This window comes from Mustelus asterias, chromosome 19 (genome assembly GCF_964213995.1).
Source record: "Mustelus asterias chromosome 19, sMusAst1.hap1.1, whole genome shotgun sequence".
NCBI classification, from domain to species: Eukaryota; Metazoa; Chordata; class Chondrichthyes; order Carcharhiniformes; family Triakidae; genus Mustelus; species Mustelus asterias.
The window spans coordinates 39950726-40239083 of record NC_135819.1 but is presented as its reverse complement, the minus strand read 5'-3'; the positions used below and the strand labels follow the sequence as shown (position 1 = coordinate 40239083).

General features: G+C 45.1%; 2 protein-coding genes across 2 annotated transcripts in view; both read right to left on the bottom strand.

Annotated features, from left to right (window-relative positions):
- LOC144507607 (anoctamin-1-like) overlaps nucleotides 1-112714 on the bottom strand; it is a 145891-nt gene extending 33177 nt beyond the window's left edge. Inside the window, exons 1-19 of the mRNA XM_078234761.1 lie at nucleotides 112687-112714; nucleotides 108064-108123; nucleotides 104307-104497; nucleotides 101861-102205; nucleotides 80308-80406; nucleotides 61395-61543; nucleotides 59175-59229; nucleotides 57954-58005; nucleotides 53342-53397; nucleotides 51513-51554; nucleotides 49990-50054; nucleotides 45538-45672; nucleotides 43413-43573; nucleotides 39544-39626; nucleotides 28988-29059; nucleotides 28541-28628; nucleotides 5962-6032; nucleotides 3497-3698; nucleotides 864-975 (exon numbers count right to left, since the gene is read on the bottom strand). Coding sequence (XP_078090887.1) covers nucleotides 864-975; nucleotides 3497-3698; nucleotides 5962-6032; nucleotides 28541-28628; nucleotides 28988-29059; nucleotides 39544-39626; nucleotides 43413-43573; nucleotides 45538-45672; nucleotides 49990-50054; nucleotides 51513-51554; nucleotides 53342-53397; nucleotides 57954-58005; nucleotides 59175-59229; nucleotides 61395-61543; nucleotides 80308-80406; nucleotides 101861-102205; nucleotides 104307-104497; nucleotides 108064-108123; nucleotides 112687-112714 — 2066 coding nt within the window. The remainder of the gene's footprint in view (nucleotides 1-863; nucleotides 976-3496; nucleotides 3699-5961; nucleotides 6033-28540; nucleotides 28629-28987; nucleotides 29060-39543; nucleotides 39627-43412; nucleotides 43574-45537; nucleotides 45673-49989; nucleotides 50055-51512; nucleotides 51555-53341; nucleotides 53398-57953; nucleotides 58006-59174; nucleotides 59230-61394; nucleotides 61544-80307; nucleotides 80407-101860; nucleotides 102206-104306; nucleotides 104498-108063; nucleotides 108124-112686) is intronic.
- A 14276-nt stretch (nucleotides 112715-126990) lies between these two features.
- On the bottom strand, nucleotides 126991-273301 carry vwf (von Willebrand factor). The gene is made up of 52 exons (XM_078235380.1): nucleotides 273174-273301; nucleotides 272887-272944; nucleotides 272136-272309; nucleotides 271924-272026; nucleotides 271146-271354; nucleotides 266649-266773; nucleotides 265323-265536; nucleotides 264505-264627; nucleotides 264300-264411; nucleotides 260966-261012; nucleotides 259177-259313; nucleotides 258949-259087; nucleotides 254253-254353; nucleotides 253978-254173; nucleotides 238270-238485; nucleotides 236037-236277; nucleotides 235230-235324; nucleotides 230247-230407; nucleotides 229857-229960; nucleotides 224845-224983; nucleotides 221974-222108; nucleotides 221653-221799; nucleotides 219759-219899; nucleotides 218370-218468; nucleotides 213175-213331; nucleotides 211780-211941; nucleotides 209017-209149; nucleotides 206470-207836; nucleotides 203531-203650; nucleotides 201850-201993; nucleotides 201568-201711; nucleotides 199050-199211; nucleotides 198473-198519; nucleotides 194619-194796; nucleotides 191512-191732; nucleotides 191101-191293; nucleotides 188729-189076; nucleotides 187499-187710; nucleotides 184212-184314; nucleotides 183299-183373; nucleotides 179930-180034; nucleotides 175683-175885; nucleotides 174196-174345; nucleotides 172265-172378; nucleotides 169891-170074; nucleotides 166127-166167; nucleotides 160340-160459; nucleotides 155483-155581; nucleotides 153759-153887; nucleotides 144147-144186; nucleotides 142579-142682; nucleotides 126991-127424 (listed from the first exon to the last, which is right to left on the bottom strand). The coding sequence occupies exons 2-52, from the start codon at nucleotides 272942-272944 to the stop codon at nucleotides 127239-127241; spliced, it is 8457 nt and encodes a 2818-aa protein (XP_078091506.1). The 5' UTR covers nucleotides 273174-273301; the 3' UTR covers nucleotides 126991-127238.
- Nucleotides 273302-288358: the final 15057 nt, after the last annotated feature.

Genomic DNA, 288358 nt, shown 5'->3' with positions numbered 1-288358 from the left:
TGAAGCAGCAGTGCTAACCACTGTGTCACTGTGCCGTGCCGTGGATGGCCACATGTAAATGGTCTCTCTCTTGCCTTGGTCCAATAATGTGCCTTTACGTTGACACCGGACCAACTCCAACTATGCCAACTTCCTCTTCCCACACAAGGGCTCCCCAATGACAACTTGGAATGAATTACAGGCAGTTCTATATTTGTGCTGAAAGTGAAAAACATTATCCCCAAGCAAGGGCCTGTAGGGCAAAACGGGTGGTATCATCTCGACTGGCTGCTTTACTCCCAGTCCATTCCCATGGATCTCAATAGGGCTGAATATCAAGTGGGGTGTGCAAGTGGTCCTTGCATTACGACCTGTTAAACCTGCCTGAGGCAAATTTATACGCCCAATAATTTAACTATTTTTCTTACTGTTGAAAGCATCTGTAATTTCTAGACTTGTTGCATTTATGGTAGCTCAATGTACAAGCTGAGTAACACAAGAGTGGTTGTTCATTGGATTAAAGCCAAATGTTCTGTTCCTTTAATTTCCTTTTGAAATTACAGCTCACGTAATTCAGAACAGGAGAAAAACTTGAGATCCCAGTAACCAGAGCAGATTCAACTATTAATATGCTTTACCCAGTTTCTCATTCCTTTCATATTTTTGCCTCAATAGCTATCTGGATTGGCTGTAACTTCACTGGAAAATTGATGGAAATCTTGGACGCACCACATGGATGGATTCCTCTGACCCCCCGCCCCACCAAAGTTTCTCCGACTGATCAGGAATAGCCCCAAGGGAATTTCTCTAATTATTACGTTTAACATCCAGAAGAAACTATATGCCTTGGTCTTTTCTGAAGATACTAACTTGCTGGAACTTACCGTCCTTTAAAAAAGGCCACATAGAAAATAGGAGCATAAGAGTTGACAAATTTTAACAGGAATGCTTTCAGAATTAATCTCTCTTCAAAGATTTTCTCTGTTTTGGGAACTTCTGCAAAAAAAGAACCCCACAAAAAACAATTCTAAGTATATTTGCCATTTAAACCAGAAACATTAATTCAAAAAAGTGTGTGCAAAAGCTATCAAAGGTTCCTTTATTAGCTTGTCAGGTTTCATAACATTAAAGTTAAAGTTTAATTATTAGTCACAAATAGGCTTACATTAACACTGCAATGAAGTTACTGTGAAACTCCCCCGGTGGCCACACTCCAGTGCCTATTTGTTTACACTGAGGGAGAATTTAGCATGGCCAATTCACCTAATCTGTCTTGTTAAGATGAAAGTTGAGCAGTAAGCACACACACAACGTCTTGGAAATTCTTGACGCGATCTTCCAGTTCTTCACCTTCCAGTCCCACTGACGGTGCATCCCTGGCATGTTTCCCGGTGGCGTGAGTCGGAAATCCCATTGAGAATGGTGGGACCAGAAGATCCCACCGCTGGCCAAAGGCACGCCGCCTCCCGCTGCCAAGAAAAATGCCGCAGGGTGGCCAGAGAATCCTAATTCCTTGTTCAAGCCTGAGCGAATATTCCTACTATTCCACAATGCTAACCAGAGGTAACCACCACGCTTCTCTCCGTCCCCCCTCCTCCCCAGGTATCGTTCAGTAACAAGCAAACAAAGCTGTGCAGGTATTTTTATAACCCTGCACACACTGTTTTCATTTCACACAATTAGCAATAACAGCTTAGTCGTTTTCTTCAGTGCAGCCACCACCATGGAGCCATACTCTATAAACACAGAAAACAAGGAGTCAGCTTGCACTAAAGCATCCAAAAGGAACTGATTGCCCAGATGAAGCCTGTACAAGAGTTCCGCAGATAACTCTGAAACAAAATGAATGGCACTGCTGCCTCACAACTCCAGGGACCTGGGTTCGATTCCCAGCTTGGGTCATTGTCTGTGTGGAGTTTGCACGTTCTCCCCATGTCTGCCTTGGTTTTATCTGGGTGCTGCGATTTCCTCCCACAGTCCAAAGATGTGTGGAGTTAGAAGCATTGACCATGCTAAATTTCCCCTTAGTGTCCCAAGATGCATAGGTTAGAGGGATTAATGGGGTAAATATGTGAGATTACGGGGATAGGGCCTGAGTGGGATTGTTGTTGGTGCAGACTCGATGGGCCAAATGGCCTCCTTCTGCACTGCAGGGATTCTATGAAAGACAACTGACCTCATCAGAGCAGTTATAGAACTGAATGAAAAGATTAATTGGCTTGTAGAAGAACTGGAAGATAAAAGAGTGAGCAAATATTTGGCTAACATTATGAAGTGAGTGGAAATGAAGGTTCCATTTTGAGAAAGTCAACTTCTGTGAAGGACACAGCAGACCCCACAGAATGAACATTCCTTCTGGAAGGCACGGGACAAACCAATGGTGTGCCTACAAAGCAGCCAGGTTCGTGATCAAGAGAAACTCAACTCAAAGGAGAGCAAAAAGTGAATCAGATCGAGACATCCATATATGGGAAAGACCAAGCACCAGGATTTCAACTCAACCTATAAAACCCAAAGCAGCTGAGACTGGCACTCCTCGAAATGTGACAAGAATGAGGGGCGGGATTTTACAATCTTGCCTGAGCGAGGTCATAAAATCCTGCCCAAGGCCAATGGAAACGTCTGTTCCTCAAGCCTCGCGGGATGTGCGAGGCAGTAAAATTTTGAGATCTCAAAATATCTTAAAGCTTCCAGACCATCTGAATTTATAAAGTCAGAGACTTGGGGGCGGGGGGGGGGGGGTGGTTTAGGGGGGTGGCAGAGTTAGGGGTGGGTGTGTAGCATGGAAATAAAGTAATATTATGAATCTGTTTGGCTAAAGTCTTTGGGGGAGATGTAGTACAGGGGTATTTAGGCTAGTAAGAGTTAATGTGGGACTGTGGAAACAATATCACCCACATTAGAGAGTCACATGATGGTAGACAATGCCCAGAATTTTCCAGTCTCACAAGCCCCACTACTGCCACCAGCGGGAGTGGAGAATTTGTTGCTCAGCCAACTCTCCATTCACTGCAGCGGGACTGGCCACGGGCGAGGTTGGAGAATTCTGGCCTGTGAGAGAGTCTGAGAGATATTGGCATGAAGGTAGTTCGACCTAGTTAGGTTTCTCTATACCTTGGAGATACGTATATCATTGAGTGTTAACAATAAACAGCTTACGTTCAAACACACCAGCCTCTAGACCTCTTAGTGAGACACCAAACAATCTACCCTACTCAGTTCATCCCAAAATTCTTCACAACCAATGGATATTTACTTGAGCACGTACGAAAAGATACTATCGACATTGGTATCGGTTTGTAGAGGTAGGAGTTATACACTTGTAATATTTCACTTTGCAAATAAATCTAAAATGAGTAAAGATTCTGGCCACATCCTTCATTAACTGGCTGTCAAGAGTTTTTCAAGGGAAAGTTACTAGAGCCATAATCCTACCGGGAGTTGCGTTCCATTAATACAGCATTGATTCGGCCACTGTTTGTTGGATGAGTAGCACTATCCTCTAACAAGGGCTTACCCATTTTAGTCAGCCACTCCGCCACGGCACCATAGATCTCATCCAGGATGATGATCACCAGAAGGTTAATGATGACGGCTGTCGCGCTTACTGTGACCCGAATGTTTGACTTTATGTTCTCATTGCTACTCATCGCCATGGCCGCAGCTATGGAGATTCGATAGATGATCACTCCGAAGACAGCAGAGAATGTCAGACAAATCTGCAGGGAAGATAAACCACTTTTGGGTTCGCTGCCTTCACAAATCTCCCTATTCGATAATGGCCATTAAATACAGAGGGTGGGATTTTCCGGCCATGGTCGCCCCAAAATCGGAAAATCCCTCTGAGGTCAACAGACCTTTCCATGGTTCCCCCCCCCCCCCCCCCCCCGGCTACTTTGCCAGCTACGATTCCCGTGACGGGTGGAACGGGAAAATTTATCCCATAGGCTAGAATCTTAACCACCATTCATGCCGGTGGGATTTTGCCGATGGGCGCCAAATTCTCCGACTTTGCTGCAGCGGGAGCGTAGCGTGAATGGTCAGTAACATCGTGTCCCATAGGCTTTGGGTTGCTTGTCCTTTCGGACATTTATCAAAAATTCAATTTATCCACAAAGAAAAGTTAGCGCATTCAAAATTGACATTGCAAAAATAAATGCCTGTGGTCAAGCTTCTTCAGTCAGGTTGATTGGTCTAAGGGAATCAGGTGATTTCTTGACGTTGCAAGAATGCACACCTACCTGTCATTGTCCATTTTAAAATGGTTATCAGCGCACATTTCTTAATTTATCTCCCTTTAATATGTTGGGAGGCCTATTTAAATTTTTTGATTTGATTTATTATTGTCACATGTATTAGTAAACAGTGAAAAGTGTTGTTTCTTTGCACACTATATAGACAAAGCATACTGTAAATGGGTGTTTTTCTGGTTGGCGATCAGTGACTAGTGGTGTCCCTCAGGGATCAGTGTTGGGACCGCAATTGTTTACGATTTACATAGATGATTTGGAGTTGGGGACCAACTGTAGTGTGTGTCAAAATTCGCAGATGACACTAAGATGGGTGGAAGAGCAAAGGATGCAGAGGACGCTGAAAGTCTGCAGCGGGATATAGATAGTCTAAGTGAGTGGGCGAGGGTCCAGCAGATGGAGTACAATGTTGGTAAATGTGAGGTCATCCATTTTGATCGGAATAACAGCAAAATGGACTATTGCAGCGTGCTGCTGTGCAGAGAGACCTGGGTGTCCTTGTGCAGAAATCTCAAGGTGTTGGTTTGCAGGTGCAGCAGGTAATTAAGAAGGCAAATGGAATTTTGTCCTTCATTGCTAGAGGGATGGAGTTTAAAAACAGCGAGGTTATGTTGCAGCTGTATAAGGTGCTGGTGAGGCCACACCTAGAGTACTGTGTACAGTTTTGGTCTCCTTACTTGAGAAAGGATATACTGGCACTGGAGGGGGTGCAGAGGAGATTCACTAGGTTGATTCCAGAGTTGAGAGAGTTGGCTTATGAGGAGAGACTGAGTAGATTGGGGCTATACTCATTGGAATTCAGAAGAATGAGGGGAGATCTTATAGAAACATAAAAGATTATGAAGGGAATAGATAAGATAGAAGCAGGGAAGTTGTTTCCACTGGCGGGTGAAACTAGAACTAGGGGGCATAGCCTCAAAATAAGGGGAAGCAGATTTAGGACTGAGTTGAGGAGGAACTTCTTCACACAAAGGGTTGTGAATCTGTGGAATTCCCTGCCCAGTAAAGCAGTTAAGGCTACCTCATTGAGTGTTTTTAAGGCAAGGATAGATAAATTTTTGAACAGTAAAGGAATTAAGGGTTATGGTGAGCGGACGGGTAAGTGGAGCTGAGTCCACAAAAAGATCAGCCATGATCTTATTGAATGGCGGAGCAGGCTCGAGGGGCCAGATGGCCTACTCCTGCTCCTAGTTCTTATGTTTATAGGGAAGGAAAGGAGATAGTGCAGAATGTAGCGTTACAGTCACAGGTAGGGTGTAGAGAAAGATCAGCTTAATACGAGATGGATCCATTCAAAAGGCTGATGGCAGCATGGAAGAAGCTGTTCTTGAGTCGGTTGGTATGTGACCTCAGACTTTTGTATCTGTTTCCCGTCGGAAGAAGATGGAAGAGAGTATGTCCAGGGTGCGTGGGGTCCTTAATTATGCTGGCTGCTCTGCTGAGGCTGCGGGAAGTGTAGACAGAGTCAATGGATAGAAGGTTGGTTTGTGTGATAAATTGGGCTACATTCATGACCTTTTGTAGTTTCTTGCGGTCTTGGTCAGATTAGGAGCCATACCAAACTGTGATACAGCCAGAAAGAATACTTTCTGTGTGCCTCTCAATGTATCCAGTCTCCAGATTGCTGATACATGATCCAGTGTATCATTGAAAACTTGAATCTTACTAAATGTCAGGTTGCCCTAAATCACAAGCACCACACCCCATCCCAAACTAGAATAAACAAACCTACCATAAACAGAATTGACACAAAGTTCCCCAGGTAGCCAGGAAGTCGATCCCTCCAAGTCAGCTTTTCATTTTCTGCCTGCATGGTGCGGGGAAGAAATAAAACTATCATTTAGTTTTGAACGCAGCTAAGATTGAGAGGTTACACTGTTGGCTCAGGGTGATTATGGATACCATGCCAGAGTTACAGCAGCATAACTCCCTAACCAATTCACACTCACATCTGGGAAAGATTCCACATTGCCAGCAGTGCAGCAATATTTCTGCTCTCAGGTTAATTCAGAAATTTTATTACAATTACAGTTTCAAGCAAAGTCTGAGGGGATGAATTGCTGAGCTTCCTCTGACAGTTTATGTCTTCTCACCGTGTCGAACATTGGCTGTGCTTAACACTAATTCTCTGTCCACAGCTGTCTATCTTTGCATTTATAACTGTGGCACAATGGGTAGCACTGCTACCTCACAGCGCCAGGGACCCGGGTTCAATTCCAGCCTCAAGTCACTGTGTGGAGTTTGCACGTTCTCCTCGTGTCTGCGTAGGTATCCTCCGGGTGCTCCGGTTTCCTCCACAGTCCGAAAGACAAGCTGGTTACGTGCATTGGCCACGCTAAATTGACCTTAGTGTCAGGGGGATTAGCAAGGTAAACATGGGGGGTTATGGGAATAGGGCCTGGGTGGGATTGTGGTTGGTGCAGACTCGATGGGCCGAATCACTTCCTTCTGCACTGTAAGGATTCTATGATTCTTTCGGTGGTTCTATCATTGTCTATCTGTGATGGAGTTGCCGGCATTGGACTGGGGTAGGCACAGTAAGTAGTCTCAACATCAGGTTAAAATCCAACAGCTTTATCTGGTAGCACAAGCTTTTGGAGCGTTGCCCCTTCATCAGGTGAGTGAAGAGTTGGGTTCACAAACAGGACATATTAGAGACACAAACTCAATTTACAAGATAACGGTTGGAATGCGAGTCTTAACAGGTAATCAAGTCTTTACAGGTGCAGACAAGAGTTTGCAAAATCTCACTAACTGTCCTGGCTGGAGACAATACACATCTCTTTAATCTGTGCTTAACCCTCTCTCCACTCACATTGTCTGTACCTGTAAAGACTTGATTACCTGTTAAGACTCGTGTCTGTGTATGCCCTGTTTGTGAACAAAACTCTTCACTTGCCTGATGAAGGGGCAACGCTCTGAAAGCTCGTGCTACCCATATAAACCTGTTGGACTTTAACCTGGTGTTGTGAGACTACTTACATTGTCTATCTGTTTACTGCTGACTATCGACGTACTGTCTTTAATAAATTTAAATGACTGACATTAATTAGCTTTATTAAAACCAACATTAATTAACTGCATCTAAACAATGCAGACCGTGCAAAAATAGGGGGAAAAAAAGAATAAAGCTGATCATCACCAGTGGCATAATATTTAAGGGATTGCAACACCTATTTTTTTTTAAATCAATTTGGAGGATTTCTCTTTCTCTAAAGTTATCTCTGCCCTATCTCTTTCTTTCAGATACATTCGACAATCTAGCTTTCAGTTGCCTCCACATGGTCCATTCATTGGCCAGAATTCTTAGACCTTGCCTGCGGCTGGGATTCTCCAGTCTCGCCGCAGTGAATGGAGATTTGGCTGAGCGCCAAATTTCCGTTCCCACTGGAAGTGGTGGCAGGGCATCCAGAGAAGTCCGGCCATTGCTATTCTTGTTTTGTATTCTTCATTGCACTGTAGAACATCAGGAAATTTTAAAAGGTTGAGATGTACAATATAAATGAGAGTGACTATTGTGGTGGCAGCATGGCCGGGTATCTTGACTGCAATTAGAAGATTAGAAATGAAGGAAGAGGAGCACAGAGGTAAGGAAGCAATTGGAACATGAAAGAACAGTAACATTTCATTTTAAGACTCGCATTCCAGGGACATGGGCAAGGATAAAAGAGAGTGTTGGGCAGAAAGAGATGTAGAAAGGGGCTGCTCTGCCTTGCCTGCAGATTCTCCCGTGCCGCTGCAGTGAATGAAGTGTTGGCTGAATTCCAAATTCTCCATTTGTTGCTTGCAATGGGGCAGGCATGGATGAAATCAAAGAATCCCACCCAATAGTGAAAGCTTGTACCAGCGCAGACAGGCCTATGTACAGCATGAAACTAGGATGCCTGATGGAATTTTTATTGTAAGAAGTTTAACAACACCAGGTTAAAGTCCAACAGGTTTATTTGGTAGCAAAAGCCACACAAGCTTTCGCAGCTCCAAGCCCCTTCTTCAGGTGAGTGGAATTTTTATTACCATAGAACCACTGAATCCCTACAGTACAGAAAGAGGCCATTCAGCCCATCAAGTCTGCACTGACTCTCCCAAAGAGCATCCCATCGAGTCCCTCCCTTCCACCCTATCCCTGTAACTACACACATTTATCATGGCTAATCCACCTAAGCTACGCATGTTGGACACTAAAGGGCAATTTAGCATTGTCAATCCATCTAACCTGTACATCTTTGGACTGTGGGAGGAAACTGAGAGAAAGTGGTGGTACAGTAATTAACTGTATTACTGTAATTAACTCCCTCACAGCGCCCAGGGACCCAGGGTTTGATTCTGGCCTCAGGTGACTATGTGGACTTTGCACATTCTCCCCGTCTTCGTGGGTTTCCTTTGGGTGCAACAGTTTCCACCCACCGTCCAAAGATGTACAGGTTAGGTAGATTGGCCATGCTAAATTGCCCCTTACTGTGCCAAGATCTGTAGGTGGGGGGATTAGTCGGGTAAATGCGTGGAATTACAGGGATAAAGTAGGGGTGAGCCTGGGTTAGATGCTCTGTCAGACAGTTAGTAGTAGACTCAACGGGCCGAATGGCCTCCTTCTGCACTGATGGAGTTCTATGATAATTGAAGACGCCTTTAGTAGCAGAATCCCATTGTTGTTTAACTTTGATCTGAAAGACTTGTTAATCCGAAAGTCTTTCCTTTTCCTTTCCTTTTCAGGGTACCATGAAGAATTACAGGATATTTATCGAGGAACATATCTGTATTATTTTTCCAGACACTTGCACAATGATAATGCCAAATCTGAGTGTGCACATGCTTACACAAAGGAAGGTTGCAACATTCTGGTACAGCATTATATTTGCTTAATACACTTGTACAATGCACATAGCAGAAATTATAAACTGTGACGCCGAGCAAAAAGCTTGATTGTCCTTCAGTTTACCTCATTTAAAGTCACTTGCCTAAAAGGAAGCTAAAATAGTCAGGCAAAATTAAAAATCAAATCAACAGCAATATGCCCTTTGGTTGGATAAAGGCATGAGTCACTTTCACTGCTCTGCACTCACCAGTAAAGCTCTTCCCAGAGAGAACCATAAGCAGTTAGTCCTGGGCGGAATTCTCCTAATTTCAGGTTAAAGCCGGAATTTTCCGTTCTCTCACGCCCCGCTCCGCTGCCAGCCAGAACGGAGAATTCGGCGCTCACCCAAACCTCCATTCACTGCGGCGGGACCAAAAGAATCTCATCCGCCTGCGAAGTTGGAGAATTCCAGCCAGAGTCACGTGGCAGGGATGGGAATGTATTTTCCGGGAAAACACGTCTAATCCTCCAGCCCTGACCTTATTAATGATGCACCTGGGTGAAGATCCGCCACTGGCAAACCACGTGCCGCCTCCCACTGTGAGAAACACACTGTGGGGAGGCCAGCGAATCCTCCCGCCCCTCCACCCCCCACTGTTTGGAAATGATCCTCACTTCAGTGCAGGGAGTACATTTTTCAAATCTGTGCATGATGTAAAATGTGGCAATTTTTGTAAATATAGTAAGCAGACTGGACAACAATGTCGAAAGATTAGAGAAATGGGCAGACACAAAGTATGTGCAATGAAATGTGGATTAGTATGAGATGATACACTTGAGGGGCAACTACAAGGAGGCAGTATAATCTATATGATACTACTTGGAAGGGTGGGGAGAGAGTAATAAAAAAGAGTGACAAATCCTTGACAGTGGCAGATCAAGTTGATAAGGTAATTCAGAAAATGTTTGGGACACCTGGCTTTGTAAATACCCCAGTCCAACGCCGGCATCTCCACATCATGACTACCATCGACTTTGTAAATAGGGACACTGAATACAAAAGAAGGAGCATTCACAATCTCTGGTTAGGTTTCAGCTGCAGGATCATGCATCATTCCAGGCAGCACACTTTCGGAAAGACGTCAAACCTTGGAGAGCAAACGGAGGAAGTTTACAAGGGTGATGCCAGGGATGAGGGCTTGCAATTTCATGGAGAGGCTGGAAAAGCTTCTTAGAGCAGTGAAGTTTAAGGAGACATGCAATAAGGGTATTTCAAATGCTGAGGAGGTTGATAGAGGGAGAGGTTGGATGGAATTGTACTGCTCCCCAACCAGCAGGTTTCAAGGTTGGGGTGGGTCATGAAGTGGAGCACATGGCTTGGCTGCCACTTAATCCCACACTCGATCTTGGGAGGGATGTTGCTGGTGTTAAGACAGCCTGCCTGCCTTTGGGCCTATTGATGCCCCTAAGTGGCCAATTATGGCCACTTAATTGCCTCATCCCACCCTCACCACTATTTTAACCATGGCAAGGGGTGGGGGGTGGGGGTGGTGGCAGCATACTATGCAGGAATCCTGGCAGCTTTACCTGTGTGGCTGCTGTTAGGCAAGAGGGCAACTCCTTTGGGGGTGTTCTGTGCCCATCGGAGAAATCCACTCCACCACGACAGCCCTCTTTCAACACCTTGTTACGTGTGCATGTCCTGGAGTACAACAGGTACCCCAGAGCCTTCTGATGTTCCAATGTACTTAACACCAGATGAATTGCATATGGAGTGCAGTCAGTATTGTTTTTTTTAGTAAAACACAGTTGCCCATTTGTACCTAGCAAGATGCCAGAAGCAGCCAAAATTTTATTGGCACTGCTGTTTGAGGTGGGGGGGAATGTTGACCTGAACACCCAGAGAATTCAGTTTTCTCCTTCAATCTGTGTCACTGGATCTTTCACGTTACTCGGGTCAGGCAGAAAGGGCCTTTGCTTCTCATCCACAGGATGCGGTAATTTGAAAGAAGCTGTTTTAAAAGCAGCTCAGTTTTAAGTTGCCACACAAATGGATTGATGTTCTGCACATGCACACCCCCTACTGGCAGGATCCCCTTCCCCCTGCACAAAGCAACCCTACAGTACAAATCCACACCTGCTGGGCAGCAATACCCAGCTGGCTTTGATTATCAAATTGCCATCTAATGCAGGAGACTCTACGAATTTGAGGGAGAGGTGGTCGGGTTAACATCTTGAGCTCATCATTATTCCATAATTTGTCAATCACTGAGTAACTTCCTGACAGAAAAAACCAAACTACAAATCCATACCATAAAGTCCAGTCTCACACCATTAACTTCACCTACATTCAACCACCACGCTTGTGACTTTAAACGCAACATTGCTTTCACAATAAAGTGGAGTGACAATCCTATCTCCAGGGACTCTCACTTTGGCATTTCATTCAAGCCCAACACTGACTAGGGATTCTATCTCCAACTACATCCATTTTCCAAATCCATTGGTTTGAAAATCGAGGACAGCACGTGCCTGAATTTCCAAAAAGAAAATGGCTGCCGTGGACTGTTGAAGATATGGCCTCCCAAAATTTCACACTTTGATTAAATTCTGCTTTTCCATTGCTCACTAGCTCCTACACATGTTTATGGTGCATCATTCAGTCTCCACGGAATTTAGGGTGGCACAATGGCACAGTAGTTAGCACTGCTGCCTCAGTGCCAGGGACCTGGGTTCCATTGTGGCCTTGGGTGACTGTGTGGAGTTTGTTTGTTCTCCCTGTGTCCTCCAGGGGCTCCAGTTTCCTCCCACAAAGCAAAATGTGCAGGTTAGGTGGATTGGCTGTGGTAAATTGTCCCTTAGTGTCCAAACATATGTAGGTTAGGGGGTAAAAATGGGGAGCTATGGGGATAGGCTTGGGTGGGATGCTGTGTTGGCTGACCCAAGGAGCCAAATGGCCTCCTGCTGCACTGTAGCGATTCTATGATTACTAGCAGGCCTAGCCTGAGAAACAGAGACAACAAAATGGTCATCATCGTAACAAGTGTAGGCCATTCAGCCCTTCGAGACTGAAGAATCATAGAATCCTACAGTGCAGAAGGAGGCCATTCAGCCCATTGAGTCTGCACCGACCACAATCCCACCCAGGCCCTATTTCCATAACCCCATGCCCTTACCCTAGCTATTCCCCCTGACACGAAGGGGCAATTTAGCACAGCCAATCCACCTAACCTGCTCATCTTTGGACTGCTCCATCATTTGATGAGATGTTGGTTCAATGAGATCCATATCCTCATGGCTGATAAGATTGTATGCAATGTGGTGAACCATCGTTGGTTACCACTGTGGGGTTATTCCAATGTTACTGTTGGGTTAGGGTGTTGCCACTGTGGGGGTTGTTATAATGTTGTTGGGTTAGGGTGTTTACACTGTGGGATTAATATACCTGTGGTGGATGTTGTTATGGCACATCCCGGTCGGGCCCCGCCTCCTGGGGAGAGGTATAAGACCCTCTGCTCAGGCGGGACCCCTCCAGTCTGGATTGGTGTACTCGTGTTAGATAGTTCCATTGTTTGTCAATAAAAGCCTTCAATCGCTGAAGCCTTGTACCTCGTGCTTGATTGTCGCGCATCAATTTTATTGACAAACACAAAACTCTCGACAGTAAAGAGAGTATGGAGCAAATGCTGAAACCAGAGCATCTGACGCTGGACCCACGTGCGGTCGGTGCCTCTAACACCTTCGACCACTGGTTGAAGTGTTTCGAGGACTACCTGGCAGCCTCTGCAGCAGTTACTACGGACGACGACAAACTCCAGGTCCTCCACGCGAGGGTAAGCGACACGGTCTATCTTGCGATTCGTGCGGCCACCACTTACCCGAGGGCCATCGAGCTCTTGAAGAAACGATACACGAGACCACCCAACGAGATTCACGCTCGTTACCTCCTCGCTACACGACGTCGGCAGTCGGGCGAAACCATGGAGGACTACGCCAATGAGCTCTTGCAGCTTGCCAGGGGCTGCGACTGCAAAGATGTGTCGGCTGAGCAATATATGTACGACCTCGCCCGAGATGCGTTCGTAGCAGGGGTAGGGTCCTCGTACATCCGGCTTAAGCTATTAGAGAAAGGGAACCTCAACTTGACCCAAGCGATGGAGATGGCTGAGATGCTGGAGGCGGCGTCGAAAAGCTTGGCTCTGTACCCCGAAGACCACGCGGAGACAACGTGGCAGGAGCAAGCACAAATCCCTCCTCGCCCCACGGGCTCACGCTCCCATATTGACCCGACGACGGCGGCAGCTCCAGGCGGCCAGCGATGCTATTTTTGCGGAGGAGCCAAACATCCACGGCAACAGTGTCCAGCAAAAACGGCGATCTGCAGTCAGTGCGGTAAAAAGGGGCACTATGCTAAAGTCTGCAGGTCGAAGCCCAAGAACGGCAGTGCAGCCTGTGACCCTCCAGAGCGGAGACAATCTCCTTCGGCGTCCCAGTACCTGCGAGGCCCGACCACGTGCGAATCCAGGACGGCGCCATCGTGGCTGACGGAGGAGGAGGATGACCACCAGGAGTCGCTACGCTTGGCGCCCTCACCCACGTGCGATTCATGGGGGCGGCCATCATGGTCGACGACGACCAGGAGCGACCAGCAGGGGTCCTCAGTATCAACCTCGGCTGCATGCAGTGACGCCCTGGGGCCAACGGTGGCGTCGATCTCTCTGGACCAGACAAAGCATCACAGACTTGACTGTTCGAGGATGAACATCAAGGTAAATGGTCGGACTGTGTATTGTCTGTTTGACAGTGGGAGCACCGAGAGTTTTATTCACTATGACACTGCAAAAAGGTGTGGACTCCGGGTTCTACCTGCCAAACAGACAATTTCTATGGCATCACGGTCCCGGTCTGTACCGATCCAAGGACGTTGTATGGTAACCCTAGAGGTGCAGGGCACAATTTACGAGCAATACAGGCTCCTTGTGTTACCGCACCTTTGTGCGCCAATTCTCCTCGGACTAAACTTTATGGTCCACATGAAGAGTGTGATCCTACAGTACGGTGGGCCACTCCCTTCACTGGCAGTAGGGAATCAGCCGCAGCCTCCAAATTGCCCAAAGCGCCCCGCATGCAATCTTTCCACACTAAAGATCACCACACCTTCTTTATTTAAGAATCTGGTACCAGGCTGCAAGCCCATCGCTACTAAAAGTAGGCGTTACAGCGCTGAAGACCGGATCTTTATCAGATCTGAGGTTCAGCGGCTCCTCAAAGAAGGGATCATACAGCCCAGTGCTAGTCCGTGGAGAGCGCAGGTCGTGGTGGTTAAAAGCGGGAACAAACCCCGGATGGTCATCGACTACAGTCAGACCATTAACCGTTATACGCAGCTGGATGCGTATCCTCTCCCGCGCATATCTGATATGGTCAATCAGATTGCGCAGTACCGGGTGTTCTCCACCATAGACCTTAAGTCTGCCTACCACCAACTCCCCATCCACCCAGAGGACCGACAATACACGGCTTTTGAGGCGGATGGTCGTCTATATCAGTTTCTTAGTGTTCCATTTGGTGTCACCAATGGGGTCTCGGTCTTCCAGCGTGCTATGGACCGAATGGTGGACCAGAACGGGTTGCGGGCTACCTTCCCGTACGTGGATAACGTCACCATCTGCGGCCATGACCAGCAGGACCATGACACGAATCTCCAAAACTTTCTGCGCACTGCATCTCGCCTGAATCTGACCTATAACAGGGAGAAGTGTGTATTCCGTACGCGCAGGTGAGCTATCCTTGGATACGTGGTGGAAAACGGGGTCATCGGCCCTGATCCAAACCGTATGCGCCCCCTTACTGAACTTCCCTTGCCCGCTAGCACAAAAGCACTGAGGAGATGCCTCGGCTTCTTTTCTTATTATGCGCAGTGGGTCCCCAACTACGCGGACAAAGCCCGTCCACTCATCAAGTCCACGACCTTCCCACTCACGCCGGAGGCCCAATTGGCCTTCAAGGCTTTGAAAAGCGACATTGCGAAAGCCACGATGCACGCGGTGGATGAATCCATCCCTTTTCAGGTGGAAAGTGATGCATCGGATTTCGCCCTGGCCGCCACACTAAACCAGGCAGGCAGGCCCATCGCGTTTTTTTCCCGCACCCTTCAAGGTCCCGAAATTCGGCATTCAGCGGTGGAGAAGGAGGCTCAGGCCATTGTGGAGGCCATCAGACACTGGCGCCATTACCTGGCGGGGAAGCGGTTCACCCTGATCACGGATCAACGATCCGTGGCGTTTATGTTCAGTAATACGCAGAGGGGCAAGATCAAGAATGATAAGATCTTGCGGTGGAGAATTGAGCTCTCCACCTATAATTACGATATTATGTATCGTCCAGGGAAGCTCAATGAGCCCTCGGATGCCCTCTCGCGCGGAACATGCGCTATCATGCAGGAGGACCGCTTGAAGGCCCTCCACAATGACCTGTGCCATCCTGGAGTCACTCGACTCTACCACTTCATAAAAGCCCACAACCTGCCCTACTCGGTGGAGGATGTCAGGTCAGTAACGAGAAGCTGTCAGATTTGCGCGGAATGCAAACCGCACTTTTATCGACCGGACCGGGCACAATTGGTCAAGGCCACTCGCCCCTTCGAGAGGCTGAGTGTGGATTTTAAGGGCCCCCTTCCCTCAACGGACCGGAATGTCTATTTTCTCAATATCATAGATGAATACTCCCGGTTCCCGTTTGTTGTCCCCTGTGCGGACATGTCGACTGCCACAGTGATTAAGGCATTCAGTGATCTTTTTACCCTGTTCGGGTACCCCTGCTACATACATAGCGACAGGGGCTCGTCGTTCATGAGTAACGACTTGAGGCAATTCCTGCTCTCATACGGGATTGCCTCTAGTAGAACCACGAGCTACAACCCTAGGGGTAACGGACAGGTGGAGAGGGAGAATGCTACAGTCTGGAAGGCTGTCCTATTGGCGCTGAAGTCCAGGGGCCTTCCAGTCTCCCGTTGGCAGGAGGTCCTTCCAAATGCGCTTCATTCCATTCGCTCCCTCCTGTGTACGGCAACCAATGCTACTCCCCACGAGAGGATGTTCTCATTCCCTCGGAAGTCGTCCTCGGGGATCTCCTTACCAGCCTGGTTGACGTACCCAGGACCCGTCCTTCTGCGGCGACATGTGAGGGCCCGCAAGTCCGACCCCTTGGTCGAACCGGTCCAACTCCTCCACGCCAACCCTCAGTATGCCTATGTGGCATATCCTGACGGGCGAGAGGACACGGTCTCGATTCGAGACCTGGCGCCCGCAGGGGACGTAGCAACTCCTGTCGCTCCTATACCCCCTGTCACGAACCCCCTTTCACTTCTTTCTTCCCCAGACGTGGCGCGGTCAGCACCGGGACCAGTGCATAACAGTTATACTCCCATGTACAGCTTGCCTGAGACTCGGAGATCGGCGCCACCACAGAAGGTTCCAGGATCCCCTGCACCACCGCCTCACCAGGGTCAACCGGCCCGGGAGTCCTCGAGGGGACAGCCGGACGCTGTTTTGGAGAGAACGCCACCGCAAGCACCTGCTCCGGTGTCGCAACCGGTGTTGAGGAGATCACAGCGACGGTGCGGTCCTCCAGACCGTCTGGACTTGTGAATTTTGTATATATGTGACCTGTTTTCGCACCCCGCCGGCCTTTGTTTTTAAAGGAGGGGTGAATGTGGTGAACCATCGTTGGTTACCACTGTGGGGTTATTCCAATGTTACTGTTGGGTTAGGGTGTTGTCACTGTGGGGGTTGTTATAATGTTGTTGGGTTAGGGTGTTTACACTGTGGGATTAATATACCTGTGGTGGATGTTGTTATGGCACATCCCGGTCGGGCCCCGCCTCCTGGGGAGAGGTATAAGACCCTCTGCTCAGGCGGGACCCCTCCAGTCTGGATTGGTGTACTCGTGTTAGATAGTTCCATTGTTTGTCAATAAAAGCCTTCAATCGCTGAAGCCTTGTACCTCGTGCTTGATTGTCACGCATCATGCAAATATTATGGTCATGAGCTTCCATTCAATTTTTCTGCAAATGCAAATACCTGGAAGTACTCTGGAGTGTTTTTGGACATCTTGTGATGAATTCTTGGATTTGTCAGAACATGCTAAGGCTCCATCCTCACAGGGAGGGCAGGGGACCATGTAACCTGTCCCAAGAAAGGCTACAGCACTGACACTACTACATCTGGCTCTATAGGATGACAGGGACATGGAGCAGAGACTACAAAGAGAGCAAGCTCTGTGCCTGCAAGTAAAGATCCCACAGGCCCAGTTGCAGCTGGCTTCATGATGCTGAAAGCCATCTCCTCCATAGCACTCAGGTGTCCTTGTTTCCCCTCCTTGGTCACCTGCTTCCAATCCCTTCTGAAGGAGGTTCTTGGCCGCCTCCTAGCACCTCATGGAATCAGGACATCTTTCTTCCTGCTCATCTCCACCAGTAATGCTTCCAGCACCACATTCATCACTCCGAAACCTTCCTCTTTGCCCTGGTGCTCAATTTACCACCTTGTAAATTCTAGCCATAACATTTGGCGCAGCTTCCCTTTAAGAGTGACAGTGTGCCTTTAAGAACAGAGCGTTTACTCCATCAGGTGCTCTCAGTACAACACTGTTCAGTCACCCAGACTCAAAACGTTGGTTCCATTCTCTCTCCACAGATGCTGTCAGACCCGCTGAGGTTTTCCATCATTTTCTGTTTTTGTTTCAGATTCCAGAATCTGCATTATATTGCCTTTACCAGACTCTTTGGTCTCCTGCTGTGCCCAGATGAAGCAGGCAGCCAGGAAACCCCACTTGATCCTCATTACACTCATGGTAGTGAGGTGGAAGCCTCTTGGCTGTGCGCTCCCCAGTTCCCACAGAGTCAATGCTGGCAGGTAGTGAATTATGACCCCAGAGTTCAAAAATGGGGCAGATGAATTTTCAGCTTAAAGCCAATGATGATGATGTTGCTATTGGTGGAAGGGACATGACTAGAGGCAAGATCTGATTGAAGAGTTACTTCTAACATTTCCTTCCGCTAAAATCCCTGTCCCCGCAACAGATTGCCCTTGGCAAAGTGACAATTTCCCACATGAATGAATTCCTTTTTGGGTTTAACAGCAGAGGAAAAACACACAAAGGAAGGGGTTTAAAAACTATTACTGATTATATTGTGTTCAGAGCTGCCAACTGCTTACAAATGTAAGGAAAGAGACTTGTAATTAGAAAGAGCCAGGCTCATTTAAGGACCTGAAATTGTGATCATTTGTAGGCATCAAAATGGGTAACATCTATAAACCAGAAAAACAATATTGTGTCTCAAAGAGTGAAGGAGAGTCCTAACATTGACCCATTGCCAATTCAAAAGGTGTTTTTAAAGCACTTCCCTCACTAAAAGCTACAATGTGAACTTTTGTTAAAGGAAACAAAAGCTTAAAGATTGATTGCACTTTTGGCACAGAAGGTGAGTTTGACAGGGAATATAGAAAAGCTGAAATGGGCCAAAAATGATCAGGTACAGCAGGTGTGCAGACGGAGAATTGGATTGGAGATGGAGGGATAAACACTGAGGTAAATTCAAGCTGTTCAGTTGGTTTATTTTTAAGCTTCTTAAGTGCTCAGAGGCTGGAATGTAACTCACCCCCAGGCTGGCTAGGAATGGAAATTTCCAGTTCGGTCTCTGCCCTTGTTTCCATTTCTTATTGAGAAATGCATTGTTCTTGTATCAGATCTGCATTTAACCAGTGTTTCACACAACCTCAGGATGTTTCCAAGAACGTTACAGTCAATGAAGTGCTTTTTGACGTGTGGCCATTGTTGTAATGTGGGGAGTCAGGTTGCCCACAGACAAAGAGATAGTAACCAGATCATTGGTTTTAATGATGTTGGGTTTAGGGATCAATATGGACCGGAACATCAGGGAGAACATGCCTGGTCTTCTTCATGATAATGCCACACAATCTTATCCACCTGATGGGGGTGCTTGGAGTTTCATTGTTAACATCTCATCAGAAAGTACAGCACACTTTGGTACCGTGCTGAAATGCCAGGCTAAACAGAAAACAAAAGTAGGAGTAGGCCATTCGGCCCTTCGATACTGCTCCGCCATTCATTTAGATCATGACTGATTATCAAATTCAATATCCTGATCTCTCCTTCCCCCCCCATATCGCTTGATCCCTTTAGCCCCAAGAGTTATATTTAATTTCTTCTTGAAATCACACAATGTTTTGGCCTCAGCTACTTTGAATTCCACACATTCACCACTCTCTCGGTGAAGAAATTTCTCCTCACCCCAGTCTAAAAAAGGTTTACCCCTTATCCTCAAACTATGACCCCCTAATTCTGGACTCTCCCACCATCAGGAATATTTGTTCTGAATCTACCCTGCCTGTTAGAGTTTTATAAGTTTCTATGCGATCTGCTCTCACTCTTCTAAACTGCAATGAATATAATTTTACGCTCGGTTCTCAGGAATGAGAACTTGAACCTCTTTGCATCTGAGTGCTATCAATGAGCGACAGTTGATGAGTTTATGGTTGCGTCAGTGGCAGCCATACTCCTAACACTAAAGAGGCAAAGGTTTCAGATTTATTATTCCTAGCCGGGTTTAAGGTCGAATCAGAGACTTTGGATTGCTGGACAATCAAATAAAGCTTACTTTGGTCAGCTCCTATAGCACATTCACCACCTTGTGTAGAAAATTGGGATTCTGAATAACTCCCACCTACACTGGAATGGAGGTTTAAACTGATTGGCCAAAACTATTAATTAGCAACTTCAGTATCGAGGAATTCCTGTTTTCATTGAGGTGAATACACATATCTATCCATTCTGGGGAAAGTCATAGAGGTTTACAGCGTGGAAACAGGCCCTTCGGCCCAACTTGTCCATGCCGCCCTTTTTTTTAAAACCACTACACTAGTCCCAATTGTCCCGCATTTGGCCCATATCCCTCTGTACCCATCTTACCCATGTAACTGTCTAAATGCTTTTTAAAAGACAAAATTGTCAAAAGACAAAAGTGCAGTATTTTGTTGTAAAGTATTACACGACCACGGACACACATTGACCTTTATATCATAAATGTGCAGAATTTAGCATCCATATCAGTTGGAGGCTTCCGATTTATCAATGGACTTTGCAACAAACCCAGGAATATATCTCGGCTGGGATTCTCCGGTCTCGTTCACCCCACCCTCGCTGCCAGCAAGAACGGAGAATTTCTCGCTTAGCCAAAGCTCCATTCGCTGTAGCGGCATCAGAGAATGCCAGCCGCAGAAGAGGTCAGAGGTTCGTGGCACTGGTCTGGGTTGCAAAAATCCATATATAGGCTATGATTCTCCTGAATCGGGACTAAGTGCCCACGCCAGCAGGAAAACAAGAATGTTTCCCGCTGGCATTAGGAGCATCTGTCAGGTGGGATTCACCCACATGAAAGATGCAGATGAAGCTATTTTGGGGAACTCACCCGGCCAGCCTCACTGTTCCAAGATTGGGGCATCCTTTTTAAAGAGTGTCCCCATCTCCGTGCTCAGAGACAGGCCCCCAAAATGGTGCCCCTCCACATTGTCCAGAGGTGCTCCATAAACCCCTCACCAAAGAGGGGCATCCTCCCCACCACCCATAAACCACCTATTAAACCCTTTGCTCCATTCCAAGACCACCCAATCCCAGGACCATTGAAGGATCCTTTGTGTGCTGCCTGGCAAAGATGCCAGGCCAGAGTGCCAGTGCACTACAGTGCATTGCACTCTTGGCACTGCCAATGCACTTGTCCTAAAGGGGAGGCTGAGTGGGGATCTCAGAGGATAGGGAGCTGAATGGAGGTCTGAGGGACAAGGGGGCTGAGTGAAGGTCTGAGGGAGAAGGGAGATTGTTGCGGGGGGGGGGGTTTGAGGGGGAAGGAGGGCTGGGTTGGGGGGGGGGGGGGAGTGCAGCTGAGGGGGGGGAAGGGGCTGAGTTGAAAGGGTCTGAGTGGAAAAGGAGTCGGAGGGTATTGTGAAGGGAGGGGCTGGGCGGAGAGGGGGATGCCCTTCTTTGCTGAGGGTTTGGTGCTGCTCTCTGGACCCTAGGGGTCCCACACACCAGGTCCCTGTACCAAAGCCCGCCTGGTGGAGATCCCGCTGGGAAGTGGGTGAATAGCGGGAGGGAAATCAATTGAGCTTCACGTCGTTAATCAGACGTGAAATACTGAATTTGAATATTTATCGGCTTCCTGCCCAATCCGGTTGGGAACCCGATGGGGGCCGGTGTGATGGACTTGGACCATCGGAACATTCCGGCAACCGGAACAAAACCTATTAATCAGTCGGTGCCATCTCCGGGCCATCGTGACTCTCACCGGGAGCTCGTGGGCCGGGAGAATCACCCCTTGTTACCGACATCAATAGAAATTTGTCGCTGTGCCAGGATGGCAACAATTTTATAATGAATCATATTGGAGATATTTCTGTTGTATTTGTGAAGGTGTATGACAGGTATTTATGTTCTGTGCTGCTTGGCAAGACTTTTGGTTACTTCTTGCTAACAGTTGCTCAGCAAGTCGAGATTGTTCAGTCAGATATCTTTACTGTGATTTATTTAGATACGTTTTTGATTTTCCTGGCACAGGTCACCATGAGGTCAAAGTCAAGACTGGACCACCAGAAGCAATTGCTATCCAGCATCTGCACTTTGATACTCCCGGGAATCTCCTATCACCAAGTACCCTTCATTCTGTACCAAGAAAGAGGTCACTCCAGCAGCTCACAGCTGGGTAATGTTACACCTCGGAAGCTACAGCGGTGAAGAACCCCCGCTGAACACTTCCCATTGCGCAAGCTTCCACCTGCTCATTCAGGGAGCTCGTACTCCACAGAGTCCACGGAGAGATCTAATGGCGATCCCCCATGGCCACCACATCACCTATCAACATGGGACGGGAGCCTGTCCTGCTATTTGTGTCTTTGTTCTGAATTCACCAAAGGCACCTCAGGTTGAGAGTGAAAGTGACCTGCTGCCAATTCCTTCAATTCATGTGAGTGTTTAACTCCACACTGAGATGGACATGCTCAGACGCTATGGAGCAGGAAGTGCTGACAATTATAGGAACATAGGAATTAGGAGCAGAAGTAGGCAAATTCAGTCCTTTGAGCCGGCTCTGCCATTCAATTAGATCATGGCTGATCTCTCCTTGGTCTCAAATCCACCTCCCCACCTGTTCCCCATATTCCTTTTTATTTATTAGAAATATATCTATCTCCTTCTTGAAACTATTCACGATTCAGACTCCACCATGCTATGGGGCAGCGAGTTCTACAAATTCAATAATTACTGTTTTCAGACAACAGTAATGAGAGTGTTTTGGCAAAAGGATACTAAAATCTTTACGATGGATTCAGAAATCATCACTAAACGTTAAGCAATGTAGTTGACTTATCTATTTTTGCCTCTGTATAATCTTATCCTTAGTTACCTCCATTGTAACTTTTCACCTGAGCTGAGCTACTTGGTTTAACTCTAATCACTGAGATCTGGCCATGTAAAGCAGGCTTTATTATTTCTTGCTCCCCCGGAGGGAGGAGAGGTAATTGTTCTCCTTATCGCTGAGGTGGATGAGGGTAAAGCAGTTGATGTGGTGTATATGGATTTCAGTAAAGCGTTTGATAAGGTTCCCCAGGTAAGCTATTGCAGAAAATACGGACGCATGGGATTGAGGGTGATTTATCGGTTTGGATCAGGAATTGGCTAGCTGTAAGAAGACACAGGGTGGTGGTTGATGAGAAATGTTCATCCTGGAGTTCAGTCACTAGTGGTGTACCACAAGGATCTGTTTTGGGGCCACTGCTGTTTGTCATTTTTATAAATGACCTGGATGAGGGCGTAGAAGGATGGGTTAGTAAATTTGCGGATGACACTAAAGTCGGTGGAGTTGTGGACAGTGCAGAAGGTTGTTGCAGGTTACAGAGGGACATAGATAAACTGCAGTGCTGGGCTGAGAGGTGGCAAATGGAGTTCAATGCGGAAAAGTGAGAGGTGATTCACTTTGGAAGGAGTAACAGGATTACAGAGTACTGGGCTAATGGTAAGATACTTGGTAGTGTGGATGAACAGAGCGATCTCGGTGTCCATGTGCATAGATCCCTGAAAGTTGGCACCCAGGTTGATAGGGTTGTTAAGAAGGCGTACGGAGTGTTAGCTTTTATTCGTAGAGGGATTGAGTTTCAGAGCCAGGAGGTCATGTTGCAGCTGTACAAAACTCTGGTGCGGCCGCACTTAGAGTATTGCATACAGTTCTGGTCGCCGCATTATGGGAAGGATGTGGAAGCATTGGAAAGGGTGCAGAGGAGATTTACCAGGATGTTGCCTGGTATGGTGGGAAGGTCTTATGAGGAAAGACTTGAGGGACTTGAGGTTGTTTTCGTTAGAGAGAAGGTGGTTAAGAGGTGACTTAATCGAGGCATACAAGATGATCAGAGGACTAGATAGAGTGGATAGTGAGAGTCTTTTTCCTCGGATGGTGATAGCTAGCACGAGGGGACATAGCTCTAAATTGAGGGGTGATAGATATAGGACAGATGTCAGAGGTAGGTTCTTTACTCAGAGAGTAGTAAGGGCGTGGAATGCCCTGCCTGCAGCAGTAGTGGACTCGCCAACATTAAAGGCATTTAAATGGTAATTGGATAAACATATGGATGATATTGGAATAGTGTAGGTTAGATGGGCTTTAGATTGGTTTCACTGGTCAGCGCAACATCGAGGGCCGAAGGGCCTGTACTGCGCTGTAATGTTCTATGTTCTACGTTCTATTATAGCACCGTGCCATACATTTCAGACATCAAGTTACATATTGCTTCAGAGAATATGAGAGTTTATCTGTGCTAATTTCTCCATTGAGCATAAATAGCACGGATTGGGGGAAACAATATAACAGGCTTCTCTCTATATGTGCCCTTTGTGAGGGGAGGTTATTTGCAGCACTTTTGCAGGCTGCTAAAGTTTCATGTGTACCTTCAGCTAATCCACATTTGCTTTGCCAGTTCACTAGCTTGTGGCTTAATAACAGTTTCACTGCACCTTTATCATTACCCTGCCATTTCAATTGGAAGCTAAAAGATGACTTTCTGACAACCTTGTACCTCACACACCAATTAAAAACCTATTCACAATCGATTTATTTGGGGGGCACAGTGCTTTCAGTTTTCTGCCACGTAATAGGGGGGATCTTTATTTAATAACATTGAATCAGACTTCAAATGCATTTCTCAGAACTAAAATATTTCATGTGTCGAATACACAAAAACTGGAGTAAATCACTTCAGTTTTTTCGCGGAGTTTCAAAATGAATCTCCCGCACTGTGCACTGCAGAGTGCACAAGCGTAAATCATTAAAAATCAGTGAGTGGGGCCTATTCCCGCTGGAGAGGCCGGCAGCATAGTGCTGAGTGAGCCACTGCGCATGTGCCAATCTGTCAGCACTGAGTTAGGCGCATGCGCAATAGCCCCGCACTGCTGGCCTCCCGATTGCTGGCCAGCACCACGATCCCCCCAGGGCCCAATCCATAGCCCCCTGAACATACGCAGACCAGCCTCGACTGCCCCACCCCCACCCCACCTGCAGCCCTGATCTGCCGATTTCCCCCCCACCCCCTCAGTTCCAAAACTCCCATCAGGCTGACTGCACCCCCTCCTCCCCCCACAACCTCATGGCCAGCCCTGATCGCTGGCCTCCTTCCCTCTATCACTCAACAGAGTAGCAGTCAGACCGCCCCCCCCCCCCCCCCCCCCCCCGCCCACGGCCCCCGCCCACACATCCACCGATCACTCACCAGAGGCCCTGCCCCCTATTAGGCCAGATGCCCGATGGGCATTGGCAATTTGCCCCTTGGCCAGTGCCAGGGGGCCAGGCTGGCAAGGCTCAGGGGGCAGCCCCCTGGCACCTGACCCTCTGGGGGGGCCTCGATTGACTCTCCCCTTCACTCCAGCAGGGACAGGCTGCCAGCTCCCTGCAAGTGGGGAGCGATACTAAACCCTGCAAGAGTGATATCGTCCTGGCGGGAGTAGCGGGGGGGTTGGGGAGAAGTGAGCAGACATGGCAATTTCAATTCCAAGCCTGCTAATTGCATTTAAATGGTATTTAAATTAGTATTTACATAAATTATTTAGCTCCATGCTGATTTCTGGAGTGGAGCTGACGGCGTCAGAAATCCGGCACTCGGAGACTCATCCCCCACCACCAGCCCCCCTCCCCCCCCGTATCTTTAGATGGCCGCCTTATTGAAGTGAATATAGTAATTTAGTGCTGCCAGTCCAGACAGACAAATGGAATGCTGGCCGGAAATCCAAAACAATTTACATCTTGCGTGATATTTTATTTTTAATGGAAGAATATAAAGTAGTAGAGCTCCATATCCAGATTTTCAACACACTCCTGCAGCAGTGTGTGTTAAATTGTAAACTATACCCCATTCTCCTATTTGCTGTTAGCTTAAATAACAGTTCTGAGGAGGGCACAGGATTCAATTAAATGAGCATTAGCCTGGTTCCAACATGGGCAGGTGATCTATTCAACTAAATTCCCACACCTGCCCACCAAGTGGAAAAGAGGTTACACCCTTAGCTTTCTTCTTTCCCATAATACGCAGAGTTTCATGCTATCTGCTCCCAAATTCCTGCTGTCTGGTGGAGACATTCCGCCTATTCTCTATGGCTTCTGGACCAGTGAAGCAGCTTAGCCAAGTTCCTGGACGATGAGAACCTTATAACTCTCAAAGGCTATTCTGAGTGCAAATGTGGGTCACGATAACGGCTTGGGTCACTGTCTGCGCAGAGTCTGCACATTCTCCCCGTGTCTGCGTGGGTTTCCTCCGGGTGCTTCGGTTTCCTCCCAAAGTCCAAAGGACATGCTGGTTAGATGCATTGGCCATGCTAAATTCTCCCCCTGAACGGGCGCTGGAGTGTGGTGACTCACAGTCACTTCATTGCAGTGTTGATGTAAGCCTACTTGTGACACTAATAAATAAACTTTAAACTTTTAAAATGTGTCTGATTCCATCAGTTCGTGTGACCACATCCATAAGGATGAGTGTATTAGAAATTAGCCTTAAAATATATATTGAAATTAATACACAAGTCATCCGACTACAGAATTTGTAGGTGACTTTATCAGTAAAATTCCGTCTGAGGTCAACGGACCTTCCCACTGTTCGTCCCTCACCCTCTCCAATTCCCGTGGCGGACAGGGCAGTAAAATTCCTGTGTCTGATCCATAAATTCCAGGTTCCCACCCCAGGACTTAGAATCATAGAATCGCTACAGTGCAGAAGGAGGCCATTCAGCCCACTGAGTCTGCAGCGACCACAATCCCATCCAGGCCCTATCTCCATACATTTACTCTGCCCTCTGACACTAAGGGGCAATTTAGCATGGCTAATCCACCTAATCCGCGTATCTATGGACTGTGGAAGGAAACCGGAGCACCCGGGGGAAACCCACGCAGACACGGGGAGAATGTGCAAATTCCACACAGACCCAAGCTGGGAATCAAACCTGTATCCCTGGTGCTGTGAGACAGCAATGTTAACCACTGTGCCACCCCTTGATGACTAAGGAAGGTGCGATCATAATGCAATCAAACAGGTTGAGTATCCTCCCGCAAATCCTTCCAATGTATGCCAATGGCAAGTGGTAAGAGCAGGAGAGATTCCTGTTCAGACATGTGACTGAAAGGACAGAGCAACTTCTACTGTCACTATCCATAGCTCCAGACTACAACATGCATGTCAAAGTGTATGTTGCCACAGCGACTCAGACTTCCAGTGTGAATTGTAACATACAAGGCATTGGAGTGACGGTGGTGTACAAAGAACAAAGAACAATACAGCACAGGAACAGGCCCTTCGGCCCTCCAAGCCCGCGCCGCTCCCTGATCCAAACTAGACCATTCTTTTGTATCCCTCCATTCCCACTCCGTTCATGTGGCTATCTAGATAAGTCTTAAACGTTCCCAGTGTGTCCGCCTCCACCACCTTGCCCGGCAGCGCATTGCAGGCCGCCACCACCCTCTGTGTAAAATACGTCCTTCTGATATCTGTGTTAAACCTCCCCCCGCCTCACCTTGAACCTATGACCCCTCGTGAACGTCACCACCGATCTGGGAAAAAGCTTCCCACCGTTCACCCTATTTATGCCTTTCATAATTTTATACACCTCTATTAGGTCACCCCTCATCCTCCGTCTTTCCAGTGAGAACAACCCCAGTTTACCCAATCTCTCCTCATAACTAAGCCCTTCCATACCAGGCAACATCCTGGTAAACCTCCTCTGCACTCTCTCTAAAGCCTCCCGGTTTTGTGGCGACCAGAACTGGGCGCAGTATTCCAAATGCGGCTGAACCAACGTTCTATACAACTGCAACGTCAGACCCCAACTTTTATACTCTACGCCCTGTCCTATAAAGGCAAGCATGCCATATGCCTTATTCACTACCTTCTCCACCTGTGACGTCACCTTCAAGGATCTGTGGACTTGCACACCCAGGTCCCTCTGCGCATCTACACCCTTTATGGTTCTGCCATTTATCGTATAGCTACCCCCTACGTTAGTTCTACCAAAATGCATCACTTCCCATTTATCTGGATTGAACTCCATCTGCCATTTCTTTGCCCAAATTTCCAGCCTATCTATATCCTTCTGCAGCCTCTGACAATGTTCCTCACTATCTGCAAGTCCAGCCATTTTCGTGTCGTCCGCAAACTTACTGATCACCCCAGTTACACCTTCTTCCAGATCGTTTATATAAATCATGAACAGCAGATGTCCCAATACAGAGCCCTGGGGAACACCACTAGTCACAGGCATCCAGCCAGAAAAAGACCCTTCCACTACCACCCTCTGTCTTCTGTGACCAAGCCAGTTCTCCACCTATCTAGCCACCTCCCCCTTTATCCCAGGAGATCCAACCTTTTGCACCAACCTAAACCTAAAACATCATTAAAATAGATCGAGACTGAATAATGCAGAGGCAGTGAATTAAATAATCCTAAGAGTCACACTTACTGGGGGGATTTAAAAAAGCCAGCTTGTATTACAGCTTGTTCATATGTTTACATGTGCACTAAAAAGAAATTACATGGCTTTTTATATGACAGGAGGCAACAACTATCCGTGACACAGTGAAGCAAGCCCTCACATTTCCAACAGTCCAGGGCACTTCAGATTCACCCAGGTACATTCTTCACAGAACCAAAACCAAATCTACAATTTCCAGGCCTTTACTCCCTAAAGTATAATACTCTCAAAATGACTCAATGGGCAGGATTTTCCAGCCGCTCTCGCCCCAAAACCGGAAAGTCCCACCTGAGGTCAACGGACCTTTCCATGGATCCCCCGCCCCGCTCACTGTGATTCCCATGATGGGCGGGACGGTAAAACTGCCCCCAGTCAATCTGGTCATAAATGAAGTTTAAAACAGAGATTCATGGCTTAGCACAGAGTATGATCATTATAAAAATTGTACTTGCCAAGTTTGTCCCACCCATGGCCGACCAGACCTTGTCTTTCCATTTGGTTTTGCCCTTTGCGTGGCCGTCCTGCTCCTTCTTTTGCTGTAAGATGATGGAACAAACCGTGATCAAAACAATAAGTACAAGTACAATCTATATTAGTTGCAATAAGACAAGTATCAGTTGCAATCAGACAAGCCTTGATCACAATAAGACAAGCATTGATTTCAATAAGATCATGGGGAAATGGAGTGAGAGTGGGACTAGTTGCATTGTTCTTAGGGAGAGCCAGGATAGACACAACAGACCGAATGGCCTCCTCCTATGTTGTAACTATCTTGTGATCCATTTTATGTTTCTACAATAGCACAACCATTGATATTAATTTTCACAATGTACGGATGTCGAATCTACAAAGACTATAATAAAATTATGGGGCAAAGATCACAAAAATAACTTACATGTTGATCCTTTTCTTCTTTTAAAAGCTTCTTCTCTAGAAGTTTGGTTTCATATTCTGGTCTTGGATGCTCCTAAACACAGACAAAACTGGTAAGGACAAACATAAGAAAAGTCAACTGACGATATCTTCTTCTGGCACAGGTATTAAAATTCTGTTAAATGCTATTCCACTTCTGGTAAAAGCACTTAAAATATAGCAAAACTGATTTGAAGTTGATAAGAGAAAGGACTGGGGGAAAGCAATCTAACAATCAAAGACTGGCAAATCCCTTGCAATGGCTTTAGCTGTAATGGCTTTAGCTGTAATCTTGCAAAGAAAGCTCTTTTGATTCAGGTTTGCCCCTTTAGCTAGAAAAACTGGAATTGTAACTCCTTCATTGAAGAAAGGGAACCCGAAAATTATCGACCCTATTACTCTAACATCTACTGTAGGGAAGTTATTGGAATCTACAATTAAGAACAAAGTGACTGGGCACTTAAATAATTTTGAGCTGACGACAGAGAATGTGTCAAGATTTGGCAACGTCTAAGAAAATAACTGAAATAGTAGATAGTTGGTGCATGTCTATCCATGCAGTTTCTAAAGACTTCTAGAAGGTATTTGATAAGGTTTCAAAGTAGAACTCAAGTTGAATCTGATGGAATTGAAGGCAAATTATTGCTTGGGAGATTGGTTAGGCTATAGAAGACAAACATTAGGGATAATGTGTACGTACTCAAAGTAACTACTGGTGTCCCACTTCGTTCTGCCATGGACCTCGCCCAAGGTCAATGGACCATTCTATGATTCGCCTCTCACCCGCTACAATTCCCGTGGCGGGCAGAATGGGAAAATTTGCCCCAATATCTTTATTGAATAGTTATAGATACAGTATAGCGAGCTATATATCCAAGTTTGCTGAAGGCACATAGATATGGAGCATAGTGATCAGGGTAGATAGCAGCACTAAAACGCAAAAAGACATTGATAGATTAAATGACTGAGCACAATTGTCAGAGGGACTTCAATGCAGGCAAGTGTGAGGATCTCCATTTTGGTCCATCAGAGTAGATTTTTAAAAATTGTATTCATCCAACCAGGAAAAGCTGGGCAGAGAGAAGATCCAAACAGAATTAGGGCTCCCTGTATAAAGATCACCAAAATATAGTGGTCAATTTCAAAAGGACTAATGCAAAGTTACATTTAAAGAGCTAGACTAGAACTATGCAAAGCCTTAGTTAGTTCACACCTGGAATAGTGAGTATAGTTCCGGGCATGCACCTTAGAAAGGGTAGGAAAGAGAGTAGCACAGATACTCCAGTACAATGCTGCAAAGCACTATTTTTCTTATCATCAGCATTAAAGTGCAAAATAAGCCAAAAATCTGCATTCAAAAGACGTCAAACCTGCATACGCTCCTTGATGTATTATTGGCAATAAAAAAAGGAAAGGAAATGCATTAAAACAAACTTTCAAACATTTTAAGAAGAATTCCCCATTCGGAGCACTGTAAGGGAATGGACTAGTTGCAACAACTACAACACTGACCGACATTTCATGAATAGAGCACATAAGAGTAGGAATTCAGTTTGGCATAGTGGAGTGAATGGGAACAAAGGTTATGGAGAAGAAGCAGGATTAGGCTATTGAGTTGGAAGATCGCCATGATCGTAATAAAAAGAACAAAAGAACAAAGAACAATACAGCACAGGAACAGGCCCTTCGGCCCTCCAAGCCCGCGCCGCTCCCCGGTCCAGGATTGAATCCTGAATCCAGGATCCCCACCCAATTTTCCAGCCTATCTACATACCAATATCCTATCCACCGAGCTGTCCCTCACAGCTACGATGCTTTGTTCATTACAACCTATTAACTCACCCCCACCCCCCTATTCCAGACCATGTGATCCCCAGGGAGAGGCGAAAACCCAGAGTGAAAAACCCCAGGGCCAATATGGGGAAAGAAAAATCAGGGAAATTCCTCTCCGACCCCCTGAGGCGATCGAAACGAGTCCAGGAGATCACAATGGCCCTGATCGGAAAATGCTTCCCAACCCTAGTCATTTCCACTTCCATGAACACCATATGAATTCCCTGCCCCCGAGACAGGTTCCCAACTATCCGCAGTCTCGCTCTGTACTGGCACCAGCAAGATGATCATAGAATGAAGCCTTGAAACGAGAAACAAGGAACAATTAGCCCGCGCCGCTCCCTGGTCCAAACTAGACCACTCTTTTGTATCCCTCCATTCCCACTCCGGTCATATAGCTGTCTAGATAAGTCTTAAACGTTCCCAGTGTGTCCGCCTCCACCACCTTGCCCGGCAACACATTCCAGGCCCCCACGACCCTCTGTGTGAAATATGTCCTTCTGATATCTGTGTTAAACCTCCCCGCCTTCAAAGAACAAAGAACAGTACAGCACAGGAAACAGGCCTTCGGCCCTCCAAGCCTGTGCCGCTCCTTGGTCCAACTAGACCAATCGTTTGTATCCCTCCATTCCCAGGCTGCTCATGTGACTATCCAGGTAAGTCTTAAACGATGTCAGCGTGCCTGCCTCCACCACCCTACTTGGCAGCGCATTCCAGGCCCCCACCACCCTCTGTGTAAAAAACGTCCCTCTGATGTCTGAGTTATACTTCGCCCCTCTCAGCTTGAGCCCGTGACCCCTCGTGATCGTCACCTCCGACCTGGGAAAAAGCTTCCCACTGTTCACCCTATCTATACCCTTCATAATCTTGTATACCTCTATTAGATCTCCCCTCATTCTCCGTCTTTCCAAGGAGAACAACCCCAGTCTACCCAATCTCTCCTCATAGCTAAGACCCTCCATACCAGGCAACATCCTGGTAAACCTTCTCTGCACTCTCTCCAATGCCTCCACGTCCTTCTGGTAGTGCGGCGACCAGAACTGGACGCAGTACTCCAAATGCGGCCTAACCAGCGTTCTATACAGCTGCATCATCAGACTCCAGCTTTTATACTCTATACCCCGTCCTATAAAGGCAAGCATACCATATGCCTTCTTCACCACCTTCTCCACCTGTGTTGCCACCTTCAAGGATTTGTGGACTTGCACACCTAGGTCCCTCTGTGTTTCTATACTCCTGATGACTCTGCCATTTATTGCATAACTCCTCCCTACATTATTTCTTCCAAAATGCATCACTTCGCATTTATCCGGATTAAATTCCATCTGCCACCTCTCCGCCCAATTTTCCAGCCTATCTATATCCTGCTGTATTGCCCGACAATGCTCTTCGCTATCCGCAATTCCAGCCATCTTTGTGTCATCCGCAAACTTGCTGATTACACCAGTTACACCTTCTTCCAAATCATTTATATATATCACAAATAGCAGAGGTTCCAGTACAGAGCCCTGTGGAACACCACTGGTCACAGACCTCCAGCCGGAAAAAGACCCTTCGACCACTACCCTCTGTCTCCTATGGCCAAGCCAGTTCTCCACCCATCGAGCCACTTCTCCTTGTATCCCATGAGCCTTAACCTTCTTAACCAACCTGCCATGTGGGACTTTGTCAAATGCCTTACTGAAATCCATATAGACGACATCCACGGCCCTTCCTTCATCAACCGTTTTTGTCACTTCCTCAAAAAACTCCACCAAATTTGTAAGGCACGACCTCCCTCTTACAAAACCATGCTGTCTGTCACTAATGAGATTGTTCCGTTCTAAATGCACATACATCCTGTCTCTAAGAATCCTCTCCAACAACTTCCCTACCACGGACGTCAAGCTCACCGGCCTATAATTTCCTGGGTTATCCCTGCTACCCTTCTTAAACAACGGGACCACATTCGCTATCCTCCAATCCTCAGGGACCTCACCCGTGTCCAAAGAAGCGACAAAGATTTCCGTCAGAGGCCCAGCAATTTCCTCTCTCGTCTCCCTGAGCAGTCGAGGATAGATGCCATCAGGCCCTGGGGCTTTGTCAGTTTTAATGTTCCCTAAAAAACCTAACACTTCCTCTCTCGTAATGGAGATTTTCTCTAACGGGTCAACACCTCCCTCCGAGACACTCCCGGTTAACACGCCCCTCTCCTTCGTGAATACCGATGCAAAGTATTCATTTAGGATCTCCCCTATTCCCTTGGGTTCTAAGCATAATTCCCCTCCTTTGTCCCTGAGAGGTCCGATTTTCTCCCTGACAACTCTTTTGTTCCTAACGTATGAATAGAATGCCTTAGGATTCTCCTTAATCCTGCCTGCCAAGAACATCTCGTGCCCTCTTTTTGCCCTTCTAACTCCCCGTTTGAGATCTTTCCTACTCTCTCTGTATTCCTCCAGAGCTCCATCTTTTTTCAGTTGCCTGGACTTAACGTACGCCTCCCTTTTCATTTTAATCAGATCCTCAATTTCCCTGGTTATCCACGGCTCTCGAATCCTACCTTTCCTATCTTTCCTTTTTACAGGCACATGCCTATCCTGCAGCCTTATCAATAGTTCCTTAAAAGACTCCCACATGCCAGACGCGGACTTACCCTCGAACATCCTCTCCCAATCAACATCCACCAATTCCTGCCTAATCCGGCTATAGTCAGCCTTCCCCCAATTTAGCACCCTGCCCGTAGGACAGCACTCATCCTTGTCCATTACTATCCTAAAGTTAACAGAGTTGTGGTCACTATTTGCCACATGTTCCCCTACCGAAACTTTGACGACCTGACCGGGCTCATTTCCCAGAACTAGGTCCAGTATAGCCCCCTCTCTAGTCGGGCTATCTACATACTGTTCCAAAGAACCTTCCAGTACGCATTTTACAAATTCCTCCCCGTCCGGTCCCCCAGCTCTAAGCACTTTCCAGTCTGTGCCAGGGAAATTAAAGTCCCCCACTACAACAACCCTATGTTTTCTGCACCTATCCAGAATCTCCTGACATATCCTTTCCTCCACTTCCCGTGGGCTGTTGGGTGGTCTGTAGTACACCCCCAGCATAGTGACTGCACCCTTCCTGTTTCTGAGTTCCACCCACAGCGACTCAGTACATGACCCCTCTAAGTTGTCTACCCTCTGCACCGCGGTAATATGCTCCTTAACTAATATCGCTACTCCCCCACCTTTATTAGCCCCTCCTCTGTCTCGCCTAAAACACTGATACCCCGGAATATTCAGCTGCCAGTCCTGTCCTTCTTTTAACCAAGTTTCCGTCACCGCAACCACATCCAAATTCCGCACAAGCATTAAGGCCCTAAGTTCGTCTGTTTTACCCGTTACACTCCTCGCATTGAAGCAGATGCACTCCAGACCTCCAGGCCCAGTCAGGTCCTCCTCCTCCAGAGTGCTCCTCTTCTTAGCTAGCCTTGCCCTGGCCCCCAGCTCGACCCCAGCCTCAGTATTTACTGACCTCCTGTTTTGTTCCCCACCCCCCTGCCACACTAGTTTAAATCCTGCCGAAACACTCGAGCAAAACTCCCAGCCAGGATATTTGCTCCCTTCCAGTTAAGGTGTAACCCATCCTTTCAGTACAGTTGCCATCCTGACTTGAAGATTTCCCAGTTATCTATGAATTTAAAACCCTCCCTCTTGCACCAGTCCTTTAGCCACGCGTTCAACTGTAGAATCTCCCTGTTCCGAGCCTCACTTGCACTAGGCACCGGGAGCAGTCCAGAGATTGCTACACTGGAGGTCTTACTTTTTAGCCTAGCACCCAACTCCCTGAATTTCTCTCGTATGACCCCCCTGCTCTTCCTACCTACATCATTTCCCCCAATGTGTACAATCACATCCGTTTGACTACCTTCCTTTTTAAATATGCTTCCTACCCTCTCGGAGACATCCAGTACCCCGGCACCAGGGAGGCAGACTACCATCCTGGATTCTCGTTCAGTCCCACAGAAGCGCCTGTCCGTGTCTCTAACTATTACGTCCCCCACAACTATCGCTCTCCTAAACCCCTTCTTTCCCTTCCGGACCCCTGAGCCTGTCTCCGTGGAGGCGATCTGGTCCTCGTGGCTTACCCCTGGAGGGTCATCCCCTTTCACAGAATCCAAAACAATATACCTATTGTGGAGGGGGACAACCACAGGGGATCCCTCCACAGACTGCTCACTCCCTTCCCTTCTCCCATCTGTTGCCCATCCCTTTCTCTTATGGGAGACTGCCACTGGGGTGCTTTCTGGCACATCACCCTTCTGACTATTACCCCTCCTAACCGTGACCCACGTGTCTTCCTTCCGAGACCCTGGTGTCACTACCTGACTATAACTTTTATCTATGACTCTCTCATTTTCCCTAACTAAACTGAGTTCATCTAGCCTCAGCTCCAGCTCCCTTACACGATCCTTCAGGAGATGCAGTTCCACACATCTGGCACAGATATGGACTTCCGGGAGGCAAGTTGTCTCCAGGAACTCCCACATCCCACACCGAATGCAGTATACTGGCCTCCCACTCATACCAGCCATGTCCTTTTTAGTTTTGGGGATAAAACAAAAAGGGGGTGTAACCGAAGAAAAACAAACAAACGACCTTCCTCGCCGAAGCCCTGTGAGCCAAAGCCCTTTTAGCTCTCACTCTGTCCCCTGCTCACTCCGCTGCCCGCTAACGACGCTGCCCGCTCAAAGGTGCGGCCTACTTTTAAACCCTCCAAAATCTTCCCAGGCTGCTGCTGGGCCTATTTCCTGTTTAGAAAAAAAAAAACTCCGATTTTTTTAACTAATTGAACTGAAAAATAATTAAATAAATTAATTACTCTACTGCAGCCCGAGCAGCACTCCCACAGTGAGACACCAGTAATGAATGATGGAGCAGGCTCGAAGGGCCAAATGGCCTCCTTCTGCTCCTATCTATGTTTCTATGCCTTCATACTGTAATCCCACATATGTAATTTTCAGCCAAATGTTAACATGTTTGGATCAATGTTTGTGTAAATCAACTGCGCACAGAAATGCCGCACATGTGGAGCTTCACTAATCGGAATATGTCTTTTGTCTGAATTTTAATTTCTCTTATAATCAGCTCTTAAATTCTCTGCAATTCTGAATTGCCACTTGCTACCCCAAGTTATACTCCAGCTGCAGTAACTTAGTGCTGATCACAGCATAGTTGTTTATTTCTATCTTGAGATAGGGCCCACATTTGCAAAATAGAATAAAAGGGAAACAAAGGTTTCTTTAGTTTCTCAGAGATGATGATGATGTTTGATGGATTCACTGAGTCACAGAACCCCTATACTGCAGAAGGAGGCTATTTGGCCCATTGTGTTTGCTCCGACTTTCTGACAAAGTTTTTCACCCATGCCCTCACCCCTGCCCTATCACCATAACCCCACACATTTACCATGGCTAATCCATAACCTGCACATCTTGGGACACTAAGGGGCAATTTAGCATGGCCAATTCACCTAACCTGCACATCTCAGGACTGCGGGAGGAAACCGGAGCACCCGGAGAAAACCCACACAGACACAAGAAGAATGTGCAGACTCCACTCAGGCAATCACCCAAGGTCAGAATTGAACCCGGGTCCCTGGTGCCATGAGGCAGCAGTGCTAACCACTTTGCCACCATGCTGCCCTGCCACTTTGAAGTGAATGTCAGGACTGATGGACAGGTCACGCTGCCACTGTGACCAGCAACTGCTTGAGGCAGGTGCTTTGTCTTCACATATAGCACAGCAAGACACATAGCAGAGCCACTCCTATTGCAGCAAATATCCTAATCCAAATGCCGGAATAACTCACCTTAATTAACCTGTGCTATTTTTATGCATTTTATCCATTATGTTGTTTATCACATTTTTATGCAAATCAAAATACATGTTTAATGTGTACCTGAATCAATATCAACTGATTTACACTAACACGGAAGTCAAAATGATTCCTGTATTTTCCTTCAGTTTGTTCCAGTGGAGCAAGAATGGCTCTTGATTTGTGTTTTCAGATTTCTATTCCCATCACTCTTATTACTAAAGTGATCATGTCAATTTAGTGTCACTTGGTAGTGGACCGTGAGTAGCTGTGTGATAGGGATCAGCATCCATTAGGAGTTGGATTAAGGCACATTTTGCATAGAAATCCTTTCATCTGATAGATAATTTCATTCCATTAGCGTGGATTGGAGTTCTTAGAGGTGAAAGGATAATGTTCTGTTCAGCCATTCAGATTTCTGAAATATGTTTTTAATTATCTGGAGCCTAAATTTGATTGATAGCAGATTTTATACCAGAATAGTCTCCTTTCTGATTTATCCTGTGTGTGTGTTTTTTAAGCAAATTCATCCATGTCCACTTGCAACTCTCTGTAAGCACATCATGAAGATTATTTAACTCTCCTGAGATTGTATAGTACCGAGTTTCTCTTTGAAAACTGTGTGTTTATTAACTTTAACTCAAAGAGAGCTTTATCTAGATGGATGACCCTTCTTACTCCAGCATGAATTTTAAGTACTTTCATTAATAATCTCTACAAGAGACGGAGTCACAAAATATCTAACGTTACACATGCAAACTACTCAGGTCATTGTGTGCAAGTCCCATTCAACAGGGCAGTGATGCACTGTTTTCAAAGCAACCACGCTTCCTAATCTTCCATTTGGAGACTGAAAAGTGGGAAGAAGGAGTAATGGGATTTGCCTGCGTTGCTGGATTCCCACACAGAGGTTATCTTAACTGCAAGCCCTGTGTTCTCCATCAGGAACCAACTCCATCAGAACCAATGATCTTACCGGCTGTTCACGTCAGACTCCCACTGCACCGAGGTCAGAGAATTTGGCGCCCAGCCAAATCTCCATTCACTGCAAGGGGATGGGAAAATCCTGCTGGCATGAACGGTGTTGACATTCTTGCCGGAATGTTACCAGGGAAGGCTTCCATTCACTCACTGTTCAACTTTTTTGCAACCATGAGCAGCAATGCATGGTGATCTGTAACTGTTCCCATGTCTACTTCCGTCAGAGCCTCAGAATTCATTGGCCGGAATTCTCCAACCTCGCCCACAGCTGGGATTCTCCATTCCACCTGCAGTGAATGGAGTTTTGGCTGAGCGCCAAATTCTCCGTTCCTGCCGGCAGCGGTAGCAGAGCGTACAAGATCGGAGAATTATGGCCATTATCTTTTTGCTGTGTGCTCCACAGTCTTGCAATCCAAGGGCAAATTGCCTTGTAGTTGGATCAGGAGGAAGACTCAGAGCAGGGAGGTTAAAACAAGAGGCATGATTGTACATTGAGCTTCTAGAGCTGTAAGACAGAAACTAGGGGAGAGCTTCATCTGAACAGTCCCTCCCATACTGAAAGCACCAGCCACTGCTTCCTCCCATTCCATCCAAACCTAATACCCACTTAGACAGTACCATTTTTTGGTGGCACCTGTTATCATAGAAATCATAGAAACCCTACAGTGCAGAAACAGGCCATTCGGCCCATCGAGTCTGCACCAACCACAATCCCACCCAGGCCCTACTCCCATATCCCTACACATTTACCCGCTAATCCCTCTAACCTACACATCTCAGGACACTAAGGGGCAATTTTAGCATGGCCAATCAACCTAACCCACACATCTTTGGACTGTGGGAGGAAACCGGAGCACCCGGAGGAAACCCACGCAGACACAAGGAGAATGTGCAAACTCCACACAGACAGTGACCCAAGCCGGGAAACGAACCCAGGTCCCTGGAGCTGTGAAGCAGCAGTGCTAACCACTGTGCTACCATGCCGCCCAGTTATTTTACCCACTATTTCATGTTACATCATGAAAATTATGAAGACCAACAGCCAAGCTAAAGCAAAATATCTTTACTTTCAACAGATACCATTCTTGATCTCACAAATGATTATGTGACTGCCATATGTCTATAAGTATCTTGTGAAAAGCCTTAGAACCAGTCATGTATGCTCTTTTGCCTATTCTAGGGTTTCTATGATATATCTCGCAAGCAGGTAGTGTTTGGGAGTAGAAGGCTGATGAACCTCTGCTGAGGGCACTTGAGATGGAGAACTGGTGGCCTCAAGAATCTCTGGCCATTGGCAGCCTGGCTGCAGCCTGCAGTTTCGGTTAGGGATGTCTGCCTCCAACAACAGCACTGATTGGGAGGCTGGCGGGAGAGCAGGAAGGCTGCCATCCTCAGAGAGAACAGCAGGTACCTCCGCCATGGAACCAACCACATTCCCAGGTGCCCGAACCTCAGCACTCCCACCATGCTGCGTAAAAATGCAAAGAAAATGTGCTCAGTGATACGCAATGCCCTGATCTGTGCTGTACTTCAGGCTTTTCAAACCAGTGGAGATGCAGGACACTGGAACCAAGAGGGAGTCTGAGTTTCCATTCAAGCTGCCAGAGTTGGCACCAAGGCTACACTTATCTCATTGTCGGGCATATAAAAACACCCTCTGATTTATGAGGTACAGGACACTGCATGTGGTCACTCCTATTATATTTACTGATCTTTCCAGTAGGAAACCTTGCTCAATGGGTGTACTCCATGTTACCGTGACATTGCCCTATTTTTGGCCAACTTCCTGTCAAGCAACATCCTTCTGCTAGGAAATGTCGAATGATTGAATTTCTATAAACAAACTATAAACATATATCTAGTCATTAGACACTAATGTTTGCTCACTTCTTCCTCTTCGAGGCCAGTTAAATCCCACTGGTAACATAATCTCGTCTGCCGACGCATCCAGGATTCCTGGAACAAGGTTGCTGTGGAGAAAATGTTTTCAATAAAAGGTGTTAACAGTAAGTAGACAAACTGAAAATATCATCGAATCCCTGCAGTGCAGGAGGCAGCCATTTGGCCCATCGAGTTATATATTGAATATAATATTCAAGCTTAAAGTTTATTTATTAGTGTCTCAAGTAGGCTTACATTAACACTGCAATGAAGTTACTGTGAAAATCCCCTAATCACCACACTCCAGTGCCTATTTAGATACACCGAGGGAGAATTTAGCATGGCCATTGCACCTAACCAGCACGTCTTCTGGACTGTGGGGGGAAACTGAAGCACCCGGAAACCCATGCAGACACAGGGAGAATGTGCAGACTCTGCACAGACAGTCACCCAAGCTGGAAATTGAACCTGGGTCCCTGGCACTGTGAGGCAGCAGTGCTGGCCACTGTGCCACCCAAATTTCAATATTTAAAAATCAGAATTACTAATGGGAGATTATCAGGATTTAAGTTTGTGCTCTAAGCAGATGGGTGTCTAACTGACAACTACTAACCTACAGCCTTGGGCTTTGAAATCGCCTAACTGCGGTTCCTTTTTAACTAGGGCTGACTGATGATTACAACAAATGAAATATAACTTCAGAAATCTGAAGCACAAAGGGACTTGGGAGTCCTGGTTCAGGACTCTCTTAAGGTTAACATGCAGGTTCAGTCAGCAGTAAGGAAGACAAAGTCAATGTTAGCATTCATTTCTGGAGGGCTAGAATTACAAGAGCAGGGATGTACCGCTGAGGCTGTGTAAGGCTCTGGTCAGACCCCATTTGGAGCAGTTTTGGGTCCTGTATCTAAGGAAGGATGTGCTGGCCTTGGAGGGGATCCAGAGGTGGTTCACAAGAATGATCCCGGGAATGAAGGGTTCGTCATATGAGGAGGGATTGATGAGTCTGGTCTATACTCGATGGAGTTTAGAAGGATGAGGGGGGATCTTATTGATACTTACAGAATACTGAGAGGGCTAGATAGAGTGTGGAGAGGATGTTTCCACTAGTGAGAGAGACTAGAACTTGAGGGCATAATCTCAGAGTGAAGGGATGCTCCTTTAAAACTGAGATGAGGAGGGATTTATTTCTTCAGCCAGAGAGTGATGAATCTGTGGATCTCATTGCCACAGAGGGCTGTGGAGGCCAGGCCATTGAATGTCTTTAAGACAGAAATAGATAGATTCTCAGCCATGATTGAATGGTTGGGCAGACTCGATGGGCCGAATAGCCTAATTCTACTCCCATATCTTATGGTCTTATAATGCAAAGCGCTTTGAAAGGGAAGAGGAGTCTTTTTACAAAATAAGAGGCGAGCTTCCCTCACCAGGCGAAACTGGGCACAGAGATCTGAAAGCCCAATGCCTGGTGTTCCAGATTTTCTAGACATTCAAGTGAGCATCTGCAGAATCAAGAATGCCACAAATCTGACCTGACGATTCTCCAGTTGGCTTTCAATGCGAGTGGGACACCAGTCAAGCAGCAGCATCATGCACCTTCAAGGCTAATGGGCACCTTGGTTTCAAGGGTGATATGCCATGTCTTCCAAGCTAGCTGACCCAAAGGCACCTTCAGGGCAAGACGTCTTGATGGAACCGGGTGCTTGGGTTTCTTCCCACAGTCCAAAGTTGCGCGGATTAGGTGTATTGCCCCTTAGTGTCCCAAGGTGTGTAGCTTAAGGGGATTAGTGGGTAAATATGTGGAGCTTCGGGGATAGGGCCTGTGAGGGGTTCTCTGTTGGAGAGCTGGTGCAGACTAAATGAACTGAATGGCCTCTTTCTGCACTGTCGGGATATTCTAGGGATTCAATGACCTGCACGAGCAGAATATATTGGTAGATGATAGTAATGTGTCAACTAGTTTGCATTTCAGTGAACTTGGGGAGGTGGGGGGGTGTGGGAAATTGAAATTAGTTCAGAAGAGAAACTGGTATGGCTACATGTCTGGCCATGAGACTGTTAATTGCCTAACCAAATCCAAAATGTAAAGCAGAACATTCTGTGCCCAGGATTACAACAATACCCGAGGTAGAATGCAAACTGCTTGATTTCAAACCCGAAACATGACTTAACGTAATGGAATATTTGCTTTAACCAAACTGCCTTCGGACTTTCCTTCCATAAAGCTCTGGAAGCTTCTCAAGACTATCACTCCACCAGCCAAACTACAGAATAAAGAACAGTACAGCACAGGAACAGGCCCTTCGGCCTTCCAAGCCTGCGCCGATCATGTTTACCTATCTAGACTAGCTGCTTATATCCCTCTATTCCCCATTTGTTCATATGCCTATCAAGATAAGTCTTAAATGTGGCTAACGTAACTGCCTCAACCACCTCACTTGGCAGTGCATTCCAGGCCCCCACCACCCTCTGTGTAAAAAACGTCCCCCGCACATCTCCACTGAACCTTTCCCCCCTTATCTTGAACTGGTGCCCCCTTGTAATTGTCATTTCTGCCTTGGGAAAAAGCTTCCAACTGTTCACCCTATCTATACCCCTCAGCCTCTGTCTTTCCAGGGAGAACAATCCCAGTTTATTCAATCTCTCCTCATAGCTAATATCCTCCATATCAGGCAACATCCTGGTAAACCTTTTCTGTGCTCTCTCCAAAGCCTCCACATCCTTCTGGTAGTGTGGCGACCAGAATTGGACACAGTATTCCAAATGTGGCCTAACCAACATTTTATATAACTGTAACATAATTTGCCAACTTTTATACTCGATGCCCCGTCCAATGAAGGCAAGCATGCCATATGCTTTCTTCACCACCTTTTCCACCTGTGCTGCCACTTAAGGATCTGTGTACCTGTACTCCCAGGTCTCTCTGTGTGTCTATGCTCCTGATGGAGCATTTTATATTATTTTATAGCTCCAACCTGAATTGGATCGATCAAAATGCACTACCTCACATTTGTCCGGATTAAATTCCATCTGCCATTTTTCCGCCCAATTTTCCAGCAACCTATATCCCGCTGTATTCTCTGATAATCTTCATCACTATCCACAACTCCGCCAATCTTAGTATCATCCGCAAATAGATACATTCAGTAAAGCAACTGTGTCAGTCTGTGCACGCATTCTGCAGGCTACAACGGGATGAGTTTCAACTTCACTGATCTTCAGTAATTTGAAAAGAAAAAAAGGTGTGGGTGTGTATTAAGAACTCTCTCTTAAGGCTTTTACTCAATAGCAATTTAATGATAGAAATGGCTGGTTTCCTTAACAAACACACCTCCACCTCACCTACTCGGAGAATGTGTTTCGAAATCGCAGACACGCTCTCCCACAATTTCCCAATACATATATATATATGGCGGGATTTTCACAGAATACCACAGTGCAGAAGAGGCCCTTCGGCCCATCGAGTCTGCACCGACACATGAAATTCCCTGACCTGTCCACCTAATCCCACTTGCCAGCACTTGACCCCTACCCTTGAATGTTGTGATGTGCCAAGTCCTCGTCCAGGTACTCTGTAAAGGATGTGAGGCATCCCGCCTCTGCCACCCTCCCAGGCAGTGCATTCCAGACCATCACCATCCTCTGAGGAGAAAGGTTTGTCCTCAAAACAGAGGCCTTGCTGGTCCCGAAACCCTAAAATCCCACCGAGGTCAACGGATCTTTGCATGTTGCACCCGTCGCCCGCTCCGATTCCTGCGGCAGGCGGAGCAGTGAAGTTCCAGCCATATACTCTCAGCTCCAGGACATGAAAGGGCATTCCAAAAAGGAGCCATCGTGTTCTGAACCAGAAGTTGAAAATGAGCAAACATTGTTCTTACCCCAGAGAGCCATAAAGATGGAGAAAAAGACAGTAGCGGGATTGTCAAACAAATGGCTAGCACGTGCTGTGGCACAAGCAGTACTGAGGTACCAGTAGTCACACGACCTGTCACAGAGCGGGCACATGGTGAAGTTATTCTGCTCATCACACATCTCTAGACTGGAGCGATACAAAAGAGAAAGTGTATTGAAAATCAGTGCTTAATTACAAAGGTCATTTTTAATTGAATAGACAGTCTCTGTTACAGGTTGCAAATAGATAAAAAGAAAACTCTTCTCAATCTCCTCCAGTTTTATTCTCTTTTTTAAAAAAAAATATCCAATCAAAAACCAAATTGGTCCAATCAAAGTTCCTGCAATAGAAACATTACAGATCCAAGCTGACAAGACAGGCTCCCTATTTCCTGTCTTGGACTTGATCAACAAGATCCAAGCTGATTGGAGCAGGCATTACACCCTTTCCAGGGCTTGATCTGATTTTCATCTTTGCCAAAAGGCCTAGATGTTTTTTTAAAAATTGCTTCAAATGAAGCCACATTGACTTCTATCAAGTTTTATTCTCTTTATATTTCTCATTTGCTAGGCGCTATTCCTTGATTGAGAGGGTGGCTTAAAACAGCAACTCTGATTGCCTCTCAATTCCATTACAGTCACGGTAAAAGGATGATCAGGAAAGAGATGAGGGCCCCCTGAGATTTAAACAGAGGTAGAGAAATGGCGGATTGTACTAAAATTAACAGAGGCTTTAGAGAGGCTGAAGCAATCAGTTAAAAAGTATAATGACAACCCCAGAATATGCAAAAGACAAGTCAATGCAATTGTGTTATTGTGAAATGGGTAATCTTATTGTTTCATATCTATCTTGAGATACTGGGAAAACATTGGACTGCAGAAAAAAATCAAAGCTTTTTCAGCAATTTGTGCGAAGATTGCACAATGACAAGGTAGTACATTCTCACAGGAAAATAGAGCTACCCAGGTTTGGCAGACAGGTTGTTTATGCAAACACTAGATATGAAATATATTATTAATCAAGTACATAGTGCAGAAGGTTAGAGGACTCCTACTAAACTTTAATTCATGTTATCAACCTTGTTACGGTAAATTTGTACATCCATATTTATGCAAAAAGCTTCCTCTTCAAGCTATAATTACAATCTCCTGGCTGTACTGTAGTGGCTCAAATATACATCTTGTAGCTGCCTTGCCCGGGCTGCAGAAATGCAGCAATGTTCCACCCAATTCTGTTTCTCTGCAATCTTGACTAATTTTTTGTCAAATCTTTGTTCAAGTATAATGCCCTCATACATAAAACTGCAATTGGTGAGCAATTGGTAGCAGTACATGACGGAGATATCAAAAGGAGTCAGCACATTTCCAACTGGGAGTTTGCAAAGTGCTTACTGTCTGCCATACCGGGGCCTCAGTACTCTGAGCATGGCCTGAGAAATAGGCCATTAAGTACAACCAACATGAAAGGTGAATTGTCATAGAATCCCTATTATAATTGTATATGTGATTGCAAGAAATTCAGGACTAACTTCTTTACTCAGAGAGTTATGCCAATGTAGAAACTGCTAACCACATGCAGCTGTTGAAGTGAATAGCATAGGTATGTTCCAGAAGAAGCTGGGGAAGAACATGAGGGACTAGAAGGATGTGCTGAAATCAGGGAGGATGGGAGGGGTCTTGTGTGGAGCATAAAAACCTATCAGGCCAAATGGCCTCTTTCTGTGCTGCAAATACTCTGAGTCAGATTTTCCAGCTCCCTCTGCGGCATGTTTTCCAGCGGCGGGGTTAGCCAGCTATTGGCTGCCAGACCGATTGTCCAGTCCCGCGATGCTTATGGTGTTTTGCCCTCAGCGTGGGGATCGTCATCGGCAGGACAGGAAGATCCTGCTGGTGGGAAGGGCCGGAGAATTCAGCCCAATGTCATTGTATGTAATAATCCTTCCTGGTGGATACCCTAAGAGAGTATTCTCAACTTATGGAGCTGTGGGATTTTAAATCTGCACAATAGATTGCAATTGCATTATTATAATCAAATTTGCATTTCTTATTTTCAGTCATTACATAATTAATTATAATTAGCATCTCATTTTATGATTTACAATCAAATTTTACCTCGGTATATCTTTGTCTATCGTAACACAACCATAAAAAAACACTATGATCCCAACCAGTGACGCTGGCATCAACAGTTGAGTGTACAGCCCCAACCATGCAAAATACAATCCAATCTTCTCTCCAAAGTAGTTCCTAGAAAGATGAGAATGTTAAAATAATTAGAAAACAATTTAGTCTAATTAAATTACCATTAAACCTTTTGCATCTGGCTTTACAAAGGAAGAGGATGTTATCCAGGCCAAGGTGAGAGAGGAGGTACTTGCAGAATTTGCGATTGAGAAGGAGGCAGTATTAAAACACTATTGTTATTTAAAATTGATCAGATACCAGGACTGGATGAGTTGCAGCCAAAGATACTGGGGGAGGTGAAAGTGGATATGGCAGAGGCACTGGTGATAATCTTCCAGTCTTTCTTAGACACAGGGGTGGTGCTGGAGGACTGGAGAATCATGAATGTTACACCAGTGTTCAAAAAGGGGTGCAAGGATAATACCGACAGCTACAGACCAGTCAGTTTGACTCCAGTGGTAGGGAAAACTCTGTAAACTCCAGTTCAAGACAAAGCCAGTATTCATTTGGATAAGTCCATGATAACTTCGGAAAGCCAGCATGGATTCATTCAGGAAAAATCATGTTTAACTAACTAGCTGGAGTGTTTTAAGGGGGTAACAGAGAAGGTTGATCAGGGCAATGCTATTGATGGATTTTCAAAAGGCATTTGGTACAGTGCCACACAATAGACTTGTGAGCAAAATTCTAGCCCATGGAATAAAAGGGAAAGTAGACACTTGGATAAAAACATTGGTTGAGTGATAGGAAACCGAGTGATAAATAGTTGTTTTTCAGATTGGAGGAAGGTTTGTAGTGTAGTTCCCCAGGAGTCAGTGTTGGAATCCTTACTCTTTCTGGTATATATCAATGATCTAGACCGTGGTATGCAGGGAATGATTTCAAAATCCGGGTTCATAGGACGCTCAAAGCAGCGTCGCAGGTAGAGGCTGTGGTTAAGAAGGCGTATGAAATACTGGCCTTCATCAATGGAGGAATTGAGTTTAGAAATCGGGAGATAATGCTGCAGCTGTATAGGACCCTGGTCAGACCCCACCTGGAGTACTGTGCCCAGTTCTGGTCGCCCCATTACAGAAAGGATGTGGAAGCCATAGAAAGGGTGCAGAGGAGATTTCCCAGGATGTTGCTTGGATTAGGTGGCATGCCTTATGAGGATAGGTTGAGAGAGCTAGGTCTTTTCTCCTTGGAGAGGCGAAGGATGAGAGGTGACCTGATAGAGGTGTATAAGATGTTGAGGGGTATTGATAGAGTGGATTCTCAGAGGCTTTTACCCAGGGCTGAAATGGTTGCCACAAGAGGTCACAGGTTTAGGATGCTGGGGAGTAGGTACAGAGGAGATGTTAGGGGTAAGTTTTTCACTCAGAGGGTGGTGGGTGCGTGGAATCGGCTGCTGGTAGTGGTGGTGGAGGCGGATTCGATAGGGTCTTTTAAGAGACGTTTGGATAAGTTCATGGAAGTTAGTAAGATAGAGGGCTATAGGTAAGCCTAGTAGGTAGGGACATGTTCGGCGCAACTTGTGGGCCGAAGGGCCTGTTTGTGCTGTAGCTTTTCTATGTTCTATGATAAAAGATTGGAAGCATTATCAACTGTGATGAGGATAGTCTTGAACTTCAAAAGCACATAGATATATTGGTGGATTTGGGAGACAAGTGGCAGATGAATTTCCATGTAGAGAATTGAGAGGTGATTCATTTTCACAGGAATAATGGCCGGAATTTTACCGTTCTGTCCGCCACAGGAATCGGAGCGGGTGAGGGCAGACCACGGAAAGCTCCATTGACCTTGGCTGGGATTTTCTGGTTTCGGGCCGGGCAAGATTGAAAATCCCGCCCAATATGGAGTGACGGTGTAAAATAAAGGAAGAAACTTTAACGGTGTAGGAACAAAGAAACCTCGGTGTATGCGTATATAAGTCACAGGGAGTGTTGAAAGAGCAGTTAATAAAGCACATGTTACCCTCGGTTTTATAAATAGGAACATTACGTACAAGAGTAAGGCGACCATGTTGAACTTGAATAAGACACTAATTGGACCTCAGATGGAATATTGCATCCATTTCTGGCTACCATACTTGAGGAGGAAAGTGAAAGTATTGGAGAGAATACAGAAAAGATTCACAAGGTTGATTCCAGGGATAAACATCTGTAGCTATAAAGATAAATTGGAGAGGAGCAAATTACTGTGATTGGAGAGGTTGGGAAAGTTTTCCTTGAAGAAAAAGAGACCGAGAAGAGACTTGATAGAGGTATAATAGATAGGACAAGTATTGAGAAATTGTTCCCCCCAAGAGTACATCAAGAACTAGGGAGCACAGATTCAGAATAATGCGCAAAAAAGTGAAGTGATGTGAGGAATTTTTTAGTCACCCAGAGATGCACCATGGAAAGCATTCTTTCTGGTTGTATCACAACTTGGTATAACTCCTGCTCTGCCCAAGACCGCAAGAAACTACAAAAGGTTGTGAATGTAGACCAATCCATCACGCAAAACAGTCTCTCATCCAGTGACTCCATCTACACTTCTCACTACCTCAGCAAAGCAGCCAGCATAATTAAGGGCCCCACGCACCCCGGACAGTCTCTCTTCCATCTTCTTCCATCCGAAAAAAGATACAAAAGTCTGAGATCACACATCAACTGACTCAAGAACAGCTTCTTCCCTGCTGCCATCAGACTTTTGAATGGATCTACCTCGCATTAAGTTGATCTTTCTTTACATTCTAGCTATGACAGTAACACTACATTCTGCACCCTCTTGTTTCCTTCTCTATGTACAGTATACTTTGTCAGTATAGCGCGCAAGAAACAAAACTTTTCACTGTATACCAATACATGTGACAACAATAAATCAAAATCAAATCAAAGGGTGGTTGGAGTCTGGAATTAAGTTGAGAGGGTTGTGGAGACAGGCTTGATCGGGATATTCAAAAGCGAATTGGATTGCTATCTGAAAAGGAATAATAGGTAAGGTTATGGGGTAAAAACAGGGGAGTGGAACTAAGTAGAATGGTTTTTCAGAGGACCAGTGCAAGCTCAACTGGCCAAATGGCCTCTTTCTGAATTGTAAAGATCTGTGATTCAGTAAAACAGCCTGGAATAAATGCACTGATCCCCCAGTTCCAGTAAGCAACTGTGCTCAAAGAGACCACACACTGAAGGATTGCTTCCATGATGTAGCTCTATCTCTGACTCACCCACCCTTCAAGAGTGGTCTTTTGATGGGGACGTTGATCAGAGAATAGACTCAACAATTATTACATGATTGCAGCATAATTCCTGCTTTGACAAAGGGGCATCCAGACTCGAAACATCAGCTATTTTCTCTCCTGACAGATGCTCCCAGACCAGCTGAGATTTTCCAACATTTTCTCTTTTGGTTTCAGATTCTAGCGTCCGCAGTAATTTGCTTTTATTACCTGATTTTACTTGACTAACTCGAGCATACACAGCAACCAAGATCAATCAAATAACTTTTCACCTTGAGTTATCACTGAATGCATTTCAAATTTTTCAAATTATAATCCTATTTTTTATTTAAGTTAAACATATAATAATCAGAAACCACAGGTTTAAGACAGCTACACAGTTATATGGGGGAGGTGGCAGCATAATGGTAATGTCACCGGACTAGCAATCCAGAGACCCAGGCTAATGATTTCTGGACCCAGGTTCACATCCCACCACGGGACCTGGACACCCGATAGAATTTAAACTCATAAATAAATCTATTCTCAGTAATTCTGACCATAAAATAATTGTGATGTGGAGATGCCGGCGTTGGACTGGGGTGAACACAAGACCTGGCTGGCTGTAGGATTCGCATTCTAATCAGTATTCTGTAACTTGATTTCTGTGTCTCTGTGCACTGTTTGAGAGCACATTTCCACTCCATCTGACGAAGGAGCAGCGCTCCGAAAGCTTATGGTATTTGCTACCAAATAAACCTGCTGGACTTTAACCTGGTGTTGTGAGACTTCTTACTGCATAAAATAATTGCCATAAAAACCCATCTGACTCACTGGGGAGGAAATCTGCTGTCCTTACCTGGTCTGTACTCTGAAATAGCTGAGTGATGTATAAACTGCAATGAAGCCTACCAGAAATGAAACCAGACTAAGCACACAGCATCAACTTAAGCACCGAAAACATCATTGGTGTACACCCAGCCCTGTCAACCCTGCAAATTCATCCTTAGTTGGGGCCTAGTCTAACTTCACAACGTACCTTGGGGTTTCCGATCTCATATGCTAACAGTGTATTAACTATAACTTTCCTAATATCCACAACTGTACCATCATGGGATTCTTTAAAACAACATGGTCATTAGAATGAAAAAAACATTTGTCAGGTATTTCCCAGGGAAGAACATTTCAAAAACTACCTTATCAGGTCAACTGGCTGGTATTTATAAAATACTCCATATCGGGCCCATTCTTGAAACAGCAGCTGGAAGGTAAATTAGAAACATTAATATTTTACAAGAGAAGTTTTCGAGTATCCTCATAAGCAATTAGTTCTGATCAATTGAATGGCTCCATTTCCAGTTGCTGACCAGTTTGAATCCAGTTGCCAAAAATGACCGAATGCATTCTTGTGTCTTATTTCGATGAGACATCAGGCACTGTGGTACTTAATGTAAAAATACTAGGTTTCAATTGAGAGAGACGTTGCTTCTGGTATGGGGACTTAATAAATGCGAGTGAGAGAGTGGATTATAATGCAAGAGGATCAATTTTGCCAATAATTCCACTAACTGCAAGTATTGCAAACTCTGGGAATTGGAAATAAAACCTAAAACTGCTGGAAATGCTGAATATTTCCAGCAATCTGTTTTGATTGTGTTTACTAAGTGGTCACACATTGCAACAAATAACTAAATGTCTAGGTCTTCAGGCTTTTGATAAATGGGTGCTAAACAGTACGGTAAACAGTGATGAACAAAGTTGCCCATTCATGGATCAGCTGTTACAGTAACCATAGTTTTAAAGTTTATTTATTAGTCACAAGTAGTCTTACATTAACACTGCTCTGAAGTTACTGTAAAATACCCTAGTCACCACACTCCGGCGCCTGTTCGGGTAACTGAGGGGGAATTTAGCACAGCCAATGCACCTAATCAGCATGTCTTTCGGACTGTAGGTGGAAATCGGAGCACCCGGAGGAAACCCACGCAGAAACAGGGAGAACATGCAGAATCTGCACAGATAGTGACCCAAGCCCAGAATTGAGCCCAGGTCCCTGGCGCTGTGAGGCAGCAGTGCTAACCACTGTGCCACCGTGCCGCCCCATAGAATCCCTACAGTGCAGAAGGAGTCCATTCAGTTCATCGAGTCTGCACTGATGCTCCTAAAAAGCATCTTACCCAGAAAGATGTGCCAGAGAGCCATAATACTGGCTGTGTTAGATACACATTCTTGATAACATCTTTGACGTGGGTTAGAAACTCCCATATAAAATATGGGAAAGCATCAAAATGATAAGCGAATGACACAAGATTTTCCTGACAATTCCTAAAAATTAGTAAAATACCCAGTGTTCAGAGAAGAAAATGAGGAAGGAAGGATTCCAAGTTAAACACCCCCATGTATTTTCCATACAATTATTGACCATTTCAGGAGAATTTGATAGTTTTCAATTCATGAAATAGATTTTCTTAAAATATTCTCAGAACAAAAGTAAAATCAAAACTGACGAAAATTAGGCATCAGAGATAGTGAAAAGTAGGACAATTTTGATAATTCTGACATCTCCTTTTGCCACATGCTCAAATACTTGCACAGAATCCTAAAGCACAGTGCTGCACAGAATAATTCAAATATTGTCGGTATGTTTGCACCTGCACCTTTGAAAACACTCAAAGAGAGAGATGTTATGATGACTAAATACATTTATTGACTACCCTACCTTGCGTTCGTTCTCTTCTGGATCAGTGTCTTCACAATCACCCTTTAATAAAACAAATATTATATGAAATCACAGAGAATGTCCAGCATAGACCATTCAGCCCAAATGCTCCATATAACCCTCTTCCCACTCCTCTTCAACTAACCCCATCAGCAGAACCCTCTATGATTTCCCCCCTTTCCACTCAAATTCATTTATGACATTCACCTTGCATGCTCCTTCTGGTAGTAAGTCTCACATTCACTAATGATTTTCACATCCAAATATTGGATTGAATTTAGTGCAGACCATCGTGATGGGGAACATGGTAGATGGGCCCAAGTCATCACAGAGAGGTTCTACTTCTGTCTCCCCCTTGGTGACAAAAACAGCACTGATAAAATCTGAGGGCACAACAGGCTGATGCACAATTCCTGGCCACCAGCGACAAAATGCCTATTAAACTCACCAATGAGTCAATTGACACCCATGATCCACGAGCCCACTACCATTTAATGGTGGCTCAGGGATCAAATGGTGGTTGCATGTCTTTTCATGGGCCTCAGAAGAAGGCTTCCCAGTTTTGCCAGTGACCACCCAGGGAGGTGGATGAATCTGTACCAGATTGAAGGACCTATCACCAGGAAAAGATGGGGGCGTTGGCTACCAACGAAAGTCACTGCCCTACCTCCCCCCCCCCCCCCCCCCCCCCCCATGATTCCCATCCCAGCTTACTCACTATTGGTCTGGGGCCCCACGATGATCCTGGACCTCGAGTGGGTGTTGGCTCCAGCTGCCACCCCTCCTGTTGGCATGAAGAGCTGCCAGCTTCATATTTAGGACTTCTGCCACTGGGGACCTCAATCACAGGCTGCCCAAAGGTGACTAGTTAAGTGCCTGGAGGGCACTTGATTCTTTCAGGCCTCCCCTCCCCTACAGAGGGGATTCTCCAATGATTCTCTAATCAGTGGATGTGACCCCCTTTGGGTCCAACAGAATCCTGGCCATTAAATATATTGTGTAACATGAGTGATATAATTATACTGGCCCTGATAAACATTTGTTACTTGCTGTACTTGTTTTTCCCTTTTCAAAACAATTTTATCTTCTTAGCTTTTCAGCTCTCCAAGCATCATGCAACACTTCAGAATTAGTTCCCAGGTTTCTCTGCCAAGGTCCAGTCCTTAATTTGGACTCTCTGAGAATTATTATGGCCATAGCTGATAATGTGAAATGGGTGATATCAGGTTGACGGCCTATTTTACATCCCTCTCTGTTCATCCAGCAGTAAGGGTACTCCAGTTGCAAGCAATAAATGAACTAACTTCACAAAGTAAATCAAAAAACACAGTTTAATAAAGAAACTTCATAACACCCTGAGCCACACAAGCTCCCCTCAATCCCCATCTGCTTTCTATTTATACCGAGTCAGCTGGTCAGCTGACCACCACATTCTTTTGCCATTGGTTGCATTATCTACTAGGTCAGCTGACCCTCACAGCATATTCTCATTGGTTACATTATTACAGATTTCCATGTTACCATTGGCTACATTATAATATTCCCAATTTTTGTTTCAATTCTCTTCAGATTTCTGATTTTAAAATACTAACTGTAAAGAAATAAAGACACAGTGGTTGCTCCCTAATCACCACTTTTCCATTCTTCGACTTGCATCTAAATATCTCTTAATCTTGTCCCCTTGCTTGTTTCCATTCACTGTTTGCCTTTAATGATGTTCCATCACTCACTGGATCAATTCAATGCTCTGACACCAAGCCACAGATTGTTGTGCATTTCTACATTATCCCCTTTAGAAAACAATGTACTGTAGTAAATATCATACTTACATCATGAAGAGGATAAAACGATTCATAAATTCCATTTGCCAATAAAGTGGTGATACCTGGAAAACAAATTTACAGTTAGAACCAGGAAAATTGCCACCATGTTCAAGCCTGTAATGGAGTCAACAACTCAGCAGTATCTCATCTTGCAAGCATAGCTTCCAGTCAAAGATTTACCAGTGTCCCAGCTTACCATAGTAATCCCAAGTGAAGGCTTGATCAGCATCACAGTCTACAATAATCACAGTTAGGACTCATTAATATCTCCAACCTAGAACCATAGGGTGGATACAAAGACTGCGCTACGACTTGCGGTAGGAGTCCAGCATGTGTGAAGCTATTTTCTAAAAATGTCTCAGGTGTCCACAGGACCTGCTAGAACTTAAAACAATTCCCAATAATAGTTTCAATGTTAGAAGGAAGTGAACTGTAGACCTCTCCCCTTCCAGCACTGACAATTAGCCAACTGGAAACAGAGCAATGTATCCAGGCCCCAAAGTACAGGCATCATTGGTGGCTAATCTAAGTTTTTAAGTTTACATTTATTTATTATTGTGTTAAGTAGGCATACATTAACGCCACAATGAAGTTACTGTGAAAATTCCCGAGTTGCCACACTCCAGCACCTGTTTGGGCACACAGAGGGAGAATTTAGCATGGTCAATGCACCTAACCAGCACGTCTTTCGGACTGTGGGAGGAAACTGGAGCACCCGGAGGAAATCCACGCAGACACGGGGAAAACGTGCAGACTCCACACAGACAGTGACCCAAGCCCGGAACTGAATCCGGGTCTCTGGCACTGTGAGGCAGCGTGCTAACCACTGCACCACCGTACACCCAATCAGCTGTATATCTCCAGACTGCTAGCTGTGTTCCACATTCCACAGATATTGGTCTTTGACTTACAGCTGCAGTCTTAAGACACAAGGGATTTGAAATTACATTCTGCAAACATTAATGGGTGAAATTCCATTGTGTATGACTACTGTTGCTGTTAAAGGGCAGCATTGTGGCACAGTGTTAGCCCTGCTGCCTCTCAGCGCTCAGGGGCCCAGGTTCAATTCCAGCCTTGGGTGACTGTCTATATGGAGTTTGTATGTTTTCCCCGTGTCTGCATGGGTCTCCTCCGGGTGCTCCAGTTTACATCTTCAGTCCAAAGATATACAGGTTAGATGGATTGGCCATGCTTAATTTTCCCTTAGTGTCCAAAGATGGTTCAGGTTGGGAGGATTGGCCATGCTAAATTGCCCCTTAGTGTCCAAAAATGTGTAGGATATATATAGATTTCTGCTGTCCCCAAGGCTAGCTTTAAAACTAACAACTATTTACGCTTTCGGGAATACATTCTTTAATTGAACTGGATGGTAATGTGTGCCTCACCAAAAGGTGCTTATACAAAACATGCAAAACAGCAGTACTAACCACTATGCCACCCCTTTACTGGATTAGGATTTCCATGTCTGAAAGATGTGCTGCTTAGGTGCACTGACCCGAACAGGCGCCGGAGTGTGGCGACTAGGGGAATTTCACAGTAGCTTCATTGCAGTGTTAATGTAAGCCTTACTTGTGACTAATAAATAAACTTTAAAATAAATAAACTTTATGTGAGTTCCACAATCTCCCACTGTCATTTTGATGAAAACAGGAATGTTCCATGAATTTCTAAAGTAAAACCCTGCTTTTAAATTGGGCTGGAAATCAGACAGACAGGAATGGAGGCAAGTGTCGAAACAGCCTGAGCTTGATAGTGTGAGCCCTGGGCAAATTTAACTCCAGTGTCCCAGTTGTCAGTTTCCCAGCAGTCAGTGGGTGGGGGCGGATTGCTGGACAGAAACTGATTGGCAATCGGATCCAAAGAAATGTATGTCATACTGTAGATCAATCGTGCAAGAAGGTTTTCATAGAATCATGGAATCCCTACAGTCCAGAAGGAGACAATTTGGCCCATCAAGTCTGCACTGACAACAAGCCCACCCAGACCCTATCCCCATAACCCCACTTATTTACTCTGCTAATCCCCCAACACTAAGGGGCAATTTAGTACAGCCAATCAACTTAACCCGCACATATTTCGACTATGGGAAGAAACCAGAGCACCCGGAGGAAACCCACGCAGGCATGGGGAGAACGTGCAAACTCCACACAGTCACCTGAGGCCGGAATTGAACCTGAGTCCCTGGAGCTGTGAGGCAGCAGCGCTAACCGCTGTGCCACCGTGCCACCCATTAAGGAGGGTCTAGTGGATGGGAAAGCAGGGGAGGTCTAAACGTTCCTGTGGTGCTGGATAAGTGCTTCTGCTCCTCACGGGTCTCTCGAGGCAAGTGAAACACGTGGTTCCTCTTTGGATCTGATTCCCACACAGGCCACTTGTTAAAATGGCAGTTGGTAGCCAATAATGTAACCAGAACCCAGTCAGCTGTACGCGACTAAAACCAAGCTTTTGTTGTTAAATAGGGAAAGGTATTACTCCACACATGACTACAACATTTTAATGTTTGATAACTCTGAACTTAAGCAAGTTTCCACTTACAAATATCTTAGAATCAAGTTGGGCCACGCTTTGCCTTTTTAATTGCATATTGACAATTTACAAGCTAAGATTAAGTTTAGATTTGATTTTATGTATCATGATAAGTCCTGCGATATGCACTTTACCAGATACGCCACCGTTCAGATTCTGCCTGTTTTTGATTACAGTGACCTAATTTATAAAATGGCCTCCAAAACCTCTCTTTGGTAAGTTAGACACCCTTCTTCACTCTGCAATTCAACTTGTGACTGGTGACCCTCTTCACACCCATCACTGTGACCTGTGCGTCCTGATTAACTGCCCCTCATCACACACAAGGCGCCAACTCCGCTGGCTTCTGTTAATTTATATGCCCTGTTTGTGAACAGAATTCCCACTCACCTGAAGAAGGAGCTTAAGGCTCCGAAAGCTTGTCTCTTTTGCTACCAAATAAACCTATTGGACTTTAACCTGGTGTTGTTAAACTTCTTATTCTGTTAATTTATCCAACCTTGCTCGGGGAAACCACCCACCTATTGGAAAAATTTGTTACATTTGACTGTCTGATAATCTGAGGTGACATGACTTGATCAAATTAGTCACTCTGAGAGTCTTTGGTTGTAGTTCAATTCATTTTGCGGCTACCATTGATTGGAACAAGGTCCAATTAAAGCTGAAGCCAACTAATTTTACTACTGTGGATGCCTTTTGCCAAAGGATTAAGGCTCCGTTGACTGAAACGTGCACTTGTTAAACTGTCGATCCTCCTTTACTGCTCGTGGCATGGCGGTATTGTCGCTGGACTAGGAATCCAGAGACCCAGGGTAATGCTCTGGCAACCCAGATTCGAATCCCACCATGGCAGTTAGTGAAATTTGAATTCGATAAAAATCTGGAATTAAATGTCTAATGATGACCATGAAACCATTGCTGATTTGTCCTAAAAAACCTATCTGGTTCACTAATGTCCTTTAGGGAAGGAAATCTGCTGTCCATACCTAGTCTAGCCGACATGTGACTCCAGAGCTACGGTAATGTGGTTGACTCTTAACTCCCCTTTGGGATGGACACTAAATGCTGGCCCAGCCAGCGACACCCATGTCCCATGAATGAATAAGAAAACTTATATTTTATTGTTTTTAGTGTTTAAATGAATTGTATTGTTGTAATTTCTGTTGCTGCGACATTAGCCTCTCAGCCAGGTTGTTATTGTAAATGAAAATTTGACTTACTTGGCTAAATAAAGGTTAAACAAAATCATGGAAATCATCATAGAAACCCTACAGTACAGAAAGAGGCCATTCGGCCCATCGAGTCTGCACCGACCACAATCCCACCCAGGCCCTACCCCCATATCCCTACATAGTTTACCCACTAATCCCTCTAATCTACGCATCCCAGGACACTAAGGGGCAATTTTAGCATGGCCAATCAACCTAACCTGCACATCTTTGGACTGTGGGAGGAAACCGGAGCACCCGGAGGAAACCCATGCAGACACGAGGAGAATGTGCAAACTCCACAAAGACAGTGACCCAAGTCGGGAATCGAACCCAGGTCCCTGGAGCTGTGAAGCAGCAGTGCTAACCACTGTGCTACCGTGCTGCCCAGTGACCTAATTACAGTGACCTGAAGGAAGAAAATAAATGAAATAAGCCTCGCCAGTATTTGGCATGCTTTATTGCCATCTACTCAGCTAATTCCTGAAAACTGCAGGATGGGTGTTGGCTGTTGATGGGTAAGAATCCCAAGCTGGATTTTAACTGCCAGGGCTATCATCTCCCCCTTAAACCACTGTCATTGTCTAAACCACTCGAGTTCGGACTCTTCATCGGAATTCGAATCTACAGTTTCCAGCTCTGCTGTTCTGTGAATCGAGTCCCTTGGGAGCGCCCATTAACTAAATCGAAGCATTTTTAAAATCACCTTTCCCAAAACCCTCCTGTAGCAGCAGAGCCAGGCAGAGTTTTAACATTAATAATCAATACGTGAAATAAGAAGATGACAACCCAAAAGGTCGCAGTGTTACATTTCTATTACTACTTTAAAAATTGTTTTGAAACCACCTTGAACGACACTGTATTGTCTCGTGACGTGATCTTACCCATCTTGTATCCATCTGTCAAACAATATGTTCGTTTTAGAATTTCAAAAACCTGCAAAGAATTTTAAACAAAAGTTAGATGGCACAATCAGAACTACATCTAGTAGTCCCAAATGTTACTTCAGGAGGAACTCTTCAAATGCAGACAATAAAAATGTAACAAAACATACTCCAACTTTTAAATCAAAGAAAGAGTTTAATAAAGAAACTTCATTCCTCCAAACTTGGGGCCTCGTCCTGGGCCACTCCAAGCTCCCCACAATTACAAACAGGTTCTTATTTATAGTGAGTCAGCTGGTCAGCTGATTATTACATCATTCTGTAATTGGTTCCATGGTTACTTGGTCAGCGGACACTTACAGCTTGTTAACATTGGTCACATTACATCCAATACAAAGTTGTCACCGGTTACATTCTAATACCAAACTGCTATCCATGGACCTCAAACCACCCTTGGGCCGCAGGAATTTGAGACCTAAATCCATTTACATGTCTGACTCCAGAATGCAGAGGACGTACATGTAAATAAATAGTAGGTGCAAATTCCAGGGTATTGCATATTTTCCCTTGAAAGTCCATTTGTCATTTACACAGAGAACCTTAGCGTGCAAAGAAACTCTTAAAGAGAAATAGACTTTGTGCAGCTTTTTTAACAGGATGTTTGCAGTACAATGGATGAGCAGGCTGGGGAGGGGTTAAACTTGTTTAAATAATCTCGAAATAAATTGTACCTTTTCATCAGCTTTTATTTACTAATTACCATGATTTTGTTCTTAAAGGTCCCGAAAAAGAAAATCCATTCTTGATCACTAATTTGGCAGAATTGTACGTAGGATTTCAGCAAAATTAGAACAGGGAAGAAGGAAGAAGAACGTTCCCAATGTTAAACCTATGGGAGCTGAGGAAACCACTATTAGGCATGTCAAACTCAAGTTACATGTTGGGCCTGCCCATTATTCTGGCACTTTTATCGAGTCATTTTCAGCAACAAATACTTATACGCTGGGATAGAAATTCGTATGTGCCCCATTTGATTTTTTTGGGCTTTAACAAGTGCAAGGTGTACCAATTTCTGGCTATAAAGTCGTGCACCATCGTACTGGTCTCTTGTTTTTAGAATACCATGTGGCTGCCTCAACTGAGTATCATGATGGCACATCTGTAGGTGCTCTCATGGTAAAAGTAATTAAAGGTGGTCCCACTCCTTACAGTCTGACTTACTATTCGACTGCGGGTTGCATTGTTGAAAAAGGTTTCCTTATTCGTTATGTTGTACCTGTAAAAAAACAGAGACAGGGTTAATTGTTTGTGCTCTCCCCCATCCTCCTACACTTTGCTTCACCACCACCCGCCACCAGATGTCCCTTCCCCACACAACCCCACCCACTTCACTTCAGGCAAACTCTCTAGAAACCCCTGCTTAAACCCCGAAACCTCTCCTACAAAATTCTTTTCGACCAGCCCTTAGACCAAGATCCGCTGCGCACTCTTTCATTGCTTCTATTTTAGCTTTGACTTTCAGTTCATCTCACCTGTACGAATTGCCTCGCAATATTTTCTACATTATTGGGCGGAATCTTCCCAGAAATGGCAAAGGGCGGAATTTTCCCATCCCGCGCACCACGGGAATCATAGCAGATGTTGTGGGGGGTGGGGGGGGAAGGGAGATGGACCATGCAAAGGTCCGTTGACCTCGGGTGGGATTTTCTGGTCTTGGGGCGAGCGCAGCTGGACAACCCTGCTCAAAGTGTTAAGGTCTGACTGAAAAGTGTTGTGTTTCTGGCCGATTTTGTCTCCAGATCTTATGGTGCTTTGTCAAAAAAAAACAGATCGTCATATTGAGAGTCGGGGCCTAAACCCAGCAGCACTGGCTGCACTGAGATCAGGGCCTTAATCAAAGCAAAAAGTAACCTCCCCTGCACCCCACCACAAAGGTCTCAGGGGGCGTCTTCCACATTCCCAACCTGCACCCCACAATCAGAGCCAGCATGTGTCCAACCCCCCCTCCCCCCCCACCGTCCACCCCCCCGTCCACCCCCCCAGCAATTAGAGCTGGCATGTGTGTGTGTCCCGCAATCAGAGCTAGCATGTGTCATTCCCCCACCGAAAACAGCCATTGCCGGCATCCCCAGCTCCTACATCCGCTTCGTCCTCCGCACCACAAATACATGAGTCCTGAGCCCCCCCCACCGCCTCATGAGGCTCTCACTAGGGTCCATCCTGGCACTGCCCCTGGCTATGCCCCTCTTCCCCCAGGGGCCTAAACTCACCTTTACACCCTCGAGGGATCCCCATGACAGATTCACATCAAGTTGTTGTAAACCACGCCGATGTGAAGTCACATCAGCGAGATTTGAAAGTACGTCTGGGGGGAAAATAGGGTAAGGGGGAGACTTTAATAATATTTAAATTTATTAAAATATATTAAAATGAGGTTACATCGCTGGCAAAGGGCGGCGAAAATTGGAGATCACAATCTCGCCGGCAAGATTCCTGATTTCAGCGTTTGCTGGATCTTCAGCATCTGCCACCATTCCTGCGGACGGAGAGTGGGAGTTCAAGATCACCCCCATTGTCATTTGAACCGGATAAATATTTGAAAAAGGAAAAAATGTATGTGGAGAGGGAGTGGGACAAGGAGGAGAGTGCTTTCGAAAAGCACCTCAGGAATGTGCTGTAAAGTTTTATGGTTGCTCGATTCTATTCCATTTTCTACATATCAAATTAAACCCATTTTGCCTTAGATTCAATGAAACCCCATTGTTTTCTACAGAAACAAGTTTAATCGCCACAAACCACCACCCCCCCTCAGACAGACATGGAAACATAGAACCCACCCCCCCACCAAGGAACCTCTCCCCCCCACCCCCGTCCCCCACCCCCCGTCCCCCGTCCCCCGTCCCCCGTCCCCTCCCACAATGGACATGGAACCCCACCCAATGAAGCTGCACCCTACTGACAGAACACCAATCCCCACTCTGCTACACAGCACACTTCCCTGGCACTGCCCCCTCACCAAGGCACAGTCTGGGCATGATCCTCTCCCACTCAGGGGCTGTACTCGCCTGTGCGTGCCTCCGGCAAGTTCTGCTCACCTGGTGCACATCATGGGGAAGCTGTCATGATGCATGTTGGCGGAATGAATGGACAATTTAACGGGAGAGTGGGGGATGGGTGGTGGCGACCATCAGGTGTAAAGGCCTGATAGTGATATCTAAATATATTCAAATGGTGACCCCCACATTGAGCATCTGGACAGTTGTTATGTCATCATTGGGGTGAGGGGACAATCGCAATGGGAAATCCCACCAACATCAAACCCATTTTGAGACTCCCATAGGGTTGTCTACCCCCGCCACCCATCCCAAGCCCCCGAAAACGGGAGCAGAAAATCCCCCCTCCCTCTCCCCTCCCCGATGCCTTTCTGTGTGAATTACTCACAAATGTATCTTGTCCCTGGAAAAGGGATGTGACAAGTGTTTGTCTGTCTGGGACATCCGTCCAACCTTAGGCTGTAAAGGCTTGGTGAACTTTTGCAAGATTGCGTTCACTTTTGCTGTGATTCCTTCCTCCTGTTTGATTTCAAGAGCCTGAGAAAGAATGAAAGCTTGAATGCTCAAATGAACGTCAGCCAAGTGGGAACATCCAAAATCGTCATTGCTTTCCAAAGAGAATGAAGAGCTTTTTCTTTACTTAACACTTTCGAATAGTCTATTATGAAAATAAATCTTCATATAATTTTATTTTATTTTAATTTTTTTCACCCTGCTCCCTGCAACCCCCTTTAATAGCATGATTAGAAATATGGACAAACCTCTCCCAAACTGGAAATTTTACTTGACATAGAAACATGTACAGAAACTAGAAGCTCCTCCATTCATTATGATCATGGTTGATCATCAAATTCAATATCCTGATTCCACCTTCCTTCCCATATCCCTTGATCCCTTTAGCCCCAAGAGCTATATCTAATTTCTTCTTGAATTCGCACAACGTTTTGGCCTCAACTACATTCTGTGGTAGGGAATTCCACACATTTACCACTCTCTGGGTGGAGAAAAATGTATATCTGGTAAATTAAAGCACCAACTAGGCATTTTGATGGAATTGCATATCTCAAAGAGAATACTGACAGGAAATAATAAAGTATACCAAAATTAAGCTTTACCAGTGAGTGACTGTAGCATTTAATCCAAGTGGATTTAAGTAGATGACCAAGATTACTGGAAATCCTTAGGTAGTCAATTTTGTCATTAACTCAGGAAAAATATAAGAAACATATGATGCCATTTCAAATAAGGGTATATCTTGCTGTCAATCTAAATTCTTTGGTACGGGATGTTTCATCAATCATATGATTCAGCCACACAAATACCTCCAACACAGGGTCACTTATGGTAAGGGCACATATTGGGTATTACAGCATAGAATCAGAGCCCCAAATCATTCTTTAAATCTCAATTCCCACTAACTGATCAATTTAATCCAATATCACACAGTATCCAATATCAATGTGTAAATAATTCAGTATTGCTCCTGTTCCACCATCCATGATCCTGTTGGCAAGGCTGCCAAGAATTTCGAGACCAGCCTTTACATTAAAATAACATTATTCCAAAAGCTTGATCTTAAAAGTTCCTTTTGTAATTTTATTCTGTTCAAATTACTTGCTTTGAATCTGTTTATCTAATTCTACATTTGATCTATAACAAGTCAAACAGCACGATGAAGTAGAATTGGGAGGAAGAATACACAAGAAAGTACAGAAGCAGAGAAAGCCACTTTGTCAATTAGCCCAGGTTAAAGGGGACAAAACTGGATAGCCTCTTATAACAGGCATTGCGATTGCGATGCTTGATAAACCAGTACCCCAGCAGCCAGCACACAAACCGTGTGCTTCATGCTAATGCCCCGGCATCTCCACATCATGACTACCATCGACAATTTAAATGACTGCAGTCCAGTGATAAACATACTGCTAAGTGGGTTCACCCCTCATCAGGCACCCAGGTTTGCTAGTTGCACGATGGTTAGCACTGCTGCCTCACAGTGCCAGGGACCCGGGTTCGATTCCTGGCTTGGGTCACAGTCTGTGTAGAGTTGCACGTTCTCCCCGTGTCTGCCTGAGTTTCCTCCAGGTGTTCCGATTTCCACCCACAGTCTGAAAGACGTGCTGGTTGGGTACATTGGCCATGCTAATTTCTCCCTCAGTATACCCGAACAGGTGCCAGAGTGTGGCAACTAGGGGATTTTCAAGGTAACTTTATTGCAGTGTTAATGTCAGCCTCCTTGTGACACTTATAAATAAACTTTAAAAAAAATAAACTTAGCCCCACTTAAAGCATGGCTGCATGGTTTAAAGTCAGACTTCACCACTTGAAGGGGAGGTGCACTCTAAATGTCACTGGGGGAAGAGACTATGAACTGGAGGAAGAATGGTTAACGGTTCAAGTGGGGGACAGGCGAACTCCACAGTTCTGAGACTTCCTGCTGGAGGCCTTTGTGGAGGAAAGGAGTGAGGCCCTTTATCCACAGGAGCCCAAGAGGCTTTTCAGGCAAACACTGCAGAGGCAGCGAAGCCAGACAGTCATTGCAGTCAATGCCAGAAGTCTAACCTTCAGAATCTGGTTGCAATGTCCCTAGGAGTTCAATGACCATACACAATTGGTCAAGGACAATTGACCAATGGGCGGCACAGTGGCACAGTGGTTAGCACTGCTGACACACAGCACCAGGGACATGGGTTTGATTCCTGCTTTGGGTGATTGTCTGTGTGGAGTTTGCACGTTCTCCCCGTGTCTGCGTGGGTTTCCTCCGGGTGCTCCGGTTTCCTCCCACAGTCCAAAGATGTGCAGGTTAGGTGCATTGGCTATGCTTAGTTCTCCTTCAGTGTATCTGATTAGGTGCCGGAGTGTGGCGACTAGGGGATTTTCACAGTAACTTCATTGCAGTGTTAATGTAAGCCTTACTTGTGACCAATAAATAAACTTTTTTTTTCAATGTAGGCATCTTCAAATGCCACATATTACCACCAGATCCACCAGCCTCAGACACTGCTCAATTCACTACAACCCTACCTACCGACAATCTCTATTGATTAGGACTCGTACCTAACATTCATAGCTTCACCTCACACTTAGTACTGTTGGAAGCCTCACACCCACATCTCCCCTCTTGCACACGTTGCCAGCTATTCAGCCTTGACAGTCACAACATCCAAACACATTTCATCACACTAACTGACACGCTAATCTCTCTTGCAGGAAAATTAGTAGATAATTAGACAGAAGAATCTAATTGTCAAGGGACAAGCATGGATGTACGTCCTTTGTTTCCATGGAGAAGGTGATGCTCAGCATTATTAGTTTGACCAAGACTAAGAACATGAGCAGTGGCAGGATTGAAACTACCAAAGACAATGGTTTCTTTATACATAATTCCCCCTCTCACATCTCACTTCCCCCTCATCACACAATGTCCAGATTTACAAGCTACACATGGTATCAGCATATGCCTCTTGCTTCCCCCACTCCCCTCACCACAGCCTGGCACCATGTGTCTTTCTCCTTTCAGATACTCAAGAACATCCCCCTGGCCAGGCAGTACTACAGAAACAGAAAGACAGCGACAGAGGCCCAGAATTTCCAATCTCCTGATGGTCACCTCTGCTCACTCTCCCTGTCATGCCAAGGGGAATGCAAGCCTACTGCACCAATGTTACAAGGAAAATGGGATCCGTGCAGAATCTTTGATGTCTGGGCAAAGTCCACTCACTGCCTGACTTCAGCAACTGTTAAGAAAAAGACTCACTCACCTGATGAAGGGGTAGCGCTCCGAAAGCTCGTGCTACCAAATAAACCTATTGGACTGTAACCTGGTGTTGTGAGACTACTTACTGTGAAGGAAAAGGTGTTAGCTGGGGCATTGAACTCCAAAATGGCAGTGTAGGCATCAAATTAACATTACACATGGATTAATATTACAATCTTCCTAAGCTACATACTTCTGGCCAGTTGGTTCACGATGTGACATGCATATGGAGGAATTAATGACAAATCCATAAAAGTTATTTGGACGGCATTTGTCATTGGTTACAGAGTGTGGGGCATCCAACCACAGTTTGTTTACTGGTTAAAAGGACTATGTACATACTGAGAACATTAGAGTATAAAACAGGTTTTATAACTTGCGCTATCCTTATAAATCTGTGCCAATCTGTAAAGGTGTAGCTGTGGTGAAGGGGTAATGTAATATAGGTAATCTTTTCTTGTTTAATGAGTGTTTTATTACTTTGCTGGAAGTTCTTCAGCTGACTCTTGTGACTCTGTTCAGTAACTGCCATCTGGGTATCTAAACGAAAAATAAAACTGAGGATCTATTAGGCTGAGTTTCACCCTGTCCAGATACAACTAGTAGAACTATTTTTTCAACATTTCACCAAGGCAATGTTATTTTGATTTGCTTTGATTTATTATTGTCACATGTATTAGTAAACAGTGAAAAGTATTGTTTCTTGCACACTATACAGTTCATAGTGAAGAAAAGAAGAGGGTACAGAATGTAGTGTCATAGGTAGGGTGTTGAGAAAGATTAAATTAATACGCGGTAGGCCCATTCAAAAGTCTGACGGCAGCAGGGAAGATGCTTTCTTGAGTCGGTTGGTACGTGACCTCAGACTATTGTATCTTATTCCCGATGGAAGAAGACAGAAGAGATTATGTCTGGACTGTGTGGGGTCCTTGATTATGCTGGCTGCTTTTCCGAGGCAGCTGGAAGTGTAGACAGAGTCAACGGATATGAGGCTGGGTTTGTGTGACGGACTGGGCTTCGTTCGCAACCCTTTGTAGTTTCTTGTGGTCTTGGACAGAGCAGGAGCCATACTATATCTGTCCGACATTGTGTGAACTACATAGAAATAGACTCAGAGGTTTGATCTGAATCAGCAATGTTTTCCCTTCTGCACTCTTGTGCAGCAACTTATTCAAATATTAAATGGATTCCACTTTTGCAAGGTCCCTGGCACTTTTTTTTATTATTTGTTGACAATAGCAGATAATACTGGTTAGGCCAGCATCTATCAGCCTTCCCGAGGTAATAGTGAGCCACCCTCTTGAACCACGAGAGTGCTATTAGGACAGGAGTGTCAGGCTTTTCACCCAGTCACAGTGAAGGAGCGATGATATATTTCCAAGCCTGGATGGTATGTGGCTTGGAGATAACTGTAAGAAGTTTAACAACACCAGGTTAAAGTCCAACAGGTTTATTTGGTAGCAGAAGCCACACAAGCTTTCGAGGCTCTGAGCCCCTTCTTCAGGTGAGTGGGAATTCTGTTCACAAACAGAACTTATAAGACACAGACTCAATTTACATGAATAATGGTTGGAATGCGAATACTTACAACTAATCCAGTCTTTAAGAAACAAAACAATGGGAGTGGAGAGAGCATCAAGACAGGCTAAAAAGATGTGTATTGTCTCCAGACAAGACAGCCAGTGAAACTCTGCAGGTCCACGCAACTGTGGGAGTTACAAATAGTGTGACATAAATTCTGATTCTAGGATCGCATGATAAAGACTCAGGAGGAAAAAAGCAGAAATATTTATGTGAAATAGTGTGACATAAACCCAATATCCCGGTTGAGGCCGTCCTTGTGTGTGCGGAACCTGGCTATCAGTTTCTGCTCCGCGACTCTGCGCTGTCGTGTGTCGCGAAGGCCGCCTTGGAGAACGCTTACCCGAATATCAGAGGCCGAATGCCCGTGACCGCTGAAGTGCTCCCCAACAGGAAGAGAACAGTCTTGCCTGGTGATTGTCGAGCGGTGTTCATTCATCCGTTGTCGCAGCGTCTGCATAGTTTCCCCAATGTACCATGCCTCGGGACATCCTTTCTTGCAGCGTATCAGGTAGACAACGTTGGCCGAGTTGCAAGAGTATGTACCGTGTACCTGGTGGATGGTGTTCTCACGTGAGATGATGGCATCTGTGTCGATGATCCGGCACGTCTTGCAGAGGTTGCTGTGGCAGGGTTGTGTGGTGTCTTGGTCACTGTTCTCCTGAAGGCTGGGTAGTTTGCTGCGGACAATGGTCTGTTTGAGGTTGTGCGGTTGTTTGAAGGCAAGAAGTGGGGGTGTGGGGATGGCCTTGGCGAGATGTTCGTCTTCATCAATGACATGTTGAAGGCTCCGGAGGAGATGCCGTAGCTTAAAGACTGGATTAGTTGTAAGTATTCGCATTCCAACCATTATTCATGTAAATTGAGTCTGTGTCTTATAAGTTCTGTTTGTGAACAGAATTCCCACTCACCTGAAGAAGGGGCTCAGAGCCTCGAAAGCTTGTGTGGCTTCTGCTACCAAATAAACCTGTTGGACTTTAACCTGGTGTTGTTAAACTTCTTACTGTGTTTACCCCAGTCCAACGCCGGCATCTCCACATCTTGGAGATAACTGTCAGAAGTCCTCACACTTTTATTTTTGTGTGAGATTTTAGTCATAAAACTTGCAACACGTGCTACTATCACTTACTGAGGTGTTGTGATTCACCCTGACCGAAGTCTCTGCAACATGTAATTGGATACTGAAGTCTCACTAAAGCTTGTATTTTAAAGAGTGATTGACATGAGTTTACTTGGACGAAGAAGAGGTTGAGAAAGTAATAACTGTATCCAGGGTAAGGTGACTAATCTAAGGTGAGGCCGCAGCTGGAATACTGTGTGCAGTATTGGTCCCCTTATTTGTGGAAGGATATATTGGTCTTGGAGGGCGTGCAGAGAAGGTTCACCAGGTTGATACCAGAGATGAGGGGTGTTGATTATGAGGAGAGACTGAGCAGATTGGGTTTGTATTGATTGGAATTTAGAAGGCTGAGGGGGGATCTTATAGAGACCTATAAGATAATGAAGGGGCTGGATAGGGTAGAGATGGAGAGATTCTTTCCACTGAGAAAGGAAACTAGAACTAGAGGGCACAGCCTCAAAATAAAGGGGGGTCAGTTTAGGACAGAGTTGAGGAGGAACTTCTTCTCTCAGAGGGTGGTGAATCTCTGGAATTCTCTGCCCACTGAAGTGGTGGAGGCTACCTCGTTGAATATGTTTAAATCACGGATAGATGGATTCCTGATCGGTAAGGGAATTAGGGGTTATAGGGATCAGGCGGGTAAGTGGAACTGATCCACTTCAGATCAGCCATGATCTTATTGAATGGCGGGGCAGGCTCGAGGGGCTAGATGGCCTACTCCTGCTCCTATTTCTTATGTTCTTATCTTCTTAAACTTAACCGTGACATATCGCGGAAATTAAAATATTTTGTTTCAATGCGCAATTTGATGTACTCATATAGCCACAATAATACCTAGCACATACCAGAGGGGTTTTAATAAAGGGGGTGGGGTCTTTCCAGCTGAATGGGGAATCAGCCTAAAATCCAGATTCCCGGCAGGCGACAGAGGTGTCAAGGCAATCAGGATTCACCTGACCAACCCCGCTGGCCCCGATCAGGTTCCCGCACATAGTGGGCGGGAAACCGATAATTAAAGTTTAAAGATCTGAAACACTCCCGATTTCAAGTCTGCCCAGCACTTAGAATCAAAATGGCAAAATCGCCCCCATTGAAATTTGTCGGAGAAATCTCAAATTGGTTTCTGTTGGGCATCTCCCCACATGTTAAAGTACACACAATTCTGCTGAAATCAGCAGTCTCACAAGAAAAAGAGCAGTCAGGGGAATTTTAATGCTGATACTATTCTCAGTATCACCTGAAGGATGACACCTGCACAATAAGAGATAGTTTCATATTACAGTTATACCCAACTGTACACACAGTTGGGGATACTGGAACTGAATGCAAATATTCCATTAACAATTGCCCCCTATCCTTTATACCACAAGGGCTAAATGATGAACAAAGTTGGGTTCGAGCTTAAGAACTTTGTTGAACTGAGTTGATAGAATCACTACAGTGCAGAAGGAGGCCATTTGGCCCATTGAGCCTGCACCGACAACAATCCCACCCGGGCCCTATCCCCGTAACCCCATGTCCCCTGACACGAAGGAACAATTTAGCATGGCCAATCAACCTAACTCGCACATCTTTTGACTGTGTGAGGAAACCGGAGCACCCGGAGGAAACCCACGCAGACACATGCAAACTCCACACAAACAGTGACCTGAGGCAGGAATTGAACCCAGGTTCCTGGCGCTGTGAGGCAATAATGCTAACTACTGTGCCACCATGCCACCTTTTTCTGCAATCAAAGAAGTGCAGAAGAGGCCATTCGACCCATCGGGTCGGCAGTGATTCTCTCAGACTATCTTATCCAGGCCCTCTTCCCCACCCTAACCCTGTAACCCCACACATTTACCATGGCTAATTTCCCTAACCTATACATCTTGGGACACTAAGGGACAATTTAGCATGGCCAATCCAACTAACCTGCACATCCTTGGACTGTGGAAGGAAACCAGAGCACCTGGAGGAAACCCACGCAGAAATGGAGAGAATGTGCAAACTCCACACAGACAGTCACCCAAGGCCTGAATTGAACCCAGGTCTCTGGCGCTGTGAGGCAGCAGTGCTAACCACTGTGCCACCGTGCCGCCATCTTTAATTTATTATTTAGTATAGCCACAAATGCTGTCTTTCACCAGGGCAGTATGGTGGCGCAGTGGTTAGCACTGCTGCCTCACAATTCGATTCCCAGCTTGGGTCATTGTCCGTGTGGAGTTTGTACGTTCTCCCTGTGTCTGCGTGGGTTTCCTCCGGGTGCTCCAGTTTCCTCCCACAGTCCGAAAGACATGCTAGTTAGGTGCATTGGCCATGCTAAATTCTCCCTCAGTATAGCTGAACAGGCACTAGAGTGTGGTGGCTCGGGGATTTTCACAGTAACTTCACTGCTGTGTTAATGTAAGCTGACTTGTGATACGAATAGATAAACGTTTCCCAGCTGTTAAACAAAATCCATGTTGTTCCCGTGCTCTCCTGTTTTAAATTAGTTGGGAATCTGCTGGAATGATTGGAAAGTAGGCCTGGCCTTTGGTATTCCAAAAACCAACTGTTCCTCAAAGGTTCTTCGATGGCATTTTGGAACTGAAACCACCAGTCACCTTTTACAAGACCATTGTCATAGGAAGGCATAGGAACTACAAACATCAAAGTTCCTACACCCCAGTCATTGATTGGGATGCAGCGTATGGTCATGCCAATACAATCTACCAGTGTATTGGCAGACCCAGTGGTCAATGGAGGGACAAAATAAAGGTTCAGGCAGCAAATGTGGCCCGAAGCACTCAAAAATGGATAATGAATATATTCTTAACATTCTCCAGCTGTGAGCAACTGAACCATGGTCCAAAACGTCTGACCCCCCGGGTGGCTGTGCGCCAAAGGTACCTCCACATCCCCACACCTCTACTCTTTAAAGAGAGAGAGATTGCAGACAGCTGTGGGAACTCAGGGGGTTCTGGGTGGTCTCATGCATGAGGCAGAAAAAGTTAGCGTGCAGCTACAGCGACTAATCAGGGAGAGAAGTGGAAAGTTGGTGTTTATTGCAAAGGGGGGTAGAATATAAAAATAGGGACGGCACGGTGGCACAGTGGTTAGCATTACTGCCTCACAGTGCCAGGGACCCAGGTTCAATTCCAGCCTCGGGTCACTGTTTGTGTGGAGTTTGCACGTTCTCCCGGTGTCTGCGTGGTTTTCCTTTGGGTGTTCCGGTTTCCTCCCACAGTCCAAAGATATACAGGTTAGGTTGATTGGCCATGCTCAATTCCTCCTTTGTGTCACAAGATGTGTAAATTAAAGGGATTAGTGGGGAAATATGTGGAGTTACGGGGATCAGGCCTGGGTGGGATTGTTGTCAGTGCTGACTCGATGGGCCAAATGGCCTCCTTCTGCACTGTCAGGATTCTATGATTCTATGATTTCTAAGTCTTCTGACAATAGTACAGTGCATTAGTGAGACCACACCTGGACCATTCTGGGCTAAATGATGAACAAAGTTGGGTTTAAGCTTAAGAAATTTGTTGAACTGAGTTCATAGAATCCCTACAGTGCAGAAGGAGGCCATTTGGCCCATTGAGCCTGCACCAACAACAATCCCCCAGGCCCTATCCCCCTAACCCCATATCCCCCTGACACTAAGCAACAATTTAGCATAGCCAATCAACCTAACCCGCACATCTTTTGACTGTATGAGGAAACCGGAGCACCCGGAGGAAACTCATGCAGACACATGCAAACTCCACACAAACAGTGACCCGAGGCAAGAATTGAACCTGGGGTTCCTTGCGCTGAAGCAATAGTAATGTTTTGCTCTCCTTATTTAAGGAGGGATATACTTGCATTGGAGGCTGTTCAAAGAAGGTTCACTCGGATGATTCTTCGGACGAAGTGGGTTGGCTTATGAGGAAAGATTAAGCATCTTGTGCCTGTGTTCACTGTGGAGTTCAGAAGAATGAGATATAATCTTATCGAAACATTTAAGATTCTGAGGTGGATGCTGAGAGGATGTTCCCATCCCTGGGGAGTGTAGAAGTAGGGGCACCGTCTGAAAATAAAGGATCAGTCACTCAGAGATGAGGAATTTCTTCACTCAGAGTGCCATGGCCATTTGGAATTCTCAATGCCGGAGGACAGTAGAATCTGAGGGCGGGATTTCCCATTCCTGTCTGCCATGGGAATTGTCATGGGTGAGATGGAAAATTTGACAAACCAGGTAAAGGTCCATTGACTTTGGGTGGGAATTTCTGGTCCCATTGCAAGTGGGAATGGAAAATCCTTTGATTTGATTTGGTTTGGTTGATTATTGTCACTTGTATTCGTTCTGCTTTCAATAGATTAATTTAATTTGGTGTCATAGATTAATTTAATTTAATGTCATAGATTAATTTAGTTTGGCCCTGCTCCTATGCTGTACTGTTCTATGTTCTGTGTATTGGGATAAAGTGAAAAGTATCGGTCCTTGTGCGCTGTATAGACAAACATACTGTTGATTGAATACATAGGGGAGAAGGAAAGGAGAGGGTGCAGAAAGAAAGGGAGGGTGCCCTGAGTCATTGAATATATTGAAGACTGAGATAGACGGAGGCCGGAATTTTCTGGCCATTCCCACCAAGCCACCATTGCCAGAGAGAACAGAGAATTTGGAGCTCAGCCAAATCTCCGTTCACTGTAGTGGGATAGGAGAATCCCAACAGTGGGCGAGGTCGGAGAGTCGGCCCAGGTTCTTGAACTATTGGGGAGTCAAAGGTTCTAGGAAATGGGCAGGAATGTTACATTGAGGTCAAAATAAGATCAGCCATGATCTTATTGAAAGGCGGAGCGGGCTTGAACGGTTGCATGGTCCACGCCTCCATCCTTATCTTCTTAAGTCCTGCAGTAGCAATAACTGTTCATGATAAACCTTACTGTGGCTGTCTTTTTTAATGGTGTGTATTATTGGCTATCCCTCTCTCTCAAACAGTCAAACTCAAATATAGAAATCCCTTTAGGTGGCAAATAAGTCAAAAAAAATTTTTGAGAGGTCGAAAATATTCTGGACAACGTAGTTTTAATCCTTTAACATTGTGCCGCAGTTTGTCATTGCTTTGTAACACAGAAGCTAATTTCCCAATGGATTCTGGGAACAGATTGCTGGTTCAGTGCAGAGATAATCGCCCATGAGAGCTGACCTACATCTTTAGGACACAAATTGCCTCAAGCTGCTTAAAGGTCTACCTTTGAAATCCAATAACAAATAAATTGCCAACTCAGGACTTGAATAGCAACTCCAACTGAGATATTTAAAATAATGTCGTGACAGTGTTACGGGAAAATTTCCTACTAAAGCACCTGAACTGAAAAGCATTTGCTAATTGATGTTTCTACCTCTTTGTGCATTAATTATGCTTCAAAACTTATGTTCAGTTGTAGGAATCCCCTGGGGCGGCATGGTGACACTGCTGCCTCCCAGTGCTAGTGACCCGGGTTTGATTCCCGGCTTGGGTCACTGTCTGTGCGCCTGCACGTTCTCCCTGTATCTGTGTGAGTTTCCTCCGGGTGCTCTGGTTTTCTCCCACAGTCCAAAGACGTGCTGGTTAGGTGCATTGGCCATGCTGAATTCTCCCTCAGTGTACCCGAACAGGTGCTGGGAAATGTGGCAACTAGGGGATTTTCACAGTAACTTCATTGCAGTGTTAATGTAAGCCTCCTTGTGACACTAATAAATAAACTTTAAACAGATGTAAGCCTTTCTCATCCAAGCCACCCTGGAACTGTACTTTCTGACCAGGGATCCCGCAAGGCTTCCTCAAAATTTCTCAATCATTTGAAAATAGCACCAAATACAGAAACATTTTTTGCACTTTACACCGAAATCTACAAAGAAATAACCTTGATGTGCTAGCATTGTATAATCCATAATAGTATATTTCAAACTACGTAGTGTTTTGCGGTCTACTTTAATTCTGTATTGTTTTACTTTGGTTGGAGCTCCACACAATTTCACAATATAATAAAGAATTCCTTCACCCTTGAGCTCCACTGATAGGCCACATCAGCAGCAGCCAATCAACAGCTTTGAAAAAACTAAGGCCGCCTCCCAAAGTTTGGCTACTCTAAAACAGCTCTGCATTGAAGTCTGCAACAGAAACAAGTTACCCCGTACATTGGAGTATGGGCTTTGTAATCTGAGCTGTAGGTATATGTAGCATTCCACTAGTGACAGTGGGCAGAAATATCCCATTAAGACCATCATAGAATCATAGAAACCCTACATTGCAGAAAGAGGCCATTTGGCCCATCGGGTCTGCACCGACCACAATCCCACCAAGGCCCTATCCCCATATCCCTACATATTTACCCGCTAATCCCTCTAACCTACGTCTCTCAGGACACTAAGGGGCAAATTTAGCATGGCCAATCAACCTAACCCGCACATCTTTGGACTGTGGGAGGAAACCGGAGCACCCGGAGGAAACCCACGCAGACACGAGGAGAATGTGCAAACTCCACACAGATAGTGACCCAAGCCGGGAATCAAACCCAGGTCCCTGGAGCTGTGAAGCAGCAGTGCTAACCACTGTGCTACCGTGCCACTAACCCTAACCCTAATTTAAAGTTTATAGATAAACACACATCAGGACACAGAGCAAGGAACAAATGTTGAAGTGACCAGGGTTGGGGTTTTCCAGCTGTTCCTGCCAGCGGTATCCTCTGGTCCTGCCAAAGGCGACGCCCCACCACGTGTTCTCCGACCAGCAGTGGGACCAGAAGATTCCGCCACCAGCCAATTGATCTGTCTACGCTTCCGGCTGCCTCGGGAAAGCAGCCAGCATGATTAAGGACCCCACGCGCTCCGGACATTCTCTCTTTCGCCTTCTTCCATCAGGAAAAAGATACAGAAGTCTGAGGTCACGTACCAATCGACTCAAGAACAGCTTCTTCCTTGCTTCCATCAGACTTTTGAATGGACCTACCTTGCATTAAGTTGATCTTTCTCTGCACCCTAGCTATGAATATAACACTACATTCTGCAGTCTCTCATTTCTTTCTCTATGAACAGTATGCTTCTGTATAATGCGCAAGAAGTAATACTTTTCACTGTGTATTAATACATGTGACAATAATAAATCAAATCAAATATAGGGCTGGTTCTGCCAATTTATCTGGAGAACCTTTTTTTTTGAAGATATTTATGACATTTTTTTTCTTCCAATACCAGGTAACCAATGACTAGGAGAATTTTATTTAATTACAATTATTTTCTTTGGTCACAACAATTGCTGTGTTTAAATTAAGGGATGCTTGTTGCCATGGAGATCAGGTACCATTCCTGTAGCCCCCAGCACTTTCAGTCCTGAGACATATTTAGTGACAGCAAGCTTTACACTAAAACTGGGCAATACTGTTTGTTCTTGAACATTTTTATCATTATTGATAGATTTTTAATCTAAAGCAAGTAACAATTGGCTTTTTTTTTTGACAAGCTTCTTCCAAAGATCTCTTAACATCTGCTGATGATATTGAACTTGTATGTTCAGCAAATCCCTGAAATTCTCTGGAGATGAGTTGGGCTCCAATGTCACACTTATTCTTTCTTATTATGAAATTGTCAACATCCTGCTGTCATCTTCACTCAGTACCCAGCCATTTGGTGGATTGGCCATGCTAAATTGTCCCTTGGTGTTCAAAGGTATGTAAGTTAGATTGGCCATTGGGGTTATGGGAATAGGGTGGAGGAGTGGACCTCGATAAGATGCTCTTTCGAAGTATCGGTGTGGACTCGATGGGCCGAATGGTCTCCTTTTGCACTATAAGGATTCTATGATACACATTTAATCTTTTCTCTCCTGCCCACAGAAGGATCTGACTGATCCTTTCCTCTTTGTTCATGCCTTTTAGAAAGCTACTGAATACCAGACTGCACATGTGCTTAAACTTCTCAAATGCCGTACCACATTATCAGCTTTGCCAACTTATCCTGAGCTGGAGCTGGGTGTTTATTACTGCAGTAGCCAGAACTTACTCAGTTTCTCTCTCCCCCCTCCCTTTTTGGGCCAAATCTGGGTTGACTTTTTAATCTAACTCAGCGTGAAATTTGTTTAACTCATAAGTCACTCACTGCCATGCTTTATATTCTGGTTCCTATAATTTAGAAATAATCACACTTCAGGCTCAAAAGGAGGGGTGGGATTTTATGGCCTCGCTCATCCCGAAACCGTAACATCCCGCCCGAGGTCAACGGACCTTCCCATTGTCCACCCCATGCCCGCTCCTATTCCTGTGGCAGACGGGATGGTAAATTTCCAGCCAGTAAATTTCCATTTAGTGCATTTCCAGCTGCCCTCCACATGGTTTGGGACCTGATACATTGTTACTCAGCACATGACTGAAGTGTAACAGTGAATTTGGCACCCTGGATACATATTTACAAACCAATTAGTTCCTGTGGCCTTAATGAATAATATAATGGTATAACAGGCATAAGGTAGTTTTTCGTCATTAAACAGGTTTACGCTGTAGTTACTCAGTGTTGAAGAGCTAAAATTGGAAGTGATAAGTGTGTAAGCAGCAATGGGAAATTAATAACTTCAGAGAATGAACTCTCTCCTCCACATTCACCCAATTTCCATTTATTTTATTTCATGTAATCTTTATTGGTCCACTTTTATTACTTCATATTCTTATTTGATTTTTCCACTTCTGAAACTCGCTTTCCATCTTCTTTTTCAGCCCCCCCCAACCCAGTGCCAACTGACAATCTCTACCTTTGTGCGGCCATTCCGATCCCTTAACGGACGCTCTTAGCAACGTTCTCAGCCTTTATCATCACCATTTACATTCCCTTTGTCCAATTACAGCCCCCTCTCCTACAACCCCTCGCACTCATAGTATAAAGCTTGTCCTATTTTCTTTGTCTTTAGCTCTGACTAAGGGTCATCTTGACTCAAAAGGTTGGTTCTATTCTCTCTCCGCAGATGCTATCAGACCTACTGAGTTTTTTCCAGCACTTTCTGTTTCAGATTCCAGCATCCGCAGTATTTTGTCTTTTTTTAATTATAATGGAAAATTAAGTATGTGTGGGAAACTGAGTCTTATTAATTCAATGTGTGCCAGCAACACAAAATCATTGAGCAGCAGTGATTGACAGTAATTGGGAGTGGATCACAAGAGTTAAACAAAACCAGGCCTCAAGAGGGCAAAATTTTAAAAGAGTTTGGAAATTTTGGGAGTCGATTTAAAATATTTTTGCAAATTTCTGGAAGTGAATTAGGTTTCTGTTTTAGTTGGCATGCTGAGGGGAAAAGAATTATAGTTTTTAGGAATTTTCTTGGCTCAGTTTTTTCCCCTTGTAATTGATAGTTTTTGTTCAGTTTTGCAGTTTGCTGCATTCTTATTGGCTGCAAGAAAAATGATTTGGGAAATTTAAGTCATTATTTTGAGAAATTCTGTCTTAACTTATTTGTACATTTTGGTTTAAAATTCAAAATCAAAACTATGAAAGAAAGAATTGCCTTTCATATCTTCAGAAGCATTTTACAGCCAATTAAGTCCATTTGAAGTGCAGTCACTGTTGTAATCTGGGAAATCATGATGTGGAGATGCCGGCGTTGGACTGGGGTAAACACAGTAAGGACTCTAACAACACCAGGTTAAAGTCCAACAGGTTTATTTGGTAGCTTTCAGAGCGATGCTCCTTCGTCAGGTGAGTGGGAGTTCTGGTGTTTGCTACCAAATAAACCTGTTGGACTTTAACCTGGTGTTGTTAGACTCCTTATTGTAATCTGGGAAACACAGAATCATAGAATCTCTACAGTGCAGAAGGAGGTGATCTGGCACCGACAGCAATCCTACCCAGGTCCTATCCCCATAACCCCACATATTTGCCCTACTAATCCCCCTGACACTAAGGGACAATTTACCCATGGCTAATCAACCTAACCCGCACATCTTTGAACTCTGGGAGGAAACCAGAGCACCCGGAAGAAGCCCATGCAAACTCCACAGACAGTACACTAGGCTGGAATTGAACCCGGGTCCCTGGAGTTTTGAGGCAGCAGTGTTAACCACTGTGCCACTGTGCTGCCAAATTTCCACAAATCGCAATGTAACAATGTCCAGAAAGTCTGTTTTTGTGATATTGGTTGAGGGATAACTATTGGCTGTGATATCAGGGATAATTCTCACATTCTACTTCAAAATAACAACATAGGATTGTTTATGTCCTCCACCTGCAGGGGTAAACAGGGCCTAGGTTGAATGGTTTGCTTGAAAGGCAGTGCCTCTGGCTGTGCAGCACTCCCTCAGCACTACACTGGACTGTTAGTTCAGTCTTTGTTTGCTCCCAAGAATATGGCAATGGACCTGAACACACATCCTTTAAACTTAAAGGCAAGTACACTATCACTGAGCCACAGCTGAGAACTCAATACTAACATCGACAACGGATATGTGTTGGATGGAAAGTGAGTCCAACTGTCCCTTTGTTCACATAATAAAATGAGATTAATAATTGTGGCATAACTTTAAATCAATTGTTACATATCTTTATAAATTGTAACATATTTTATGCACTTTAAAAATAAAGCCATTAAATTGAACTCTCTTTAACAGTACTAAAGACATCAAATTAGGAAAGCTATCTAACAATCCACTCCAAGAATAGCTGTGAGATTAGATCAGTATTCCATAGACTGAGACTATCTTTTACACTGACATCTCAGAAAAATGAGAAATCTATTTCTATAATGCTTCTGGTCATCATTGCTCGCCATCGGAAACCCAGGAGGCGGTTGTCCCATCCCGACACATTAATTTTTTAGTGTGGTGGGCCGGGAGAATCATGTGTGTGCCGATTTGCGGGATTCGCGCATGCATTCCCGACACTCGCGCATCTCTGAGCGTCGGATATCCGGCGTGTCGGGACCACGCTGTAAACCAGCGGGACCAGTAGATAGGTCATTTTAATCTGATTTTAATCTTATTTTAATGTCATTATCAGGGCCGAGACTGAAGTCTCCGGGACTACTAGAATGTCCCACCCTGTCAGTACGATTTTACTCCAGCGGGGTTCAGACTAACTCCCCACTCTCGGAAAAGTAGCGGGAGACCTCATTGTAGTGAAGGAGGGGCAATCAAGGCCCCCCAGGGGGGTCAGGCCAGCATTCGGGGCGGGCTGGGGGTTGATCTGTCGGGGGGGGGGGGGTCTGCCTTCCATGGGGTGGGGCACTGCTGGGGTGGGAGGGTGTCTGTCTCCCAGTGGGGGGGGTCTGCTTCCAGTGAAGGGTGGTGGGTGGGCCAAGGTGGGGGTTGGGGGGGGATCGTCACTGCTGGGAGAGGGGCTGGAGATCGGGGTGCTCCGGAATGGGGGGGGTGTCGGGGCTGGCCCGGGAATGCTCGCAGGGGCCGTGATCGGGCCATGGGTGGCGGGGGGGGGGGGCAGTACTGCATGGGTCCCGGACTGGGCAGCGATTGAGCCGACCAGCAAACTGCAGTCTGACAGTTCGGGGCCACTGCGCGTGCGCAGAATTCCGGAACTGTCAGCCTCTGGTGTGAATAGGCCCCACTCCCTGAGCTTTTCATTATATTCACGATTGTGGCATTTACATTGCACCGTGTGTGGGAGATTCCAGTGTGAACTTGCACTGAAAAAACAAACGTGATTGACACTAGTTTTCCTGCAAATTCAGCACTTAGAACTTTTTTTGGAAGAATCACCCCCTCAATAGTTGAATTGAGTGTAGATTGGAAATGTCAGCTGTTCTTAACATTTGAGTTTACTTTCAAATTCAAGTCATGATGGTTTCTGAAAAGACACATTTAACTCCCAATTTCAATTTTAAAAAAATACACATTTATGATAAACTCAAAGGAAATCTCCAATTATGATATGCCATTTCCACTAATCAATACTGATGTCGGAAGTTTTAAAAACTGCCATAATATCCCAGCATTATAAAACCCCAATTGCAATCACAATGCTTAAGTATATACCTACATCACAATACCCCACATTTCAATATCACACTGCCAGAAAATCATAATGTCCCACATTTCAATAGCACAATATCCCAGAATGATAGTATCACAACACCCAACAACCCAATGGCCCAACAAAACAATACCACACAATGTGCCTTATTACAATATCATAATACATCAACTCAACAAACAATGATAAAATATCCTAATAAGCCAACATCACACTCCCATAATGTTTCACCATCACATTGTCACATTACAATACCAAAATTATAATATGTCATATAATTATATTAATACTTAGAATCATGAAAACATAGAATCCCTACAGCGCAGAAGGAGGCCATTTGGCCCATCGAGCCTGCACTGACAACAATCCCTCCCAGGCCCTATCCCCGTAACCCCACATATTTACCCTGCTAATCCTCCTAAGGGGCAATTTACCATGGCCAATCCACCTAACCCACACACCTTTGGAGTGTGAGAGGAAACTGGAGCACCCAGAAGAAACCCACGCAGACAACTTGTATAAACTTCAACAAAAACGGAAAATGCTGGAAAACTTCAGCAGATCTGACAGCATCTGTGGAGAGAGAATAGAGTCAATATTTTGAGTCTGGATGACCCTTCGTCAGGTCATTTATACAGCTCTGATGAAGGGTCATCAAGGATCAAAACGCTGGCTCTATTCTCTCTCCACAGATGCCATCACACCTGCTGAGATTTTCCAGCATTTTCTGTTTTTGTTTCAGATTCCAGCATCTGCAGTGTTTTGCTTTTATCTTGTATGAACTCCATGTAATTCAACCAGGGTCACTAGCCATTCCGCTACAGAACCCAACACCTCTGCTAGTTATAACTGTTTTCAACTGACAGTAAAGCTGCCGTCAGTTTACAACCCACCTTTTTGGTCTGAACTTTTATTTTTAGAAATTCAGCCTCTCGACTGAGGACAAGCCAAGGAGCGTGTATTCTGACGTAACCGTGACCTTGCGTTTTAGTCTGGAAAAGAAAAGATAAATTGCAAGAAGTAAATTAAAGAAATATAATTGATTTTTTTTAGAACTAGTTACAGTATTTTTATAAATGTTATGATTATAATGAGACATCACGGCTGTGGAAAGGTCAATTAACTCATCATTTGCCCAATTCTCGCAAACTCTACTCTCCTAGTCCATAAAATCACTGTCACAGAAATTTTAAGGTGTTACCTTTCATTGCCCTTGATCAAGGCGGGAATTCTCCAGCCATTCAGTTCAAATTGCTGCTGCCAGCGAGAATGGACAATTTGCCGCTCGGCCAAACCTCCATTCACAGCAGCGAGATTGAAGAGTCCCAGCTGGGCGAGGTTGGAGAATTCGGCCCCAAATGGATTTGCTTATGGATGTGTGTATTTCTTATCCACACAGGGACATGTCATCTTAAATAACCCGGCAGCAGGTTTTTTTTTATTCATAAAGGAAAAGGTTATTTTATTTTTTCACACCCTTGCCCTGAAGATTAAAGAAAATGAACAACATCTCACTCAATCTCTCACACTCTCACACTCATCAAACTGGATACAGATGAAGACGGAAACAGTAATTCCAAGACTAAAATTGAATTTAATTTCTGTTCTGGTGCAGGCTTGTTGTTTTGTCGTTGTGTTGCTACTTTATCTGAAGTGAAGGCTTTGGAATTGCAGAGGTAGTTCAGCAGTTCTGATGGCTCCTTGCAGATTAGAACATGGTAGAGGAAAGCAGGTCCATGTTTTCTCTTTCAAGGTACAGCAATTAGGCATTTTAGCTGTCCAATTAACAGCAGTCTGATAGCTTTGCTTAGCCTGGACTCCTCTCCCTCTCGATGATGGAATTCAGTCTGTCTCTAAAGATGGCCACCATATCATGTGACATGACATCAGTGTTGAGGCATCGACCCAAGTAACATGGTCATTTCAATTACAGTCTAAATCCTTCTCCCACCTGCAGTTCTTTTAAGTGACCAGGGACCCTGGCTCGATTCCCGGCTTGGGTCAATGTTTGTGAGGAGTGTGCATGTTCTCCCTGTGTCTGCGTGGGTTTCCTCCGGGTGCTCCGGTTTCCTCCCACAGTCCGAAAGATGTGCTGGTTAGGTGCATTGGCCATACTAAATTCTCCCTCAGTGTACTCGAACAGGCGCCCAGAGTGTGGCAACTAGAGGACTTTCACAGTAACTTCATTGCAGTGTTAATGTTAGCCTACTTGTGACACTAATAAATAAACTTTAAACTTTCACTTTAAACTGAAAGGATGAGTAATTTGACCAGTACAGAGCCTTTGCAATAAACAGAGCAGGAAACAGAAGAACCACACGCATAGGAATTGACCTCCTTGGGGGAGCAAATGATACTGAAAAGAAGTATTGGAATATTAAAATCAAAGTGGATATACACTCCACAGACAGAATAGACACAGGAGCAGGAGGTTCCATTTTATCACATCAAGTCATATGACTCAAACAAATTACACTGCAACTCTAATCTGTCAAATTACAAGATCCTGGTGGGGCAACTTTAAAAGTGAAAGGTCAACCCATGACAAAGCTGTAATATAAACACTGAGAAATCCTTGAAACAGTCTAACTTACAAATTTTAGAGTGCTTTCTACTAAGCAGAAGGGCATGCCTCAAATGGAAACTGATGTATAAAGTGGATGAAATTGCTGATGAGACCTACAGTAGTACATTTAAGCTTATTTCCAGGCCTAGGGAAATTAAAGACTGAATACTATATCACCCTGCAAGGTAATGCTAAAGCAGTTTGCCTCTTAACACCGAGGAAAGCTCCTCACCCAATTTAGGACCAAGTCATAGTTGAAACTGAAAAGATGCAGCAGCAAGGGGCTATTCACCAGTCACCACACCAATAAAATGATCCCAAAGCCAAATGGCTCTGTAAGAATCTGTGCAGATTTAACTTAACTAAACAAATCAATGGGCCATGAGATTCATTCAGTGTGAGATGAGCCTTGCCAAACTTACCAAGGGTACTTATTTTACCAAATTGAACATGAACCGTATATTTAGGCAGTTGCCTCTAGTTAATGAATTCAGATTGCTGACCATATTTATAATGCCATTTGGCACTTTGGTTTAATAGATTGCCCTTTAGCATAGTGGGTGGCACGGTGGCACAGTGGTTAGCACTGCTGTCTCACAGTTCCAGGGACTTGGGTTCGATTCCCAGCTTGGGTCACTGCCTGTGTGGAGTTTACACATTCTCCCCGTGTCTGTATGGGTTTCCTTCGGGTGCTCCGGTTTCCTCCCACAGTCCAAAGATATGCGGGTTAGGTGGATTGGCCATGCTAAATTGCGCCTTAGTGTCAGGGGGATAAGCTAGGGTAAATGTATGGGGGTTGTGGTAATAGGGCCTGGATGGGATTGTCGTCAGTACAGACTTGATGGTCTGAATGGCCTCCTTCTGTACTATAGGGATTCTATGGATTCTATGGATTCATAGTGTCCATTCCAAACATTCTCCATAGAACAATGTCTTACACTCCAGAAGGCATGGAAGGAGTAATATCTCAACTGGAAAGGCATTCAATACATGACTCCATGAGAGAAGAGCATGATCATTGAGTCAGAGCAGTTGTGAGAGTCCTACAGGATGCAAGCCTAAAACTGAATGAGAAACATGAGCTCAAACCAATGATCAAGTTTCTAAGTCACATAGTACAAGACACAGACATTAAAGTTGATCCACAAAAACAAATGTCGTCAGAGAATTTCCAAGATTCAGGAACATAAATTAACTTCTGTTATGATCCAGTAAATGTTAACTGCCGCGCAAACCAAATTCCAAAGGGAAACCTGACCCACATATCCCAACCTTTGTTTTGTGTTCTGACAATAAGAAAAGACTACTGAATTCAGGCGGCACAAATTTCAGTAACACCTTTGGAATTTTAAACACTAAATTAAAACCATTATAAACAAAAGGAAAGAAAACTTAAACACACAGAATTACAGTTACACAGCTAAAATTTGCTTCACAAGGCATTCCTCAAAGCTGGTTAGACACATAGGTAAACACCCTCTCGGCAACACTCCCTTATAGTTGTTTAAATTACTAAGTTCCAGTAATATTACCACAAGGCAAACCTTTTAATGCAGTGGGAAAGGCATACACCAGAACTTTTCAAACTCATTTTCACTCTGCTGTGCAAATTCAGAAAACTTCAAATACAAAACAATCTTCAATTAATTTTTCTCATCTTGCCACATGTATAATTTGTAAATAAAATGGTTGCAGTAATAAACTCCACCAGAACAATCTGGTGTTCTGGTTGCAAAACCTTTCCAGAAGTCTGAAAGGATTGTGCACAGCATATGATTGTCGTTGAAGAATTGCTTGAAACGTACACCAAAATGTTGCAAAACGAATGCCAAACTTCAAGTCTGTTACTCTATGGCTTCACAATTTCCAGTTCATCTTCTTGTAAGAACTCAGCAACAACACCCACATCACTGGCGTCAACAGCGAACTTAAATTCTTTTGTACAATGAGTGCTTCTAGAACCAGTATATTTGGTGCAACCTTCATGCTGTCAAATGCAGTCTGATTCTCCAGTGTCCAGAGGAATTTTTCTTTTTTTGTTAATGATCCAATCAATAAGCAGCCACACTGCCAATGTCTTATAAAAACCTCAGATAAAATCCACTCATGCCTGGATATCTCAAAACTTCCTGCAATTCCACAATAGCTTTTACTTTTGCATCTCATGTATACTTGACCATGTCCAACAGTATGGCCTAAATATGTAATGTATGCCTTTACCAATTCACTTTTACCCCAATTTACAACCACATTGGCTTCCTGTTGTCAATCAAGCAGTTCCTTTAAATGTTGCAAAAGGTCCTCCCATATTTGTCTGAATACTAGTAAGTCATCACTATAAACAGCACAATTGCTCAGTCCTTCAATCACTCTGTTTGTTTGTCTCTGAAATGTTGCTGGTGCATTCTTCATACTAAATGGCATGACTTTAATTGGTATAGGCCATCACGCAAGCCTGCTCCCATCCATTCACTCCGTCTACACTTCCCGCTGCCTCGGCAAAGCAGCCAGCATAATTAAGGACCCCACCCACCCCGGAAATTCTCTCTTCCACCTTCTTCCATCAGGAAAAGGATACAAAAGTCTGAAAACACATCCCAACCGACTCAAGAACAGCTTCTTCAGACTTTTGAATGGACCTACCTCGTTTTAAGTAGATCTATCTCTACACCCTAGCTATAACACTACATTCTGCACCCTCTCCTTTCCTTCTCTATGTACGGTATGCTTTGTCTGTATAGTGCGCAAGAAACAATACTTTTCACTGTATACTAATACACGTGACAAAAATAAATCAAATCAGATCAAATCAAATCCTCCAATCATGGAATAGGATATGAAACTGCCTTTGTTACTGCATTCACTTTATGGTTATCAATATCAGGTGGAATTTCCCCATTGGGCCCACTGTGGGAATCGTAGCGGGCAGGACAAAAGACTTGGCGAACCGTTTAAAGATCCATTGACCTCGGGCGGGAATTTCCGGTCGCGCGCAATCAGAAAATTCTGCCCACAGTCTTTGTGGTTTCAGCACCATCATGATAGACAAACTCCAGTCATTGCAACTGGACTCTGTGATGTAATTCTGAAGCATGAATTTGATTTATTTTTGCACTTGAGCTAATTTTACTGGATTCAATCAATAGGAGTGCGCCTGATTGAAACAGAATTTCCCCATATCAACATTGTGCATTGCTAAATCTATTTTCCCCCTGTTAAATTCCACAAATGGCATTGTGTGACTGCAATAGCTCTTTCAAATCACTTTTGACACTTTTCTGGAATGCAACTTAACTATCAGTTAGATTCCTCATTGTTCAATTTAATGAGAGGAAAGTCGATTTCAGAATAGTTCATATGTACCCCATTTTCCTTCTTTACAACTGCCTATAAATCCTTCTGGTTATTCTCCACATCAAAGTATTTTAAGCATATTTACATGACATATCCACTGACCCTTTTTTCTATCTGGGGTATTTGCCAAATGGTTTACATCACTCAGTCTCTTTTTAACCTGGTACGGTAAGAGGTCTCACAACACCAGGTTAAAGTCCAACAGGTTTATTTAGAATCACGAGCTTTTGCTGCTCCTTCACCAGGTGAGTGGAGGTAGGTTCACAAACACGGTATATATAGGATAAAGGAGCAGCGCTCCGAAAGCTCGTGATTCCAAATAAACCTGTTGGACTTTAACCTGGTGCTGTGAGACCTCTTACTGTGCCCACCCCAGTCCAATGCCGGCATCTCCACAATCTGGTAAGTTTCACCAATTTTGCCTTTAATGGTTTGCCTCTCACCTGCAACGTTACTAACACCTTTTCCCCAGCCATAAAACAGTAAACCTTTACCCTTCGATCCACACTTGTCTTCATCACTGGCCATGATATTCTTTAAAAGTTCCCTAGCCAGCACGCACGCCTTACTTAATCTTTCTCTGAATTTTATAACATGGTCCAGGAGTGTAGTTTCAGAACTCTGACTCACTATTTTCTCCTGAAACAACATTAGTGGTGGCCTTACATCATGACTATAAACTAACTTGAAAGGATGGAATCCTGTTGACTCATTAGGGGTGTTCCTAATAGCAGAAAACAAGAATGAAATCCCTTGATCCTGATCTGTGAGTAGAGTTGACTATTTGCTCTCATCATAGCCTATAAAGCCTGAAAGCATCTCTCAAAGGCACCTTGTGATTCAGGGCGATCGACTAATACCCTAAACTGCTTTCTTCTCAGTCTGTTCACTTCTTTTTTAAACAGCTGTGACATGAAATTCCAACCCTGATCTGACAGTACTTCTTCTAGTAATCCATATCTTGTAAACCATTTGGTCAATGTTAGAATGTCAACTTTGTATTGGATGTAATGTGGCCAATGGTAACAAGATGTAAAGGTCAGCTGACCCAGTAAACCATGGAACCAATTACAGAATGATAGTGATTAGTAGTAGTCAGCTGACCAATTGACTCACTGTAAATAAGAACCTGTGTGGAATTGTGTGGAGCTTGGAGTGGCCGAAGGCAAGGCCCCAAGTTTGGAGTAATGAAGTTTCTTTATTAAACCCTTTCTTTGATTTATAAGTGGGAGTAAGTTTTGTTACATTTTCATTATCTGCAATTGAAGAGTTCCTTCTGAAGAAACAGTCAATTCCTCTACAATCACCTTTGCTACCATTTTTCTTGAATTTCTCTTCTGGAAATCTGATGGAGATATCCACGATTGCCAGCAAATACTGATTTCCACTTACAGTCTGAGGAAGGGGCCCTAACCAGTCAATCCGGGTCCTATTAAAACATTCCTCTAATGCTGAAATTAGAAGTAAAGATGCTGGTTTAATTACAGCTTGAGATTTTCATATCACATAACATATGTGACATGTTTGACAAAATTTGAATACATCTTTAAGTAGTCCAGGCCAATAGAAATACTTTCCTAATTCCTAAATGCCCAGTCATTGGAATTTCAAGAGCTACTGTCAAAATTTCATTCCAATGCCCAGATGGTATATACCACCCACTCTTCATCTGCCAGAACATGAGACAGTCTCTAATCCCTCATTAATGCATTATTTTTATGGTAATAATATTCTGGAATACATTTTGCCTCAGCTTCAGAGTAAGCCTGGTATAACTGCCTTAAGTCCTCATCTTACTGCTATAACTCTATTAATTTCACCAAACGAAACACTTCAGTCTCATTCTCTCTAACCTCCTCCTCCCGAGTATTCTTCTCAAAGACAGATCTAGTTAACTGAATTTCAACACCCACCCTCTGTCATTTAGTTTTTCCCTCAGCCTGATCAAGCTATTGTTCCTGGGATCACGTTGCAACACGATTTGGAAACAATCCAACATGTTCTTCTTGCAACTCTCTGTTGATTGTATCTCAATAGGCTGTTTTACTACATAGGCATCACCAACACTTGTGACCCAGCTATACCATTCTCTGGAATAAAATGAACCCATGCAATGGGCAATTTCTTTACTACCCCAACAATCGCCTCTCCTGTTTTCAAATTACTTCTTAAATTTACTTACACAATGAAATATGCTTGACTTTCCAATGAATTCCACTCATTAATATTGTCTCTCGCAATAATATCTCCTCTTGACAACAGACAGCATTAAAATTAATCCCATAAAATTAATGACTGACTAGCCCCATGTCTCTTAATATCTTAACCTCTTTTCCTGCTCTTTCCCTTTACATACAAAATATTTTAAACATCTCTATAACCAGCCCTACAGAACTCCCTTGGGTGGATTGTAAACATATTCCCACTTCTCTAGATACCACATAGGAACATAGGAATTAGGAGCAGAAGTAGGCAAATTCAATCCTTCGACCCTGCTCCGTCATTCAATCAGATCATAGCTGATCTTCTCCCTTGGTCTCAAATCTACCTCCCCACCTGTTCCCCATATCTAGCATTGATATTCTCACTCACAGATCCCTATTCCCTATTACTCAATAGGTTTCCCATTTAATCTCCAACAATTTGACCTTCTATGTCCAGCCTTATTACAATAGCAACATGTTACCTTATTTCCTTCAACTTTATTTTCCACCTTTCCATCTCTAGTAGATCGGTGTCCTTCAACTTATTCCCTGTAACTGACATTTTTACCCTTATTAGGTTTCCTATATCTCCAATTCCCTTCCTGATTTCCATATAACCCTTTTCCTGAACTCAACTGTTTGTCTAAAGTATCAGACATCTCAGCTAAAATAGCAGCTTCCTGAATCTTCCTACTTTTCCTTCCATCTAAATATGTCTTGATGTTTACTGGAATATTATTTCTAAATTCTTCCATAATCATAATCTCTCTCAGATTTTCAAATGCCTTGTTTAGCTTTAATCCCCTGAACCATTGATCCCAGATCATTTATTTTTCTCTTGCAAGCTCTGATTGGGTCTCTTTCATTTGGTTCTAAACTTTGATTGATAAGCTTGAGAGACAAGCTCACAACCATCCAATATTGCCTTCTTTACTATCTTGTATTCTGCAGATTATTCTCTGATAAGCTACATAAACATTGACAGCTGTACTTGACTAAATACTCTGTAACATTATAGTCCTATAGTCTCTGCGGCATATCACTTTGTAGAAACTTGATGTCTGTGTCGATATTGTATTAGAGCTTCGAAAGCTTGTGTGGCTTTTGCTACCAAATAAACCTGTTGGACTTTAACCTGGTGTTGTTAAACTTCTTACTGTGCATATCACTTTCACAGCTATCTTTTCGAATGAGGACTTCACCCTCAATAATTACAGGCACTAACCGAAGATTCTTAGTGAAATCAAATTCTTCAAAGGAATCAAACTCTCTGTCTAAATCATTATCTCTCCTTTCTTACTTAATATTAAATATCATGTTAGGCACTTCAGACTGTTTAGCTTCTTTCTCTCTCTGAAGCTCTATGTTTCTTTCTCTGTCCCTTTGCTCAAATGCAAAACTCTCTGAAGTTCAAGATCAAACTTTTGCATTTCTATCTCAGGTGACTGGCTGTGTGGAGTTTGCACATTCTCCCCACGTCAACGTGGGTTTCTTGCAGGTGCTCCGGTTTCCTCCTACACTCCAAAGATGTGTGGGTTAGGCTGATTGGCCATGCTAAATTAATGACTGACTAGCCCCATGTCTCTTAATATCTTAACCTCTTTTCCTGCTCTTTCCCTTTACATACAAAATATCTTAAACATCTCTATAACCAGCCCTACAGAACTCCCTTGGGTGGATTGTAAACATATTCCCACTTCTCTAGTTACCACATAGGAACATAGGAATTAGGAGCAGAAGTAGGCAAATTCAACCCTTCGACCCTGCTCCGTCATTCAATCAGATCATAGCTGATCTTCTCCCTTGGTCTCAAATCTACCTCCCCACCTGTTCCCCATATCTAGCATTGATATTCTCACTCACAGATCTCTATTCCCTATTACTCAATAGGTTTCCCATTTAATCTCCAACAATTTGACCTTCTATGTCCAGCCTTATTACAATGGCAACACGTTACCTTATTTCCTTCAACTTTATTTTCCACCTTTCCATCTCTAGTAGACCGGTGTCCTTCAACTTGTTCCCTGTAACTGACATTTTTACCCTTATTAGGTTTCCCTTCCTGATTTCCATATAACCCTTTTCCTGAACTCAACTGTTTGTCTAAAGTATCATACATCTCAGCTTAGTTTCAGGGGGATTAGCAGGGTAAATATGTGGGGTTATGGGGATAGGGCCTGGATGGGATTGTGGTCTGTGCAGACTCGATGGGCCGAATGGCCTCTTTCTGCACTGTAGGGATTCTATGATTCTATTAAATAAATGTGAATAAATGCTAGTTTTTTTATTGTCTGTCAGTTTGTATATTCTAATTCTTTTGAAAATTACTGTTCCTCAGACAACAAAGTACTAATAAGTGTGCTACCACTGAGTGGAAAATTAGTCCCTGTTGATTTGTGCAAAAGTGTTCTATCAGGTCGCCCCTCAGCCTCCATCTTTCTAGGGAGAACAATCCCAGTTTATTCAATCTCAAATTCAAGAGCCTTCAAAAGCAAAGCCGTGCTTTCTGAAAAACAGACACTTTTCTGACTTGGCTGGAGTGGTTGCTCTAAACTTTGCACTTTCACAGCTCTTTTTCCCAACAAAGAACTGTACCTAAGAGGTCTCACATAGACACCACCCAACACAGTTCAACATCTCTCCCTAAATATCCTTTTCCATTTTCACATTCATTTCCATTGTCCTCAGCACTGATTTGAACTTAACTTTCCCAAAACATATATCTTTCATGTTCTTCCGATTACCCCCACTTTCAAGTTAAATAGAATTTAATAATCTTTCCTTGTTAATTTCTGATGATTTCCGAGTTGTAAAAGCTTTTACCAGCTGAAAATCCAAACCCTTACCTATCCCCTAATGCACATTTCTACACGATGTCTATTTACTTAAAGAAATCCACTTGACCATACCTTCAGTAAAGTGCATGCACCTACATGTCCTATACATCACAGACACTTACTGCGGAATTTTCCCATCCCACCCGTGGCGTGAATCGTAGTGGGCGAGACACTGACCGTGAAAAGGTCCGTTGACCTCGGGCGAAACCTTCCTGTTTCAGGGAGAGCATGGCCAGAAAATCCTGCCCTGAGTCTTAAGTTTAATGAAATTAGTTTCATATACACACGGAGCCACAAGGCTGCTTCACAGAATAACTCAATAGACATCAAAAGTATTAAAAATAAAAACATCTCTTGTCACATTTCAAAGATTCCTAGCGATGGTCAACCAAGTTGACAAGTTCCGACCAAATTTGGCAAAGGTCAACAAGCCCTTGAGATAGCTATTGAGTGAGGGTCAAATGTGGTGCTAGAACATAGACCAGCAAAATGCTTTTGAAAGGATTAAATAACTTCTAATCTCTCCTGAAATTGTGCCACATTATGACCCAGAATTACCAAGCATGATAGCATCAGATTAATAGGTCTGGGGATATTTTTATTTCAAGTGCAGAGAGATGGCAAGTGTGGACCAGTCTGCTATGCTTCTAGAAACAGAACAGAAATACGCCACAAAACAGAACACTGATAGAAAAAGCAACGGCAGCAGCAATAAATTTTCAGCATATGTTAAGAGATTGCATTTCAAAACTGAAAGAGACGATAAGCTATTAGTTATGCTTCTGCACATGAAAGAAATTGTGAAAATGCTGCCTAGAATCAAGTAGTTCAGACTAAGACTGATGAGACTGGTTTAGACAGCTCAAAAACTAACGCAATGAAGTCTGAGACTTTTGGCAGAAATGTAGAAGGATGTAACTATGGCAGCAATAAAGACTTGGGGGGAAATGCAGAATAAAGAGTTAACATCAGAAACAAACATGATGCTGATGTAATAAAGATGTCAGGTCACATGACTGAGGAGGAAGAGAGAACTGGAAGGAGGAGAAGCTGCAACCTCGTGTAGAGGTCTAAATGTATAAATAGCGCTGTAAATAAAGAGTAATCGTTTTGAGAAATGTCAGACTCAAGGATCATACTTTATGCTGGTACAGTTAGCACTGCTGCCTTACAGCACCAGGGACTTGGATTCGATTCCAGCCTTGGGCCACTGTCTGTGTGGAGTTTGCACATTCACCCTGTGTCTGTCTGGGTTTTCTCCGGGTGCTCCGGTTTCCTCCCACAGTCCAAAGATTAGGTTATGTTGACTTGCCATGCTAAATTGCCCTTTATTGTCAGGGGACTAGCAGGGTAAACGTGTGGGGTTATGGGGATAGGTGACTGCAATTGTTGTTGGTGCAGGCTCGATGGGCCGAATGGCCATTTTCTGCACCATAGCGATTCTATTCTGTGAAGAATTCCCAAAACCTCTGTCTGCACCCCAACAACGCAACAAAAGAGGGAAAGTGACAGAAAGTGACAAATACATCGGAATTCTATCGCCTTGGCGCCATGGAATAAGAGCGGGCGAGCAGCAGACAACGGAAATGTCCGTTAACTTCAGGTGGGAATTTCCGGTCTCACTCGAGCAAGGCTGTAAAATCCCACCCATAAAATCAGAAAAAGCTGATATCAAGTTGGGTAATTGTAGGAAGTTTTTGTGTGGTTCTTTGCCTGGGAATGTTCTATCCAGAATTTAGAATATTATATCTCAAATATGTGGGCCTCTCCCCACCAAGGTAGTCTGTGCATTGTGTTTTCCTAGTAATTGCCTTCCCGAGTTCATTACTCCAAACAGTATATAATACATGTTAATGTACACATGATACTTCCAATGTAAGCAGCGAAACATGGATCTATGAAGAAGATGAAATAATGGATAGCTGGTTCCTCAGAGATATTGGTATGTAATACAATCATTGTCAGAGACTCCTCTGCATAACATCCATTTGCTAGCAGAGAACACATACAACAGCAGACATGTACAAACAAGGTGCCTCATTGAAATAAATAATGGCATGCTATAGCAACAAAGTTCAAAGTTTTTAAAGTTTATTCATTAATGTCACAAGTAGGCTTACATTAACACTGCAATGAAGTTACTGTGAAAATCCCCTAGTTGCCACACTCCGGCGTCTGTTCAGGTACACTGGGGGAGAATTTAGCATGGCCAATGCACCAAGCCAGCACATCTTTTGGACTGTGGAAGGAAACCAGAGCACCCGGAGGAAACCCACGCAGACACGGGGAGAATGTGCAGACTCCGCACAGACAGTGACCCAAGCTGGGGATCAAACCCAGTTCCCTGGTGCTGTGAGGCAGCAGTGCTAACCACTGTGCCACCATGCAACACATTTAACACCTAGACTATTCTGCAGGGAGGCGCTTAAAATGTGCCTAAGAATGTTGGTGAACTTTGCAGCAAAATACTTCCCAAAACAGAGACTTAACCAAACTTGGATAAGGTGCAGCTGCATGGCACGGAATCGGGGGATAGTGGTGCGTAGCAGGCAGGGAGATTCCTGGCTGAGTATCTCACTGCCCAATCCTTCCAGTTAGCCCTGCAATGGGCATTAAATATTATTGCTTGTATATTTTCTGCAGGCAACTTTATAGGGTAAATCTGTGAGGTTCCATTGCTGTTGGGCATCAGTGCAGGTCAGCATTAAAGGTGTAGGACAAAAGCACTGATTTTATTTGACCAGGGTTACTGCTAACAAATCTTTATACAGCTTCACAATGTGACTCCTTTATGAAGTGTTAACTTTACTTTGCACATTTAATTATCTAATGCATGATAAAGTTATTGACTGCAAAACATAGTGAAAGCAAAGTCATTTTAATGGAAACACTACAGAACCTGAGTGAATTTTGTGGGTAAATATTTCCCTGGTGCACCGTGAGTTTCTCTGAGCTGCATTTTCCCCTTACTAGTGGGATATCAAAGATTATTTCTACTCGTTTATCGGGTACACTAATAAGCATGCTTTGTGCATTTAAAGTCAGTGGAGCGGCTCATTTATTACAGATATTGTGCAGCTATGGTATAATCAGTATTAGTGACAGTGTCCCTCGTGAGTCCTGTCTCCAGGCTCTCTCTCAGCAACTACCGGTGACCTGTGCCCTCTTCATGTTTGAGTCCATGTGTGGCAGGGAGGTTCACCTTCTGACTTATTTTCCTCCTCAACTCCCAAACCTTTCTAATGAGTGTAAGTGTGAAAGGTACAGCAGCCCACCACAAGATGGGGTAAGTCATCATTAACTGGAATAGATAGTTACCAAAATTGTTGGATGTTTTGCGGCAATACCTTAAAGCCTCTCCACTACCGACAATGCACAAGTTAGAAGCCTAGTAAAATGCTGTACATTTGCTAGAATAGATGCAGCCACAACAACAAATCAAAAAGATTAATAATATCCAGGATGATAACAGTCCATGTGATCAGCAGCCCATCCACCGACTTGAGCATCCATACCCTCCTCCGTTGCTGACTTCATATTATTAACACGATTGCTTCAAATTAGGGGAGGCAATGGCCTAGTTGTATTATTGCTAGACTATTACTCCAGAAACTCAGCTAATGTTCTGGGGACCCGGGTTCAAATCTCACCACCGCAGCTGGCGGAATTTGAATTCAATACAAAATATCTGGAATTAAGAATCTACTGATGACCATGAAACCGTCGTCGATTGTTGGCGGGGCAGGTTGAATGGCATATTGCTCCTGGGCTTAACAAATAGAACGTAGAGCACCAAAGCATGACGTTATGACAATCATTTGTAAAACACTGGTTCAGCCTCATCTAGAGTATTGCATCCAGTTCTGGGCACCACGCTTTAGGAAAGATGTGAAGGCATTGGAGAGATGCAGGAAACATCCATGAGAATAGTTCCAAGGAAGAGGGATTTCAGATACATGGATAGATTGGAGAAGCTGGAATTATTCTCCTTGGAGAAAAGAAGGTTAAGAGGAGATTGAATAGAAGTTTTCAAAACCATGTGTGCTGGAATTCTCCAACCTTGCCCATGGTTACGATTCTCCGGTCTCTCTGCAGCGGGTGGAATTTTGGCGGCGCGCCAAATTCTCCGTTCTCGATGACAGTGGCGACGGAGCGAACAAAATCGGAGAATTCCAGCCGAGGAGTCCAGATGGAAAAGAGAAGGAGAAATTGTACCCATTGGTGGAAGGACAGTGCCACAGTGGTTAGCACTGCTGCCTCCAGGGATCAGGGTTTGATTCCCGGCTTGGGTCACTGTCTGTGTGGAATTTGCACATTCTCCCCGTGTCTGCGTGGGTTTCCTCCGGGTGCTCCAGTTTCCTCCCACAGTACAAAGATGTGCAGGTTAGGTTGATTGGCCATGCTAAATTGCCCCTTAGTGTCCTGGGATGTGTATGTTAGAGGGATTAGCGGGTAAATATGTGGATTTTCGAGGATAGGGCCTGGGTGGGATTGTTGTCGGTGCAGACTCAATGGGCTGAATGGCCTTCTTCTGCACTGTAGGGTTTCTATGATTCTATGATTAGAGGATGCCAAATTCTGCAGCGACTGCTCAGGATCTGGAGTTCACAGCCTGAGAGTGCGGTGGACGAGATTCAATACTGGCTTTCAAAAGAGAATTGGAAGAGAAAAAGCAATTGCAGGGTTAAAAGGAAAAGGGAAAGTGGGGCTAACAGAGTAGCTCTTGCAGAGCCATGACAGGCCAAATGGCCTCCTTCTGTGCTGTAACTATTCAATGATCCTATGGGTGGAATTCGCCAACCCTTTCTGCAGGTTGGGTCTTCCAGTCCCGCCAAAGTCGACCCTGCTACAGGTTTCAGAACAGTGGCATGGGCAAGCAATGTAAATCACCATCGACTTCATTGGGACTAGCCGATCGCACCAGAGGCCGTTGGCAAGCCTCCTCTGCTGTGGGAACAACCAACAACAGAACAGCTTCAGAAATCCACCCCGTGTGTCTTAACATGAATCCAAGTATATTCAGTAACATACTGAATGGAAATACTGCATGATATCCATTGGCAGGGAGATAATATATATCTCTAGTTGGTATCAGGGATGAGATGCTAAGAGCATCCTCCTAGAATCTAATCATTAACTCAGTGTGTTTGTATTAATCACATGGAGCAGCTGGTGGATTAGTTAGCAGCACAGCCACATTTCTCCATCCAATTTGAGCAGCATTAATTCTTTGTAAAATTGATAATAGGAGCTTAAGACATGAAGTGTGATGTTGGAGCAGACCAGCTGAGGGATGCCTTAAATCGAGATCAAAATCCGAGATGGAAATTTTGCGTCGTCTGTCTGCATTGTTTACACCTGCTTCCTGGAAAATGGCTGCGCAGTGAGGCGAGCTAGAACAGGATTGTCTCACAGTGTTAGTGACGACAACATGTACATGTCCCACAGTGGCGTGATTCACCCCGTTAAAACTGCTGAGGGTCACACAGTTGGGAGCCAGTTTTGGCTTGGGAGTTGGGAGGGGTGTGGGTGGGGGTGGATGGGAAGGGCAGGGGGTTGCTGTGGTAGGTGTCTGGGACGCACCCTATTAGAGGAGGCAGCATGTAATTTTATAGCCCCTAAGTTAGGTCAGCATCATACCAATAAGATTGAGCTGTGAGGCTCATGATCCTCAAGTATTTACAGTAAGACCTGAAAGGAGTAGGAGAAGAGAGTACTGGGGTGTAGGCGGTGAAAACCCGGAAATCCTCGGGACACAAAGGTTCAGCCAAATTGGCCACAAACTGAACTGGACCAGCCATATTGATACTGTGGCTACAAGAGCAGGTCAGAGGCTGGGAATTCTGCAGCAAGTAACTCGCCCCCTGACTCTCCAAAGCCAGTCTACCATCTACGAGGCACAAATCAGGAGTATCACTGAATATTCTCCACTTGCCTAGATGATTGCAGCTCCAACAACACTCAAAAAGCTCAACATCATCCAGGACAAAGCAGCCCACTTGATGTCACGCCAGCCACCACCTTCAACATTCACTCCGTCCATGCATAGTGCAAACCATCTACAAGATGCACTGCAGCAATACATCAAGACTCCTTCCACAGCATTTTAAAAGCCTATGACCTCTATCATCCAGAAGGACAAGGGCAGCAGATGCATGGGAACAGTACCACCTGCAATTTCCCCTTCAAGCTACATATCATGCTGACTTGAAACTATGTCACTGTTCCTACACTGGCGCTGGGTCAAAATTCTGAAACTTTCTCCCAAACAGCACTGTGGGTGTACCTACACAGTAAGGAGTCTCACAACACCAGGTTAAAGTCCAACAGGTTTATTTGGTAGCAAATACCATAAGCTTTCAGAGCACTGCTCCTTCATCAGATGGAGTGGATATATGTACCTACACCACATGGCCTACAGCGGTTCAAGAAGGCAGGTCATCACTACCTTCTCAAGGGCAATTAGGGATGGGTAATAAATGATAGCATGGCCAGCGATGCCCACAACCTGTGAAAGAATAATCAAAACACCTAGAAATTAAAGTCAAACCTCTCAGGGTTGAAATTAGGGAATCAAAATTAAGTTCTTCATACAAAAGCTGGTAGAAGTTTGGAATTCCTTTCCACTGAATGATGAATCAATTGTAAGTTTTAAATGTGAGATTAAAGCATTTTGGTTAACCAAAGATAGGAAGGGATATGGAGAAAGGCCAGTATGTGGAGTTAGGCGAATGGAATGTTGGCCTTTATCGCGAGGGGGATAGAATATAAAAGCAGGGAGGTCTTGCTGCAACTGTACAAGGTACTGGTGAGGCCGCAACTGGAGTACTGTGTGCAGTTTTGGTCCCCTTATTTGCGAAAGGATATATTGGCCTTGGAGGGAGTGCAGAGAAGGTTCACCAGGTTGATACCGGAGATGAGGGGTGTAGCTTATGAGGAGAGATTAAACAGATTGGGTCTGTACTCGTTGGAGTTTAGAAGGATGAGGGGTGATCTTATAGAGACATATAAGATAATGAAGGGGCTGGATAGGGTAGAGGTGGAGAGATTCTTTCCACTTAAAAGGGAAACCAGAACTAGAGGGCACAGCCTCAAAATAAGTGGGGGCCGGTTCAGAACAGAGTTGAGGGGGAACTTCTTCTCTCAGAGGGTAGTGAATCTCTGGAATTCTCTGCCCATTGAAGTGGTGGAGGCTTCCTCGTTGAATATGTTAAAATCACGGGTACATAGTTTTCTGATCGATAAGGGAATTAGGGGATATGGGGAGCAGGCGGGTAAGTGGAACTGATTCGCTTCAGATCAGCCATAGAATCATAGAATCATAGAAATCCTACAGTGCAGAAGGAGGCCATTCGGCCCATCGAGTCTGCACCGACCACAATCCCACCCAGGCCCTACCCCCACATATTTACCCGCTAATCCCTCCAACCTACGCATCTCAGGACTCTAAGGGGCAATTTTTAACCTGGCCAATCAACCTAACCCGCACATCTTTGGACTGTGGGAGGAAACCGGAGCACCCGGAGGAAACCCACGCAGACACGAGGAGAATGTGCAAACTCCACACAGACAGTGACCCGAGCCGGGAATCGAACCCAGGACCCTGGAGCTGTGAAGCAGCAGTGCTAACCACTGTGCTACCATGCCGTGATCTTGTTGAATGGCGGGGCAGGCTCGAAGGGCCAGATGGCCTACTCCTGCTCCTATTTCTTATGTTCTTATGTTTGCACGTTCTTCCCGTGTCTGTGTGGGTTTCCTCCGGTGCTCCGGTTTCCTCCCACAGTCCAAAGATGTGCGGGTTAGGTTGATTGGCCATGCTAAATTGACCCTAGCGTCAGGGGGAATTAGCAGGGTAAAAGTGTGGGGTTACAGGAATAGGACCTAGGTGGGATTGTGATCGGTACAGACTTGATAGGTCGAATGGTGTCCTTCTGTACTGTAGGAGTTCTAAATTACTAACAATTTATTTTGAAATTTGTAAAATGGGAAGTGTCGGTCAACCTTCTTTGAAGTTGTTTTAAAATTAATACAAATCACATAACAACAGATGGGCATTGTATATCCAGATTATTTGCTGCAGACTTTGATGAAAACTACACAGGTATTAACTTGCTTTCAAGATTTTTAATTGATTCAAAAATGGTCCATAAAACAAATGGAGAAGAGCATTTACCAAAATTACTGCCCTAAATATTGTCTTGTTTATCACTTAAAATTCCAGATGTTTCAAGTGATCATTTATTCACAAAGAACAAAATGTTAGGAATAACAGTGATGTATGTGGTTACAATTCCTCGCCATAGAGCCAGGAAGGTCAATGGGGCAGCACAGTGGCACAGTGGTTAGCACTGCTGCCTCATAGCGCCAGGGACCTGGGTTCGATTCCTGGCTTGGGTCATTGTCTGTGTGCAGTTTGCACATTCTCCCCGTGTCTGCGTGGATTTCCTCCGGGTGCACCGGTTTCGTCCCACAGTCCAAAGATGTGTGGGTTAGGTGGATTGGTCATGCTAAATTGTCCCTTAGTGTCAGGGGGACTAGCATCGGTAAGTGCATGGGGTTACGGGGATAGGACTGGGTGTGATTGTGATAGATGCAGACTCAATGGGTTGAATGGCCTTCTTCTGCATTCTATGATTCTATGATTTAATAGGCCCTTCAAAATTATATGGCTCTTTGATAAATTAAATAAGGAAAACTGTTTCCATTGATAAGAAGGTCGGTAACTATAGGACACACATCTAATTGGTAAAAGAACCAGAGGTAAGATTTTCTTTGAAAGCACCAGGTTAGTATGATCAGGACTGCATTCCCTGAAATGAAGATGGACACTGATTTAATAGTAACTTGTGTAAGAGAATTGGATATATAATTGCCAAAGAAAAACTTTGCAGTAATTGGATAATTTCTTCAATATATTGTAAAATTTGATGGATTGAAAATCCAAGTGATATTTTATCATTTTAAATACGAGAGTAGATCTTATACACCAGTATCAAGGATACTATGTTTGGATTTACTGTTAATCAACGGAACTAGCTGTGAAAATATGACTAAACTCAGATGAGTCAATGTTGTCACTGAAACGGAATAGTGGAGCATTTCAGAAAGATGTGCTAAGAGTTCCTTTCTTTCCTTTCCTACATTGTAATTTGATAGCCTTTCTGATTAGAATTTCACCTTACATTTTATCAGCTTTTTTGACAGCTTGTGTTTGTTTTGGCTTGATGAAGCCCTTTCACAGTGAACAAAAATTAGGAGAACTTGTACAATTGAAAGTTTTTAAACAATTAGCCTGTAAAGTCCAAAGGCTATTGCATACTCTGTGCCATTTCCCCTCAGCACAAATAAGATAATGTGACTCAATTATTGTCACATAAGTTGAAGCAAAATCGAAAACAGAAATTGCAATTTTTTTTATTTATTTGTGGGACATGTGTGTCACTGGCTGGTCAGCATTTATTGCCCATCCTTAGTTGTCCTTGAGAAGGTGGTGCTGGTGAGCTGCCTTCTTGAAATGCTGCTGTGGATCAACCCACAGTGCCGTTAGGGAGAGAATTCCAGGATTTTGATCTAGTGACTGCGAAGGAACAACGATATATTTCCAAGTCAGGATGGTGAGCGGCTTGGAGGGGAGCTTGCAGGTGGTGGTGTTCCCATGTATCTGCTGCCCTTGTCCTTCTAGAGGGAAGTGGTCATGGATTTGGAAGGTGCTGTTTAAGGAACTTTGGTGAATATAAAGGGTTATTTTCAGAACTTGAGCATTGCTGAAAAAAGAAACATGTTGTTGAAACTTTTCATCTTGCACTCACCAGAACAGAAATGCAAGGATATCAATTATAAAGGGAGCAACAATTTATACTGAATGAGAAGAAAGTGCTGATTGATTGGCAAGTGGACTCTGATTGATAGAGACTTTGCCATGGAGAATGCACCAGGGAACAATTAACTGCCAAGCTTTTGCCTAAATTCATACCAGTCAGGTCGATTCTGACCAATGATTCGTGGATCATATCAAACAGCACGTCACTTTGGCTATTTGTAACAGCAAAGTACTGACCATATCCAACCAACTTGTGCATTCAAAGCTCAAAACATAGTGTCCACCGTTACATGTAATTCTGCGATTGGACAGCACTTGCTTGACAATCCTGACTGTGCTAAGTATTGCACTGTCACCAATTTAAGATTATCAGTCAGGCTTCCAGTGTGGTTTACATATGCACACTAGAAGCTACATATTTGCAAGCTCAGGGCCTGTCCTTTACAGACAGAATGAGGATGGCCATGTTTTGTGCCTTTTTCAACTAAACAAAACTTTGCGACACAGCAATTCCCTGGTTCATTTCCCATGAAAATGCCAAGAAAACATCAGAGTCAACCTGCTTGGTTTGAGTTTAAACAGTTAACTGTTCTCTGGTGCATTTTCCATGGCAACACCTCTACCAACCAGAGTCCGCTTGTTGACCAAACAGCATTCTCTTCTCATGCAGCATTAATTGTTGTTTCCTCCACAACTGTGATTCTTGCATTTCTATTCTGATGAGTGCAAAATGAAAAGCTTCCAAAGCATGTATTTTTTTTTTGCAATATGCAAATCATTATATGTATTATGGAGGCTGAGCTTTAGGAAAAATTAAACTAAATGGACTGACATAATTTTTCAGACTTTAGTTAAATATTTCATTTCACAATGAATGATGTTGCTTGCAGCGTATCTGAGATGGGCAGCACGGTGGCAGAGTGGTTGGCACTGCTGCCTCACAGCATCAGGGACCTGGGTACAATTCCCAGCTTGGGTCACTGTCTGTGCGGAGTCTGCACTTTCTCCCTGTGTCTGCGTGGGTTTCCTCCGGGCCTCTCCACAGTCCAAAGACATGCTGGTTAGGTGCATTGGACATGTTAAATTCTCCCTCAGTGTACCCAAACAGGCGCCGGAGTGTGGCGACTAGGGGATTTTCACAGTAACTTCATTGCAGTGTTAATGTAAGCCTACTTGTGACTAATAAATAAACTTTATTGCACTGCTTTAGCAATGATGTGCAGGATGAACATCATGGGAAAATCAAAGAGAGGGAAGGGAAAGAAAACATTTTAAAAGGAAGCATCTCTAATACCTGATGAGATGAATTAACAGCTGGCAGTTTGCTTTTGAATAGAATTATTTATCTTAATTACAGTTATGATGTAATGCAAGATAAATGCTAACACCACCAACAACAACTCTTTGCATTTATATAGCATCGTTAACAGAGTAAACCACCCAGACGGACTTCACAGGAGCCCAATCCGACAAGCTCACTGAGCCAAAGGGGAGGATGTCAGAGCAGCTGAGCAGAAGCTTGGTCAGAGAAGCCTTATCTTTATCACATTATTTGCAACTCTTTTAAATTTACTCCAGCATTTTTCTTTGCAAAGTAACCACAAAGCAATGAGCGATAATGTGTGGTCACAAACCCCCCTAAATTAAGATTCAATCAGTTCTCACCTCCTTGTCTTTCTCTATCTCTAGTCCGTTCTCCATGAGGTTCTTCTCAAACTCCTCGCGGCGGGCCCTGCTTTCTTCCTCCACTGTTTCATGATGCTGATGGCTGTCAATCTCCAGCACAATCTCCTGCTGCCGCACTGGCACCTGTTTGCGGGCTTTACTCCTGTGGGGATCTGCTGCCGTGCCATTTGGGATGTGGGTGGGAGAATGATGAGAGCTGGACAGGGAAGACTGCTTTCGGATTTGATAAACCAAAACATAGTCTATCTTTCTCTTCCCATCCCTGAAGTACAAGCCCTTTCTGGTGTCCCCCTCTTCATTACCTTCATAGTCGTTGTTGGTAACCTAAGGAAAAGCAAAAATGCATAATGTTTTCTCGACTGCTTTATAACTGTTGTGACCTAATATCATGAAAGAAAACAATATTGTTTATAAGACTCTAAGTTAACCATGCACCCCAGACATTCTCTCTTCCACCTTCCTCCTTCAGGAAAAAGATATCGTTGTCTGAGTACCAACCAACTCAAGAACAGCTTCTTCCCTGCAGTCATCGAACCTTTGAATCGTCCTATCACATATTAAACTGATCATTCTCTACCCCGTATTGGTAACTGCAACACTACATTCTGCACGCTATCCTTTTCTTTGACCCTATGTTCTATGAATGGTATGTTTTGTCTCTAATAGCTCGAAAGAAACAATAATTTTCACTGTTTCCCGATACATATGACAATAATAAATCAATTCAATTCAATTATTTACTTGCATAATTTTTCTTGCACTGTATTTTAGTTACCATAATATCTGTTATATAGTCAGGTGAGGTTTTAGATTATAAAATTAAGATTACAATTTTATAATCCATAAATAATTTTCCTTTGAGACATGGAGGGTGAAGGCATTGGCAGGACACATGGCCAGTAATGGCTTAATCATATGCTATGACCCCAACATTCAGTAACATTGATTTCAGCAGAATTGGATGTGCCAGAAGTGTGATGCAGTGGATGGCAAAATTGCATCCATTTAGTACCCCAGCTCCAATCCAATTTCACCCCTGCAGTGCACTCAGACTAACTATAGATCTGGTTCAAATACCTTTGATATGAAAGTCCACTACAAAGCTGATAGATTTAACTTAATTTAAACATCCAGTGAACATTGAATATATTCTCAAATTGCTGAACATGTAATAAGTGTAAAGGTTCAAATAAAGATGTGACTGGCCTCATCATTACACTACTTGTTATAATGAAAAGGTACTTTGCTGAGTACTCACTGGGTTACCAAGAGGAATCACATCCATGAGACAAGGTCAAACTGTTTTCTGAAAAGCCGACTTTAAGGTTTCTAGCACAGAAAGATTAAGCATCTCACCTTTGGTAAAGAAAACATTCTCCGCTTAATTCCAGCAGCCTTTGGGTCAACTTAATTGACTTTTTTTTAACTTTAGTCATTGTTTTTGGTACAGAACACAGGCAGAAGAGTAAAGTTATGAGGTGCCAAACATTAAAGATTGTTTGCCTGGCTTACGTGCTCCATGTCGCTCTCTGCCCCAATTACTCTTGAGCCCAGGGAGATGCAATCTTCCAGTGAAGGTCACTATGACAACCCTGGGAGCAAGCTACACACACACACACACTAACACTCACACACACACACACACTCACACACTAACACTCACACACACTCACACACACTAACACTCACACACACACTCACACACACTAACACACACACACACACACACACACACACTCACACACACACATACACACTAACACTCACACACACACTCACACACACACACTCACACTAACACTCACACACACACACACTCACACACACACAGACACACACACACTCACACACACACCTGCGCACACACACACACACCCCCCGCGCACACACACACACACCCCCGTGCACACACACACACCCGCGCACACACACACACACCCGCGCACACACACCCGCGCACACACACACACACACCCGCGCACACACACACCCGCGCACACACCCCCGCGCACACACACACACACACCCGTGCACACACACCCGCGCACACACACACACACACACCCGCGCACACACCCCCGCGCACACACGCGCACGCACACACACATCCCCGCGCACACACACACACACACACAAACTGCACACACACCCGTGCACACACACACATACACAGCCGCGCACACACACACCCTCACACTCACATGCACGCACACACATGCACACACACACATGCACACACACATGCATGCACATACACACACATACACATGCACATATACATACACACACATGCACATACACACGCATACACATGCACACATACATGCACACACACACGCACATGCATATTCACGCACAAAAACACACATGCACATACACACACACACACACGCGCGCGCACACGCATACGCACACACACACTTACCGTTGGGCTTTCTAGCTCCTCCTCACTGTGTGAGGCTGAGATTGCATTGTCCAAAGTGCCACTGGATAAGCTGATATTCGCCCGTGGTAAATATCGTGGAACTGTAAGATACTTTTCAAACTCTTTTGATCTCACACTTCGTGCTTCTCTGGGCTTTTCTAATGAATGATGTGAAAGAATTATCGGTGTACCTGCCAATGAGAAAGTACAAATGACCCATCGCACTTCCAACACGCTTTTAAATAAAGAACCTTTACATTTCATGTCTATACATCTCATCCAAATGACAACTCATATATTCTATAAGATCAAATGTTTTGTATAGACTAAAGTATTCAAATATAAGTTTGTAAAAGCTTACAAAATTAAATCTAATTTAAAAATTAGGTCATTTCTTCAAACAAGAATGCAAGATGTGTTACATCGAATACGAGAAGGTTCTGGAACAGGTTGAGCCTCATAGAACCTCTACAGTGCAGAAGGAGGCCATTCAGTCTATTGAGCCTGCACCGACCACAATCCCAGCCAGGCCCTATTCCCGACTTCCCACATATTTATCCTGCTAATCTGCCTGTGACAAACCGGCAATTTAGCACGGCCAATCCACCTAACCCGCACATCTTTGGACTGCGGGAGGAAACCGGAGCACCCGGAGGAAACCCACGCAGACACGGGGAGAAAGTGCAAACTCCACACAGACAGTAACCTGAGGCTGGAATTGAACCCGGGTCCCTGGCGCTGTGAGGCAGCAGTGCTCACCACTGTACCACCATGCCTGCATCAGAGTTTCTGTTACATGCTCCATGACCATGTTTTATCCCAATTTCCTGATCACCTCCATGTCCTTTAATATTTCTCTTTCCAAACAACAATGCCCTATTAAAGAGTGAATGTTCCATGAAGAAGTGTGTCAGAGTGATCCCTGTCATTTATCCCTCAGTTACCTGGCCCTTATCTCAGTGCTGTTTGTGGATTCTGCTGCGCATAAATTGGCTGTTGCATTTCCTACAATACAACAGTAGTAGTGGTGATCTGCCTAAGGGTACGTCCTTTGCTTCAATGAGCAATCAGCAATGTGTCCAGAGAAAAGGATACACAAGGTGGTTACCCATTGCTTTCCTCATGCGTGCTTAAAGGAAACACAGGTCACCTTCTTGAAGGATTCTCCAGCTGTATGCAGTCATTATCCCCCAAGCTTCTAGTTCTTCCACAATCACCACGAACAATCTGCTGGCTCCCCCAAAGGCCACGGCTCATTACCCTGAGTATGGGACCCTTATGTGAGCCTCGGGTGACTCAGAAAACCACAGGGACAAGCATGCACTCAAACGACCCTACCAACCACAACAGTGACCACTACGCTTCCAAAGTATTTCATGGGCAGTAAAGTGCTTTGAGGCATCTGGCGGTCATGGAAAGCATTTCATAAATGTGTTATACCTTCTGTTTATCATGAAAGATTAGTATGTCATTACTGTCGTTCAGATTTAGAAACATAGAAACTAGAAGCAGGAGGGTCATTCGGCTCTTCAAGACTGCACCACCATTCATTTTGGTCATGGCTGATCATCAAATTCAATTTCCTGATCCCACCTTCTCCCCATATCCCTTGATCCCGTTAGCCCCAAGAGCTATATCTAATTTCTTCTTGAAATCCAACAACGTTTTGGCCTCAACTACTTTCTGTGGTAATGAATTGCACACATTCACCACTCACTGGGTGAAGAAATTTCTCCTCACCTCAGTCTTGAAAGATTTATCCCGTATCCTCAAAATATAACCCCTAGTTCTGGACTCCCCCACCATTGGGAATATTCTTTCTGACCCTGTCTAACCCTGTTAGAATGTTACAAGTTTCTATGAGACCTCCCCCCCCACCCACTCTTCTAAACTCCAATGAATATAATCCTTAAACTGACTTGTCTCTCCTCATATGACGGACCTGCCATCCCAGGAATCAGCCTGGTAAACCTTCGCTGCACTCCCTCTATATAACTTTTGATACATTATGCGATAACGGACTCTTCAATATGCCAGCTGCAAATGTCCCAGATGAAAATCCACATAATCACATCAACCAGCACAACACAGCACTGATAACTGAACCAACATAAACACCACCCCTGAAAGTTCCCCTCCGAGTCATCCATTGTCCTGACTTGTAAATATGGCGCTGTTCCTTCACTGTTGCTGGGTTAAAATCCTGGAACTCCCTTTCTAACAGCACTGTGGCTTCCGACAACACATGGACTGCAGCAGTTCAAGGAGGTGACTCACCACCACCTTCTCAATGGTAGGGGAGGTGATAGCCTAGTGGTATATCACTGGACTATTAACCCAGACACTCAGCCAATGTTCTGGGGATCCTGGTTCGGATCCTGCCTCGGCAGATGAAGAAATTTGAATTCAATAAAACATATCTGGAACTAAAAATCTACTGATGACCCTGAAACCATTGTCAAATGTTGGGAAAACCCATCTGGTTCAATAATGTGCTTTAGGGAAGGAAATCTACTGTCTTTACCCTGTCTGGCCTACATGTGACTCCAGAGCCACAGCAATGTGGTCGACTCTCAACTGCCCTCGGGCAACTAGGGATGGGCAATAAATGCTGGCCAGACACTGGTGCCCATGTCCCACGAATTAAGTTTTTAAAAAAACTAGGGATGGGCAAAAATTGCTGGCTTAACCTACGAAGCCCATATCCCATGAAGGAATAAATCAAAAAACACAGCTTTTTCTCATAACTCTCAAAGAACAAGAACAAAGTAAAGTACAGCACAGGAACAGGCCCTTTGGCCCTCCAAGCTTGCGCCAATCATGATGCCTGCCTGTGCTAAAAACATATGCACTTACGAGTCCGTATCCTTCCATTCCCATCCTATCCATGTATTCATCTAGTTGCCCCTCTTTCTTTTTTATATATCTTCTCTTTCAATTGTCCTTATCACTGCTTCCCCTCACAGGGTGTTAACTTATTGCTGGGTTATAACTCCACTCTTTAACCTGCATCTCACTAAATGCTCACCATGCGTATGTGAGAGCTGACAGTAATTATGAAGCTGTTCAACTGCAGGAGGCACTAACGCTGATCCTGGCTGTATTTTCGCCAGACATGCTCAGACTAGCACGGACCCCGGTACATAACAAGGGATCAGGAGTGAGAAAACCTGCTCTGTATTATTTTCGCTAATCCAGAGTGGCAAATGGCCCTAATGAAATTAGCCCACTCGGTGCAGACTGAGGATCAAGGCAGAGTCTTTTCTGCGTCACATGGCTCAGTAATATACTGCTTTGTGATATTAAAGATGAAACACGGGGATTTTGAGCCTTCTGCTAGTGTGCTTCACCTGTTGCTTCTGCAGTCTTGGTACAGGCAATGTAAAAGGATTACAAGGTTATCTGCTTGCTAAGGGATTACAAAGATCTTTTTATAGCCACCCCATTTGCTGCATGTATTTAATAAGAGCATATTAGTGTGCAATCTTCCTCATTATCAAGTCTATATAAGTTTTGCATGGATTAAACATTTTTAGCAGATTAATAAAAAAGTAAGAAATTTAAATGTCATTCCGGAGGTCACCTTTGGAAGAGCGACACTACAATATATTCTAGTGAGCAAGGTAACTAAAGGGGCAAATTAATCACACCCAACATTCAGCTCAAGCCAGGTGAACCTCAAACACAGTGAAATGTTGAAACAAGCATTCTAAATGGAGGGCGAATGTGTGAAACATGGAGTTTGTGTTTGCTTCACCTCTGTGTCCCCGATCTGGGTCCCGTCCACTTTGAACAGATGACAATTCCTGTATGTCACCTATAAAAAAGTATTGAAGAGTATGTATCAATTTGGCCATTATCAAAAAAAACCAGTATAAGTACTTATCGCTGACTCACTTGCGCAAAGGCTAAATTTGCCAATCAATATTTTCAGATTTGTTCCAAAACCTTTCAAAAACTCCTTCTTTATATTAGTAAAGTAAAGTTTATTTATTAGTCACAAGTAAGGCTTACATTAACACTGCAATGAAGTTACTCTGAAATTCCCCCTAGTCACCACATTTTGGCGCCTGTTCGGGTCAATGCACCCTAACCAGCACGTCTTTCAAACTGTGGGAGGAAACCGGAGCACCCGGAGGAAACCCACGCAGTGCCAAAGGGAAACCCAGTTCACCTCTGATGTCTGAGAACTACCTCAGAGATTTGTTTCCAATAAGTCAGGCTGTACCCTACATCTCAGTGCTAGTACCGGAGATGGCTGCATGATGCCAATGAGGTGCCAAGACTGCCTGTCATGCCCTGAGGTACCAACCCCAAGCTGCAGCACTGCCAACAGCAAAATTCAAAGGCTGCCCCTCTGTGACCCAGGCAGTGGTATTTTCCAGCCACGCTCGCCCCAATGCTACAACATCTCACCCGGGGTCAACGGACCTTTGCATGGTCCATGTCCCACTCGCTATGATTCCTGTGGTGGGCGGGATAGGAAAATTCTGCCCAGGATGTCTTACAAAGCACATTTACTGTCCTAATATAGGAAACACAGCAGTCAATTTACACAGGAGGTCCCACCAACAGTAGTGAAGCCATGGGCAGATAATTGGGTTGCCAACTGTGATTAAACATACTGCTGGAGGTTTCACCGCATGACTTGCCCCCACGCTCCAGTGATTACACGTCCATTTTTATGACACACTTCCTTCCTACACCAATTGAAAAACATAAAGATAAACGCAAAATATTGCGGATGCTGGAATCTGGAACACAAACAGAACATGCTGGAAAATCTCAGCAGTTCTGGCAGCATCTGTGGACAGAGAGTAGAGACAACGCTTTTCGAGTCTCGATGACCCTTTGTCAGAGCTTCATCAAAGTTTTAAAAGTTTATTTATTAGTCACAAGTAAGGCTTACATTAACACTGCAATGAAGTTACTGTGAAATTCCCACGGTCGCCACAGTCCGGCGCCTGTTTGAGTCAATGCACCTAACCAGCACGTCTTTCGGAGTGCGGGAGGAAACCGGAGCACCTGGAGGAAATGCACGCAGACATGGGGAGAATGTGCAAACTCCACACAGACAGTGACCCAAGGCTGGAATTGAACCTGGATCCCTGGCGTTGTGAAGCAGCAGTGCTAAACACTGTGCTACCGTGACACCCCATCAACTCTGACACAGGGTCACCTAGACTCAAAATGTTGGCTCGATTCTCTCTCCACAGATGGTGTCAGAGCTGCTGAGGTTTTCCAGTATGTTCTGTTTTTGTTTTAGATTCCAGTATTTGCAGTCATTTGCTTTTATCTCAGACTCACTACCCAATTGGATACTTGATTGTCAGCCAACCCCCTGCCCCCAATAATTTTTAATATTGTCACATCTGGTAGAGAAATGTTCAAAGAAAGTGTCCAAAAATTTTTTTTTACGTCCTGATGATTTTTCTCCAGCTGTGTCCTGGAAATTGATCTTCAATTCCTGAAGACTCCAGGCCAATCCTGGAGCAGGCTGGCAAACCTACGAGACTGTTCTGATTAGAAGGAATTTGCGGACAACACGAAAATGGCTGGACTTGCAGATAGTGAGGAGCATTGTCAGAAGCTACAGAAGGATTTAGATAGGCTGGAAATTTGGGCAAAGAAATGGCCGATGGAGTTCAATCCAGATAGATGCGAAGTGATGCATTTTGGTAGAACTAACATAGGGAGGAGCTATACGATAAATGGCAGAACCATAAAGGGTGTAGATATGCAGAGGGACCTGGGTGTGCAAGTCCACAGATCCTTGAAGGTGACGTCACAGGTGGAGAAGGTAGTGAATAAGGCATATGGCATGCTTGCCTTTATAGGACGGGGCATAGAGTATAAAAGTTGGGGTCTGATGTTGCGGTTGTATAGAATGTTGGTTCGGCCGTATTTGGAATACTGCGCCCAGTTCTGATCGTCACACTACCGGAAGGACGTGGAGGCTTTAGAGAGAGTGCAGAGGAGGTTTACCAGGATGTTGCCTGGTATGGAAGGGCTTAGTTATGAGGAGAGATTGGGTAAACTGGGGTTGTTCTCACTGGAAAGACGGAGGATGAGGGGTGACCTAATAGAGGTGTATAAAATTATGAAAGGCATAGATAGGGTGAACGGTGGGAAGCTTTTTCCCAGGTCGGTGGTGACGTTCACGAGGGGTCATAGGTTCAAGGTGAGGGGGGGGAGGTTTAACACGGATATCAGAAGGACGTATTTTACGCAGAGGGTGGTGGGGGCCTGAAATGCGCTGCCAGGCAAGGTGGTGGAGGCAGACACACTGGGAACGTTTAAGACTTATCTAGATAGCCACATGAACGGAGTGGGAATGGAGGGATACAAAAGAATGGTCTAGTTTGGACCAGGGAGTGGCGCGGGCTTGGAGGGCCGAAGGGCCTGTTCCTGTGCTGTATTGTTCTTTGTTCTTTGAATGAGCTATAAGGAGAGGCTGCACAAATGGGGTTGTTTTCTCTGCAGCGACGGAGGCTGGGGGGAGACCTGATAGAAGTCTATTAAATTATGAGAGGCATCGATAGGGTTAACAGTCAGAATCTTTTTCCCAGAGTTGAAATGTCTAATACTAGGGGGCACGCACTTAAGGTGAGAGGGGGAAAGTTCAAAGGAGATGTCAGGGGCAAGTTTTTACACAGAGAGTGATAGATGTCTGCAACGTGCTGTCAGGGGTGGTGGTGGAGGGAAATATGAAAGGGGTGTTTAAGGGGCTTTTATATATGTACATGAATATGCAAGGAATAGAGGTGTATGGACCAAGGACAGGCAGAAGGGATTAGTTTAATTTGGCATCATGTTCGGCACCACATTGTGGGTTGAAGAGTCGGTTCCTATGTTATACTGTTTTATGTTCAGATATCTGTTTCAGGTATTGATTGAGAAATAAACATTGGCCAGGATATCAATGAACCCCCCACCCCCACTCCCACCCCCACCCCCGCCCCCACCCCCACCCCCGCCCCCACCCCCACCCCGCCCCCACCCCCACCCCCACTCCCACCAGCTCATCTGCCATGTGAAATGGTCTCTATCCACCTGAAACCATAACTGGGGAGACGGTTTAATGGCAGCACTCTGTGTTTCAGTCTGGATGATGTCCAGGAGTCTGGAAAGTGGGATTTGAACCCACAACCTTGGAGCTCAGTCAGATAAGAATGTCCCGAATTGAACAGTGGCACATTGGCACATGGGTGGCGCGGTGGCACAGTGGTTAGCACTACTGCCTCACAGCGTCAGGGACCAGGGTTCATTTCCCACCTCAGGTGACTGTGTGGAGTTTGCACATTCACCCGTGTCTGCGTGGGTTTCCTCCGGGTGCTCCGGTTTCCTCCGACAGTCCAAAGATGTGTGGGTTAGGTGGATTGGCCATGCTAAATTAGTGTCTCAGGGGGATTAGGAGGGTTACGGCGATTAGGACCTGGGTGGGACTGTTGTCAGTGCAGGCTTGATGGACCAAATGGCCTCCTTCTGCACTGTAGATTCTATGATTCAAACTAACCATGGATGCAGACCCTCCAAGGCATTCCACAGTTTGAGCAATCAGTCCCATCATGAACATATCAACATCACTTTATCCAAACGTGCGTTAAAATAGAACAGAATTTTTATAGAATGACTCCATAAAATGTTTTTAACAAATTCAATTTTCACTTTTACTTAATTACTTCATTTTTTGTTTTAGTTTTTTTTTCAGAACACATATACTGCAAATCCAAAGAGGGGTGGTCTGAAGAAAATAAAATACACATTGTCTATTTTCAGTCCTGTCCAGAGAAACTACATCCAATGCTTCCCGGCAATGTGAAAATCAAACAAAGCCACTTCTTCCCCGAGCAGCTCCTCTAAGAATGAAACGCAGGGTGTCACTGGAAAGTGGGACAGTCCCGCTGTAACTTCAGCATGTTGTTCACCTTGAGGCAATCCCTGGGAATCTACACATGTAATGAATATTTTTTAACTAAAAGTTAGTAGATGATTGGTGTGAGAGTGAACGAAATAAATACTACAAACGGATTATTGTCATTTCGCAATTCGATCAGAAGTAATCCAGTGCAGAGAATCCACTTTTTTATCGTTAGAAATGTACTCATCTCACATGTCCCACCTGTACGAAAGGTGCAGAACCTCAGTGAAATGTTAAAATGATTTTTAAAATCAAAATCTATGGGCCACAATGTGTTTGGAGATGGATCCGGAATCATTTGTTTACTGAGCCGTGTGTTAAGCCACTTGGAAGGACTATTCACCTTGACCTTTATTCCGAACTGATACAACACCCAGGCTGCCCCCAACACAACAAGACGAATACAACCAGAGACCACCCCACTCTGCCCTCCACAATCAATGAAAAGCAGACACTTACCGGGTTCTGGCCGCCCGTGATCTGCCATGTTTGGGACAGGGGCAGGATCAGGGTGTGTGGACTTGATGTGAGACAGAAGACTAATCTGTCTCGATGGGACTGTCACACTGTGTGCTGTCTGTGGACTGGGTTAATAATGCGAGGGAGCCTCTCGCGGCTAACGTACCGTGTCCCGGTTGAACTGCGGTGTGCTGGAGGGGGGAAAGAAACGTGTGGCAAACCTGCCATGGGATTAATCACTGAAAATAAAGGCCACACACCAACGGGGCCTGATCACCCCTCTGTTCGCTTTTCTAGAAAAAGGGAGTCATCTTCCAATTGGAGCCAAACTATTGAGGAATGAATCCCAAATCACAACAACCTCATCTCACCGTAAGAAAATCTAAACTCCTGACCCCCACAGTGAAAATAAAAAGCTGTGAATCTCCCTAGACCATTAAAGCTTTCAACACTCTGTCCTTTAGGGTTTATAATGTGGAGATGCCGGCGTTGGACTGGGGTAAGCACAGGAAGAAGTCTCACAACTGGTGTTGTGGGACTTCTTACTTTAGGGTTTAACCAGCTAGGTCAGTAGTGGAGCCATTGGACCACTCTTGTTGATGGACAATGAAGTTCCCCCCCTCACCCAGAGTACATTCTGCCCTCTTTTGCCACTCTCAGTGCTTCCTCCAAGTGAACTTCAGCACGGAGGAGGGTTGATTCATCAGCTGAGGAGATAGATGGGGGGGCAGGAGGTTTCCTTGCCCATGTCATGGTGCCATGTGAGCGCCAGCAACACTTGCCCAGATCAGAGGCTAACAGAGATAGGAGCGAGACTTCTTATATACAACTATGTACAAAATATACAACATTTCTTACAGAGGGCTAGAGACTCTTAACCTCCTGTTAAGTGTAGCAGACGGTGATCATTATATCTGAATCTCAGCTATGCCCCGAGGCCAAGATGACAGATAGCTCCATGATTCTCCCACTCAGTCACTTTCCATGCTACAAGGCTTCATCTCATTGCGCAATTATGTACAACACGTCACAAACACAATTGCAGGTAAGACAAACTGGTGACCCCAATGGTAACCTCAGCCAGAGAGCCGGCTGCTGTACATTCTCCCTCACACTGCACCAGTTGTTTCTTGTGATTTAGCTGTGGAGCACACTCGTGACAATGATACTTGGCTGACCTGCGTGAATTTCAAATACACCCACTGTGGCCAGCTGCGTGGACGTAAATGAGTTGTGCTTTTAGGCAGGAATTATCTTTGCCACCGTAAGGTGCATTCCCCCCCCCCCCCCCCCCACCGGCAGCAAACCCTTCGGAGTGAGTGGCAAAGGCCAAAAAAGCAACAGTTATGCCAAAAATCGTCATTCTACTTAAAGGGGTGTGCCACCTTGATGGAAATTAGCTCCCAGTCTACAAAACAAACGGTGCCAGCACCAACTTATAAACCTGTATTAAATGTGTAAATGGAACCTGGCAGACAAAATGGGGACTGGCTGTTTAAATTTCACTGTGACAATGTATGTAATACCTTGGCACCCAACATGAGGGGGGCGGCACTGTGGTTAGCACTGCTGCCTCACAGCACCAGGGAACCTGGGTTCGATTCCCAGCTTGGGTCACTGTCTGTGTGGAGTTTGCATGTTCTCCCCGTGTCTGCGTGGGTTTCCTCCGGGTGCTCCACTTTCCTCCCACACTCCAAAGATGGTCGGATTAGGTTGATTGGCCATGCTAAATTGCCCTTTAGTGTGTGTCCTGGGATGTGTAGGTTAGAGGGATTAGCGGGGTGAATATATGGGGTTACAGGGATTGGGCCTGGATGGGATTGTTGTTGATGCAGACTCGATGGGCTGAATGGTCTCCTTATGCACCATAGGGATTGTATGAAGCATTTGAGAAGACTGTTTGGAGGGGAATATGCTGGAGAGGGGTCTGCCCAAGAATAGTCAATATGGTAACAATGCCCTGAGCAACATGAGACAGAGTCTCTGCTAGACTTCTGAAGGTGTGAAACAGATAAAAATATAGCAGTTGCATTTATAAAGCACCCTTTATGACCACTGGGTGTCTGAAAGTATTTTATGATCAATTTAAGACTTTTAAAGTTTCACCACCATTGTAATGCATTTGATTTCCTGTATAGTGAAATAGTATTGATAATGATCAAAGAACAAGAACAAAGAACAAAGAACAGTACAGCACAGGAAACAGGCCCTTCGGCCCTCCAAGCCTGTGCCGCTCCTTGGTCCAACTAGACCAATCGTTTGTATCCCTCCATTCCCAGGCTGCTCATGTGACTATCCAGGTAAGTCTTAAACGATGTCAGCGTGCCTGCCTCCACCACCCTACCCGGCAGCGCATTCCAGGCCCCCACCACCCTCTGTGTAAAAAACGTCCCTCTGATATCTGAGTTATACTTCGCCCCTCTCACCTTGAGCCCGTGACCTCTCGTGATCGTCACCTCCGACCTGGGAAAAAGCTTCCCACTGTTCATCCTATCTATACCCTTCATAATCTTGTACACCTCTATTAGATCTCCCCTCATTCTCCGTCATTCCAAGGAGAACAACCCCAGTCTACCCAATCTCTCCTCATAGCTAAGACCCTCCATATCAGGCAACATCCTGGTAAACCTTCTCTGCACTCTCTCTAACGCCTCCACGTCCTTCTGGTAGTGCGGCGACCAGAACTGGACGCAGTACTCCAAATGTGGCCTAACCAGCATTCTATACAGCTGCATCATCAGACTCCAGCTTTTATACTCTATACCCCGTCCTATAAAGGCAAGCATACATATGCCTTCTTCACCACCTTCTCCACCTGTGTTGCCACCTTCAAGGATTTGTGGACTTGCACACCTAGGTCCCTCTGTGTTTCTATACTCCTGATGACTCTGCCATTTATTGTATAACTCCTCCCTACATTATTTCTTCCAAAATGCATCACTTCGCATTTATCCGGATTAAACTCCATCTGCCACCTCTCCGCCCCATTTTCCAGCCTATCTATATCCTGCTGTATTGCCCGACAATGCTCTTCGCTATCCGCAAGTCCAGCCATCTTCGTGTCATCCGCACACTTGCTGATTACACCAGTTACACCTTCTTCCAAATCATTTATATATATCACAAATAGCAGAGGTCCCAGTACAGAGCCCTGCGGAACACCACTGGTCACAGACCTCCAGCCGGAAAAAGACCCTTCGACCACTACCCTCTGTCTCCTATGGCCAATGATGTGGAGATGCCGGCGTTGGACTGGGGTAAACACAGTAAGAAGTTTAACAACACCAGGTTAAAGTCCAACAGGTTTATTTGGTAGCAAAAGCCACACAAGCTTTCGAGGCTCTCGAAAGCTTGTGTGGCTTTTGCTACCAAATAAACCTGTTGGACTTTAACCTGGTGTTGTTAAACTTCTTCCTATGGCCAAGCCAGTTCTCCACCCATCTAGCACTTCTCCTTGTATCCCATGAGCCTTAACCTTCTTAACCAACCTGCCATGTGGGACTTTGTCAAATGCCTTACTGAAATCCATATAGACGACATCCACGGCCCTTCCTTCATCAACCGTTTTTGTCACTTTCTCAAAAAACTCCACCAAATTTGTAAGGCACGACCTCCCTCTTACAAAACCATGCTGTCTGTCTGTCACTAATGAGATTGTTCCGTTCTAAATGCACATACATCCTGTCTCTAAGAATCCTCTCCAACAACTTCCCTACCACGGACGTCAAGCTCACCGGCCTATAATTTCCTGGGTTATCCCTGCTACCCTTCTTAAACAACGGGACCACATTCGCTATCCTCCAATCCTCAGGGACCTCACCCGTGTCCAAAGAAGCGACAAAGATTTCCGTCAGAGGCCCAGCAATTTCATCTCTCGTCTCCCTGAGCAGTCGAGGATAGATGCCATCAGGCCCTGGGGCTTTGTCGGTTTTAATATTCCCTAAAAAACCTAACACTTCCTCTCTTGTAATGGAGATTTTCTCTAACGGGTCAACACTTCCCTCCGAGACACTCCCGGTTAACACGCCCCTCTCCTTCGTGAATACCGATGCAAAGTATTAATTTAGGATCTCCCCTAGTCCCTTGATTCCAATGATTCCCTATCATTGTTGGAGATCTTTTTTAAAAACTTTTTTTTACTGTTATCTCTCTCACTTCATCCATCTTTCTTTCTTGTATTTCACTTTTGAGACTTGATTTGACATTAAATTTAAACGTTTTGATTGACTTTCTCATTTAGACTCTCTCTGATCTTGACTGGGATTGGTTTACTGGGTGAGGGGGAGAGTATGGAGTTCTGCTTGGGAATCCTGTAAGTCTGTGTCTAAACTCTTAGCTCCACAGCACTTACCTTTCTTCCAGCAGGTGCCTTGCAAGGAACATAGAAACATGTGGATTAGGAGCAGGAGTAGGCCACTCGGCCCTTTGAGTTTGCTCCACCATTCAATACAATGATGGCTGATCCGATTGTAAGCTCCTGCCTACACCTTTCACCCCTTCGTTTACCCGGGAAGCTAGCATGATTGATAGGCTTGGCTCTCTGTAAGGCAAGATGTACTCTGAAGGAGATAGCAGGCCAGAACAAGTAAGGAAACTGCAGTTGGAGCAGTGATATGATGGCACAGGGGTTAGTACTGCTGCCTCACAGCACCAGAGACCCAGGTTTGATTCCGGCCTTGGGTCACTGTCTGTGTGGAGTCTGCATGTTCTCCTCGTGTCTGTGTGAGTTTCCTCCGGGTGCTCCAGTTTCCTCCTACAGTCTGAAAGATGTGCTGGTTAGAAACTAGAAGCAGGAGTAGGCCATTTGACCCTTTGAACCTGCTCCGCCATTCATGTTGATCATCAAATTCAATATCTTGACCCCCCCCTTTCCCCTTTAGCCCCAAGAGCTATATCTAATTTCTTCTTAAAATCAGGCAACGTTTTAAACATAGAAATGTAGAAGATAGGAGGAGGCCATTTGGTCCTTCGAGCCTGCTCCGCCATTCATTACGATCATGGCTGATCATCCAATTCAATAGCCTAATCCTGCTTTCTCCTCATAACCTTTGATCCCATTCGCCCAAGTGCTATATCCAGCCGCCTCTTGAATACATCCAATGTTTTGGCGTCAACTACTTCCTGTGGTAATGGATTCCACAGGCTCACCATTCTTTGGGTGAAGAAATGTCTCCTCACCTCCATCCTAAATGATCTACCCGGAATCCTCAGACTGTGACCCCTGGTTCTGGACTCCCCCACCATCGGGAACATCCTCCCTGCATCTGCCCTGTCTAGTCCTGTTAGAATTTTATAAGTCTCTATGAGATCCCCCTCATTTGTCTGAACTCCAGCGAAAACAATCCTAACCTAGTCAATCTCTCTTCATACATCAGTCCTGCCAACCCCGGAATCAGCCTGGTAAACAATACACCTGGTTAGGTGCATTGGCCATGCTAAATTCTCCCTCAGTGTACCCAAACAGTTGTCGGAGTGTGGCGACAAGGGGATTTTCACAGTAACTTCATTGCAGTGTTAATGTGAGTATACTTGTGACTAATAAATAAATAAACTCTTGATAAAGGTTGAGATTGCAGTTGTGAATTGGGGCTGGTTCGATTCTGGAGAGGGGATCCAATTATGGGTGGAGACTGTGGGTTGGGTAAGAGAGGCGCACCTAGGAGGTTTCAAACCTGGCAATGGTCTGATTTGGGGAATCGGATCTGAGGGTAGTCAGATTGCGGAGCCGGGGGAGTGGGGGGGTGGGGTGTGTTGGAGGAACAGGGGGGTTGTTGGGTGAGTTGTAACCTCCAAAAATGGGTGGGGTTGGGGTTCGATGGGACCTGATAATTTCGAAACTCTCCACCCACCTCTGACCTAACGAAGGGTCACCCAGACTCAAAACGTTGACTCTATTCACTCTCCACAGAAGCTGCCAGACCTGTTGAGATTATCCAGCATTTTCTGTTTTTGTTTCAGATTCCAGCATCCGCAGTATCATGCTTTTATCTACCACCTCCGACCTGCCCGCTTCTGACTTAATAGACGCTGGATAGTGGGAGGTGGATTCTTGCGATCCCAGAGTGAGCGGATAGCAATCCTGTCGGGTTAGAAGCAGCGAAGCTTAGGAGGCCAAGCAGAAACCCACTGCCTCTCCTGGCCCCCGAGCAGTGCTGGATAAACACTTCAATGTTCCAGCATAGCTGTCTTCACTTCATTTCAGCTGCCAGGATTGCCAAACCCCAGTCTACCAGCATTAAAGCTGGAAATCAGATTAAAATCCAAGGTATGCTGTCTCATTGTAATACTGAAATGAATAACATGTCTGCTGAATGCCCAGAATAACATCCCAGCCTCTGTTAAGCCAGAAGCGGGCAGAGCGGAGTGGTAAATAAAAGCAAAATACTGCGGATGCTGGAATCTGAAACAAAAACTGAAAATACTGGAAAATCTCAACAGATCTGACAGCATCTATGGAGAGAGGACAGAGCCAATATTTTGAGTCTGGATGGTTAAAAAAAAGTAAAGTTTATTTATTAGTCACAGGTAAGGCTTATATCAACAGTGCAAAGAAGTTACTGCGAAATTCCCCTTGTCGCCACATTCCGGTGCCTGTTCGGGTCAATGGACCTAACCAGCACATCTTTCAGACCATGGGAGGAAACCGGAGCACCCGGAGCAAACCCACGCAGACACGGGGAGAACGGGCAAACTCTGCACTGACAGTGACCCAAGTCGGGAATCGAACCCGGATTCCTGGCACTGTGAGGCAGCAATGCTAACCATTGTGCCACCGTGCTGCTCTGCGATGGCCAGACGTGGGTTGAGGTCAAGTTTGAGATCTTTGAAATGATCAAATCCCATCAAACCCTGCCCGTTTTTGGATGTTACAGCTCACCCAACACCCCCCCCCCCACCCCACCCACCCTCCCCCACTCCACTCTCCCCCTCTGTCGAAGGCATCATGTTGAAATTATTTTATCCACGACAAATTCCTGCTGCATAGAAAGTCTGCGGGCAAGTCTGAATGCAATGGAGAGCAAGTCTAATGTTTGCTTATCCCTCGGAACAAAATCCAGGCCAATATTTACCCCCTTTAAGCTAACTAACGCTAAGTTGTAAATTGTGTTGAATGGTGTTTTCCTCGGCTGTGTAACGTAGAACTGCCTCCCAGTGGAGGTAAGAATAAACTGCAACTGCTGCAAACCTGTTGTTTGTATAGTTTAGCTCCCGAAAGCACATCTGAACCTGACCCAGCATGAATTCATCAGAACAGTTCGTCAAAAAAAGATTCGATTCCTAAACTGCAGGAAGGTGAACAAATGCAGCAAACATTAATTGAAAACATTTCTATCACCACGAGGTGAATATAATGATAGCAGTTATATTCTACAAGATGCTATGGATTGTCACTGCTTGGTGCTAAAACTGCACTGTTGCCCGCTCATCGTTAAAGCTGGTATTGTTTGGAGGAAGGTTTGTTTCGCGTAACAACAATAACCTAATAGGCTTTACTGGCTAAAGATTTCCACCGGAGAACTGTCATTGCTGATTAACATAATCATGACATGACAACCAATTGTATCACCGGCCTGGTGACCGTCATAAGACCTTATCTGTGCAGAATGACATCCCGAGCAGCTGATATTTCAGAGCAGCTTGTGCTTTTAAGCTTGATATCATTCTGCAGTCTCCAAATGAAGCTGCCTTGTATTTGAACGATTCCGAAACAGTGCAAGTAGCTGGTGAAAGCGCAAGGCCCTTCATGTTGTTGAAAATGCCAGCAGCGAGTTCACTTCAGATGCAGAGTGAAGTGCGTTGAAGAGCAGCACTGATCATAGACTTGATGGGCCAAATGGCCTCCTTCTGTACTGTTGGGATTCTATCATAGATAGAATCCCAACAATACAGAAGGAGGCCATTTGGCCCATCAAGCCTGCACCGGAAACAATCCCACCCAGGCCCTAACCCCACATATTTACCCTGCTAATCCCTGACACTAGGGGCAACTTAGCATGGCCAATCAACCTAACCTGCACACCTTTGGACTGTGAAAGGAAACCAGAGCACCCAGAGGAAACCCACGCAGACACAGGGAGAACGAGCAAACTCCACACAGGCAGTGACCCGAGGCCAGATTAAACCCGGGTCCCTGGAGCTGTGAGGTAGCAGTGCTAACAGTGCTAGCAGTGATTAGGTGCTTTGACCCAAACAGGCACCGGAGTGTGGCGACGAGGGGAATTTCACAGTAACTTCATTGCAGTGTTAATGTAAGCCTACTTGTGACTAATAAATAAACTTTACTTTACTTTAACCACTGTGTCACCTGATGTTACTACTGATTTTCCACCCCCACAATCCCACTGCCCCTCTCTGAACCACCATGAATTGGGTAAATTCCACCCTATAAGTCAGTGGTCAGTACATGTATATGTGTTTAATATACAACAAAATGGAACTGCACTTAAGTTGAGACAGGCAATGGCCCAGATCTTCCCTTTCTAGGGGCAAGCGCTAAGCAGCGACCCAGATTTGGCCCACAAGGTGCAGAAAAGGTCAGGTGGGTGGGGAGGGTGAGTTATCGGGGTTTGAGTCTTTCCGCTTTGAACAACTCCCAGCAACTGGCTGAAGAAGGAAAAGGAGGAACAGCTTGCGTTTATATAGTGCCTTTCATGACCTCAGGACATCCCAAAGTGTTTTCCAGCCAATGAAGGACTTTTGCAGCTGCACTCACCGTTTTAGTGTAGGAAATGCAGAAAAAAAGTGGCACAGTAAGATCCCATATACAGGATGACAAGAGCTGGGAACAGCTGGAGCAAGATCTCCTGTTCACTTTTTCAGCCCAACACTTGTATTGATAATAAAAACTCAACATCAAATGTATATGGGATTCACGTGATCCTGATATTGGTTTGGAGAGAATGATTAGAAATCAGAAAATGCTGGAAATTCTTATTGAGTTTTAACAGCAAAACTCATCAGCATTTGTTGATTTGATTTGATTTATTGTCACATGAATAGTATACAGTGAAAATATTTGTTTCTCATGCGTTATAAAGACCAAGCATACCGTTCATAGAGAAGGAAAGGAGTGCAGAATGTAATATTGCAGCCATAGCTAGGGTGTAGCGAAAGATCAACTTAATGCAAGGTAGGTCCATTCAAAAGTCTGATGGCAGCAGAGAAGAAGCTGTTCTTGCATTGGTTGGTACGTGTCCCCAGACTTTTGTTCCTTTTTCCCAACGGAAGAAGGTGGAAGAGAGCATGCCTGGGGTACGTGGGGTCCTTGATTATGCTGGCTACTCTTCTGAGGCGTCAGGAAGTGTAGATGGAGTCAATATATGGGAGACTGTTTTATGTGATAGACTGGGCTTCTTTCACGACCCTTTGTGGCTTTTTTGCAGTCTTGGACAGAGCAGGAGCCATACCACGCACTGATACAACCTCTCTATGGTGCATCTGTTGGTCCTGTTTCTACCCAGCAGCTGGTTAGGTTCCATAGAAATAGAATCATAGAAACCCTACAGTGCAGAAGGAGGCCATTCAGCCCATCGAGTCTGCACCGACCACAATCCCACCCAGGCCCTACCCGCTAATCCCTTTTTTTTCACCCGCTAATTTACCCGCTAGTCCCTCTAACCTACGCATCCCAGGACTCTAAGGGGCAATTTTTAACCTGGCCAATCAACCTAACCCGCACATCTTTGGACTGTGGGAGGAAACCGGAGCACCCGGAGGAAACCCACGCAGACACGAGGAGAATGCGCAAACTCCACACAGACAGTGACCCAAGCCGGGAATCGAACCCGGGACCCTGGAGCTGTGAAGCAGCAGTGCTAACCACTGTGCTACCGTGCTGGTTGGGTCCCCAATGGTTCCCAACAATCGGAGAAGATTGGGGCATGGTGGAGTGATTTTGTGAGTTCTGGGAAACCCATCCCACAGCTCTTAAAGACAAATGCTCAAAAGTAAGGAACAAAGCTTCATTTGCATGCTTTAATTAAAGATTGTTCACTCCAACGGGGGTTACCTGGATCAGGCCCAAGCCCACTATGGTTAAGCTGAAAGTAGGTGCGTTTATAATGGTTTGGGATCAGGTTTCACAGTTCTACTGATTTTGCCACACCACCCCCACCGTCCCATTGTCCCTCTTTGTACCACCATGCAATGGCTAATGTTCCATCCTCTAAATCAGTAGTCAGTATATGTGTATAATATACAACAAATGGAACTGAACTTAAGTTGAAATAAGTAATGGCCCAGATCTACCAGTCTCCTGATCATCAGCAACCCTGATGTGGAGATGCCGGCGTTGGATTGGGGTAAACACAGTAAGAAGTTTAACAACACCAGGTTAAAGTCCAACAGGTTTATTTGGTAGCAAAAGCCACACAAGCTTTCGGAGCTCCAAGCCCCTTCTTCAGGTGAGTGGGAATTCTGTTCACAAACAGGGCATATAAAGACACAGACTCAATTTACATGAATAATGGTTGGAATGTGAATACTTACAGCTAATCAAGTCTTTAAGATACAAACAACGTGAGTGGAGAGAGCATCAAGACAGGCTAAAAAGATGTGTATTGTCTCCAGACAGGACAGCCAGTGAAACTCTGCAGGTCCAGGCAAGCTGTGGGGATTACAAATAGTGAGACATGAACCCAATATCCCGGTTGAGGCCGTCCTCATGTGTGCGGAACTTGGCTATCAGTTTCTGCTCAGCGACTCTGATATTCGGGTAAGCGTTCTCCAAGGCAGCCTTCACAACACACGACGGCGCAGACGTTGTTTGTATCTTAAAGACTTGATTAGCTGTAAGTATTCGCATTCCAACCATTATTCATGTAAATTGGAGACAATACACATCTCTTTAACCTGTCCTTAACCCTCTCTCCACTCACATTGTCTGTACCTTTAAGACTTGATTACCTGTAAAGACTCGCATTCCAACCATTATCTTGTAAATTGAGTTTGTGTCTTTATATGCCCTGTTTGTGAACAGAACTCCCACTCACATGATGAAGGAGCAGCGCTCCGAAAGCTGTGGCTTGTGCTACCAAATAAACCTGCTGGACTTTAACCTGGCGTTGTGAGACTTCTTATTGTCTATATATTCACCAGAGATTGCAAACTATAGAATATTATGGTGGACCTGAAACTATTTTTACAATGTTACTCTCAGAATCCTTCTTCAAAAAGAACCACCTCAAGGTTCAGCTATATTTTGGATGATGATATCTCTGCCACACTTAAAAGAGACGGCCCAGCTTGTTCAAATTAAACTCACTAACCATGGTCACTGAAGCATACATCAACTATGTTCATTGAAGCCACATCAGCAAATCAGTTTCCCCCCATTCTAATGACAATTGTTACTTGAAATAACTTGCTCTTTGTGGAGACACATTGGCATCTTCCTGCACCACGATTTCACTGCTAGTTTGTAAAGTAAGCCAGGCTGGCACAGGACAGTTCAGCCACTTCTAAAGAATATTTGTGGGCAAATCTATTTGTGGGTTAGCTTTAAGTACTTAGTACTTCCAACAACGTTCCAACTCATCAGACTCTGCAATTTCTGCTCCATTCAACTCAGATCTACTCAATTTCCATTATCTTCGCTAATCAATCAAACTCCATAATTCAGTAATAGCCCACCATCCCTGCAACAATTAAAGCTCAAGTTGCAACAGGATAAGTTGTGCAGTGGGTTAGTGATTGATTCTTTCACCTCTTTGACCTGGTTTTGTGCCTAACCCTAACTGGTAGGATGAAGAACCCTTTGTTTGAATAACAGGAAGGCTCCAGTGTGAAATGAGTTTGGTTTTTTAGAAGACAAGGTAGATTTACAGTAAAATTACACAAAAATTAATAGCTCCTGACAAGTGGGGCCTTTATGTTTCTCCTCTCTGTCTTTTTTCTTATCAACAGTATAAATATTTCCAAGCTAGTTCACCAACAAAAAGCATCTTATTATAGAAATGCTGGACATGTATTCAGCCTCATCGGCGACATCCCAAAAGATCTCAGAGTCTAATCTGTCCCACGCACTGGGCCAGCACATAGCTCACTGTTGTGCATCACCCTTCCTATTGTCGGGAACAAAAAAAAATTAATAAATTGAATTATTAATGCATCACTTTATTGTATTTTACCCATGTCTGCCTAGCAAAGCCAGTGCAATAAAGGAGGAAGTACATTTATTTTCCAATTAGGCTGTGATCTATAGAATGAAATCCACAGCAAATGGAGTTCCAATACAGTAAATTAACTTGTTAGAGACTTGTATGTATGACAAGCCCTATAAATAAAGGAGCTAACTTCTACCGGAACAACCTTGACCTGTTACAGCTTAATTCTTTCTTGAAGTGTATTTCAACTGTAAAGCCACGGGTTGGGAATTAACAGAAGCTAAAGGAAGTTTGGATTTAAAAACTGTTGCAAAACTCAGCCAGCAGTCCACCATTATTCAGAATAGCTGATTTTGGCTAAACCCCAGGAATCTCGTAGAAACTTATAAAATTCTAACAGGGTTAGTCAGGGTAGATTTAGTAAGAATGTTCCCGATGGTGGAGGAGTCCAGAACTAGGGGTCATAGTTTGAGGATAAGGGGTAAACATTTTAGAACTGAGGTGAGGAGAAATTTATTCACCCAGAGAGTGGTGGACGCAGAATGAATTCTATCAATTCGAACGCAGCAACATGCCTTAACTAGATCTCAACAATGACTTGTATAAATCTCAACCATGCACTTAATCTAGATTTTAACAATATGCCCTCATTTGGATTTCAGTGATGCGCTTTAATCTTGACCTCAACAGAAAGCAGTTGTCACATTTCAAGAAGAAATTAGATATGGTTCTGGAGGCTAAAGGGATCAAGGGATGTGGGAGGAAAGGGGGGTCAGGATATTGAATTTGATGATCAGCCATGATCATAATGACTGTCGGAGCAGGCTTAAAGGACTGAGTGACCTAATCCTGCTTCTAGTTTCTATTTATCATTCTCTGAATACAACCTAAGTATTGGTCTGGAGTAAACTACCTGAAAATGTGGGGGAAGCAGATTCAATAGTAACTTTCAAAAGAGAAATACTGGGGGGGTACGATTCTCCCAAGTCGCTGTGCTGCTTGAGCACCGGGCAGTGCCAAGGGGGGGGGGGGGGCAGGGCAAGAGGGGCGGGGTGTTCGATGGGGGGGGGGTGTCCCACTGCCACTCTGCACAGTGATTGGTGGCAGAAGGAGGGAGGATTGTGATCAGGTTGGCCATCTGGGTTGGGGGGGTGGGGGTTGAAGCTGCCGGGAGAAGGGGGCTGGTCATGGGGGGGATGCGGGTGGGAGACACATCAGGTTTTGCCCAGGGAGGTCCAGGAGGCCTGCAATCTGGGGAGGGGGGGGTGGGGTGGTGGCGGTCTCTGCAAGGCCCAGCGATGGAGGTTGCGGGGCTGGTCAGTGATTGGGAGGCTGGCAGTGTGGGGTCACTGCGCATGCGCTGATCTCCGCTCTGACAGAGCAACGCATGCGCTGCGGCCTGTTCAGCGATATGCTGCTGGCCTCCTGGGCTGGAATAGGCCCTGCCACTGGTTTTTAGAGGGAATCCCGTGTGGTGAACCATCGTTGGTTCCCACTAGGTAGTACTGAGCCAGGGTCTGGCCAGTACTACGGGTATGTATATATGTTGCTGTTGGGGGTTAGGGATGGGTTGTTCTACTTGTTGCTGTTGGGGTTAGGGTTGGGCTGTTACACTGTATTATAGTTATTATGGTACATCCCAGTCGGGCTCCGCCTCCTGGGAGAGGTATAAAGGTCACTGCTCTGTCTGGGACCCCTCAGTCTGGGATCGTGTACTATATATGGTAGCTTCGTTGTAATAGTAAATAAAAATCTTTATTTCCTTGAGCATCTCAAGCCTCGTGTGTGATAACGCGCATCATCCCGCTAGCGCACTTTGTGACGCACGGAGTGTTGGACATTCGCTCTGAAAACCAGCAGGAATTACTCCCATTTTCCTGCAATTTGGCGACTTAGAATCTTTTGGGAAAATCCCAGCCTAGGCCCCCATTTAAAAAGGGAGTGTAAAACAATTGCAGGGCTTTGTGGAGAAGAGCAGGTGGGGTGGGACTAATTGAGAGCTCTTTTACCAAGCCCGTGCAAACATGATTTGTCAAATGGCCTGTTTCTCCATTGCATGATCCTGTGTGTGAGTACACTGCAAAACTGTCAGAAGCTTTCTTTACACGTGAATAACATAAACGCAGACAAAATATTTGGTTCAGCACAACTGATAAACATTGATTGTCTTTCTTTGAGTAAATTCAAAACCATTGCATCAGAGATTCAAAATTTTTAATACAGCAATAAAACGAGATGTTACAATTAATCACATTTACATGGAGCACTTTCATAGCAAGAAATAACATTGGGTGGAGTATTGTTTGTGAAATGATAAAGAGCACTCATTTTAATACTGAATTTGAAATAAAGCCAGTTCTGGATGAAGTAGTTAGCCCAGTTACATGTTTTAACTTCATTCCTTCACGCTTGCAGCCCAGTTTCTGTCCTTTACATGTTTTACTTCATTCATTCACACTTCTGAGCAACACACGCGCACTCCTGCATGTCGATGACTTTGTGTTGTAGCACAGTCCCGTTCTGACATCTCAGTGGCACTAGCATAGGTGCCGATGCAGTTGCTGTACAGCAGGAGCATTCGTTCTGCAAGCCATCCTTCTCTATGGAGTATGCAGTTTTACTTAGACAGTGCCCCTGTAAAATAAAATGAGCCAACAATTGGATAGTGACACATCGTGAAAACGGCATCCAATTTCAGAAATAGTACACTTTTGCTTCTTCTTGAGACAATATATTAATTTTGAGCGGTTATTTTGGCAGCGGGCTTTGGTATGCAGGAATGGGCATGATGCCTGAGAAATGGATAAATTCTTCAATGTTTGACACCCATACTCAATACGGAACATTATCAGGTCAGAACCAAATGCAGAATGAATTCTATCAATTCTAACACAGCAACTTGCCTTAGCTAGATCTCAACAATGACTTATATAGATCTCAACCATGCGCTTAATCTAGATTTTAACAATATGCCCTCATCTGGATTTCAATAATGTGTGTTAATCTCGACTTCAGAAGAGCAGCCATAATGCTAAAGTAATAATAGTTCAGGGTGGAAATTCCCTGCCTCTTCTGCCAGTGGGATTTTATGGTCCCGTCAATGTCAATGGTCTTTGGAATGGCTTACTGCATTTTACCACCCCGTTGAGATGGGACCATACAATCGGCCCTCAGTTTCCACAAATCAAGCAACCTGGTGACCTTGTATCAAGAATTTATAGACAGCTCTGTGTGGCAAACCCGTTTCCTGGGAATGACAAGAGAAAGAACCCAAAACTAGGGTATTTAGAACCTTCTCAAGCAGCAATCCTCTGAGCTGCAATTGAAGCCAGCTCTCACAAGTGAAAGGTTGCTTATTTGCTATCTTAGCTGCGTTCTAGGCATAAACCTTCACACAATAGGAGGAACAACATACGTCAACAACATGTCAACAATTCAGCTGCTAAATACTGCATTCCATCCTGCCGCTCTTCCACATTTCCATCCATTGACAAATTCCATGCTCTAATTCCCCATATTCACCCTCATCACAGTTCATACTGGCAATGCTAAATTACTGATTCCTTGTTTCAATATATTGTTATAATTATGAGCTTACTCATAGTTTTATGTCTGACATAGAAACATAGAAACTAGAAGCAGGAGTAGGCCATTCAGCCCTTCGAGCCTGCTCCACCATTCATTACAATCATGGCTGATCATCAAATTCAATATCCTGATGCCTCTTTCCCCATATCCTTTGATCACTTTAGCCCCAGTTTGGAACTGTATATTTAAATTTTGGGTGAACTAAAGGAGGCCATGTGATCTGTTCTACAGTCTAACAAAGAACAAAGAACAAAGAACAACACAGCACAGGAATAGGCCCTTCGGCCCTCTAAGCCCATGCCGTTCCCTGGTCCAAACCAGACCATTCTTTTGTATCCCTCCATTCCCACTCCATTCATGTGGCTATCTAGATAAGTCTTAAATGTTCCCAGTGTGTCTGCCTCCACCACCTTGCCCGGCAGCGCATTCCAGGCCCCCACCACCCTCTGTGTAAAATACGTCCTTCTGATATCCGTGTTAAACCTCCCCCCCCTCACCTTGAACCTATGACCCCTCGTGAACGTCACCACCGACCTGGGAAAAAGCTTCCCACCGTTCACCCTATCTATGCCTTTCATAATTTTATACACCTCTATTAGGTCACCGCTGATCCTCCGTCTTTCCAGTGAGAACAACCCCAATTTACCCAATCTCGCCTCATAACTAAGCCCTTCCATACCAGGCAACATCCTGGTAAACCTCCTCTGTAGTCTCTCTAAAGCCTCCACGTCCTTCTGGTAGTGTGGCGACCAGAACTGGGCGCAGTATTCCAAATGCGGCCGAACCAACGTTCTATACAACCGCAACATCAGACCCCAACTTTTATACTCTATGCCCCATCCTATAAAGGCAAGCATGCCATATGCCTTCTTCACTACCTTCTCCACCTGTGACGTCACCTTCAAGGATCTGTGGACTTGCACACCTAGGTCCCTCTGCATATCTACACCCTTTATGGTTCTGCCATTTATCGTATAGCTCCCCCCTATGTTAGTTCTACCAAAATGCATCACTTAGCATTCATCTGGATTGAACTCCATCTGCCATTTGATAGAGATCAAAGGAAGGCTTAGTATGTTTTACTGAGAGGAAGGCGTAAGATGTTATGCTTGGAGACAATGGTAGTAGTATCTAACTTCACAATGAGTAGAATCAAAGGGCTTGATCCTTACACCTGCCTCCCCCAAAACTAAAAGCCTGGTCAGGATACTGCCCACAAAAAACAGCCATTTTACGCTTGGCAAGGTGTTTGGCTTAAGATGCGATTTCCGATTTGATCTGGGGGAAATAGCCCCACCTCAGAGGGCTGCCGGCCAATCTGATTGGTCAGCAGCTCTGTAGTCCAAGCAGCGCCAGGTTCGAGCAGTGGCCACTGCTGGGACTACAGCCAGAACCTGGAAGAAGAAGAAGCTCTCGACGCCAAACTGAAGGTAAGTCTGGGGTATCAGCAGGGCCTGGCTGTGAAACCCCAGTGAGGGAGGATGAGGAGCATGTGAGTCCATGTTTGAGAGGCCAGCAGGAAAGGCCTCAAGGGGAAAGTGTGATCTTGGGGAGGGGCGCCTCCGATGGGCCAAGGGGACACCCAAAAGAGGTCCCCAAGTTGTACCTGACTCCAGCTCCAGGACTCAGTAAAAGCTGTTAAGCTACCCATTTGGCATGGGCCTCCTATGTCATGGGTAAATGAGCAGTGGGGTGGGGTGGGGTGAGGCACTTCAGTGGCTATTCATCTGACACCTCCACAACCTCCCCCCCACCCCACCCCCCCCACCCCCCCCTTAAAATGGGAGACAGGTTGGGAACAGGTGGGAATGCAGCAGGCAGGACACCCATTATATGTTACCAGCATCCCATCTTCAAAATTGCCAACAGAGAGCATAAAATCCAGGCCTGAGTCTCCCAAAGCCCCAGATAGGTGATGTAGATATTTGATTGTAAATAGTTGTACTGTTAACTATCCACTTACTTCCATGTTGAAAGAAAGTTGGGGGTTAAGGATAGATCATTTACATTTCTCCCTAGATCCGAGGCTAATGTTTTTCACATTGCCACTGGGGAGAGGGCAGAGGACATCATTTTTGACTTCAAGCTACATCCTTCCCTTCAAATCGCGCACAGTTAGGAGAGATTCTGTACAGTCAGCAGAGAGACGAGGATGCTCCATCTTGTGAGCTACCGCAGCCAGATATCTGAGGAAGACAGTCTCCAGTTGAACAGGCACATCCTGCAGCCTTCTGATGATTCTGGGAAATATGTTCTCAACATGGTCAAGAGGAAGAAGATTCATCAGAAGAAGCTTTACTGCTGCCGATGGGTTTCCAAAAAATCTCTGAAAACTGAGGAAAGCGCCTCAAGCCTCTCACTAAAAGTTACTATGTGGCAAAACAAGGATAACAGAACCCATTGGAATCTTATAGCAAAGATGGTTGGTTTGTTTCAAGGACTGTAATTCTGTGGAGAGTGTGATATGTGGCGAGTATAAAAGCAGAACATTCCTTTCTGCAGTTTAAATTATAAGTTGCTTGCAAAAAGAAAATAGTGTTTAGTCAATAGTGGTTTTTAGCCATCTCTTACAGTAAAAGTTTTAAATCAAGAAATCTTAATGTGTCATTCTTTGGGCTATTAACTGCAGGTTTGTTTTTTTAAAGCTTTCGCTACAGGCCTCTCAGTATACATGAGTATCACGTGTCTCCAAAACAGGACAATTCTAAGCAACCCTTTGTGCTCCAGGTTGGCCTATCCCCTTATAATTTCACAGACAATTAAATATACCTAAAATGTAGTCTGTTGTGCTGTAGGGAACACAACAGCCTATTTTCACTCAGCAAGGTTCCATAATAGCTTTGAGACAGACGACCAGATAATCTCTTTTAGTAAGGCTGGTTGTGGGATAAATATAGATCTGGACACTGGGGAGACAGTTCAGTCGTACTGCGGGATCTTTAATGTCCATTGAGAGGGAACACTTGGGCTCACATCTTAACCAACCTCCATCAGTGCCAGTAAGGACCATGCCCTCTACTGTGCTGGGTTTGTGGGACGTGTTTATATATGCGAAAATGAATGCAAACAGAAGATTTTTTGAATGATTTGATCAGGCACTGAATAGATGCAATTTTCTAATCTCAGCGACCTTGTGCAGCACCCCTCTGTGGCAAGGTCTGGTAATGCTGCATACACCACACGTCTGTACCCATACCGTGTCACCTTTAAGGCCTGAATAATCACCAAGTGAAATATGCCACGCAGTCACAATTCTGCTGAGAATAGCACACTTGAGACTTTTCATTAAAGATAAAGTCACATCACAAGGTTAAGTGGTGCTTATGATGCGACTTTGTGGGACTTTTAAGAATCCAGACCTCGGTGCAATAAGTATTTCTACTGCAACTTTCAGGTGTACATGTTCTGAATTCTATTAATGAGACTTAAATAATGGTAGCATCTTTTCCACCTAAATTAATTTTTAGAAGTAGGAAGGTTGTTTGCTTGCAAGGTAACAAATACAATACACCCATCAAGTGCAAAGAAGCTGTGTATATAAAATTACTGAAAATGTTGATACGTAGGTGTAGGTTGGTGTACTCAAGCCAGGCTCCCTTTGTAGGGATTTGTTTGAAGGGAGCCCTGGAGTTAAGGTAATCAAAACCCTATGGTTATCCAAGAATTAAAGAATGATTGCAAGAATGATTCTAAGTGTCCAGCTAGCGTGAAAATGGAAGAGTTCCTGATCCATTTTTTGGGTGAGTTTTCATACCCTTACATACTTAGACATTGAAAAAATGGTGTAGACTATTTCTAGCTGCTGCAGGCAGTGAGCTGGGCTTAATTCCCCAGCCAGCCTATAGAGGGAGCTACTGCACTTGTGCAGACCTCCGATGCCGCACATACGCAATTGCGATAGCAGGGGTCTGTCAGGCAGCCTCGACAAATTCCCACCATCACCCCCTCCCCCAGCAATCGCAGGGGTCTGCGGCCGATTGCGAGCTCCACAATGCATGAACATCTAGCCCCTGCCACCCCTCCCACCCCGACCAATCGCGAACCCCCCTCCCCCCAAACCCATCGCCTCTGCAGAGTGCGCAGTGGCTCCCCATCCTCCCACCGATCAGGCCATGACCTTCAGGCCCCGGTGGGCAGTGCGAAGGTGCCCGCTGGGCATTGCCCAGGTACCAAGGTACGAGGGTGGCACTGCCCAAGGGGCAACTCCCACGACCCCCCCAGGGAGACTCGATGGCCTCCGGTTCCACTAGTGAGGCCAACAGAACTGTTGTCCGTTCATGGGGAGCAGGTGTTTTCCCGACGAGGCCATGAAGGCAAGTGAGTCTCGATGATTGAGCGCTGGGCTCACTAAACAGATACAAATCTTTATTTGAATAAATTTGAATAAATTATTCAGCCTCTCGCCGGAAATCCGGCTCTCGTAAGATCGTGAGCACCGAGAAATTGGGCATGATCCTGTTTCCTCGGCTCTCGTGCAATTTTATGGGTGGGGCAAACCGGTAAAATCCCAGCCATCATTTTCTCCTTTTCAGTTTCTTTGATTGCTTTTATTTATTTATTCTTAAAGGATTAGGGATAGAGTGGCGGAGGGGCGTGGAAATGATATTGGACTTGCTGGGGCATTTGGAGGTGAGTGATTGCGTAATGATTGTGTAATGATTGCCTTCAGAGTGGCAAGAGGGAGGCAATGCCCGGGTGGTATTATCACTAGACTATTAATTCAGAAGCTCAGCTAATGTTCTGGGGACCAGGGTTCGAATCCCGCCACGGCAGGTGGTGGCATTTAAACTCAACAAAAAATATCTGGAATTAAGAATCTACTGATGACCATGAATCCATTGTCAATTGTTGGAAAAATTAATCTGCTCACTAACGTCCTTTAGGAAAGGAAATCTGCCATCTTTATCTGTTCTGACCTACATGCGACTCCAGAGTCACAGCAATGTGGTTAACTCTCAACTGCCCTCTTAAATGGCCTAGCAAACCATTCAGTTCAAGGGCAACTAGGGATGGGCAATAAATGCTGGCCAGCCAGAATGAATAAAAAAAAGGTTACTAATCCTATTTAAAATAAAATTACAATACTAACAGACAATTTTCTGACATGCACTTCCTTCCAACATGGTCCTGGTTGCCCGGAATGGATAAATGTGCCCTGTGAAGTTCTAACAAATATATTTCAATGGTATATTTACTCTGTAAGATCCACTGTAAAGGCACTGACCTGCAATAGTTAATCCAGTGTTTCATAGGCTGATTTTGCCCTGTCACCTGGATTAATGTTGTAGACAGGTTTTATTGCCTCGCTGACATTATTGATGCTGCAAGGGTTCAAAAGATAGCCATAATGACAGATCACAACACCTACTTCTGGAGTGACATCCTGAGAGGCACCTAACATTGATGATGATTATGATGCTATAAATCCATTCCTATTATATAGGTCATCTCCACAGTCAGAACATTCACATTTGATAAATTCATCATAAGGTGTTACAGCGCACTGAAGCAATGCCTTGGTGCAGTGGGATGCGGATTGTGACCCTGTCTCTGAGGAACAAATAACCTTAGCCGCGTTACTGTGAGGACAGTCCGAGGTATCCAATAGCAATCTCACAGAGGGTGGCACAGTGGTTAGCACTGCTGCCTCGCAGCGCCAAGGACCTGGGTTCGATTCCGGCCTCGGATCACTGTCTGTGTGGAGTTTGCACGTTCTCCCTGTGTTTGCTTTGGTTTCCTCCGGGTGTTCCGGTTTCCCTCCCACACTCCAAAGATTTGCTGGTTAAATGGATTGGCCATGCTAAATTGCTCCTTAGTGTCCCAAGATATTCAGCTTAGGAGGATTGGCCATGCTAAATTGCCCTTTAGTGTTCAAAGATATGCAGGTTAGGTGGATTGGTCATGCTAAATGTGCAGGATTACGGGGATGGGGTGGGCCTGGTAAGATGCTCTTTCCGAGAGTCAGTGCAGACTCGGAGGGCCAAATGGCATTCTGTGGTTCTAAAGACAAGAACCAACGGCTGGTTTGTGATGGCATATGCAGAATGAAACAGTTCATCTAATCCTCCCGTTCCAACTGGCATGTGGAAATTAAAAACACTGGATACTGACTAATAGTTTAGGAATATAGCAGTAAAAAGAATGTGTACAAACAAGTGGACTTAATAATGTTTCAGTTTCTTTCGATTAAGCCATCACTCGTGGAAAATGAACAGAATATTCTAACATTTGAAGTTAACTACTGAAGGAGGCGCCACCATTCAACTTATGGAAAAAGGAACATGTATTTATAATTAAAATGCTCTGCCCGTTCATAATGCTGAACAAATGGTTGTTTTCAATGATGTCATCTAATCCATGCATGCTAGCAACACTAGTGCAGGGGACAGAACAAAGACAGTGCCTGCAAAACCAAAACCTATTAACAAGAATATTTAATTAAGCTATTTAACATTTTAAAGGATTTACACCCACACAGGGAATGGGACTTTGGGAGCTCAGCTGGGTCACTGATAATTCCTTCACTGTAATCTCTTAATGATCAGTAGTCCCAGTGTGTGGGATTTCTATTGATGTCCACTTTGTTACTTGTGTCTGGGCAAGTTAGCATGATTCCCTCCACCTTGCACCAGCTCTAACTTTCTGTGCACCTCGTCACTATTAAGTAGATGCACTTTGCCTTTACAAGCATCGCACTTGCTTTATGATAGCATCCACTTGATACTGTCTGCAAAGCAGCTATTTTCTCATTATACACATGGCGTACAATTTACTGTTGCACGTATGCCACTCAACATATTGCATGCACTTTGTCATTACAAGCACAATGCCTCATGCATTGTATGCACTTTACTTCCACATGCATTGCATGCAGTTTGCCACTAAACTGTATGCACTTTCATGCATGGCGGATAAAATTCAATGTGGGAAAGTGTAAAGCGATGCGCTTGGGGAGGGGTCATATGGAAGGACATAAATGGCACAATTTTGAAAATTGTTCATGAGCAGGGAGAACATGATGTCCCATCAACACAAATTCTTCAGGGTGGCAGCAAAAGTTGGTTAAAAAAGGAGTATATAAACAGAAGCATAAAAACAAAAGAGATCAGGCTAGAACTTTATCATTCACTGGATGGCCTGGAGTTTTGTGGATATTTCTGGGCTTCAGGAATGATGTAAATGCATTGGAACAGGTGTAGAGGATTGCTAGATTGCTACCAGGAATGAGGGACTTTGGTTATCAGAAGTTTGAAAAGCTAGGACTGGTCGCCTTTAGATGTACTTATTAAATATGAATTGGGGTCCAAATATATAAGCTATTGCTTAATTTTGCATTCTTAGCTGAGTAGTAGCACACTCGCCTCTAAGCCAGATTGGTTGGGCATTTGACTCTCAATACAGGACTTGCACACATGATCTGAGCTGACTTCTTAGGAAGAAATGTAGGAAATAGGACCAAGCATAGTCCATTCAGCCCTCAGGCCTGCTCCGTTATTCAGTATGATCGTGACTGATCCGCAATGCCATGTACCTGTACTCATTCCATACTCCGTGATGCCTTTCAAATCTGGAAATCTATCTATTTTTTTTTAAATATATTCAGTGACTTGGTCTCCACAGGCTCTGTGGTAGAGAATTCCACAGGCTCACTACCATGCGAGTGAAGAAATTACTCCTCACCCCAGTCCTAAATGGCTTATCCGATATCGTGAGACTGTGATCCCTTGTTCTAGACACTGTTAGTCTCCATACACCATTTTGAAAAAGACCTACTTATTCCTACTCTCTGTTTTAGAACATAAGAACATAAGAAATAGGAGCAGGAGTAGGCCATCTAGCCCCTCGAGCCTGCCCCGCCATTCAATAAGATCATGGCTGATCTGACGTGGATCAGTACCACTTACCCGCCTGATCCCCATAACCCTTAATTCCCTTACCGCTCAGGAATCCGTCCATCCGCGCTTCAAACATATTCAGCGAGGTAGCCTCCACCACCTCAGTGGGCAGAGAATTCCAGAGATTCACCACCCTCTGGGAGAAGAAGTTCCTCCTCAACTCTGTCTTAAACCGACCCCCCTTTATTTTGAGGCTGTGTCCTCTAGTTTTAACTTCCTTACTAAGTGGAAAGAATCTCTCCGCCTCCACCCTATCCAGCCCCCGCATTATCTTATAAGTCTCCATAAGATCCCCCCTCATCCTTCTAAACTCCAACGAGTACAAACCCAATCTCCTCAGCCTCTCCTCATAATCCAAACCCCTCATCTCCGGTATCAACCTGGTGAACCTTCTCTGCACTCCCTCCAATGCCAATATATCCTTCCTCATATAAGGGGACCAATACTGCACACAGTATTCCAGCTGCGGCCTCACCAATGCCCTGTACAGGTGCATCAAGACATCCCTGCTTTTATATTCTATCCCCCTCGCAAATATAGGCCAACATCCCATTTGCCTTCTTGATCACCTGTTGTACCTGCAGACTGGGCTTTTGCGTCTCATGCACAAGGACCCCCAGGTCCCTTTGCACGGTAGCATGTTTTAATTTGTTTCCATTGAGATAGTAATCCCATTTGTTATTATTTCCTCCAAAGTGTATAACCTCGCATTTCTCAACGTTATACTCCATTTGCCATATCCTCGCCCACTCACTCAGCCTGTCCAAATCTCTCTGCAGATCTTCTCCGTCCTCCACACGATTCACTTTTCCACTTATCTTTGTGTCGTCTGCAAACTTCGTTACCCTACACTCCGTCCCCTCCTCCAGATCATCTATATAAATGGTAAACAGTTGCGGCCCGAGTACCGATCCCTGCGGCACGCCACTAGTTACCTTCCTCCAACCGGAAAAACACCCATTTATTCCGACTCTTTGCTTCCTGTCGGATAGCCAGTCCCCAATCCACTTTAACACACTACCCCCAACTCCGTGTGCCCTAATCTTCTTCAGCAGCCTTTTATGGGGCACCTTATCAAACGCCTTTTGGAAATCCAAAAACACCGCATCCACCGGTTCTCCTCCATCAACCGCCCTCGTCACATCTTCATAAAAATCCAACATGTTCGTCAAGCACGACTTTCCCCTCATGAATCCATGCTGCGTCTGATTGATCGAACCATTTCTATCCAGATGCCCTGCTATCTCCTCTTTAATAATGGATTCCAGCATTTTCCCTACTACAGACGTTAAGCTGACCGGCCTATAGTTACCCGCCTTTTGTCTCCTTCCTTTTTTAAACAGCGGCGTAACATTAGCCGTTTTCCAATCAACCGGCACTACCCCAGAATGCAACGAGTTTTGATAAATAATCACTAACGCATCCACTATTACCTCTGACATTTCTTTCAATACCCTGGGATGCATTCCATCCGGACCCGGGGACTTGTCCACCTTCAGTCCCATTAGTCTACCCAGCACTGCCTCTCTGGTAACATTAATCGTATTAAGTATTTCTCCTGCTGCCAACCCTCTATCGTTAATATTTGGCAAACTATTTGTGTCCTCCACCATGAAGACCGACACAAAAAACGTATTTAAAGACTCAGCCATATCCTCATTTCCCACTATTAACTCCCCCCTCTCGTCCTCCAAGGGTCCAACATTCACTCTAGCCACTCTATTCCTTTTTATATATTTATAAAAACTTTTACTATCATTTTTTATATTAATTGCTAGCCTAGCTTCATAGTCTATCCTTCCTTTCTTTATCGCTTTCTTAGTCTCTCTTTGTTGTTTCTTAAATTTTTCCCAATCACTTGTTTCTCCACTATTTTTGGCCACTCTGTACGCAGCTGTTTTTATTTTAATACTCTCCTTTATTTCCTTCGTTATCCACGGCTGGTTCTCCCTTTTCTTACAATCCTTGTTTTTTGCTGGAATATATTTTTGCTGAGAACTGAAAAGGATCTCCTTAAAAATCCTCCACTGTTCCTCAGCTATCCTACCTGCCAGCCTGCTCTCCCAGTCTACCTTAGCCAATTCATCCCTCAGCCTATCATATTTCCCTCTGTTCAAACAGAGGACACTGGTTTGAGACCAAACTTTCTCCTCTTCCATCTGAATCAGAAATTCGACCATATTGTGGTCACTAGACCCAAGAGGGTCCTTCACAATAAGATCCTTAATTCTACCTATCTCGTTACACAATACCAGATCCAAAATAGCTCGTTCCCTCGTCGGTTCCGTAACATGCTGTTCAAGGAAACTATCCCGACAGCATTCTAAGAACTCTTCCTCCATTCCACCCTTACCGACTTGAGTCTGCCAGTCAATGTGCATGTTGAAGTCCCCCATGATTATTGCCGTTCCGTTTTTACACGCATCCCTTATCTGCTTGTTTATAGCCCTCCCTACCTCAACATTATTATTTGGGGGCCTATATACCACACCTACTAGTGTCTTTCTCCCTCTACTATTCCTCATCTCTACCCATAATGATTCCACGTTTTGTTCCTCAGAGCCTATGTCATCCCTCAGTACTACCCTGATATTATCTCTTATTAATAACGCGACCCCACCACCTTTTCCTTCCTGTCTATTCTTCCTAAACGCCTGATACCCCTGGATATTCATCTCCCAGTCCTGGTCACCTTTCAGCCATGTTTCTGTAATGGCCACCAGATCGTACCCACTTGTGCTGATTTGCACCATCAACTCATTCACCTTGTTCCGAATGCTTCGTGCATTCAGGCAAAGTGTCCTTATTCCAGCTTTTATCTGAACCCGCTTTGATGAGTTGCGAACACCGTCTCCCTCTACTCCCTTATCTAAATTACCGCCTTCATTCACTTGCACCCTCTCCTCTACCATTAATTTTGTAATTCCCCTTACCCCTGCATCCTCCCCCCCATCAATTAGTTCCTTGATCCTAGTCAACTCTTCTAGCTCCCCTCCCCCCAACCTATCTAGTTTAAATTCTCCCCAGTAGCCTTAGCCAACCTACCGGCCAGGATATTGGTCCCCGTGTTATTCAAGTTCCACCCGTTTCTTGTATACAGATCACCCCTGCCCCTAAAGAGGTCCCAATGGTCCAGGAACCTGAATCCCTGCCCCCTGCACCAGTCCCTCAGCCACACATTCATCCTCCACCTCACTCCATTCCTGCCCTCACCTTCCTGTGGCACAGGCAGTAATCCTGAGATTACTACCTTTGCTTTCCTCTTTCTCAGCTGTCTCCCTAATTCCCTGTACTCCCTTTTCATGACCCCTTCTCCCTTCCTACCCACATCAGCGGTACCAATATGTACCGCTACCTCAGGCTCCTCTCCCTCCCACCTCAGGATTTCCGGGACGCGACTAGTGACATCCTGGATCCCGGCCCCAGGGAGGCAGACCACCATGCGAGAATCCCGCCTACCTCCGCAGAAACGCCTGTCTGTCCCCTTCACCATCGAGTCCCCGATTAATACCGCCTTCCTCCTCTTTTCCTTAGCCCTCTGAGTTACAGGGCTGGACTCCACTGCGGAGACACGGCCACTGCTGCTTCCCCCAGGCGGGCTGTCCCCTCCAGCAGTACTCAAGCAGGAGTACTTGTTGTGCAGGGGCAAATCCTGCCTGTTAATTCTCAATCCATGCCAATATATTATCCCAAATCCCACCTGTGTTAATTTTGCACACTTACCTTTTATGTGGGACTTTATCACAAGCTTTCTGAAAATCTAAATACACCACATCCACTGGTTCTCCCTTATCTGTTCTGAGAGTTATCTCCTCAAAAAACTCCAATAGGTTTGTCAAACATGACTTCCATTTCACAAATCCATGACGACTTTGCTAATCCTGTTGATATTTTCTAAGTGTTCTGTTATCGTATCCTTTATGGACTCTAGCATTTCCTCTACTACTGATGTTAGGCTAACGGGTCTGTAATTCCCTGTTTTCTCCCTCCCTCTTTTTTATAAATACCGGAGTTACATTTGCCACCCTCCAGGCTGCCAGTCAGCCTGAGATCCTGCATTGTTGAAGGTGCCATCTATCAAGTGATCTGTTAAACCAACGGCACAGTGGTTAGCACTGCTGCCTCACAGCGCCAGGTACCCGGGTTCACTTCCCGGTTTGGGTTGCTGTCTGTGTGGAGTTTGCACGTTCTCCTCGTGTCTGTGTGGGCTTCCTCCAGGTGCTCCGGTTTCCTCACACAGTCCAAAGATGTGCGGGTTAGGTGGATTGGCCATGCTAAATTGTCTCTTAGTGTCAGGGGGACTAGCTAGGGTAAATGCATGGGGTTATGGGGTAGGGCCTGGGTGGGATTGTGGTCACTGAAGACTCCATGGGCGAATGTCCTCCTTCTGCACTGGATGATTCTATGATTCTATGAAATAAAATACCCACAACTCTTCTTCCATGAAGAGCACACAATTCTGCTAGAATCTTGGCCAACATTCACCCCTCAGCTACCACAATGAAAAACGTATTAACTGGCTGTTTATCTTATTGCTGCTTATGGGATCTCATGTGTAGCCGGGCTGTTTTGTTCGTTTACAGAAATAGTGACTGATTGGCTATGAAATTATGAAAGGTGCCATGAAATCCCTCATTCACCAAACAATTATCCACTTCATTTACAATTTGACCTCGTTGACCCTGGCTTTATCTCACTTGTCACCTTGGAAGCTGGCTTCACCTGAATATTTATCAAGAGAGGAAATTCAAGGAGAAATCACTTCCAATCTGCACATCGCATGGAACTTTTATCACATTGCTCTTTCACATGAAGGTCACATCATCATAATGGGAATAATATAGCTTCCATGCCCAAACTCCTCCACAGAACAGTATGACAAAGACATAGAAACTAGAAGCGGGAGTAGGCCATTCGGCCCTTTGGGCCTGCTCTGCCATTCAATATGATCATCATTTATTTCAATGCCATATTCACACTTTATCCCTATACCCCCTTGTGACCAGATAAAAGGCTTCATTTTACTGTATTTCTGTCTAATATAGCTAATTGTGCTGTGCTTTAAGCTAATTTAAACCAATTTGACCACATTTTAAAACTCAGCTTGGAATTCTGGGTTCAGTTTAGAAAATTGGTTATATTTGAAGGTGGAATGTTAGGCAGAAATGATCCTTCGCATAAACAGGCTTTCCCATAAGGAAAATGTCTGTGTTTCATGTCACGGATGCCAATTGTTTATGTAGCTAGAGACTGCTTGTGTCCGGCTCTTTAAAAACACAGATAACTGAAAAGCTATATTGTTAATAACAGCTATGTATTCAGTACAGTTGGTGTTTGAATGCTGTACAAGCTGTTGCTTCTCTCTCTCTCTCACACACCAGTAAAATTAATCTCTTTCACTTTCTTTAAAATACTAATTATAAAGGACATTTATTAAAGAACTTTCTGCTTTGAACCAGTCATGCTCAAGTTTATTCTGAAGGAGAAAATAGACTCTACATTCCTGATGCAGGGTGCAGGATTTTTTTTTACATCTCTTTCTCTTCTACTCTCTCCTTTTCAAAAACCTTTGTCCTCCTCATGAGCTCACTCCCTGAGATGGACACTAAGGGGTGGGGTAGAAGCAAGGAGTGAGCTCATGAGGTGGACCTGCTATGGCAGAGGGGGGGGGGTCCCTGGGTGGAACGCTCTTTCGGAAAGTTGGTGCAGACTTGATGGGCTGAATGGCCTTCTTCTGCATTTTAGGAATTCTATGAATTCTATGGAACAGAGTTAACTCGGACTAGTGCTCTGATTTCTCATTTTTTACTGATGTTCTGTTTTAAGGTATACAAAACCAGTTTCATCTAACACAATCAAACAATTTTACTGATTTTTCCTTCTGAAACTATGACCTCTAATTCTGGACACCCCCACCGTCAGGAACATTCTTTCTGAATCTACCCTGTCTGATTAGAATTTTTAAGTTTCTATGAGATTCCCTCTCACCCTTCTAAACTTCAGTGAATATAATTCTAACCAACTTAGTCCCTCCTCATATGACAGACCTGCCATCCCAGGAATCAGCCTGGTAAACCTTCACTGCTCCCTCAAAAGCAAGGACATCCTTCCTCAGATAAGGACACCAAAACTGCACACAAATACTCCAGGTGTGGCCTCACCAATGCCCGCTACAACTGCAGCAAAACATCCCTATCTCTATACCCATATCCTCTCACTTGTCTGATATTCCATTGGGAAGTGAAAAGATGGAGGACAATCATTAAGAACAATACAAGTAAATGATTTTGAATCTTAAGTAGTACCTCACAATAGTGCATGTTAACTTCTCTTTCAGTCACACAGTCATCAATCCTCATGTGTTTGATCACTCCGGTTATCTTTTTGCACTGCTGTACCTTGTACTTGCCTGAAAGTAAAAACATCAAACATTGTCGAAATGTTCATGTCAGTGTTGATGAGTTAAATAAAGTTATTTCATATTTGTCAAGTCATGGGGTGAACATTTGAGGAATCCCACTGCGTCAGTAGAAACATGGCTCAATTTCAGTCTGCCACCATTGAAAGTAAATGACTTTGGCCCAAATATTTGGGGAAAGGTCATTATTCTGTCTGAGGTGGGCAACCCATGCCCATAAAGGCACATCATAAGTGCCTGTTGCAACCATGATCAGGCAGACTGGAGTATTGTCATAACACTGCCGTGGTGAGCCACAGGCCCAGGGAGAGTGAAAAAGAAAACAGCTGCCAAAATGTTTTCAAATGTACCTAAGGGAGCAGGTGGCCATCATGGAACGGTGAACAGTTCCACTTGGGGTGGAGTTAGCTTTCTGCAGCAGCAGCAAGACGCTTCAAGGCACTGAAATCAGCTCTGAGGTGACAAGACTTCGGAAATGACCTTATCAGAACTTTTTGTATGGAAAACATAAGATAACCCCAGAACTCCCTCGGATACTTCCACTTAATGTTGGAGTGGTGGAAGACTTGCCAACTCCCCATGACTGGCTGTTGTGTGCACCGGGGCAATGTCCCAGCAGAATCTATCAGCCCATGACATTTGCATTGGTGACTTTCCCCACATGCACATCATGGTCAAACCCCACTCTCTCATTTGTTGTCCCGTTCCTTTTAATAATCCTCTTTTACAGCTGGCTTCATGTTCAAACCATTTATTGACCCTGCGTAAACAATTCTGGGGAAGAGAATGTTACATCTGCTACATAAATGAGAATGTTTCTTTTTTGGCTTTGTGCCCACTTGTTACTATCTTGCTATGTAGCAAAAACAATCCAGCAACATTTTCCTTCATATAACTTTTCATAATGCTGCCTCACAGTGCCAAGGACCCGGGTTCAATTCCAGCCTTGGGTCACTGTCCGTGCGGAGTTTGCACGTTCTCCCCGTGTCTGCGTGGGTTTCCTCCGGGTGCTCCGGTTTCCCACCCACAGTCCAAAGATGTGCAGGTTAGGTGGATTGGCCATGCTAAATTGTCACTTAATGCCCCAAAATGTGCAGGTTAGGGGATTTAGTGGGGTAGATGTGTGAGGTTATGTGGACAAGGATAAGGTCTGGGTAAGATGCTCTATCAGAGAGTCGGTGAAGACTCGATGGGCCGAATGGCCTCCTTCTGCACTGTAGGGATTCTATGATTCCCTGAGTATTGAAGGCCACATCCTTTAACTATCTCCATTCTAGTGTGTGAAGCTGTAACATTTCACTTCTCTTTGTGGGAACAGTAACTATTCATTCATTAATCCACCCACAAATTGGATTGGATTTTTATTCCTGAATTGCATTGACTGCTCGATATCTTTCAATGTGCAGGTTAAAATAACATGGCATCATTTGTACAGATGCAGTGTATGTTACTCACAGGTGAAGCAGCAGGACCTATCCACACGTACAATCTCACCCTGCAATACAAGAAGGGAGAAATGTGTGAGTTAATGTTCATTTTAATATTGCGAATACGTTTTGCTCACTTACAAGTTGCAAAATATAGTCAATTAACTTTACTTGGAGGATATTCCCTCTGCTCTTTTAACAAGCATCTCTGCACACACTAGAATCACACCCTCGTACAATCAGTTGATGTCTTTGTGCACAGTGTGCGGCTTATATTGGAAATAAATGATGGCTAACCAACGATATTAGATACAAAGAATCTAGCCTTAGATGCTTTCACTGCTGAAAGATAAAGAGTGAGTGTGGCTGGCTAGGCCAGCCTTTATTGCCCATCACTAATTGCCCTTGAGAAGGTGGAACTGTGCTGCCATCTTGAGCCACTGCGGTCCATGGGCCCTATTTTACCATTTTGATTCTAAGTGCTGGGCGGATTGAAACTGGGAGTGTTTCAGATCCGACTCTTAGACCCGTTCTCCAGCGCCCCCATACGCACTCTGTCTGAAAACATATCAGCAATTCTGAATCGTGCTGCACAATCCTGTGGGTGGGGCTTAACGCATCCAAAATCTGCAGCTCTAATCGGCTCCTCCAACTGCGCATGCGCAGAAAGAAAATGATAGAATATGGCCCCGTTGCACCCCTCTCAAGCCGGATAATGCATCCCCCTGGCCCCCACAGACATTGCCCCACCCCCCACAATATTACTGACCCTCTTATCCACCCATCCCCCTGCCACCCAGACTGATCACGGGCCCCTCCCCCCTTCCCACCACTGATCTCAGGCAGGGTGGCAGTAGACCCCTCTCCCCCACACCGAGGTCCCCATCTTCTCCGGACTCTGATGGCTGTGTGACACCGCCCTCTCTCTTCCCTGTCCCCAATCATTGAGGCACTGATCCACCCCCTCCTCCCTTCCCCCCACCATCAGCACACCTGCAAGCGCTCACTTGCCTTCCCCTCAATGCTAACAAGCAAACTGCATGGAACTTGCTGGAATGCTCGGCCAAACTGCCTGCAGCTGATCTGCTCTAACGAGGGGCAGCTCCATTAAAAACTCAAGAATGGACAGGCAGGAAGTACAGGACAATGTGCGCACGACCAGCCCCCCCTGGTTTTTTGAGGGCGACCTGGGGAGGCTGCTGGATGCAGCAGAGGTGAGGCGGGACACCCTCTTCCCCCCAGGAGGACGCAGACCCAGGGGGCTGATGGCAATGTGGCCTGGGAGGCAGTCACCACCTCAGTCAGTGCCAGGGCACTGGCCCCCCGAACCGCAAAGCAGTGCCAGAAAAAAGCTAAAAACCTCATCCGGGCAGCAAGGGTGAGTGCTGAACCCCATCTTGCATCTTCCCCCAAATCTCCCCCAGATTATCCCATCCCCAGCACCCTGCATGCTTCCAGCTCCTGACGCCCAAGCACCTCCTTCCTACCCCCCCAAGAGCCCCACTGCGCTTGCTCTCTAAGGGCCACCATCTGATACGCTGCAGGAGTCACGCCACCATTTCTTCCATGGCTCCTTCTGTCTCCAGGAGAAGACCGACCATAACACCCGTGAGAGAGGTGAGCCAGACCTCCGGGTCCTCACCCCCTTTGAGGAGCGGGCGCTGGAGCTGTCAAGGGAAGGGGAGATGTGGACTATCAGCGACAGCATGGTCAGGCTGCCGTCAAGCCATGAGCACCTGTCATTCTTCCACTCACTTTGAGGCAACTTTTCGGAGGAACGCATTTCAGGTGCGAGGGGCAAGGTTTAAAGGAGATGTACGAGGCAAGTTTATTTGCACAGAGAGGGTAGTGGGTGCCTGAAACTTGCTGCTGGGGGAGATCGTGGACGCAGATACGATAGTGACCTTTAAGGGGCGTCTTTACAGCTATGTGAATGGGATGGGAATAGAGGCATATGGTGCCCGGAAGGGTAAGGGGTTACAAATGAGATGGGCAGCCTGGTCGCTACAGGCTTGGAGCGCCGAAGGGCCTGTTCCAGTGATGTAATTTTCTTGGTGCTTTGTTCCATGTTCAATGGAGAAATGTGAATCACGTGTTTGTCATCCCAGATTCCTCTCCCTCTCTTGCACTTAACCTTGTGTCCTGTGTTGCAGGGACATATTCGGACGCCCTGGTGCCTTCTGGACTACAGGCCCGTACTGCAGCTCCCACCCATCCGGCCCAGACAGCTCGGATGAGTCCTTGGAGGATATGGGTGAAGGGACCTTCGAGGGTGGCACCGTTTTGGCATCAGCTTCCACCTCACAACTCACCATCCCAGATACTGACACATCGGTGGGTCCAGTTAGTGGTGGGGCTTCTGGGTCACTCTCTGGTGAGCACAACACATCTGATAATGTATAGCAGGTGGAGGAGGGAACGTCCGAGGCCTCTGGCATGCGGGGGGCCTGCCGGAGGTGAGGACTCAGCTGGCCCCAGGCTACACGCTGGTCCACTGAGATCACTTCTCCCTCAGCTGCTGGAGATGCAGCAACAGAGCCAGGGAATGCAGGAGGGGCTGATGCCACACTGGACCAACTGCGAACCTGTTGGGAGGAGTCCCAAAGATTTCAGATTGACCAGCTATTGCCTCCAGGACTGGCAGTGCCAGGTGATGCCGGAGCTTCTGGAGCTCATTGCAGAAGCACCGCCATCCCATGGAGTGACCCAGGGGCCCACAGAAGCCCCAAGGGAGGAGGAAGGGCTCGAGCCCATGCCGAGGCCCTCCAGCCAGGAGACCGTGGCTGTGGCTACACCTTCTGACTCCCCCCTTCCTGATACCAGGGCATCTCAGGGGTAGCAGGATGAGGAGGGTGTCATGGAAACATTTCAGACACCTGGAGGCAGGCCAGGGCCCTCAAGGTCCAGGGTCTCCAGAGGATACCCACCACGCGCATCACAGGTCACGGGGTGAGGTAGGCAGCTGGCCCCTCCACCTCTGATGTACATTCTGGGGAGTCACTGAGACGTAGTGGTAGGCCACGTAAGGTTAGGAAGTTGTAGTTGCACTGGGATGGCACGGGTGAAAGGCTGCACTAGTTAGAAAGATATTTAAGCATCCTAATGTTTTCTGTTCAGAGGTTTTTACATTAGAACGTCTTATTTAAACACCTTTATAGCAATTAAATGTTTTTTCACCACCCACCTGTGACTAATTTGTCTCAGATTTGTCTCGAATAGGAATCCTCTTCCATTGATGATCGCTGGAGGGGTGCTTCATGTTGATGTCAGTTGGGGAGGCCCCTCAATGCTGTGTCACTGAGAAAAGGAAGGCATTGCTTCCCTTGACTCCACGAGCGATTCCCTCCTGTCCCCCACCCCACTCACCCCAGGGCCCTGTATGGGGGTTTCAGATCCCTTACCCACAACACAGACGTGGGCCCACGTGCTAGCGTGCATGCGGAGATCAGGTAGGAGTCAGACTAGTTTGCACCAGGGCATCATCATAATGGTGCAGCGAGCGAGTTGAGCGAGTCGTCATCACCCTCCTGCCTGCCAAAGAAACTCGCTAACACAGAGTACCCAGGCCCACCACTCTGATGTGACAATGTTGCAGGAGATAGAAGGAATTCTGGGAGAGGGGGGATGAAACCCACAGACACAAACCCCTAGCGAATGAACTGCCTGGTGATCAAGGCCTCCCTTGCCACCCTCACATGCCTCATTTGAGCTGCCAGCTCTGAGTGCCTGGGTGGTGTTCCTCGGCATGCTCTTCCTCTTCTTCCTCCTCCTCCTGTTGGTCATCCTGCCCAGCGACGCCTGACTGGTCGGCCTCCATCTCTTCCTCCTCCAATATGTCACTTCTCTGCAGAGCCAGATTTGTGCAAGGCACAGCAACCACAATGCAGGAAGAGATCACAGGGCTGTATTGTAGGGCCCCGCCAGAGCGGTCCAGGCACTGGAATCGTATTTTGAGGAGCTCAATGCACCTCTCCACCATTGCGCGTGTGGTACATGGGCCTCAGTATAACGAGTCTGTGCCTCAGCCACAGGCCTCCGCACAGGCATCATCAGCCAGGTCTGAAGGGGGTAACCCATATTACCCAGGAGCCACCCTCGCAGCCTGGGCTCCTCCTCAAATGCCTCTGGGATGTCCGAGCTCCTGATAATGAAACTGTCGTGCACAGTTTCATGGGTGTCTTGCACAGATGAGCATAATGTTCATGTTATGGTCACACTCCAGTTTAACAATCAGGGAGTAGAACCCCTTTCTGTTGATGAATCTCCGTGGATTCTGTAGGAGGACCTTGAGAGCGACGTGGATGAAGTCGATGGCCCCCTGTACATTAGGCATCCCCACAATGGCCACGAACCCTGCAGCCCGGGCTTCCTGATGGGCCTGGTCCAGGTTAAATTTGATGTACTGCCCAGCTCGGGCATACAGGGCTTCTGTGAGCTGCTTGACACAGGTCTGCACAGCTGACTGGGAAATGCCATAGGCATTTCTCCGCTCAGGGTCTGGAAGGAGCCAGTCACATAAAAGTTCAGAGCGGCCGTCAATTTGACTGCCACCGAGAATGGGTGCCCCCCGCTGCCTCTAGGTGCCGGGTCCTGCAACAGGTTGCACAGATGTTGCACTGTCTCCTTACGGAAGCGGAGAGGTCGGCGGCACACGGTGTCCAACATCTGTTCAAATAACACTCGTGCACAGAACTGCCGGGGTCTCTGCTCCCTCCTTCTTAAGGGCGGCACGGTGGCACAATGGTTAGCACTGCTACCTCACAGTGCCAGGGACCCAGGTTCGATTCTCGGGTTGGATCATTGTGTGTGTGGAGTTTGCACATTCTTTGCATGGGTTTCCTCCGGGTGCTCCGGTTTCCTCCCACAGTCCGAAGGATGTGCTGGTTAGGTGCATTGGCCATGCTAAATTCTCCCTCAGTGTACACGAACAGGCGCCAGAGTGTGGTGACTATGGGATTTTCACAGTAGCTTCATTGCAGTGTTAATGTAAGCCTACTTGTGACACTAATAAATAAACTTTAAAACTCCTGTGCTGCCCCCCCCTGGGCAGCCACCTTCTGCCTCTAGTGGACGTCTCCCTCTACTCCTGCAAGTGGTAAGGCCTGGGCCTCCTGTGCTGCAATTCTTCCTCCAGCTTCTCCTCCTCAGCTCCAGCAGCAACCAAAAGAACAGCAAGATTGATCAGTTGTAGCGCAAAAGCCATCTCGTCACTCTGAGGGGATAGGGGGGTGGAGAGATGGAGAGGAACATATGTAGAGGTTAAGGAACGCTGCTTGCCCCTAGCCCATCAACAGTCACTGTCCATACTGCCCATTCCCCCAGCCACATGCTCCCCACAATCACAGCCCCTCCCAATTATCCCAGCCACATGCTCCCCACAATCACATCCCCCCCCCAATTATCCCAGCCACATACTCCCCACAATCACAGCCCCCCCAATTCCCCCAGTCACATGCTCCCCACAATCACAGCCCCCCAATTCCTCCAGCCACAGGCTCCCCACAATCACAGCCCCCCCAATTCCCCCAGCCACATGCTCCCCACAATCACAGCCCCCCCAATTCCCCCAGCCACAAGCTCCCCACAATCACAACCCCCCCAATTCCCCCAGCCACTATTACAGCTCCTTGAAAAGTTGAGAGCTGCAGCAGTGCAATTTGCAAGGGCTTTGTGCACATCCTTCAGCTGGAAGTGAGCTGAGTGCACTAGGACCCAGCAGCATCCACAAGACCCGAGGTCAGTGCTGAGACCCAGGTCTGTGCTGCAAGTCGGACATCAGAGACCTTCCTGAACAACAGCCCCACCCCCCCCACACACTCGCAGAGCCGCCACCGACCCAAGACAGAAAATGGCCACGGTGAAAGGACATCCGTAAGCAGCAGAGAGCCATCGGACGCTCGGCACTTACCTCCTCACTAACCCTCACTGATGGAACGCCCGAATCGGACTTTTATGGAGCATGTCTGTTTCGGGCCGATTCCTGATTGACGAACGTGGTGGTAAAGGGGGAAGTGCTGGTAAAGTTGGGTGTGCAGCCCATTAATTCAATTTAAATGCATTCAAATGCATGTAAATGGCCATTGCGCCCATTTCGGGCGCGGTCCCGATCGCGTCCATTTTCGGGCCTTGGTAAAGGGGGAACCGGCACGAAGGATCGCGCTACTCGCCACATGCCTGACTTTACCAAGTTTTCGCACCTGAAAACATGGCAATGTGATGGTAAAATCTGGCCCCATGTGTTGAAGGAACACCCACAGTGCTGTTAGGGATCCAGGATTTTGACTCAGCGACAGTGAAGGAACAGCGATATAGCTTCAGGTCAGGGTAGTGTGTGCCCTGGAAGGGAACTTCCAGGGTACTTGCTAGTGGTGGTGCGTTCCATGTATCTGCTGCCCTTGTCCTTCAAGGTGATAGAGGTCATAGGTGTTGCAGCTGTATTGGAACAGCTTGGCTCAGGGCACAGCTAGTTCTGGAGCACAAGTCTTTAGTACTATAGCTGGAATACTGTCAGGGCCCATAGCATTTGCAGGAACCAGTGCCTTCAGCCACTTCTTGATATCATGTGGAGTAAATTGAATTGGCTGAAGATTGGCAACTTTGAAACTGAGGGCCTCAGGAGTAGGCCGAGATGGATCATCCACTTCACACTTTTGGCTGAAGATGGCTGCAAAAGCCTCAGCATTTTATTTTGAACTAGTGTGCTGGGCTCCACAATCACTGAGCATGGGGACATCTGTGGAGTCTCCTCCTCCAATGAATTGTTTAATTGTCCACCACCTTCACGATGTGGTTGGACTGCAGAGCTTAGATCTGATCCATTTGTTGTGGGATTGTTGAGCTCAATCACTCAAATGCATTTAAATGGCCGTCACGTCCATTTCGGGCGCGGTCCCAATCGCGTCCATTTTCGGGCCTTGGTAAAGGGGGAACCGGCACGGAGGATTGCACTACTCGCCACATGCTTGATTTTACCAAGTTTTCGCACCTGAAAACATGGCAATGTGATGGTAAAATCTGGCCCCATGTGTTGAAGGAGCACCCACAGTGCTGTTAGGGATCCAGGATTTTGACTCAGCGACAGTGAAGGAACAGCGATATAGCTTCAGGTCAGGGTAGTGTGTAAAGTCAGGCTACTTTCAGTATTTGGCACACAAGTAGTCCTGTATTGTAGCTTCACCAGGTTGACACCTCATTTTGTTGTATGCCTGCTACTGCTCCTGACATGCCCTCCTGTAATCTTTGCTGAACATGGTTGGTCCCTGATTCCTGATCGGTAAGGGAATTAGGGGTATAGGGATCAGACGGGTAAGTGGAACTGATCCACTTCAGATCAGCCATGATCTTATTGAATGGCGGGGCAGGCTCGAGGGGCTAGATGGCCTACTCCTGCTCCTATTTCTTATGTTCTTATGTTCTTATGTCCCAAGCTTGATGGTAATGGTAAAGTTGGAGAAATACCGGATCATGTAGTTACAGATTGTGATTGTGTACAATTCTGCTGTCCACAGCACCTCATGGATGCCCATTTTTGAGTTGTTACCTCAGTTCAAATTCTATTCCATTTTGCATAGTGTCTATGCCACAGAACACAATGGAGGACACCTGTAACGTGACAATGGGATTTCATCTACAGAAGGGTTATATGGTACTCGCTCCTACCAATATTGCCATGGACAGATGCATCTATGATAGGTAGACTGGTGAGGATGAGGTCAAGTAGGGTTTTCTCCTCTTGTTGGTTTCCTCACCAGCTGCTGCAGACCCAATCTAGCAGCACTGTCCTTTGGGTACTCGGTCAGCTAGATCAGTAATGGTGCTACTGAGTCACTCTTGGTGATGGACATTGAAGACCCGATCCAGAGTCCATTCTGTTCCCTTGCCACTCTCAGTGTTTCTTCAAGTGGTGTTCAACTGTAGATGGTAATCAGTAGGAGATTTTGTTGCCCGTGTTTGCCTTGATGGGGCTCAGTGTTGATATTGAGGAATCCCAGAGCAGCTCCCTCCCAACTTCATACCACTGTGCCGCTACCTTTGCTGGGTCTGTCTTGTCAGTGGGGCAGGACATATCCAGGGATGGTGATGATGGTGTCTGGGACATTGGCCGTAAGGTATCATTCTGTGAGTATGACTACTTCTGCCTGTTGTTTAACTAGGCGGTGAGACAGCTCTCCAAATATTGGCACAATTCCCCAAGTGTTAGTAAGGAAGACTTTGCAGGGTTCACAGGGCTGGGTTTGCTGTTGTCGTTTCCAATGTCTAGGTCAATGCTGATGGTCTGTCTGGTTTCATTCCTTTTTAGGACTGAAGCTGGAAATTCTTCAGGCCACTATCCCTGCAAATAGACTGGGAAAGGCCTTACTGGCATTTACAAGGTTCACTTGTTTGGGACAATGGACATCTCTTGGTTGTTCTTGGGTGCCCAAGTCCCCACAGTGCCTGTGAATCCTTGCTGCTCTTTGGGGATGTTTAGAGTCACTATTTCACCCAAAAACCAAAATCTCAGCCCCAATGAAAGTTGTGGGGGTGGGATGGGCAGAAGAGGGAAAGATAGAAATGCTTACCTCAAATAAATTTCCTTGCCTCCAGCTACAAATTAAGGCTGGACTCCAAAGGTGGCACCAATGAAGACGCATTTCAGCCATGCCTTCATAAAACTGTGGTTAGAAGGATTCTCGACAATTACTCGTCAGGGCAAAAACTGCACTCCTTCCTCAGCTCTGCAGCACTCTCTATGCCAGCCTAAGCTGGCAGATTCATGTCCCCAACTACCTTCTGGCCCTTGTGTCACCCTCCTACCAGTCAGGGTTGGAAGGAGTGGATGCTGTGATGGCTGAAGAATGTCTTCCTTGCTCGCTGGATGGTCAGAGGCAGACACTTCAGAGCAGAGGCTACATTCAGAGCAGCAAATAGCATCTAAAACCCTTTTCAGGGTTTTATCGCTTCCCCATTGTGCATGGAGCCTTTTTGATGCAACAACAATAACAACACAGCAACAAAGTAAAAATAACCTGAGCTAAGTCAAAAGGAAATAGAATGTTTTGCCAGAAAGGCAAATTAGTAAATGTTGCAGGATTAAAGCTGATGGGAGGAAGCTTTTATTCACTGTAAATGTTGACAACAGTAGAATCAACAGGATACTGGGGATTAAATCCTTAGAACCATGTAATAAACCACTGGAAGAGGCTGTGGCTTTGCTAAATGGTCAAAGTGACCTCCTTCAATTGTGCTTATTTAGTGATCCTGTGAGCTAGCAACAACACTATCATTAAAAACTGCTGCCTCACAGCGCCAGGGACCTGGGTTCAATTCTGACCTAGGTGACTGTCTGTGTGGAGTTTGCACGTTCTCCCTGCATCTGCATGGGTTTCGTCCAGGTGCTTCAGTTTCCTCCCACAGTCCAAAGATATGTAGGTTAGGTGGATTGGCCTAAATGCTAAATTCCCCTCTAGTGTAAGGGGATTAGCAGGGTAGATATGTGGGGTTATGGCGATAGGGACTGGATGGGATTGTTGTTGGTGCAGGCTCGATGGGCTGAGTGGCCTCATTCTGCACTGTAGGGATTCTACGGTTAAAGAATGCATAGCCTTTAATTTAACAGAAGTCTATCATTAGAAAAAAATTGAACACGGTGAGCTCTCACCCCTCCAGTTTTACATTCGTCCTTGTCAAACGGAGTGCAAAGCGTTGTCCGCTTTTCAGACGAAAACTCCCCTCTCTCATTCACTTTACATCTGTAGGAGTCACAGTTATCGTGCAAACTTTCATCTGCCTGTTAAAACAAAATGTTCCTTTTATATACATAGTTATCCAAAACCTGCTAGCAAAGCTGCTCAGGCTTACTAATTATACAATGCAAGGAAGTATTTCTGAAATGAGGAATTTGTTTTTGAAGTAATTTTATTGAAACAGCAAATGTTAATAATATTCAAGGTACAGGAAATGATTAGGAAGGCAAATGGAATGTTGTTTTGTAAGTGGAAATGGAATATAAAAGAATTATAAGTGTTTTGCTACAGTTATACAGGGCATTGGTGCGTGTTCATAGGTTCATAAGATGTAGGAGTAGGATCAGGCCATTCAGCCCATCGAGTCCGGTCCGCCTTTCAATCATGATTGACTACATCTAGACTATTGTGCGCAGTTTTGGTCTCCTTATTTAAGAAAGGATATAAATGCATTAGAAGTAGTTCAGAGGAGGGTCACTTAAGTAATACCTAGGAAGAGGGGGCACTTAGCTCATGAAGAAAAGATTGGACAGGTTGGTCCTGTGTCCATTGGAGTTTAGAAGAATGAGAAGTGATCTTATTGAATCATCTAAGATCCTGGGAGGACTTGACAGGGTGGATGATGAAAGGATGTTTCCCCTTGTGGGAGAGACTAAAACTAGGGGACACAGTTTAAAAAAAGGGTCTCCAAATGTCCTAATCCGTATGTTTGTGTGTTCATAATTGTATCTTAGATGACTTACTATGGCGTAAAGAAAGGAGAAGAAAGAGAAAGAAAGATCTTAGAATTTGATAGGGCCTTTCAAGATGTCCCAAAGAGTTATCATCCTTTACAAAATACATTTACAAGACTAATGACACAGGGCACAGTGGTTAGCACAGTTGCCTCACAGCACCTGGGGCCCAGGTTCAATTCCGGCTTCGGTCACTGTCTGTGTGGAGTTTGCACGTTCTTTCCGTGTCTGCGTGAGTTTCCTCCCACAGTCCGAAAGACGTGCTGGTTAGATGCATTGGCCATGCTAAATTCTCCTTCAGTGTATCTGAACGGGCGCCGGAGTGTGGGGACGAGGGGATTTTCACAGTAACTTCATTGCAGTGTTAATGTCAGCCTACTTGTGACACTAATAAATAAACATAAACTCAACATTAAAATGTTTGTTTCTGATGCTTTATGTTTAATTAAACATAAAATGCCTGAAGCAGTAAAAATGAGGTATATTAATTCCTTCATTACATCACAACTCATAACAAAGGTAGGAGCCAATTTATGCTCAACAAGGTCCCTCAGGTGGCAGTGAGGTAAATAGTGAGCAAGTTTGTTCTTAGTGAAGTTGGTTGAGAGGTCAATACTGATGAGGATAACAGGAGCATTCCAGTCTTCTTCAAATTGTGTCATGGGATTATATTTTACAGCCACAGGAAAGACTAGGCTGAGTTAACTCTTGGCCAAACATCCAATTTGAGAGACAAACATTGTCCAAGTACTTAACTGAAGTACAGAAGCTCAGAGTGGGGCTTGAACCCACAACCTTCTGGACTCACTGCTGGAGGTGCTACCACTGAGCCGGAGATGGTATCTTAGACTTACAGTGAGGAGCTTGTTGCACTAAGCATCTAAATCATATTTACCGATACTAACCTTCAACATAATCCCTGTCCCATTCGCCAGGCTGATGATGCACCTTGTGGCCAGGCACAACCCACAACAAGAACCTTTTTCTTTCTTCGCCATGTATCCCTGCAACAAAGAGCAAAATGCAGGATCAGAACACGGCAGAGAAATGTTGTTTCAAGCGTCACTGCTGAAGCCCAAACCTATTTTGCTTGCAATGTTTTCCAGTATCACTATCGGAAAGCAGTGACCATTGCTCTCATTGATCACCACATATCAGCATATACCTTATATTTAATTGGAACTCCAGTAAGGGTAAAACGAAAGAACAAATCTTTGTGAATAGTGTGTTGTTGTCATAGAATTAAAAGAGCACATTAGACATTTTAATCTCTATATTCAATTCAAAATAGCAGGTAAAATGCTTGATTCACAGTACTCATTCGGACATCAAAAGAGAAAATGCTGGAAAATCTCAGCAGGTCTGGCAGCATCTGTAAGGAGAGTAAAGAACTGACATTTCGAGGCCAGATGACCCTTTGCCAAAGCTAAAAGGCGTAGAAAGTGAGAGATATTTATACTGCAGGGGGAGGGAATGAAAGATGAGTCATAGCCACAAAAACCAGGGGAAAGGCTGCTAATAGCAGCCCATAGAGAGAATCAAAAGTGTGAATGGCCAAAGTGTCTGAAGTGTCTGAGATGGACCAGGTGAAGGCGATGGGGGGGTGGAAACTGGAAGCAAAGTTGATGAATTTTTCCAGGTCCGGATGACAGCATGAAGCCGCACCAAAATAGTAATCGATGTACTAGTAAAGGAGTTGTGGGAGGGGACCTGGGTAGGCCTGGAACAAGGAATGTTCCACATACCCCATAAAAAGACAAGTGTTGCTAGGACCCATGCAGGTACCCATTGTTACTCCTTTGATTTGGAGAAAATGGAATGAGTTAAAGGAGAAGTGGTCGAGAGATAGAACGAGTTCAGCCAGGCGGAGGAGAGTGGTGGTGGATGGGAATTGTTCAAGCTTCTTTTCAAGAAAGAAGTGAAGAGCTTTCAGGCCGTCCTGGCGTGGTATGGAGGTGTGGAGAGATTGCACATCCATGGTGATAGGAGGCAGGTAGGGCCTACGAACCGGAAGCTGGAGGACTCCCGGATGTAGGTGGGGAGGGAATGGACCAGGGGAGTGAGGATGGAGTCAAGGTAAGAGGTAATAAGTTTGGTGGGCAGGAGCATGCTGACACAATGGGCCTACCAGGACGGTCCTTTTTGTGGATTTTGGGAAGTAGGTAGAAGCGGGCTGTCCGGGGTTGGGAGACTATGAGATTGGAAGCTGTGGGGGGGAAGGCATCCGGAGGAAATGAGGTCAGTGATGATGTTAGAGATAATGGCTTGATTTTCAATGGTGTGGCCATGGTCCAGGGGGAGGTAGGAGAAAGTATCTGAGAGCATTTGGAATACTGCGTCCAGTTCTGGTCGCCACACTACCAGAAGGACGTGGAGGCTTTGGAGAGAGTACAGAGGAGGTTTACCAGGAGGTTGCCTGGTATGGAGGGGCTTGGTTATGAGGAGAGATTGGGGAAACTGGGGTTGTTCTCCTTGGAAAGACGGAGGATGAGGGGAGGCTTAATAGAGGTGTATAAAATTATGAAAGGCATAGATAGGGTGAACGGTGGGAAGCTTTTCCCCGGGTCGGTGGTGACGTTCACAAGGGGTCATAGGTTCAAGGTGAAGTGGGGGAGGTTTAACACAGATATCAGAAGGACATATTTTACACAGAGGGTCGTGGGGGCCTGGAATGTGTTGCCGGGCAAGGTGGTGGAGGCGGACACACTGGGAACATTTAAGACTTATCTAGACAGCTATATGAACGGAGTGGGAATGGAGGGATACAAAAGAGTGGTCTAGTTTGGACCAGGGAGCGGCGGGGGCTAATTGTTCCTGGTTTCTCGTTTCAAGGCTTCATTCTATGATCATCTTGCTGGTGCCAGTACAGAGCGAGACTGCGGATAGTTGGGAACCTGTCTCGGGGGCAGGGAATTCAGATGGTGTTCGTAAAGCAGAAGTGGAAATGAATAGGGTTGGGAAGCATTTTCTGATCAGGGCCAGTGTGATCTCCTGGACTCGTTTCGATCGCCACAGGGGGTCGGAGAGGAAATTCCCAGATTTTCTTTTCCCCATATTGGCCCTGGGGTTTTCACTCTGGGTTTTCGCCTCTCCCTGGAGATCACATGGTCTGGAATGGGGGGGTGGGGGTGAGTTAATAGGTTGTGATGAACAAAGCATCGTAGCTGTGAGGGACAGCTCGGTGGATAGGATATTAGGATGTAGATAGGCTGGAAAATTGGGCGGGGATCCTGGATTCAGGATTCAATCCTGGACCGGGGAGCGGCGCGGGCTTGGAGGGCCGAAGGGCCTGTTCCTGTGCTGTATTGTTCTTTGTTGTTGTTGTTGTTGTAGTTGGCGCTCAGCCTCTGCGAGGTAGAGGTCAGTACGCCAGACGGCAACAGCGCCCCCTTTGTCGGCAGGTTTGATGACAATGTCAGGGTTGGACCTGAGGAAGCGAAGGGTGGAAAGTTCGGAGGGAGAGAGGTTGGAATGGATGAGGGTGGAGAAAAATTAAGAAGGCCAATGTCTCGTCGACAGTTCCCAATGAAAAGATCTAGGGCAAGTAATTGTCCTGGCAGGGGTGTCCAATTAGAGGCAGAATGTTGGAGGCCCATGAAAGGATCTGTGGAATGGGGGGGAAGACTCTTGCCCAAAATAGTGGGCACAGAGATGAAAGAAGAGTTCAACATCATGTCGAGCCCGGAATTCATTGAGGTAGAACTCATGAAGACATGTTCCATGGATGCATGGTTTTCAAATCTGTGCTAACTGTAAATGTGATTTTGCCGGTATGAATCAAACCAAGTCAGCTAATTATAAAATATCTGTAATGACAATCCTTTAACACTCCACTCTTTAAAGGCAGAAAAGCAATTATTTGGGCTCTGAATAGAGCACAATGGCCTGAATTGGCAATGCGTACCCTTATTGCACAAAGCACAGTGTATGGGGTATTAACTCATACATATCGTTTTCTCTTTATTCTTTCATGGGATGTGGATGTCATTGGCAAGGCCAGCATTTGTCGTCCATCCCTGATTATTATCTTTGAAGCGAGGGCAGTTAAGATTCAGTCACATTACTATGGGTCTGGAGTTACATGTAGGCCAGACCAGGAGAGGATGCCCTTCCCCTAAAGGACATCAGTGAACCAGATTGGCTTTGACAACAATTGATCATAGCTATTACGAATACCATTACTGAGACTAGCTTAATATTCAAGATTTATTAACTGAATTTAAATTCCACTCGCTGCCATGGTTGGATTTGAACCCTGAGCTTAGGCCAGGCCTCTGGATTGTTAATAGAGTGACATTAACACTTTACTGCCATCTCCTCCACAAAATCTACCCCTAAAATCCTTTAACTGTATCAACGTGTTCAGTTACTGATCGAGCCACGTCTTTGTATACAGATGAGTGTGTAGATTTGGTGTAGAACTGTCAGATAGATTTGTCTGAACTGTTGCCATGTTACAACCACTGTTACACCAAAGTGAGGCTTTGAAACATGTCTCTTCAGATATTTTAAACCGTGTTTCATTGAGATGTGGTTTCCTAAAATTTATTGAAACCAATTTCTCATCACTTTTTCAACGTGTGTCCTGTTTAAATGGTCTATTGACACTTTGGTTTGTCTTCCATTCCTCTCACTGTTGAGGGCACTATTTTAAAGGGCATCTGTTTTTTAAAGGTCACTTAGCATTTGTTCTGTATTAAAGCAAAATGAGTAGCTTTCATTGCAGCGTAGAATTCCTACAGTGCAAAAGGTAGCCATTCAGCCCATCAAGCCTGCACAGGCAACAGTCCCACCCAGGCCCCATCCCCGTAACCTCACGTATTTACTCTGCTAATCTCCCTGTCACTAAGGGGCAATTTAGAATGGCCAATTAACCTAACCCACACACCTTTGGCATGTGGGAGGAAACTGGAGCACCTGGAGAAAACCCATGCAGACACGGGGAGAACCTGCAAACTCCACACAGACAGTGACCTGAGGCCGGAATTGAACCCAGGTCCCTGGCGCTGTGAGGCAGCGGCACTAACCACTGTGCCACCATGAATTTGCTTTTGGGAGATCGTCTGGCTGCAAGAAACACCTCAAAACAATATCAGAAATGGCAGTTATAAACTTTTCCCTCATTTGTTGATAATAAACTGGATGAGGATCGAAGTTAAAAGATCAATAAACAGCCCAACAAGTGAGGATAATGCCTGAAGAACATTGTTCACTCCGCAGCACATTTCCCTCACCAGCTAGTGTTTCGTCTATCAGAATTGATTCAGAAATACGCAGTGATCTCATTGACAGTTCCAATATGTTTTCCAATAATTCGATTATCAAATATATGATGTATTTTAAAAATCAAACACACTTTCCCAGAGGTGAGAACCTGAAGGGATCAGATGTTACTTATTCCTGGGCATAAGGGGTCAAGCAGGCAATACAACTGAGCTGTGGAAGTGTGTGGGAATTTAAAATACTCCCCACTCCTCGCGTTGGAAGCAAATTACATTTCAAAATGGCGACCACCCACACCCAGGCCGACACTTCACTTTTATACTTGGCGCATACATTGACCCCTGTTCTTGGGGGGATTTTCCAAGGCTTCAATGGTTAATTGACACAGCAAAATTTACAGTCGGTTTCTACATCCCCATGACCAACCTCATCCCCCCCTCCCCCCTCCCCCCCCCAACCAGGTTATGCAAAGATGCTGCCAAAGTTGGGTGATATCATGAGACGGTTCATGAAAATTAATGGCTGAAAAGATATCTTACATCAGGGCAACCTTTGCAACGCACTGTTCTACACTGGAGTGAATGTGTGTTTCTTGACATGTCAGCTTCTTCAGAACAATGACACTCGGTGCAGTCATCTATTTTCAAAGACTCTCCTGCCTAGAAAAGAAGAGGGGTGAAATAACTTTCAATATTCAGTGAATACCTCACAAAGTATTGAGACATAGGTGCACACCACACTGGTGGTTTAAGGTGCATCACTGATTTTGCTTCCAAGCTGTAATAAGTCCTTGGTAGCTAAATTCACCTTCACCGAAATCCCTTTATTTACCAGTCTGACAACAGCATACTGAGTGCTTTCAGTTAGCGGTCTGCACTAGGAGTCCCAGAGGAACTGACACCCCTGGTTAAGTACAAAGTAAGAGGCTCCCTGACTGGCCCATCAATTTGGCCCTTAATCAGGGAGTTCATATTCTAGCAGGCCCACCTCAATTGATTAAAGTCGGTACACAAACCTAATGAGTATGATTGCTTAATGTATGTTCATATCTTATTTAATCATGGCTTCCTAATTCAGCTGCAGGTTTCCATAACCTTTACAGCTACTCTCATGTTGGTACCAGCTATTGCAGTCAATGTGACAGCTGAAGAAAAAATAGAAGGCTACAATAAAAATACCCAAGGAGAATGCAATGTGGCGGAGATTTACTGGGTGGAAAATTAACTGTACGTTATATTTAATGTTACAGTGATAAAATCAGAATCATTAATTCTTCAATACGAATGTCTTCCTGCATTTCTAACCACAATTAATGTGATGACTAAAATTCTCTGTCAGCACAAGGTGAAGTATCAATGATCTGAATGTAAAGTGAATTCTGCTGATGATTCCAAGGGCATTGTTTCCTATCAGATCGTACTTATAAAGCTCGCTAAGCTTTCCTCCTGTGATTTTTTTTGATCTGAATTTCTCCACTAAATTTAATACTGGCGTGTTTTGTAAGCACTCCAAAATATCCATGGATCTTAATGCAAGAAATGGGAAGCTAGAAATGACTAAGAATTATATTAGCAGATCTTTATTTTAAGTGGGAATAACACCTCTGTTAACCTAGAAGATAAAGTTTATTTATAGTGTCACAAGTAGGCTTGCATTAACACTGCAATGAAGATACTGTGAAAATCCCCAAGTCGCCACACTCCGGCGCCTGTTCAGGTACACTGAGGGAGAATTTAGCATGGCCAATGCACCGAACCTGGCACTGTGAGGCAGCAGTGCTAACCACTGTGCCACCCATATAATGTCATTAGAACCGGTGAAGCATTTTTACTTTAATGTTTTAACACTACAAAACAAAGAACAAAGAACAGTACAGCACAGGAACAGGCTCTTCGGCCCTCCAAGCCTGCGCCAATCATGTTTACCTATCTACACCAGCTGTTTATATCCCTCTATTCCCCGTTTGTTCATATGCCTATCAAGATAAGTCTTAAATATGGTTAACGTGTCTGCCTCAACCACCTCACTTGGCAGTGCTTTTCAGGCCCCCACCACGCTCTGTGTAAAAAATTTCCTCCACACATTTCCATTGAACCTTTCCCCCTATTATCTTGAACTTGTGCCCCCTTGTAATTATCATTTCTGCCCTGGGAAAAAGCTTCCAACTGTTCACCCTATCTACACCTCTCAATTTTCTAAACTTCTATCAGATCTCCCCTCCGTCTCTATCTTTCCAGGGAGAACAATCTCAGTTTATTCAATCTCTCCTCGTAGCTAATACCCTCCATACCAGGCAACATTCTGGTAAACCTTTCCTGCACTCTCTCCAAAGCCTCTACGTCCTTCTGGTAATGTGGTGACCAGAATTGGACACAGTATTCCAAATGTGGGCTAACCAAAATTTTATACAACTGTAACATAATTTGCCAACTTTTATACTTGATGCCCCGTCTGATGAAGGCAAGCATGTCATATGCTTTCTTCACTACCTTTCCACCTGTGCTGCTGCTTTTAAGGATCTGTGGACCTGTACTCCAGATCTCTCTGTGTGTCTATGCTCCTGATGGTTCTGCCATTTATTTTATAGCTCCCACCTGAATTGGATCTACCAAAATACTTCACTTCGCATTTGTCTGGAATAAATTCCATCTGCCATTTCTCCACCCAATTTTCCAGTCCATCTTTATTCCCTGAAAATCTTCATCATTATCCGCAACTCCGCCAATCTTAGTATCATCCGCAAACTTGCTAATCAGACCAGCTACGTTTTCTTCCAAGTCATATATATATATATATTACAAACAGCAGAGGTCCCAGCACTGATCCCTGCAGAACACCACTAGTTACAGACCTCCATTCAGAAAAACACCCTTGCGCTGCTACACTCTGTCTTCTATGGCCCAAACCAGTTCTGAATCCATCTAGCTAGTTCACCCCTGATCCCGTGAGATTTAATCTTTTGCACCAGCCTGCCGTGAGGGACCTTGTCAAATACTAAAGTCCATGTAGACAACACCCCACAGCCCTTCCCTAGTCAATCATTTTTGTCACCTTCTCAAAAAACTCAATTAAATTATTGAGAGATGACTTCCCATGTACAAAACCATGCTGTCTGTTGCTAACAAGACCATTCAGTTCCAAATGTGTATCGATCCTATTCCTAAGAATCTTCTCCAACAGTTTCACTATCACTGACATCAAGCTCATTGGCCTATAAATGATAAAAGTTGATGGAGATGTAAATGAAGCAAGATCCCAAATAAAGACAGTCACAGAAAGAAACTATTTCTCCCTATTTTGAAAGATGCTAGACTCTGGAGAGGGTGTTTTCTATCACTCTGAGTGCCCCAGCACATACAGCAATGTCATGTAGATTCTAAACTATTGTAGTATTAGTAGCTCCCACAAGGTGAAGCTAACAGTACCCAAAGAACTTAGAAGGATGAGTAGTGAAATTGGACTCTTTAACACCCAGTTTGTTCTAGCACTGGTCATGCATTTGCTGTGATGATTCTATTGTATTGATATATGTTTTATATTTAAGGGGGACTGCTTTAAGAGGCAGTGTCTTATTACAAGTGGTCGCAGTCTGGGAGGAATACAGCAGATGTTGAAAAGCAAGTTAATTCCTCCTTTCCGCCATGTTTATTTAGCAGAAGGCTTAATGACCTTTTGTTTACCAAAGAAAAGGACCCTTCGGGTGTTTCCTTGATTAAAGTAATGGAAAGTTGAGTTAGATATACAGGGTCATATAGTCATCTGACACTAGAAATGGGCTGAAATGGGTTTGTGGCTGAGAAAAACAGCTTTCTGAGTTCAGTGGCTGGAGAAGGATGTTTAAAGATACAAGCCTACAAGCAGCGCCCTGTCTCTCTATCTCCCTCTCTCTACAAAATCTCTCTGGGCGTTCCAAGGATGTTAACCCAAATCAAAGCAAGTATGCGTGGATTTGCTGACTATTTTTTAGAGGGGTTTAAGTTGATAAAAGAAGTATTGCTTAATTGGAACTGAACAGTAATAAGTTAGAAGTCAAGAGTTTGTTTCTTTTCATGTTTAAAGATTGTTCATTGGTTAAGGGTTAAACTGTTTCATTTTGTTAGAGGTATATTTAAACTGTTAAGTTTAAGTATTAGTGTCACAAGTAGGCTTACATTAACACAGCACGTCTTTCGGACTGTGGGAGGAAACCGGAGCACCCGGAGGAAACCCACACAGACATGGGGAGAATGTGCAGACTCCGCACAGACAGTCACCCAAGTTGGGAATTGAACGCAGGTCCCTGGCGTTAGGAGGGAGCAGTGTTAACCACTGTGCCATCTATAAATGCATAAAGCTTGTTTTGATAATAAAGATCCCTAATTTGTCAGTGGGATCACCCCGAGGCAAAGCATCCTTTCCTGATATTAGTGCCAAAATAGAGCAATTGTTGGGATCTAGCCTGGCTTCAGAATATACCGTGGGGTTTCTGATCTGGCATCCTAACAGTGCACACGTTTCTGGTGGAAGCCATGCTGGACATTATTTTTTGTAAGTGCATTAGTGCTGGAGGAATAATGTAGAGTGGACAGATTGTGCCACTAATCGGTCTGTAAAATTGACTTAATGCCAGCTTTATTTGTTTGGAGATCCACAGTGCACTCAATGCTGGCCTTTAAACACACTCAGCTGAACACATGTTAAAAACATCCTCAACTACTTTCAGATTAATTGCTAATAGATTTTTGGCTGTCACTGCAAATTGGCGGTTTCTGAGTTATTTGCAGTCACTAATGTCTAAGGGAGTGGGGTGACAGGTGTGGAAGGACTTTAGATTGAGTGCAAGAATCCCTTTTTAACTACTTGCTCCCAGACATGGGTACAGTAGTCAGGACTTAGGCCTTTGTTTTGTCTAGGGTTCGGGACTTAGTTGGGGACTCTCCAGGGTTTCCTAGTTACTAGGCTGTTTTCATTAAAAAGTAGTCTTATTTATTTAAAGGTGGATATGTACATTTCAGTACTTTACATCTGCTTCCCACCAGATCCCAGTTACTTAACCATGTGACATTGCATCAGTTACATCAGCAGTTACATCAGTACCAAGTGCTCCTGATAACTCTTTATTCTATATCTCCTGCCAAGTCTTTATCCCAACTATATACATCTCCCTAACATCTCCCCTCCCCAACCAAAGTCTCAGACTTCTTACGGTGAGTCTCCCTGGTGCCTTGACCAAGATTTCTAATCAGGTCCTGGTTTCATTTTGAGGCTCTGGATGAACATGACACTCTCATTGTTCAATAGGAATGTCTTCCACCTTGTAGAGTTTCTAATTGTTCCTGGTTCCTTGTTTCCATCTGGATCCAAACAATGTGTCCAAGATTCCATTGGTTTCCTTCCCAATAATATCAAAGCTCTTCAGTTCCTTTTGATATTTCCCCGGTCTGTATCAATTCTATAAGGTCTCTGCTGAGGAGTTCTTTCTATCATGACTCCTTCTTCCTTTTGGTCTCGTATCCACACTCTCTCCACCTGGGCTGAGCCACTTTCAAATCACATGCCCTGTGTCTGAAGTTGAAATGATGTGTTTGACTGTCTTTTTCGTTGCTCCTAACGCTTCCAATTTTCTCAGATCATAAATATAAATTTTATGCAAAATCTTTGCACTCTCGGAGAGGGAACAACTAGCTCGGGTGAATGGAGGGGTCTTTTTTTCTGCTTCTGCCCTCTAACACCTCTCCTGCTGTTATGCTCTCTCTCTCCCTCCATTTTATATATTCTATCATGGCCAGTCCTCCTTTACAGTTTCCTCTATTGTTCCTTCCGCAAAAAGTTTGACTAACATCTTCTGTCAAAGATGAGGGAAATCCTGGTAACCTTACAGTTTTGCTCCCTTTTTCACTGTTCAGGTCATTCTGTTCTGGATCCTTCCATCGGTGTCTGATCAATGACTTCCATCTGAATTTTCACTGCCTCTTTCCTCGTGAGAAGAAGGTTCTCCTCCTCTCTACAGAATGTTCTTTTCCATGTCTTTGCTGCTTTGAAAACATTTACACAATTTCCCTTTCAAATTATTCAATCTCCAGCCCCTCAAAACTGTGGACCTTTTCACCTCCCTCAGCCTTCCTTTCCTCCTGCGATCCACAAGCTTCTAAAACTCTGACTTAACTTTGCCTAACCACTATTTCCTGATTAACCCCTTCTTCCCCCACTCTTGTCCATCTAGATATTGCTCTGCACTTAGGTCTATGGATGGGCACCACGGATTCTCAATTAATAAAAACATAACGATTGTTACGTAACACATACAGTGCAATGTAATAAAGCATTAAAACCATCCAATGTCTTACCCCAATGCTGGTTCCATTCAGTATGCAAACATTTCCTGGAACTACAGAATAAATGTTGGTTAATATTATTTATATCATTAAAGGGTACAATAAAATCTGAATTTTCCATGATGTTCACCTACATTTTCTGAGTTATAAAGCATGCCTTGTTGTTCTTAGTCCAATTCAAACATGGTTACAATATCAGTGGAGGTAGTGGCCTAGTAGTACTGTCACTGGACTAGTAATCCAGAGATCCAGGGTAATGCTCTGGGGACCTGGGTTCGAATCCCATCACGGGAGATGGTGAAATTTGAATTCAGTAAAGAATCTGGAATTAAGAATCTACTGATGACCATGAAACCATTGTCAATTATCATAAAAACCTGTCTGGTTCACTAATGTCCTTTAGGGAAGGAAATCTGCCGTTCTTACCTGGTCTGGCCTACATGTGACTCCAGAGCCACAGCAACGTGGTTGACTCTTAACCACCCTCAGGGATAGGCAATAAATGCTAGCCCAGCCATAAAATCCCTATCAGTGCAGAAGGAGGCCATTCGGCCCATCATGTCTGCACCAACCACAATCCCACCCAGTCCCAATCCCTGTAGCCACACATATTTACCCTGGTAATCCCCTGACACTAAGGGGCAATTTACCATGGGCAATCAGCCTAACCCACACATCTTTGGACTGGGAGGAAACTGGAGCACCCGGAGGAAACCCACCTAGACACGGGGAGAACGTGCAAACTCCAAACAGACAGTGACCCGAGCCGGGGAATTGAACCCGGCTCCCTGACGCTGTGAGGCAGCAGTGTGTCACCATGCCGCCAGCAACACCCATATCCCATGAATGAATCATAAAACAAATTAAATTCATGGAATTGGTTTTATTTCTATCTTTAAGCCTTTTATGATTTTTTTTCTATCTAAAATGCCGATATCATAAGCATAGGTCCCATATCTAAGGGCAGATAGAATCCCTACAGTGCAGAAGGTGGCTATTTGATCTATTGAGTCTGCACCGACAACAATTCCACCTAGGCCCCATCCTCATAACCCACATATTTACCCTGCTAATCACCTGACACTATGGGGCAAATTACCATGGCCAATCCACCTCACCTGGAAACCGGAGTACCGGAAGAAACCCATGCAGACACGAGGATAACATGCAAACTCCACACAGACAGTGACCCGAGGCCGGAAATGAACCCTGGCGCTATGAGGCAGCAGCGCTAATCACTGTGCCACCCTGTTGTCCCTATAGTGTGCAATGGCCGAGAGATTCATTAAAGACCAGATTATTTGATTGGGCGTACATGTCGATTGTCTTGCCAAGACACAATAGTCTTTCAGCCCATTGGTATAAAATGGGCAATAATGAAAGTGTTCCCACTGACCTTCATAACAAGTAAGCACTTACAGAGACATCTTTTCATTGTCACATTGTAATTCATAACCCAGGCATTGGATGAGGATGAGCATGAAAGAAGAAGACAAAACTATGGATGCAAGGCAGCTTTACTTGTACTGGGGTGAGCTATCATGTTTAACTTTATCCAAGTACACCTATTGGAAATGTTATGAGAACAGCCTCCACTTCACAGTATTATTATCTGCTGGAATCTGACCTGCAGATAGCATTGACAATTGGGAGGCCCTTGTCTTTAACTGGTAATGTGATCACAAAACTCCAATTTATTTCATATTACGTCAGAGAGCATCAGAAACACAGGTTAACCTGCAGTATGCAGGTGCGGCAACCCAGGCGTTAATGTGTACTTCACCCAAGCTATCACTTCCATTGCTTCCCCGATGGAAAAGCAGCAGCAAATGATAGCGCATTCCCCAGACTCCAAAGCATGCATACTGATGGGGAAAAGGCTCTCAAGACACCCAAGCAGAGTGACATGGTCTTTGTAAATGTTAAAGGTTTATATTCTCATGATCAGTGACCAGTGAATGAGCACTTCACAGGCAGAAGTTGCTTCATAGAATCCCTACAGTGCAGAAGGAGGCCATTCGGCCCATCGAGTTTGCACCAACCACAATCCCACCCAGGCTCTATTCCTGTAACCCTTCACATTTACCCTGCTAATCCCCTGACACTAGGGTCAATTTATCATGGCCAATCAACCTACATCCCAAATCTCTGGACTGTGGGAGGAAACCAGAGCATCTGGAAGAAACCCACGCAGACACGGGGAGAACGTGCAAACTCCACACAGACAGTGACCCGAGGCCGGAATTGAACCCGGGTCCCTGGCGCTGTGAGGCAGCAGTGCTAACTCTTTTGTGTATGGGTTAATTGAAAAAGGAGGGAAAATGGGAAGATAACTCCAAGGAGACAATCTTTGCCTTTTTGTATCACCTTGTAGAATACTGGAAGTTGAACTTCCAATCATTAACCTCAAACACTTCAGCTTCAACTATAAATATCAGCTTCACCCCTCAGAGTATGATCCTCGGTAACTTAGTACAGTTAACTTGGTTAACCAATAAACATCATCAACCAATTATCCAAAAGACATCTAAAACTAAGGTGTTAGTGCGAGGACCAGTTCTTTGGAACAAGGTTGATTTTACAAAAAGAGGTACACTTCGGGCAGGATTTTCCATACCTGTCAGCAATTGGTAGAGCGGCCAAACTGTCTCCTAATTCTGCTGGCCCGCCTACGATGATGCATAACTCTGACGGGGCTGGAAAATCCTGGTAAGGTGGCACCCATTCTGTTAGATGACAGGGCCAGCTGTGAGCAGTCTGGAATCCCTGGCATGTAGTTGTGCTTACAGAAGGTGCAGCTTTTGAATTCCATCCATTTGTTCTTTTCCATTTATTAATTCAGGGGATGTGGAAGTCACTGGCTGCGTCAGCATTCATTGCCCATCCCCAATTGCCCCTTTAATTGAGTGTCTTGCATTTCAGTCGGGCAGTTAAGAGTCAACCACATTGCTGTGGGTCTGGAATCACATGTAGGCCAGACCAGGTAAGGACGGCAGATTTCCTTCCCTAAAGGACATTAGTGAACCAGATGGGTTTTTTCAACAATGGTTTCATGGTTATCATTAGACTTTCAATTCCAGATTTTTTTCTTATTGAATTCAAATTTCCCCATCTGTTACATAGAAACATGGAAGCAAGAAGCAGGAGTGGGCCGTTAGGCCATTCAGCCCTTCGAGCCTGCTCTGCCATTCATCTTGATCATGGCTGACCATCAAATTCAGGATCCCCAATCCCCCCTTCCCTCCATATCCCTTGATCCCTTTAGCCCCAAGATCTCCTTGAAATCAGACAACATTTTGGCCTCAGCTACTTGCTGTGGCAGTGAATTCTACTCATTCACCATCCTCTGGGTGACGAAATTTCTCCTCACTTCAGTTCTAAAATGTTTACCCCTCTTCCTCAAACTATGACCCCTAGTTCTGGACTCCTCCGCCATTGGGAACATTCTTTCTGAATCAGCCCTGTCTAACCTGTTGTGGTGGGATTCGAACCCAGGTCCCCAGAGCTTTACCCTGGGTCTCTGGATTACTAATCCAGTGACAATAACACTATGCCACTACCACCCGCCCCCCGCCCCCCCAGCCGGGTTGTGGGCTCATCGCAATGAGCCCTCAGGCATCTTTTACAATGTTAAAAGTGCTATATAAATGCAAATTGCTGTTGTTGTGGCTCCCACTGGAAATCGAGCAACAACCTTATCATTCCTTTATCACGAAAGCTGAGAACAGTCAACATTTAGAGAGCGGGTAATGGGAGCTGCTATTTGAAAAACTCACCACACTGGCAAACTGGACAACAATTGATGACTCTGTCGCACTTCAGGTCATAGCCGAGAGGACACTTGGGGACATCAATGTGGGTACAGGACTTATTCTTCTGATGCACAATCACTTCTCCATTGAGCTCCATGCATTCCACTGTGATACACGGATTGTCCGGGGATGGCCACTCCTCACCGGCCTATAAGATAACGGCAGGAGGTTACACTTCACAAAAACACATGACGGAAGTTGCCAACAATGTTGCCCTGGGAGTTCAGTTTTGGGTTTTCATGCTGCTAGCACCTTCCTATCCAGTATCAATGATAAGTTTGATCGTAACTCAGTATGAGGCTGATTTTTAAGTTTCTGTTCCAGTAAACAATTACTTTCCTCATGTGGTTTAATCATTCGAACATTGCATCTTGACATGGGAAGGTATTAGCTTGGTTCAGTTAGTGACGTTCAGACCTCCTGAGTTGGAAGTAATAATTGAAGTCCTGCATCCATGGCTTAAGCACGTAATATAGGCTGACATTCTGCTAGAATGAATAATGCATGCTTTGTAAGCTTTCCTTTAGGGGTATAAATGCTAAACCAGTTTATCATTAACTGAATTGAAAATTTATTGAAATGAACATTTAAAAATCCAGTCCTTGCAATGACTTCAAATGAGGTCCATGAGGTTGGCCTCGGAATATGAGCTCCTTGATTGAGGTAATGAGGGGCGGCACGGTGACACAGTGGTTAGCACTGCTGCCTCACAGTGCTAGGGACCCGAGTTTGATTCCCTGCTTGGGTCACTATCTGTGTGGAGTCTGCATGATCTTCCCGTGTCTGTGTGGGTTTCCTCCGGGAGCTCCGGTTTCCTACCACAGTGCTGGTGAGATGCATTGGCCATGCTAAATTCTCCCTCAGTGTACCCGAACAGGCGCTAGAGTGTGGCGACTCGGGGATTTTCACAGTAACTTCACTGCAGTGTTAATGTAAGCCTACTTGTGACACTAATAAATAAAACTTAAAATCAGAGAATCTCACCTGTGTCCACTGGCACTCAGGACTCTGACTTTGTACTTGATAGGAGTGGAATAGAGTTTGTAAATAAAGGGAACCTGGTGAAGGAACACTGGCCTCTGAGGAATTATTTCAATCCTCTTTATTGTTTTGAAGTAACTTATCTAGCTTTGTTACTTTCAACTTGTGCATCCACTGCTCCGATGTAATTATCTCAGTTGCATTTGACATTGTTTTCATCAGAATTACATAATGGCCCAATATTTGCAGCTGTGGTAACGGGGAAGCTGCCAATTCTCACTATTGTTAGTGTAAAATTGACAGAATCTTCTAGAATCTGTACCGTTAAAGAGAGGAATCTCGATGTTGACGTTAGCAATAACCTGCTCCTCCGCAGTCTTCCAAAATAGAATAATTTAGCAATCACTGTTTCATCCTAATAGGAAGTCTTGTGGCACGGTGGACAGTGTCTCTGCCCCTGAGCCAGAAGCTCCAGGTTCGAGTCCCACCCCAGGACCTGATGGCCAAGAAAGGTGCGTTCATAATGCGGCCAAACAGGTTCAATGACAACCTTCCAAACACGTCAGTGGCTGGCAGTAAGAGTGGGAGAGACTCCTGGTCAACCACACTTGATGTGGAATGGTGCCCTCAAGCTCTGGTAACAATCTAGCGATCTGCTCCAGGAATAACTAGCCATGGAAACAGATGAAAATGTGCCTTAGTGCACTGCTAGGTGCAGGAAGAAAATTGGAATGGAATTTGTCGTGAGCTTCATTAAATTATCCATTAACCAGAAACTCATTCCCCATGTGTCAGAACTCTCAAAATGTATTTTCTTTTCCCAATTTGGGATGATTTGCTTTGTCTTTCCAACATTTCCTCCTATTTTATTTTGATTTGAGGTTTGAAGGATTTACGTCCTCCGAAATATAACTTAATAAAATTCTCACACAAAACTTCAAGATGAACAGTATACCAAATTGGGGCGGCGCGGTGGCACAGTGGTTAGCACTGCTGCCTCACAGCGCCAGGGACCCGGGTTCGATTCCCAGCTTAGTTCACTGTCTGTGCGGAGTCTGCACGTTCTCCCCGTGTCTGCATGGGTTTCTTCCGGGTGCTCCGGTTTCCTCCCACAGTCCAAAAGACGTGCTGGTTAGGTGTATTGACCATGCTAAATTCAGTGCGGCCTCACCAATGCCTTGTATAGTTACAACAGTACTTCCTTACCTTTATATTCTATTCCTTTCGCTATAAATGCCAACATTCCATTTGCTTTCTTTATTATCTGCTGTGTTAATGTAAGCCTACTTGTGACACGAATAAATAAACGTTAAAACTTTGTTATTTTCATTATTATGAAAGGACTGTATGTACTCACTTGATGCACAACTCTTTGTAGATTTGCGTCGCCTCTGTCGAAGACAGCTACTTCACAGACTGCACGCTTGCATTTTCCACAGCATGCACCTTCCACGTCTCTGTAGGTGTACCCCTTAGAAAGAATAGGTACTTTTAATGGTATAAGTCCAAGCTCTGGCTCATATTTATCACAAACACAGCAAAGATAATCGGTGTTAACTCAAATACAACATTTCCTTTGCAACGGCAACCTAATGCTGATGGCTGAATGTCTTTGGTTCATCTTCCAGATGAGTAGAAAGGGGGAAAGACTTGAAGCCATGTTTGGGACTGGCTAATGAAAGCTACAGGCTTAACTTTCCACTTGATGTTGGAATATTGTCCACTGTCAGGAGTCCCATGCTGAGTTATAACATGATCAACTCTGATACTGATGTTCCAATAACCCCAAACTGATGGTATGGCCATTTCCTGTCTGCTGTCCTATATGTGGAATAATCTTGTTCAATCGAAACCATTTCCTGATGATGACAGTATTAAACCACCCCAATGGATGAACAATTAAACTCAGGACTTTCTTGTTTCATTTGTTCATGATGTGTTGGCACTGTGGGCAAGGGCAGCATTTGTTGGCCATCACGCATTGCCCTTGAGAATGGTGGTGTGCCATCATCTTGAACAGCTGCAGCCCATCTGGTTTAGATTCACCCCAGCTTCTGTGAAGGAGATCCAGGATTTTCCCAGTGATGGTGAAGGAACAACGATATAGTTCCAAGTTGGAATGGTGGTGACATGGAGTAGAACTTGCTGGTGATGATGTTCCCATGTGTCTGTTGCCTTTGTTCCACTAGGTGGTAGAGTTTGGGGGTTTGGAAAGTGCTGTGAATGGAGACTTGGTGAGTTGCTGCAGCACGTCTTGTCGATGCTACATACTGCTGTCACTGTGTGTCAGTGGTGGATGGAGCGAATGCTGAAAGTGGTGGATGGGGTGCCCATCAAATAGGCTGCTTCGTCTGGAATGGTGTTGAGCTTCTTTTCTGTTGTTGGAACTGTGCTCATTCCAGGCAAGTAGAGAGGCCTGCCAGGCGAGCATTGGAACAGTCAAGGCCAGAGGTAACAATGGAATGGATGAGGATTTCAGCAGCAGATGATCTTAGATGGGGATGTTACAGAGATGGAAGCAGATATGGAGTTGGAAGCTCATCTCAAGGGTGAAAGAGGATGCTATACTTGTTCAGCCTGAGCCAGTGGCAAGGGAGAGAATTGGAGCAAATGGCTGGGGAAGTAAATGTGTGGTGGAGATCAAAGATAATGGATTTGGGTCTTCCCAATATTTAATCAGTGGAATTTTCTGCTCATCCAGTACTAGATATTAGACAAGTAAACTGACAAGTGAAAGGCAGTAGTGAGATAAAGCTGGCTGTCGTCGGCACATACGTAGAACCCTGATGTTGTGCTTTGGGAAAATGTAGATGAGAAATAAAAGGAGGAAAGGACAAATCTTGAGGGACCCACGAGATAACAGTGAGGTGGTGAGAAGGGAAGCCATTGCAAGTGATTCTCTGTTACATGCTCCATGGGACTAACCTCACATGAAGAACATAACACCTCATCACATCCTCAGGATGTCCCAGCACACATCACAATCAATGGATTGCTTTCTGAGTCACAGTCACAGTTACTGAGATCAAATTAGATAAATATAGTGGAGTGATGTCTCAACCTGTGCCATACATGCAAGTTGCAAATCTCAGTCCCAACACTTGCCCAATATTGATGGCTTTGTATTTGCTCAAGTTAAGCAGTAAGCTGCACCTTATCTGTCACATTGCAAACCATAAATACCTTGCACATTCCATGAAACATTATAGTAATTGTGAACACAGTTGAGATTTCAGTTTCCCTTATGCTTCTATGTAATTTTAAAATATCTAATATACTTCTACTTACAGATGGGCAATCTTTGTTGCAGGATTTAGTGATACACTTCACCGCATAAAGCCCTGTGATGCTATCCTTCCTGTCAGTGCAAGAACATTGCTGGCAAGATTCCTCCCAGGTTCTTCCAGTTAGATAGACAACACCATTGTGAATGCAAACCTGTGCATGGAAAGCATCAAATGTCATGCACACAAACATTGTAGAATGTTAATATACCACATATGTACATACATTGTTGATACAATAATATTCCACACAGTGACACACCCACACACAACCACAGTAACAAGCAACCTTGATTTAGATCAACATGTCATGTGTAACTGAAGTGTCAGCTTAGATTGTGTGATCAGGTCTTGGAGCAGAGTGAACCCACAAACTCTGGATTCAGGAGCAAAGTGAGACTACTGTGCCAAGGATGATTCCCCCTTATAATGGCTTAGGCTCAAGATAATGGGCGTGATTTTCTCAGCCCATTGTGCAGTGGGAGGGCTGAAACGGGAAGCCGGTCAAGACTTCCCCGCGCCATTTTCACGGCATAATCAGCCCCGCGCCAGAAAACAATTACCATATAGAAATTGACATTTGAATCTCATTCGCGAACCCAGGATGGTCTTGTTCGGGCTCGCTGTTTTCCACCCTGCCGGGGGGGGTCCTATCAGCGGGGATTAAAGCTGATCCCCAGCAATGGGGACCAGGCATGATGTCCTCACTGGTGTTGCAGAGGCCACTGAGGCTTCCCTGGAAGGTCGGGAGAGGGAGTTTCCCCTTGGCACTGCCCACCAGGCACCCTAGCCTCGGCCATCGGGCAGTGCCAAGGGGGCAGGGCCTTCTGGAGCGGAGCCAGACGAGGGGTGGACTGATTGATCGTGCGGGGGGAATGGGGGGGGGGGGGGGTGGGGGGGAGGCGCTGATCAGATCGGTGGGGGAGGGAGAGGGAGCGATCAGGGCTGGCCTTGAGGGAGTGGGGCAATTGGGGCTGACCATGTGCAGAGGGGCTGGATTGGGGGGGGGGGGGGGGGGGAGGGTTGGGAAAGCTATTGGGAGGCCAGCGATCAGGAGGGTGGCCAGCGATCTGCTCAGCACGCTGATGCCGTAGTCTCAGGTGGGATTAGAACCCCCCCACTACCAGTGTGAATCCCCCGGCGGACACTGTGGTGCACAGAGTGCCGGAAGTTCAACCAACTAAGTTGCTGAAAACAGGCAGCATATCTCCTATTTTCCCACCCATTGGGCACTTAGTTTTTTGGGGAAAACTACCTCCAATATATCACCACTGGTTACAAACTCACACAGTGACGTACACTCAGTAATTTAACATCACAATAATGTACAATCAGTAATCTTTCCCCACATTAATATCCCTTCACAGTACCATATCTTCGCAATGACATACCTTCAATGTATCACATCTGTATCATTTCCTCACAGACCCATACACTTCAAGACACACACAAAATGACGTTCAGGACAGTTACATACATCGGTTCAGTTACCTCATTAGGTTCACAATAGGATGTGGTGCAGTTGCAGTCATTTATTATCGACTTGACTGAATATCCAGTAGGGCAGCTTATTATTTCATTGCTACAACTGCAAATACACTCATACTTGTCACAACACTGTGTCTTTATAACGGACAGTGATCGGTGAGGTGGGCATGTTACTTGCTCTGCTCCACATTGGTTCCTATTGCAGTCTGAAAGCAATAGAACACTTGGATTAGTCTTTATAAACAGCTATTTGCCTTTGACATGAGTCTTTCTTGATTATAGCTTGGAGACGTTCAAACAGTACAGATAGAACTTTCAGATGAGAGTTTTCCCATAGCATTTTGATTTGATTTATTATTGTCACATATATTAGTATACAATGAAAAGTATTGTTTCTTGCGCACTATACAGACAAAGCATACCGTTCATAGAGAAGGAAATGAGAGAGTGCAAAATGTAATGTTACAGTCATAGCTAGGGTGTAGAGAAAGATCAACTTAATATAAGGTATAGTCCATTCAAAACTCTAATGGCAGCAGGGAGGAAGCTGTTCTTGAGTCGTTTGGTATGTGACCTTGGACTTTTGTATCTTTTTATATTGGTACAGGACTAAATTTGGCAGGCGGATTTTTTGTTATGGAGCCACTGGCACAATAAACTTTTACTCGTACGGTGGCAATATTGAATTAGTGGTAATCAACACTTCTCCCAATTATTCAATCTACCGTCAGTGGGTGGCTCATTCAAGTTTACCCAGAAAATGGCAGATCCCCAGTCTATGGTAATTTAACTGACCTTATTCTAATGCCTTGGAAGGGGCACTACAGTTGTTTCAGTACCCCGTGCGAAACAGGTAAAAATTGGTCAGGGTTTCTAATCTCTTATCCCATTCACCAGCTCACTGGAAATGTACGCATTTGATGATTTTGTGATGACAGAATTGGGAATGTCTGTGATTGCCACTGAATAAAGAGGGCAGTCACTGTGTATTTGAGAATAATGGCCACTTGCTTAAAGGTACAGATTAATATTTCCATGGTACAGATTGCCCAGCACAAAGGGTTCAGGAAAAGCTGGGTTTGAAGAGACAAATGGGAAGGAAAATATTAAGTTATTGTTATCATTACTATGGCATTTTCAAGGTTCTTTTTTAATAGCTAAAAACTCGTTATCAAAAGGAAATTCACTTTGTTTTCACAATCAAGTTGATCTTCTCTGAGGCTTATTGAGTTTTTTTGGTACCTTTTGATAATTTGAATTGGCTTTTCTGATTAGAATTGAAGTAAGTCCGATCATGGTCCCCACATGAGGGACAAACCAGATCCAAGCTGACAAGGCAAGACTTTGCATCCCATCTTGGGCTTGATCCAACAAGATCCAAGCTGACAGAATGTGACATTGCAACCCCTCCCAGGCTTGATCTAATGTTCATCTGAGCCAAAATGCTAAGGTGGTTTTGAAAAATTGCATCAGGTAAAGCCTCAGTTTAACCTCATAGGCTGCACTGATCCTTTGCTCTACCTTAGCCTGGGCAAATCACCATCGCAGCACACATTTGGCGCTGTGTGCTAACATTGTATACTCCAGGGAACAGGTAAAGGTGTTTTAGAGAGAAAGGAAGGGATCAAGGGAAAGGGAGTTGAGGAGTTTCAATGTCACATTCTCATCAGCATTTCTGGCCTGCTCTCCATGTTAATAATGTTTCAGGAAGCAATCATATGCTGAATACTATTAACTTTCATCAACTTACACCTTAAAACTCACAAAGAAATTGAGTTGGATGGTTTTTAAGGTGTTTTTGAAGTTAGCCTTCCTTTGCTGTTTTAGGATTTCAGGCAGTATGTTCTGGTACTGTATGTTCTGATATGGGCGAGATGGAGTCCAGAGATGAAACATTGGTTTCACCCACTGTTAGAGCAAAACCCTATTTAGTAAAAGAGTTGGAACCTGTGCCAAGAAGGACTGGCCATCCACAAGCTTGTTGGTTGCCACTTAAAATGAGCTGGTGCTCAACTCAGGAAACCAGCCTCCCGTCCATTGACTCTGTCTACACTTCTCGCTGCCTCGGAAAAGCAGCCAACATAATTAAGGACTCCACCCACCCCGGACATTCTCTCTTCCATCTTCTTCCATCGGGAAAAAGATACAAAAGTCTGAGGTCACGTACCAACTAACTCAAGAACAGTTTCTTCCCTGCTGCCATCAGACTTTTGAATGAACCTACCTTGCATTAAGTTGCTCTTTCTCTACACCCTAGCCATGACTACAACACTACATTCTACGCTCTCTCCTTTCCTTCTCTATGAACGGTATGCTTTGTCTGTATAGCGCACAGGAAACAATACTTTTCACTGTATACTAATACATGTGACGATAATAAATCAAATCAAATCACAACTTCATAGAATTTTATTGGCTTAAGCTTTGAGCTAATGTCGTTCCGAACAGCAATAATCTGACTGAGAGGATACAAGGCGTTGATGTCCATTTCAGCAATACTAAACGGGATGTTTCCTATTTCATATTCATTGCTGCTGGAGCTGTGATGAGAACCCCTGAGAAACATCAGGCACTTTTCTGGGTCACTTTGTCAAGACTTCACCGACATTCGAATAATAATTATCCCATAGAGTCTCTGAAGGCTTCACCGGAAAAGAATTAAGTACTGGAAAGCTTATAGGAATCACCAGGATAAAGGGAGAGATTGCATATGGGCATCTTGCTAGGAGCCCCCCCTTGATCTGGATGAGGAGTGGGAGGAGGGCGTGAGGCCAAGCAAAGGAGAGAGGGACAGAAGGGCGAGATGGACTCCCTCCTCCTTGCAGAACAAGGGACAGACCTGTTTCTCTGGAGCTTCTTGTCCAGTGCCATATCCGAGAAACTGTGTGCCCTTTGCCTCTATCCCTGAGCCATGCTGCACTCCCCACCCCTCCTGTGGAAGAGGGTACTTGTAGTCTTCATATGCAGCTCCACAGAAAGTGAACAGATCAGCTGTTTTGTGTTAAACCTGCAGGTTTCATGTCTAGCACCTCCAGGCAAGTTCAAATCATGGCAATTGGCAGTAAGGCCCAAAACTGTGTGTTAATCCAGATTTTGACATGTCGTTAGCACAGTAACCAATTAGTGCCTGTTTGCACTTTTTCAGCAAAGTACTGTTAACTACTCTTGGGGCTAAAGCGATATGGGGGGGAAGACGGGATCAGGATATTGGGGGTGGATATGATCAGCCATGATCAAAATGAATGGTGGAGCTTCTAGTTTCTATGTTTGTCCTCAAATATAAAGGAAGAACAATTAAAGGGAGGGTTTAATTGTGGGTATGCTACCCACAACTATCCCTCTATTCTGCACTCCAGCTAGGTGAGGATCTGTCTGACAAGTGCACATTCAAAAACATTTTACAGTCCTAGCTCTGACCCTTAAGGCAGCAAAGCTGTGAAACATACCCCTGAAATGTGAACTCATTAAAATCCATGCCATATATAGTGCCACTCTAAGGAAGCCTAAATTAGAGCAAGGATTATATAACAAAAGAAATACATCGCACTGCCGTGTAAACTTATAACCCCTCTGCTCACTACAGAGTAACATCGAAGAGCATTTGTGAAGGTTTCCTCTGTCTAAAATTATTAGGAAACCTCAAAGCAAACTGAAGGAAACTTTGCAAAAGTGTCTACAATTTTCCTTTACTTGGAACCCAGCACAGCTGCAAACATGGCATGGAATGGACCTACCTTATATTAAGTTGATCTTTCTCTACACCCTAGCAATGATTGTAATATTATATTCTGCATCCTCGCCTTTCCTTCTCTAGGAACAGTATTCTTTGTCTGTACAGCGTGCAGGAAGCAATATTTTTCACTGTATTCCAATGCATGTGACAATGATAAATCAAAACAAACAGAATAGAATTCCTACAGTACAGAAGGAGACCATTCAGCCCATCGAGTCTGCACCGACCACAATCCCACCCAGGCCCTACTCCTGTAACCCCTCATATTTACCCTGCTAGTCCCCCTGACACTAAGGTCAATTTAGCATGGTCAATCAACCTAACGCAAAAAATCTTTGGACTGTGGGAGGAAACCGGAGCACCCGGGGGAACCCACGCAGACATGGGGAGAATGTGCAAACTGCACACAGACAGTGACCCGAGGCCGGAATTGAACCCGGGACCCTAGCGCAGTGAGGCAGCAGTGCTAACCACTGTACCATCTGGCATTAAATAATTAAACTCGCCATAAACTCACCACATTCGTAAATTGGCTTGCATTCCCCTGGATTGTTCAGTTTTAGAGAACTTCCATCTTCACACCTTGGGATAGGTGGCAGATCACATTCCCCTAAATCACAAACTACAGAAACGGGGAATATCCATCAGTATAGAGCTGTAATTTATTCTACTGAACCTTAATTAAACCAAAGCACTGTGAACTAATATTGAACAATGGGTGGAATTTTCCAGCCATTCACATCGGTGGGATTTTCCGGTCCCGCTGCTGTGATCAGAGATTTGGCTGAGCGCCAAATTCTCCATCCTCGCTGGTAGCAGCGGTGGGCAGGGTGTGAACTGCTGGAAAATTCCAGCCAAACAGCTTTGGCAACAAAAGTTCTTCAAAAATATTTTGTCCTTAAAATCATAAGACACTAACTTACCATTGTATAACTCACTCATCAGAGATTCCTGTCTGCATGATATTTTGATAAAAGCAAAATATTGCGGATGCTGGAATCTGAAATAAAAACAGAAAATGCTGGAATATCTCAGCAAGTCTGACAACATCTGTGGAGAGAGAATAGAGGTGATGTTTTAAGTCAGGATGACCCTCTGTTCTCTCTCCACAGATGCTGTCAGACCTGCTGAGATTTTCCAGCATTTTCTGTTTGTGTTGCACAATACATTGGTTAGAAGTGTACATCAAAGGTTCATGTCTTAGTGTTCAGTTGTGTTATTGGAAATTACCCCTTTCCCTAGGCCACGTTTAAACCCTGTTAGAATCATAGAAACCCTACAGTGCAGAAAGAGGCCATCTGGCCCATCGAGTCTGCACCGACCACAATCCCACCCAGGCCCTACCCCCTTATCCCTAAACATTTACCTGCTAATCCCTTTAACCTATGCATCTCAGGACACTAAGGGGCAATTTTAGCACGGCCAATCCACCTAACCCGCACACCTTTAGACTGTGGGAGGAAACCGGAGCACCCGGAGGAAACCCACGCAGACACGAGGAGAATGTGCAAACTCCACACAGACAGTGACCCGAGCCGGGAATCGAACCCAGGTACCTGGAGCTGTGAAGCAGCAGTGCTAACCACTGTGCTACCGTGCCGCCCGGTTAGTCTCTGATATCTTCCAACCTGATGTAAAATCACTGACCCGAAGCACTAAGTTTGTTTCTCGCTCCACAGATGTCACCTGACCTGCTGAGTACTTTCTCAAATTTTCTGTTTTCATTTCAGATTTCCAGCATTTGTAGCATTTTGCTTTAGGATTAGAAATGTTTAGCTTGTCCTTTTTCTGTCACAGATTTGCAGAATGAATCATACGTTCTCACTGGAACAACGGAGGTTGAGGGGAGACCTGATAGAAGTCTACAAGATTATGAGAGGCATGGACAGAGTGGATAATCAGAAGCTTTTTCCCAGGGTGGAAGAGTCAATTACTAGGGGGCACAGGTTTCAGGTGCGAGGGGCAGGGTTCAAAGGAGATAGAAACATAGAAACATAGAAAACTACAGCACAAAACAGGCCCTTCGGCCCCACAAGTTGTGCCGAACATATCCCTACCTTTTAGGCCTACCTATAACCCTCCATCCTATTAAGTCCCATGTACTCATCCAGGAGTCTCTTAAAAGACCCTATTGAGTTTGCCTCCACCACCACTGACGGCAGCCGATTCCACTCGCCCAACACCCTCTGTGTGAAAAACTTCCCCCTAACATTTCCCCTGTACCTACACCCCAGCACCTTAAACCTGTGTCCTCTCGTAGCAGCCATTTCCACCCTGGGAAAATGCCTCTGAGAGTCCACCCGATCTATTTCTCTCAACATCTTATATACCTCTATTAGGTCTCCTCTCATCCTACGTCTCTCCAAGGGGAAAAGATCGAGTTCCCTCAGGCTATCCTCATAAGGCATGCCACTCAATCCAGGCAACATCCTTGTAAATCGCCTCTGCACCCTTTCAATCTTTTCCACATCCTTCCTGTAATGAGGCGTCCAGAACTGAGCACAGTACTCCAAGTGGGGTCTGATGAGGGTCTTATATAGCTGCATCATTATCCCCAGACTCCTAAACTCAATCCCTCGATTGATAAAGGCCAGCAGAGGTGTACGAGGCAGACTTTTTACACAGAGAGTGGTGGGTGCCTGGAACTCGTTGCCGAGGGCAGTAGTGGAAGCAGATGTGATAGTGACTTTTAAGGGGCATCTTGACAAATGCATGAATAGGATGGGAATAGAAGGAAATGGTCCGCGGAAGGGTAGGGGGTTTTAGTTAAGACGGGCAGCATGGTCGGTGCAGGGTTGGAGGGCCGAAGGGCCTGTTCCTGTGCTGCAATTTTCTTTGTTCTTTGATGTGTGCGTCCAAGTTCTTGGACAGCTTGTTGCAGTGAGGGCCACTTATTTTAAACTCAGAATGGACAGCTTGCAAATTCTGTTGAGATTCTAAGGATGTTTGCATACTCTCATGGTTTTTCTTCTTTCTCACAATGAGTTGCTGCTGTCAATTCATAACTTGCTCAGAAACCAGCAATTTTTGGCAGAATTCAGCCATCATACCAAAGATTTAACATCTGATACCAAAGATTTAACATCTGCTTACCGATAGCTCAAGTATAGATCCTTTGCCACAACTACCTCCACTGATACTGCACTTTTAACGTACTAAAACATCCCAGAGTACTTCACAAGAGCATTACCAAACAAAAGTTCACATCAAGCCACATGAGGAGATGTTATGACCTAAAGTTTGGTTAGAGGTAGGTGTTCAGCAGCATCTTAAAGAAAGAAGAGACAGAGAGGCAGAGCAGTTGAGTGGGGTAATTCCAGAGCTTTGGAAGAAGACAGCTGAAGGAACTAATACTAAAAGTACAAAGATAAAAAAGGGCAACACACAAGAGACAGAATTGAAGGAACAGAAATCTCAGAGGGCTGTAGGGTCGAAGAAGATTGCATAGATAGGAACCAATAGTGTGAAAAAAAAGACAAAAGTTTGCATGTGCAATGAGGTCAAAATAGCACAACTGAAGAATCTAAGCTTGCTAAGAAAATAGTGTCAATAATGTACTTTCCATAATTCTATAAACTATCCTTGTTTGACTATATGATGAAGCTAAGAACCTGATGTATACAGACAAAATATCTTGCCAAAGAACTTCAGTTCTTTAATCCAAAATGTAACTTCAAAAATAAGCACCTTTTCAAAACAATGTTCTAAATTTACTTCAGTATGTGAGGAAGAAAAGTAATCCGTTCATCTTATAAGTATTGTCCAGCTTTTACTAGCTAATGTAATACTCAGACACGAGCTGCAGTGGTCTGTTATTGCTCCGGTATCACAAAGCATGAATATACTTTGAAAACTGCAGCTGAGTGCTGGATGTGTCCATACATACCGCACACATACTGTGGACAGCACTCATCAGTGTTCCGCTGTAATACTGCTTTTTCACACGGCCTACACACTGGGACTGAAAGGAAGGAGGAAAAGAACAGGTCACATCAGTATTTCCAATCAACAATTAAAACTAGCTTTTTTTTAGACCTTCGGATTGGATTTTATAGACTTCAATATCAATAAGATGTAGAAATGTCCATCAGTTCATTGAAGTGTGTGAGGTTAATGAATGTATGAGGTTAATAAGGGAGTGAGGTTAACGAGTGGATGAGGTTAATGAGGGAGTGAGGTTAATAAGAGGGTGAGGTTAATTAGTGTATGAGGTTAGTTAGGGAGTGAGGTTAATGAGTGTATGAGGTTAACCTCACTCCTTTATTAACCTCATACATTCATTAACCTCACACTCTCATTAATCTCACTCCTTTAATAACCTCACACTCTCATTAACCTTACCTTCTTATTAACCTCATACACTCGTTAACCTCACTCCCTTATTAATGACTGTATGAGGTTAATAAGAGGGTGAGGTAAATGAGTGTATGAGGTTAATAAAGGAGTGAGGTTAATGAGTGTATGAGGTTAATAAGAGGGTGAGGTTAATGAGAGTGTGAGGTATTGACAGTGTGAAGTTGGATTGTTAAAGTTAAATGGTGGTGTGATTTCGAGTTTCCTATGTTTTTCGAATATCTTTATCAAAGCATTGCGGATAACAATTTTTTAAATATTTGGTGAGATAATTGGCTAGCTAATCATCAAAGCTGAATCTTCTTAAGAAACTGGAGTCCACAAAAAGGTGCATGTTTTGAAAGATTAGTGCCTCTAACAAATTAATGCCCACGGAAAGGCCACACAATTGAGTTAACCCAATTAAATGTCAAGAGATGTCAATGGTGATGTGAATTGTATATTACCTGTCATAGTGGGACACGGCCTATTTGTGCAGTTGATCTGCCTGTTGTCTAAGCACATGCACAACTGGCACGGATTGTCATGTGGTATCCAAGTATCCAAATGCTGAAAAAAAACAAGATACTAATAACCCTGCAGTGAACAATATCATGAAGCTTTGTGCTCGAGGCATTATTCATCCTGTTGCCACGATGGTAAAACAACCGTTTCATCATTTCCCTTTTCATCACATGCTGTTGCTTTCTGTCTTCAAATTCATTTTTTTAAAAAGCTTGTAATAAAAGCCTTTCAGGCCAGTAAACTGGCTCCTTCTATGGTGCCACAGCCCTATGATCACTATATTCTCTTCCAGCCTCTGCAGCTTTGCTATAAATTAGTGATCATTCTCCAGATAGTTTTGAACACATTCGTGTTTTCTTTCTTGTTTGCGTTCTTTAGTTTGTCTAGTGCAGCATATATTTAAGGCTCAATTAATCGTGTGACATTTGTCTTTAATTTTCAAAGGATATTAAGGTGCTGTAATATGCAACATCACTCCCTCCACCCCCAGTGTCTTCAGAAGCACTACCAACAGAAGAGGTGATGGAGATTCTTTCTATGTCGGTGCAGACACGATGAGCTAAATGGCTTCCTTCTGCACTGTAGGGATTCAATGATTCTATGTCTATTGCCAAGGGTCCAGTGTGAAGTGTGGTCAGTCTTCACGTCATTCCAAATGCCAAGGTGGCCACAACCTCAAGTAGTCTTTACATTTCAGGGACTTCCAACTGGAAGTCCTAAGAACTCAGAACACCAGCAATGGAACTTGTACATTAAAATAATGTGATTACAGAGGAGTGCTTATCTAATGAAATGTTATCTTTCACAACAGACAAGCTTCAGAGTTGACCTGGGAATGCTTGATTGAATGCGCAAACAGTTGGCTCACAATCCTGCCTGAGCATACACGGAAGCGTGCTATATTTACGGAGATCTTGTGATACAGTAGGTAGCATCCCTACCTCTGAGCCAGAAGCTCTGGGTAATAGTCCCACCACAAGGGTGATGGCCAAGAAGAGTGGCCTAACAGGTTGGGCACAGTTTTACCTGCAGTTGATGCAATGCTCCGGTTGCAGCGAGGTTGGAGGATTTGGTGGCCAGCCAAATCCCCACTCATTGCAGCGGGATGGGAAAATCCCGCCGACCTGAATGGTGATAAGATTCTGGCCATTGAGTGTCAACCTGCAAAATCCTTCCAACAAGACAATAGCAGGCGGTAAAAGTGGGAGAGACTCCTGGTCAGCCACACTTGATGCTATAAGCCCCTGGCTATGGACTAGCGAGAATACTAGCTATGGAAACAGATGAAAGTCTGCCTTAGCAAACCACTAGGTGTGGAAAGAAAACTGGAACGGAAATACTATATTTATAACGGAGGCTAAAACTCTTGATGATTGAAGGCGTTTTTATTACTAAAGAGCCACATTCGGACTGACCTCTTCACGTGCCTTTATCAGGCGCAGTCATCATACAGGATATTTTACCAATGGATCTATTTCCTTACCTTTTCCCTGGTAGCAAATTGGTGCTAACAAATTTAATTGAATCAATGGAAAATTCATTGCCATGCGTGTTGCGGCTTTATAAAACTTTGGTTCAGCCGCACTCAGAGTATTGCGTTCAATTCTGGCCATCACATTCGTTTGATGATGATAAACGGAACAACTTAAAATTCTGAGGCTAATTTTATTCTAACCCGCTGAGTGGGATGTCCATAAAGTTCACAACCTGCCCAATGGCAGGTTGGATAGAATATAAAAGCAGGGAGGTCTTGCTGCAACTGTACAAGGCACTGGTGAGGCCGCAACTGGAGTACTGTGTGCAGTTTTGGTCCCCTTATTTGCGAAAGGATATATTGGCCTTGGAGGGAGTGCAGAGAAGGTTCACCAGGTTGATACCGGAGATGAGGGGTGTAGCTTATGAGGAGAGATTAAACAGATTGGGTCTGTACTCGTTGGAGTTTAGAAGGATGAGGGGTGATCTTATAGAGACATATAAGATAATGAAGGGGCTGGATAGGGTAGAAGTGGAGAGATTCTTTCCACTTAGAAGGGAAACCAGAACTAGAGGGCACAGCCTCAAAATAAGGGGGGGCCGGTTCAGAACAGAGTTGAGGGGGAACTTCTTCTCTCAGAGGGTAGTGAATCTCTGGAATTCTCTGCCCATTGAAGTGGTGGAGGCTTCCTCGTTGAATATGTTTAAATCACGGGTAGATAGTTTTCTGATCGATAAGGGAATTAGGGGATATGGGGAGCAGGCGGGTAAGTGGAACTGATTCGCTTCAGATCAGCCATGATCTTGTTGAATGGCGGGGCAGGCTCGAAGGGCCAGATGGCCTACTCCTGCTCCTATTTCTTATGTTCTTATGTTCTTAATGCCCAGGCGGTGGCACGGTGGCACATTGGCTCGCACTGCTGCCTCACAAATCGAGGAACCCAGGTTCGATTCCCGGCTTCGGACACTGTGCGGAGTCTGCACGTTCTCCCCATGTTTGTGTGGGTTTCCGCTGGGTGCACTGGTTTCCTCCCACAGCCTGAAAGACGTGTTGGTCCCTCAGTGTACCCAAACAGGCTCCAAAGGGTGGTGGCTAGGGGATTTTCACAGTAACTTCATTGCAGTGTTAATGTAAGCCTACTTGTGATACTAATAAAAAATGAATAAATATTACACTCCACTGAGTTCAAAGGAAAGCAAAATCACTGTGTGGTGGCACAGTGGTTAGCACTGCTACCTCACAGCGCCAGTGACCCGGGTTCGATTCCCGGCCTTGGGTCACTGTCTGTGTGGAGTTTGCACATTCTCCCCGTGTCTGCGTGGGTTTCCTCCGGGTGCTGCGGTTTCCTCCCATAGTCCAAAGATGTGCGGGTTAGGTGGATTGACCGTGCTAAATTGCCCCTGAGTGTCAGGGGGACTAGCTAGGGTAAATACATGAGGTTATGGGGATAGGCCCTGGGTGGGATTGTGACCAGTGCAGACTCGATGGGCCAAATGGCCTCCTTCTGCACTGTAGGGATTCAGGTTGAGTGGAAGGCCAGCTTGCACCCAACCCTATCAGCTTCCTAATGATTGGGTTGAGGTTAACATTTCCCCCAGTTCATTGCTCCTCTCACTGCAGACACCACCTGACTGGCTCAGAATCCCTAGCATTTTTTGTTCCCAACTTCAGATTTCGCGGTATTTTGGTTTTGCCCACTTAGAAATGGCCGGTTTTCAAATTTCCTGGCCTTACTTCTTGGACTGGTATCTATACCTGATGGGGAATTTGCTGGTGATCAGTACACTGAGTGCAGACGTCGGTGGTGACACATTTTCCTTCCAGCAACACTTTCCCTTCCGGGCAGAAGCAGCCTTCAGTCGGAGAAGCTAGACAATGCGTGGTGTTCTTATTCACGATGCTATCGCAATGGCGGATGCAATTTACCCCACAAGGTTCGTATACGAGCGAGTTAGGGCACTGGAGAGCTAAAGGGAAGGAATAACACTTTTAGGCAGGCAGCTATGGATAAACACAAAATGTAAGACTTTGCGGCTAAACTATATTTGCCCCTGACAGGCATGTTTCCCATGCAGAGGGGCACGGAAAATGTAGGGGGACACCCATTCCACTACCTTCGCACCCGCACCCGAGCTTACCCCCCGTAATAGGGGGATAGAGGGTGCTGAGATAGGCAGTCCACCTCCCATATTTAAATGAATAATGAAGGGTCAATTCAATTTATTATCAAGCCTATTGACGTTGATAATACGCTGTCTACCTGTTTGGCATGGGCAGCAGAGTGGGAGCAGAAAGCCCAATGTTAAGTTGTTAAAGGGAGGGGGTTAGATTTTGCTTTGGGGGCCTGTTCTTTGATGATCATAGGATAACACTCATCCCCACCTTAGGTGGACCTACCTTCCTACCCTCTCCCTCCCTTAAACACAACCCCCCTCCAATCCCCATCTCCCATCTCCCTAACTTACCCATAACCTCCTGGCCCAAGCCCTGGACTTATCTGCTCCAGGTATCCACAACCTGGAGGCCCTCTCTTCGCCAGCATTCCCGGCAGTGGACACTTCCCTGGTGCTGCCAGGACTGTGGAAACTTGGCCGGAATTGGGGCTTCCGCCTCAATGAAGGGGTGGAATTCCCAATGGGCCTTTGTTAATTAAGCCTCCAGTGCTTAAGGCTGCAGGGTGGGTCAGAGTGGAGCATGCTGATATGGATTATGTTTTCTGAGTTTAGTTCTGAATGGCTTGGCTTTAATCTTAACAATTATGCCCCCTTACCCTGGACTCGACCATCTGAGGAAAACATTCCCCTCTATGTACTCTGTGGAATTTTAATATTTGAATCATACATCTCGCGGCAGGGATGGATCATTCTGTGAGAAGTAAGACCAAGCATCATGTGCACCTGAGATAACTTTCCTGTATCGCTTCTGGTTGTTTGTCCGCTCAGGGCACTTGTAGGATCAGTAAAAAGAAGGATGAATTGAACTTACGGCACAAGTCATCAGACCTCCACTTGACGCAGATGCCCAGAAGTTTGCACCTGAAGCTGTACGCTGAAATGGAGTCACAGATGTCACTGCCATTACAGGCCTTCTGCTCACACAGTCTGAGATACGGTCGCGGGTCAACCACTTTGCGGCATTCATCAAACACCGCAGAGTGCAGAATGCCACACTCATCCCCCGTCAGTACACACTGCGGCACCTTTGCTACTCGCTCCAGGCAATTCTGTGACGACGATTCTTTCAGAGTCCAGTCATTAATAAACGTGAGACTATCATTAGTTATAGTGCCATCCCGGAGTTCAAAATCATTTAACTGTTCGTTGTCACATGTTCCTGAATGAAAATAATTTAAAATAAAAGGGTGACCAATGGGAATGTTAGCCGACAACAATTTGCATTTATTTATCATGTTTGGCAGAATAAAATGTTCCAAGGCACTTCACAGGCAAGTTTTCAAACAAAATTTAACACATCAGCAGATATTAATACAAATGACCAACGATTTAGTCAAAGGGTAAGCTTTAAAGATGGTTCTAAAGGAGGGGTGACGGGGGTACAGAGGTTTACAGAGAGAATTCCAGAGCTTAGGCCTAGGCAGCTGAAGGCAATGCGCATCTCGGCCTTTTGGCTAAGCATCAGATCAAGCCCCACAAGAGGCTCCAGAGGGAACAGCACTTGTGCTTATCCCCTTTTGGCTGGGATCAGGTGTAGGATGGTCGGCAGCCCATGGTCGGCCGCGCTTGGTTGAGGTCATTGGGTTACACTGAAGCTTCATATGTTTCATGTGAAGCAATTTTTTACAGCGGCATCTCGGCCTTTTGGCTAAGATGCAAATGAGCTCAAGTCTTGGAGGAGGAACCTCCCCCTTCTCCAATCAGCTTGGCTCATGTAGATCAGGCCCAGGGCAGGGTGGTTTGGTCGCTCGCCCTGTCTTGTCAGCCTGGATCTGAAATGTCTCAACTTGTTGAGACTCTGAATTGGATTTGATTTGATTGAATTGGAAAAGTATTTTAAAAAATCAGATCAAGCCCAAGATAGGGTGCAATGCCTCATCTTGTCAGCTTTTATGTTGATTGTCTCTCTTGTGGGGCCCTTGAATTGGATTCAGTGGATTTTGAATTTGGTTCTTGGTGCAAGCAAGGAATTGATTCAGGTTTGCCTGGCCCACTCTGAGCACTGGCTTTGTAACTTTAAGGACGGAGTAAAAAAAATGAAAAGAAAAACTAGTGGAACAATGAACGTCGGGATATGACATTTTCCAACCTCATTGCTTTCCCAATTACCAAAACAAAATAACAAATTAATTTAAATCCAATACATTACTCATCACAGTTCAAAAACAGCTTCCAGTCCTCGGCCTAAATTTCATGTCAGCAAGGTAAGCTCTTGGCAGAATGTTGTACCGTGGAGTTCACGTTGAAATATCTGCATGAGCTGGAGTTCTGATTTCAGGATTGGTCACTCAGTTCATGCAAAAGTAAAGGTGAGCTAGTCTCACACATAACCCATTTAAATGGGTAACAGAATGGCACTTGCAAAGATTCGGGAGACCAAAAACAGGTGGCCATAGCCATAGCTAGCACTAATAAATTGAAAAAACACCTTTCAAACTGGGAACAAGGATAGTAACTTCAGTTAACTTGCTACTGTCAATTGAAACAAAACCATAGAAAAAAATGAAGAGATGGTAAAGTTCATCAGACCCATGAAGCTCACCCCATTGAGTGGTGTAACCTTGTGAACAATACTGTTACAACACAACATAGGAATTAGGAGCCAGAGTAGGCCATCTGGCTCTCGAGCCTGCTCCGCCATTGAATAAGATCATGGCACACCTCTTAGTAATGCTGTCTCCTGACAACGGTAAAAGTAACAAAGAAAAAGATCCTTACTTTGTACTTCTGATGTGTTATCCCCGTCAGTCTGTCGCATACTCCTAAAAGTCTGTGTTCCAGACATGTCTGATATGTGCACATACAGGTTCCTACGTACCAGGAAAATGCCTTTAGGGAATTAATCTGGGGAGGGTGATTTTCTAGCCCTTCCTGCCAGCAGGTCTTCTGATCCCACCAAAAGTGACACCCCCCCGCCACTCCCCAAAACCCCCACATCCCCATGGCGGATTCCCCGGCAGTGGGACAAGCGAGCCATGCAAAATGCCGTAGACATCGGCGGGACTGGAAGATCCCACTGGTAGCAATAGCGAGTCATCACCGCTGACAGAAAACACACTGCCGGTGGGGTGCGTAAATCCCACCTATTGTTTTTCTTTTGAAAAGGTACGTTCTTTAACGGGCTAACAATATCTACAAACATCCTGGCAGAACAGTGTCCATCGCACAGCTTTTCACACTCACCACAGAGTCCAGATACTCTGGACAAGAACAACGTTGGAGAAACCCAAAGACCAAAAAGATGGTTCAATGGGCTGTTGACAAGAACTAACCCCAAATCTGGGATATTAGCGACAAAGTTGCTGGAGCCATGGTCAATGATCTCTATATTCCCAACAGTTAAAGGTGGAAAGGCCAATTGTCCATTGACTGAAATCTAATAAAAAGATTAGAGAACAGATTAAAATTCTCATTCATAAACAAAATGTATCCGATTCCACTCCTGATTTTGGTCATATTTAACTGAGCACAGTAACATTTGTTTATAACTGGTAAGTATAAACCATTTACATAGCACCTTATCACATTGTCCAAATCTCCCAAATGGATAGCTTTGACCTGCTAGTTAACTGAAGATGACCAGTATGTACTCACAGTCATGTCATCACGCAGCAGAATTTTGGTATGATACTGATCTATTTCAATTGCTTTGATGCAGTTCTCGTTGGGGTCCAAGTGACATGGACCCTTATGGAGGATTAATTTTGTATCTTGATTTTCAACTTGTAGCAACAAGTAAGAGCACCTTCCAGTTAATGGGAATTCATGGCCATCAAAAGTAGAAATCTGTGTTTTAGCAGACACTGAACATACACCTGTTAATAGAAAAGGAATGTAAACTATACTGCATAATAGTTACAGCTTAGAAACAGGTCTTTGGCCCAACTGGTCTATATCGATGGTTATGCTCGACAGGAGACATCCCCCTCCCCCCCCCCATTTCATCTCATTTGGCTGCATGGTGGCACAGTGGTTAGCACTGCTGCCTCAACCAGGGACCCAGGTTCAATTCTGGCCTCAGGTCACTGTCTGTGTGGAGTTTGCACCTTCTCCCCGTGCCTGTGTGGATTTCCTTCGGGTGTTCCGGTTTCCTCCCACAGTCCAAAGATGTTCAGGTTAGTTTGATTGGCCATGCTAATTTGCCTTAGTGTCGGGGGATTAGCAAGGTAAGTACGTGGGGTTATGGGGATAGGGCCAGAGTGGAATTGCGGTCAGTGCAGACACGATGAGCCTAATGGTCTCCTTCTGCACTGTCGGGATTCTATAATTCTAATGGCATATCCTTCTATTCATTTCTACCACATGTATTTATCTAGATTCCCTTGACATTTGTCTGTGCCTTAACCATTCCATGTAACAGTGAGTTCTGCATTTTAACCACTCCCTGAATGACCTACTTCCCTTGTTGGATTTATTAGTGACTATCTTATGCTTACAGCTGCAAGTTTTGGATTCCCCCAAAAAGGGGAAATTTTTCTCTATGTCTATGTGATCAGACGACATCTTATTTTGAAAAACGTGACGTGAGAAAGAAACAACTCTCGGAGTTTTGGTGCTACAGTCTAACGTTATTTTGAAATCTCTGAGTATAAACTGCTTTTAAAATATTTTTTTTTTTCCCTCTTAAACAGCAGTATAGCTCTGAATGACAGGATTGTGGGTTCAAGGCCTGCAACAGATAATGAGCACATAATGTAGGCTGATCACTCAACGCTGTATTTTCTAAAGTGCCCTTTTATGTCTTAAATGCACCCCAAAGTCACAGAGACTCTGCTTCTCAAATGGGTAGTGGGACCCAGAAATTCTGCTTCCATTTCCGGCAGATCGCATTGATGCTGGTAAAGGAAAACCCAAGCTCGGCAGGGCCATTCTGAACTCAGTGCTGAGTTTAGTGTGGGAACTACAAATTTTTACAATAGATGTGAATGCTCTTGAATGGCAGAAAAACTGATTGTAGAACTGTCATGCTGTGAAGTTATCTAAATCCCCACCCCTTTAACAATTAAAAAAGCTTGCCTGTGTCAGTGTGAAGCGAAAAACTCCCTAGCAGTTACCGTAGCTGTTTTTTGAAATTTGAGTTAACATTATGTCATTATTCATGCGTGACTGCTTTCCACTTAATTTCAACTTAAGACCTCCCGCTGAAACAATTATAGGTTGTGGAACTCAAGGGGATTATTAAAGAATGAGCTATCTTTGACATGGGGTTATGAATACATTACTTTTAAGGGATTAAGTAAAGAGGGGATTTAAAAGTTTTGAATGGACTTTCATGAATGGGAGATTTTAAAATATAGTAAAGGCAGTAATAGATATTTAAAACTTTATTTTACTCAACATAACTCCTGCAGTCTTTCCATGGTGGATATTGAATAAGTTGGCATGTTGCATGTCAGGGCAGGGCAAAGGATGGGTGGGTTGACATGAATTGAAATTAAGTTGGCACTTGGGGCTATAAATGGCCATGGAGGAATGGGGGGGGGGAGGGTGCGGGGGGTGGTTGGGGGGGTTGTTGGGATGGAGGTTATGACAACCATGGGGCATGGGTGAGCCAGATGAGTTGCCATGATTGGGGCATCGGGCATGGGTGGAGGGATGAGAATTGCTCCTCTTGAAAATATATATCCTGGGAGCTTTCACATTTATCCCCACACACAGGTCCTTAGTTCAGTACTTCACCTGAAAGACAGCTCCTCAAATAGTACAGCATAGTATTGTTAGCTAAGGTTATCTGCCCTCGGTGTCTATTGCAGGCCATGAACCCACAATTTCCTGACTTGGAATTATCTTGTCATTTAAACATTTTTTTTTAAGGGGGGTATCAAATTAATATTAAACTGTAGTACAAAAACGTTCCAACAATCTTTTCCTTATGATATCAAAATGTATTCTGCTTATCTATTAAGTTATGATTATATTACTTTATGTAGTATTACTAAGTGACACTCTGTTACAACTCTTGCCAATTTAGCACATTTCTGCCCCCCCTCCCCCCACCCCCCTCACACCACTTTCCCAATGAAATATGGACCTTAGAAGACCTGACATTGCACAGGATAAGTTTTCACTTTTATCTCATAATTTTCATTCTACTAAAACCAATGGGATGAAAAACATTTGGTTCTAGTTCAGACTGAATATTTAGCCCCCTGGGCCCCTTTGGCCTGCCAACACAGAAGTTATTTTTACATTGACCTTTTAACTAGTCACACAGAATAGTGTGTTCAGAATGTACTCCAGGAATGTTGGCTGTTGCATCTGCTTTCTATAGCCTGGGGGGCAGTTTTACCTTGGCCTATCAAACGACAGAGAATGGATTTAACAGCACGGATACTGGTGGGGGGGCAGAATCTTACAGTCCCGTCCTCCAGGGGAATCATAGCGGGCAGGACACGGATCCCATGCAAAGGTCCGCTGACCTTGGATAGGATTTTTTGGTCTTGGGGCGAGCGCAGCCAGAAAATCCCATCCCTGGGATGGCCCCCAAAATCCAAACCTGAAGACTGACATACAAGTAACATGAATGAGAGGGAGTAAGCGATAAACAAAGAAAGTGGCTTCAACTAAAAACAAATCTAGCTGAGTGAAAAATATCAAAGGGTCCAGAAACAAAAGAAGACTGTTCAACTAGGGTCAAGTCAGACTCTGTTCTAACCTCCCAAAAAACCCGTTACTATGACCATTTTTATCATGCTACTTACAGGGGCATGCATACCGACAGCCACATGTTTCCTCAATTTTGATGCTGGGTAGATTGTTGCTGCAGGTTGGTTTCTGTAGTTTCTCACAGTTTACTTTGTGGTTTGAGGAAAGAACTTCCCCGTTTGGTTTGCACGTGAAACTGTGACACTTATCAGACAACACCCATTTCTCTCCAGCCTAGAACAAATGCATTGAAGTCAGTGTTAGTATCAATTCGCACAAGTAAATGGGGTTGAATTTCACCAGCCCTGGAGATGGGCTGGTCTGCAAGAGGCCACGACAAATGGAGGTATCGGGAGGGGAGGTGAACACACGCCCGCAGCTGTGGGATGTTGTTAATGACGAGAACAGCAGCAACAGGCAACCAGAGGTTGGGCAGCCAATAATTACAATTGATTGGCTGATTAAAGGCCACTTTCTGCCCCAGGATGGGGGTGAGCCTTCCGTTGTGCCTGCTCGATGGCTGACGGAGTACCCAACCCCCTACCCCACCACTGGCCGGCCCCTGGCTCCAACACCAGCACTGGAGGGTTCACCACTCTGATCGCTGCGGCCAGCGTGCCTGACTCTGGCATGAATTAGAACGACCTTACCTGCCTTTTGAGGGCACCTTGACATGGAGGCACCACCTTCCTCTCCTTGTAGTCCCAGCAGCAGTCACTTCGAAAAGCTTTTTCATTTGACCAGCAGACTGGAGAATCAGGCTGGCATCATGAAGAAAGTCCTGCGGCGAACTCTTAATTGATTGCCATGAATAACATTCCCCCCGCCCCGGTTCACACTGTCCAGCCTCACAGGCTCACGACCTGATTTCAGTCTTGGCACCGAGACTATCACCAAAACCTTGCTGCCGTTCTCCCTGGTGGGATCTTACAGTGCTGCTGATGGCACACCCGGGTTTCCCAGCAGTACTTTCAATGGGAAACCCCATCGACAATGGCAGGACCATAAGATTCTGCCACCAGCGAGCGGCGCGCCACCTCCCGTCACCACGAAACCCGCCACGGAGAGGGAGAAAATCCCGCTCTTCAAGTGTTTAAAAAAATTCTTAAAATTCTTAAAATCTCAAATTGCAACTTTACTCCAATTCATGCAGGCAGAATACGGCATGATATCATTTATAAAAATGGGAATAATAATAATGATATCGAGTATTAGTTGTTGATTTGTAAATTAATGTTGTGTTAGCAGCTAATAGAAAAACATTATTCAGCGTAACAGAACCAATCTATTTAACTCCAATTATAGCGTCATGGTGGCAACGACTTCTAAAGGAGGGTGAGAGGATACAGATTTAAGCTTAGAAGAGGGAATATGTGTAGATGCCGTAGATTTAATTGCTTATGGAAAGGATATAAATCAAGGCAGTGGACAGAGTTTTGAACTCTCTGCACAGAGTGCTGGCTGAGGCAAGAAAACCGGCGTGTGGGTCTTCAGTGGCACAGCTGAGTTGTCCCTTCAGAGAATCTGGGGGCCTGGATTTCACCGTCACAGTGGCAGAGAGGGGCTGAAGAGAGCCACCCGAGGCCTGATTTTACCATTTTGAGTCTGGGCGTCAAATAGATCTGAGCCTGGAATCCTCTTTCCAGCGCGCCCATACGCGTTTTGCCGGCTCCGGTCCGATTCGCATGCGCAGTTCGAAAAAAAATCCGAAGCAGCGCGCCTGGGCGGGAGAAAAAAGCAGAGAGAGCGGCTCTCTGACCCAGATCATCTTGGGGGGGGGGGGGGGGCGTGTGGAGGAGGAGGAGAGGGGGTGGGACCCAGGTCACCCTCTGGGGGGGTGGTGGGGGGGAGGAGGAGAAGGGGTGTGACGGGTCCATCTGCCTCACCAATTCAGTTACAATACTGCGTTCAGCATCTACTGAACTATCTTGGATACAAAGGATAATGGCATTAGGGTTCTACATGTAAGCCTTGCTTATGCTAAACATTATATCCTTGGTGTCGGCAGCCATTCCTGATGTTACAGTACTGATAGCACCAGGAAGATCGACCAGTACCATTCATTATCCTTTGTATCCAAGATGGTTCAGGAGATGCTGAACGCAGTATTGTAACTGACTTGGTGAGCCAGATGGACCCACAAGGCAGAAGGACCATCTTTGTGTTGACCAAAGTGGATCTAGCTGAGGAACATACAGATTATCTGGCGAACAGAAGGATGGTGGAGAGAGACCAGCGATCGAGGTAGGTTGGGGGTGTGCTCTGCTGAGGGGGGGTGCCTGCCTCCCAGGGAGGGGGTGGGGGGCGGTTGCCCGGGGGCCCTGCCTCCCAGCGGTGTCCGATCCCCGGAGGGTGGGGGGGGGGGGTGTGTCTGCTGTGGGGGCCTGCCTCCCAGGGGGGTCTGATCCGGGGGGGAGGGGGGGATCTGCCGGGGTGGTTAGCGGGGGGGTCCGCGAAGGATGGTCAAGGAGGATGGTGACTTCACCAGAGAGGGCTTCGGAGGTTCCCCTGCAGAATAGAAATCCGCTTTGGACTTTTATTCTGCAGGCCGCTAAAAGTGCGGATTCGGAACGGGCCAGAAGACAGTAAAGTGGGATTTGGCGGTAGGGTTGGGCGCGCGGTTCATTAAGTCGATTTAAATGCATGCTAATGCATTTAAATCGTTGGGCCGCCCGATTCAGGCGTGGGCCAGACCCACGCCCGAATCGGGTTTCGATAAAGCCGCGATCTGCTCGGAATCGGGTGCAGATCGCGGTATAGGCCCGACGCCCAACTTTACTGCGATTTCACGCCCGAAAACGGGCGCGAAGTTTTGGTAAAATCGGGCCCCCTGTGTTGGACCAATCCTCCACCCACCTTCCCTCCCTCTCCACTGCACCCGGGATACAGAGACCAACACCCTCCTCCTTCACCTAACAGGAACCGAGGCAAGCTCCTCCCTCATGGACACAGGTAACCCACCAACCTCCCCATAACTCAGGAACACTGGGACAAACCCCCCACACACATAAGGGGACACCCTCCGTATACATATAAGGGGACACCCCTCCACACACAGGGGACACCACTCCACACACACATAAGGGGACACCACCCCCCCACACATAAGGGGACACCCCCACACACACATAAGGGAACACCCCTCCCCACAAATGGAGCTCCCCAGAGGGTCCGTTCCAGGCACTCCCAGGTCGGGGCTACACTGAGATTTGTGCCCCCGACAGGTTCACCTCTGTCTATTTCACATTTTAAAATTCCTGTTGTAAAATTCACTGATGTGATGTCACGTCAGCAAGGGGGGGGGGTTTCTTTACTTGGGAGGAACAAAGGGGAAGTCCTTTAAATTTATTTGAATGGTTTTAATTGGGTGGGAACCTCGCTACCTCACCACTGAGAGGCGAGGAAAGCCAGAAAACGGGATCTCGCCGCCAAGATTCTTATTCCTGCAGTCTCGTGAGATTTTCCATTGGCGTCACCATGGGGCGAACACTGACAGAAAATGTCTCCCACAGTGTGTGGAAAATATTTACGTGGCAATTGGGTAGATATTTAAGGGAGTGAGCACTTGAGTTGGTATTAATTTTTGATGATCAATCAGATAGCGAAGTACTGAACTCTTGAAACATTCTGAAGCCTATGTTCCTCGTCTTAACCCAGACTTCCTTCACAACTGCTCCCACTCCATGGTTATAGCTCCCCTGGAAGCCTACTGGAAAGGCCATTTGTAACCAACTCCCACCGCACTCCCGGCCAAGTTATACCCAAGCAAGTCTGTGGAAAAAATTTGTGACCCTGTGTATGTTTAAAGAATGCAACAGAGCAAATAGAACTTAATTCAGCGGGAGTGCAGACTGGCGGTGTGGGTCTATAGTGCTAGCATTAATGCATTCTTCTCTATGATCGAGTTTACCTGCCGTCGATTCCCCTCATCATCAATGCATTCTGGAAGGGAAGTCGCTGTGAAAGAGAAATGGAAACTGAAATTAATCCTGTTTGCGTTAGTGTAAATTGACTCTGTCTACACTTCCCGCCGCCTCGGCAAAGCAGCCAGCATAATTAGGGACCTCACCCACCCCGGACATTCTCTCTTCCACCTTCTTCCGTTGGGAAAAAGATACAAAAGTCTGAGGTCACGAACAAACCGACTCAAGAACAGTTTCTTCCCTGCTGCTGTTAGACTTTTGAATGGACCTACCTTGCATTAAGTTGATCTTTCTCTACACCCTAGCTATGACTGTAACACTACATTCTGCACTCTCTCCTTTCCTTCTCAATGAACAGTATGCTTTGCATAACGTGCAAGAAACAATACTTTTCACTGTATACTAATACATGTGACGATGATAAATCATATCATTTATGCCAATGTGAAATTTTGCATAATTTCACATCGGCATAAATTTTGGTAGAAGACCCAGAGTCTTCTTCAAAATATCTTTTTTTTGCATCCCAAAAATTACTTCACAATGTTCATTTATCAGCCTCACCTGCACAAACTTTTTCGATAAGCTCATCGTTAAGTGCCACCATCATGGGAAGGTCTTCCATTTCACCCAGGTGAATGACGTGATGTGACTTTTCCCCAGCTAAGGTTAGAAGTTGGTGCTCATCATATTTTAGCCCTATTGCTATTGGGATCACTGTGACACCTAACAGAAAAGAGAGGAAGAAAAATACAGTGACAATCAAGGAATTATCACAGAGTTCACCTGGAGGTTGCTAAAACTCAGATTAACTGCATTCTCCAGGGTCTTGTTTACATAAAATCCATTCAGGGTCTATACTGTGATTGTTACAATTTCACTACTCTGAAAAGGAAAGTACTCATATCAATAATATGGTGCCAAAGTGTGACTGGGTGTTCCCATACTACTGTCTATTTTATCGCATACTCAATAGAAACAGACTTTGACACCAAGGCTGCGATTTTCCATTCCTGCTCGCGCTGGGTAAGTTCTGCGACGGGAGTGGAAAATATTGTGAGAACTGCAAGATTTCACGTCGGCATAAATGCATGATTCAATCTCCTTCCCCCACTGCCAGCAACATTTGAATACATTCCCAAATCATTATCAGGCCCTGCGCCTGAATCATCTTCCCTCAAAAATCCATTCATGTCAGCGTGACAGCACAATGGCGTGAATCACACAACTGGTCTCCCAAAGTGTGCACTGGTGAGCAGATCTCAAGGGGAGCTGAGGTGAGAGCTCAGGGAGAAGAGGGTCCTGCCACAGCTCCGCCTGGACACTGGTAGTGTCTGGGCAGTGCCCAGGGGTTAGTCAGGGGCAAGGCCCAGATGAATGTTGGGGGTGGTTCCAGGATGAAATAGTTTGCTCTCTCTGTGCTGGGCGGCCTTTAAAAATGGTGCCCCAATCCTCGGCTGTCTGACATGCTGGCGGGGTGAGTGCATCAGTGGCCGTCCTGCCAGTGATACGTCGGAGATCCTTGAAGTTTTTTTCCCCAAACTGCTGCACTATAAGGTGGAGAAAGCCACCATTGCTGTTGGCAGCTTCAATGCCCTTTCCCCACCCGCTTTTGGCCTTTGCTGATTCCCAGAGAAATCTCACCACCACCCCCCCACCACAATCCCTCAAGTAAAATCGATCTTTCAACATGGGCCAGGACAACAATTCTATTTGGGATTATCCTTGTTCAGATTGCGCGAAGATAAGTTGAGCTGGGATCTTCCAGAGCCGTCTCGCAGGGATGCGGTGGGCCAGCCGAAAGTCCATTGATGTTTGGCGGAACCAGAAGGTCCCAGCTGTGGGCAGGGCCGGGAAATCCTGGTCCAAATAGTCTGAGTGCCTGAAAGCTGCAGATAAATAATGGACATTTCCTCTAGCTTAATCAACGATGAAAGAAGAATTTATCCATCTCATTTCACAAGCTCAGAAAAGCCCCAAGCACTTTACAACCAATTAAGTATCTTAGATGTATGGTCACTGTTCTAATGTAGAAAATAATAATAGTAAACTCACAAAAATAGCAGTGTGATTATGGTGCCTGACCCCAGGGTCACATGACTAGGCTGACCAATTGGGAACTGAGTTGGGGCTTCACTTCAACTTGTCTGGGCTTGTCCCAGCAGTTAGATCCTGGAGGCATGACTGTGAGCATTGAATCTGCATTGCTCTTGGATATAGTTGTTACTGTTAATAAAGGTTCTATGTTCATTGATAACAGGTTGAGCCAAGTTACTACAGTGATTGTGTTTTGATGATGTTGGTTGAGGGGTAGTTATTGGCCAGAACACACAAGGAATATTTCCTTGTTCTTCTTCTAAATAGCGCCATGTAATATTTTACATCCATTTAAGATGCAGCCACCTCAGTTAAGCCAAAAGATAGAACCACCCCCTCCCAAATGCAATCCTCCCCGATACGGCACATTTTGAAAGAGTCATGGGGGGAGCGATCTTACCAGTTTGTCATGCCGGTCGATCGATGTGGCGAGCCAGTAAGATCACAAGAGAGGCAAAAACCAGGTTGGCACCTAGTTTCTCGCCTCTCGCAATCTTACTTGCAGCAATCTGCCGTAGTAATCAACCTCACGTCCAGGAAGGGCATGAGCAGTTTTTAGTATTATTAGTGAGCCCCAGGATGCAATCATGGTGAACAGGGGGCGATCGATGGGGTGGGGGCCGCGATCAGAGCACTGGGAGATCGGTGCATGTACAACGGTGCCCTCTAGCAGTCTGCAGCCAGCTTCCCGGCGAGAACAAAACTCCTCCTACTGGCGGGAATTGCACATTGCCTCATTTTTTTCTCCAAAGTGGCATAAGTTTTGAATTTTACTCTTGCCAAAAAAACAGGCCTGTTTTCACACTTGTTCAGCAATTACTGCCCCCATCGAGTTTTACATAATAGAAAGAGGCCCTTTGACCCATCACGTCTGCGCCAGCCATCAGGCACTTATCCTCATCCCATTTTCCAGCACTTGCTCTGTAGCCTTGTATGCTATGGAAGTCCAGTTTCAGTGCAATTATTATCAGTTACAGTGACCTACCTGTTACCATTGCTTCTTTCGCTGCCCTATCAACACTATCCTTAGAGCTGTCAGTAGCTATCACCACAGCAACCTTCGGAACACCCACTCGTGCTCCTATTGCCTCTGTTACTCCAGTCTGCATGGCGAAGGACAGTGCTTTTCCTGTGACAGATCACAAAGGCATTTCAGGAATATATTGTTACATTTGCTTGCGGACATTCCAAGCCATTTAAAAAGGGCAAAACTCATATCTCTGAAAAATTCAATAAGAAAATTATTTTAACATCATAGCCACTGCACCTAGTTGAGTTGGTCCTGGTCTCCTTTGCTGAATATTATTGATCAGCTGTATAAGATTTTCCTTCTCCTGATTCTCATCAAAAGGAATTTCCAATGTGTTGGTCTTCCCATACTGTATGATAGAGATATGAGTGGCATCTTCTCCTACAATAGGAAAAATGACTTAGTGAATAATAAAAATAACTCTTCATCTGATGTACATCAAACAAAGCTCCTTCAGGATCTGCCGAACAGCGGGTGGGAGATGAAGCAATGCAGCTGGAATAAGAGCGACCCTTCAAAGTTCCTGCTGAAATAGTTGGGGAAATCTTACATTCTGAAAGAAAAGAGAGGGTTTAAAGTTTATGGGCGAGATTCTCTGGCCTTCTAGCCGCGTGTTTCCCGCCAGCGGGAGGTGGCGCCTTGTTTGCTAGTGGCGGGATTCTCTGGTCTCGTCACTATCAATGGGAATGCCCTTTAATGTTACCCCACGCCCACGGGAAACACACGAGTGGGGGTGCACTGCCACTCAGAGTGGAGAATCCCGCCTGCATGAACGGCCAGAGAATTCTGACCATTAGTGTCACAAGTAGGCTTACATTAACACTGCAATGAAGTTACTGTGAAAATCCCCTAGTCGCCACACTCTGGCGCCTGTCCCGGTACACTGAGGGAGAATTTATCATGGCCATTACATCTAAACAGCACGTCTTTCGGACTGTGGGAGGAAACCCGGAGGAAACCCACGCAGACACGGGAGAACGTGCAGACTTCACACAGACAGTGACCCGAAGCCGGGAATTGAGCCCAGGCCCCTGGTGCTGTGACGCAGCAGTGCTAACCACTGTGCCACCAGAGTTAGGTGGGAACTCAAAATTTTACAAAATGTTTAAAAATCTGAAACAGGAGCTGAAACCGAACCGAACATGCCCACTTTATCTTTGACCAGAGATAGGATGAGAGCTGTGGCACTACTCCACTCCCAGGAGGAAGGCTGGTTATTGAAATTGCTTCTGGGAGCTGTGCACCTTCACTTAATTAACCATTCTATTTATAACCACTGTTAGCTGGACATCCTGATAAAACTGAAGCGACACTGAGGAACAGACATTTTGTCATCTTCAAAAACACTCCAACCATTAAGACTAAGTGAGACAGCTGCTGCTTTGTCCACATATACTGGAGAGACACTGCCAGCTTTAGATGCAGTAACTGTAACAGTGGTATATCAGAAGCAGATGGCAAAACTGCCAGTCTTGGTTATCAAGGGTCACAGACCTTGTTTAACAAGACATGATTGGTTAAAGCAGATACGGCCAAACTGGTTGGAAATTTCTGAGGGCTATATGATCGGCGAGGACCCTGTGGATCTCCCCAGCAGGAAGCTGAGCCTATCAGCAGGAGGGTGTGGACCACGGGTCGAGGAGGATCTCGCAGCTGGATCCCAGGAGTCAACAAGAGCAGTCGCATTTGTAATCTAGTCTTACCATGTGCAGAGATATCTTTATTCTGTTGGCAATAAAGCCTTTATTATTAAAGCGGGATCAAGTCGCTCTTGATCTATTACACTCCCCGAACCTCTCCAATCCTTGCAGTGAACTGTCACACTTACTACCTTTTGTTTCTATTACGGGCACTTATTTGAGCTGCGACTGGGCTTGTGTGGTGGTTTATTGCTTTCCATAAGGTTCATTGCACTGACCTGTTTGGATTTTTTCAATAAAAGATTTCACGAATGTTTTCATTTCTTCAAATTCTGCCTCCCCAATATTGTCGCTGCCATCGAGGAGTAGAATAATATCCATTGGTTCAGGGCACAGAGCTGTGAGGAAGAGGTAGAATTGGGTTCACATTCTCCAATCGTTCACATACATTTTTCTTTAGCTGTCACATCATTTTGGAACGCATTGCTCAGGGGAAAAAAGCTCCTCTGCATAAAAAGCATGCACTCTAAAGTTTGTGTGTGAATTTTGACGAACTGACTGTATCTCACACCTTAATAAAACTGTCTCAGCAACGTGAAGTTCCTAAATGTAACAATGCAGATGGTATATTGAAATGAGATGGTGAGGGAACGTGCCTAATGCTGCTGAAGAAATATCAAGTTGCTTGAGTGCTGGAGGACACTGGCAAGAGTCAATAGTTACAGTGGCAGAAATGTGTGGGTTGGAAATTTCTCAATGGGCTATTTTTAATAAAATGGTCAAAATGCTTGGGCAATTGTTTATAATTCTAATAAAATCATCAACCATCTAACATAGAAACATAGAAAATAGGTGCAGGAGTAGGCCATTCGGCCCTCCGAACCTGCACCATCATTCAATATGATCATGGCTGATCAGGTACTTTCAGTATCCCACTCCCACTTTCTCTCCAGACCCCTTGATCCCTTTAGCTGCAAGGGCCAGGTCCAGCTCCCTCTTGAACATGAACTGGCCCCAACAGCTTTCTGTAGTAGAGAATTCCACAGGTTCACAACTCGCTGAGTGAAGGCGTTCTTCCTCATCTCAGTCCTGAATGCCTTATCCCATATTCTTAGACTGTCATGTTGTTAGCATCAGTAAACTAGATACGTTTCACCCAAATGCATTTAACCAATTCCTTAATATTAACACAGGAAACTGGAGGCGCAAATTATATCCTAAAGCTCCATTTCATAACATATTGATGTCCCACAACCATGCACTGTATTCTATCCAAGGCCAAAATACTTTGAACCCCCAGTGAAAGATTTTACAGTCAGCTGATTGAACATTCAAACCTCTGACCCAATTGAAGCCACTAAGTGGGGAATTAATAACCAGTTAGTGGCTGTTTAGGCCTCAATTTGGAGTCTGTTGGCAAGAGTTCGGGGAATCCCAATGCGGTGTCCAGGGGCACCCTGGTGGCTTTCCATGTCCATTGGGCACCACAGGAGCTGGGGTGTATTATCGATCCCTTTAATCACATTTTGATTTAATGTAATAAGTTTCCTTTCTGCTTTGTTTTTGTTTCGGGCGGTCCCCTTCTTTTTGGGGGTTGTCCTTCCTGCATTGTCGCTGAGTTTTGTTTCATTTAGTTCATTCGATTTAGCAAAAAGGAAGTTCAGGGAATCCCAGCAGAACACACTACTCAGACCTACAGTGGGAAGGTGGTGTCGGTCCCTCAACAGCTTTCTTTGCACATCGGGTTCTGCCAATCCATGGGTGCTCCCTAACACCCTGGTTTCTCCATCTAGAACATAAGAGACAGGAGCAGTCGGCCATTCGGTTCTTCGAGCCTGCTCTGCAATTTGACTTTGAGAATGGGAACTGCTTAGAGTCCCAAACCAGATTGGTGGCCTGTCTTCAGAACTGGAAGATAGTAGAGGTTTAAGCAAGTGCAGAGTCATGGAAAGGGTGACTGGAGAGGTAGAGACGGGAGAAGGCTGATAGGGTGGAGAGCCCGAGAGCACCGAGAGCCCGAGAGCACTGTTGCTACTGGCTACAGAGCCTCCAGCCAATCAGAACATCCAGCAGCTCGCTAAAGTTGGAACTCCTCCTGAGTGTGTGGGGGAGGGGGGGGAGAGGGCGTTCCCGACTGACATTTTGGATAGAATGTTGGGAAATCATGCCAACTTAAAAATCCTGCCCACATCTTGCAACCGGCGCCTCATTTGTCATGGGAGTAAGTCCTAATATACAAGGCCAGTTTTATAATACAAGCTTTATGTAGAAATATTGTAACAAATTATCATCTCAGTTGGATCCATCTTTTCTACCTCAACATTTCTCATTATCATCTCTCCCTGCCTTACATAATCACTACTTTGCTCACTTAAACTGCCTGCCCTCCACCCTACCAGCCTTCTCCCGTCTCTACCTCTCCAGTCACCCTTTCCTTGACTCTGCACTTGCTTAAACCTCTACTATCTTCCAGTTCCAAAGACAGGCCACCAATCTGAAATATTGGAGGGATTTTTCAGTCCCCTTGCTCCCACCCACACCAGAAAATCCCAGCCCACTGCGGGACATGTCACCGGCGGGGATGTAAAATTTGAGGAGCCAGCCGAAGTTTTTTTTATTAGTGTCACAAGTAGGCTTACTTTAACACTGCAATGAAGTTACTGTGAGAATCCCCTAGCCACTCCGCTACCTGTTCGGGTGCACTGAGGAAGAATTTAGCATGGCTAATGCACCTAAGCAGCACGTCTTTTGAACTGTGGGAGGAAACCGAAGCACCCGGAAAAATTCATGCAGACACGGGGAGAACGTGCAAACTCCACACAGACAATGACCCAGCTGGGAATTGAACCCGGGTCCCTGGCGCTGTGAGGCAGCAATGCTAGCCACTGTGCCACCTATTATACTGATAGGGTTAGGTGGCTATGAGGAGGCTCATGTGAAGTATGAAATCACCAGTATAGTTCAGCTGGACTGAATGGCCTATCCCTGTGCTATGAATCCAGTGTCTTTCCATGTATATTCTCAAGCTTATTCACAATTCAAGCAACAAGACTGTAAGATGTAGGAGCAGAGGTTCAGCCCATCGAGTCTACTCCGCCATTCAATGAGATCATGACCGATCTGATGGGATAATCCTCAACTTCACTTTCCCGCCTTAGCCCTTGATTCGCTAACTGATTAAAAATCTGTCCGTTCTCAGCCAATAAAGGATTCTCACCTGGTGGCAGCAGGTTGGAACTGGCAGTGGTAGCGGCCATTGTGGTGGTAGCTATGGTTTCACTCGTGGTTGGTTGGCAGCAGGTATTGTAAACCACATCAACTATATCAATAATCTTGTCATAGTTCGTCGGCACAACTGGGAGCGGGAACTCAGCAATATCAATGTCGGGATCAGCGACAATTGTTATCAATTCAACATCGTTTTCGGTGACCGCTTTTATTGGATTTGTGATATTATCTGAGGGGGGGTTGCTGGTTATCATGAACACGAGATCAGGCGCTTCTTCCCTCGCACCATTGTTCGTTGTTAACGTCGCTTCAATGACGTGCATTATAGCACTGCCTGTATTGGTGTTCTCCCCTCCTTGATACTTCATTTGTCTTATCCTTTCAATGACTTCCCGGTTTCTCTGAACGTTAATGAAACTGAATGCATCGTTCACTGTATCCGAGTACTGGACAACAGATACGTATGTGGTTTGCTCTGTTTCGTTGAACTTTTCAACAGTTTTAATCATGAATTCTTTGGTCTTGTTAAAGTTACTTTCTCCCACCTTGTCTGATGCCTCCACGAGGAAGACGACATCATGCCTCTTTTCTCGACTCGGCAGTTGGGTGCTGATCGTTAAATGGGCGAACGATGGTGTGGTGGTTGTTGACGCTGTCGTTTCTGGAATTCCGATGGTGGTAGGAGTCGGGGGGCTAGCTCCACGACTACATACGTAATCTAAGATTGTCCTTTGGTATTCTGTCAGTTCTTCCACATTTTTCAAAATAAATGACTTGCCTCCAGGAGATTTGGCTGTTATCAAGCCGATTTCCTTTAGGTTGACACCTGACCCAATCCCCACTGTGATCACTGTGACTTTCCTCTGGATGACGAAACGTAAGGCATTTTTAACAGGATTGGATGAGGTGCTTGCTGTCACGAGTATGGCTATTCTGGGAACCTTCTTCCTTGAATCCTTCCCAAAGACAAGAACTGATGTGTGTTTCAAAGCTTCAAACATGTTCGCTTTCGAACCGCCAATGTATTGCATTGTTTTCACTAATGCTTTAAGTTCTCTTACGCTCTTCTTCTCCCACAGGTTGAACTTCTTGCTGACGACGGAATGAAACTGCAGGACCGAAACCCGTATGTTCGACTGGCCGATCTGCATCTGTTGCATCATCGCCAGCACAAACCTCTTCACACCTTCAAACTGTTTCCTTGAAAGCGAGTTACTGCCGTCAATCAAGAAAGCCAACTCCATTACCCTGTGGCAGCCGCCAGCTTCAGGAGTGACTTCTGTTGGCAGGGTTGATTCCGTCGTTGGTATCTGCAGAGGGCAAACTTGGCAGTGCAAGAAGGTTCCAGTACATAGGCTGAGGGAGCATTGGCATGAAACAAAAAGGAATACATAATTAGTTCCGAACATCTTTAGTATGCATCACCACATAGACTTGAATGAAAATCATCACTACCCCATAGCCTTGAATGAGCCACAGAGTCAACCGCAACACTGGACAGCACTAAGTACGGGTCTGTGATGGGTACAGGTTGAGAATTATTCATCTGAATCACATGGCTTCTTTCCAGTGATCTTCCTTCACCTTGCCTAATGTTCCCACAAGGAACAGGACAACCATCCCCATCGTTTTGAGGGGTTCAGGTCATTTCCTGCTATGTGATAATCACGAGATAATGACTGGAAAACCATTTTCCAGTGCCTTCATTTTATTAGTATGAAATAAACCTTAAAGAAAGGTCACCGTCAAGAAAAAAAGGACCTATGAGCTGGGAGGAGTTTTGGGAGTGCGGGAGGTGGAGGGGTGGGGGGGTGAAATGGGTAGTGAGGAAGGGTGTGAGACTCTGCAATCCCAGCACTGGACAACACTCCTCTGGAATATACATCTTGGAATTTATTGGTGTGAACTTTCCACCCTCCACATATATACACTCATATACACAACCAAAATAGGACAGACTTCACAATGCAGATTATTCTTCATTGTACTTGCATCTTTTCTCAGAAGTACATATTACAAAATTAGTATGTGATGCAAAGTGCATTTGAAAATGATTAAATCATTTTTAATCACCATAGAGCAAACACTAGCACTGTAGTAGCCACTTGATGCTTCTTCGGAAGGAACTCTTCAAATGTCGACAATGAAAATATAACAAAACTTACTCCAACTTATAAATCAAAGAATTTTCATTACTCCAAACTTGGGGCCATGCCCAAGTTCCCCCACAATTCCCAACAGCTTCTCATTTACAGTGAGTCAGCTGACCATCACATCATTATGTAATTGGTTCCATGGTTTACTGGATCAGCTGACCCTTACAGCTTGTTACCATTGGCCACATGACCTCCAGTACAAAGTTGGAACCAGTTACATTCTGACACTTGACACTTGCAAGAGCCAATGACTGAAAGCAGTGGGTTTAATTATTCATTCTGTGACGGTCGTCCTAACCCCTAACCCACCTTTAAATGCGCATGGGAGTCTGAAAGGTATATTGCAACATAATGCGGTATTACAGAAGATAAGTACATACCAGATCTGACATTCATCTGTCCCTTCATTGATAGTGATTGCCTGTCCATCTGGAATGCGCTGACCCTCATGGACACAGACCGGACACAATGCAGGGTCTATGCATTTCTGTGAACTCTCATCCAATATGGTTCCTATATGTTGTTGCAATAACAAAAAGGTGATGAATAATGTTGCTGCAAATAACTAGTGAAACCATTCCTTTTAAAGGCTGAAAGATGTATCCTCAAAACCAATACTGTTTGCCTAGTAACTAAACAGCAATAGCAACTATTGCAGAGTTCAGATTATTTATTTCAAAACTTCAACAGACTTTTAAAAATTCTTTCATGGCATGTGTGCATTGCTGACAAAGCCAGCATTTGTTGTACATTCCACATTGCATAACAGGCTTGCTAGACTATTTTAGAGGGCATTTAAGAGTCAATGGCTGGTATTTCACCACCATTCACATTGGCAAGTTTTTCCCATTCCGCCACAGTGAACGGAGATTTGGCTGGCAGTCAAATTCTCCAACTTTGCTGCAGGGAGTGTAGTGTGAACAGTGGGTAAAAGAGCACCCAACTTCATTGCTGTGGGTCTGGAGTTGCATTCTGGCCAGACTAAGTAAGGATAATATTACCTTCCCAGTAAAACAGTAAAACGGTTTTTATGACACTTGATGACGGTTTCATGTTCACCCTTGTTGAGACAAGTTTTCAATTCCGGAATTATTAACTAATTATATTCTCTTAATTATTTATCAAAATGCCAACAAGTGCTGCAGTAGAATTTGAGCAAGTGTCCCCAGTCCCTGTATTATAGTCCAATGACATTACCACCAAACTACCCTCTCCCCTTTATGAGGGTGTATTTGGGAAATGAAGAAGATGCCACCATTGCCGATATGTGGCATCTGAATCAGTATAGACTGGTGAAACAAGACACCCGGATGATCACACTGTAGAGTAAATTTCTGTAAGGTTGCAGGGAGTAGAAAGTGGGGAGCATCCATCTATGGTGCTGGCATACTTACTTCTGTCAAGACAGGCTGTGCTTTGGGAAAACAGCCTTGCCAATTTTACTGTTGTAAGTTCCATGATTTCATTACTATACTGTTAGCCCTAATTACCTGGATGGGAAGCAAGCTTTTTGGCACTGCTCCAGTAGTTATCTTCCAGCAAGAACTTTATGTCAATATGCTGATAAACTTAATTGTGCAAGAGATATTTGAAAGGAATGAAATAGCAATGAGTTATCGTATAGATAACCAGTTCTTATCTAACCTGTTGTTCACTCCACAGAACGAAATGGACCACTCAAATTCCAGAATGCAGCTGCGACATGTACCCACTCAGGAGACGCTCACACGAACATTCTTGTAACAATAAGGATAAGGACATATGCCAGAATTCCATCGCCCCACCCAGCACGGAATCGGAGTGGGCGAGGGGCAGACAATGGAAATATCCATTGACCTCGGGCGGGATTTTCCGGTCTTGGGTCAAGCGAGGCCATAAAATCCTGCCCTAGTCACGTGTACCTCAAGAATTTACTGAATTGCCGACATAAAATAACTTGAAAAGCATAGAGGAGTTGGTCATCTTCACCAGATGATGCCACCCAGGTCCAGGACTAACATTCCTGTCCCTTCTACTGGTTTTACTTGTCTGGCGTCCGGTCTTGGGTGAATTGTAATCACCATCAAACATTCCCATACATGCTGTTACCACTCCCAAATCAGTGTTTCCGGCTGAACCAGAATGTTTGCAGCTTTGACACTTCATTTGAGCCCAAGATGAACTCCTGAGCACATATCCTCTCAACCATGAAGGTTGACTACTTCCACCCCTGCACGAACTCAACCTGTCCTGTTACTGAAGCTCTTGGCTATTCCCTTGTTTCCTGCAACCTCAACTTCCAATGCTCTGCTTGCCTAAGGGAGGGTCCAATTCAGGTCGTGATGTGACCGTCAAAGTTATTCGTCAAAATTGTTATCTTATTTTGGATTGAAGTGACATCAATCCACCAAGTAAATGCTTTCATTCAGGTGAGATTGTGTTCTAAATGAGTGGGCTCTGCTCTGTGTTTGACCACGTGACCGGGATTTTACTGGCTCGCTTCGCCCAGCTGGCAAAATCGGGCGAGAGCCGAGAAGTCAGAATCATGCCTGATTTCTCGGCTCTTGTGGACTCACGAGAGCCGGATTTCCGGCGAGTCAGACTCTCGCCGGCAATGGACGAGAGGCTGAATAGATTATTTAAATTTATTACGATGTTAATTTACATGACATCAGCGAACCTGGAGCTCAATTGTCAAGGCTCACTTGCCTTTATGATCTTGGCGGGAGAGGTTCTCTCCGGTGAGGAAAACACCTGCACCCCATGAATGGAGAACAGTTGTGTTGGCCTTGCTGGTAGAACCCAGAGGCCATTAAGGTCCCCTGGGGAGGCTGAGAGAAAGGTGGGCAGGTGCCAGACTGGAAAATACAATGAGCCATTCAAAAATCACTGACTTCAGCGGGAACGGAAAATTCCACCCACTCCATGGGGGCCCATAAAATTGAGCCCAGTATAATGAGGTCGGAAAAGTTTATTGAATTGCCTAAATAGCCAGCAAACTTAAAATATCCAGCAAGGTGGATGTCATATGCCTAACACCCACGGGTGTTGACCCTAAAAAGGGTGAGAACAATATGGAATTACGTAAGACTGTTCTGCATTCAGTAACATTGTGAATTGCTAAGTGTTGCCTTCATAATCTTTTTCTCCCCCCCCAAACATACCTGCAGGGCAATGTACATGACATCCCTCCACACACTTCACAGGGCAGTCTTCCTCGGCCAGGTGATGTTGGCAGGTCCTGGGGCAGGCAGGCGCACACACGTTGTATCTCCACTCACACACATACTCCGCTTGCCCGCTGTTCAGCTCCTCACAGCTCAATGCTTCCGTGTGTAAAAGCAAAACACTTTAGTCAACAAGATTGTAGGGCAGCTGAAGAATATACCAATACTTTCACTCGTTTACAGTGAATGTTGTCCGTCGTATGTGTCCACGTAAGCGCATTTTGCAACTAAGGGTAAATTTGGCAAATCTCTATTCCTGGAGCATTGGGAAATCACAGTTGTATTCCCTGAGACTTTCTATTCATGGAAGTCCATGAATTCCCGGCCTCCACACCTCATGGAGGATCCAGGCTCACCTCCAGAATGCAGATACATACATTAAATCTCATTTGTTTTAATTAAGCTCTGCTTCTGAGATACCTAGAGCCTATAATCCATACACTGCAGAAGGAGGCCATTCGGCCCATCGAGCCTGCACCGACCACAATCCCCCACCAATTCCCGTAACCTCACATACTTGCTAATCCCCCTGACACTAAGGGGCAATTTAGCATGGCCAATCAACCTAATGCGCACACCTTTGGACTGTGGGAAGAAACCGGAGCACCCGGAGGAAACCCATACAGTGAATGTGCAAACTCCACACAGATAGTGACCCGAGGCTGGAATTGATGAGTGACTGTGTAATCCAGCAGTCCCAGATTGGGTGGGATAGCTATGACTAAGGCAAAAATATTCTTCTTTAAGGCCTTCTGGATAAATTGGGGTTCATGATGTGGAGATGCCGGCGTTGGACTGGGGATCCACCCACATTGTCTGTATCTTTAAGATCTGGCTGGTTGTAGGGATTCGCATTCTAATCAGTATTCTGTAACTTGATTTTTGTGTCTCTGTGCCCTGTTTGAGAGCACATTTCCACTCCATCTGACGAAGGAGCAGCACTCCGAAAGAACAAAGAAAGCTAATGGTATTTGCTACCAAATAAACCTGTTGGACTTTAACCTGGTGTTGTTAAAACTCTTACTAAATTGGGGTTAACAGAATTTTCAGATTTACCACAAAAACTGCCCAAAACATCTCTTTTGACATGGACACTAATTTGAATGATTCACTAGCTACCATTCATAGGTCAATGTTAGCACTAAAAGCCACTATTTTTTTAAAATCACTATTAACAACGTCTAGCAAGAACATATTTTACAACTCATTGTACCCACAACTTTACTGGTGGAAATTATTCTTTGCCTATTATAGTTGATAGCAGAATAACACAGAGCATGCATTTGAACAACTTCAGAAATAATCTAAGCGAAAGCCATCTAGTTTACTTACGGCATAGATTGGCTGCCCTCCACTGGACATGAATACCAAGTTGTGCACATTCATGTGCATAGGCAGCGATAGCATTGCACAGACAAAGACACTCTCCAGTGGAGTCACAAGAGCAAGTGTCATACACACAAATCTCCCAGAAAGGTTGAGGGTTGATCTAAAAAAAAGGTGCAACAAGTATTTATCCTCACCTGACTTCCCTTTGTACTTTCTTTTTTGATTTATGGTTTCAAATATATGGAATGAATCTCACCAGAAAATAAACATTGGGTAATATACAACACAAATCACTCAATCTGTTTCTTATCTTTGGACGTATTGAGTTAGCCACTTTACTGTTTGTTCAAACACTGTCATGTTTAAGTTACAGCTGTTATCTGCCATGTGCTTTATCTGTTCCTCCAGTAGGCTAACTGACTTACTGTCAATATTGAATCAATCATGAATGCTGTGGTTTTTTCTAATAGTATTTTATATAAGATCAGACGCTCCCTGTACTTTATGCCCTTCTTCCTCATTATTTCAATCTTCAGACTGTATAGAGATGTGTTCATCCATGTGATGAGTGACGTAAGTGATACATGGATATACTGAATTCTTTGAGGAGGTGACTGGGTGTGTGGTTCAGGGCAGTGCAGGAGATGTAATCTACATGGACTTCAGTAAGGCTTTGACAACGCACCACATGGGAGACTGATCAGGAAGGTAAGAGCCCTTGGGATACAGGGCAATTTGGCAAATTGGATCCAAAATTGGCTTAGTGGCAGTAGGCAGAGGGTGATGGTTGAAGATTGTTTTTGTCACTGGAAGCCCGTGTCCACAGGATTCCTTGCTGTTTGTCGTGTGGGGGGGTATGATCAATACGTTTGTGGGTTACATAAAAATCGGTGCTGTGCTAAATAGCGAGGCATCATAGAATCCCTACAGTGCAGAAGGAGGCCATTCGACCCATTGAGTCTGCACTAAGCACAATCCCACCCAGGCCCTATTCCTGTAATCCCACATATTTACCCTGCTAATCCCCCTGAGACTAGGGGAAATTTAGCATGGCCAGTCAACCTAACCTGCACATCTTTAGACTGTGGGAGGAAACCCGAGCACCCGGAGGAAACCCACGCAGACACAGGGAAATGTGCAAACTCCACACAGACAGTGACCCAAATTGAACCCAGGTTCCTGGCGCTGTGAAACAGCAGTGCTAACCGCTGTGCCACCGTGACGAGGAGAAAAAACTTTGGATGATGGAGACAGGCTACTCAGCTGGGCAGAACAGTAGCAAATGGAATTTAACCCTGAAATGTGAGAGGTGATGCATAATGAATGGTAGGGAATACATACTGAATGGTAGACTGCTAGGAAGTACAGAGGACCAAAGTGCCTGGGAGTGCATGCTCAAAGATCCCTGAGGGCAGCAGGGCAGGTAGATAAGGTGGTTAAGAAGGCATATGGGATACTTGCCTTTATTAGCCGAGGCACAGAATAAAAGAGTAGGAAGGTTATGAGAGAGATGTAAAAAATGCTCGTTAGGCCACAGCTAGAGTACTGTGTGCAGTACTCTAACTTCACAGGTCAATAATTAGGGACATAGATTTAAGGTAAGGGACAGGAGATTTAGAGGGGATTTGAGGAAAAAACATTTTCACTCAGAGAGAATATGAAACTTTGCCTGAAAGTGTGGTAGAGGCAGGACTCCTCCCAACATTTAAGAAGCATTTAGGTGAGCAGTTGATTGCCATAGCATACAAGACTGTGGACCAAGTGCTGGAAAACATGTTAAGAATAATTAGGTGCCTGATGGCAGGTGTAGATACGTTGGGCCAAAGGGCCTCTTTCTGTGCAGTAAAACTCTACGGGCATGATCTTACTGGCCGTTCACACCACACTCTCGCTGCAGTGAGGTCAGAAAGTTTAGCAGCCAGCTAAATCTCCATACACTGCAGCGGGATGGGACAATCCCACCAGCATGAATGGTGGTAAGATGCCAGCCTGTGACTCTTATGATGACTCTTTGATATTGCAAGATGTTGCTGGATTCTGTGACTCTGGTACTGTTAGGCTAATCCTAGAAAAAGTTTACACTGACAGAAGGAACAATAGTTTTCAATGAAGGACATCCGTTTGAGTAGCACTACTTGGCACTATACTGCATGTAATTGTGTTATGCTTGAGAGCATAGTAAAAGCTTCCATATTAGTGCATATTTGTGTGAGAGCTGGCGTTCTGCTGACTGATAAGGTAAATCATGTCCATGTATCTTGTATGCCATGCTACTGCATCACGGGTTTTGCTGTCCACGTGGGTGACATTAATGGCTCCTCAGACTTTGGGAAGTCCATTAGCACAATGAAATTGGACATTAGTGCAATTTTGCCATGGCAAAGAGCAGGAAGCATAAACAATGAGCGAGGTGTTGATAACAGCAATCCCCCCTCTAGCTGATTTAGCTCCCCTATCGGCCTTACTCCTTCTTTTATCAGCCTTTTACTATTTATGTGCCTATAAAAGACTTTGGGATTCCTCTTTAAGTTGGCTGCCAGTCTTTCTCATTATCCTTCTTCGCTCTCTGATGTGTTCTTTCACCTCCCCTCTGAACCTTCTGTATTCCTCCTGGTTCTCAAATGTATTTTCTACCTGACACCTGTCATAAACACACTTTTTCTTCCTTATCCTAATTTCTATCTCCCTTTTCATCCAGGAACTCTGGATTTACTTGCCCTACCTTTCCATTTGAAGGGATATACCTTGACTGTGCCTGGGCCATTTTCTTTTTGAAGTTAGCCCATTGTTCAGCTACAGATATTTTTAATCATCCTAAACCTTATGATACAATGATCACTGTTTCCTAAATGTTCCCCCACTGACACTTGATCTATTTGGCTCACCTCAATTCCAAGAACCAGGACCAACTGTACATACTTTGTTCTTGAACTTGATACATATTACTGTAGAAATTTTTTTTCTGAGAACAATCCAGGAACCTTTGCCCCTCACTGCCCTTTGCACTATCAATGTCCCAATCTACATTTGGATAATTATCATCCCCCATTATAACTATTGTATAATGTTTGCATTTCTCCATAATCTCCCTGCAGATTTGTTCTTCTACATCCCTCTCAGTAGTTGGCCATCTAGAGACTACTATATATGTGAGCAAAATAATTCAGGCAGGGACAGAGCGACTGTGTGAATCTAACTGTGTATTTGATATGTTAATGAGTCTAGCAACACTGCAAATAGATGTTTATCTAAGGCAGTTTAATAACAATGGGGACAGAACATGAATAGATCGGAATAGGTTGTCAGGGATTCAAAGTAAGAGATACAAGGTGTACAGGAAATGTGTCATAGGCAAGGTGGATAAAGTGAGTTTACTTTGCTTATAAACTCCAAGGGTTAAGATAAAGAGATGAAGATAATTAAGTCTGGGGGAGTGTGGTTCCAAATAAATTAAGTACGATAAGGAGAGATAAAAGGGGAAAAATGTATTTAAGGGGATGCCGAAATCAATGTGGGAGGCTAAAAGAGAAAATGCTGGAAAATCTCAGCAGGTCTGGCAACATCTGTAAGGAGGGAAAAAAACTGATGTTTCAAGTCCAGCTGACCCTTTGTCAAAGCTAAAAGGCATAGAAAGTGGGAGATATTTATACTGTAGGGCGAGGGAAAAATATCTCCCACTTTCTATGCCTTTTAGCTTTGACAAAGGGTCATCTGGACTCGAAACGTCAGCTCTTTTCTCTCCTTACAGATGCTGCCAGACCTGCTGAGATTTTCCAGCATTTTCTCTTTTGGTTTCAGATTCCAACATCCACAGTAATTTGCTTTTATCCTATGTGGGAGGCTGTTTTTTTTAGATCTTAGCCAACAGCAGGAATAACTGTTTACTTCCCAGCAAGCAGTGAAGGGAGCCCGATTTGAAAAGAAAACTGCTGATTAATCTCAGAAGAAACCCCAACAGACATGAAGGTACTGAGTGGTTAAGAAGTACTGGGTGTTTACAGATCTTAAAATTTCTACAGTGTTGCGGAATAGATTGGGGAGAGTTAGCTCTGAAGGTAGTTGAGTTGAGATTGTTTGGAATGGTTCGAAGTAGTGATATGTGCAAATAAGCCATTGTCTTATCTAAATGTACCTTCTATTTTACTTTATTGTTGTTTTTCCTGTTTTGGAACAAATGTTTATTTTCTTAAATCATCACAAGCAATTGGAGTCACCATTTCGGAATTTCAAACCTTTCTTCATGCTATACAAATTGCAAACATTGTTGAGGGTAATTGTTTTAAGTTTCTCTTCTGGGATTTGAAGAACTTGGCATTTACCATCAGCTATGCCCTTAGCACATTGCTTAATACTGATACTTTATTGTAAATTTGTTACATCTGTAAAAGCTGTCAATTTCTTCACCCATAGAAAACATGGACTGACAAATAACGTGACACATACTTGGAGTAGGCAACCTCATGACAAAACAATTCCGGAGCCCCTGCTTGCAGGGTTAATAACGGCTAGGCAGACATTTGATACATTGGCTTTTATAAATCGGAGTATCGAGTATAAAAGTTGGAGTGTTATGGTAAGGTTATATAAGGCATTGGTGAGGCTGAATTTAGAGTATTGTGTACAGTTTTGGTCACCTAGTTACAGGAAGGGTGTAAATAAGGTTGAAAGAGTGCAGAGAAGGTTCACAAGGATGTTGCCGGGACTTGAGAAGCTGAGTTACAGAGATAGATTGAATAGGTTGGGACTTTATTCCCTGGAGCGTAGAAGAATGAGAGGAGATTTGATAGAGGTTTATAAGATTTTGATGGGTATAGATAGAGTGAATGCAAGCAGGCTTTTTCCACTGAGGCTAGGGGAGAAAAAAACCAGAGGGCATGGGTTAAGGGTGAAAGGAGAAAAGTTTAAAGGGAATATTAGGGAGGGGTTCTTCACGCAGAGAGTGGTGGGAGTGTGGAATGAGCTGCCGGATAAAGTGTTAAAATGCTGTCCACTTTTAACATTTAAGAAAAACTTGGACGGGTTCATGGATGAGAGGGGTGTGGAGGGATATGGTCCAAGTGCAGGTCAGTGGGACTAGGCAAAAAATGGTTTGGCACAGACAAGAAGGGCCAAAAGGCCTGTTTCTGAGCTGTAATTTTCTATGGTTCTATGGTTCTATGCTAATTCAGTCCATTAAATGTTTTGGAAAGGTTTCTTACCAGCTGTGCACATTCACTGAACAGGCCACTTTTTATGATGTCACATGAATTTTCGACTAACGCTTGCTTCAAACTGTTTCCACTACATGGAGAAGGTGTCTAGGGAATGGAAGAAAATCACAACAACTGCTTAACTCTCCCAAACTCTCTTAACTGATTAATTCCCCCCAAAAAATTCTAAGTATTGAATTCACTTAAAAACTGGAGTAATTGGCACTGGTTTTTTAAGCGGGAGTTTTTAAAAAAAATCTCCCACACTCTGTGCACTGCAGAGTGCACTAGCATAAATCGCATTAAAATGCTGGGGGTGGGGCCTATTCCCGTTGGCGAGGCCGGCAGCATAGCGCTCAGCGGGCCACTGCGCATGCGCTAATCTGTCAGCGCCACGATCGGCGTGTGCGCAAGTGGCCCCTTGTCTGCCGGCCTCCTGATTGCTGGCCAGTGCCTCACAACCCCTGCATCGCTGGTCCTCTCACCTCCCCTCCCCGCCGCCCCCCCCCCCCCCCCCCCCCACCCCCTCCACCTCCACCGTGGCTTGATCACTGACTCCCCCAACCATGCCTGGGCCAGCCCTGACCACATCCCCTCCTCCAGGCCTGCCTCGATCTCCTGCACCCCATCCCATCGGCAGTCACAGCACCCCTGCAATGCCAACCAACCCCTCCCCCACCCCCACGCAGTCCCGGGACCCTAGCAGGCTGCCACCCCATCCCTGCCCACCCCGATGGCCAGCCCCGATCACTGGCCTCCCACCCTCCCCCACCGATCACAGCTGCAAAGTGGTGCAGGACCACCCCCACCAATCGCTCCCCCCAGAGGCCCTTCCCCCCATTATATCCCGCCCCCATGGCACTGCTCCCTGTGCATTGGTATTTTGCCCCTTGGGCAGTTCCAGTTCTCAGGCTGGCACTGCCAAGATGCCAATGTCCCGGGGGAACCCCCCAGCACCCGACCTTCTGGAGGGTGCCAATTTTAGCCCTGAATTGCAATGGGGTTGGGCCACCAGCTCAGCACAAGTGGGGGAGCTACTGTAAACCCCGCTGGAGCAAAATATTGCTGGCTGGTGAGGTGGGGGCGGGGGAGGGGGGAGGCTAGCAGGCATGGAGATTTCAGTCTTGGATCCGCTAATGCTATTTAAATTAGTTTAACATGCCCGTTAATATAAATTATTCAGCTCTGCACCAATTTCTGGCACAGCGCTAATAGCGCTGGAAATCTGGTGTTGGCAAATACGTGGAGGCCCAGACATCCAGCGGGGAGCCTGCGAAACAACCCCACTACAGTCTCCCGGCCCACTGCGCTAATAAAGCAGCGTAGCGGAATGCAAGAATCGCCTCCACAGTCTTTGCAAGACAATGTTAACAAGACTAACATAACTCAAGAACTTACCTGGTAGGCATCTGCACACAGATGTTTCACCATCCATGAATTCCCAAAGTCAACAGGTTCAATCTCAAGTTGATTGCCACTGCCCAGTAAATCATTATTTCTATTCCCATCAAAGTTGCCACACAATCCACAGACTTTACCCTATATCGCAGAGACATGGGGGGTGCAGGGGTGGAATTTGAAAAATGTTAATTGTAGGTTAAATTTACTTTAGTAAAACTTCCTTTAGCATAAATACTTCAGCTGAAACAGTACATACATATTTCTCCTATCTCTTTCGTTGTTGTATTTCATAGTGTTAAGATGACAATTCATTTTTAATTCCTAAATAGTATTTGGTGAAGCTTCTTGTTTACAAGAAACATCAAAACGTAAAGACAATGCCAGCTCAAGAGTTATTTGAAAAGAGGATAAAATGGTATTAGTCAGATAGGAACAGGATTAAAATAATTTAACATTTCATAGCTTTTGCAGATAACTTCTTCAGAACCACCAGATTTAATGAGCTGAAGCTACAAGAGTTGCAAAATAATGAATTGCAATCATAGGATCCCTACTGTGCAGAAGAGACCATTCTGCCCATCAAGTCTGCACCATCTCTCTGAAAGAGTATCTTACCCAGGGCCTCTCCCCTACCCTTTCCTTGTAACCCCATATATTTACCATAAGACCATAAGATAGAGGAGCAGAATTAGGCCATTCTGCCCATCGAGTCTGCTTCGCCATTCAATCATGGCTGATATGATTCTCACCCCCATTATCCTGCCTTCATCCATGGCTAATCCAAATAACCTATACATTTTGGGACATTAAGTGGCGATTTAGCATGTCCAATCCACCGGACCTGCCCATCTTTGTGCCGTGGGAGGAATCTGGAACACCCAGAGGAAACCCACGCAGACACAGGAAGAATGTACAAACTCAACACAGTTACGAAAGAATTGAACTTGGGTCCCTGAAGCTGTGAGGTAGCAGTGCTAACCACTGTGCCACCCCTAATTTATTCTTGCTCATATCATCTTACTTTTCACTCCATTACACAGAATTACAATTTTTAAAATTCATTTACAGGATGTGGGCATCACTGGCTAGGCTATCATTTGTTGCCCAACCCTAAGTACCCTTTAGAAGGTGGTGGTGAGCTATCTTCTTGAACTGTTGCAGTCCCCGAGGTGTAGGTATAGCTACACCCACAGTGCTGTTAGGGAGCGTGTTCCAGGATTTTGACCCCATAAAAGTGAAGGAACAGTAATATTTTTCAAAGTCAGGATGGTAAGTGACTTGGAAGAGAATTTCCAAGTGGTGGTCCCGTTATCTGCCGCCCTTGTCCTTCTAGAAGGGAGCAGTAGTGTCTGCCCTACCAAACAATTTCATAACCTATAAGACCTCTGTCAGTTCATCTCTTAATCTTCTATTTTCTCGTGACAGGAATGGACTTTCGATGTACCTACATCCACAAAAATGTATTTGGAATTTGGAAAAGAAAGAAGGCAGAAAGGATTAGAGGAAGAAAAGATTCATAGAATCACACAATCCCTGCAGTGCAGGAGGAGGCCATTTGGCCCATCAAGCCTGCACCCACAACAATCCCCGTAATCCCATGTATTTACTCTGCTGAACCCCTAACACTAAGGAGCAACCCAGAATGGCCAACCAACCTAACCCGCATATCTTTGGAGTGTGGGGGGAAACTAGTGCACTCGGAGGAAACCCACGCAGACATGGAGAGAAAGTGCAAATTCCACACAGTCACCCGAGGCCGGAATTGAACCCAGGTCCCTGACGCTGTGAGGCAGCAATGCTAACCACTGTGCCGCCATGCCACCCATAATACGGATTGAGAATAAGGATGGGAGGGAGAGAGGAAGAAAGAAATTTTTAAAAATCAACTCACCCTGTACTGGCCCTCAAGTTGAACAGAAATCCGAGTGGCTTTGTCCCACAGTATAGAAATCTTTTTACCCAATACAATTATGTAGTAAAGACCAGATGTGAATATTTGAATGTCTCCTTCATTCTTAATGGGCTTTGTGATGGTGACCTGACCAAAGAAGCACAAGTTAAAACCAAATATGAAAAAGTGACATTTTGAAATGTGTTAAAAAGTCACTTTTTAACAAATGCACAAATATTGATTTACTCCACGACTCCCAAGAGCTGGCATAGATCAAATCGATATGGACAAACATTCCTAACTGGTATTCCCATTACATACCTCTTTTCCAAGTAGTTCCAACTCTCCTCCATCATAGAGCACCGTGATGTCTTTAGAACATTCTTCTCCAGGCAAGCCACAGCCAGTATGTTCCACTAATATGCGAAACGTTCCTTCAATTCCATTACAACTATCCTAAAAAAAATATTCAAAAAGTGATGAAGAAAGCAAATAAGACAACAACATGTATATAAGCATGCTTCCATGGGGCTTCCACACGTATGGAGTGTTGAGCTGATAAAGGTTCTTTAGTCAGGAACAGGATTCAAGGATTAGGTGGCACAGTTAAGGGGATTATAGGAAAACAGGAAATTTAGCTAGTCTTTCTTTACATAAGGGATTGATTTAAATAAGAAATTACCAGCAGGATTGTGGAATAATACCCATGGGACGGTTAATGCCTGTTGGGGAAGGCATACACAGGTATTCGCTTTGGAATCATATAAAGAATCTATTCTAATAACATGAAAGCAAAATAGTGTGGATGCTGGAATCTGAAACACAAACAGAAAATGCTAGAAAATCTCAGCAGGTTTGAAGAGAATACAGCCGACATTTAGAATCAGGATGATCCTTAATCAGAGCTCAAGACAAGGAGAATAGGACAAGATTTATACTGTGAGGGTGGGGGCTAGGGGTTGGGGTGGCTGTAACTGATAGGAATGACATAGATGATAAGCCAAATGATAATGATAAAGGTAGGAATGGTGTTAAGAACATCCATTAAGAGATCAGAATGTGTAAATGGCAGAACAAAGGCACAGAGCATAGCAAAGAACAAAAGAACAAAGAACAGTACAGCACAGGAAACAGGCCCTTCGGCCCTCCAAGCCTGTGCCGCTCCTTGGTCCAACTAGACCAATCGTTTGTATCCCTCCATTCCCAGGCTGCTCATGTGACTATCCAGGTAAGTCTTAAACGATGTCAGTGTGCCTGCCTCCACCACCCTACTTGGCAGCGCATTCCAGGCCCCCACCACCCTCTGTGTAAAAAACATCCCTCTAATATCTGAGTTATACTTCGCCCCTCTCACCTTGAGCCCGTGACCCCTCGTGAACGTCACTTCTGATCTGGGAAAAAGCTTCCCACCGTTCACCCTATCTATCCCCTTCATAATCTTGTACACCTCTATTAGATCTCCCCTCATTCTCCGTCTTTCCAGAGAGAACAAACCCAGTTTACCCAATCTCTCCTCATAGCTAAGACCCTCCATACCAGGCAACATCCTGGTAAACCTTCTCTGCCCTCTCTCTAACGCCTCCACGTCCTTCTGGTAGTCCGGCGACCAGAACTGGACGCAGTACTCCAAATGTGGCCTAACCAGCGTTCTATACAGCTGCATCATCAGACTCCAGCTTTTATACACTATACCCCGTCCTATAAAGGCAAGCATACCATATGCCTTCTTCACCACCTTCTCCACCTGTGTTGCCACCTTCAAGCAATGTGACAGATGGTCCTAGTGGGGTGGGGGGGGGTGAAACAAGATGGAAAACAAGATTTTAGAAGTGAAAAAATAAAAATAAGACTATAAAGTAATAAAAATGGATGAATAAGATGAAAAGAAGAAATGAAATAAAATAAATGGAAATGGGAGAAGGTGGAGGAGAGAGTTCACACTCTGCATTTGTTGAACTCAATGTCCGTAAAGTGCCCAATTGGAAGATGAGGTGGTGTTCCTCCAGTTTATGTTGGATTTCACTGGAACATTGCAACAGGCCAAGGATGGACATGTGAACAGGAGAGCAGGATGGTATGTTGAAATGGCAAGCAACAAGAAGGTCTGGGTGTTGCTTGTGGTCGGACCAACGGTGTTCTGCAGTGCGGTCACCCAGTCTGTGTTTGGTCTCTCCGATGTAGAGTAGACCACGTTGGGAGCAGATTAAAGGAAGTGCATGTGAAGCGATGTTTCACCTGAAAGGAGTGTTTAGGCCCTGGGATGGTGGGCAGGGAAGAGGTAAAGAAGCAAGTGTTGCAACTTCTACGACTACATAGGAAGGTGCCATTACCAGTGAATGAGGTGTTAGTGGATGGAGGAGTGGACTAGGGGCAACAGTCCCTGTGGAATGCTGACAGGGGGAGAGAGGGGAAGATGTGTTGAGTAGCGGCATCATGCTGGAGTTGGTGGAAATGGCGGAGGCTGATCCTTTGAATGTGGGGGCTGGTGAGGTGAAAAATGAGGATGAGGGGGACCCTATCCTGGTTTAGGGAGGGAGAGGAGGGGGGAGAGAGCAGTGGCCTGGGAGATGAGTCGGACACGGTTGAGAGTCCTGTCAACCACAATGGGTGGAAAACGTGATTAAGGAAGAAGAAAGACATATCAGCAGCACCATTTGGAAAGTGTTCATCATCAGAACACATGAGGCGGAGTCGAAGGAACTGAGAGAATGGGATGGAATCCTTACAGATGTGGAGTGTGAAAAGCTGTAGTCAAGATAGCCATGGGAGTCGGTGGTCTTGTAATGGATACTGGTGGGCAGTCGATCACCAGAAATGGAGACAGAGTTGTCAAGGAAGGAAAGAGAATAAGAACCTACTGGGTAGTTGGGATAGGCTCAGTATGAGATCACTTTAACTCAGTCATTCTCTCCACAGATGCTTACTGCCTCACCTGCTGAGTATTTCCAGCATTTTCTGCTCTTACTAATGATTAAACACACCAATGCTTTCTCCGGCCCAGAACATTACTGTGCCACTCTGTTATAAGCTTAGTTACTTACTTTACAAAGGGAAGGACGTACAATAAACTGTGCAAAGGTACTCTGCCAGTGCAGTCTCAACTGCCAGGTGTAAATGTTGGGAAATCCCCATAATTCGCTCTCCATTGTGAAATGATGCAAAAAAACCCACAAAAAGGGAGGGAATTCTTACCTGAACCAGGACATACTGACATTTGCCTGGGAATGTATATTTCAGACCATCAAAAGTGATGTAGTGGGCCTCACCAATTCCAAGGCAGGTGCCATCACAGACCCTGTCAGTGCAGTACCACTTGCGATTGAGGCATTTACTGCAAAATAAAACAGCAACGAAATTAGCTGCTAACTTCACTGAGCAATGTCAGCCATTCAGTCCAGAATAAACAGTCTGCACTCAACTTAGAGGCTGGAACAAAAGGTCAGTCAGTAACGATGTTCCTATCTCCCCAGTCAGATATCACTGAAGTTAGCTGTTATGTTCCCCCACCACTCAAGTTATATCGAGTAATTCAACACTTGCCAAAGGCAAGTCATAAGAGTCATACAGCGGAAAAGGCCCTTCGGCCGGTTGAGTCTGCATCCACAATAACTACCATTAAAGGCACGCTAATCCCACTTTCCTGCTCTTGTCCCATTATCCTTCAACGTTACACTATTTCAAGTGCTCATCTAAATATATTTTCAAGGTTGTAAGATTTCCAGCCTCCATTATCTTCCGAGGCAGTGCATTCTAGATTCCCACCACTCTGAGTGGGAAATCTTTTCTCAAAACCCTCCTGAATTGTCTGCCGCTTACCCTAAAACTATACCCCCTTGTGATTGACCCCTCAACCAAGAGGAACAGCTGCTTCCTATTCACTTGATGCCACGACTGATTAAAGCAAGTGTCCCATATGCGGCACGGTAGCACAGTGGTTAGCACTGCTGCTTCACAGCTCCAGGGTCCCGGGTTCGATTCCCGGCTCGGGTCACTGTCTGTGTGGAGTTTGCACATTCTCCTCGTGTCTGCGTGGGTTTCCTCTGGGTGCTCCGGTTTCCTCCCACAGTCCAAAGATGTGTGGGTTAGGTTGATTGGCCAGGTTAAAAAATTGCCCCTTAGAGTCCTGGGATGTGTAGGTTAGAGGGATTAGTGGGTAAAATATGTGGGGGTAGGGCCTGGGTGGGATTGTGGTCGGTGCAGACTCGATGGGCCGAATGGCCTCCTTCTGCACTGTAGGGTTTCTATGATTTCTATGATATGCCTTAACTATCCTATTCACCTGCTCTGCCACCTTCTGGGATTTTGTGAATAAAGATCCATCTGTATCTCTGAGCTTCCTAGTGTCCTGCCATTCATTAAGTACTCCCTTGTCTTGTTACTTCTTCCAAAGTGCACTCCTTAGCACAAGAAATTATGGGAATAGCATTTCCCAAGAGTGATTTCATAAAATCTGCCAGGTGGGATTTTATTTTCTTGGCAAAGAATACAAGACTTCGAATGAAGATTTTTCCAATGTCCTGTTTCTCTCTTGGGCTATGTGGTTGAAATAATCAACTCCTCACATTCACTACTTTGGAGAAAATGTTTTTGAGCTCATTTTTATTTTCTCGCTACTGGAAGAACAAACACGACATCATGAGCAGCGCTCCAGACTTTACAAAGCCTCCCAATTTAAAACAATCTCCACTGGATTGACACCACAGTCAATGAGTCGTGTTGATGCCTGGCATTATAGTATCATTACAGTATTAATCCATTGATGAAAATGTAGGCAAATGTCTCCATTAAAATGGCAGAGACACGGGCAGGATCCTCCCAAAAAAAATAACAGTGTGAAAATGGGAATGTTACACGCTGGTCTTTTGGGTAAACCCAGCACTGCAATCTTCCGACACTCTGTCAGTTTTTCTGACAGCTGGAAGCTCTGTGCCAGCGGGAGGCAGACAAGGAGCTTAAGTACATTGGTGAAGCTGGCTTCAGAATGCTCGGGTGCCATTGCACAGGCTGCCCTGATCTGCTGCTGAACCAGGAGACCTCCCGCTTCATCACCATCCCACCGCACCCCCCCCACCCCCCCCACCCCCACCCCACTCACCCCCCCCCCACCCCACTCCCCCCCCACCCCACTCCCCCCCCCCACCCCACTCCTCCCCCCCCCCCCCACCCCACTCCTCCCCCCCCCCCCCCTGCCCCCCCGCATCATTGGCGGCATTGCTACCCTCCTATACCAAAATGGGTCGTCGGCATGAGTCCCCTGCAGACCACCCCCCCCCCAACATGCTCTCCACCACCCCCGTCACAACCCCTTCCATGGCCCACCCATGCATGCTTTGCAGAGTTCCCCCCCTATTGTGCATATACCCATCCCGGTCATACCCCCACCCTCACTCAGGCCACGCACCCACCTAGACCCCACCCTCTTGGCATTGCCTCAGCACACTTATGGTGCCCAACCGGACACTGCCAATGTGCCAAGTGGGCTCTGCTGGGATGCCAAGTGGGCTCTGCCAGATGGGCACTGCCTGGCCATGCCTCTGACCACCATGGGTTTTTAATGGCCTCCAATCCCTCTGGCATGGCCATGGCGCCTAGTCTGTGCTATTGCAGAGCAGTAGTGATTTTCGCTGGTGTGATGTCTCACTGGTGAAGGGGTGAAGCGTCTGGGAGGGTGGAAGCAGCCACAAACCATAAGACATAGGAGCAGAATTAGGCCACTCGGCCCATCGAGTCTGCTCCGCCATTCAATCATAGCTGATATTTTTCTCATCCCCATTCTCCTGCCTTTTCCGCATAACCCCGATCCTCTTATTAATCAAGAATATATCTATCTCTGTCTTAAAGACACGGAATGACGCCAATGCGGACTTGCTAATGGTATGTAAATGGAGTCAATCCTATGCTCATAAAGTTTGTGCCTTTCCCGGGTGCGAAGCCATTCTGGACTTTTGGTCTCACACGCTATCCGTCCGGCTTGCCAGGCTCATCAGCCAGCGCAGCAAGCCAATAAGATTGCGCTCAAGATTTGAAAACAAGTTTATGAAATGTTTGTGTTCTGACAGACACCCAAAGGTGATTCCCAGGTTCATATCCTGTCAAGATATGAGGCATTGCTATTTGACAACAAAAGTCTGGTCACAGCCAAGTAAAAGCAGCCAGTGGCTTCTCAGTCAGTGGGAGGTAATACACATTGAAACGTGCTTACAGCACAGATTAAATAACAGAAAGCAACTGGTGTGAGGGAAGTGAATGGTGCTGCGAGCTGGCTCTGTGGAGACAGGAATTAATCCAACAGACGACTCCTTCGATGGAGTTAACCTTTCAGAGAGGTTTGCGCAATAATTGCATGAATGTGATCAGTTCAGTTGCGATGATGACGCAAACTATAGGACGTGTCTATTTATTGTCAATTTGAGGTTAGCTAAGTATCTAATGAAACAACATGCTACTTTGCTGCTGCCTCTTGTTTGTACATTGCATTTGTGCCAACTTGCTAAATAAAGTTCAGTACCTGGTCTGCCCACTTCGCCATTGTAATGCAATGGGGTGGAAATCTCAGAATGAACCCTCGAAATGTCACAAAGGAGCCTCATTGATTTAGAAAACACGATGACAGCCAATGTGCACGAGACAGAGGCACGCCTTCTCCTTCACTACTGTTTGCATTAGTTCTCTGCCATATTGTTTCAGTGTATTAATGCTGCATGTTTTCCTACAAAGAAATAGAACATTCTGCATGCAGATGTGTGCATTTGTGATTCCCCTCAGTTCGAACATTGTCCAACTTAATAACCTCGCACTTCTGAATGCATGCTCTGGGTGTAGAGAGCTGTATCCATCAGGAACGGCACTGAAAGTAAGGCCTTAATTTTAACTCAGTCCTCAAGGGAGGAAGCAGGCAGAGAAACAGTTAGAATGAAGGTAGTCACTGACCTTCTCAGAACCCAGTAAGAAGTCTAACAACACCAGGTTAAAGTCCAACAGGTTTATTTGGTAGCAAAAGCCACTCAGAAGTTGCAGCTTCCAGCTGTGACCCAGTGTTCACCTGAGGCTTCTTGCTGTGTCCCAATGTTAACCTGAAGCTTCCAGTTGTGTCCCAATGTTAACCTGAAGCTTCCAGCTGTGTCCCAATGTTAACCTGAGCAGGCGAGTATGACACTAACCGGGAAGCAGCATGGGCCTTCTTTAAATTAGAAAATTGGGTCCCAATGATGTAATCGGGACCCGACTATAATATTAGTTGGAGATCTGAGTGGAGAAGCAATGATGGATCTCTCAGCAGGTCAGGCCTGTTGGGAAATGGGTCGTTGGTCAGAAGAGGCCTATTAGGGTAAGCAATTACGTTTAATTTTAGGTTTCTTTGTGGGCTATGAGAAGCTGCCAAACTTCCCTTACTTTGCTGGGAAATCTAATCCTGCTGCCCTGAGTGCATTCAGGTCCCCCATATACCTGGTTAAGAGACCAGACCAGGGGACACAGAAGACACATCTGTTCCTGATGTGTGTGCCAGTGTTCCAACTGGCCATCAAGGCTAAGATTTATCATCCAATATTAACCCAAGAATGCTTCCAATAGGATAATATAAGACCAAGACCCTCCCGAGGTGTTAGAATCATAGAATCCCTTCAGTGCAGAAAGAGGCCATTTGGCCCATCGAGCCTGCACTGACTCTCCAAAAGAACATTCCACCCAGGCCCTCCCCTCTGCCCTATCCCCATAACCTTGTGTATTTACCATGGCCAATCCACCTCACCCACAAATCTTTTGGGCACTAAGGGGCAATCAGGGCAGCATTGTGGCACAGTGGTTAGCACTGCTGCCTCACAGAATCAGGGATCCGGGTTCGATTCCCAGCTGTGTGGAGTCTGAACTTGCTCTCCGTATCTGCGTGGGTTTCCTCCAGCTGCTCCGGTTTCCTCCCACAGTCTGAAGGACATGCTGATTAGGTGCATTGACCATGCTAAATTCTCCCTCAGTGTACCCGAACAGGTGCCGGAGTGTGGCAACCAGGGGATTGTCACAGTAATTTCATTACAGTCTGAATATAAACCTACTTGTGACGCCAATAAATAAACATTAAACAGTAATATAAATATGCACAGAAAAACAAAGTTGTGCATCCAACTATTTTCTGATACTAAATTTGCAATGAATTTTGGCTAGTTCCAAATGATCTGTTTTAATGACAGTGATTGAAATGACATTACCAGGTATTGCAGTCCTGCTTGATAGATTCTCCAGGGGCATATTCCTTGCCATTGTGTAGACACGGACACATTTCTGGAGAAATGCATGTGTTCTCTTGTTGTACCTAAAGCACAGATCACAAGTATATATTAAGAGGTCAATATGTTACAATGTAAGCAATGGCAACATGCTGTGGCGGTCAGCTGACCCTGTAAAAATAGGAAGCAGATGGGGATTGGGGGAAGCATTTGTGGCTCAGGGCATGGCCCAAGTGGCTGTGTAACAAGGTTCCTTTATTAAACTTTTACTTTGGATTTACTTTGTGAAGTTGGTTTCTGTTTATTATTGCTTGCTACTGGAGGATTAACAGGAGACAGTGCCATATTTCATTATATGTTCCGAGTTCTCACCTCCCCAGGAGGACACATACACCCTGATGTGCACTTTGAGCTCACGCAGTCCAAGTCATAGTTCTGACACGTCTGCATGCATTCGATGCCTTCTGCTGTAGGATTATCTTCTGGGCAAATGAATCTTCTCATTGGTGGGCTGCAACTTATTTCTCGTTTGGCTGAAAGAAAGGAGTTTGGCGTTCAGTATCAGTTGGGTGCATTTAGTAATGAACCTGTGATAATATCTGTCATCTCAGTAAGACAAATTGGACAGAATTTCTGCTGTGTGGATTGTTATGGATGAAAAACCACGATGGGTTATTAGTGAGGGTATGAAATTTATTTTTTGTAGGAACACTACTAGGGATTGAGGACAAGCTTGGTTAGCTAATACATTGCCAATTCATCTCAAAAACCTTGATTTGAAAAGCCCATGTGATTTATTGAAAATTGCAAAGAATTGACACTAAAATTTGTATTTGTTCATTGGATATGTGCATTTCTGGCAATGTTAGCACTGATTACCCATCCCAAATTCCCCTTGAGATGATGGTGAAGATCAGCCGTCTTGAGCCATGGCAGTCCTCGCGGTGCAAGTACACATATCATGCTATTACAGTGTTTGAGGATTTTACCCAGCAAAGGATGAGCAGTATAGTTCCAAATCAGGATGTGGTGTGACTTGGAGGGTGCTGATTGTATAGTAACTGAGTATTTAATTATGTTCAGGTCCTGGGCATAAATTGGTGATTCACTTGTGCCTCTATATATAACAGCAGATTGAAAGTGTGATTATTGAGTTAGGAAGTACCTGTTTGTACTGTATGTGCCTGTAAATAAAAGCTTGTAAGTGTGTAAAGATTAGGCTTCAGTTCTATCCTTCCCTGCCTGAGTATCTTGAATAGAAGAAAGGGCTCCTTGCAGGTGATGGTGTTCCCATATGTCTGATGCTCCTGTGTTCTGGGTGCTAGAGGTCACTGATTTGTAAGGTGTTGATTCTTGCAGCGCATCTTGCACATGGTACACACTGCAGCTATGATAGAGGGAGTGGACTTTTAAGGTGGTGGGAGAGATGCCAATCATATAGGTTGCTTTGCCCTGGATGATGTTGAATTGTTTCAGTGTTGTTGGAGCTGCACTCATCCAGGCAAGTGGACAGGTTTTCCTTGCACTCCTGAATTGTGCATTTTAGATGGTGGACAGGCTTTGGGGAGTCAAGACTCACTGAAAGGATTTCCAACACCTGACCCGCTGTAGGAACCACAGTATTTAAATGGTCCAGTTAAATTCCTGGTTAATGGTGACCTTCAGGATGTTGATGGTGAAGGATTCGATCGATGATGGTGATGCTGTTGAACATCATGGGGAGGCCATTAGATTGCTAGGGATGTTCACTGGCTGGCACTTGTGTGTTGCAGTCACTTACCACTTTCATCCCAGGCCTCAATATATTTAAATAGAATCATAGAATCCCTACAGTACAGAAGGAGGCCATTTGGCCCATTGAATCTATACTGACCACAGTCCCACTCAGACCCTATTCCCATAACCCTCATTTATTCTGCTAATCCCCCTGACATTAGGGTCAAGCAAGCTAACCCACACATCTTTGGACTTTGGATATTTTTGCTATCTTTGGATTGCATTTTATGACATTAATTGTGTCTTTCATGACCTAAGAATATAAAAAATTTACAGAAAATCCCTACACTTTTGAAAGCAGGTATTTTTGTAATGTAAAGAACAAGTGGTCTCACAGAACGGGAGGACATTTTTTCCCTTGACTGTGCAGATAAAATGCATTATTGAAGCTTACTATGCATTGTCTGGGAATGCTTGGTGTTGATACAAGTTGACAAAGATATGAATGCATTCCATTCTCCACCACAGACACCCCAAGATCACAAAAGTATCTAATACAAAAACATATGGTATCGTTTGGAAAACTCTTATAAAGTCCTCATCGTTCCCTGTAGCGACTGCATGTGATGAAGCACCTGCACAATTTGACTGAATAAAACATAGGGGCAGACAAAAATAAATCTAAATTCGCTGTCATCTCCGATGCACCCGAGTTCTCGGTCTCCCCGACTTTATTTGCATGCATTTAAATTGAATTAATGAACTGCCCGCCCAACTTCATCAGCACTTCCCCATTTACCACCGAGTTTGCCGATCCGGAACCGCGCCGCAATGGACCTGCTAAATAAAAGTCTGAATCGGGCGCTCCAGCTTCTGAAGAGCGCGGTCAGTGTTTCCAACGGCTCCCTGACTCAGATCGGTGGTGGGGGGGAAGGGAGGGGGGGGGGGTGGAGGGAGGTGGGTCAGATCATTCTCTGGTTGGAGGAGGGGAGTGAGGTCAGATCGTTGTCTGGTTGGGGGGGGCGAGGAGGAGGAGACGGGTCAGATGTATCTCTGGCGGGGGGAGAGGGCCGATCGTTATCTGGTGGGGAGGAAGGAGGAGGCGGGTCAGATGTTCCTCGGGAGGGGAGGGGGAGTGAGGCCAGACCATTCTCTGGGGGGGGGGCGGGTGGGGAATGAGGCAAGTTCATTGTCGGGGGGGGGCAGGGGGAGTGAGCCTGATCATTGTATGGGGGGGGCGACTGAGGCCAGACCATTCGCTGGGGGGGGGCAGTGAGGCCAGATCATTGTCTGGCGGGGGGGGGGGGGGGGGGTGAATGAGCCAGATCATTGTATGGGGTGGGGGGGGGGGGGTGAGTGAGGCCAGACCATTCTCTTGGCGGGGAGGGGGGGGGGAGGAGTGAGGCCAGCTCATTGTCTGGGGGAGGGGGGAGTAAGCCAGATCATTGTATGGGGAGGGGGTGAATGAGGCTAGACCATTCTCTTTGTGGGGGGGGGGCAGATGGATCTCTGGTGGGGGGGGGCAGATGGATCTCTGGTGGGGAGGGGGCAGGGGCAAGGGGGCCGCTGCCACTTTGCGGGCAATCGGTGGGGAGGGGAGGGCGCAGGGGTGGCAATCAGTCTGGGTAGCGGGCGGGGGTGGATAAGGGGGACAGTGTTGTGTGTGGGTAGTGGGGGGGTGGATAAGGGGGACAGTGATGTGTGTGGGTAGCAGGAGGGGTGGATAAGGGGGACAGTGATGTGTGTGGGTAGTGGGGGGGTGGATAAGGGGGACAGTGATGTGTGTGGGTAGTGGGGGGGTGGATAAGGGGGACAGTGATGTGTGTGGGTAGTGGGGGGGGCGGATAAGGGGGACAATGATGTGTGTGGGAAGTGGGGGGGTGGATAAGGGGGACAGTGATGTGTGTGGGTAGTGGGGAGGGGTGGATAAGGGGGACAGCGATGTGTGTGGGTAGTGGGGGGGTGGATAAGGGGGACAGTGATGTGTGTGGGTAGTAGGGGGGGTGGATAAGGGGGACAGTGATGTGTGTGGGTAGTAGGGGGGGTGGATAAGGGGGACAGTGATGTGTGTGGGGGCCATCGCTCCCGCTTTTCGCTCCCGGGCCGCTTTCTCCGCTTTCTGCGGCCCGGGAGCGATCTGACACGGGCGCGCTTTTTCAAATTTTCTTCCAACTGCGCATGCGCAGTTCTGAGCTCTGATCATTTCGGCCACGCTAAGCCCCGCCCACAGCGCGAATGGGACTGGAGATGGCTGAGTGCGTATGGGGGCGCCTGAAAGCAGATTTCTAAGTCGGATCTGCATTACGCCCAGATTCAGCACTTAGAATGAAAATGGTAAAATCAGGCCCATAGTTACAAAACCAGGTGTAGCTCCCAGGGACAGTCAGAAGAAACATTGCCTTAGGTTCAGAAAACAGGGTTCATTTTTAAAAATTCATTCATAGGACATGGGCATCGCTGGTTGGCCAGTGTTTATTGTCCACCCCTGGTTGCTTTTGCAATTCATGCATTAGGACACCCAGTTCCCTCTACATCTCAGAGCATCTCTCACCATTTACATAGAAACATAGAAAACTACAGCACAAAACAGGCCCTTCGGCCCCACAAGTTGTGCCAAACATATCCCTACCTTTTAGCCCTACCTATAAACCTCCATCCTATTAAGTCCCATGTACTCATCCAGGAGTCTCTTAAAAGACCCTATTGAGTTTGCCTCCACCACCACAGACGGCAGCCGATTCCACTCGCCCACCACCCTCTGTGTGGAAAACTTACCCCTAACAGCTCCCCTGTACCTACACCCCAGCACCTTAAACCTGTGTCCTCTCGTAGCAGCCATTTCCACCCTGGGAAAAAGCCTCTGAGAGTCCACCCGATCTATGCCTCTCAACATCTTATATACCTCTATTAGGTCTCCTCTCATCCTATGTCTCTCCAAGGAGAAAAGACCGAGCTCCCTCAGCCTATCCTCATAAGGCATGCCACTCAATCCAGGCAACATCCTTGTAAATCGCCTCTGCACCCTTTCAATCTTTTGCACATCCTTCCTGTAATGAGGCCACCAGAACTGAGCACAGTACTCCAAGTGGGGTCTGACGAGGGTCTTATATAGCTAATACACTAATTTACCTAATACACTTCATTATTCTTCCTGCCAAAATGGACAATTGCACATTTTCCCACATTATACTGCGTTTGCCAGACCTTTGCCCACTCACTTAGCCATTTACTTTCCTACCTATCTTTGTGTCATCATCAAATTTAGCAACCATACCTTTGGTCCTTTCATACATCTTTGATAAGATGTGTAAAAAGTTGCGGCCCCAGCCTCCCTGTGACACACCACTTGTTATTGTTATGTCTAGTCGAAGCCATACGTGAATGGATTTCTTAGTAATTTGGTTTGGGGATGATTTAAACATGCTGATGGGTTGCCATGCATGCCAGGCAACCGACCAATCAGAAAAGCGCTGGCAAAATTAAAACTCTGTGCCAATAAGGAAAACCAACTTTTTGGGTTCTGGACTGTAACTCCTCCCCACTCCCTCCCAACTACCCCTGTACTGCACTACCCCCACATGCCCTCATCCCCACTCCTTCCACCCAATACTTTTGTCTTTTGAATCCTTGCATTCTCACCTCTGATATTCTCTTCTGTGTCCAAGAAAATACTTGGTGTATAATGATGGGCTAATTGGCTTGCACTGCAATGCATCACACCGTTTTCACAGTAGCTGTAATAGAATACAGGTCATTTGAAATTTGGATAAGAAACAACATCCAGCACAGCTATCAGTATGGTTTGGCAGTGTATCCCCACAAAACTGTCAATGAAGGCCAAAGCTAAAACCGTTCAAGCCTCCCAAGTGTCATGTTGGATATCATTGCTTCTCCGCCCATCCCGATAGTCACTCTCATTATCACCATTCGGATCTTGTGCTGTGTCCATCCACTTGAACTATCATAAGTTGCATGTCTTCCAAAGACGTTGTCAAGTACAATATGCAGTCTCACAACACCAGGTTAAAGTCCAACAGGTTTACTTCGAATCACAAGCTTTCAGAGCGCTGCTCCTTCATCAGGCAAGTGGAGGTTAGTTCACAAACATAGCATATATAGGCAAAGACACAATTGCAAGATAATTACAGATTGGAATGCGAAGAATGGTTGGAATGCGAGTCTTTGCAGATAATCAATGCTTTACAGGTACAGACAATGCAAGTGGAGAGAGGGATAATCACAGGTTAAAGCGCTCCGAAAGCTCGTGCTATCAAATAAACCTGGTGTTGTGAGACTTCTTACTGTGCCTACCCCAATCCAATGCTGGCATCTCCACCTTTTGCCAAGTACAGCAACAATAGAATTATGTTTCAACTTGCAGCAAATATTGCTATCATTATGAATTCTTTAAAATAGTTGGACAGCTAACCATTCCATTTAGCTTACCACATGGTGAAATCAAATGTTATGTCCTCATGTGGTTTGTAGATTTCATCATTAAAGTAGCAGGAGCATTCTGATCTGGGCACACATTGTCCATCTTCATTGGCATACTGATTGGGTGGGCAGTAGCATCCTTCGAGACAAAACTCAGTGCAATCCGAGTCTGGGTTAGAGAGTGATCTGCAGGTCTGGTTACAAGGAGTGCCGCACTGATAATAAACCTGACCTTCAGGACAAGTCATTTCTGTCAAAGTAAAGTTTTAATAAAGATAAAGAGAGGTGTATTTATTCAGCTTGCTTACCACAAAATATTTCTCATCAATTATTGAATCAGTCATTGTTGTTCATTAAGCAAATGCAGTGTCCAAAATTACGTTTAACATGGACCCACATATATCAATGATTTGAAAGGTCAGTTCGCTTGTTTCAGACGCCGACGCAACAGCAAAATACTGCTGAAATTCTGAAATAAAAACATAAAACCCTAGAAATACTCAGTAGGTCAGGCAGCATCTGGAGAGAGAGAAGTAGAGTTCATGGACTGGATTTCATGCCCCACGTCGGTGTGTAGAAGGGGCACGCAAAATATGAGGGGTGCCCAACCCACCACCTTCCCGCGGACCCCCAAGCTGTGCCCCATAATACAGCGGGTGGGTGGATGCCAAAACTGGCAGCCTGCCCACCATATTCAAATTCAAAAATTATGGCTCAATCAAGCTTGTTGCCAAGCCAATCAATACTATGCTACTTGTACCATAACATTTGGCACGGCATTTTTTGAGGATAAATGGTGTTGAGTGGGGGTGAACTTTGACCAGGACCCCTGCAAAATTCCCTCTTCTCCACAGGACATTTTAACCTTCATCTGAATAGGCGGAAAAGCCAAGAAGCTCATGTGTGTGTGCCATGTGCTCATCAGGGGACACCCCCCACTTCCCTCAAGCCCCAAGCCCGGCCCCCAGACCCTTCTCTGACTTCTCAGATCCCACCCCATCCCAAAATTCCAAGTTTTGCCTGTTTCCGGCAGCCATTACTGTTCTTCCTGCTCCTCCTTGCAGGCATGGCAGTGCCCTCTACTGAGTTCTGGCACTGCCACAGCTGCTCAATCTGACTGGCCAGCAGCTCTTGAGCTTGGGACTTTCCCCCAGTCAGGAGCGGAAGTCCCAGGGCGAGTTTGTCTAACTGGCTGGCAGTGCATTATGGCCACAGGGTGGGCTCCGTCTAGGTGCGTCAGCTATCAGCTGACTTTCCTTCTAGGAACAGTGGTCAGAAGCCCACCCCCGACCCTCATTCCCCTCATAAAATCCAGCCCCATATTCGCAATCACTGACCTTGATGAACGGTCCTTGACTGAAATGTTTCTCTCTCTCCATCACTACTACGAGACCTACTGAGCATTTCAAACATTTCCTGTCTTTTTTATTTCTGATTTTGTTGGTGTTGAGTAGGGGAGGAATTTTGACCAGGGCACCTGCAAAATTCTCTCTTATAGAATCCCTACAGTACAGATGGAGGCCATTCAGTCCATCGGGTCTGTAGCGATTATCACATGTTAATTCACTATCCTACCCAGGCCGTATTCCTGGAACCCCACACATTTACCCTACTAATCCCCCTGACACCAGGATCAATTTAGCATGGCCAATCAACCTAACCCGCATATCTTTGGACTGTGGGAGGAAACCGGAGCACCCGGAGGAAACGTACACAGACACGGGGAGAAAGTGCAAACACCACACAGAAAGTGATCTGAGGCGGGAATTGAACCTGGGTCCCTGGTGTTGTGAGGCAACAGTGCCAACCACTGTGCCACCGTGCCGTTCTTCTCCACAAGACTTTGTAACTTTCACCTGAATTGGAAAGCGAACAGGGTCTGTGACAATGCAATGCTCATTCAATACTCCACTCAATAGTGAGTTAACATGTGATAATCCCCAGGACTTGCACGGGGAATCACTGATTGACCTTCCTGTAGGACTCGTAGAATATGAGCTGCCTGGTGATTGGTAATTACCTTACCAGGTGGAGCTTGTATACTGAGTCCTGTATAAAGCAGGCCCCTGAGTGGGTTCATTGTTGTATTGTCCCAATTGGGACCTGTTTGTGTTCACACAGGCTTGTGGTTTTGCTTCACTTTAATTTGTGCAATAAAGCACCGTTCCTTTACAGCCAACTCCTGGAGTTATTATATTTTACTTTAAAAAGTCAAGTAAAAGCAAGAACAAAAATCACTTACCACAGAAGTTTGGGGACCTCCAGTTAATAAGTACCCCTTTCTTGGCACACATTGCAGCATAACTGGCCACAGCAGAACACAGGCATTCATTGCCATTGGAACAGGCGCACACATCATAATGACAGATCTTGAGGAATGGCGTAGGATTCACCTCATGGTGGCAAGGCTCAAACTCATTTAGCAGGAGTATAGAGCAAACCTCCTCAGCATACGTCACTGAAACACAAATATCACACTCGTGGTGACAATTCTCCATAAAGCTCGTCTCTAAAGCAACAACTCAAAAATTGGGGCCAATTTTAACCTAACTCCAAATGGGAAATTGCAGGATAAGGTTGGGTGCATCCTCCCCACTATTACATTTCACTCAATACATCGGACAATGTGTAATGCCCATTGTGTACCTGATCTCATCAGTTTCCTATCTGTGGAGTTAGCTTAAAAATATCCCCATCATAAACGGAGGAGAAAGTAGATGGTGGAAATGAGATGAGATATATATATTAAAAAAACAAGAGACAAAAGGAAAAAAATTACTTCAACAATGAAATGAATGTTGTGCTTGGGACCTCGGGGGTTTTCTCTGAAGACCACACATTCTTAGAGAAAACTTCACATATAGTTGCAATCTGGAAGCACTTCTCACTAATGCACACATATCAATCAAAGTGTTCAGTATTTGAAATCTATCAAAGAATAGACTGGAATTTTTTGACTTTTATTTAACATTAGAAATGTACACAACAATAAATCTGATGCCTTCTTGAAACATCTGGTTATCACTGCTTTCATAACACAAGAGATGACTGGATTCCTTACTTTATTTGGGGCAAGTTCAACCAGTGTCTAATGGGTGTTGCATAGCCCCAAAACAATACAACATGCGTTTATATACCACCTTTAACAACATAAAAGGATCCAAGGCACAAGTGAGAACATTTCTTCCCTAATTTCAGCAAAGTGTGTATGAGACCTCAGGGAGCATTACTTAGCCAGAATTCTTTGCCTACATTACACTAAAACATGTTCATGACCTTGTTTTAAGAATGGGGACTTTGTGTATTAACTAATGTCACACATTGTGACGTTACTCCATCACATATTTTCCTTCTCAACATACTGAGGAAGAATTCAATGGCTAAAGGCCACAGATATCCTTCTTTCCTGATCCTGCCTACCAAACGGGACTGGAAACTTCTGACGGAAGTCAACGGACCTTTTCCTGGTCCGTCAAATTTCCCATCCCGCCTGTGACAATTCCAATGGCCTATGAAATGAGAAAGAATCCACGAAGCCTGCAGGAAGCCAAAGTTTATGCAGTCATTGTAAGATTTGCTAACAAGTTTCGCCTTGATTTATGAGCTGTTTGGTCAAAGCCTTCTTTGAATATCCGTAAGGACAAAATACAATTGGAGTTATTTATGGCTCAATACTAAGAAAATACCTGAATCACAGGAAATACGAAGGGTATAAGGGCGGCACGGTAGCACAGTGGGGGCGGCACGCTAGCACAGTGGTTAGCACTGCTGCTTCACAGCTCCAGGGACCTGGGTTCGATTCCCGGCTCGGGTCACTGTCTGTGTGGAGTTTGCACATTCTCCTCGTGTCTGCGTGGGTTTCCTCCGGGTGCTCCGGTTTCCTCCCACAGTCCAAAGATGTGTAGGTTAGGTTGATTGGCCATGCTAAAATTGCCCCTTAGTGTCCTTAGATGCATAGGTTAGAGGGATTAGCAGGTAAATATGTAGGGATAAGGGGGTAGGGCCTGGGTGGGAGTGTGGCCGGTGCAGACTCAATGGGCCAAATGGCCTCTTTCTGCACTGTAGGGTTTCTATGTTTCAAGAAACAATTGGTTTATTTATCCTTTCTAATGTTCATTCCCCATCAGTTATGTGCTTAAAAATTTGAGGTGCAGGACTTGTACCCTTCAAAGACAAACATAAGAACTAGGAGCAGGAGTATGCTGTCTGGCCCCTCGAGCCTGCTCCACCATTCAATAAGATCATGGCTGATCTTTTCGTGGACTCAGCTCCACTTACCCGCCCACTCACCATAACCCTTAATTCCTTTACTGTTCAAAAATTTATCAATCTTTGCCTTAAAAACATTCAATGAGGTAGCCTCAACTGCTTCACTGGGCAGGGAATTCCACAGATTCACAACCCTTTGGGTGAAGAAGTTCTTCCTCAACTCAGTCCTGAATCTGCTCCCCCTTATTTTGAGGCTATGCCCCCTAGTTCTAGTTTCACCCGCCAGCGTGGGAATTGGTCTAGCTCGTCACTCAGTATCAGGCATGCCCAAGCCAGCTACAACACTGCCAGCTACACAGCAATGGTCCCTTTACTCTGCTCCAAATTGGTACCTCAGCTCAAACTACACTCCAGTCTGAAATTTCCATCACCTTCACCAGAATCCCTGACAGTACTGAACGATTGTAGTTCACTTACTATCAAGCTGTGCCCATTGAGAACAAGCTTGGGACTGCACAAATTCATTTCATAAAGAGATTTACATTGAAGGAAGAGTGTCTGGGTCAGATTTGAATCAAAATCCCAGAAATGAAAACACTCTGCCACCTACTCTCCCCTCCATTTTGGGTAATAAATAGCACAAATGTTTCGCCCAGCATGAAGTGGTTAAAAGACCGTGGTCATGGCTAGTGTAGACGCTGCAGGATAGTTTGAGTAGCTGAGGGTGCAAAAAGGTTTTGCAGTTTAGCCATGCAGGTTATAGCTTGTGTTACCACCATCAACCATGCTTCTGTGTTGTGATCATTGCAGTTGTTGGGTTTTTTTGCCATTTAGTTTCATATCATTTGACAGACAAATAATAGATGCCAGCTCCCTTTTTGACAAAGTGAGAGTGTTACTGAGGAAATGATGGGGTAACCTTTTTGTCTTTGCCCCAACTTTCTTTTGGGTAAATCAATTGCACTAAAACAAACAAACTCAGGGACAAAGCAAGAAGGTCAGCCCCCAAAAAGGAGGGAACCACCCAAAACAAAAAAACAAAGCAGAAAGGAAACTTAAAACATTAAATCAAAATGTGATTACACCCCAGTCCCTGTGGTGCCCAATGAGCGTGGAAGACCTCAATGATGCCGTCGGTCACCTGGCTGTGAATATAGCCGCAGTAGAAGGGCAGACGGTTGGGTCAGATGACCCCCCTCGGTTTCCCGCTGTCTGGACATGTTAATAGCATGTTTGGCTAGGCCCAGGAGCAAGTTCAGCCCAATGGATAGCAATCTGGCAGAGCAGATCGTTGACTCATTATAGAACTGGTAAGATTATCATTCCATTGATTTCAGTTAGGTTCTATTACCACTCATGCAGACAAAGATTTACCCCAATATATCTGGGGCTACATTCATGCAGCAGCAGTGTAGGCCCTGAGAGACATGCATCACAGTGTTGCATAGGAACATTGCAACAGGAGTAGGCCATTCAGTTGCTTGAGCTTGTTCTATCATCCAGTTGGGTCATGCTGCAACACATCACTTGGATCATAGTTTTTGTGAATACTGTTTAGTATTAGGAAGTGAAACAGTAAAGTGATATCAATGCTTTAAATATTTACATAATTCTTGAAACTTCATATCACTTGCATTGAGAATATGACTGCTGTATCTGCACAGTCATACTAACCCCATCGAAAGCAAATGCACAAAGATAGAGCTATAAGGCAGTGTGATAGTTCTCCAATCTGTGCTCCATTTAAGTGTAGTTCCTCACTAATTCGGAATTCACCTGTACTTTTCATTGACCCTGACATCGCCATGGTGACGTGACTGAGCAGCTTTATCAAATTCTCTCAAATATTCAACTCATTTTAGTGTTTTAATTAGTCTATATTATGTCCAATGAGTTGTGAGATTTTCAGAATTGCCTGAATGGGTGGCACGGTGGCACAGTGGTTAGCACTGCTGCCTCAGAGTGCCAGGGACCTGGGTTTGATTCCCAGCTCGGGTCACTGTGGTGTTTACACGTTCTCTCCGTGTCTGCGTGGGTTTCCTCCAGGTGCTCCGGTTTCCTCCCACAGTCTGAAAGACGTGCTGGTTGGGTGCATTGACCCGAACAGGCGGCGGAGTGTGGCGACTAGGGGAATTTCACAGTAACTTCATTACAATGTGAATGTAAGCCTTACTTGTGACTAATAAATAAACTTTAACCCTTCATTGTTTATAACTCAATCAGTCTGCCTCACCTGTGAAAGTGTCATAGCCACTGCCCAATCTCTGACAGCGTGATTAAGTTTGGAAATTTGAGTTGGACTGGAATGAAACTCGCACCTTTCACTCACACACCCCAATTCCTCCCGCCACCCACACAGTCTGTGATACGAGTTTGGTGTCAGCAACGTGTCCGTGTCAGACATATTTCTGACAAGTAAAGACATCCTTCAAATACAGACACTCACAGTTAACAGCTAGATGACCAGTGCAGAGTGAAGGTAATTGTCAGTGATAACCCAGGCTTAATGCTCTAGAGATTGCAAGGCTGTACAAGCACGGGAATGGAATCTGATATGGGAGGGAAGAAAAGCTTCACTACAAAATGCACCACTAAAATCAGTAAGTTAAATCAAATACTGGCCGCGTCAGTTTGCTTCAGCACGCTATTAAAAAGGCTGTTAGAGTACAAGGAAAAATACTTTTTTGGAAAATGCTTAGATCAGGGAGATCGGTAGAAAGAAATTTGATGTTTAAACTTTTTTTCATATCAGCTCCCCCGAGGCTAGAGTGCCATACCTTGCGCTTTCAAGTCCCTGTACCTCAGAAAAGATGAAGATGCTAGTTTCCATTTCTCTGTAGAGAACAAAATGGTGACACTAATCTATTTGGTGAGGGAGAAAGAGCTTCATTTGAGAATTATCAGCTTGGGTCAGTTTAAGTTAAACAAAGTTGACCACTGGTTAATTCACTCAATATCATTAATAAGCACAAATCCTTTAATAAACTTATTTCAGCTATTTTTTATAGTTGTAAGAGCAAGGTAGATGAGTCTGATAGTGAGTCCACAAAAAAATTGAGATATATTGATGATCCCTTGCAACATGGATAATGTTTGATTTAAATACCGGGTACTGCTTTGTATTTATTCCACTTTGTTCTTTAAAAAAAAATCCTTCTCGACATAAGGGAGCCACTGGCAATGCCAGCATTTATTGGTCATCCCTAATTTCCCTTGGGAAGGTAGTAGAACATAAGATACAGGAGCAGAATTAGGCCATTCGGCCCATCGAGTCTGCTCTGCCAGTCAATCATGGCAGATAAATTTCTCAACCCCATCCTCCCACCTTTTCTCCAAAATCTTTGATCCCCTTACCAATCAAGAACCTATCTATCTTTGTCTTAAATACACTCAATGACCTGGCCTCCACAGCCTTCTGTGGCAATGAATTCCATAGATTCACCACCCTCTGGCTGAAGAAATTCCTCCTCATCTTGGTTCTCAAGGGTCATCCCTTTATTCTGAGGCTGTGTCCTCAGATCATAGTCTCTTCTATTAATCTAAACATCTTCGCCACGTCCACTCTATCCAGGCCTTTCAGTATTCTATAAGTTTCAATGAGATTCCCCCTCATCCTTCTAATTTCCATCAAGTACAGACCCAAAGTCCTCAAACATAGTAAGTAGGCCTCCGCTTTAAACCTCGCAACCTTGCCTGATGAAAGTGCCCACAACGCTACTTGTTAGATAGTTCCAGAACTTTAATCCAGCAACAACTGCATAATGTTGAGTTATGTCTATGTCATGTTGGTGTTTCCAAGCACAAGTTTGCTTCCCTAACTTAGTGGCAGAGATTGCCAGTTTGGGGATTACTGCTGACAAAGCCATGGTAAATTACTGCAGTGCAGGGGAGATCACGCACACTGCAGCCCTGATGCACCAATAGGAGAGCAGGGATATTTTAAGCTCGGGGATGGGATGTTAGTCAGACAAATTTCTGGATGGTTTTGAACTTCTTAAATGTTATTGCAACTGTGCTCATCTAGGAAAGTTGGAAGTATTCCATCGCTGACTTGTGTCTTGTACCTTGTAGATGATGGAAAGGCTTTGGGGAGTAAGGAAGTGAGTCACTCACCGCAGAGAATTCTGGGCCTCTGACCTGCTCTCATAGCCACTGTATTGATGGGACTGTCCCAGCTAAGTTTCTGGTCAACGGTGACCCTAGGATGTTGATGTTGAGTGATTTGGCAATGCTAATACCATTGAAGGTGAAGGGCAAGTGATTTGATTCTTCCTTGTTGAAAGTGATCATTACTTGGCATGAATATAAATTGCTACTTATCAACTTAAACCTGGATGTTGCCCAACTCTTGCTGAATGCACAAATGCCTCATTATCTGAACACTGTGCAGTCATCAGTGAACAGGCTTTATGATTCCTGACTTTATGATCGAATTAAGGCCATTGATGAAATGTGAAGACAATGTGGCCTCTTATATTTTCCCTGAGTAACGCCTGCAGTGATGCCCAGGGGCTGAGATGATTGGACTCCAATAACCACAACCACGTTCCACAGGTGCAACTGATAATTCCAGCCAGTGGATAGTTTTCCTCAAATGGCACTGACTTTGGGTTTACTAGATCTCTGTTTTCACACTTGATCAAGAGCAGTTAAAGTAGAAGTTTATTTATTAGTGTCACAAGTAGGGCGGCCCAGTGGTTAGCACTGCTGCCTCACAGCGCCAGGTACCTGGGTTCAATTGCCGGCTTGGATCACTGTCTGTGCGGAGTCTGCACGATCTCCCTGCGTCGGCGTGGGTTCCCTCCAGGTGCTCTGGTTTCCTCCCATAGTCCAAAAGACGTGCTGGTTAGGTGTATTGGCCATGCTAAATTCTCCCTCAGTCTACCTGAGCAGGCGCCAGAGTGTGGTGACGAGGAGATTTTCACAGTAACTTCATTGCAGTGCAAATGTAAGCCTACCTGTGACTAATAAATAAACTTTTTTACATCCACACTGCAATGAAATTACTGTGAAAATCCCCTAGTCACCACACTCTGGCGCCTGTACAGGTACACTGAGGGATAATTTAGCATGGCCAATACACCTAACCAGCACGTCTTTTGGACTATAGGAGGAAACCAGAGCACCTGGAGGCAACCCATGCAGACACAGGGAGAACGTGCAGACTCCACACAGACAGTGACCCAAGCTGGGAATCGAAACCAGATCCCTGCTACTGTGATGCAGCAGTGCTAACCACTGTGCTACCGTGCCACTCCTAATCTCACTTCATCCAAGGAAATCATCTCTAGTGTCCATGTTTGGACCAAAACATAAGAGATTGGAGCTAGGTCCTGGTGGAACCCAAACTGAGCATTGATGAGCAGGTTAGTGGTGAGTCAATGGAGCTTGGTCAGACTGCACTTTGCCGAGGATCGACAGTAGGTCGTTTGGGTGCAAATCGGCCAGATTGGAATTGTCCCACTTATTGAAGACAAGACATGCCTGGGTAAATTTCCACTTGGTTGGATAGATGACAGCACTGTGACTGTTCTGGAATGGTTCATCGAGAGACATGGCTAACTCTGGAGCTTTGGTCTCCACCAATACATTGGAATTTTGTCAGGGTTCAACAGTTTTTCGATACAATACGGAGTGAATTGAATTGGCTGAAGATTGGATCTATGATTTGAGGCATTTTGGTGGGTGGTGAAGAAGATTGGTCCATTTGCTCCTTTTGGCTGAAGATTGTTACGAATGCTTCAACCTTTTCTTTTGCATTGATGAGTTAAGCTTCGTCATTATTGGGAATGGACTGTTCTTGGAACCTCCTCCTCTAGTCGGTCACTTAATTGTCCTTCACCATTCGTGACTGGATCTGTGTAGGTCTGGGGTGGTTTGTTCTAATCCATTAATCGTGAGTTCTCATATCTCTTTCTATAGCATGCTGCTTCTACTCTTCCATATGCATGTAAGACCATAAGACATAGAAGCAGAATTAGGCCACTTGACCCATCGAGTCTGTTCCGCCATTCAATCATGGCTGATATTTTTCTCATCCCCATTCTCCTGCCTTTTCCCCATAACCCCATATCCCCTTATTAATCAAGAACCTATCTATCTCTGGCTTAAAGACACTCAATGACCTGACCTTCACAGCCCTCTGCGGCAAAGAGTTCCACAGATTCACCACTCTCTAGCTGAAGAAATTCCTCTTCATCTCTGTTTTAAAGGATCGTCGCTTTAGCCTGAGGTTGTGCCCTCTGGTTCTAGTTTCCCTACTAGTGGAAACATTCTCTCCATGTCCACTCTATCCAGGCCTCGCAGTATTCTGTAAGTTTCAATAAGATCCCCCCTCATTCTTCTAAACTCCAATGAGTACAGACCCAGAATCCTCAACCATTCCTCATATGACAAGCTCTTCATTCCAGGGATCATTCTTGTGAACCTCCTCTGGACCCTTTCCAAGGCCAGCACATCCTTCCTTAGATACGGGGCCTAAAACTGCTCACAATACTCCAAATGGGGTCTGACCAGAGCCTTATACAGCCTCAGAAGTACATCCCTGCTCTTGTATTCTAGCCCTCTCGACATGAACGCTAACATTGCATTTGCCTTCCTAACTGCCGACTGAACCTGCACATTAACCTTAAGAGAGTCTTGAACAATGACTCCCAAGTCTCCTTGTGTTTCTGATTTCCTAAGCATTTTCCCATTTATAATATAGTCTATGCCTCCATTCCTCCTTCCAAAGTGCATAACCTCACACTTTTCCACATTGTATTCCATCTGCCACTTCCTTGCCCACTCTCCTAACCTGTCCAAGTTCTTCTGCAGCCCCCCTGCTTCCTCAATACTACCTTACCAGGTTCCATTTCGTTCTTAAATATACCTGGTGCTGCTCTCGGAATGCTCTTCCACACTCCTCACCACATTCAGGATTTCCAGCATCCACAGTATTTTGCTTTTATTTCAATGATTTTCTGACTTGCTGGTGATGGGGGGAATATACTTGGCCACCAGGTAAAGGTCATGGTGGAATGCAATTCTACGGTCACGAGCTGTTCCATGATCGATCCCATTCAGCATGGTAGTATGGTGGCAATTGACATGGCAGAGAAGGCCATCAGTGTGATAACAGGATTTGGTTTGTTACAATAACTGTGTAATAGATAGGCACAGCTGTAGGAGTATGACTTAGTCAGGCTGTCAGTTGACTTGTCAGTGAGATTGCTCTCCCAACTTTGTATCAAGTTCCCAAAAGTTAACTGAAGAGGATTCTGCAGGATCATCTGGCCTTGATCACAACCTACCTCAATGCTTAGATCACAGCAGAGTGGTTAATCCTGTTTTATTATTCCTAATCTTTGCAGGGGTTTGATTGAACAGAGTGGCTTGCTTGGACCATCAGAGGGCAGTTATGACTCAACCACACTGCTGTAAAAGTGTGGTCAAACATCGGCCTGGTTAGGCTCCTTCCTTGATTGGGTTGCTATGGCAATTCACCAGTCCCAGGGTCAGTTTGTGAATAATGGGGCCTAGAATTTCAGGTGAATCTATTTTTGGGAACCTGAATGCAAAGACACTCAAAACACAAGGTCTGAGAAGCACCGGACTTTGAGCCTTGAGTCTTTGACAGTGCTGTGGTAGGGACCCATGTAGGTTTGTGTCCCTATTTCCAATGAAGTGATTGTGTTGGATCATTGGGATTCTGAGGGAGGAATGGGTGAACATTGGTGTGTGCAATCAGGGATTAATGAAGGGGCTCATGTAGAACGATTGCTGACCTCAGGAGTACTGGCTGGCATAGGGAACATCACTGGGAGAATGTAGGATGATCATGCACCCCTGGGAGGTATTTTCATGGATCAGAAAGATTGCAGGCTTGAGAGTTGGGGTATACTTCCAGAGGTGGAAGGAAGGCTGGAGGGTTGAGGCTGAAGGGAGATCGAATAGCTTGGGGGCTGGTGCCATAAGTGGGATCAAATTCTATGGACCTAGAGCTGCCATGATATTGTAAGTACTTAGTATTTTCATATATATGTGTTTATCACCCCCGTCAGCACAAACCAATGTTGAATGGGTACCAGAAAGAGGTGTTGGTCCCTTATTTGGCTTGACAAATGGACTAATGTCTACTTCCTCTTATTTGTTCTTTACCAAGATGGTGTCTGGTGCAAAATGCAACAGAAGTGTATGCATGCACATCTGATGCTATTTTGGTCCCTAAATGATGCCAGTTTTGCCCAAACAATAGACGCCACTGTCCCCAGTTTCATACTGGCTTAGAATTGTCCGCGATTCTTGATTGCTAATCAAATAACATAATTTCTACCTTACCATATATCTGATGTATCAATTTCAGCACATATAATTAGGAAATATAATTTCTAATGTCATCAGATCCATGGCAATCTAACCTAATTACCACAGTTTAACAAATAAAATATGCTATCAATACTGGTGTGGCCAGAGGGCTGACTACAACAATGATTACAGCAACAACAACAATGGCAATATTAGCTGGAAGAGCAATTGTGTCAATAAGAGTCAAGCATGCTGGGAACTTTGGTCAAGTTATAATTAAACACAGATGCTGGTTAGAAGGCTGCAGTGAGTCGTCACCTGCCTGTGGTTTGTGACCTGACACTTCCCATGTTGACTAAATAAGGATAGTTGCTCGGATAATGCTGGATGCTAGTTGGAGCCATTGATTCTATATATGGTGAAGCTATATAATTTACATGCAGCTTGGTAAAAACATTTGGGAGTTGTTTACGAGTAACTCCATTGGCAGTGATCGAACATTGTGATCAGTTTCTGATGATATCATTGGCTGACTGCCAGAGAACTTTCTGGAAGATTGGGAAAGGTTGGGGATAAAGAGATGTGTTACAGCCTTTGTCTCCAGTGATGACTCAAGACCAACCGTGGCAAGTGTGCCCTGAAGGAATATCTTCAGAGAAGACAAAGGAACCACGAGGAAGAATCGACATCGAGAATGGATCTGGCCAGTTTGCTCAAGAATTCATTTTCAGTCAAAGAGTTAAACTTTCAGTTAAAGAGTTCATGTTAAGAGTTGAAGTGTAAGAGTTAAAATGTTGCAACTGTTGTAAGTTTGAGTTTTGGTACCTAAAGTGTTGAATAAACAAAGGTTCATTTAAGTGAATTTGAGTTGCCTCCTGTCCTTTGGTTTGTTACACTAAACTAAGTACCTGGAAAGAGAGTGAAGTTTAAAGCTGGATAACAGTGGAAAGCTGAAAGGAAAACTGAAAACGTTGGAAGCACAAAGCAAATCAGTGAATATCTGTGGAATAAAGATTCACACTTCTAGGCTTTCCCTCCCTTGGAGGAACAAGTCTGAAACATCAGCTGACGGCTCTTTCCAGAGACGCTGACGGACTTGTGTGTTTCCAACTTTTTCTGTTTTACCTTAGATTGACAGTGCTGTTGACAAATCTGGAATGTGGAATTATAGAGAATAAATGGATTTAACTATTAGTAAGATAGTTGGTCAGGAGTGAATGGCAATACCTGTTTGAAGACAGTGTTAGTGATCATTACAAATGTTAGGGTAGCAGAATTCTATTAGGGTCTCAGGTGGAAGAAATATTATTTTGGATTTTTAGGACCACTTTTGACATTATTCTATTTAATTCAACTAGATTGAAAGAACAAGAATGGGAGAGGCTAATTCAACAATCTCAATAGGGAGCCTTGCTCAACAGGGGGACAGAACAAAGAACAAAGAAAATTACAGCACAGGAACAGGCCATTCGGCCCTCCAAGCCTCCACCGACCATGCTGCCCGACTGAACTAAAACCCTCTACCCTTCCGGGGACCATATCTCTCTATTCCCATCCTATTTATGTATTGTCAAAACGCCCCTTAAAAGTCACTACCATATCCGCTTCCACTACCTCCCCCGGCAACGAGTTCCAGGCACCCACTACTCTCTGTGTAAAAAATCTGCTTCGTACACCTCCTTTAAATCTTGCCCCTCGCATCTTAAACCTATGCCCCCTAGTAATTGACTCTTCCACTCTGGGAAAAAGCTTCTGACTATCCACGCTGTCCATGCCTCTCATAATCTTGTAGACTTCTATCAGGTCGCCCCTCAACCTCTGTCATTCCAGTGAGAACAAACCAAGTTTCTCCAACCTCTCCTCATAGCTAATGCCCTCCATACCAGGCAACAGTCTGGTAAACCTTTTCTGTACTCTCTTTAAAACCTCCACATCCTTCTGGTAGTGTGGCAACCAGAATTGAACACTATATTCCAAGTGCGGCCTCACTAAGGTTTTATAAAGCTGCAACATGACTTGCCAATTTTTAAACTCAATGCCCCAGCTGATGAAGGCAAGCATGCCGTATGCCTTCTTGACTACCTTCTCCACCTGCATTGTCACTTTCAGTGACCTGTGTACCTGTATATCCAGATCCCTTTGCCTATCAATACTCTTAAAGGTTCTGCTATTTATTGTACATTTCCTATCTGTATTAGACCTTCCAAAATGCATTACAGGTCAGAGACTGGGCTGTTATAGCTCTTGTTCTTTGACTTCTACCCAATTGAATAAGGCTTCCTTGTTGGGAGTGCAGATTTACTGAATGTAGCCTCACACAGATAATCTAAGGGGAGGTGATGGCCTTGTGGTATTATCGCTAGACTATTAATCCGGAAACTCAGCTAATGTTCTGGTGTCCCGGGTTCGAATCCCGTCACAGCAGCAGGTGGAATTTGAATTCAGTAAAAAAAAATCAGAAATTAAGAATCTACTGATGACCATGAAACCATTGTTGTTGTTAGAAAACCGCATCTGGTTCACTAATGTCCTTAAGGGAAGGAAATCTGCCATCCTAACCTGGTCTGACCGACATGTGATTCCAGAGCCACAGCAATGTGGTTGACTCTCAACTGCCCTCTGAAATGGCCTAGCAAGCCACTCAGTCCAAGGGCAACTAGGGATAGGCAATAAATACTGGCCAGCCAGAGACGCCCATGTCCCACAAATGAATAAAAAAATAGCCTCTTCCATCTGGACATCTAGAAGACTGTAGCTAGGGTTAAATAGATCAGTGTATATTGTAGGAAAATGATGCTTTGACTTACTTTCTATGAGATATGATATTTATTTGGGTACGAGGTAACAGGTAGAACTTTCTGATCCGCATTCAGGTGATTAAACCATGATATTAGGAGATGAATTGATCAAACCCTAGATACTCGCAGAGTCTGATTTGACTGATCTTGCTAATTGTTTCCAGATGTCTTTTAAAAATGAAGAAAGCCCTTAATTTCCTTTTGATTCAAGACTTTGACACTGCTGCATCGAATGGGTTTAAAATATTCTAACACAGGCATCATTAGAAGTAGAGCCATGGGTCTCCGATATACAAACAAATGTAGACGGTGTTCATTTGGCATCTTTAGTGAACAAAAATGGGATGTGATTATAAATGGAGAATTCCTTGTCTTAGTATAACTTCAAAAGTAATAACTTCAAACTTGAATTTGTTAATTTATGCATGGAAGACTATTTGCTATCAGAAATCTGGTGCTTATTTAAAACATTCAAAAAAAACTGCCTCAATTTACAGAGTGATAGCATAGTGCTCCAGGATTGTAAGATATATATATTCTAGGTAATATATGAGTATAATGTTGCACTGTCTCAGGATGGTAAATGCATGGCACAGTGCAGCTAGGTGATAGTGTATGTCTTGTGCATGATTGTCTTATGTGCTAAATTAGCAAATTCAGCTACACTGCAGTGGTAAAGCACTCTGTGAAGATGTGGTGGGATGTGTTTTGTGGTGCTGAGGGGACGGGAGAGAGGGGGCAGGTATTGGGGGAGGAAATTGGAAGGAAAGTTACTTCAGGATGCCCTTGGGCACTTTGAATGGAGTCCAAGAAGCAGGGGACCTGTCTGTTCTATATAACGCCCAGCAAGCTCAGAAGTGAAAGAGTAAATACTTAGCTTCACTACCTGTAAGTTTATTTATTAGTGTCACATATTAGGCATACATTAACACTGCAATGAAGTTACTGTGAAAATCCCCTAGTCGCCACACTCCAGCGCCTGTTTGGGTAGAAGAATAGAATCATAGAAACCCTACAGTGCAGAAGGAGGCCATTCGGCCCATCGAGTCTGCACCGACCACAATCCCACCCAGGCCCTACCCCCACATATTTACCCGCTAATCCCTCTAACCTACGCATCCCAGGACTCTAAGGGGCAATTTTTAACCTGGCCAATCAACCTAACCCGCACATCTTTGGACTGAGGGAGAATTTAGTATGGCCAATGCACCTAACCAGCACGTCTTTCAGACTGTGGGAGGAAACCCACGCAGACACAGGGAGAATGTGCAGACTCCGCACAGACAGTGACTCAAGCTGGGAATTGAACCCGGATCCCTGGCGCTGTGAGGCAGCAGTGCTAACCACTGTGCCACCGTGCTGTTTAGAGTTCATTTCTTGACTTTGCAAATAGCACTCCTGTTTACTGATTCTATGGTTATTTCCCTTTGAGTTAAAACGTCCTTCTGGTAGAAAGGACATTATGACTATGAAGTTAAACCTACAATGGCATTGGATTCTATCAATTCTATGTATTTATCTACAGTTAATAGACGGACACTGTGCATAAAATTATAATGCAAGGCCATTGAGCTGCACTGCAACAATATTTAACATGAAAGGTGTGATGCAAGTTGATGCTTACATGTCCAAGACACCGACATTCCGGCTATCTGTAGCACACGAGGCTACAGCTTGATCTTTGCTGATATTCTAGCAGACTTCACATTCTAATATAATTCTAATGAATGCCTTGCTGCCATTTTACTATTTTTTTTAATTATGAACTGCACAACAATAAATGAAGCAAATTATTTCCTTTATGGGAATAAAAAATGGATTGGCTACCTTATATCAGAATAATGAGGCATGGGAGGCACATATTGTCGTGGCTAAAATCAGCAATTTCTAACTTCCTCTTCCATCGTCATTGTGACAGCTACAGTCATTATTTCCACTTCTTTCCGTAAACCATGTGACTGTGTTTACGTATCTCCTCATAGATTGGCCGAGTTCCCATCTGGCAGCGAGCTAAAGGAGAGTGAAGCTTGACTGAACTCTTCCTTTAAAGTTTATTTTTCCTACAGCTTTTTCTTCTTAGGGAAGAGATAATCCATTGCAGTAACATCTTGGAGTGCTTTGTTTCTAATCTTGGATATCTCGACTAAAGACAATTGAAGGAAAACCCCAATTTTAACAGCTCCGCCTTGCTGGAAAAATAAACCTCCATCAAAAATGAAGGAAGATTAAATACCCTAATGGATGCCTAGGGCTGACAGCAATAGGAATCCCACTATTCTTTGGGCACATTTCCAGTGGTGCTATTACAGTGGTAACCAAAATGAAGGTTTGTAATTTTCTTTCTAGACTCTCCACACAATGAAGTGTGCTACAGGTCGGAGAGTGTGATTTTCCATGCTAAATATCTCACCTGAGGGTAGAGCCAGTGCTCTGAACAAGAAGCCACATTTGAAGAGAATGCAGAACAGAGGTTAGGATTTGACACAGCAATTTTCCCTCCAAGTATGCATCCCCACTGAAGGCACAGGACCTCTGAATTCATGCTTTAGATTGGTTCATAGCGATAGTTTTCATTCTGCACTGAGCCCAAATAGCACGGAAAATATTTAAATCGCCATGTTTAGTACAACTTCCAAAATGTACTGAAACCCAGTTACCTCTCTTGGGATTTAAATTGCACGGGTCGGCATGTATCTGCTTCAGGTCAGCACAGCCTCCATTAACCTTCCAGGAGTTCCCAAAGTTGACCATCTCGGTTTCAACAAGTCCGGATGGCGTGAGGAAGTCGTCACCTTGGTTTCCATTGTAATTTCCACACAAGCCGCAGGTCATACCTGTGTATATGACTCCCAGCTAAAGAGAGAAGGAGAGAGTTAATTCGGTGCCAGGGCAATGCAGAATCTAAGACACATCTGCAGGCTTCAGGCTGTACCTTCAAGTAAACCTTGCCGTACCCATCCCAGTCAAACTGAAAATCTTCGTCGTAGGTCACCCTAATCGACGACAGGACAGTGTGCTGAATACGGAGGACACCTACAAGAAATATGTGGAAATCAGAATGAACATAATTAGATGAGCAACAATGTAATTCCAATTAAAGTGGAAAAACAACCACCTTTCTTGTTCTTTTGCAGTCATTGAAATTTCACACAGACATTCAGCTCTTTGGCTGTTAGCTGTGTCAAATGGAGTTAACTATTTTGTTTTCTTGCTGTGGTTCATATCTTTGCGCTCATCAAGTGGAAGGAAGTCATGGCAGGGAAATAGAAACTTTGGGGGTGATTTTAGGAGAGAAATTCTAAGCATCCAGCTGGCATGAACACGGGGAGCTTCATTTTTTTGGGGCAAGTCTTTACTCCAAATCTTATGGACTTAGACAAGTAAAAAAATGGGCTAGACTTTTTCTGCCGCGAGATGGAATGGGCAGGGTTTAAATCGTCAGCCAGCCTGCTGTAGCAGTAGAGAGAGCTATTGCCCATATGCAGACCTCTCTGGCTGCACATGTGCAATTGCAACAGCAGATGCCTGACAGGTCCAAAAGAAAGACACCAGTCAGGCCTTTGCTGTTGCAGCTGGCAAATACCCAACCAGACCCCCTCCCCCGCCCCAGCAATCACAGGGGCCTGCGGCCGATCGCAAGTCCCACCCCCGTCCCCCCCAACCCGCACCGCCATCCAGACCGATTGTGCCCCCTCCCACCCGTCAATCACAAGCAGTGTGACAGCGGGGCCCCCTCCCTAACCAACTGGACCATCAAGACCTGGCCCTGCCCCCTTCACACACTGCCCCTTCAGGTCCCATCCCCTGGCATTACCAAGTGCCAATGCGACAGGCTGACACTGTCCAAGGGGCACCCCCAGCCTTGCCCTCAACCTTACTGGGGGCCTCAATGGCCTCCAGTTCTATTGGTGAGGCCAACACGTTCGTGGGGACCAGGTGTTTTCTTCACTGATAAGCACCTTTCCCGGTGAGGCCATAAAGGCAAGTGAGCCAGAACAATTGCATCCCCGGCTTGCTAATCACATATCAATTCATTTTAAAATATATTTAAATAAATTATTCAGTCTCTTGCTAGAAATGGGTGGGACGTTGATTGCACTGGATAACTGGTGCCGTTAAGATCGCAAGAGGCGAGAAACCAGGCACGAACCGCAATTTTACCTGTGTGGTGAACCATCGTTGGTTCCCACTGGATAGTACTGAGCCAGGGTCTGGCCAGTACTACAAGTATGTATATATGTTGCTGTTGGGGTTAGGGATGGGTTGTTCTACTTGTTGCTGTTGGAGTTAGGGTTGGGTTGTTACACCTTTGTATTATAGTATTGTGGTATATCCCAGTCGGGCTCCGCCTCCTGGGAGAGGTATAAAGGTCTCTGCTCTGTCTGGGACCCCTCAGTCTGGGATCGTGTATATAATTAGTAGCTGCCTTGTTACAGCAAATAAAAGCCTTTATTTCCTGAGCATCAAGCCTCGTGTGTGATAACGCGCATCAATTTTATTTGCTGTAAATAAACTCTCGTCGAAGAAAAAAAAAGAGAGTATGGAGCAGATACTGAAGCCTGAACGCCTTACACTAGATCCACGTGCGGTGGGCGCCTCTAACACCTTCGACCACTGGTTGAAATGTTTTGAGGACTACCTGGCAGCCTCCGCAGCGGTCACCACAGATGATGACAGACTCTGGGTCCTCCATGCGAGGGTAAGCGACACCGTCTACCTCGCGATCCGTGCGGCCACCGATTACACAAAGGCCCTCAAGCTTCTGAAGAAGCGTTATATGAAACCGTCCAACGAAATACACGCTCGTTACCTCTTAGCCACTCGACGACGGCAGTCCGGCGAAACGATGGAGGAATACGCGAACGAGATCCTACAGCTAGCCAGGGGCTGTAACTGCAAAGCAGTGTCGGCAGACCAGAATATGAACGACCTCGCTCGAGATGCGTTTGTGGCGGGAGTCAGATCGTCGTACATCCGACTCAAACTACTGGAGAAAGGTAACCTTGACCTTACCCAGGCAATAGAACTAGCGGAGATGCTGGAGACAGCCTCCAAAAGCCTAGTATTGTATCCTGAAGACCACGTGGAGACAACGTGGCAGGAGCAGTCGCCAATCCCTCCTCGTCGCTCGGGTTCGAAAGGCTGCGTAATGGCGTGCTCACACTCGGGCCAGACGACAGCAGCAGCTCCGGGCGGCCCGCAGTGTTACTTCTGTGGGGGAGCGAAGCATACTCGGCAACGGTGTCCTGCTAAAGCTGTGTTGTGCTCCGCCTAAGAAGGGGCACTATTCGAAAGTGTGCCGATCTAAATCTGCTTCTCGGAACAGCAGTGCGGCCTGCGATTCCTCAGAGCCCGGTTCTTCGTCGTCAAAATCATCGAGGGTTTCGTCCACGTGCGAGGCCAGGGCGACGCCATTACGGTCGATGGAGTCGGAGATGTGTGACCACCAGGGGTCGCTGAGTTTGGCGCCATCACCCACGTGCGACCTATGGGAGCGGCCATGTTGGTCGAACAGACAATTTCTATGGCATCAAGGTCCCGGTCTGTCACCGTGCTAGGGAGTTGCGTGGTAACTTTGAAAGTGCAAGGCACAGTTTACGAGCGTTTCAAGCTCCTAGTGTTGCCGCACCTTTGCGCGCCAATACTTCTTGGACTAAACTTCATGGTCCACTTGAGGAGTGTAACCCTACAGTACGGTGGGCCACTCCCTTCACTTTCAGTGGGAGAACAGCAGCCTCCAAATTGCCCAACGCGCCCCGCCTGTAGCCTCTCGACGCTGAAGATCACCACACCCTCCCTGTTCCAGAATCTTGTGCCAGGCTGCAAGCCCATTGCGACTAAGAGTAGGCGTTACAGCGCTGAGGATCGGATCTTCATTCGATCTGAAGTTCAGCGGCTCCTCAAGGAAAGGATCATACAACCCAGCGCTAGTCTGTGGAGAGCGCAGGTCGTGGTGGTTAAGAATGGGAACAAACCCCGGATGGTCATAGACTATAGTCAGACCATTGACAGATACATGCAGCTGGATGCGTATCCCCTCCCGCGCATATCTGACATGGTCAACCAGATTGCGCAGTACCGGGTGTTCTCCACCATAGACCTCAAGTCTGCCTACCACCAACTCCCCATTCGCCCAGAGGACCGACAATACACGGCTTTTGAGGCAGATGGTCGCTTGTATCACTTTCTCAGGGTTCCCTTTGGTGTCACCAATGGGGTCTCGGTCTTCCAGCGTGCTATGGACCGAATGGTGGACCAGAACGGGCTGTGGGCTACCTTCCCGTACCTGGATAACGTCACCATCTGCGGCCATGACCAGCAGGATCACAACACAAATCTCCTGAATTTCCTTCGCACTGCATCTCGCCTGAACCTGACCTACAACAGGGAGAAGTGTGTGTTTCGTACGCGCCGTTTAGCCATCCTAGGATACGTGGTGGAAAACGGGGTCATGGGCCCTGATCCAGACCGTATGCGCCCCCTTTCTGAACTTCCCCTGCCCACTAGTGCAAAAGCACTGAGAAGATGCTTAGGCTTCTTCTCTTATTATGCACAGTGGGTTCCCAATTACGCGGACAAAGCCTGTCCGTTCATTAAGTCCACTTCTTTTCCCCTAACACCAGAGGCTCGATTGGCCTTTGATAAATTAAAAGCCGACATCGCGAAAGCTACGATGCACGCTGTTGATGAGTCCATCCCCTTTCAGGTGGAGAGCGATGCATCTGATTTCGCCCTGGCCGCCACACTTAACCAGGCGGGCAGGCCCGTCGCATTTTTTTCCCGCACCCTCCAAGGCCCCGAAATTCGGCATTCAGCGGTGGAAAAGGAGGCCCAGGCCATTGTGGAGGCCGTCCGGCACTGGCGCCATTACTTGGCAGGAAAACGGTTCACCCTGATCATGGACCAGCGGTCCGTGGCGTTCATGTTTAATAACACGCTGAGGGGCAAGATCAAGAACGACAAGATCTTGCGGTGGAGAATTGAACTCTCCACCTATAACTATGACATCATGTATCGTCCAGGGAAACTCAATGAGCCCTCGGATGCCCTCTCGCGTGGAACATGCACCAGTATACAGGAGGACCGTTTGCAGGCTCTCCATAATGACCTATGCCATCCTGGGGTCACTCGGCTCTACCACTTTATAAAAGCCCGCAATCTGCCCTACTCGGTGGAGGACGTCAGGTCCATAACAAGAAGCTGTCGGGTATGCGCGGAATGCAAACCGCACTTTTACCGACCTGACCGGGCACAATTAGTCAAGGCCACTCGTCCCTTCGAGAGACTGAGTGTCGATTTTAAGGGCCCCCTTCCCTCAACAGATCGGAATGTGTACTTCCTCAACACCATTGACGAGTACTCTACTAACCACTGTGCCACCATGTGAAGGGGATTTGAGAAGAAACATATTTTCTAGACATTGGGAACGCCTATTATGGGAAGAGGGAAACTGAGCTTCCCAGAATTCAAACAATAAAAGAAAGCTAGGCAGCAGAGGGAAGGAAAGCAGGAGGAAAGCTTTTAACTACCGGTTAACAAACCCTGAATAATAACAGAAAAGGTTCCTTCATTACACTGAAAAACTTCTTATAATGCATAGGTACTGCAGGTAATAATTAAGTGTAGACCTTGAATTAGTGGTGGCTGTACATCCATGCCATTCACCGAAACTCTCCCGCCATGTTTAAGTTTAATTGTCATGTTTACCAGTTCACGGAACTTCAGTGTTGCCGATCGTATACAAACTGCATCTGGGTCATCTGCACACTGGGGAAGAGAGTTAAAAACACTGAACATTGCTGCTAACCATGGGCATTGTTTAACATTCAACTGAGTCAAATGTCCATCTTCTGTACCTGCACTTTCTCAATGAAGGCTGAAAATGTATTTTCTTCACAGTCCTTTGCCAGTAGGTACTGGCACATTCCACTGAAGGTGAAATACTTATCGTCAAAACTCTTAAAGTGTGATTGTCCAATGACGAAGCACTCCCCTAATGCAAAACAGTTAAGATGTTACACAACATAGGTTTGGTTTGTCAACACGATGCAAGGCTGTGTTTCATTTGTAATCTAGCATATTTTATTTAAATTATTTATCTCAGGTCCGTTCTTACTCATGATTTGAAAGTGGTTGAGCTCTTTATTTTCCCAGGTTCCTATAATCCAAGCTTGGCATTACTTGATCACAAATTCTTAGTTTATCTCAAATAACCACACAGATTTATCCATCTACCAGCTTGGCTCAGATGCCATCACCCTTGTTTCTGAATTGGCAGGTTGTGACTTCACTGTCAACTCCACCATTTAGGGGCTTCATTTACACAGGCATTGCACTGCAATGCTGCATTGCCAGAGGTGACCTCCATTTGGGGGAGAGGCTAAACCAATGTTCTATGTGTTTATTTGGGTCTAAAAAGCCTGACAGTGCCATGTGAAGATGAGTATGGGCTTCTTCCGGTGACCTACTCAACTTTTCTCCCTCAACCCGCACCAGCAAACATTAATTCACTGTTCATTCATCGAATTTGTTGCATGTTGGCCCTGTGAAAAAAACTTTTCCCGCCAGGTATCAGTGATTGTACTTAAAAGTGAGTTGTTGTGTATTAGTCCAAGTGAGAGAAAGAGCCAAAGAGAGACGGAGAGAGAGACAGAGAGAGCGAGTGACAGAGACAGAGAGTGAGTGACAGAGACAGAGAGTGAGAGAGAGACAGGCAGAGAGAGAGAGAGACAGGCAGAGAGAGAGAAAGAGACAGGCAGAGAGAGAGAGACAGGCAGAGAGAGAGAGAGACAGGCAGAGAGAGAGAGACAGGCAGAGAGAGAGAGACAGGCAGAGAGAGAGAGAGAAACAGGCAGAGAGAGAGAGAGAGACAGGCAGAGAGAGAGAGAGACAGGCAGAGAGAGAGAGACAGGCAGGGAGAGAGAGAGACGGGAAGAGAGAAAGAGAGACAGGAAAAGAGAAAGAGAGACAGGAAAAGAGAAAGAGAGACAGGAGAGAGAGAGACCAAGAGAGAAGAAAGATTTGCATTAACATAGCATCCTTCCCAACCTGGATTTTGCATCCTTACCAACCCAAAAGATTAATGAGGCACTGTTGAAGTGAGGTCACTGTTATCATGCAGGGAAATGTGGCTGCCATTTCCAAACAATTTGTTGTAGTGATGTGGACTGTGGTGTTCTAGGGTGTGAATGTCTTGGTGATACCTTGCATGAAGGCATTAGTTCTTCAGCTAGATTTCTCCGTTTATGACTGAATACATTCCTGTCACAACACAGATATCGGTAGATTTATACAAGGTATGTAAGTTTGTGAAAGGCTATCTACCATGGGGAAAACTTCAGCTGAAGGGATTAAGAATGTGTCTAACCATCCATTGATGTGTGTGTGTTTTTAATGCTGATTCAGAGGACAGAATTCAGCACATAGGTTGGTGCCTACAATGAGGTATCTTCAACTAGAGATGTCAATCTGCAGATGGAGTCTGGGGGTGGGGAGGAGACAGTGGGACTGAGCAGGTTAGTTGTGTGTTCAAAGTTCAAATTGTTGCCCATAAACCTGATTACATTGAATTTAAGAAAATCTGACTCTTGTAAACTGATCTGATTCTTAATGCTTACTGTTTTCATTGTATAATAAGGTACACACCTGGACAATCCTCGTTAGTGCACTCCCATTTACCCTGGCTGCAAATGCTGTAAAATAAAAACATGAACATAGCAAAATACAGAATTGGGATTAGGAGATGGAAGGTGATGATGACATCATTAAATCAGGATTTCTCTGTAAGGTTTAAGTTTAAGTGTATTTATTAGTGTCACAAGTAGGTTTACATTAACACTGCAATGAAAATCCCCTAGTCGCTACACTCCGGCGCCTGTTTGGGTAGATTGAGGGAGAATTTAGCATGGCCAATGCATCTAATCAGCACATCTTTGGACTGCGGGAGGAAACTGGAGCACCTGGAGGAAACCTACTCAGACACGGGAAGAAAGTGCACACTCCACGCAGACAGTGACCAAAACCGGGAATCAAACCCAGGTCCCTGGCGCTGTGAGGCAGCAGTGATAACCACTGTGCCCCTAAATTGTGTTGAAAGGTCTGGTTCAGGCACTGTTCAACTTGGAAATCGGAGGAAAATAATCAGTCAGTAATAATCAGCCTCAAGATGGCCCTCCTGTCTTTGCACCCATTCCCTTCCAATTACATCCAAATAATGAACTGAAAATTGATGTATTTTGAGACACACAACTTCACAAATCTCACAAAGAATTAAAGTACAGGATGCATCCAATTGCAAAATACATCTGGCAGAAGTATTCATGCTACTTTACAGATGGAAACACTAAAATCCACTGCAAGTCATTAGAATGCTATGATGAATGTGTATCTGTAGTGTTTCTTTTTAAATGAGCGATTCAAGGGGCACGATCTTACAAAAACAATTCCAAGTACCAAACGAGCTAGAAAATGGAAGAGAGTCTTCTGGCACTTAGTCCAAACAAAATGCCAGGATGAGATTCTCACCAGCTGGGGGGGGGGGGGGGGGGAGGCAGGGGGATGCACTGCCCGCCCCTGCCCCCAGCCACCCAGGGGCTTCATTGGCCTCCAATTCGCCCCGCGAGGTCATCATGTCTGCTCTTCCACTGGTGGAGACCATCTGTGATTCTTGCTGGTGAGAACATCAGCAGGTGAGCAGGTAGGCCAAATGAGCCCGGGGCTTGCTAATGTCATTAATATTTAAATCAGCTCTCACCCGATCGTACCGTGTTGCCTCACCGAAAGTCGGGCTGGATGAGGTGGTAAGATCATGTCCTAATAATTTAAGTACAGATTTTTCCTTTACTTTGCCAAGTTCATGCCATCCTGCCTTCCTACCTGAGACATAGTTGCACAGATCAAGAATGGCAAACCTGGCTGATCTTTCCACTCCATAACCCTGAAGCACTAAGACCAATTAGACTTCTCTTAAATCTGCTGTCCATCTCTGAGATAAGCTTTCTTTGCACAAGCTTGTATTATACCTGGCTTCTTCAGAATCTCTACTGTCCAGCTACAACTAACGGATTCCAAAATACGACATAGTTACCCAAATTAGAGACTGCATAGTATTTGGCGGCATGATGGCACAGTGGTGAGCACTGCTGCCTCACAGCACCAGGGACCCAGGTTTGATTCCCAGCTTGGGTCACTGTCTGTGTGGAGTTTGCACATTCTCCCCATGTCTGCGTGAGTTTCCTTTGGGAGCCCCAGTTTCCTCCCACAGTCCAAAGATGTGCGGGTTAGTGGATTGGCCATGCTAAATTGCCCCTTAGGGTCCAAAGATGTGCAGGTTGGGTGGATTAGTCATGATCAATGCGTGGGGTTGGGGGGAGGAGTGGGCCCTAGTAGAGTGCTCCTTTGAATAGTCAGTGCAGACTTAGTGGGCTGAAAGGCCTCCTTCTGCACTGTATGAATTCTATGATACAGTCATTTTTGCAGGGAGGACAGGTGAGGCACAATATGACGTGCGTATATGGCTAATGATACATTGCAACGGTCAAAGGCAGAGGCTGGGATAAGAGAAGGCAAGAGGGATGGGAAGGTGCATTGAATTGGACTCATTTTATATATTGCATTTCTGTATGTACATTGAGCTCAGACTGATAAGTGAAAAATCTATTTTCTTTCTTCTGTGAAGTCCTTTAAAAAATGGATTTGTCTCGTCTCAATCCAGCCTTTAGTGAACAGGGGCCCACATTTCAAAACCTCCTGTTCTAAATGCAAGTTTGCTGTAGTTATTTTCTCAAGTTCAGTGGTGGCAATCACTCCCTGAAGCAACTTCCACATCCCTTACAAACAGGAGCAGAGTTACACTGCCCAACATCTACTTATCCAACAGAGTAACTCAGCAGATTGAATGCATCTTGCTTGACATACAAACTGGATTTTGGGGCTTTCACATGTGCTGTTGTGTGCTTATCTAAAATTTCAGTGGATGACTGCTTGTGTTGGAAAGACAAGATTTTGCAAATGTACAATCGCTCCAGCTTGTATTATGTATTAGCCCAAACTAATGAACAGGTTATGCTTCTCCACATATAGCTGTATATATGTACATGTTATATTGTGCCTTACCCTGTCCTCCTATAAAAATAACTATATTATAGAATCATAGAATCTACAGTGCAGAATGAGGCCATTTGGCCCATTAAGTCTGCATCGACTCTCTGAAAGAGCACTCTACATAGACACATTCCCCCCCTTTTACCTCCGTGTATTGATCATGGCCAATCCATTTAAACAGCACATCTTTGGACACTTCAGTGGCACATTTTACTTGATGAAACAAAATAACTTTTTCAAATCTTTCCTGCATCCTAATCTTCTGAAACTAGATGAAATCCTGTCCTCGCAGCTTTCAGTTTAAAAAAAAACCCTGCTTGTAAATATGTATTTTTCTCCTACCTTTCTCCTTACCTTACTGTTCTGTGCTCCCAGTTAGACCTGCTGAATATCTGCAAGCAGGGACTTTCCAACACAACGGGTGTGAGCTTTTTATTGACCAAGACAAACTACTTACTATATTGTCTATTCTCTCAATTTTGGCATCAGCAGTATAACCATTTTTCACCTCAGCATGTATTTTTTTAAAACACTCATTTAAAAATGTATAATTTAAATATAATTCTCTTCCAAATCATCTGTGTGGACAACATCCCTAATTCAGCATTAATCTGCAATCTGGCTTAGACAAAAATGTGCTGAACAAGAGCCGTCAGGACTCTTACTCTCTCCACAGATGCTGTCGAACATGCAGAGAAAAATGTGCAATTGGCAGGGGAGAAAATGGTGGGAAGGTTCTTTTCAAAGCTTGGGGTACCTTTCTAAGCTTCACCCAATGAATGGTAACACTTGATTAGCATGCCCAACAGCTAGTCTGATGCATCCCACAGTTAACATTTCATTGGAGGTGATTACAGACTTTAGTTTCAATACTAACCATGCATGGCAGTCCTGAGAGATACTTGAACCTGGAGGATACTGTTTCCCCATGTGCATGCAGGAACATTCCGAAGAATCTACACAAGTGTCCCCGTTCAGTATTTTCCCATCTGAAATCCAAACATTGTATCATCATGCAAAGATTACTCAGGTAATACAGTGCTCCTGATAAAGGTGTGAAACGTATTGGGTAAAACAATCACCTTCACAAGTGCAGCCATCCATGCATTGTCCGTAACATAACTGATTGATGTTTAAACTCCTGCATGTTTCTTCACAGGCTGGCACGCATGCTTGGTATTCCATTCCAGTCGGACACTTCAGGACTTTTAGAACAAAAAGACATCAGACAAAGTGAGTTTAAAAATCTGGACAGTCACCACGACTATTCAATGTAGATGAGGTATGGTGCGTACCACATTTCACTAGGTTTCCAAAAGAGCTCTTGATACATGATGTGGAGATGCCGGTGTTGGACTATCATTGTAGGGACTCATAAACTAGCAATCTAACCTGCAATTGATTTGAATGGCTGAATCAGAATGACTTCAGTTTTTTTAGATTGTAGTAACTTGGAGGTGACTCGATGTGGCAAGTAACAAATTAAAGGATTTATTGATTGAGAAGAACTATATACAAAAAAAAGGGGTTAACAGCACAACTACAAAATTACTCCAAACAATGCCCTGACTCTCACTGCAGCCTCCAGCCCCTGGGATGTGTGTCTTGCTCCTGATAGGCCCAGGTTAGTGCACTCGCGCTCCATTGGTTGCAGCTCGGTCATGTGACCCATGAAGTATGGCTCATTAAAGATTCAGAACTGATTTAGTTTTCCGGTTTATTGGTATCCATGTGTCCATATGTTGATCTCAATTGTATGAAACCAAGAAAAGCCAACTAGAAAGAGCAATGTAAACTCTAAAGCAGATCAGATCTCATGAGGAGACGATTAAATAATGGTATCACAACTATATGATAAAATCAAAAGACATTTACAAAAAAAAATTAATTCTGTACTTACTACAATCACTAGCTGTAAACCAGTCATTGAGGATTAAACCTTTCTGAGCACAGGATCTTGCATATTCCAGAAATGCTTGGCAGTGGCAATTCCTTCCTGCACAATGGCATGTATCATCCTCACAACTGGCAATGAATGGCTCTGGGTCCACAAGATCATTACATTTTCCAAATATCTGACTTGTTTTGAGCATTTGGCACCTATCCATGATGTTCTATGTCCAAATAAAAGTTTACTTTATTAGAAAAGTATACTTTCTCATTCGCACGCAAGCACATATTCTACCTCTGCCTTTTCCTCTCACACTTTTACCATCATCAACAATTAACCATAGAAAAATTGCAGTGCAGAAAGAGGCCATTCAGCCCATCCTGTCAGTGCTAGCCCCAAAAAAGGAAACCATTTTAATCCCGCTTTCCAGAACCTAGTCTATAGCCTTGCAGGTTACGGCATTTCAGGTGGAAATCCAGGTACCTTTTGAATGAGTGCAGCATTCTAGCGTCAACCACCAACTTAGGCAGTGAATTCCAAATGCCCACCAACCCTCTGGGTGGAAATGTTTTTCCTCACACCTCCTCTAATCCTTCTACCAGTCACCTTAAGTCTACACCCCTTGGCAATTGAACCCTCAGCAAGGGGAAACAAATATTTCCTATTTACCCTGTCTAGGCCCCTCATCATTTTGTATACCTCATTAGATCACCCCTCGGCCCCCTCCGTTCCAAGGAAAACAACCCGAACCCACCCAATCTTTACTCATAGCTGCCCATAACCTTACAACAGAAACTAATTTACAAATAATGCTTTAGCACTGTCGTTTTAACTGTATACATCAAAAATAAGATGAAAATTTGTAAATATTAGAAACCAATGTTTTGGAGCAAAAGGAATGCGGCAATGAAAAGAGGAGCATTTAGTGTTTCTACATTCTGTGTTTAGATGAGTATTTCTGACTATCAACATTTTCAGTGGTAATAATTTCAAGGACTGAAAAAGTCAATCTAAGGCAAATTAAAACGAACTTCTATCGAATCATGGATATACTATTGAGTAAAAGGTACTTCATTAAAATAAGCTCTTCTTAACAGGTGAAAAATCCAATCAATCTAAGTAGATGTAATCCTCGACTGACAATTAATCAAACCTGCCTCTTGTGTTATTGGCACTGACACTTTCCAGTCTTGCTTGCCTGGAACAGATAAAGAACAGGAAAGAGCAGAGGAGTGGCTATCATTAGATAAGCCTTTCAAAGAGCTGGGCACAATGGGACGTTCTGTGCCCAAAAGGTTTGGAGATTCTACAGCTTTACTGAGATGCCGAACTCACGTTTTGTATTGCCTCAGAAGACATGTTGCAGGTTTTGCTCGGAGGAGACGCTCTGTTGCATAGCTCCCCAGCATCATGCATTGCCCAGGAGTTGGCAAAATCGTAACCGTTCTCCACCTGAAAACCTGTGAGAAAATTCCGTGCTTTTAATCATCATGTGAACCTGAACGTTCCAAGATTTATCACTTCAGTTCTGTTGTGATACAACAGGGCAATGTAACCTTGCTGTTAAAGAGACACATTTAAGAATCTCATTACTATTTTATATATACAGTGGAGCAGGAGGCCATTTGGTCCATCGAGTCTGCACCGACCACAATCCCAACCAAGCCCCATCCCCATAACCCCACTTATTTACCCTGCTAGTCCCCCTGATATTAAGGTGCAATTTAGCATGGCCAATCAACCTAACCCCGCACATCTTTCAGAGTGTTGGAGGAAACCGGAGCACCCAGAGGAAACCCACACAGACCTGGGCAGAATGTGCAAACTCCACACAGTCACGCAAGGCCAGAATGGAACCCGGTTCCCTGGCACTGTGAGGCATTTAAATCTGTCATCTCATTTAAATTTTTTAAGCAGCGTCAATATGACATTTTCTCCTAGCAATCCACACAAAAGCAGCTAATTAGAAAGGGAATATGACCTTTATTAATCTCTAAGTGATTCATTTCCACCCTGTTTTAAGTTTTTCTATTGTCATTGTAAGTCCGAACTATGATTTTTATCTGAAACTGTGATATAGTGACAAAATAATATGCCTTTTGTCGAACCTCGTTTCAGCTTTACTGGTTTACAGCATGTTTGTCTATCGGTCAGAAGACCATGGGTTTAAACTCCAATCAAAGACTTGGGCCGGAATTCTCCGACCTCAGCTGCAGCTGGGATTCTCCCGTCCTACTGCAATGAATGGAGATTTGGCTGAGCGCCAAATTGTCCATTCTCACTGGCAGCGGTGGTAGGGCAGACAGCATCCAAGAATTCCGGCCGAAAAAATTATTTAGTTTATACGTCAGAGCAAGGACTCTCACCAACATTTAGAGGTGCACCACAGAAAGCATTATTTCTGGTTGTACCACAGCTCGGTACAGCTCCTGCTCTGACCAAGACCGCAAGGAACTACAAAAGGGTCGTGAATGTAGCCCAATCCATCACGCCAACCAGCCTCCCATCCATTGACTCTGTCTACCCTTCCCACTGCCTCGGCAAAGCAGCCAGCATAATTAAGATCCCCACGCACCCTGGACATTCTTTCTTCCACCTTCTTCCATCGGGAAAAAGATACAAAAGTCTGAGATCACGTACCAACCGACTCAAAAATAGCTTCTTGCCTGCTGCCATCAGGCTTGCGAACGGACTTACCTTGCATTAAGATGTTCTTTCTCTACACCCTAGCTATGACTGTAATGCTACATTCTGCACTCTTTTGTTTCCTTCTCTATGAATGGTTTGCTTTGTCTGTATAAAGCGCAAGAAACAATACTTTTCACTGTATACAAATACATGTGATAATAATAAATCAAATCAAAAGGTTGAAAGAAGGTACACTATTAGAGGTTCCACCGCTCGGATGGGACATTAAGCAAAGACCCATCTGTCAGTTAATATTGGTGGAAGTGAGCCCATGATACTATAGAAGTGCAAGGAGCTTCTTCATGTTTTGGCCAACATTTCTTACCACACTTGGAATACTGAGTACAATTCTGGTCACCCTATTATAGAAAGGACATTACTAAACTGGAAAAAATGCAGAAAAGATTTACCAGGATGTTCCCGAGACTTGACGGTATGAGTTATAAGGAAAGATTGGATAGACTGGGACTTTTTTCTCTGCAACGTAGGAGACTTAAGGATGATCTTATAGAGCTCGATAAAATAATGAGGGGCATAGATCAGCTAGATAGTCAATATCTTTTCCCAAAGGTAAGGGAGTCTAAAACTAGAGGGCATAGGCTTAAGGTGAGAGGGGAGATACAAAAGGGTCCAGAGGGGCAATTTCTTCACACAGAGGGTGGTGAGTGCCTGGAACGAGCTGTCAGAGTTAGTAGTAGAGGTGGGTACAATTTTGTCTTTTAGAAAGCACAAAGACAGTTATGGGGTAAGATGGGTATCGAGGGATATGGGCCAAATGCGGGCAATTGGGAGTAGCTTAATGGTAAAAAAAAGGGGTGGCATGGACAAGTTGGGCCAAAGGGCCTGTTTCCATGCTATAAACGTTTATGATTCTACTCAATCAACAGATTAACTGATTTAACAGTATTTTCTGTTTTTATTTCAGATGCACTTGTCATTGTTTAATTTACTATTTGATGATCAATGAATTCAAATTAGCTGCATAACTATTTCAAAGAAACTTATTAAACTAAGTGCTCTAAGGTGTGATAAGGCGCTATATAAATGTAATTTCTTTCTTTTACAGTATCATTAATCTGGCTTCAACTGTTACTATGGCTCGAGCCTGCATCATTATAATTCATTGCCCACCCATTTTTGACACCATTGTTGAAAAAGTGATTTCAGCTTCCGAGATGCTTTGAAAGTATTTTCCATTTAACTTTAATGCACCCAGCACCAAAGCTCGGTCTGATGCTTGACTACCTGCTTTATTGCAGGTCAAATTTACAACATTATTTGAATTGTGCGTTAAATAAAAAGCAATGTAATGATCAACAATCATAGGACAGTCAAAGTAAAGCAAAGCTTGCGATTGTCACATTTTCATGTAGCTTAATTATACTTTGACGGGCAAATTTAAAGAAAAAAACCGCCAAAAATGTGTTGTTTTTTATTATAATACTACCACCAAAAAGTCTGAATATGTGTAGGGACAAATTACAATGAGTACCAATGATGCTGAAGACATAGAAAGAAAGCTGGGAGCAGATAAATTTCGTTCATGCGTATTACCCTAAGGTTTCAAGTTGCTGATAACTGGTTCTCTAATTAGTGAGGACTTAGAACTGTGACATCTATTGAGTGGAGTTTAGTTTTATCCATATCACTTGCTTCAAATTAGCCCGGAGGGTGCATGAATTTTGACTCAATTGCTACTTAGAGCATTTCAGAATAGGAGCCAGTTTGAGGGGTCTCCCCCTTGCTCCCTAACATTATCAGACTAGTTACCACATTTTGATTTGATTTGATTTATTATTGTCACATGTATTGACATACAGTGAAAAGTATTGTTTCTTGCGCGCTATACAGATAAAACATACCGTTCATAGAGGAGGAAACGAGAGAGTGCAGAATGTAGTGTTACAGTCATAGCGAGGGTGTATTGTTTGTGTGTTGGGTGATATACCACTATCACATTATTTCTGTGGCTGCACATGTACCTGGTCCCCCCGCCCCAATTAAAAATCAAATTAAAATGACTCTGTTACAAAAACAGTGCTTTACTTTGGGTAACTGACACTGGCCACAATTCTCCGACCTCACCCGCGACTAGGAGTATCCAGTCCCACTGCTGTGAACAGAGATTTGCCTGAGTGTCAATGTCTCCATTCTCGCTGGCAGTATTAGCAGGGTGTGCAAAACTGGAGAATTCCAGCCATTATCTTTTGGAAGTTAGACCATGATGTCCCCAATGAAATGCAGCGGATGAGGATCCTCAGAAGTATGTGCAGAGAAGCCCAGGACAGTGTCAATATTTTCCCGATAATTCTTAAGAACACATCCGTTGTTGTGGAGCCCCCAGGGAGGATTATATCTTTATTTTCAGGGAATCCTCCAGCGTATATCAGTTCACATTGGTGATTCCAACGAGCAACAAATCCCTGAAAATATCTGCAGGAGGATTGCAGTAGATTGCCAGGACATGCCAATTAGTACAGGAGGTTCCTGGGAGTCTGTCAGTATGCGCATCCCAAAATTTAGCATTCCAATAATAGGAGCGGCACAGTGGCACAGTGATTGGAAGGGAATGGGCACAGAGACAGAAGGGCCATCTTGAGGATGTACTACTGATTATTTTCCTCTGATTTCCAAGTTGCACTGAACCAGACCTTTCAATACAATTAGGGGTGGCACGGTGGCACAGTGGTTAGCACTGCTGCCTTACAGCGCCAGGGACTCGGGTTTGATTCCCGGCTTGGGTCACTGTGCGGAGTCTGCACATTCTCCCCTTGTCTGCGTGGTTTTCCACCAGGTGCTCCGGTTTCCTCATGCACTTCGAAAGATGTGTTGGTTAGGTGCATTGGCCATGCTAAATTCTCCCTCAGTGTACCCAAACAGGCGGCTGAGTGTGGTGACTAGGGGATTTTCACAGTAACCTCATTGCAGTGTTAATGTAAGCCTACTTGTGACACCAATAAATAAACTTTAATATTTGCAAGGGATAGCAGAAAGCATGCTAATTAGTGCGCCAATATTTCCAAAGCATAACAAGAATAACAAAATTTCCAGGAGGTCCCGAGGATCATGCTAATACTCGCAATGGTTTCCACTTATAAATGTTTGAAAATTCAAGTGATTATTCATTAATGATAATTACATTACCTTCTTGAGTTATAAAATCATCTTGAGGAAAGTTATTGAAATTGCCACAAAGTCCACATGTCCGGCCAGAATATTTTTTCGACAGCATGATGACGACGTTTCCACTTGTGTCGATCCTGACTGTGAACCCATGTTCATCGCTGGATATGATATAGAAACCCACTGTTGTCCCGATAAACACACCATGGGATGCAAACGGCAACATGATCCTAGCAAAACAGCAACAACGGTCTTAGGTTTACACACTGTATGAACTGTGTGAATTGTTTGCCAACAATACTTGGAATGGCCTCTGGGGCACGCGACTCCTGTGGTGCCCTGCCATCAGGATATATCCAACGGGAAGAATTTTAACTTCACCTACCCACTGGGGAAGCTAATTAGAATGGGTGCCAAGCTGGGTTTATACCCAGCCCAATGTCATCCTTGGTTGAAGTTAAAGAAATTTGCGTATTTATATAATGTCTTTTCTGACTATCCAACGTCTCAAACTTGAGTACTTCAAGCCAATTAAGTACTTTTTGAAGCGTTGTTACTGTTGTGAAGCAGGGAATGTGCAGCCAATTTGCACACAGCCAACTCCTACAAACAATGAAGTGGTAATGGCCATATAATCTATTTTTCTGATGTTGATTGAGGGATAGGGAGAACACCCCTGTTTTGGACATTGCATCCAGACCAAGAGCATTGTACCCAGCCCCGGGGCACTACTCCCAGAATCAGGGCACTGTACCCAGTACACACGCTGCACTAGTTTTCAGTTATCTATAGGCGTTACCTCTTTTTTCGCACTGACACTTCTCCTTTTAAAGTTATAGTTACTTCAAAGTATTCTCCCAGATACAAGGAAATGCTTTTCCGTTTTCCAGCCTGGTAGTTACCTGAAAAGCACAGGGGCAGTGTCACTTGTCAAACGTTAGCTCAGGAACTGGCGGTTTGAATGAAAATCGCGCAATCAAGATGTTTGCAAACAAACACTGATGGAAATACCTAAAAGAGAGAAGGAGCTTTTGATGCAGTCGCCGGCCAGTTTGTAGCTGCAGTGTCCTGGAAACTCGTAAAAGTTCCCATCGAAAGTCTGGATGCGATAGTCACTGAAAAGGCTGCAGCGGGCATCATTATTCGATCTGTCCTTGACCTCGGTGTGTGATGATTTCCCCTGCCCTGTACAACAGACACGATAGACAGCAAGTCATTGTTCAGTTTCACCTTCTCACAGTGGCGACCCACTAAATATTCAGGATTTTCAGTGTTAGACATATTTATTTTAAAAAACTTCAATGCACCCAAGGAATTGAAAATGAAATGGAATCAGTTAGCGATGGTAGAGACCCGATTTACAGAATTAGGCAATTAACATCAACGTAATGATTTACTTTTACTTAAGTCAAAAATTTGCAGCGTTCAAAGTTGAACACCTCTCAGGGCGGCACGGTGGCACAGTGGTTAGCACCACTGCCTCACAGCGTCAGGGACCCGGGTTCGATTCCTGGGCTTGGGTCACGGTCTGCGTGGAGTCTGCACATTCTCCCCGTGCCTGCGTGGGTTTCCTCCGGGTGCTCCGGTTTCTTCCCCCACAGTCCAAAAGGTATGCTGGTTAGGCGCATTGGGTCATGCTAAATTCTCCCTCAGTGTACCCGAACAGGCTCCGGAGTGTGGCGGCTAGGGGATTTTCACAATGACTTCATGGCAGTGTTAATGTAAGCCTTATTTGTGACACTAATAAATAAACTTAAAGTACCTTTAGAATGCGGCACGAAGGTGAAGACGAGAAGCAGAAACAGATAATCGCTCACCATCTGTATGAACCAGAGAGAAAGACAATGAACAAAGCACCGTCCAAAATCATTGCGACTTCTATTTCCCTCCCGCCCTTACAAAAATAAATGATTGAAACAAATCATCTCCTTCATTTCCCTTTTGACTTTCTCATTGCTTCGCTGCTGCTGCCTTGAGTCGAGTTTAAATACCCCCTCATTGAACGGTTCAGGTTGCCCTGCAGAGGGCTGAGAGACGCAAAGCCGTTACCTTGGCTCCTGCTGAGCTCTATTCTGGGAGACAAACACGGTCTGCAGCGAAACTGACTTCAAAACAATGTTAAATCAACATGTTCTGAACTTCAGTAAAGTGAACTTCTTGGGAAAACAGTCCAATTTATACAGGGCAGGAACTGCGGAATAATCAACACTGGGAAGAGAAAAAAAATGACTGCACGTTATATCCGTTAGTAGAATCACAGTATCAGATTCAAGCGAAGCTGTGGTGTTAATTGTCCAAAAGGAACAATGGAAGGAAACTGAATAAAACACACTGACAGATTTACCAGAACTTAAAGGATCAGCGAGCTTCTTTCTCGTAATGTCTGTAATGAGATTATTTCACACTCTAACTGTGGTAAATTCTTGAACTATCCTTTAACTATCAGGGGTATTTCTTTTTGGTGTTACATAGAGGATCTGACATCTTATTGTTTAAAGCATAATAGTTATAAGCTCATTATTATGGGCGGCACAGTGATCAGCACTGCTGCCTCGCACTGCCTGCCAGGGACCCAGGTTCAGTTCTGGCCTCGGTTCAATGTCTGTGTGGAATTTGCATGTTCGCCCCGTGTCTGCATGGGTTTCCTCTGGATGCTCCGGTTTCCCTCCCACAATCCAAAGACGTGCGGGTTAGGTGCCAAATTGACCCTAATGTCAGGGGATTAGCAGGGTGAATATGTGGGGTTACGGGAATAGGGCTTGGGTGGGATTGTGGTGGGTGCAGACATGATGGGCCGAATGGCCTCCTTCTGCAGTGTAGAGATTCTGTGATAATGTGGACAAAACGCATGTCATCTAACTGATCTACACATATCAATGACAAGACAAGTCATTCTGTATAAATGTTATCATATCTGCATGATTGGAACTAATCTCCAAAGAACAGGGATTTTGGGCACTGACTTTCTCAAAAAGATAGCCTTCACCGGAAACAGAACGGTAAATTGGGCTGCATTTTATACTGCATGCATTTACTACCCTTCCCCACAACTAAAAGGTGGGTCAGGAGACTGTTCATCAAAACGTTGGATGTCCTGCAGCCATTTAGTGCTTGGCTGGGCATTAATTGTCTCAGGGTGAGACTACGCCACCATGGGGGGAAATCCAGCTTGTGAGAGATGCCAGCCCATGCAATCCCAACAGGGCCAGGTTTGAGCGGTGGCCACTGCTGGTACCACAGGCAGTCCCTGATGGCGCTAATGGAGGCTGGATTTTAGTTACGTTCAGGGTATCGGTGGACCTGTGTGTCAAAATCCATCCAGCAAGGGGGATGAGAGAAGGGGGACTGTGTTTGGGAGACCAAGGGAGAAGGGTGAAATAGAAGGGGTTTATGACCTTATTGGGGAAGTGGTCCTCTGTCTCTGATGGGCACAGGGACTTCCAAAGAAAGTTCTCCCCTTTGTCAAACACCTGGTCACCCAGTAAAAGCTGCCAGGTTACCCATCTGGCGTGGGCCTCCCCTTGCCACAGGTAAAATGGTGGAAGGAGTGGGGGTAGGATGAGGCCTTTAATCATAGAATCCCTACAGTACAGAAGGAGCATATTTGGCCCATCGAATCTGTACCCGCCACAATTCCACCCAGGCCCTATTCTCGTAACCCCATGCAGTTACCCTGTTAGTCTCCCTGACACTAAGGGTCAATTTAGCATGGCCAATCAACCTAACCCGCACATCTTTCGACATCTTTAGGTGACCAGTAATTAAAGGCTTCAATAGGTCCAAGGATGGGATGGCCATCTGATGCCTCCACTACTCTCTGTATAATTGGAGACAGGTTGGGGTGGGTGGAAGGGTGGTGAGCAGTTCATGCGTTGCCCTAGCGAGCCACCATGCCTTCAAATACATGGTGAGAGGGCTGTAAAATCCAGTCCAATGCCCTGACAAGGAAAATAAATACGTCAGTGGTGGATGAATTAAAGTAATATCACAAAGAGTTGGAAAAGTCTAGATTTGAGCCTGAAAAGATTGAATGGATGATTTATACAATTGTTGGACTAGAAGCTGAAGGCTTGGCTGAAAGAACTAGTGAGGAAATATTAACAGACAAAGGAACCAAGATGTGACGGCGAATATAAACACTGTTATAGAAGGGACAAGGAATAAACATATGTCAAAACATAAGGAAGGAAAGCAGGAAGAAAAATAAAGGTCAAGCTTCAAAGATAAACAGATCCAAAATTGAACAGTATGTAGGTGAAAGCCCAAAACATTTAAAGCAACAACGGAGACTTTAATAACTATGGAGGGACATGGTATTAAAGCTAAAAACAGATTCATTATTTGATTGGGGGGGGGTGAGGGTGGGGGAGAGGTCACTGGCAGGGCAGCAATTGTTGCCCCTCCCTAATTGCCCTTAACTGGCCATTTCGGTGGATAGTTAAAGGCCAATCACAATGCTATGGATCTGGAGTCACAGGCAGGTCAAACTCAGTAAGGACGGCAAATTTTCTTCTCTCAAGGACATTAATGAACTGTCCCCATTGCCAAGATTAGTCTTATATCCCATACTTCTATTAACTGAATTTAAACTCTCCAAGCTACCCTGCTGAGACTTGAACCAATGTCTCCAGTCCTTTAGTCTGGGCCTCTGGATTATGAGTTCAGTGATATTACCATTGCACCATCGTCTCCCCATTTATAGGGCTTAGGTTAGGACTGTATTTAATCAATTATGGTTATAATATTTAGAAAAGAGATAAAGACAGAGAAAAGGATGAAATGACATTGTTAGTAAAAGATTCCATCATTGCACTAAAACTCTGTTGGGCGGAGGGATAGAGTTAAGATATGATTTTGATTTGATTTATTATTGTCACATGTATTGGGATACAGTGAAAAGTATTGTTTCTTTCGCGCTATACAGACAAAGCATATCATACATAGAGAAGGAAAGGAGAGAGTGCAGAATGTAGTGTTACAGTCATAGCTAGGGTGTCGAGAAAGATTAACTTAATACGAGGTAGGTCCATTCAAAAGTCTGATGGCAGCAGGGAAGAAGCTCTTCTTGAGTCGGTTGGTACGTGTCCTCAGACTTTTGATATATTTCATACAGATAGAGAAATGAACTAAGGAAGGAAATGGCACAAGAATAACTGGGCAATAATTTGGAATGATTTAGTCAAAAGATAGACAGAAACAATGATAACGCATGAGGTCAAAGTGGGAATGCTTTTTTAAAAATGTGTTTAGGACTGCTTTCTACATCATAGCGCTCTGGGAGGAGAAACTGACGGAAGAAAACAGTAAGGACAATGGGCGGGATTTTCCAATCCTTCCCGTCAGTGGGATCTTCCAGTCCCACTAATGGCCGCCACCCCTGCGATGGATTCCCCAATGGCAGGCAGGCAAACTACACAAAATGCTGTAAACTTTGGCGGAACTGGAAGATCCTGCAGGCGGCTGTGTGGGGATGGGGGGAGGAAGGGGGAGGATTGGAAGCTGGAAAATCTCACCCAGTGTACAAACCAAAATGGAAGAATTGAGTTAGGTTCAATAAAAGAATAGAAAAGCATAATGAAGGGTCAAACATCAGAGCACTGAGCTGGTAAAAAGCCAAGTTCTAACATTTGCCAAGGTGTCTAACCCAAATTAATTAGCTGTTGACTATTCAAGAATGGCCAACATGGTTTGGTTAAGTAGAAGTTGTGTTTGACAAACCCAATGGAGTTTTTTGAAGAATCCAGTGTGAATAGATAGAAAGTAGGTGGTCAATGGAATGCATATTGAATTTCAGAAGGTGCTTAATGGCTATCTTACAAGAGGCTTGCTGGAAAATTCAGCTATATGGTACTAAAGGAAATGGAGCAGCAGGCGTAAAGGGCCTTATGATGGGGAGGAAACAAAATCTTAGGATAAATCGCTGTTACCTAAACTGGAGAAGTGGTGTACCTCGGGGACCTGCATACTGAGAGGTGATTTGGACTATAAGGAAGTGTTGAAATCTGCTGATAACATTACAATAGAAAATTTGGCAAACAGCGAAGAGGGCTGAAAAAACTTCAGGAAGGTGTGGATTAGCAGGTGGAAGAAACATCAATTATGGGTGAATAAGGTAATGCATTTTAGTAGAAAAACAAAGTCTGAAACTATGCAATTAATGGAAAGGCACTGAAGGATGTGAGAGGCAAGAAAAGAGATGGTGAAGGAGCAGAGGCATCAAGGGTTCAAATACATCATTTCTTGAAAGTGTGAGTTAAAGCCAGCAGCATTTTCACACTTAAATTTTCTGGGCAACTTTTCTAGGCAAGAACACTTATACATATATGAAAGAAGTGGGCAAATCAATGGCAGATGCAATATAATTTGATAAATGAGGTTATTCACTTTGGAAGCAAAAACAAGAAGGCAGATTACTACCTGAATTCCATTCCATTCCATCCATTTCTGCATCGTAGGGGTTTTATTTTCCTCTCCTTCAACTCTCTATCCAATTTTCCCTGAAAGATGTAATGGTCTCTAACTGAACCATTCACCGTGACAAAGCATTTCAATTTTTTCAACATTTCTCGATGTGTGAAGTAAGTTCCCCTGCTTGTTATCCACATGCTTAAATTAACAATGTCTCAACTAAATTGGAAGAAATAGTCTTCCCATAGGGGCCCCATGGGGTGGCACAGTGAAACTCACTGTAAATTGGGAGAGGGGAGTGTGCAGCGGGACCTGGGTGTCCTTGTGCACCAGTCACTGAAGGTAAGCATGCAGGTGCAGCAGGCGGTAAAAAAGGCAAATGGTATGTTGGCCTTCATTGTGAGAGGTCTTGAGTACAGGAGCAGGGATGTGTTGTTGCAATTATACAGGGCCTTGGTGAGGCCACACCTTGAGTATTGTGTGCAATTTTGGTCTCCTTTTCTGAGAAAGGATGTTCTTGCTCTCAAGGGAGTGTAGTGAAGGTTTATGCCATTGGAGTCATAGTCATAGTCATAGAGGTTTACAGCATGAAAACAGGCCCTTTGGCCCAACCTATCCATGCAGCCCTTTTTTTAAACCCTGAAGCTAGTCCGAATTGCCCGCATTTGGCCCATATCCCTCTATACCCATCTTACTCATGTAGTTGTCTAAATGTTTTTTAAAAGACAAAATTGTACCCGCCTCTACTACTACCTCTGGCAGCTTGTTCCAGACACTCACCACCCTCTGTGTGAAAAAATTGCCCCTCTGGACACTTTTGTATCTCTCCCCTCTCACCTTAAACCTATGCCCTCTAGTTTTAGACTCCCCTACCTTTGGGAAAAGATGTTGACCAACTAGCTGATCTATGCCCCCCATTATTTTATAGACCTCTATAAGGTGACCCCTCAGCCTCCTACGCTCCAGAGAAAAAAGTCCCAGTCTATCCAGCCTCTCCTTACAACTCAATCCATCAAGTCCTGGTAGCATCCTAGTAAATTGTTTTTGCACTCTTTCTAGTTTAATAATATCCTTTCTATAATAGGGTGAGCAGAACTGGACACAGTTTTCCAAGTGTGGCCTTACCAATGTCTTGTACAACTTCAACAAGACGTCCCAACTTCTGTATTCAATGTTCTGACCAATGAAACCAAGCATGCTGAATGCCTTCTTCACCACGCTGTCCACCTGTGACTCCACTTTCAAGGAGCTATGAACATGTACCCCTAGATCTCTTTGTTCTGTAACTCTCTCCAACGCCCTACCATTAACTAAGTAAGTCCTGCCCTGGTTCAATCTACCAATATGCATCACCTCGCATTTATCTAAATTAAACTCCACCTACCATTCGTCAGCACACTGGCCCAATTGATCAAGATCCCGTTGCAATCCTAGATAATCTTCTTCACTGTCCACTATGCCACTGATCTGGGTGTCATGTGCAAACTTACTAACCATGCCTCCTATATTCTCATCCAAATCATTAATATAAATGACAAGTAACAGTGGACCCAGCACTGATCCCTGAGGCATACCGATGATCACAGGCCTCCAGTTTGAAAAACAACCCTTTACAACCACCCTCTGGCTTCTGTCATCAAGCCAATTTTGTATCCATATAGATACCTCACCCTGGATCCCGTGAGATTTACTTTATGCAACAACCTACCATGCAGTACCTTGTCAAAGACCTTGCTAAAGTCCATGTAGACAACATCAACTGCACTGCCCTCATCTACCTTCAAAAAACTCAATCAAATTTGTGAGACATGATTTTCCACTCACAAAGCCATGCTGACTGTCCCTAATCAGTCCTTGCATCTCTAAATTCCTGTAGATCCTGTCTCTCAGAATACCTTCCAACAACTTACCCACCACAAATGTGAGGCTCACTGGCCTGTAGTTCCCAGGCTTTTCCCTGCAGCACTTGTTGTGCCTTTGTTTAAAAATTGCCACCCTCCAATCTTCAGGCACCTCACCGGTGACTATGGATGTTTCAAATATCTCTGCTAGGGGACCTGCAATTTCCTCCCTAGCCTCCCTACTCCCCATTATATCTGGATTTTTGACAGGAAATTGAACATATGGTTCTGATAAACTACCCAGTGCAGAATGTGAGACTCTCAACCCAGCAGACTGGCAGTTCCCCTGGTAAACTGTCTGTAAGAAATCCCTGCAGCAAATACAGGTGTCACCCATTCAGTAATCCATCCATTCCAGTATCTTCTATCTAAGCAAGCACATTACATGGTACAGCAAGCTGAATGGGCTGAATGGTCCACTGCTGTATAATTTGATAAATTAGGTTATTCACTTTGGAAGCAAAAACAAGAAGGCAGATTATTACCTGAATGGCTGTAAATTGGGAGAGGGGAGTGTGCAGCGGGACCTGGGTGTCCTTGTGCACCATTCGCTGAAGGTAAGCATGCAGGTGCAGCAGGCTTTAAAGAAGGCAAATGGTATGTTGGCCTTCATTGCGAGAGGTCTTGAGTACAGGAGCAGGGATGTATTGTTGCAATTATACAGGGCCTTGGTGAGGCCACACCTTGAGTATTGTGTGGAATTTTGGTCTCCTTTTCTGAGAAAGGATATTCTTGCTCTCGAGGGAGTGCAGAGGAGGTTTATGCCAAGCTGATTCTGGGGATGGTGGGATTGATGTATGAGGAGAGATTGACTAGGTTAGGATTGTTTTCACTGGAGTTCAGACGAGTGAGTGGAAATCTCATAGAGACTTATAAAATTCTAACAGGACTAGACACGGTAGATGCAAGAAGGATGTTCCCAATGGTGGGGGTGTCCAGAACCAGGGTTCACAGTCTGAGGGTTCAGGGTAGACCATTTAGGATGGAGATGATGAGTGGTCAGCCTGTGGAATTCATTACCACAGGAAGTAGTTGATGCCAAAACATTGAGTATGTTCATGAGGCGGCTGGATATAGCACTTGGGGTGAATGGGATCAAAGGTTATGGGAAGAAAGCAGGATTAGGCTATTGAGTTGGATGATCAGCCATGATCTTGATGAATGGCAGGACAGGATCAAGGGTCGAATGGCTTCCTCCTGCTCCTATTTTCGATGGTTCTATGTAAAATCACCAATTTGACCTTTGATGAAATATGAAAGAGTAGAACAGCAGTAGACCATTCAGCCCTTTCAGCTTGCTATACCATATACAAAAAACAATACAGCACAGGAACAGGCCCTTCGGCCCTCCAAGCCCGTGCTGCTCCCTGGTCCAAACTAGACCATTCTTTTGTATCCCTCCATTCCCACTCCGTTCATGTGGCTATCTAGATAAGTCTTAAACGTTCCCAGTGTGTCCGCCTCCACCACCTTGCCTGGCAGCGCATTCCAGGCCCCCACCACCCTCTGTGTAAAATATGTCCTTCTGATATCTGTGTTAAACCTCCCCCCCCTTCACCTTGAACCTATGACCCCTCGTGAACGTCACCACCGTCCTGGGGAAAAGCTTCCCACCGTTCACCCTATCTATGCCTTTCATAATTTTATACACCTCTATTAAGTCTCCCCTCATCCTCCGTCTTTCCAGGGAGAACAACCCCAGTTTACCCAATCTCTCCTCATAACTAAGCCCCTCCATACCAGGCAACATCCTGGTAAACCTCCTCTGTACTCTCTCCAAAGCCTCCACGTCCTTCTGGTAGTGTGGCGACCAGAACTGGACGCAGTATTCCAGATGCGGCCGAACCAACGTTCTATACATCTGCAACATCAGACCCCAACTTTTATACTCTATGCCCCGTCCTATAAAGGCAAGCATGCCATATGCCTTCTTCACCACCTTCTCCACCTGTGACGTCACCTTCAAGGATCTGTGGACTTGCACGCCCAGGTCCCTCTGCGTATCTACACCCTTTATGGTTCTGCCATTTATTGTATAGCTCCTCCCTACATTATTTCTACCAAAATGCATCACTTCGCATTTATCAGGATTGAACTCCATCTGCCATTTCTTTGCCCAAATTTCCAGCCTATCTATATCCTTCTGTAGCCTCTGACAATGCTCCTCACTATCTGCAAGTCCTGCCAATTTTGTGTCGTCCGCAAACTTACTGATCACCCCAGTTACACCTTCTTCCAGATCGTTTATATAAATCACAAACAGCAGAGGTTCCAATACAGAGCCCTGCGGAACACCACTAGTCACAGTCCTCCAGCCGGAAAAAGACCCTTCCACTACCACCCTCTGTCTTCTGTGACCAAGCCAGTTCTCCACCCATCTAGCCACCTCCCCCTTTATCCCATGAGATCCAACCTTTTTCACCAGGCTACCATGAGGGACTTTGTCAAACGCTTTACTAAAGTCCATATAGACGACATCCACGGACCTTCCCTCGTCAATCATTCTGGTCACTTCTTCAAAAAATTCCACCAGGTTAGTGAGGCATGACCTCCCTCTCACAAAACCATGCTGACTATCGTTAATGAGTTTATTCCTTTCTAAATGCGCATACATCCTATATCTAAGAATCTTCTCCAACAACTTCCCCACCATGGACGTCAAGCTCACCGGCCTATAATTACCCGGGTTATCCTTCCTACCCTTCTTAAATAACGGGACCACATTAGCTATCCTCCAATCATCTGGGACCTCACCTGTGTCCAGTGACGAGACAAAGATTTGCATCAGAGGCCCAGCGATTTCATCTCTCGTCTCCCTGAGCAGCCTTGGATAGATTCCATCAGGCCCTAGGGATTTGTCAGTCTTTATATTCTCTAACAAACCTAACACTTCCTCCCTTATAATGGAGATTTTCTCCAACGGATCAACACTCCCCTCCGAGACACTCCCAGTCAACACATCCCTCCTTTGTGAATACCGACGCAAAGTATTCATTTAGGATCTCTCCTACTTCTTTGGGCTCCAAGCATAATTCCCCACTTTTGTCCCTGAGAGGTCCGATTTTTTCCCTGACAACCCTATTGTTCCTAACGTATGAATAAAATGCCTTGGGATTCTCCTTAATCCTGTCTGCCAAGGACATTTTGTGACCCCTTTTTGCCCTTCTAATTCCCCGTTTGAGTTCTTTCCTACTTTCTTTGTACTCCTCCAGAACTCCCTCCGTTTTTAGCTGCCTGGACCTAACATACGCCTCTCTTTTCTTTTTGATCAGTCCCTCAATTTCCCTGGTTATCCACAGTTCTCAAATCCTACCCTTCCTATCCTTTTTTACAGGCACATGCCTGTCCTGTAGCCCTTACAACTGTTCCTTAAAAGACTCCCACATGCCAGATGTGGATTTAACCTCAAACAGCCTCTCCCAATCAAGAGCTGCCAATTTCTGCCTAATCCCACTAAAGTTAGCCTTCCCCCAATCCAACACCTTACCTTTGGGACACCACTCATCCTTTTCCATCACTATCCTAAAGCTAACAGAATTGTGGTCACTATTTGCCACATGTTCCCCTACCGAAACTTTGAAGACCTGACCGGGCTCATTCCCCAGTACTAGGTCCAGTATAGCCCCCTCTCTAGTCGGGCTATCTACATATTGTTCCAAAGAACCCTCCTGTACGCATTTTACAAATTCCTCCCCATTCAGAGTCCCAGCTCTCAGCGATTTCCAGTCTATACCAGGGAAATTGAAGTCTCCCTATTTTTCCTGCACCTATCCAGTATCTCCTGACATATCCGTTCTTCCACTTCCCTTGGGCTGTTGGGGGGCCTGTAGTATACCCCCAACATAGAGACTGCGCCCTTCCTGTTTCTAAGCTCCACGCAGAGTGACTCATTACACGACCCCTCTGAATTGTCCTCCCTCTGCACCGCTGTAATATGCTCTCCAACTAATACTGCTACACCCCCACCTCTTTTGGCCCCTCCTCTGTCTCGCCTAAAACACTTGTACCCCGGAATATTCAGCTGCCAGTCCTGTCCCTCTTTCAACCAAGTCTCTGTCACCGCAACCACATGCAAATTCCTCGTGAGCATTAAGGCACTAAGTTCGTCTGTCTTACCTGCTACGCTCCTTGCATTGAAGTATAAGCACTCCAGACCTCCAGGCCCAGTGAGGTTATCCTCCCCCAGAGTGCTCTTCTTCTTTGCCAGCCTTGTCCCAGCCCCAAGCTCGTCCCCAGCCTCTACACTTGTAGACCTAATATTTTGATCCCCACCCCCCTGCCATACTAGTTTAAACTCCCCCGAACTGCACTAGCAAAATCCCAGCCAGGATATTCGTGCCCTTCCAACTTAGTTGTGACCCGTCCTTCTTGTACAGGTGTCATCCTCTCCTGAAAAGTTCCCATTAATCTAGGGAAATGAAGCCTCCCTCCTGGACCAGTCCTTTAGCCAAGTATTCAATTGTACTAACTCCCTATTCTTAGCCTCACTGGCACGAGGCATTGGGAGCAGCCCAGAGATGGCCACCCTGGAGGCCCTACTTTTTAGTCTATTTCCTAACTCCCTGAATTGCTCTCGTAGGATCCCCCTGCTCTTCCTATCTACGTCATTTGCACCAATGTGTACAATGACATCCGTTTCTTTATCTTCCCCTTTTAAGATGCCTCCTATCCGCTTGGAGACATCCATTACCCCAGCACCAGGTAGGCAGACTACCATCCTGGAGTCCCGTTCGCACCCACAGAATCGCCGGTCCGTGCCTCTAACCGACGCATCCCCCACCACTATTGCTCTCCTAACCCCTCTCTTTCCTTTCCGGGCCACAGAGCCTGACTCTGTGCCAGTGACCTGGTCACTGTGGCTTACCCCTGGAGAGTCATCCTCCTCCACACTATCCAAAACAATATACTTGTTTTGGAGTGGGACAACCACAGGTGACCCCTCCACTAATTGCTCACTCCCCTCCCCTCTCACACCTGTCGCCGAGTTCTTCCTATTATGAGAGACAGCCACTGGAATACTCTCTGGTATGTTACCCTTCTGACCTTTACTCCTCCTAACTGTGACCCACGTGTCTTCCTCCCGATGCCCCGGTGTAACTAGTTCCCTATAACACATGTCAATTATTCTCTCATTCTCCCTGACTAGACCAAGGTCAGCAATCTGCAGCTCCAGTTCCGTGACGCGGTCCCTCAGGAGCTGCAGTTCCACGCACCTGGCGCAAATGTGGTCCTCCGGGAGGCTAGGTGTTTCCAGGAACTCCCACATCCCACACCGGAAGCACCAAACTGGCCTATCATTCATAGTTACCCTTTTCCTATATAGGTTTGGATAAAAATAACTTGCCCTGCCTCGCCCTTACCGCCTAAGCCCTGTGAGCCAAAGCCCTGACAGCTCTCACTCTGCTTCCCACTCACTCAAGCCTTGTGAGCCAAAGCCCTGACAGCTCTCACTCTGCTTCCCACTCACTCAAGCCCTGTGAGCCAAAGCCCTGACAGCTCTCACTCTGCTTCCCACTCACTCCACTGCCCGCTCCCGACGCTGCCCGCTCGTAAGTGCTGCCTGCCTTTTAAAGCCAGCAACAAACCTCCCCAGTCCTACTTCCGGTTTTGAAAAAAACCTCCGATTTTACACACAAAATTAACTGAAAAATAAATAAATAAATCTCCACTAAAATATATATAATGTGCTTGCTTAGACAGAAGATACCGGGATGGATGGGTTACTGAATGGTTGACGCCTGTACTTGCTGTAGGGATTTCTTACCAGGCAGTTTACCAGGGAAACTGCCAGTCTGTTGGGTTAAGCATCGCACATTCTGCACTGGGTAGTTTATCAGAACCGTATAGTCAATTTCCTGCCAAAAATCCAGATATAGTGGCACAAATATAAACGTACCAAGTGGTTGTTAACACATAATTCAAAGCCTACGAATGAAGCAAATCATGCAGCAACATCACAGATACCAACATGGCAAAGCTTTTGCCTCAATGGGCCATGCATAAACATCCTGAAGTTTTGAGTAGCACATATAAAATTCCAACAGATGATGTCTTGATTCTGGCTAACCACTGTGCCACCGTGATATGGGCCAAGTGCTGGAAAATGAAATTAGAATAGTTCGCTGATTTGTCTTTTACCGGTGAAGGCATGATGGGCCAAAGGGCCTTTCCTCTATGTGTCTATAACAACTAGGTACAGGAGATGGACAGGAGGGGAGAGGTCATCTATCTACAGGAGCCTGGAAGTCACCCCGGTGCCATTTACACCACGTCTTCATAAGTGTAGACCTGGCACCTTGACCTCTGAGGGGGATTTCAGAGCACCCAGGCAGGCAGCACCCTCCACAGTGTGCACTGCTCAGGGGGCAGTGGGACTTGGAGACACAGATAGGTTCAACCTGGGGCCAGGCGTGGGGGGTCGCAGAATCATAATTGCAGGGAGAGGGATCAGGAGGGGTCAATCGCAGGCCTTACCTTCCCTTCATTTTGAGTTGCCCCTTGCTTTAAAGGGGTTGTGAATGCTGGTATGCTGACAGCGCTTCCCGAGTCCTCCTTCCTGGGTTCCTGTCCATATCGCAGCTGAGGCAGTGCCGTTCCTTAGTGGGGGCTGGCAAGAGGGTAGGAGGGACAGAGTATTGCCATTCTCACACTCCATAGACTGAGGCTTCCTGCTTGGATTGACAGGGTGGAGACCCTGTGAATGAACAAAGTGAAATTTATTGACAAACATTCAGCACAAAATGGTGATTTATCTGCACTAGTGGCTATATTCATCCGTGCCCACTAAGTGGTTTATTAGTCTTCCTCACACTTCCAATACTTCTAGGCATCCACAGCTGAGGTTGAAGCAACCTGCTGACTTCCACATCCTTTTGCTTGAGATAACCTTGGCAGGTGCCCCCTGGGGGGCTGGGACCTTGTGGGTCCTGGCCTTCTTTCGCAGACTGCTTCTCTCCTCTATGTCAGGGGCTGGAGGTGTGTCACTCACAGGGAGGGGGGGTGTCAGATGGGCTGGAGAAGCCCAGGGTTCCCTGACTGGAGGACCCCGGGCTGTACTCCTGCTGATCCTTTTCCTTTTGGGTATCCAGGGGCCCCTGTGTTTCTCCATGGATGGAGGGGCAACTGCAGTGAGATCCCGAAGCCCCTCCGGTGCTGACATTCATGGATTCCCAGCTCATGCCTGCACCATGCAGTCAAAGCCCTACAACGTGGTACGGACATCTTCTGCCACGTCCTGCACCAAGGTCTCCACTGTGGATGCCACCCTTGCAGTGTTGGCCTCAGTGCCCTGCAGTGATGGCACCATCTCCTCGGCTAGAAGATGATGGGACTTCTCCAACCAGCCTTGCACTCCGAGGAGGGCTGCTGTCATCCTTTCCTGATACTCGTGGGCATGCCGATTATCACTAATGAGGCATAAGATTGGGGCTGAAAATACACCAGTGCCATTGGCAGGAATCACTGTTTTTCTGCCATTTTTGGTAAGATTTCACACTTCATATCTGCTAAAAATGGCTGTTCACGGTGTTTCATTGAGGTTTCAATCTCCCACCAATGTTAAGGCAGGAATTCAGGGGAACACCATGGAAATTAAAGGTTGATGCACCATCAATCAAGCAAAGACTAGTTTGTATGCAAGAACAAATAGGCTTTTATTAGCAAAAGACTTGGAGCACACCCATGCCGATGAACTGGTCCAGACTGAGGCAGGGGGGTGGGGAGCAGTCACCTTTATACCTGGACTGGGGGGGGGGGAGGAGTCTCGGGTAGGGCCGGCAGGGATGTGTCCAGGCATGTCACATATACAGGTAATAAGCTAACAGTGGTTTACCACATTCACCCCCTGTTTAAAAAAGAGTCCGGCGGGGGTGAGGTGGGTGGAACGATATTTACAGAATTACAAATTTAGTCTCTCTGGGGGCTTGATCTGCCGCTGCGACCGCCGTAGAGCCAGTTGTGGTGTCGGTTCAGGTGGCCGCGGTGTTGGTTCAGGCGCCCGGTCATAGTCGCTCGAGTCGTCTGTAGTCCCTTCAGATTGTCGGGTGCGTGGTGGCGGCTCCTGGGGCTCAGGCATGCTGTATACGGGGGCTAGGGGAGCGTGCTGTGGCCCTGGTGGTGTATGGACAACGTTGGGGGTTGGGGGTGTGGGGTTGTGGGTCGTAGTGGTCCCTGGGGCACCTGCGGGTGCCAGGTCTCGAATAGAGACCGTGTCCTCCCGCCTGTTGGGGTACGCCACACAGGCGTATTGGGGGTTGGTGTGGAGGAGTTGGACCCTTTTGACCAGGGGGTCCGACTTATGGGTCCTCACGTGCTTCCGGAGCAGGACAGGGCCTGGGGACGTCAGCCACGACGGTAGTGAGGTCCCCGAGGAAGACATTCTGGGGAAAACAAACATTCTTTCCTGAGGGATAGCATTGGTAGCTGTGCAAAGGAGTGATCTAATAGAGTGTAGTGCATCAGGGAGGACCTCTTGCCAGCGGGTGACTGGAAGACCTTCAGACCTCAGAGCTAGTAAAACGGCCTTCCAGACTGTCGCGTTCTCCCTCTCTACCTGTCCGTTCCCCTTGGGGTTGTAGCTGGTGGTCCTACTCGAGGCTATGCCTTTGGAGAGCAGGTACGGTCGCAGCTCATCACTCATAAAGGAGGATCCCCGGTCGCTATGGATATAGCTAGGGAAACCGAACAGGGTGAAGAGGTTGTGCAGGGCCCTGATGACCGTGGCCGAGGTCATATCCGGGCAGGGAATAGCGAAGGGGAAACGTGAATATTCGTCAATGACGTTGAGGAAGTATATGTTGCGGTCAGAAGAGGGGAGGGGGCCTTTGAAGTCAACGCTTAAGCGTTCGAAAGGGCGGGTGGCTTTTATGAGGTGTGCTCTGTCTGGCCGATAGAAGTGCAGCTTGCACTCTGTGCAGACCTGGCAGT

What these genes read in the sequence shown, in the direction of transcription:
- vwf (XM_078235380.1), bottom strand. Translation starts at nt 272,944, where the DNA reads ATGGTGAGCGATTATCTGTTTCTGCTTCTCGTCTTCACCTTCGTGCCG. An exon ending in GAGGGCAGCCAATCTATGCC is followed by an intron (nt 211,942 to 213,174) that starts GTAAGTAAACTA and finishes TACACACGGAAG; the next exon opens with CATTGAGCTGTGAGGAGCTG. An exon ending in CAGAGTATCTGGACTCTGTG is followed by an intron (nt 189,077 to 191,100) that starts GTGAGTGTGAAA and finishes ATTTTCATTCAG; the next exon opens with GAACATGTGACAACGAACAG.